Source organism: Pleurodeles waltl, chromosome 4_1, assembly GCF_031143425.1.
Source record: "Pleurodeles waltl isolate 20211129_DDA chromosome 4_1, aPleWal1.hap1.20221129, whole genome shotgun sequence".
NCBI lineage: Eukaryota > Metazoa > Chordata > Amphibia > Caudata > Salamandridae > Pleurodeles > Pleurodeles waltl.
In genome coordinates, this window is record NC_090442.1 from 177223498 (window position 1) to 177511855 (window position 288358).

Genomic DNA, 288358 nt, shown 5'->3' on the forward strand with positions numbered 1-288358 from the left:
TGCAATGTTCAGCTCCCTGAGTTGATCTCCGGTGTTGTGGGTCCTCATTTTGCAGTGTTAAGAGGACCACCGTGTTCAGACATCTTCAACCCGTGTTCAAGGACTTCTGCTGATGCTATCTTCTTGTATGTGCGCTCTCTATGTTGCTGATTGCCTCCTCTGCCTCCTCATCCAAGTGTCAACATCCTGGTGCTTCCTGGGCCCAGCCAGCACTCTTTTTCTCTAACTGCAACTCTTGCAGCTAGCAAGGCTTGTTTGTGGTATTTTGCCAAGGAAACAACTTTGCATGCTCCTGCACACCGTGGGACATCTTCTGCACAAACGAGACATTCCTAGCGCCTTTTGTTGTTGCAGAATCTTCAGCTTCTTCAATCCGGAGGCAGCCATTTTGCCCCTTTATCTGGGGTTTAGTGAGCTCCTGCTTCCCCCCGGACAGTTTCGCGACTCTTGCCGTCCCCTTCCTTTGCAGGTCCTCGGGTCCAGGAATCCGTCTTCAGTGCTTTGCAGTCTGTTGTGGTTTTTGCAAAATCCCTTATCACGACTTTGTGTGTTTCTTGTAAAATAGTAGTACTTTACTCCTTCTTTCCAGGGTCTTGGGGTGGGGTATCTTGGATACCCTTAGTGTTTTCTTACACTTCCAGCCACCCTCTACACACTACATTAGCCTAGGGGTCCATTCGTGGTTTGCATTCCACTTTCTTAGTATATGGTTTGTGTTTTCCCTTGGCCTATTGCATCCTATTGTATTCTACAGTGTTTGTACTACTTTTCTGACTGTTTTACTTACCTGATTTGGTGTGTGTGTTTATTTTGTGTATTTTACTTACCTCCTAAGGGAGTATTGTCAATGTTAGAAATGGGGTCTCTAGTTGGCAGTCGGTTTGCACCCTGTCCAAGTAGGGACTCTCACTCTAGTCAGGATAAGGGAGATACCCGCTCAGATAACCCCTGCTCACCCCCTTGGTAGCCTGGCACGAGCAGTCAGGCTTATCTCAGAAGCAATGTGTAAAGCATTTGCGCATAACACACAGTAGTAAGTGAAAACACTACAAAAGGACACCACACCAGTTTTAGAAAAATAGCCAATATTTATCTATATAAAACAAGACCAAATACGATACAAATCCAACATACAGTAAGAAAAATATGAATTCAGCAAGATTTACTCAAAACTACAGTTCCTCAAAGTCGATAGCTCCACCTGGGGCTATCATGGCGTCGTGAACAACAAAACCAAAAGTTCAGGCTGGCCTCAGCGTCGCGGGCCAGCTGCGGTGTTGGGAAGACCCGCAAACAGTACCTTGGATTCGTAGGGCGTTGTGATCCTCGCGGTGAGCTCCGGAGAGCGGCGTTGCTGCCGTCGGTGCAGGAGTCGTCGGGCCCTTGAAGTCACGCACCTCGGGGATCGAACTCCTGGCTGATGAAATCAGGTGCGCTTGCGGGGATGGCGTCGGGGCTGCGCTTTGAAGCGGGGTAGTGCAATGTGCGGTGTCCACAGGTCACGGTGCAGGCAGCGTCATCGTCGTTGAGGAAGCGCTGTCATCGGTAGGCCCAAGCAAGCGGTGCGGGACGGGACGGTGCTTCGTGACCCTCACGAACGGTGTCCACAGGCCACGGTGCAGGCAAGGACGCCTGGTGACGACACTGGAGCCGATGGTGCTGGCGTCAGTGGACCAGGGCTCCAGCGCAGGACGAGACGGTGCTTCGTGCTCCTCACGAGCGGTGTCCACAGGCCACGGTGCAGGCAGCAGCGCCGGTGTTAGCAGGAGCGACGTCGTTGGGGATGCCCAGGCTGCGGTGTGAGCAGGTGGCGGCAGAGTGCGGGGCCCACAGGTCGCGGTACGAGCAGCGGCTTGGTGAAGATATCTGATGACAGCGTCGGTGAGAACAGGGTCGCGGTGCGAAGCGGGGCAAAGTGTGGGGTCGGCAGGTCATGGTGCAGGTCAGCGGCATCGTTGGCGGCGTCGCAGTGGTTTCTCCTCTTGAACAACACAAAACGCACAGTTCCCAGTGCTGCAGGTCGAGGAAGCTGAAGTCTTTGGTGTCCCTGAGACTTTCAACACGAGGCAAGCTCTACGCCAAGCCCTTGGAGAATTTTCTCAAGCAGGACACACAGCAAAGTTCATCCTTTGCACTCTTTTCAGGCAGAAGCAGGAACTGCAGGCAAGTCCAGCAAAGCAACACAGCAAAGGGACATTGCTCCTCCTTCAGCTCTTCAGCTCTTCTCCTTGGGCAGAGGTTCCTCTTGATTCCCAAAAGATTCTAAAAGTTTTGGGTTTTGGGTCTTCTTCTTATACCCAGTTCTGCTTTGAAGTTGGCAAACTTCAAAGCAAAGTCTCAAGTGTTTGCAAGATCCTTCCTTGTCCGGGTCAGGCCCCAGACAATCACCAGGGGGTCGGAGACGGCATTGTGTGAGGGCAGGCACTCCTCCCGTCCCCTCTAGCACAGATGGCTAATCAAGATATGCAGGCTACACCCCAGCCCCCTTTGTGTCACTGTCTAGAGGAGAGGTGTGAACAGCCCAACTGTCAAACTGACCCAGACAGGGAATCCACAAACAGGCAGAGTCACAGAATGGATTAGGCAAGAAAATGCCTATTTTCTAAAAGTGGCATTTTAGATTTACAATCTAAAAACCAACTTCACTAAAAGGTGTATTTTTAAATTGTGAGCTCAGAGACCCTAAACTCCACATTTTTATCTGCTCTCAAAGAGAATCTGCGCTTTAAGGATATTTAAAGGCAGCCCCCATGTTAACCTATGAGAGAGATAGGCCTTGCACAGTGAAAACCGAGTTTGGCAGTATTTCACTGTTAGGACATATAAAACACACTAGTATATGCCCTACCTTAAACATACACTGCACCCTGCCCATAGGGCTACCTAGGGCTTAACTTAGGGGTGCCTTACATGTAGTAAAAGGGATGGTTGAGGCCTGGCATGTGGGTACACTTGCCAAGTCGAACTGGCAGTTTAAAACTGCACACACAGACACTGCAATGGCAGGTCTGAGTCATGTTTACATCGCTACTAATGTGGGTGGCACAACCAGTGCTGTAGGCCCACTAGTCGCATTTGATTTACAGACCCTGGGCACCTCTTGTGCACTTTACTAGCAAATCAAATATGCCAATCATAGATAAACCAATCAACAGTACAATATCTATATGGAGCACTTGCACTTTAGCACTGATTAGCAGTGGTAAAGTGCACAAAGACAAAAAATAGCAAAAACAGACCTAACAAAAATCACAGGAAGAAGGCAACAAGTTTAGGGATAACCCTGCAAAAAGGGCCATTTCCAACAGTCACTAAAATAAAGTACCTTTATTTTTAGTAACTCTGAGTATTGTCTTTCTTATGATATAGTACCTATATGATATCAGTGGTATAGTAGGAGCTTTGCATGTCTTCTAGTTCAGCCTAAGCTGCTCTGCTATAGCTACCTCTATCAGCCTAAGCTGTTCGGACACTACTACTCTACTAAGGGATAACTGGACCTGGCACAAGGTGTAAGTACCACAAGGTACCCACTATAAGCCAGGCCAGCCTCCTCCAGACAGCAGCCCTGCTCCAACTCAAGAGAAACAACAACCATGTTCTCTCTTACAGCCATAAGGACAAACATTTTGCCCATCTATGGCTTTATTGAGACAGCATCCCTGTCTAGCATTTACTGCATTTGACATAGGCCAAGTGGACCAATCCCACTGTCCAACATTAAAACATACTAATAGGAACTCTGAGAATCTACACTCACAGTGTTGGTTAGGAAACAATCTCCATACAAGGTGGTTTACATCCCCACAGGGAAGTAACCTTATAGTGGATGATAAAGAGAGTAACCACTCTATTGCAGATCTACTTTCCACTTATCACCACTTAAACAATAAAGTCTCAACTGGCCAAGGTTAGCCTTATTGTCCTTCGTTTGGGGATGAGGGAGTTGTGTAGGAAACTAGCCTCTTTCTAGCAAGGTTACCCCCACCTTTGGCCTGTTTGTGAGTGTGTGTCAGTGTGTTTTTACTGTGTCACTGGGATCCTGCTAGCCAGGACCCAGTGCTCATAGATAAAAACCTGTATGTCAATGTGTTTTGCCTGTCTCACTGGGATCCTGCTAGCCAGGACCCCAGTGCTCATAGTTTGTGGCCTAATGTGTATGCCTGTGTAGTGCCTAACTGTGTCACTGAGGCTCTGCTAATCAGAACCTCAGTGCTTATGCTCTCTCTGATTTTAAATTTGTCACTGTAGGCCAGTGACTTCATTTACCAATTTCAATTGGCATACTGGACCCCCCTTATAAGTCCCTAGTGTATGGTACCTAGGTACCCAGGGCATTGGGGTTCCAGGATATCCATATGGGCTGCAGCATTTCTTTTGCCACCCATAGGGAGCTCAGACAAACCCTTGCCCAGGTCTGCCATTGCAGCCTGCATGAAATAACACACACGTTATTTCACAGCCATTATCACTTCACTTAAGTAACTTATAAGTCACCTATATGTCTAACCTTCACATGCTGCAGTTACTAGCAAAGGTGTCCCCACATAGTTCAGGGCCATTTCCCTGGACTTTGTGAGTGCGGGGATGCCATTACACGCGTGCACTACATATAGGTCAATACCTATATGTAGATTCACAGTGGTAACTCCAAATATGGCCATGTAATATGTCTAAGATCATGGAATTGTCCCCCCATTCCAAATATGGTATTGGGGAGCCAGGTTCATGCATCCTGGAGGCTCCACCATGGATCCCCAGTACTGCCAAACCAGCTCTCTGAGGCTTGCACTGCAGCTACAGCTGCTGCCACCTCACAGGCAGGGTTCTGCCCTCCTGGGGTCTCGGCAGCCCAGTCCCAGGAAGGCAGAACAAAGCATTTCCTCTGAGAGCAGGGTGTTACACCCTCTCCCTTTGGAAATAAGTGTTACAGGCTGGGGAGGGGTAGCCTCCCCCAGCTTCAGGAAATGCTTTGAAGGGCACAGACAGTGCCCTCCTTGTATAAACCAGTCTACACTGGTTCAGGGACTCCTTCTCCCCTGCTCTGGTGGGAAACTGGACAAAGGAAAAGGAAGTGACCACTCCCCTGTCCATCACCACCCCAGGGGTGGTGCCCAGATCTCCTCCAGTGTGTCCCTGACTTCAGCCATCTTGCTTTGCAAGGTGTGGGGGCACTCTGGAGAGCTCTGAGTGGCCAGTGCCAGCAGATGACGTCAGAGACCCCTCCGGATAGGTCCTTACCTAATAAGGTAGCCAATCCCCCCTCTCAGGGCTATTTAGGGTCTCTGGTGTGGGTTCTCTTCAGATTCTGCTTGCAAGTTTCCTTCAGGAATCCTCTGCAACAACTTCAGACTCTTCTGACCTCGGATCAACCGCAGCCTGCTCCAAGAAATGCTGTAACTGCAACAAAGTGTCTACAAGGGATACTTTTCTTCAGCAACCTCAGCTCCAAGTCAGCAACTGCAACAATTTCCACAGTGTGCATGCTCTGGAGACTCCCTGTCTTCATTCTGCACCAGAAGGACCGAAGATATGTCCTGTGGAGTGACAGAGTCACTCCCCTGCTCCAAGCAGGCACCTTCCAAGGCAATGACTGGTACCCTGGGACTCCTCTCAGGGCGAGGAGCATGCTCCTAAGGACACAGAGGGTGAACATCATCAACACAGACTGTCCTGAGGTCCTGCCAACGCAATTTGGAGGAGGTAAGACCTTGCCTTCCCCAAGAACGGCAGTACCCCTGGGTATTGTGTCTTCTTCACCTCCTGAGGCCTCTGTACACTCTTTGCAAAATTCCTTCATGCACAGCCTGGCCCAGGTCCCTAGCACTCCACCCTGTGACGCTCAACTTGCTGAGTTGTTCTCCGGCAGCGTGGAACCTTCTTTTGTTGTGCTGCATCAACCGTTTTTGCACCTCCTTTGAACCCAGATCCTGTGGCTTCTAGGGGTGCTGGTTGGCATCCTGAGGGCTCTCTAGAGTGCTGAGAGCCCCCTCTTCCTCCTCACACAGTCTTGAGGACCCCAGATCCCTCCTGGGTCCATCCAGCACCATTTTGATGAAAAATGCACTTTTGTCGTGGCCAAGGCTTGTTGGAACCTTCCAACACAAAATCTCATCTGCAACAATCTTCACACCATGGGACATCTTTTTCATCATGCAGGAAACCACTGGCATCTTCCTAGGGTGCATTTCTGTAGTCTTCTACTAATGAGGGACTCTTCTTTTGCACCCTCTTCTGGGTTGGCGGGGGCTCCTGTTCTTCCTGGAACTTCTTTCCACCTCTGGACTTTGTCCCCTTCCTTTGTTGGTTTTCAGGTTCAATAATCCAGCAGTTGTTCTTTACAGACTTGGTTAGCTGCTGCAAAATCCCCAAAACAAGGTGTAGTGTGTCCTAATACTAGTACTTTACTCCTGCTTCTCTGGGCTCTGGGTTGGGGTACTTCACTTACCTTTACTGTATTCTTACTCTCCCAGTGATTCTGCACAGACTACAATTGTCTAGGGGGAAATTTGTGATTCACATTCCACTTTTTTTGGTATATGGTTTGTGTTGCCCCTAGACCTATTTTCTCCCATTGCACTCTATAGGATTTCCTATTGTTTACATTGTAGTGTGGGTATTTTTACGTATATTTTGCGCATTAGCTTCAGGCTTTAGGCTTTTGTGCACTTTGCCCTGAATGTATTTTATTAATTTGCTGACAGCTTAGAGCCTCTGTGCACTTTGCTCTAAATGCTTTTTATTAGGCTTCGTACTGTTATTTTTCAAATAGCCAGTTCTAAGGTGATGTTTTTTTGTTCATATCACACTGTTTTGCCTACTTCAGCACTGGAGCTCTTCATAACATATTCACTCTGTGCTTCAGTCAAGGATACAGTCTGGTACATTGCCGATAGACGTGGTAGGAGTTTAGATTTGGCATTCCTGCGTAGGGACATTTTGTGATCACAATGACATGTTAGTTATAAAATCACTTCCTTGTCCCAATACATGCAAGAGGGAGATTCCGACCAGAGACCCACAACTAGACGCTGACTGCCTCGTTGCAGATGCTGAACCAGATCACAGGCCTTTGCTCAGGTATGAGGGCTTATGTCTCCCCGGTGATTCAGAAAGGCAAGCTAGAAGCTTAACATGCTGTGCTCTAAATAGAACAAGCAGAGGGAGAATAGAAACTGTTAGGCAATATGATAGCTTTGTTCTTATGTTTTACTCTCCTGGTGACTATTTCAATCCTACTATGTTGTATTGTTCTGGTTATTGCGGCTCATGCCTTATTATCTAAAATACAGTCGTTTTATTAAAAATTATATAAAACTTATACTGTCTTCGTCATTTGTATATGAGACCATATTGTAAATGAGAGAGTTGGTTTGGATCTGAGTGACCACGACTTCCCTGAGAAGTTCCAAAGATGTCATGCGCTCGGCTGCCTAATCATTTCTTCCCCCTGGGAGAAATGAGGCACTGCTAGTTAGCCGGAGCAAAAACCGGATTTAGGGTGACAGAGTTCTTTACAAGTGGGTCAGACTCAGTCCCCCACACTGTTATCGATCCTGCTACCTAGAAATCCAGTAGTCTCATTTAGGATAATGAGAGCCCACGCGACAACATTGTTCAATGACTATTTACTTGTCTAATTTTGGTGTCTAGTGTATATGTTGTGTATAATACTTACCTCCAGAAGGAGTATTGTCTCTAAGATATTTTGGTACTGTGCCACCCAAATAAATACCTTTATTTTTGGTAACACTGAGTATTGTCTTTACTTGTGCATAAGTAATGTGTAACTATAAGTGGTATTGCATGAGCTTTGCATGTCTCCTAGTTCAGCCTAGACTGCTCTGCTATAGCTACCTCTAACAGACTAAGCTGCTAGAACACTTCTATTTCACTAATAAGGGATAACTAGACCTGGTATAAGGTGGAAGTACCCAAGGTACCCACCACAAACCGGGCCAGCCTCCTAGAGGCACCACATTTAAATCTGAAAGAACCACCCTTTTCCAAGTGGTCCTGGTACCTGCTCCAAGAGACTTTCCAGTGCTGCTCCTGCCGGAACCGGAAGACGCCTGAGCCTCTCCAGCTGGCACAGCATGCCCACCGACCGCCTCAACCAACCGGTGAAAGCGGAACCTGGTAATTTAAGTGTACGATTTTATATGCATTTTTAAAAGTGACTCCTATGATGTGTAATTACGCACATAAAGACTGCATTATTTTGGTAACACTGAATATTGTCTGCATTTATTACAACTTTAAAAATTCATAACTTCAAAAGTACTTAACCAATCTTAATGATCTTGGTCTTAAAAATGATATAAAAATCTGCAGTATTTTTATAAATTGATCTCGAGTTATTCCATTGAGTGTATGTGGTGCATAATTGATACTGTGAGTACAACAAATGCATTGCGGTTTTCCAAGATTAGCCTAACTGCTTGACCAAGCTACCTAAAAAATTAAAGTATTTGGTGATCTAGTTTTTGACTCTGGAATCCCACGTGTGTTTGCCTGGACCTCATCCACAGCGTGCCTAGTTTTTACACTACATAGAGGGTCAGCCTCTTACACCTGGACTCTCTGCTGAGACTCCTACCATGCCAAGTGGTGTCCTATCAAAGTCCCTGAAGGGTGAAGCTGGTGGGAGCAAGGTGGAAACCCACGCACAGGAGCCGCGCGGGAAATATTTCAACACATCTTGTGCAACGCAGGTGTAAAAACGATGCACCACCCACATCGCTGCTGAAGTAGATGCACTACCTGCATTGGGGCTGGGAAATCGACGCATCATCTGCACTGCACTGGAGAAATGACGCAACACCCACTTGCGGCTACTGAAATTGACGGAAACCCCACGCAGCATGGATTCTTAGCTTTGTGCAACTGGATTTCGCATGCATCGTCACCGAGCGTAAAAATCGAAGTGAACCTCCCAATGTCCGAGGTGCCCATCTGGAAATTGATGCATCATTCTTTTACAGGAGAGAAAAACAATGCATCACCTACCTGACCGGAAAAGAAACAGCGCACGGCCTCACTTGCGAATAAGGAACAACATATCTCTGACTTTCTGACGCATGCTTGACCATGTGGCTTTTTTTTATTTTTGACGCAAACCAGGTACTTTGTGTTACAACATTTTCATTGTTTTCTATGGAGTAAGATTCTATTATTTCAAAAATTAATATCTTGACTTGGTTATGTTGGATTTTTGTCGTTTTGGTCTTGTTTGATTTAGATAAATATTGTATATTTTTCTAAACTGGTGTGTAGTCTAGTGCTGAATTTGTGTAATTACTGCAGTCTTGTGTTTAACAGAAGGGCTTTGAGCACTGGCACCTCTTTATTTACAAATTAAGCACTGGTGGTGTCCATTTTGTAGTGTTTTTGCTGTATTACTGTGTGTTGGTACAAATACTTTACACATTGCCTTTGCGATGAGCCTGATTGCTTATGCCAAGCTACCAAGGGGGTGAGCAGGGGTTATCTTAAGTGTGTATCTCCATTGCCCTGACCAGAGTAAGGGTCCCTGCTTGGACGAAGTGCAAACTGACTGCCAACCAGAGACCCCATTTCTAACAACTACCTTCTGAAAATCAATCCCTAAAAGCGGTACTTGCCAATTTGGTGAGTTGCTGCTAGTTCCGGTGTTTGGGAGGACCACGATCCAGTGGTTTCCTAAGTACCCTGGGGTCACACAGGCTCATAGTGGAAGTAGCTGCCTGATACAAGTTTGTTCCCCACACGAGCACACACAGGATGTCAGCACAACTTGTCTTGGATCGCAGGATGTGAGTACAGTCATAGGCAAGGCATGGTTGTTTATTGATTTGCTAGTTTAGCTGATGGCATCAATACTCATCTTCAGTTTTGCTGGGTGCTTAGCTTCAACTGGCTTGGAGAGGCTTCTTGTTTGTACGCAGGGCCTGTGTGGTTCATCGAGCCTTTGAACACTCCTGCCCCCTTGCAGTGCCTTCTCCTAATTTTCCTTTGGCCCTCAAACCCTGTGCAGCTCACCTGACTGGTGAACTGGAAGATGCAGCAAAGTATTGAGAGTGGAAATGGCCATCACCACAGTGTTTTTTGGACTGTGCTAGAGTCCCAATATACTTCTAACAAGCAGTATTAGGTCTGTGAAAATGCTGTTTTGACTGTTACTTGATGTGATCATTATTACACCCACTACAGAGAGTCTTATTGAGAGGTGCCGTATCTTTCCCCACTTTTCTTTGGTACACTGGTAGCCGGAGATAGCGACCAAAGTGACAAAGCCATAAAAGTCAATCTTTTTTTTCATTATTCTCCAATAGAAAAATAGGGAAGTTGAATTATGAGAATTGTGAGCACTGGGGTAACCAGTAGGAGAGCCATCCATGATGTGGAGGGCTGTGTGCCTGAAACAAAGAAAGACAAAGTTGGAGTTAAGCGTGTGTCTGAACTTCAAACCATACAGCAATACAGCAAGATGTTCCATCAAAGTCCTCTGTTAAGAGATCTCACTTTGTTTTTAGAGGGGTTTCGCTCACAATTGGATCCCAAATCACACCGTTGTTAAAGATGCTACAGCAAGTTGCTTGGTCAAAGCTCCTGAATGTTAACCCAGAGAGTTGAGATATTCAATTATGGAGGTAAGTCCCAGGGATATTCTTGAGGTTTCAACCAGAGCTGCCTGGGAAAGAGGCCACTACAAGCAAAAGTCTGGTTCATAACTCTATGAAACCTTCCCAGCATCTAAGGTTACATAGTACTCAGTTGACGAGTCCTTCAGACCCATTAGACGTAAAATCAACCACTCAAGTAGAGATTGCTGCTCCGATGAGTGAAGAAAGAAAGGGTGAAGTAGAAAGTGTTAGAATGGGAGAAATAGTCCCAAAATCAAATTTATATATATATATATATATATATATATATATATATATATATATATAAGCAAGTACCATTGCTCTACCCTGAAATTCAAAATCTCTTGATAAACGCAGCATCCCTGATTTCTGTCCCTTAATCATGAATAGTGACTACTCAGAGTTTAGCCTAAGCAGGGCAACTTGTCCTCCACAGGTAAACAGAGATTGTTAGGATGGAACCCACTCCTTAAGCTCCAAAGAAAGAGAAGTGGGAGGAGAGAATCAAGAAAGTGTAGGCTTTGGTACTGGGTCCACAAAAGAGCAAACAAGCACAATACTGGAAAAACCCCAAACACTGACAATCACAAAAGTAGAAAAGGAACTAAGAACATGGTGTAAAAACAAAGTTGACACCGTTTTTTCACTAAAAGGTTTGGGCTACTTGCAGTGCAGTTATTTGGGGTCACTTTAGGTCAACAGCCAGTCAGGGGGATCAGCCAGGTCCTCATAAACAATTACCTCAGCAGATGACGCAGACTACATTCAGTTCCAGGCACTTTTATCCTTTTTCTTTACCGGGCTTTCCTACGGAAGTGGTCCTGATGCAAGGGATGACAATGCTGAAGGTGATCAAAGGATGATGTTGATACGATGCGGTCCACGGGGAATTGCTACAACTACCTCTCTGTCCGCGAAGTTGGTGAAGTGATCCAGGTCAAAGGGTTGATGTTGCTCAATGATCTCTTGGTGCTGGCAGAAGTCCAGTTGCCACTGGACTACTAGTTGCCCAGCATCGCATTCACTGCCCAATCCTTCCTGGACCAAAAACTTGTCCTCTGGAGGTCCTAGCTACACTCTGACAACACTCCCAGGTACAGTGAAAGTGGGTGCTACTTAATTTGTGTGTCAGGTCCTGGAACCTGGTGGTTCGCAACAGGTAGAAGACTTTGGGCTACCAACTTGCCCCAGCTGGCTTTGTTAGGTATTTTGTTCCTGGGCTGTGAACAGGAAGTCAGTCATCTGGCCCTTGAAGTCTCTTGGTTTTGGCCGGTCTCTGGAGATGACTTCTCCTTGAACAGGACATGGCAGACACAGTTCTTTTCCTTTTCTAGCCACCAGGTGCAGCAGGTGCAGTCCGCAATGGCGCAGTCTCTCTTTGTCTGGTTCTTCATGCAGCATGGCAGTCCTTCTTTGGGCCTTCTTCCAGTCCAGTTGAGATATGATTTTGGGGGACCAGGGGTGCCCTACCTATGCTCAGAAAATGCCCACAGAGCAGGATGTGGCTAGTAGCCAATGTGCTACCAAGATCCCTCCCACCTGATGAGCACTTCCTGCAAAGTGTGGAACCCGGGCATCCCACAATGCACCATTCTGCCCACTTCCAATAGTACAGGAACCCTGTGTGGAACTCCTTAGCCTAACCCAGAGGTGTGGCTATCAAGGGGGCTACACAGGCTTTGAAAACCAGTTTGGGAATTGGTTTTCTGTCTCCTGTCCATAGTGCCAGCCTGTCTGCCTAAACAATGGAGCAGCCCCTCTCCCAGGTGTTACCCATTTGCCCATCAAAGGCAGTTTCTCCTATCAAGCTTTCCTTTTGGGACAACCCCCATATGGCTTCTTGCAGGAAGGAGGTGATACTTCCTTCTGGGATATGCCCTCATTGCATCGGTTCCTGGCAGTCGTTAGCATGTCTCCTTAGGAGGGCAGAAAGCTGTCTCGGTGACAGGGTGCAACTGGTAAGGTCACAGGGGCTGAAGGCAGCAAAATGGCAACTTTGCTAAAGTTGCACACTGCAACTTGTTACATTAGCTTCAATCTGGAAATCAGGTTGGGCTTCCTGTGATAAGGTGTTTGATATCTTGAATGACCCACTTTAGTCACACCGGTCCAGAGTTAGCACAGTTGAGGGGTCAGAGTGTGGAAAGTATAAACAACAGTTTCACATTTTTACTATTAAAACATGTAAAATACATGTCCTGCCTGTGAGATATGCTGCACCCTGCCTTAGGACCTGAGAGCCCTGCCAGTGGAGTGATGCACATATATATCAGAGGGAAGTCTTTAAATGGCAAAGTCAGGCTAGCAGTGTAAACTACTCTTCCAGCCTGCAAGTAGCATGTTGGGAGTCTCGTTTTACTTGTATCACACCCAGAGTGGCACAACTAGCGTTGCAGGCCCTGAGGTGACCCTCCAACTTGCATGCCACGGACACCACTTACTAGGTACTTACAAGCAAGTTAGTTCAGCAAATTGGGCATGAGCCAATTCGACATACTAATTAAAGGGTAAGGGCACAGGTACTGAGGACTGGTTAGCAGGCCTCACTGCATACTCAGAGTAGAAAAATCAGCAGCATCAGTCTGAAAACTTCGGTGTGACCATTCTAAAAGAGGTATTTTCTTACAGTCTATAGAAGGCTGGCCCTCTATGTAGTGTACAAAATCGAGTACACAATGCCGAGGGTTCACAAGGGGATGGGGACCCAGTGCACACAGCAGATCCCGTGATGCAATGCCCAGGGTGGCTAGGTGCAGGGCGAGCTGGCGATCCAGGAGCTGTGCTCAACCGAGTTGTTTGGAGCTTAAGGTGAGGCACTTTGAGGGCTGCTTACAGGACAGCGGGGGCACTCTGGTTGAAAGTCTGGGGTATTCCTGAAGTCTCTAGACTGGGGCTTTCTCCTGATCCTTTTACAGCTCTGGGGGAGCTGGTTTTCTGTTTGCCTGACATCAGCTGACCAGCACCCAGAGTATTGGTGTAACTCAGCCACTAGAGGGTGCAGTGCCACCAAACTTGGCTCAGTTGTGAGTTACGTCCAGGCATTAGTGTGTGATCAGATCTGCGTGTGACTTCCGGTTCCGGAGGTATCGGCCGGTCAGTGAAGTGACCCTCATTGGTTTGCTGGCCCTTTGCAGGTTTCTTGAGCTTCTTGAGTGGTGTCTCCACTCATGAGGGAGATTTAGGCTAGTTGCGAAGCCTGGAGGTCCTCTGGGGATTTTGAGGCTGTCCCAGGGGTCAGCTCCTCTGCAGTAACGATTGTTGGGACTCAGGTGCAGCAAGCAGGAGTCTTGGAGCCTCTTCTGTACAGCAGGTCCTCTGATCTCGTCCTGTTGGGTTCTTTGGTGCTGTCTTCTTTTCTTCCTGTTCAATCTAAATTCTTGGTCTAGGGGAGCCCACTAAATACTGAATTTAGTGGGCGTTTTAGGGCTAACCTGGTAGTGTCCAATGGGGCACTTACCCTTGTGTGGCTACACCCACTACAGAGACCACTTCCTGTGGAAAGAGTCACTTCCCTAAACCTAACTGGTTATTTTTCTGCCATCCAATACGGAGGAAAATGAAATGAAGCGTCCACTTCACCTGCCAGCCTCTAAGGGCTCATGCAATTATGCCCTTACATATTGTATAATGCACCCTGCCTTAGGGTTGTAAGGCCTACCAGAGGGGTGATTTACCCATATTATATGCAGTGTAGGGTGGACAGAGCACACAGGAAGCGTGCCATGTTGAGTTTGCCTTTTTAGGTTTGCAACAGGGCCCTCAGCTTGCTATGCCAGTGCTGGGTGCATCTAGGTGCAGGTGCCCTTGAGGGTGGCATAATCAGTGCTGCTGCCTTCAGGGGTCTACTCTTAATTTCTCATGACCTGGGTACTGAGGTGCCCATTTATTAGGGACTAATAGTAATATTCAAGAGTGTATCCAACTGTGCCAAGCAACACAACAGATTTAGAGAAACAGCTCTGGCCCAGGGAAATGAAATGAAGGGTCCACTTCACCTGCCAGCCCCTAAGGGATGTGCATGCTCAGTGAGACCCCTCCTCCTACCCTATGTGTGGTTTCCCGCCTTTGCTCCCTCCAAAGTGGAGGTTGGCAAAGGAGGAAGCCCTCTACTGCCAGCAGCAGGCCTGGGGCTCGGGTTTCAGGGGCAGTAGCCCTTTGGGACTCACTGCCAGGGTGTTACACATTCCTGAGGGAGGGGGTGTTAGCTCCTCCATCCAGGAAGGGCATTGTCTTACAAACCAGAGAGCCATGGCTCTCCCCCAGGTTTGTATATTGGCCGTCTGGAGTGGCAGGCTGGATGGAATCAGTCAGCAACTATGCCAGTTAGGGTTAGCTTTTGCAGGGGGCAGCTCTAAGGTGACCCCTGGGGACATTTAGGGTTAGATCCAACACTGGTACCAGTTTGGATTTAATATTCTGAGTTGTTCGATACCAAAAAACCTAGGGTACAGAGTGGAAATGATGTAGTTGGGTAACCCGTGTTTGACCAGTGCCCAGTACATGTACTTAAAATGGCTGCTCTGTTCACTCACCATGTCCTGGGTTTAGCAAGGACACAGTGGGGGCATATTGCTCATGCAATTATGCCCTTACATATTGTATAATGCACCCTGCCTTAGGGCTGTAAGGCCTACCAGAGGGGTGATTTACCCATATTATATGCAGTGTAGGGTGGACAGAGCACACAGGAAGCGTGCCATGTTGAGTTTGCCTTTTTAGGTTTGCAACAGGGCCCTCAGCCTGCTATGCCAGTGCTGGGTGCATCTAGGTGCAGGTGTCCTTGAGGGTGGCATAATCAGTGCTGCTGCCTTCAGGGGTCTACTCTTAATTTCTCATGACCTGGGTACTGAGGTGCCCATTTATTAGGGACTAATAGTAATATTCAAGAGTGTATCCAACTGTGCCAAGCATCACAACAGATTTAGAGAAACAGCTCTGGCCCAGGGAACCTGGCTAGCAGGGGCCATGGGCACTACCAACTTCTAGAACACATCAACAAAAAGTGGGGGCTAACCATGCAAAAAGAGGCTTCCTCTCACACAGTGACCCACTACGATTCAGAATTTTGTGAACTGACCTTTTAGTGAATAAAGCTATTCGCAAACTTCTATTCCAAACAGTTGGTGCGCAGTTTGCAACCATATTTTATGAACCACAAATGTGTGCAACAGGGCTTAAAGAAATTAAAGGAGACAGCCAGGATGGCAAATAGATTAATACCATGCTCCTGAAGCTACCTTCAAAAACACACACATCCCAGACAACACTAACTCAGTCGACCTCTCAAGAAAAAACAAAATGCAGTTGCCCTTTTATTAGCCAGAAATGTCAAAAGAGACTAATCCTTCCTTGCCCAGATCACCACTGGCACCACAGTTACCCTTTGGCTTGCATCTTTTGATGGGGTTATGCAAACAGATGTGCTAGTTTCAGCTAAGCAGCCTATCACATAATTGAGTGTTCCTCATCATATTAATTAACGTTAGACACCAGAGACTACACCCCTATTTTCAAGGTTGCACCTGCGTCTGCTGGACACAGGAGAGTTGTCAGAGTGCAGCTTGGTTGCCCAGAAGACAAGATATTGCCCAAGAAAGGATTTGGCTGTAACTGTGTTACAGTCGACCGGTAGCCCAGTAGCAGCTCTGCTTCTACCAGTACTAAAAGGACTTTGAGGGAGGTTGAACCCTGGAGTCAGGACCACCTCACCAAGTTTGTGGACTGAAGAGTAGCTTCAGAAAGGCTGTCATTGACCGCATCACATCAACAGCATCCTTAAGCATCTTCAGCATTCTGTATCCCCTGGATCAGGAGCACTTCCAAAGTTATACAGTTTTTGAAATATTGGCAATAATCCGATTTAAAAATGGACAGACTGCAATTTTCAAAAACAGTTCCTGGGGGGACGACAAATGTTAGTTTGATTTACAGGTAATTACTTGACTTACAGTTCCAGTCTCCAGGGTTAGGAAGGCCACTGCTGGGGATTCAAGTCAACCTCAAACACCCAACGGACCGGCCGGGTGCAGAGATCAAAAGTGAAGCAAATTTAACGTGGGCTCCCATGGAGACAGGGGGCACTGGGAATCAGTACCTGCATCTTTGGAGGGCGGACCTGGGGGGTTTAGAGGAGCATGGGGGGCACACGTAGGCACCAAACATACACCCTCAGAAGCACTGGGACGGTTCTGTGCAGGGTGCAAACAAGGTGTCAAGTTTCCAATGGTTCTCTATGAGGGGACACCAGAGGTCACTCAGAAGCTGGAGGTGAGGTCCAGGAGGTAGTCTCCGACAAAACACAGGCTGGGCAGGGAGGAGGGCCGCCTGCTGAACGTTGCTACACCAGAGGTTGGGGATTCCACGGCCTGGGTGCTGCGGGTGCAGTGGTCCTTTAGGCGATGGTTATCTTCGTCCAGAGCTTTTGCGGTCAGGGGATCCTCGGGACTCTGCAGGCATCGTCGTTGAGGGGTGGAGAGGTCAACCCAGGGTGGGCCCTTGCTCACAATTTCCTGGGGATCCTCTCTAGCTGGTTGGGCCACCTGGACCTAGGCCTTGGGCGTCACGTGCAGAGTGGTCAGGAGTCACGCATTCGGAGTGGTGCTGGAGTCCTTGGTTGTTGTTTTTCTTGGACAGGGTCGCTGTCCACTGGAGTTAGTGGTCCTTTTGAGTGTGGGGCAGTCCTCTGGAGCTTGGCAGAGGCTGCTGGTCCCGCTGGATGCGTCGCTGTTCTTTTGCAGGTTCTTTGAAGCAGGAGACAGGCTGGAAGGGCTCGGGCCGAGTCAGTTGTCGTCTTCCTTCTTCTCTACTGGTGGTTCAGCTTAGCAGTCCTTCTTCCTTCTTGTCAGGTTGCCAGGAATCTGGTGACCTTGGTTCAGGGAAGCCTTAAATACTAGATTTAGGGGTGTTTTAGGGGTCAGAGGGCAGTAGCCAATGGCTACTGTCCATGAGAGAGGCTCACCGCCAGGTGTTACAGTTCCTGCTGGGGGAGCGGAAGCACCTCCAACCAGGACAGGCTTTGTTTCTGGCCACCGAGAGCACAAAGGCTCTCACCCCATGTGGCCAGAAACTCGTCTCTTAATGGCAGACTGGCACCGACCAGTCAGTCCTGCACTAAAGGGTTGGGTAAAATACAGGGGGCATCTCTAAGATGCCCTCTGGGTGCATTGCTCTATAAATCTAACACTGGCATCAGTGTGGGTTTATTATGCTGGGACGTTTGATACCAAACTTCCCAGTATTCAGTGAAGCCATTATGGTGTTGTGGAGTTCGTCATGACAAACTCCCAGACCATATGCTCAATGGACTCACTGCACTTACAATATCTAAGAATGGACTTAGACAATTTAGGGGCATATTGCTCATGCAGCTATGTCTTACCTGTGGTATAGCGCACCCTGCCTTAGGGCTGTAAGGCCTGCTAGAGGGGTGACCTACCTATGCCACAGGCAGTGGTTTGTTGGCATGTCGACTTTGCCTTTTTTCCCCACCAGCACACATAAGCTGCAAGGGCAGTGTACATGTGCTTGGTGAGGGGTCCCCCAGGGTGGCAGAACAAATGCTGCAGCCCTTGGGGACCTTCCCTGGACGAAGGACCCTTGTAACCATGGGTACCCTTTACAGGGGACTTAACGGTGTGCCATGGGTATGCCAATTGCAGAAACAAAGGTACAGGTTTTGGGAAAGAACACTGGTGCTGGGACCTGGTGAGCAGGATCCCAGCACACTTTCAATCAAAGTTGGCATCAACATCAGGCAAAAAGTGGGGGAGTAACCATGCCAACAGAGGCACTTTCCTACATGCCGAAAACCTAGTGAAGACTGCTTCTTCTTCATCTGAGGTAACTGTTTCTGAGGACCTTGCTGGTCCCCCTGACTGGCTCCCTGCAGGAGTTGGTTGCCTAGAGTAACAACATTGATACTTACCTCAGTTAAAAATGTTTCTAAGTGTCACATTTGTTGAATTTGCCAATGCTTGTTTGTGATTAAATGAACATTTGCATATTTTCTGTACCTTGTAATTTGTGTTTCTCTTTAGCCCTCAAGTGGCCTATTGTGTTGTGGTGTCTAAAAAACACATAAAAATGCAGTCAATTTTTTTTATAAATCAGAATCAGATTTATTGAGTGTCTTGTGTATTTCTTCTTCAATCGTTTTGGTGCTGTTTAAATGCTTAACTCTTGTTCCTTTGTGCATACCTGATTGCTCAGAGCCACAACTGCCCAGGGTTGAGCTCTAGATTTAACAATTGAAACCTGCTAGTTCTGAAGGGGAGGGTAAGTGTAATTCATGGTGAGGTTGCACAGCCACATCATATAACACACCCCATTACATTACAAAAACTATTTTAGGAACTGAGGTCAATAGACATTTTCTGAAAAATCAGAAATCTTCCACGTTCCTTAATGGAACTCTTTCAAGGCTAAAGTCATCCATGCCACCAATCAATAAAAAAGAGGACGATTGAGCAAAAGGGGGCCCTTAGAAATAAATGTTTGGTCTGGCTAAATGATAAATTTGACAAACACCTGGGTCTTAAAGAAAGCAATGAAAGATAGCCTAACTGAAAAAGCATATTGCTTTCAAAGAACGAATACCTTCATCGACCAAAAGTGGCGTGCACATGCTTCATCATAGGGAATCTCCTCACACTGTGACAGCTGATCAAGGTGCGGGCTACAACTCCTTCAGCAAGAAGGAGGAGCACTGCAGATGTTTTCAGAGCTAAGGTAGGCACCCTATGGTAAGCTCAGGTAAGATGAGGGGTGCACAGCATGCAGAAACTGAATGTGAAGTGAAGGTTAAAAGTGACTACTGATGCGCAAATAACTTGCACACGCCGGTCAGGATTAAAAACAAGGGACGATTCAGGTGTTAATTAATCCTTCCTATGTGTGTCAAAGAAACAAGGGGCAACATGTTTTTGCAATTTCACCATCAAAAGAGGCATATTAGCATTTGTCAGACCCAATAAAGATTTACTCAAAATGTACTCATGAGAAAAAATGTGAAACAAAAAGTGGTCCAAAAGTGGTCCACTGTCAAAGGTGAGAGCAGGAAATGGCAGAAACATGTTGACCCCTTGTTTCTCTGAGGAAGGGTACCAGTTGTGTATGAGTCAGTACATGTATGTGTGTGTGTGTGATGTGATTGGCTGGTTGATGTGGAGGGAGACGGAGTGAGTACTGTGGTTGTGTTTGTACGTGTGCCACTTGCATGTAGGTTCATTGTTGTTGTGTTGCTGTGTGTAACATTCAGGTGAGTGTTGTCATGATGTGTGTAGCTGGGCTTGTGTGTGAGTGTGTTTGTGTAGATGAATGTGTAGTTGTATTGACTGTTGTGGATGTGTCATGTGTAGTTGCAGTGTCAACGATGTGTGTGTGTTTTGTCAAGGATGTATGGCAATGTGTGTTTCCTGCATATTCATGTTGTGCTGTGGTCGAATGGCAATGGATATATGTGTATGTGGTGTGTTGTGTAGTGTGTAGTGCAGCAGGATACATATTGGCTAAGGTACATTGTGTGTGTGACTTACTTCTATGCCATGCCCAGTGCCATTGTCTCACATCCAGTGGGTCCAGCTATGGTCTCCCTCCGTCAGCAATCGCACACTGCCTGCAGGAGTGTAACATCTTAATAGAGTTAGTTGGAACGCGCCAGCCTCACGACTAGGAAGAGCACTCCGTCATGGTGGTCTTTGGCTCAGCTGCAGTAGACCTAAACATGATGGGCGGAACGACGTCAACTTGACGGTCTTGACGTCTATTCGAGACTGCCACCGCAAGATCTAAATCAGGCCCAAAGTGAGCCATGGTTATGTTTGGTTTCACAACTTGAGGTTTGCAAGCAGGATGCCTTTCACGATTTGGAATTATGCAATTGGCTGCATCACTCAGTGTGTGGGGGCAATAATTAACCACGTTTCCTGAAAAGAAGCCCGAGGTTAACTAAATGTTTTTCCAGTGTGAAGTTATTGTGATTTCTGCACCGACCCGACCTCAAGCTTATAAACGACGCATATCCCATGCATTCTTAGCACATTCCTTTATTATCTCAGTCACGGGGAGGCTTTCTCCTTCCTCTGATTCTTGATTCGAACCGCGCTGATGCGATCAATTCTGAACATTATGTGAAGAGTTGCAGTCTTATTTGATTTTGACCACTGTCCGGTGATTCAACTGCTGTGCACACTTTAAATTCTTTCCCCTCTACTGTTATTCTTTCACAGTTAACATTTGGTTTCATTGATGATTTCAATCTGTTTGGTATATATTTCCTATGTATGCCTTTTTTTGTGCATTAAGCCATACTAAGAAAACGAATGAGTCACGCAGGCCATGGTGACAAGCAATGTGTTCTAAGTTGTATGCATTTGTAACCACGTCATTTTTTCTTTGTACTTATTTTCACAGAGTTGTCAGAGGTGCTTTGGAGTATGGTGTTGCATGCTTCCTTTAAAAGCAAGAGCTGGACAGGATTTATTGGAGTCTTCTTCATATTTGCCGTGTTTGCTGCATTGACACTGTGCATCCTGTTGATCATGGAGGGTATTTCTGCCTTCCTACATACACTGCGTCTGCACTGGTATGTATAGTTTCCAAAGCCTCTCCCTTCAGGAATCTTCTAGACTATTTAAAATGTACTGTGCGATCTCACAGGGTGGTGTATATATTCTGCTTTTTATTAATTCAATGAAATATATATTCTGCTTTTTATTAATTCAATGAAATCTCATAATGAAGAATTAGTATTACAAGTGACTTTTGCTTCTTCTCGATGCATACACGAATGTGGTACTGCTATGGTGTGAACTGAGTACGATACAGGGTCAAATGCAAGCATTCAGTCAAGGAGTGATCAAGGGCGTTGCTTGGACAGTAAGATTGGGGGGGTGAGGTTCGGATTTCTCAACAATCACACTGACATATAATGTTAAAATCCATTATAGGACGAGCAGGAGAGGGGCTTAAGGGGCAGAGGAAAAGGAGAGGAATGTGGAATGGTAGGGGAACTAAATGAGAGAAATCGCATTACGTTTTGAAATAATCAACGTTTTCGAAGTCTTTCCATACAGAGAGAGAGCGAGTGTGTGCGTTTTTTTCTGTGTGTGAAAATTCCTGGCGAAATGAAATCCGACAGGCACCTCAGGGTACCCGACTGAAGCCACATGTACTCAACTATTTATCACCAAATACAATTAATTGGGGGGTGTAGCACCCCAAACATCCCCGCAAAGCCACCCCTCCCCTCCCAAGCTACGTCCCTGGAAGTGACAGAGTTGAATGGGTTTTGGGAATAGAAGTGTTAGTGCACTGTCATGTAGCATTTATAAAAGAGGTACATTTCAGCACTACAAAATTACATCAGCGTTGTGGCAGTTCTGATGGAAATTGGGATTTTGTTCCAGCTCCTGGGAGCGTAAATGGAAAAGGCGTGTGGCCCTGTTTTTTTCATATTTATGCTCCTTGATCTTCAGTGTGATTTCGTCTTGGCAGTTGTGCCAAGAGCCACTAGAGATGGTGAGCTTGTCCGCAGGGGTGCTGCTCGTGATGGCTTTGTACATGATCCACCAGGTTTTGAAGATGATGAGGGGTATTTCATTTGGAGGGGTATGAGAAAGTAGCCTCTTTCTAGCATGGTTACCCCCATTTTTGGCCTGCTTGTCAGTGTGTTTGTCTGTGTCACTGGGATCCTGCTAGCCAGGACCCCAGTGCTTAAAGTTTATGGCCTACTTATCAGTATGTTTCACTGTTTTGTCAGTATGCTCGACTGTGTCACTGGGATCCTGTTAATAAGGACCCCAGGGCTTATGCTCTCTCTGTTCCTAAATTTGTCACTACAAACGGGTAACCCAGTATTTCATCCCAAATTGTCATACTAGCGCCCCCTTATAAGTCCCTAGTATATGGTACCTAGGTACCCAGGCATTGGGATTCTAGGGGATCCCTATGGGTTGGAGCATTTCTTTTGCCACCCATAGGGAGGCCATGCAAAGGCTTCTACAGTACTGCCATTGCAGCCCATGTGAAATGGTGAATTTCACTGCCATTTACACTGCACCAGGTGACTTATAAGTCACCTATATGTCAGCCCTTCCAACCCTGAAGGCTGGGTGCAAAGTACCTGTGTGTGAGGACACCCCTTCACTAGCAGAGGTGCCCCACATCGTCTAGGACCATTTACCCTGACTTCATGAGTGCGGGGACGCCATTTTACATGTGCACTGGACATAGGTCAATACCTATGTCAAGCTTCACAATGGAAACTCCAAATATGGCCATGTAAGGTATCTAACAACTGGAAATTGTACCCCAATACTAATTCTAGTAGTGGTTGTGCAATCCCATGCACTCTGGGGGCTCCAAGATGGACACCCAGTTTTGCCATACCAGCCTTCTGAGGTTTTCCAGGCAGCTCCAGCTGCTGCCACCTCACAGACAGGTTTCTGTCCTTCTGTTGCTCGAGCAACTCAAGTCCAGGAAGGCAGAACAAAGGATTTCCTTTGGGAGAGTGGGTAACACACTCTCCCTTTGGAAATAGGTGTTACAGGCATGGGAGCATCTGAGTGGCCAGTGCCAGCAGGTGACATCAGAGCCCTCCCCTGATAGGTGCTTACCTGGTTAGGTTACTGTAGGAGGCTGGCCTGGCTTGTAGTGGGTACCAGAGGTACTTACACCTTGGGCCAGGTCCAGTTATCCCTTATTAGTGTGGATGAGGTGTTTCTAGCAGCTTAGGCTGATAGAAGGTAGCTATGGCAAAGCAGCTTAGGCTGAACTGGGAGACATGTAAAGCTCCTGCTATACCACTGGTGTCATATGCACAATATCATAAGAAAACATAATACACAGATATACTAAAAATAAAGATACTTTATTTTAATGACAATATGCCAAAAGTATCTCAGTGAGTACCCTCAGTATGAGGATGAGAAATATACACAAGATATATGTACACAAACCAAAATTATGCAAGTAATAGCAAAAGGAAGTAATGCAAGCAATGTAAAGTTACAGTAGATTGCAATAGGAGCACATAGGTATAGGGGCAACACAAACCATATACTCCAAAAGTGGAATGCGAACCACGAATGGACCCCAAACCTATGTGAGCTTGTAGAGGGTCGCTGGGACTGTAAGGAAACAGTGAGGGTTAGAAAAATAGCCCACCCCAAGACCCTGAAAGGTAGGTGTAAAGTGCACCTACAACCCCCAGAGAGCACAGAAGTCGTGATAGGGGGATTCTGCAAGGAGAACAAACACCAGCAATGCAACAACAGTGGATTTCTGGACCTGAGTACCAGTAAGACAAGGGGACCAAGTCCAAGATTCGCGACAGTGTCGAGAGTGGGCAGGACCCCAAGAAATGACAGCTGAGGGTGCAAGGAAGCTGCCACCTGTTGGAAGAAGCTTGGTGTTCTGCAAGAATGAAGAGGACTAGGAACTTTCCCTTTGGAGGATGGATGTCCCACATCGTGAAGAAGCTTGCAGAGGTATTCCCATGCAGAAAGACCGCAAACAAGCCTTGCTAGCTTCAAGGGTCGCGGTTAGGGTTTTTGGATGCTGCTATGGCCCAGGAGGGACCAGGATGTCGCCACTTGGAGAAGAAGACAGAGGGGGTGCCCAGCAAGTCAGGGAGCTCTCACAGAAGCAGGCAGCACCCGCAGAAGTACCTGAACAGGCACTTAGAAGAAAAGTGAACCGGAGTCCACCTGAAGTCACAAAAGGGAGTCCCACGACGCCGGAGGTCAACTCAGAAGGTTGTGCACTACAGGTTAGAGTGTCGGGGACCCAGGCTTAGCTGTGCACGAAGGAAATCCTGGAAGGGTGCACAGGAGCCGGAGCAGCTGCAAATAACGCAGTACCCAGCAATGCAGTCTAGCGTGGGGAGGCAAGGACTTACCTCCACCAAACTTGGACTGAAGAGTTACTGGACTGTGGGAGTCACTTGGACAGAGTTGCTGAGTTCCAGGGACCATGCTCATCGTGCTGAGAGGGGACCCAGAGGACCGGTGATGCAGTCTTTTGTTGCCTGCAGTTGCAGGGGGAAGATTCCGTCGACCCACAGGAGATTTCTTCAGAGCTCCTGGTGCAGAAAGGAGGCAGGCTACCCCCAGAGCATGCACCACCTGGAAACAGTTGAGAAAGCCATCAGGATGAAGCGATACAAGGTTGCTAGTAGTCATCTTGCTACTTTGTTGCGGTTTTACAGGCATCCTGAGCAGTCAGCGATCAATCCTTTGGCAGAAGGTGAAGAGGGAGATGCAGAGGAACTCTGGTGAGCTCTTGCATTCGTTATCTGAAGAATTCCCCAAAGCAGAGACCCTAAATAGCCAGAAAAGGAGGTTTGGCTACCTAGGAAGGAGGATTGGCTACTAAGAGAGGTAAGAGCCTATCAGAAGGATTCTCTGACGTCACCTGCTGGCACTGGCCACTCAGAGCAGTCTAGTGTGCCAGCAACACCTTTTTTTCCAAGATGGCAGAGGTCTGGGGCACACTGGAGGAGCTCTGGGCACCTCCCCTGGGAGGTGCAGGTCAGGGGAGTGGTCACTCCCCTTTCATTTGTCCAGTTTTGCGCCAGAGCAGGGCTGGGGGATCCCTGAACTGGTGTAGACTGGCTTATGCAGAGATGGGCAGCATCTGTGCCCATCAAAGCATTTCCAGAGGCTGGGGGAGGCTACTCCTACCCAGCCATCACACCTATTTCCAAAGGGAGAGGGTGTTACACCCTCTCTCAGAGGAAATCCTTTGTTCTGACTTCCTGGGCCAGGGCTGCCTGGACCCCAGGGGGCAGAAACCTGAGGGGTTGGCAGCAGCAGCAGCTGCAGTGGAGACCCCGGAAAGGCAGTTTGTCAATATCCGGGTTCTGTGCTAGAGACTCGGGGGATCATGGAATTGTCTCCCCAATGCCAGAATGGCATTGGGGTGTCAATTCCATGATCTTAGACATGTTACATGGCCATGTTCGGAGTTACCATTGTGACGCTATACATAGGTAGTGACCTATATGTAGTGCACGTGTGTAATGGTGTCCCCGCACTCCCAAAGTCCGGGGAATTTGCCCTGAACAATGTGGGGGCACCTTGGCTAGTGCCAGGGTGCCTACACACTAAGGCGCTCTTTACACTGAGCTACATCGCTCTCTGGTGGTGCAATCTATATATATGCTTATCTTTTTTTAAAGCACATCTTTCCTTTAAGATTTTGGCCATTATGCTCTCGTTTTATGAAAGACTTTGGGCCCTCTGTACACGTGGCAATGGCCTGCTCACAGGGGCAAACATACAACCATTCAGCTATCTCACTCAGTGGTGGCCCAATGTAAATGCATTTTTATCTTTTTATAAAGTGCAGCTTTCCTTCAAGAACGTGGGTGTTAAAAATATATATATATTAATTGCAAATCCAGTCCAAGGCCTTTGGAGCGCTACATACTGTTAATAGTTACAAACCTCTTAAATAATATTTACAATTACAGTAGAACATTTACAGTGAGCCTTAGTATTGCTCTTGAGCAATTTCTTTCATTCACGGCCCCCTATATCACTCAGTGGTGGTGCAATGTAGATCGGTGGGTTCAATTTAAAAAGGGTGAATTTCATTGTTGTTTGGGGGTAACTTTGCACCCAACCTTCACCAGGTGAAGGTTAGACATATAGGTGACTTATAAGTTACTGAAGTGCAGTGGTAAATGGCTGTGAAATAACGTGGACGTTATTTCACTCAGGCTGCACTGGCAGGCCTGTGTAAGAATTGTCAGATTTCCCTATGGGTGGCAAAAGAAATGCTGCAGCCCATAGGGATCTCCTAGAACCCCAATACCCTGGGTACCTCAGTACCATATACTAGGGAATTACATGGGTGTACCAGTATGCCAATGCAAATTGGTGAAATTGGTCACTAGCCTGTTAGGGACAATTTGGAAAGCAGAGAGAGCATAACCACTGAGGCTCTGGTTAGCAGAGCCTCAGTGAGACAGTTAGGCATCACACAGGGAACACATACATATAGGCCACAAACGTATGAGCACTGGGGTCCTGGCTAGCAGGGTCCCAGTGACACATAACAAACATACTGACAACATAGGGCTTTCACTATGAGCACTGGGCCCTGGCTAGCAGGATCCCAGTGAGAGAGTGAAAACACCCTGACATATACTTACAAACAGGCCAAAAGTGGGGGTAACAAGGCTAGAAAGAGGCTACTTTCTCACAGTTACCAATCCCTATTTCAGGGCTGTTTAGGGTCTCTATCCTGGGTGTTTCCTCAGATTTGGATTGCAAGACTCCAGCAGGAATCCTCTGCATCCTTTACTTCATCTTCTACTGACGGAACTGCAGCTGAACCCTCCAGGACCTCTCCAAACTGCAACAAAGAAGCAAAGATGACTTCTGCAACATTGTATCTCCAGCTCCTGCCAGCAACTGCAACTGTTTCCAGGTTGTGCATCCTCCAAGGACTGCCTGTCTTCAGCCTGCACTAGAAGAACTGAAGGAATCTCCTGTGGAGTGACGGAGTCACTTCCCTCCTTCAGCAGGCAACTCTCTGCAGCAACGACTGGTGGCGGGGGTACCCTCCCCGATGACGAGTGTGGATCCAGCAACATGGGTGGTAGACTAAAGTGACCGAGTGCCATGCCCACAACTCACTGCCTGTGACATAGGTAAGTCACCCCACTAGCAGGCCTTACAGCTCTAAGGCAGGGCACACTATACCACAGGTGAGGGCATAGTTGCATGAGCAATATGCCCCTACAGTTTTTAAGTCCATTCTTAGACATTGTAAGTACAGTGTGGCCATAATAAGAATGTGTTGTCTGGGAGTTTGTCAAAACGAACCCCACAGTTCCATAATGGCTACACTGAATACTGGGAAGTTTGGAATCAAACTTCTCAGAATAATAAACCCACACTTATGCCAGTGCTGGATTTATTACAAAATGAACACAGAGGGCATCTTCGAAGATGCCCCCTGTATTTTACCCAACTCTTCAGTGCAGGACTGAGTGGTCTATGCCAGCATGCCACTGAGAGACAAGTTTCTGACCCCTTGGGGTGAGAGCCTTTAATACCTCCCCCCTGCAGGAACTGTAACACCTAGCGGTGGGCCTCAAAGGCTCAGACCTGGTGTTACAATGCCCCCAGGGCACTCCAGCCAGTGGAGATGCCCCCCCACTGGATGAGCCCCCACTTTTGGCAGCAAGTCCAGAGGGATGATGAGAAAAACAAGGAGGAGTCAACCCCTCAGCCAGGACCACCGCTAAGGTGTCCAGAGCTGAAGTGACCCTCTCCTTGAGAAATCTTCCATCTTGCTTTAGAGGATTAGGACCAATAGGGTTAGGGATATGTCCCCCTTTCCAGAGGGAGTGGGTACAAGGAGGGTATAGCCACCCTCACTGACAGAAGCCATTGGCTACTGCCCCCTGACCCTAAGACACCTCTAAATTTAGTATTTAGTGGCGACCCTGAACCCAGATCATCAGATTCCTGATGACATCACAAGAAGAAGAAGGACTGCTGAGCTGAAAACCCAGCAGAGAAGAGAAGGAAACAACTGACTTGGCACCAGCCCTACCGGCCTGTCTCCAGCTTCAAGTAACTGAAAGTATACTGAGTATATGGTCTGGGAGTTTGTCAAAAACAAACTCCACAGTTCCATAATGGCTCCACTGAATACTGAGAAGTTTGGTATCAAACTCCTCAGCACAAGAAACCCACACTGATGCCAGTGTGGGATTTATTGAGAAATGCAAACAGAGGGCATCTTAGAGATGCCCCCTGTATGCCAGCTCTGCTGTTAGTGTGTGACTGACTGGTCTTTGCCAGCCTGTCACTTCCAGACGAGTTTCTGATCACATATGGTGAGTGCCTTTGTGCACTCTGTGGCCAGAGACACACTCTGTCCTTTGTGGAGGTGCATCAAACTGTAACACCTGACGGTGAGCCTCTCTCATGGACAGTAGCCATTGATTCTTAATAAACCTTGTATGATACCCAGTGAGATCTAGAAAGGCTCTGACATGGGTCTGTGTGGTAGGGGGAGTCCAATCTAAAATAGTCTGGATCTTCTTCTGTAGCGGTTGAATCTGTTCCCCACCTACTAAGTGTCCCAGATAAACCACATTCCACTGACATATATGGCACTTTGAAACCTTGATAGTAAGGCCTGCTTTCTGCAGAGCTTCCAAAACATTCCATAGGTGGACCAGGTGGTCATCACAGGTGGAGCTAAAGAAAGCTATATCATCTAGATATGCTGCACTAAAGACTTCTAGACCTTGGAGGACTGTATTCACTAACCTCTAAAAAGTGACAGGTGCATTCCTCAAACCAAAGGGCATAACAGTGAATTGAGTATGCCCTCCAATAATTTGAGAATGCAGTTTTTGGTTTTGCATCCTGTGATATTTTGATCTGCCATTACCCTGCAGTCAAGTCAAAGGTGCTTAGATACTTGGCAGATGCCAGTGTATCTATTAGCTCATCTGCCCTGGGTATAGGGTGAGCATCAGTCTTAGTGACTGTGTTGGGCCTTCTGTAATCTACACAGAAATTCATCTCTGTCTTCCCATTTTGTGAGTGAGGTTTTGGTACTGTAGGAAAATGCCACTGTTGGCATGGTCACCCCTAACTTTTTCCCTAGTGTTGATGCCTACTTTGATTGGAAGTGTGTTGGGAACCTGCTAACCAGGCCCCAGCACCAGTGTTCTTTCCCTAAAACTGTACCTTTGTTTCTAAATTGGCACAGCCCTGGCACACAGTTAAGTCCCTTGTAAAAGGTACCCCTGGTACCAAGGGCCCTGTGGCAAGGGAAGGTCCCTAAGGGCTGCAGCATGTATTATGCCACCCTCAGGGACCCCTCACTCAGTACATGCACACAGCCTTACAGCTTGTGTCTGCCAGTGGGGAGAAAAGACAAAGTCGACATGGCACTCCCGTCACAGTGCCATGCCCACAAACCACTGCCTGTGGCATAGGTCAGTCACCCTTCTAGTAGGCCTTACAACCCTAAGACAGGGTGAACTATACCACAGGTGAGGGCATAGCTGCATGAGCACTATGCCCGTACAATGTCTAAGTCAATTCTTAGACATTGTAAGTGCAGAGTAGCCATACTGTGTATGTCGTCTGGGAGTTTGTCAAAACGAACTCCATAGTACCATAATGGCTACACTGAATACTGGGAAGTTTGGTATCAAACTTCTCAGCACAATAAACACACACTGATGCCAGTGTGAGATTTATTGAGAAATGCACACAGAGGGCATCTTTGAGATGCCCCCTGTATGTTAGCCCAACTGCTAGTGTGTGACTGACCGGTCTGTGCCAGCCTGCCTCTTTCAGACAAGTTTCTGACCACATGGGGTGAGTGCCTTTGTGCACTCTGTGGTCCGACACGAAGCCTGTCCTGGGTGGGGGTGCTCCACACATCCCGCTGCAGGAACTGTAACACCTGGCGGTGAGCCTCAAAGGCTCAAGTCTGGTGTTACAACGCCCCAGGGCACTCCAGCTAATGGAGATGCCCCCCCTGACGTACACAGCCCCCACGTTTGGTGGCAAGTCCAGGGAGATAATGAGAAAAACAAGGAGGAGTCACCCCCTCAGCCAGGTCCCCCCCTAAAGTGACCAGAGCTGATGTGACTCCCTCTTTGGAAAATCCTCCATATTGTTTTAGAGGATTTAGCCCAGTAGGGATAGGGATGTGCTCCCCTCCCCAAAGGGAGGGAGCACAAGGAGGGTATAGCCACCCTCAAGGACAGTAGCCAATGGCTACTGCCCTGTGACCCTAACCCACCCCTAAAGTTAGTATTTAGGGGCAACTCTGAACCCAGGATTTCAGATTCCTGACGACCTACAAAGAAGAAGGGCTGCCTAGCTAAAAAGCCCCACAAAGAAGAAGGAAGATGACAAATGCTTTAGCCCCAGCCCTACCGGCCTGTCTCCAACTTTAGAGAACCTGCACCAGCGACGCATCCTGCTGGCCCGCAACCTCTGCGGACTCAGAGGTCATCACTGCACCTAAGAAGGATCAAGAACTCCTGTGGACAGCGGACCTGTACAACCAAGAAAGAAGAAACCATCTTCAAAGGGACTTCAACCTCACTCGAGTAGCTTGAGATCCCCCTACTCTGCACCCAACACCACCGGCCCGTGTCCAGAGAAACCAACGACCCAGAGAGGATCCTCAGGTGACTCTGACGACATGTCCACCCTGGGCTGACCTCTCTGCACCCCCACGATGAGGCCTGCAGAGGGAATCCTGAGGACCCCCCTGACAGCGACTGCCCGGAATGAAGATATCCGATGCCTGGAGAAGCACTGCACCCGCAGCCCCCAGGCCCATGAGAAACTGACAACCGGTGCAGGAGTGACCAGCAGGCGGACCTTACCCTTGCCAAGTTGGTGGCTGGCCCAAGAAGCCCCCTATGTGTCCTGCCTGCAGCGCCTAGGTGACCCCCAGGTCCCTCCATAGAATTCTATTGAGAACCCAAAGCCCTGTTGGCACACTGCACCCGGGCACCCCGTGCCGCTGAGAGTGCGGTTTTTATGCCTACTTGGGGCCCCACCAGTACTCCTTCAAACCCCCCTGGTCTTCCCTCCGACAACGCGGATACTTACCTGCAAGCAGACCGGAACAGGAGTACCCCTGTCTCCTTAGGCATCCACATTATTTTGCCTCCTGTTTGACCTCTGCACCTGACCGGCCCTGTGTTGCTGGTGGTGGGTTCTTGGGCTTGCCCTGAACCCCCAACAGTAGGCTACCTATGCCCCGGAGACTGAATCCATAAGTGTGGTACTTACCTCAGAAACTATACTGTACTTACCTACCCCAGGAACTGTTGAAAATTGCACTGTGTCCTCTTTTAATATAGTTTGCCATTTTGATGAAAACTGTGTACAATATTGATTTGATTCAAAGTCCTAACTATTACTATGCAAAGTATCTTTCATTTAATGTTCTTACCTGCTAAATAAATCCTGTAGTTCTAAAAAATAAATGAACAAAAGAATATTTTTCTATATAAAAACCTATTGGCCTGGAGTTGTCATTGAGTGTGTGGTTTCACTTATTGCTTGTGTGTGTACAACAAATGCTTAACACTACCCTCAGATAAGCCTAACTGCTCGACCACACTACCACAAATAGCACATTAGTATTATCTATTATTACCTCTGTCGAGCCTCTTGGGAAACCCCTGGACTCTGTGCATACTATGGCCCTCATTATGAACACGGCAGGAAAGACCGCTCCGCCGGCGATGGCGGTAACTACTGCCAACAGTCAGGCGGGCTGGGCCGCCAAATTATGAACCACCTGAAAAACAGGCAGCCTAAAAACCACTCACTGCCAGCGGAGGAATGCCAACAACGATGGCAGAGGCCACCCATAGGCCGACAGAAAGGCCCTACCTGCCCATCAAATAATGAAGCACTAGACCGCCGTCAGTTCCGGGGCGGGAACCACCGCCACACAAAGCCAGGCGGAAACAAACCAAATATAAGGAAACACTCACCGGAGGCTCACGTAACACACCGATGCAGACATGGATCGAGAATTGCAAATCATGCCCGTTCTGCTTCTTTGCCTTATACCTCCATGACCGAGACCGTGGACGAAGATGACGACGGTAAGTTCCGCAACCTACTAAACAAGGGAAGAAAGGGCACAGTTACGTACCCACTCCACCCACCCCGCAAAGCACCCACAACCCCTCACAACAGCACAAGCCATACACCCCAGACCAAGAGGTACTTACCCAACACAAGGCCAAGACAACCTGCTCAAACTACACACATGTGCACAACATCCCCCCCACAAAGAAACAATGAACCACGGATCCAGAGTGTGCCAAACCCAACAAAGTCCACACAAACTTTTTATTAAGCTCCAGGAGCAACAGAAGTCCAACAGAAGGGCAATGGCCAGTCCGTAGTTCAAAGTCCGATGGGCCCAAATAGCCCCAACTTGACTCCCACAAGTGCTAATGGTACTCCCCCTCAAAGGGGCGACAATGGGGCATCCAGGCACTTCAGGGAACAGGGGGTGGTGGGGGTGGGGACTTCCGACTCGGAGGGAGGGGGCTTGGCTTTACATTTAGAAGGTTGAGTGGGCTCGGGCTGGTCTTTGGAGCTGGTGGTGTGGCCTTGGACTGGGGTGTGGCAGATGTTCTTGGGTCTGCAAGGGGTCTCTTGCTCACAGGGGAGGTAGCACAGGAATGGGAAGGGCGGACTAGGGCGGGCTGTGACGTGGGAGGAGTGGACAGGGCAAGGAGGTGGGCATGTTTCGGGATGAGACGGGGTGGGCCAGTGGGTTCAAATAGGTCACCACAGGATAGGAAAAGTTTTTTAGGTGCAATCGGGGTGGACCTGAAGGAAGGCGTGGGAGTGGAGGTAGAGGGAGTGATCGTGACAGGTGGAGGTGTGCGTGATGTGGGTGCAGGTGACTGTACAGTATGCTGAGGTGTGGTGGATATGTGTTGGGTAGGTGTTCTGGAACGTTTGAGTGTTTTGGGAGGAGGGGGGTGGACACAGTGGGAGAAGACAGGCTGCCAGTGTAAATGTGTGTTGTCTGTGTGCCTGCAAGTTTGGTGAGTTTGCTGCATGTGACAACCAAAGTCATTGTGGTGAGTGCAGGTGTGGTGTATCAGGTGCATGAATGGATGTTTGATGTTGTAGTGACTGCCAGACTGGGGTCAGCAACAGTGAATGAGAGTGCAGTGCCTGAAAGTGTGCATGTAAAGGTGACAGACATGGAAGTGGAAGAGGTGGACACACTGGGGGAAGTGGATATTGGTGTGTGTGCCTTTGTATGTTGGTTGTGTGTATGCCTGTGGTGGGAAGCGTGGTGGTTGTGTTTTTCAGTGTACTTCTTGTGTGTTGAGGTGTGTGCATGGCTGTCAGAATATGTGCTTGGCACGGGTGAGGAGAGTAGGGTGCTGGAAGGGGTAGAGGTGGTTGGAGGGGGGATGGAATGACCAGGGACACTGGCTGCCATCAAAGAGGAGGCCAGAGCCTGAAAAGATATCTGTAGGCCAGACACGGCACTGTGAATGCCTTCCAGGTAGGCACTGGTCTGCTGCACCTCTGATGCTAGCCCCTGGATAGCATTGATGATGATTGTCTGCCCTACAGCGATGGTCCTCAGGAGGTCAATAGCCTCCTCCGTGAGGGCAGCAGGGCTGACTGGGGAAGGAGATGAGGTGCCTGGGGCGAAGGAGACACCCACCCTTCTGGGTGAGCAGGCACCGGCAACTCGGTGGGGAGCAAATGGGAGGGCAGTGATGGTATGGGGGGTGGCGGAAGATAACACAGAATGGGTGGGCGCACTAGGGTCCGCCACCGCCAGGTAGCTCCCATCGGAGGACGTATCAGAGTCACTTCCTCCAGTGGTAGTTGCCTCCCCTGTGGTACTCCCCTCGCTCTCAAACCCGCTGGTCCCTTTGGCGTTGCCCGACTCTGCCTCTGTGGAACCGTGGACCGCTGCATCCCCACTCACCGGTGCCAAAGCTCCCTCGCCAGATGATGCTGATGTACACAGACAACACAAGAGAACAGGGATGGGGAGACAAGACAGGAGAGACTTGTAAATAGCTGAATGGAGGTATGTAACTGGTTCACACAAACACCCACCGTACAAATATTCCACCATGCAGCACCTACCACTATACACATTGCTATGCCCCTGACTATTGGCCACAAACCTACTCTACAGCCATTTCCTACAGCACACAGGGACCTGAAGTACTGCAGACCTGTCCGTTATACCCTTACTTCCCATGGGGGCCAATATTGCAAATGACATCATTCAGAGACCTTGCCAATAGACAGCATACATACTACAGCACACTCACACATCCATCAAGGAGGCATACAATGGTTTCTGTACTCACCCCCTTGTGTCTGCTGTGCAGCCTTCAAGCACCCATCCAGGTCCGGATACACCACTGCCAGAATGCTTGGTGGGAGGACTTCCCCAGCAGGGCCTTGCAGGCCATCCTCGCCCAGTGCCGGGAGTCCTCCCAACGCTTCCTGCAGTGGGTGCTCCACTGGTTGTAGACCCCCAGGGTCCGCACCTCCATGGCAATGGCATGCCTGCTTCAAGGAACCCGACGCCTCTTCTGATGGGTGCTGACCTATATGGGACACACAGAAAAAGTAACACAGAGGTCAGACAATGCCCATTAGACAGCTGGCTATACGTAAGGAAATGCCTCCTTGGCATGGTTACCACCTGACTTTTTGCCTTTGCTGATGCCAAGTTATGATTTGAAAGTGTGCTGAGGCCTGCTAACCAGGCCCCAGCGCCAGTGTTCTTCCCCTAAACTGTACCTTTGTCTCCACAATTGCCACTCCCTAGCACCCAGGTAAGTCCCTTGTAACTGGTACCCCTGGTACCAAGGGCCCTGATGCCAGGGAAGATCTCTAAGGGCTGTAGCATGTCTTATGCCACTCTGGGGACCCCTCACTGCTTGCCAGCTTGTGTGTGCTGGTGGGGAGAAAATGACTAAGTCGACATAGCACTCCCCTCAGAGTGCCATGCCAACCTCCCACTGCCTTTGGTATAGATAAGTCACCCCTCTAGCAGGCCTTACAGTCCTAACGCAGGGTGCACTATACCACAGGTGAGGGCATAGGTGCATGAGCACTATGCCCCTACAGTGTCTAAGCAAAACCTTAGACTTTGTAAGTGAAGGGTAGCCATAAGAGTATATGGTCTGGGAGTCTGTCATACTCAAACTCCACATCACCATAATGTCTACACTGAAAACTGGGAAGTTTGGTATCAAACTTCTCAGCACAATAAATGCTCACTGATGCCAGTGTACATTTTATTGTGAAATACCCCCAGAGGGCATCTTTGAGATGCCCCCTGAAAACATACCCGACTTCCAGTGTGGGCGGACTAGTTTTTGCCAGCCTGCCACAAACCAGACATGTTGCTGGCCACATGGGGAGAGTGCCTTTGTCACTCTGTGGCCAGGAACTAAGCCTGTACTGGGTGGAGGTGCTTTTCACCTCCCCCTGCAGGAACTGTAACACCTGGCGGTGAGCCTCGAAGGCTCACTCCCTTTGTTACAGCGCCACAGGACATCCCAGCTAGTGGAGATGCCCGCCCCACTGGCCACTGCCCCCACCTTTGGCGGCAAGGCTGGAGGAGATAATGAGAAAAACAAGGAGGAGTCACTGGCCAGTCAGGACAACCCCAAAGGTGTCATGAGCTGAGATGACTCTGACTTTTAGAAATCCGATTCCCCCAATAGTATTAGGGATGTGACCCCCTCCCCACCGGGAGGAGGCACAAAGAGGGTGTAGCCACCCTCAGGGCTAGTAGCCAATAGCTACTATCCTCCCAGATCTAAACACACCCCTAAATTGAGTATTTAGGGACACCCAGAACCAAGGAAGATAGATTCCTGCAATCTGAAGATGAAGGACTGCTGACCTGAAGCTCTGCAGAGAAGACGGAGACACCAACTGCTTTGGCCCCAGCCCTACCAGCCTGTCTCCCCACAGGGTCCAGCGACCTCTGAAGCCTCAGAGGACTACCCTGCATCTAAAAGGACCAAGAAATTCCTGAGGACAGCGGCCCTGTTCAACAAACCTGCAACTTTTCAACAAAGAAGCAACTTTTAAAGACCACACGTTTCCCGCTGGAAGCGTGAGACTTTCCACTCAGCACCCGAAGCCCCTGGCTTGACCTGCGGAAAACTAATTTACAGGGAGGACTCCCCAGCGACTGCGAGCCCGTGAGTAGCTAGAGTTGACCCCCCCTGAACCTCCACAGCGACACCTGCAGAGGGAATCTAGAGGCTCACCCTGACCGCAACTGCCTGCTTCAAGGAACCCGACGCCTGGAAACCGCACCCGCAGCTCCCAGGACCTGAAGGAACGGAACTCCAGTGCAGGAGCGACCCACAGGCAGCCCTCTTCCTAGCCTAGGTGGTGGCTACCCCGAAGAGCCCCCCCTTTGCCTGCCTGCATCGTTGAAGAGACCCCTGGGTCTCCCCATTGAATCCTATTGCAAACCCGACGCCTGTTTGCACTCTGCACCCGGCCGCCCCTATGCCGCTGAGGGTGTACTTTCTGTGCCTGCTTGTGTCCCCCCAGGTGCTGTAGGAGGCTGGCCTGGCTTGTAGTGGGTACCAGAGGTACTTACACCTTGTGCCAGGTCCAGTTATCCCTTATTAGTGTAGAAGAGGTGTTTCTAGCAGCTTAGGCTGATAGAAGGTAGGTATAGCAGAGCAGCTTAGGCTGAACTAGGAGACATGCAAAGCTCCTACTATACCACTGGTGTCATAAGCACAATATCATAAGAAAACACAATACACAGATATACTAAAAATAAAGGTGCTTTATTTTTATGACAATATGCCAAAAGTATCTCAGTGAGTACCCTCAGTATGAGGATGCCAAATATACACAAGATATTTGTACACAATACCAAAAATATGCAGTAATAGCAAAAGGAAGTAATGCAAGCAGTGTAAAGTTACAATAGATTGCAATAGGAGCACATAGGTATAGGGGCAACGAAAACCATATACTCCAAAAGTGGAATGCGAACCACGAATGGACCCCAAACCTATGTGAGCTTGTAGAGGGTCGCTGGGACTGTAAGAAAACAGTGAAGGTTAGAAAAATAGCCCACCCCAAGACCCTGTAGGGTAGGTGTAAAGTGCACCTACAACCCCCAGAGAGCACAGAAGTCGTGATAGGGGGATTCTGCAGGGAAAACCAACACCAGCAATGCAACAACTGTGGATTTCCAGACCTGAGTACCTGTAAGACAAGGGGACCAAGTCCAAGAGTCGTGACAGTGTCGAGAGTGGGAAGGAGCCCAGGAAATGCCAGCTGAGGGTGCAAGGAAGCTGCCACTGGATGGAAGAAGCTTGGTATTTTGCAAGAACAAAGAGGACTAGGAACTTCACCTTTGGAGGATGGATGTCCCACGTCGTGAAGAAGCTTGCAGAGGTGTTCCCATGCAGAAAGACTGCAAACAAGCCTTGCTAGCTGCAAGAGTCGCGGTTAGGGTTTTTGGATGCTGCTGTGGCCCAGGAGGGACCAGGATGTCGCCACTTGGATGAGGAGACAGAGGGGGCGCCCAGCACATCAAGAAGCCCTCACAGAAGCAGGCAGCACCCGCAAAAGTACCGGATCAGGCACTTAGAAGAGGAGTGAACCGGAGTCCACCCGAAGTCAGAAAAGGGAGTCCCACAACGCCGTAGGACAACTCAGAAGGTTGTGCACTGCAGGTGAGAGTGTCGGGGACCCAGGCTTGGCTGTGCACGAAAAAAATCCTGGAAGAGTGCACAAAAGTCGTAGCAGCTGCAAATTACGCGGTACCCAGCAATGCAGTCTAGCGTGGGGAGGCAAGGACTTACCTCCACCAAACTTGGACTGAAGAGTCACTAGACTGTGGTAGTCACTTGGACAGAGTTGCTCAGTTCCAGGGAGCACGCTCGTCGTGCTGAGAGGGGACCCAGAGGACCAGTGATGCAGTCTTTTGTTGCCTGCGGTTGCAGGGGGAAGATTCCGTCGACCCACAGGAGATTTCTTCAGAGCTCCTGGTGCAGAAAGGAGGCAGGCTACCCCCAGAGCATGCACCACCAGGAAACAGTCGAGAAAGCCGGCAGGATGAAGCGATACAAGGTTGCAGTAGTCATCTTTGCTACTTTGCTGCGGTTTTGCAGGTGTCCTGAGCAGTCAGCGGTCGATCCTTTGGCAGAAGGTGAAGAGGGAGATGCAGAGGAACTCTGGTGAGCTCTTGCATTCGGTATCTGAAGAATTCCCCAAAGCAGAGACCCTAAATAGCCAGAAAGGGAGGTTTGGCTACCTAGGAAGGAGGATTGGCTACTAAGAGAGGTAAAAGCCTATCAGGAGGAGTCTCTGACGTCACCTGATGGCACTGGCCACTCAGAGCAGTCCAGTGTGACAGCAACACCTCTGTTTCCAAGATGGCAGAGGTCTGGGGCACACTGGAGGAGCTCTGGGCACCTCCCCTAGGAGGTGCAGGTCAGGGGAGTGGTCACTCCCCTTTCCTTTGTCCAGTTTCTCGCCAGAGCATGGCTGGGGGATCCCTAAAGTGGTGTAGACTGGCTTATGCAGAGATGGGCAGCATCTGTGCCCATCAAAGCATTTCCAGAGGCTGGGGGAGGTTACTCCTCCCCAGTCTTCACACCTATTTCCAAAGGGAGAGGGTGTCACACCCTCTCTCAGAGGAAATCCTTTGTTCTGCCTTCCTGGGCCAGGGCTGCCTAGACCCCAGGAGGGCAGAAACCTGTCTGAGGGGTTGGCAGCAGCTGCATTGGAGACCCCGGAAAGGCAGTTTGGCAGTACCCGGGTTCTGTGTTAGAGACCCGGGGGGTCATTGAATTGTCTCCCCAATGCCAGAATGGCATTGGGGTGACAATTCCATGTTCTTAGACATGTTACATGGCCATGTTCGGAGTTACCATTGTGACGCTATACATAGGTAGTGACCTATAGGCATATAGGTGACTTATAAGTTACTTAAGTGCAGTGGTAAATGGCTGTGAAATAACGTGGACGTTATTTCACTCAGGCTGCAGTGGCAGGCCTGTGTAAGATTTGTCAGATCTCCCTATGGGTGGCAAAAGAAATGCTGCAGCCCATAGGGATCTCCTGGAACCCCAATACCCTGGGTACCTCAGTACCATATACTAGGGAATTATAAGGGTGTTCCAGTATGCCAATGTGAATTGGTGAAATTGGTCACTAGCCTGTTAGTGACAATTTGGAAAGCAGAGAGAGCATAACCACTGAGGTTCTGGTTAGCAGAGCCTCAGTGAGACAGTTAGTCATCACACAGGGAACGCATACAGAGCACACTTATGAGCACTGGGGCCCTGGCTGGCAGGGTCCCAGTGACACATACAACTAAAACAACATATATACAGTGAAATATGGGGGTAACATGCCAGGCAAGATGGTACTTTCCTACACCGGGGTCTATGCTGGGGCCCCGGGGATGCATGGGATTGGCACCCCAATACCAGTTTTGGCATGGGGGGACAATTCCATGATCTTAGACATGTTACATGGCCATATTCGAAGTTACCTTAGTGAAGCTACATATAGGTATTGACCTATATGTAGTGCATGCGTGTAATGGTGTCCCCACACTCACAAAGTTCAGGGACATTGCCCTGAACTATGTGGGGGGCACATTGGATAGTGCCAGGGTGCCCTCACGCTTATTAATTTTGCACCTAACCTCCACGGAGTGAGGGTTAGACATATAGGTGACTTATAAGTTACTTAAGTGCAGTGTAAAATGGCTGTGAAATAACGTGGACGTTATTTCACTCAGGCTGCAGTGGCAGTCCTGTGTGAGATTTGTCTGAGCTCCCTATGGGTGACAAAAGAAATGCTGCAGCCCATAGGGATCTCCTGGAACTCCAATACCCTTGGTACCTATGTACCATATACTAGGGAATTATAAGGGTGTTCCAGTGTGCCAATCAGAATTGGTAAAAATGGTCACTAGCCTGCAGTGACAATTTTAAAGGCAGAGAGAGCATAACCACTGAGGTTCTGATTAGCAGAGCCTCAGTGATACAGTTAGGCACCACACAGGGAACACATTCAGGCCACAAACTGTGAGCACTGGGGTCCTGACTTGCAGGGTCCCAGTGAGACATATAAAACACCCTGACATATACTCACAAATAGGCCAAAAGTGGGGGTAAAAATGCTAGAAAGCGGCTACCTTCCTACACATCTATGGCACCTATCACATCAGGAATGGTGGCAAAGGCATAGAAGTCTGACTTGATGGCAGGGAGGTCAGCACTTTGGGGAAACCTCACATAGGACTGCAAGTGCCGTACAAATGCATTAAGGAATCTGGACAGTATAATGCTAAACATTGGCTGTGAAAAACCTGCACCCATGCCCACTGTCCCTTTAAATGAGCCTGTAGCCAGGAAATGGAGTGCAGAGAGCACTTGCACTTCAGTAGGGATGGCATGCTGATTCCAATTTGCCGGGCTCAGAGCTGGATCCAGTAATTCACAAAGTTTATAAATAGTAGCATGGTTGAGTCTGTAATTGATAATGATGTAACGCTCCACTGTGGTCCCCAAATCAACACCGATGAGGCCCTCTCTCGCCATATGGGTCTGTACCTAGGAGGAGTTGAGAACACATGTGAGGAACACACATACATCTGCCCAACATGTTAACTATTCAGATGGCATACAAGTTTATGACACATATGCATGGTAGGATGTTAAACTGGAGTGACATGTCCTCAGTGATACATCAGAACTGTTGTGGTGAGTAAAAGTATATTTGTTCATGCCTATAGGGGTTGGGGGCAATAGGGCCTGCATGGGGCAAATGAGAAATTAATAACTGCGTAGTAATGGCCAAAATGTCTGCCGCCTGTAATCCAGAAATGTTGTAGTGGAAGTGACCTCATACCACTAGCAGTTGGCGAAATAGTGTAAGGCCATGTTCACCGCTGTGCGACCATTCATTGGTTCACATGGTTGTCAATGGGGAATATTAGGTCTTACTCTTGATCTGGCCAGCACAGCTTATGACCACTTTAACTGGAAAGGTGTAAGGAGTCTCTGCATTGATAGAGGTTTAGGGGTAGGGAAGAATCCCTCTAAAGAATTGTTAGTTAACATGCTGTAGGAGGCTGGACTGGCTTGTAGTGAGTACCAAGGGGTACTTGCACCTTGCACCAGGCCCAGTTATCCCTTATTAGTGTATAGGGTGTCTAGCAGCTTAGGCTGATAGATAATGGTAGCTTAGCAGAGCAGCTTAGGCTGAACTAGGAGACGTGTGAAGCTACTACAGTACCACTTAGTGTCATATGCACAATATCATAAGAAAACACAATACACAGTTATACTAAAAATAAAGGTACTTTATTTTTATGACAATATGCCAAAGTATCTTAGAGTGTACCCTCAGTGAGAGGATAGGAAATATACACAAGATATATATACACAATAGCAAAAATATGCAGTATAGTCTTAGAAAACAGTGCAAACAATGTATAGTTACAATAGGATGCAATGGGGAAACATAGGGATAGGGGCAACACAAACCATATACTCCAAAAGTGGAATGCGAACCACGAATGGACCCCAAACCTATGTGACCTTGTAGAGGGTCGCTGGGACTATTAGAAAATAGTGAGAGTTAGAAAAATAACCCTCCCCAAGACCTTGAAAAGTGAGTGCAAAGTGCACTAAAGTTCCCCTAAGGACAAAATAGTCGTGTTAGAGGAATAATGCAGGAAAGACACAAACCAGCAATGCAACAACTGTGGATTTCCAATCTAGGGTACCTGTGGAACAAGGGGACCAAGTCCAAAAGTCACAAGCAAGTCGGAGATGGGCAGATGCCCAGGAAATGCCAGCTGCGGGTGCAAAGAAGCTTCGACTGGACAGAAGAAGCTGAGGTTTCTGCAGGAACGAAAAGGGCTAGAGACTTCCCCTTTGGTGGACGGATCCCTCTCGCCTTGGAGAGTCGTGCAGAAGTGTTTTCCCGCTGGAAGGACGCCAACAAGCCTTGCTACATGCAAATCGTGCGTTGGGCGTTTTTGGACGCTGCTGGGGCCCAGGAGGGACCAGGAGGTCGCAAATTGGACCTGAAGAGAGAGGGGACGTCGAGCAAGACAATGAGCCCTCACTGAAGCAGGTAGCACCCGGAGAAGTGCCAGAAACAGGCACTACAAGGATGCGTGAAACGGTGCTCGCCGAAGTTGCACAAAGGAGTCCCACGTCGCCGGAGACCAACTTAGAAAGTCGTGCAATGCAGGTTAGAGTGCCGTGGACCCAGGCTTGGCTGTGCACAAAGGATTTCCGCCGGAAGTGCACAGGGGCCGGAGTAGCTGCAAAGGCGCGGCTCCCAGCAATGCAGCCCAGCGAGGTGAGGCAAGGACTTACCTCCACCAAACTTGGGCTGAAGAGTCACTGGACTGTGGGGGTCACTTGGACAGTGTCGCTGGATTCGAGGGACCTCGCTCGTCGTGCTGAGAGGAGACCCAAGGGACCGGTAATGCAGCTTTTTGGTGCCTGCGGTTGCAGGGGGAAGATTCCGTCGACCCACGGGAGATTTCTTCTGAGCTTCTGGTGCAGAGAGGAGGCAGACTACCCCCACAGCATGCACAAGCAGGAAAACAGTCGAGAAGGCGGCAGGATCAGCGTTACAGAGTTGCAGTAGTCGTCTTTGCTACTATGTTGCAGGTTTGCAGGCTTCCAGTGCGGTCAGCGGTCGATTCCTTATCAGAAGGTGAAGAGGGAGATGCAGAGGAACTCGGCTGAGCTCATGCATTCGTTATCTAAAGTTTCCCCAGAGACAGAGACCCTAAATAGCCAGAAAAGAGGGTTTGGCTACTTAGGAGAGAGGATAGGCTACTAACACCTGAAGGAGCCTATCAGCAGGAGTCTCTGACGTCACCTGGTGGCACTGGCCACTCAGAGCAGTCCAGTGTGCCAGCAGCACCTCTGTTTCCAAGATGGCAGAGGTCTGGAGCACACTGGAGGAGCTCTGGACACCTCCCAGGGGAGGTGCAGGTCAGGGGAGTGGTCACTCCCCTTTCCTTTGTCCAGTTTCGCGCCAGAGCAGGGGCTAAGGGGTCCCTGAACCGGTGTAGACTGGCTTATGCAGAATTGGGCACCTCTGTGCCCAACAAAGCATTTCCAGAGGCTGGGGGAGGCTACTCCTCCCCTGCCTTCACACCATTTTCCAAAGGGAGAGGGTGTCACACCCTCTCTCAGAGGAAGTTCTTTGTTCTGCCATCCTGGGCCAGGCCTGGCTGGACCCCAGGAGGGCAGATGCCTGTCTGAGGGGTTGGCAGCAGCAGCAGCTGCAGAGAAACCCCAGGAAGGGCAGTCTGGCAGTACCAGGGTCTGTGCTACAGACCACTGGGATCATGGAATTGTACCAACAATGCCAGGATGGCATAGAGGGGGCAATTCCATGATCATAGACATGTTACATGGCCATATTCGGAGTTACCATGGTGAAGCTACATATAGGTAGTGACCTATATGTAGTGCACGCGTGTAATGGTGTCCCCGCACTCACAAAGTTCAGGGAATTGGCTCTGAACAATGTGGGGGCACCTTGGCTAGTGCCAGGGTGCCCTCACACTAAGTAACTTTGCACCCAACCTTTACCAGGTAAAGGTTTAGACATATAGGTGACTTATAAGTTACTTAAGTGCAGTGTAAAATGGCTGTGAAATAACGTGGACGTTATTTCACTCAGGCTGCAGTGGCAGGCCTGTGTAAGAATTGTCAGAGCTCCCTATGGGTGGCAAAAGAAATGCTGCAGCCCATAGGGATCTCCTGGAACCCCAATACCCTGGGTACCTCAGTACCATATAATAGGGAATTATAAGGGTGTTCCAGTAAGCCAATGTGAATTGGTAAAATTGGTCACTAGCCTGTTAGTGACAATTTAAAAGTAATGAGAGAGCATAACCACTGAGGTTCTGGTTAGCAGAGCCTCAGTGAGACAGTTAGGCACCACACAGGGAACATACACATGCACATCTATGAGCACTGGGGCCCTGTGTGACAGGGTCCCAGTGACACATACATATAGGCCACAAACCTATGAGCACTGGGGTCCTGACCAGCAGGATCCCAGTGACACATAACAACCATACTGAAAACATGGTGTTTTCACTATGAGCACTGAGGCCTGGCTATCAGGATCCCAGTGAGACAGTGAAAACAGTGACAAACACCCTGACATACACTCACAAACAGGCCAAAAGTGGGGGTAACAAGGCTAGAAAGAGGCTACCTTCTCACACATGCTCATTAAAAATGATAAGGCCTTAGCTGGCACATCTGTTGAGAAGTTAGCAGATGGTTCATATTCTGACTCTGGGGCAGCCCAGCAAGAATGTTAGATGGTATTCTTTACAACCTGCCCCTTAGCAGGCCACCTAGCATGGCTAATACTAATGTGAGCTCTCATCACAGTAGGGATGCCATTCCTTTAGGCCAGGTTGTTAGGGTGCCTACTGTTAGGAACAGGTCTCCCTCTGTTCATTCACACCATTCTTCTGTGTCTAGGCATGCCCAACCCACCCAGCCAGATGACAGAATGTTAGAAAGGGAACTCAATAGATTGAGAGTGGAAGAGTCCAGGCTGAAGCTTAAACTGCAACAGCTGGCTCTAGACAGGGAAACTTTAGACTTAGAAAAAGAAAGACAGAGGTTGGGGTTAGGACCCCATGGTGGCAGCAGCAGTATTACAGATAGTAATCCTGTGAAAGAGCATGATTCTAGGAATCTGCATAAGATAGTTCCCCCTTACAAGGAGGGGGATGACATTAACAAGTGGTTTGCTGCACGTGAGAGGGCCTGTGTTGTACAGGTGGTCCCTCAAAGGCAGTGGGCTGCTATCCTATGGCTATCTTTCAGTGGAAAGGGTAGGGATAGGCTCCTTACTGTGAAGGAAAGGGATGCCAATAATTTTACAGTTTTAAAGAATGCACTCCTAGATGGTTATGGCTTAACCACTGAACAGTACAGGATCAAGCTCAGAGAAACCAAAAAGGAGTCTTCACAAGACTGGGTAGACTTTGTTGACCATTCAGTGAAGGCCTTGGAGGGGTGGTTACATGGCAGTAAAGTTTCTGACTATGAAAGCCTGTATAACTTAATCCTGAGAGAGCATATTCTTAATAACTGTGTGTCTGATTTGTTACACCAATATCTAGTGGACTCAGATCTGACCTCTCCCCAAGAATTGGGAAAGAAGGCAGACAAATGGGTCAGAACAAGAGTGAACAGAAAAGTTTATACAGGGGGTGACAAGGATGGCAAGAAGAAGGATGGTAAGTCTTCAGACAAGGGTGGGGACAAATCTAAAAATGAGTCTTCATCAGGCCCACAAAAACACTCTGGTGGGGGTGGTGGGTCCAAATCTTCTTCTAATCAAGTAAAGAAACCATGGTGCTATTTATTTAAAGTAAAAGGCCATTGGAGAACTGATGCCAGTTGTCCAAAGAAAAGCACCAAGCCTCCCACTACCACATCCCCTACTGCTACACCTAATGCCCCTAGTAATAGCAGTGGTGGTGGGAGCAAACCTACTAATAGCCAATCCAAGGGAGTAGCTGGGCTGACTTTTGGTAATTTAGTGGGGGTTGGTCTTGTTAGGGAGACCACAGAGGCTGTGTTAGTCTCTGAAGGTGCCATTGATTTGGCCACCTTGGTTGCCTGTCCCCTTAATATGGATAAGTACAAGCAACTTCCCCTAATAAATGGTGTTGAGGTTCAGGCCTACAGGGACACAGGTGCCAGTGTTACCATGGTAATAGAGAAACTGGTCCACCCTGAACAACACCTACTTGGTCACCAATACCAAGTGACTGATGCTCATAACAACACTCTTAGCCACCCCATGGCTGGTGTGAATCTCAACTGGAGGAGGGGGGGGGTTACTGGTCCAAAGAAAGTTGTGGTTGCCTCAGATTTACCTGTAGACTGTCTACTAGGGAACGATTTAGAGACATCAGCTTGGGCAGAAGTGGAGTTGGAGGCTCATGCAGCAATGCTGGGCATTCCTGGGCATATTTTTGCTTTGACCAGGGCTCAGGCCAAAAAGCAAAAAGGAAAGGGTGACTTGGATCCTGGAACAATGGACCAAGTGCTCCCTAAAGCTAGGGTTAGTAAAGGTAAATCACTACCTACTATCCCTCCCTCTACAGTGGATTCAACTTCCGAGGAAGAAGAATTTCCCCCCTGTGCAGAACCTTCATCAGAGGAGCTAGAAGCAGACACTGCTGAGCTTTTGGGTAAAGGGGGGCCTGCCAGGGAGGAGCTGAGTGTGGCACAGCAGACCTGTCCCACACTAGAGGGTCTAAGACAGCAAGCTGTCAAACAGCAAAATGGGGATGTCAGTGACTCTCACAGAGTTTACTGGGAGGACAACGTCTTATATACAGAGGCAAGGGACCCAAAACCTGGAGCTGCCAGGAGATTGGTTATTACCCTGCAATACAGAGAGTTCCTCCTAACTCTAGCCCACGACATTCCCTTGGCTGGACATTTAGGGCAGATGAAAACATGGGATAGGTTGTCCCCCTGTTTCATTGGCCTAGAATGTCAGAGGACACAAAGGAATTTTGTAAGTCCTGTGTCACCTGTCAAGCCAGTGGCAAAACAGGTGGCACCCCAAAGGCACCCCTTATTCCACTGCCTGTGGTTGGGGTTCCCTTTGAAAGGGTAGGGGTTGACATAGTTGGCCCCCTTGCCCCTCCTACTGCTTCAGGCAATAGGTTTATTTTGGTGGTAGTGGACCATGCCACCAGATATCCTGAAGCAATTCCTCTAAGGACCACTACAGCCCCTGCAGTGGCAAAGGCCCTCCTAGGAATCTTTTACAGGGTGGGTTTCCCAAAAGAGGTGGTATCAGACAGAGGTAGCAACTTTATGTCTGCTTACTTAAAGGCCATGTGGAAGGAATGTGGTGTAACATACAAATTCACCACACCTTATCATCCACAAACAAATGGACTGGTTGAGAGGTTTAACAAAACTCTCAAAGTAATGATAATGGGACTCCCTGAAAAACTCAGGAGGAGATGGGATGTCCTGTTACCTTGCCTCCTTTTTGCTTACAGGGAGGTACCCCAGAAAGGAGTGGGCTTCAGCCCCTTTGAACTCCTATTTGGGCACCCTGTAAGAGGTCCTCTAACACTTGTAAAGGAGGGTTGGGAACAACCTTTAAAAGCTGCTAAGCAAGACATAGTGGACTATGTACTTGGCCTAAGATCCATAATGGCTGAGTATATGAAAAAGGCCAGTAAAAACCTTCAGGCCAGCCAAGAGCTCCAAAAGCAATGGCATGACCAGAAGGCTGTTCTGATTCAGTACCAACCAGGGCAGAAAGTGTGGGTCTTGGAGCCTGTGGCCCCAAGAGCACTCCAAGACAAATGGAGTGGACCCCACATTATTGTTGAAAAGAAGGGAGAAGTCACCTACTTGGTTGACTTAGGCACTGCCAGGAGTCCCCTTAGGGTGCTTCATGTCAATCGCCTGAAACCCTACTATGACAGGGCTGATCTCACCCTGCTCATGGCAACAGATGAAGGACAGGAAGAAGAGAGTGACCCTCTCCCTGATCTCTTCTCTTCCACAGAACAAGATGCTCTAGTGGAAGGTGTAGTTTTAGAAGATTGTCTTACTGCTGAGCAGAAAGACCACTGCACAAATCTCCTGGGTCAGTTTTCTGAACTCTTTTCTACTGTGCCAGGCACCACTTCCTGGTGTGAGCACACTATAGATACTGGAGACAGCCTGCCTGTCAAACGTAAGATCTATAGGCAGCCTGACCATGTCAGAGACTGCATAAAACAAGAGGTTCAGAAAATGCTTGAACTGGGAGTGGTTGAGCACTCTGAAAGTCCATGGGCCTCTCCTGTGGTACTTGTACCAAAGCTTCACTCTAAAGATGGGAAAAAGGAAATGAGGTTTTGTGTAGATTACAGAGGTCTCAACCAGGTAACTAAAACTGATGCTCACCCTATACCCAGGGCAGATGAGCTAATAGATACACTGGCATCTGCCAAGTATCTAAGCACCTTTGATTTGACTGCATGGTATTGGCAGATCAAGTTATCAGAGGATGCTAAAGCAAAAACTGCATTTTCAACTATTGGAGGGTAGTACCAATTCACAGTAATGCCCTTTGGTTTGAAAAATGCACCTGCCACTTTTCAGAGGTTGGTGAATACAGTCCTGCAAGGGTTGGAGGCTTTTAGTGTAGCATATCTAGATGATATAGCTGTCTTTAGCTCCACCTGGGATGATCACCTGGTCCACCTATGGAAAGTTTTGGAGGCCCTGCAAAAGGCAGGCCTCACTATCAAGGCTTCAAAGTGCCAGATAGGGCAGGGGAAAGTGGTTTATCTGGGACACCTTGTAGGTGGGGAACAGATTGCACCACTTCAGGGGACAATCCAGACTATCATAGATTGGGTTCCCCCTACAACTCAAACCCAGGTGAGAGCCTTCTTAGTCCTCACTGGGTATTACAGGAGGTTCATAAAGAACTATGTCTCCATAGCAGCCCCTCTTAATGACCTCACATCTAAGAAAATACCTAAAAAGGAATTATGGACAGCTAGCTGTCAGAAAGCTTTTGAGGAGCTGAAACAGGCCATGTGCAATGCACCTGTCCTAAAAAGCCCATGTTACTCCAAGAAATTCATTGTTCAAACTGATGCATCTGAATTAGGGGTAGGGGCAGTCTTATCACAACTCAATTCTGAGGGCCAGGATCAACCTGTTGCTTTTATCAGCAGGAGGTTGACCCCTAGAGAAAAGCGTTGGTCTGCCATAGAGAAGGAGGCCTTTGCTGTGGTCTGGGCACTGAAGAAGTTGAGGCCATACCTGTTTGGCACTCACTTCATTGTTCAGACAGACCACAAACCTCTACTTTGGCTAAAACAAATGAAAGGTGAAAACCCTAAATTATTGAGGTGGTCCGTATCTCTACAGGGAATGGACTATACAGTGGAACATAGACCTGGGAGTACCCACTCCAAAGCAGATGGACTCTCCAGATATTTCCACTTAGACAATGAAGACTCATCAGGTCATGGCTAGTCTTATTGTCCTTCGTTTGGGGGGGGGGGGGTTGTGTAGGAAAGTACCATCTTGCCTGGCATGTTACTCCCATATTTCACTGTATATATGTTGTTTTAGTTGTATGTGTCACTGGGACCCTGCCAGCCAGGGCCCCAGTGCTCATAAGTGTGCCCTGTATGTGTTCCCTGTGTGATGACTAACTGTCTCACTGAGGCTCTGCTAACCAGAACCTCAGTGGTTATGCTCTCTCTTTGCTTTCCAAATTGTCACTAACAGGCTAGTGACCAATTTCACCAATTCACATTGGCATACTGGAACACCCTTATAATTCCCTAGTACATGGTACTGAGGTACCCAGGGTATTGGGGTTCCAGGAGATCCCTATGGGCTGCAGCATTTCTTTTGCCACCCATAGGGAGCTCTGACAATTCTTACACAGGCCTGCAGTTTGAGTGAAATAACGTCCACGTTATTTCACAGCCGTTTTCCACTGCACTTATAAGTCACCTATATGTCTAACCTTTACCTGGTAAAGGTTGGGTGCTAAGTTACTTAGTGTGTGGGCACCCTGGCACTAGCCAACATGCCCCCACATTGTTCAGGGCAAATTCCCCCGACTTTGTGAGTGCGGTGACACCATTACACGCGTGCACTATACATAGGTCACTACCTATGTATAGCGTCACAATGGAACATGGCCATGTAACATGTCTAAGATCATGGAATTGTCACCCCAATGCCATTATGGCATTGGGGAGGCAATTCCATGATCCCCTGGGTCTCTAGCACAGAACCCGGGTACTGCCAAACTGCCTTTCCTGGGGTTTCACTGCAGCTGCTGCTGCTACCAACCCCTCAGACAGGTTTCTGCCCTCCTGGGGTCCAGCCAGGCTTGGCCCAAGAAGGCAGAACAAAGGACTTCCTCAGAGAGATGGTGTTACACCCTCTCCCTTTGGAAAAAGGTGTCAGGGCTGGGGAGGAATAGCCTCCCCAGCCTCTGGAAATGCTTTGATGGGCACAGATGGTGCCCATCTCTGCATAAGCCAGTCTACACCGGTTCAGGGATCCCCCAGCCCTGCTCTGGCGCGAAACTGGACAAAGGAAAGGGGAGTGACCACTCCCCTGACCTGCACCTCCCATGGGAGGTGCCCAGAGCTCCTCCAGTGTGCTCCAGACCTCTGCCATCTTGGAAACAGAGGTGCTGCTGGCACACTGGACTGCTCTGAGTGGCCAGTGCCAGCAGGTGACGTCAGTGACTCCTTCTGATAGGCTCTTACCTCTGTTGCTAGCCTATCCTATCTCCTAAGTAGCCAAACCTCCTTTTCTGGCTATTTAGCGTCTCTGCTTTGGGCAATTCTTTAGATAATGAATGCAAGAGCTCATCAGAGTTCCTCTGCATCTCTCTCTTCACCTTCTGCCAAGGAATCGACCGCTGACTGCTCTGGACGCCTGCAAAACTGCAACAAAGTAGCAAAGATGACTACTGCAACCTTGTATCGCTGATCCTGCTGCCTTCTCAACTGTTTTCCTGGTGGTGCATGCTGTGGGGGTAGTCTGCCTCCTATCTGCACTAGAAGCTCCGAAGAAATCTCCTGTGGGTCGACGGAATCTTCCCCCTGCAACCGCAGGCACCAAAAGACTGTATCACTGGTCCTCTGGGTCCCCTCTCAGCACGACGAGCGTGGTCTCTGGAACTCAGCAACTCTGTCCAAGTGACTCCCACATTCCAGTGACTCTTCAGTCCAAGTTTGGTGGAGGTAAGTCCTTGCCTCCCCATGCTAGACTGCATTGCTGGGTACTGTGTGATTTGCAGCTGCTCCGGCTCCTGTGCACTCTTCCAGGATTTCCTTTGTGCACAGCCAAGCCTGGGTCCCCGACACTCTAACTTGCAGTGCACGACCTCCTGAGTTGTCCTCCGGCGTCGTGGGACTTTCTTTTGTGACTTCTGGTGAGCCCTGGTTCACTCTTCTTCGTAGTGCCTGTTGTGGCACTTCTGCGGGCGCTGCTTGCTTCTGAGTGGGCTCCTTGTCTTGCTGAGTGCCCCCTCTGTCACCTCACGCATTTGGCGACATCCTGGTCCCTCCAGGGCCACAGCAGCATCCAAAAACCCTAACCGCGACCCTTGCAGCTAGCAAGGCTTGTTTGCGGTCTTTCTGCTTGGGAACACCTCTGCAAGCTTCTTCACGACGTGGGACATCCATCCTCCAAAGGGGAAGTTCCTAGTCCTCTTCGTTCTTGCAGAATCTACAGCTTCTACCATCCGGTGGCAGCTCCTTTGCACCCACAGCTGGCATTTCCTGGGCATCTGCCCACTCCCGACTTGAGTGTGACTCTTGGACTTGGTCCCCTTGTTCCACAGGTACTCTCGTCTGGAAATCCATTGTTGTTGCATTGCTGGTGTTGGTCTTCCTTGCAGAATTCCCCTATCACAACTTCTGTGCTCTCTGAGGAACTTAGGTGCACTTTACACCTACATTTCAGGGTCTTGGGGTGGGCTATTTTTCTAACCCTCACTGTTTTCTTACAGTCCCAGCGACCCTCTACAGGCTCACATAGGTTTGGGGTCCATTTGTGGTTCGCATTCCACTTTTGGAATATATGGTTTGTGTTGCCCCTATACCTATGTGCTCTCATTGCAATCTATTGTGACTGTACATTGCTTGCATTGCTTTCTATTGCTATTACTGCATAATTTTGGTATTGTGTACATATATCTTGTGTATATTTGGCATCCTCATACTGAGGGTACTCACTGAGATACTTTTGGCATATTGTCATAAAAATAAAGTACCTTTATTTTTAGTATATCTGTGTATTGTGTTTTCTTATGATATTGTGCATATGACACCAGTGGTATAGTGGGAGCTTTATACGTCTCCTGGTTCAGCCTAAGCTGCTCTGCTAAGCTACCCTTTTCTATCAGCCTAAGCTGCTAGACACCTCTTCTACACTAATAAGGAATAACTGGACCTGGTGCAGAGTGTAAGTACCCCTTGGTACCACTACAAACCAGGCCAGCCTCCTACACCCGGGTACTGCCAAACAAGCTCTCTGGGGTTTTCACTGCAGCTACCGCTGCTGCCAATGCACAGACAGGTTTCTGCCCTCCTGGGGTCTGGGCAGCCCAGTCCCAGGAAGGCAGAACAAAGGATTTCCTCTGAGAGAGGGTGTTACACCCTCTCCCTTTGGAAATAGGTGTTAATGGTTGGGAGGAGTAGCCTCCCCCAGCCTCTGGAAATGCTTTGGAGGGCACAGTGGTGCCCTCCTTGCATAAGCCAGTCTACACCGGTTCAGGGATCTCCCAGCCCCTGCTCTGGCGCAAAACTTGACAAAGGAAAGGGGAGTGACCACTCCCCTATCCATCACCACCCCAGCGCTGGTGCCCAGAGCTCCTCCAGTGTGTCCCAGACCTCTGCCATCTTGAATGCAGAGGTGTGAGGGCACAATGGAGGCCTATGAGTAGCCAGTGCCAGCAGGTGATGTGAGAGACCCCTGCTAACAGGTGCTTACCTGGATTAGGTGGCAAATCCTCCTCTGAGGGCTACTTAGGATCTCTCCTGTGGGATTCTTGTAGGAAAGTACCATCTTGCCTGGCATGTTACCCCCATTTTTCACTGTATATATGTTGTTTTAGTTGTATGTGTCACTGGGACCCTGGTAACCCAGGGCCCCAGTGCTCATAAGTGTGCCTGAATGTGTTACCTGTGTAGTGACTAACTGTCTCACTGAGTGTAGGAAAGTACCATCTTGCCTGGCATGTTACCCCCATTTTTCACTGTATATATGTTGTTTTAGTTGTATGTGTCACTGGGACCCTGGTAACCCAGGGCCCCAGTGCTCATAAGTGTGCCTGAATGTGTTACCTGTGTAGTGACTAACTGTCTCACTGAGGCTCTGCTAATCAGAACCTCAGTGGTTATGCTCTCTCATTTCTTTCTAAATTGTCACTAACAGGCTAGTGACCAATTTTACCAATTTACATTGGCTTACTGGAACACCCTTATAATTCCCTAGTATATGGTACTGAGGTACCCAGGGTATTGGGGTTCCAGGAGATCCCTATGGGCTGCAGCATTTCTTTTGCCACCCATAGGGAGCTCTGACAATTCTTACACAGGCCTGCCACTGCAGCCTGAGTGAAATAACGTCCACGTTATTTCACAGCCATTTTACACTGCACTTAAGTAACTTATAAGTCACCTATATGTCTAACCTTTACCTGGTAAAGGTTAGGTGCAAAGTTACTTAGTGTGAGGGCACCCTGGCACTAGCCAAGGTGCCCCCACATTGTTCAGAGCCAATTCACTGAACTTTGTGAGTGCGGGGACACCATTACACGCGTGCACTACATATAGGTCACTACCTATATGTAGCTTCACCATGGTAACTCCGAATATGGCCATGTAACATGTCTATGATCATGGAATTGCCCCCTCTATGCCATCCTGGCATTGTTGGTACAATTCCATGATCCCAGTGGTCTGTAGCACAGACCCTGGTACTGCCAGACTGCCCTTCCTGGGGTTTCTCTGCAGCTGCTGCTGCTGCCAACCCCTCAGACAGGCATCTGCCCTCCTGGGGTCCAGCCAGGCCTGGCCCAGGATGGCAGAACAAAGAACTTCCTCTGAGAGAGGGTGTGACACCCTCTCCCTTTGGAAAATGGTGTGAAGGCAGGGGAGGAGTAGCCTCCCCCAGCCTCTGGAAATGCTTTGTTGGGCACAGAGGTGCCCAATTCTGCATAAGCCAGTCTACACCGGTTCAGGGACCCCTTAGCCCCTGCTCTGGCGCGAAACTGGACAAAGGAAAGGGGAGTGACCACTCCCCTGACCTGCACCTCCCCTGGGAGGTGTCCAGAGCTCCTCCAGTGTGCTCCAGACCTCTGCCATCTTGGAAACAGAGGTGCTGCTGGCACACTGGACTGCTCTGAGTGGCCAGTGCCACCAGGTGACGTCAGAGACTCCTGCTGATAGGCTCCTTCAGGTGTTAGTAGCCTTTCCTCTCTCCTAGGTAGCCAAACCCTCTTTTCTGGCTATTTAGGGTCTCTGTCTCTGGGGAAACTTTAGATAACGAATGCATGAGCTCAGCCGAGTTCCTCTGCATCTCCCTCTTCACCTTCTGATAAGGAATCGACCGCTGACCGCGCTGGAAGCCTGCAAACCTGCAACATAGTAGCAAAGACGACTACTGCAACTCTGTAACGCTGATCCTGCCGCCTTCTCGACTGTTCTCCTGCTTGTGCATGCTGTGGGGGTAGTCTGCCTCCTCTCTGCACCAGAAGCTCCGAAGAAATCTCCTGTGGGTCGACGGAATCTTCCCCCTGCAACCGCAGGCACCAAAAAGCTGCATTACCGGTCCCTTGGGTCTCCTCTCAGCACGACGAGCGAGGTCCGTCGAATCCAGCGACACCGTCCAAGTGACCCCCACAGTCCAGTGACTCTTCAGCCCAAGTTTGGTGGAGGTAAGTCCTTGCCTCACCTCGCTGGGCTGCATTGCTGGGAACCGCGACTTTGCAAGCTACTCCGGCCCCTGTGCACTTCTGGCGGAAATCCTTCGTGCACAGCCAAGCCTGGGTCCACGGCACTCTAACCTGCATTGCACGACTTTCTAAGTTGGTCTCCGGCGACGTGGGACTCCTTTGTGCAACTTCGGCGAGCACCGTTTCACGCATCCTCGTAGTGCCTGTTTCTGGCACTTCTCCGGGTGCTACCTGCTTCTGTGAGGGCTCTTTGTCTTGCTCGACGTCCCCTCTCTCTGCAGGTCCAATTTGCGACCTCCTGGTCCCTCCTGGGCCCCAGCAGCGTCCAAAAACGCCAAACGCACGATTTGCGTGTAGCAAGGCTTGTTGGCGTCCATCCGGCGGGAAAACACTTCTGCACGACTCTCCAAGGTGTGGGGGATCCATCCTCCAAAGGGGATGTCTCTAGCCCTTGTCGTTCCTGCAGTATTCACACTTCTTCAGCCTAGTAAGAGCTTCTTTGCACCAACCGCTGGCATTTCTTGGGCATCTGCCACTCTCCGAGTTGCTTGTGACTTTTGGACTTGGTCCCCTTGTTCCACAGGTACCCTCAGTCAGGAATCCATCGTTGTTGCATTGCTGATTTGTGTTTTCCTTGCATTTTCCCTCTAACACGACTATTTTGTCCTTAGGGGAACTTTAGTGCACTTTGCACTCACTTTTCAGGGTCTTGGGGAGGGTTATTTTGCTAACTCTCACTATTTTCAAATAGTCCCAGCGACCCTCTACAAGGTCACATAGGTTTGGGGTCCATTCGTGGTTCGCATTCCACTTCTGGAGTATATGGTTTGTGTTGCCCCTATCCCTATGTTTCCCCATTGCATCCTATTGTAACTATACATTGTTTGCACTGTTTTCTAAGACTATACTGCATATTTTTGCTATTGTGTATATATATCTTGTGTATATTTCCTATCCTCTCACTGAGGGTACACTCTAAGATACTTTGGCATATTGTCATAAAAATAAAGTACCTTTATTTTTAGTATAACTGTGTATTGTGTTTTCTTATGATATTGTGCATATGACACTAAGTGGTACTGTAGTAGCTTCACACGTCTCCTAGTTCAGCCTAAGCTGCTCTGCTAAGCTACCATTATCTATCAGCCTAAGCTGCTAGACACCCTATACACTAATAAGGGATAACTGGGCCTGGTGCAAGGTGCAAGTACCCCTTGGTACTCACTACAAGCCAGTCCAGCCTCCTACATTGGTTGTGCAGTGGTGGGATAAGTGCTTGAGACTACTTACCACTCTTGTCATTGTACTTTTCATAAGAGAAAAATATACAAAACAAGGTCAGTGTATATACACATAGCCAAAAAGTTTTGCATTTCCTCTTTTCACTCTTTTCTAAGTGCTGAAAAGTACTTCTAAACTTTCAAAAAGTTCTTAAAAGTTTAAAAAGTTTTTTCTGTCTTTCCAAAAAGTTCTGAAAACTTTTTGTCTTTTTCTATCACTTTAACTCTCTCTAAAAAATGTCTGGCACAGGAAAAAATGTTGAACTGTCCAAACTTGCATATGATCACCTTAGCTGGAAAGGAGCAAGGAGTCTCTGCATAGAGAGAGGTTTGAGTGTAGGGAAGAATCCTTCCTTAGAACTGTTAATTAATATGCTTAGAGTACAGGATAAGGCCATAAGTGCCCAATCTGTAGAAAAAGTAGCTAATGGTTCTCAATCTGATCCAGGGACTCCCCCAGGAAAAGGTTCAGGAAAGAAACTTCTCAGCCTGCCCATTACTAGACAGTCTAGCATAGTTGGTACAGAGGTTGAATCACACCATACTGATGATGTGATCTCACATTATGCTGGTAGCCACGCTGTTAGGGTGCCCTCTGTAAGGGACAGGTCTCCTTCTGTTCATTCCCATCATACCTCTGTATCTAGAAATGTCCCTCCCACCCACCCTGATGACAGATTGTTAGAAAGGGAGCTCAATAGATTGAGAGTGGAAGAAACCAGACTGAAGCTCAAGAAGCAACAGCTGGATTTGGATAGACAGTCTTTAGAAATAGAGAGGGAAAGACAGAAGTTGGGTTTAGATACCCATGGTGGCAGCAGCAGTATTCCCCATAGTAATCCTGCAAAAGAGCATGATTCCAGGAATCTGCACAAGATAGTTCCCCCTTATAAGGAGGGGGATGACATTAACAAGTGGTTTGCTGCACTTGAGAGGGCCTGTGCTGTACAGGATGTCCCTCAAAAGCAGTGGGCTGCTATCCTATGGCTATCATTTAGTGGAAAAGGTAGGGATAGGCTCCTTACAGTGAAAGAAAATGATGCCAATAATTTCCAAGTTCTTAAGAATGCACTCCTGGATGGTTATGGCTTAACCACTGAACAGTACAGGATAAAGTTCAGAGATACCAAAAAGGAGTCTTCACAAGACTGGGTTGATTTCATTGACCAGGCAGTGAAGGCCTTGGAGGGGTGGTTACATGGCAGTAAAGTTACTGATTATGACAGCCTGTATAACTTGATCCTGAGAGAGCATATTCTTAATAATTGTGTGTCTGATTTGTTGCACCAGTACTTGGTGGACTCTGATCTGACCTCTCCCCAAGAATTGGGAAAGAAGGCAGACAAATGGGTCAGAACAAGAGTGAACAGAAAAGTTCATACAGGGGGTGACAAAGATGGCAACAAAAAGAAGGATGGTAAGTCTTCAGACAAGGGTGGGGACAAATCTAAAAATGAGTCTTCATCAGGCCCACAAAAACACTCTGGTGGGGGTGGTGGGCCCAAATCCTCCTTTAATCAGAACAAGGAAAAGAAACCATGGTGCTATTTATGTAAAATAAAAGGCCATTGGACAACAGATCCCAGTTGTCCAAAGAAAGGCACCACAGCTCCTACCACTACAACCCCTACTGCTACACCTAGTGTCCCTACTAATAGCAGTGGTGGTGGGAGCAAACCTACTAATAGCCAATCCAAGGGAGTAGCTGGGCTCACTTTTGGTAATTTAGTTGGGGTTGGTCTGATTAGGGAGACCACAGAGGCTACTTTAGTCTCTGAAGGGGCTATTGATTTAGCCACTTTGGTTGCTTGCCCCCATAACTTGGAGAAGTACAAGCAACTAACCCTAATAAATGGTGTTGAGGTCCAGGCCTACAGGGACACAGGTGCCAGTGTCACAATGGTGATTGAGAAACTGGTGCACCCTGAACAACACATACTTGGACACCAGTACCAAGTAACCGATGCTCACAACATAACACAAAGCCACCCCATGGCTGTTGTAAATCTCAACTGGGGGGGGGTAACTGGTCCAAAGAAAGTTGTGGTAGCTTCAGATTTACCTGTAGACTGTCTATTAGGGAATGATTTGGAGACATCAGCTTGGTCAGATGTGGAGTTGGAGGCCCATGCAGCAATGCTGGGCATCCCAGGGCATATTTTTGCTTTGACAAGGGCTCAGGCCAAAAAGCAAAAAGGACAGGGAAGCGTGGATCCTGGAACAATGGACCAAGTGCTCCCTAAAGCTAGGGCTAGTAGAAGCAAACCACTTCCTACTATCCCTCCCTCTACAGTGGATTCTACTTCTGAGGAAGAAGAATTCCCTCCCTGTGCAGAACCTACACCAGAGGAGCTGGAAGCAGACACTGCTGAGCTTTTGGGTGAAGGGGGGCCTGCCAGAGAGGAGCTGAGTGTGGCACAGCAAACCTGTCCCACATTAGAGGGTCTCAGACAGCAAGCTGTCAAACAGGCTAATGGGGATGTCAGTGACTCTCACAGAGTTTACTGGGAGGACAACCTCTTGTACACTGAGCATAGGGATCCTAAACCTGGAGCTGCCAGGAGATTAGTGATTCCTCAGGAGTACAGAAAGTTCCTCCTAACACTGGCACATGACATTCCCTTAGCTGGGCACCTGGGTCAAATGAAAACTTGGGACAGATTGGTACCATTGTTTCATTGGCCTAGGATGTCTGAGGACACAAAGGAATTTTGTAAGTCCTGTGAAACCTGTCAAGCCAGTGGCAAGACAGGTGGCACTCCAAAGGCACCCCTTATCCCACTGCCTGTGGTTGGGGTTCCCTTTGAAAGGGTAGGGGTTGACATAGTTGGCCCCCTTGACCCTCCTACTGCTTCAGGCAATAGGTTTATCTTGGTGGTAGTGGACCATGCCACAAGATATCCTGAAGCTATTCCTTTAAGGACCACTACAGCTCCTGCAGTGGCAAAGGCCCTCCTGGGAATATTTTCCAGAGTGGGCTTCCCAAAGGAAGTGGTATCAGACAGGGGAAGCAATTTCATGTCTGCATACTTAAAGGCCATGTGGAAGGAGTGTGGTGTAACATACAAGTTCACAACACCCTATCATCCACAAACAAATGGACTGGTGGAGAGATTTATTAAAACTCTCAAAGGCATGATTATGGGTCTCCCTGAAAAACTCCGCAGGAGATGGGATATCCTTCTACCATGCCTCCTTTTTGCCTACAGGGAGGTACCCCAGAAAGGAGTGGGCTTCAGCCCCTTTGAACTTCTTTTTGGACACCCTGTTAGGGGTCCACTCACACTTGTAAAGGAGGGTTGGGAACAACCTTTAAAAGCTCCTAAGCAGGATATTGTGGACTATGTACTTGGCCTCAGATCAAGGATGGCTGAGTCCATGAAAAAGGCCAGTAAAAACCTTCAGGCCAGCCAAGAGCTCCAGAAGCAATGGCATGATCAGAAGGCTGTTTTGGTTCAGTACCAACCAGGGCAGAAAGTGTGGGTCTTGGAGCCTGTGGCCCCAAGAGCACTCCAAGATAAATGGAGTGGACCCCACACAATTGTTGAAAAGAAGGGTGAAGTCACCTACTTGGTTGACTTAGGCACTGCAAGGAGTCCCCTTAGGGTGCTCCATGTCAACCGCCTGAAACCCTACTATGACAGGGCTGATCTCACCCTGCTCATGGCAACAGATGAGGGACAGGAAGAAGACAGTGATCCTCTACCTGATCTCTTCTCTTCCACAGAACAAGATGCTCTTGTGGAAGGTGTAGTTTTGGCTGATTGTCTTACTGCTGAGCAGAAAGATAATTGCATAAATCTCCTAGGACAATTTTCAGAACTCTTCTCCATTGTGCCAGGCACCACTTCTTGGTGTGAGCACACTATAGATACTGGAGACAGTTTACCTGTCAAAAGTAAGATCTATAGGCAGCCTGACCATGTCAGGGACTGCATAAAGCAAGAAGTTCAGAAAATGTTGGAACTAGGAGTGGTTGAGCACTTTGACAGTCCATGGGCTTCTCCTGTGGTACTGGTACCAAAACCCAATTCTAAAGATGGAAAGAAAGAAATGCGGTTTTGTGTAGACTATAGAGGTCTCAACTTGGTAACCAAAACTGATGCTCACCCTATACCCAGGGCAGATGAGCTCATAGATACACTGGCATCTGCCAAGTATCTAAGCACTTTTGATTTGACTGCAGGGTATTGGCAGATCAAATTGTCAGAAGATGCTAAACCTAAGACTGCATTTTCTACCATTGGAGGACATTACCAGTTTACTGTAATGCCTTTTGGTTTGAAAAATGCACCTGCCACTTTTCAGAGGTTGGTGAACACAGTCCTGCAAGGGCTGGAAGCTTTCAGTGCAGCATATTTGGACGATATAGCTGTCTTTAGCTCCAGCTGGGATGATCACCTGGTCCACCTATGGAAAGTTTTGGAGGCCCTGCAAAAGGCAGGCCTCACTATCAAGGCTTCAAAGTGCCAGATAGGGCAGGGTAAGGTGGTTTATCTGGGACACCTTGTTGGTGGGGAACAGATTGCACCACTTCTGGGGAAAATCCAAACTATTATTGATTGGGTTCCCCCTACCACACAGACTCAGGTGAGAGCCTTCCTAGGCCTCACTGGGTATTACAGGAGGTTCATTAAGAACTATGGCTCCATTGCAGCCCCTCTTAATGACCTCACTTCCAAGAAAATGCCTAAAAAGGTATTGTGGACAGCAAGCTGTCAGAAAGCTTTTGAGGAGCTGAAGCAGGCCATGTGCTCTGCACCTGTCCTGAAAAGCCCTTGTTACTCTAAAAAATTCTATGTCCAAACTGATGCATCTGAATTAGGAGTAGGGGCAGTCCTATCACAACTTAATTCTGAGGGCCAGGATCAACCTGTTGCTTTTATTAGTAGAAGGTTGACCCCTAGAGAAAAGCGTTGGTCTGCCATTGAGAGGGAGGCCTTTGCTGTGGTCTGGGCTCTGAAGAAGTTGAGGCCATACCTGTTTGGCACTCACTTCATTGTTCAGACAGACCACAAACCTCTACTTTGGCTAAAACAAATGAAAGGTGAAAATCCTAAATTGTTGAGGTGGTCCATATCCCTACAGGGAATGGACTATACAGTGGAACATAGACCTGGGAGTAGCCACTCCAATGCAGATGGACTCTCCAGATATTTCCACTTAGACAATGAAGACTCATCAGGTAATGGCTAGTCTTATTGTCCTTCGTTTGGGGGGGGGGGTTGTGTAGGAAAGTACCATCTTGCCTGGCATGTTACCCCCATTTTTCACTGTATATATGTTGTTTTAGTTGTATGTGTCACTGGGACCCTGGTAACCCAGGGCCCCAGTGCTCATAAGTGTGCCTGAATGTGTTACCTGTGTAGTGACTAACTGTCTCACTGAGGCTCTGCTAATCAGAACCTCAGTGGTTATGCTCTCTCATTTCTTTCTAAATTGTCACTAACAGGCTAGTGACCAATTTTACCAATTTACATTGGCTTACTGGAACACCCTTATAATTCCCTAGTATATGGTACTGAGGTACCCAGGGTATTGGGGTTCCAGGAGATCCCTATGGGCTGCAGCATTTCTTTTGCCACCCATAGGGAGCTCTGACAATTCTTACACAGGCCTGCCACTGCAGCCTGAGTGAAATAACGTCCACGTTATTTCACAGCCATTTTACACTGCACTTAAGTAACTTATAAGTCACCTATATGTCTAACCTTTACCTAGTAAAGGTTAGGTGCAAAGTTACTTAGTGTGAGGGCACCCTGGCACTAGCCAAGGTGCCCCCACATTGTTCAGAGCCAATTCACTGAACTTTGTGAGTGCGGGGACACCATTACACGCATGCACTACATATAGGTCACTACCTATATGTAGCTTCACCATGGTAACTCCGAATATGGCCATGTAACATGTCTATGATCATGGAATTGCCCCCTCTATGCCATCCTGGCATTGTTGGTACAATTCCATGATCCCAGTGGTCTGTAGCACAGACCCTGGTACTGCCAGACTGCCCTTCCTGGGGTTTCTCTGCAGCTGCTGCTGCTGCCAACCCCTCAGACAGGCATCTGCCCTCCTGGGGTCCAGCCAGGCCTGGCCCAGGATGGCAGAACAAAGAACTTCCTCTGAGAGAGGGTGTGACACCCTCTCCCTTTGGAAAATGGTGTGAAGGCAGGGGAGGAGTAGCCTCCCCCAGCCTCTGGAAATGCTTTGTTGGGCACAGAGGTGCCCAATTCTGCATAAGCCAGTCTACACCGGTTCAGGGACCCCTTAGCCCCTGCTCTGGCGCGAAACTGGACAAAGGAAAGGGGAGTGACCACTCCCCTGACCTGCACCTCCCCTGGGAGGTGTCCAGAGCTCCTCCAGTGTGCTCCAGACCTCTGCCATCTTGGAAACAGAGGTGCTGCTGGCACACTGGACTGCTCTGAGTGGCCAGTGCCACCAGGTGACGTCAGAGACTCCTGCTGATAGGCTCCTTCAGGTGTTAGTAGCCTTTCCTCTCTCCTAGGTAGCCAAACCCTCTTTTCTGGCTATTTAGGGTCTCTGTCTCTGGGGAAACTTTAGATAACGAATGCATGAGCTCAGCCGAGTTCCTCTGCATCTCCCTCTTCACCTTCTGATAAGGAATCGACCGCTGACCGCGCTGGAAGCCTGCAAACCTGCAACATAGTAGCAAAGACGACTACTGCAACTCTGTAACGCTGATCCTGCCGCCTTCTCGACTGTTCTCCTGCTTGTGCATGCTGTGGGGGTAGTCTGCCTCCTCTCTGCACCAGAAGCTCCGAAGAAATCTCCCGTGGGTCGACGGAATCTTCCCCCTGCAACCGCAGGCACCAAAAAGCTGCATTACCGGTCCCTTGGGTCTCCTCTCAGCACGACGAGCGAGGTCCCTCGAATCCAGCGACACCGTCCAAGTGACTTCCACAGTCCAGTGACTCTTCAGCCCAAGTTTGGTGGAGGTAAGTCCTTGCCTCACCTCGCTGGGCTGCATTGCTGGGAACCGCGACTTTGCAAGCTACTCCGGCCCCTGTGCACTTCCGGCGGAAATCCTTCGTGCACAGCCAAGCCTGGGTCCACGGCAATCTAACCTGCATTGCACGACTTTCTAAGTTGGTCTCCGGCGACGTGGGACTCCTTTGTGCAACTTCGGCGAGCACCGTTTCACGCATCCTCGTAGTGCCTGTTTCTGGCACTTCTCCGGGTGCTACCTGCTTCAGTGAGGGCTCTTTGTCTTGCTCGACGTCCCCTCTCTCTGCAGGTCCAATTTGCGACCTCCTGGTCCCTCCTGGGCCCCAGCAGCGTCCAAAAACGCCAAACGCACGATTTGCGTGTAGCAAGGCTTGTTGGCGTCCATCCGGCGGGAAAATACTTCTGCACGACTCTCCAAGGCGTGGGGGATCCATCCTCCAAAGGGGAAGTCTCTAGCCCTTGTCGTTCCTGCAGTATTCACAGTTCTTCAGCCTAGTAAGAGCTTCTTTGCACCAACCGCTGGCATTTCTTGGGCATCTGCCCATCTCCGAGTTGCTTGTGACTTTTGGACTTGGTCCCCTTGTTCCACAGGTACCCTCAGTCAGGAATCCATCGTTGTTGCATTGCTGATTTGTGTTTTCCTTGCATTTTCCCTCTAACACGACTATTTTGTCCTTAGGGGAACTTTAGTGCACTTTGAACTCACTTTTCAGGGTCTTGGGGAGGGTTATTTTGCTAACTCTCACTATTTTCTAATAGTCCCAGCGACCCTCTACAAGCTCACATAGGTTTGGGGTCCATTCGTGGTTCGCATTCCACTTCTGGAGTATATGGTTTGTGTTGCCCCTATCCCTATGTTTCCACATTGCATCCTATTGTAACTATACATTGTTTGCACTGTTTTCTAAGACTATACTGCATATTTTTGCTATTGTGTATATATATCTTGTGTATATTTCCTATCCTCTCACTGAGGGTACACTCTAAGATACTTTGGCATATTGTCATAAAAATAAAGTACCTTTATTTTTAGTATAACTGTGTATTGTGTTTTCTTATGATATTGTGCATATGACACTAAGTGGTACTGTAGTAGCTTCACACGTCTCCTAGTTCAGCCTAAGCTGCTCTGCTAAGCTACCATTATCTATCAGCCTAAGCTGCTAGACACCCTATACACTAATACGGGATAACTGGGCCTGGTGCAAGGTGCAAGTACCCCTTGGTACTCACTACAAGCCAGTCCAGCCTCCTACACTGAGGCTCTGCTAATCAGAACCTCAGTGGTTATGCTCTCTCATTTCTTTCCAAATTGTCACTAACAGGCTAGTGACCATTTTACCAATTTACATTGGCTTACTGGAACACCCTTATAATTCCCTAGTATATGGTACTGAGGTACCCAGGGTATTGGGCTTCCAGGAGATCCCTATGGGCTGCAGCATTTCTTTTGCCACCCATAGGGAGCTCTGACAATTCTTACACAGGCCTGCCACTGCAGCCTGAGTGAAATAACGTCCACGTTATTTCACAGCCATTTTTACACTGCACTTAAGTAACTTATAAGTCACCTATATGTCTAACCGTTACCTGGTAAAGGTTAGGTGCAAAGTTACTTAGTGTGAGGGCACCCTGGCACTAGCCAAGGTGCCCCCACATTGTTCAGAGCCAATTCCCTGAACTTTGTGAGTGCGGGGACACCATTACACGCGTGCACTACATATAGGTCACTACCTATATGTAGCTTCACAATGGTAACTCCGAATATGGCCATGTAACATGTCTATGATCATGGAATTGCCCCCTCTAAGCCATCCTGGCATAGTTGGCACAATCCCATGATCCCAGTGGTCTGTAGCACAGACCCTGGTACTGCCAAACTGCCCTTCCTGGGGTTTCACTGCAGCTGCTGCTGCTGCCAACCCCTCAGACAGGCATCTGCCCTCCTGGGGTCCAGCCAGGCCTGGCCCAGGATGGCAGAACAAAGGACTTCCTCTGAGAGAGGGTGTTACACCCTCTCCCTTTGGAAAATGGTGTGAAGGCAGGGGAGGAGTAGCCTCCCCCAGCCTCTGGAAATGCTTTGTTGGGCACAGATGTGCCCAATTCTGCATAAGCCAGTCTACACCGGTTCAGGGACCCCTTAGCCCTGCTCTGGCGCGAAACTGGACAAAGGAAAGGGGAGTGACCACTCCCCTGACCTGCACCTCCCCTGGGAGGTGTCCAGAGCTCCTCCAGTGTGCTCCAGACCTGTGCCATCTTGGAAACAGAGGTGCTGCTGGCACACTGGACTGCTATGAGTGGCCAGTGCCACCAGGTGACGTCAGAGACTCCTTCTGATAGGCTCCTTCAGGTGTTAGTAGCCTATCCTCTCTCCTAGGTAGCCAAACCCTCTTTTCTGGCTATTTACGGTCTCTGTCTCTGGGGAAACTTTGGATAACGAATGCAAGAGCTCATCCGAGTTCCTCTGCATCTCTCTCTTCACCTTCTGCCAAGGAATCGACTGCTGACCGCGCTGGAAGCCTGCAAACCTGCAACATAGTAGCAAAGACGACTACTGCAACTCTGTAACGCTGATCCTGACGCCTTCTCGACTGTTTTCCTGCTTGTGCATGCTGTGGGGGTAGCCTGCCTCCTCCATGCACCAGAAGCTCCGAAGAAATCTCCCGTGGGTCGACGGAATCTTCCCCCTGCAACCGCAGGCACCAAAAAGCTGCATTACCGGTCCCTTGGGTCTCCTCTCAGCACGACGAGCGAGGTCCCTCGAATCCAGCGACTCTGTCCAAGTGACCCCCACAGACCAGTGACTCTTCAGCCCAAGTTTGGTGGAGGTAAGTCCTTGCCTCACCTCGCTGGGCTGCATTGCTGGGAACCGCGACTTTGCAGCTACTCCGGCCCCTGTGCACTTGCGGCGGAAATCCTTTTTGCACAGCCAAGCCTGGGTCCACGGCACTCTAACCTGCATTGCACGACTTTCTAAGTTGGTCTCCGGCGACGTGGGACTCCTTTGTGCAACTTCGGCGAGCACCGTTTCACGCATCCTCGTAGTGCCTGTTTCTGGCACTTCTCCGGGTGCTACCTGCTTCAGTGAGGGCTCTTTGTCTTGCTCGACGTCCCCTCTCTCCTCAGGTCCAATTTGCGACCTCCTGGTCCCTCCTGGGCCCCAGCAGCGTCCAAAAACGCCAAACGCACGATTTGCAGCTAGCAAGGCTTGTTGGCGTTGTTTTGGCAGGAAAACACTTCTGCACGACTCTCCAAGGCGAGTGGGATCAGTCCACCAAAGGGGAAGTCTCTAGCCCTTTTCGTTCCTGCAGAAACCTCAGCTTCTTCTGTCCAGTCGAAGCTTCTTTGCACCCGCAGCTGGCATTTCCTGGGCATCTGCCCATCTCCGACTTGCTTGTGACTTTTGGACTTGGTCCCCTTGTTCCACAGGTACCCTAGATTGGAAATCCACAGTTGTTGCATTGCTGGTTTGTGTCTTTCCTGCATTATTCCTCTAACACGACTCTTTTGTCCTTAGGGAAACTTTAGTGCACTTTGCACTCACTTTTCAGGGTCTTGGGGAGGGTTATTTTTCTAACTCTCACTATTTTCTAATAGTCCCAGCGACCCTCTACAAGGTCACATAGGTTTGGGGTCCATTCGTGGTTCGCATTCCACTTTTGGAGTATATGGTTTGTGTTGCCCCTATCCCTATGTTTCCCCATTGCATCCTATTGTAACTATACATTGTTTGCACTGTTTTCTAAGACTATACTGCATATTTTTGCTATTGTGTATATATATCTTGTGTATATTTCCTATCCTCTCACTGAGGGTACACTCTAAGATACTTTGGCATATTGTCATAAAAATAAAGTACCTTTATTTTTAGTATAACTGTGTATTGTGTTTTCTTATGATATTGTGCATATGACACTAAGTGGTACTGTAGTAGCTTCACACGTCTCCTAGTTCAGCCTAAGCTGCTCTGCTAAGCTACCATTATCTATCAGCCTAAGCTGCTAGACACCCTATACACTAATAAGGGATAACTGGGCCTGGTGCAAGGTGCAAGTACCCCTTGGTACTCACTACAAGCCAGTCCAGCCTCCTACAATGTCCCTCCCACCCACCCTGATGACAGATTGTTAGAAAGGGAGCTCAATAGATTGAGAGTGGAACAAACCAGACTGAAGCTCAAGAAGCAACAGCTGGATTTGGATAGACAGACTTTAGAAGTAGAGAAGGAGAGACAGAAACTGGGTTTCGAAACCCATGGTGGCAGCAGCAGTATTCCCCATAGTCATCCTGCAAAAGAGCATGATTCCAGGAATCTGCACAAGATAGTTCCCCCTTATAAGGAGGGGGATGACATTAACAAGTGGTTTGCTGCACTTGAGAGTGCCTGTGTTGTACAGGATGTACCTCAAAGGCAGTGGGCTGCTATCCTACAGTATGGCTATCATTTAGTGGAAAAGGTAGGGATAGGCTCCTTACTGTGAAAGAAAATGATGCTAATAATTTCCAAGTTCTTAAGAATGCACTCCTGGATGGTTATGGCTTAACCACTGAACAATACAGGATAAAGTTCAGAAAGACCAAAAAGGAGTCTTCACAAGACTGGGTTGATTTCATTGACCATTCAGTGAAGGCCTTGGAGGGGTGGTTACATGGCAGTAAAGTTACTGATTATGACAGCCTGTATAACTTGATCCTGAGAGAGCATATTCTTAATAATTGTGTGTCTGATTCGTTGCACCAGTACTTGGTGGACTCTGATCTGACCTCTCCCCAAGAATTGGGAAAGAAGGCAGACAAATGGGTCAGAACAAGGGTGAACAGAAAAGTTCATACAGGGGGTGACAAAGATGGCAACAAAAAGAAGGATGGTAAGTCTTCTGACAAGGGTGGGGACAAATCTAAAAATGAGTCTTCATCAGGCCCACAAAAACACTCTGGTGGGGGTGGTGGGCCCAAATCCTCTTTTAATCAGAACAAGGAAAAGAAACCATGGTGCTATGTATGTAAAATAAAAGGCCATTGGACAACAGATCCCAGTTGTCCAAAGAAAGGCACCAAGCCTCCTACCACCACAACCCCTACTGCTACACCTAGTGTCCCTACTAATAGCAGTGGTGGTGGGAGCAAACCTACTAATAGCCAATCCAAGGGAGTAGCTGGGCTCACTATTGGTAACTTAGTTGGGGTTGGCCTTGTTAGGGAGGCCACAGAGGCTGTGTTAGTCTCTGAGGGGGCTATTGATTTAGCCACCTTAGTTGCTTGTCCCCTTAATATGGATAAGTACAAGCAGCTACCCCTAATAAATGGTGTTGAGGTTCAGGCCTACAGGGACACTGGTGCCAGTGTGACTATGGTCATAGAGAAAATGGTCCACCCTGAACAACACCTACTTGGTCACCAGTACCAAGTAACCGATGCTCACAACAACACACTTAGCCACCCCATGGCTGTTGTAAATCTCAACTGGGGGGGGGGGTACTGGTCCAAAGAAAGTTGTGGTAGCTTCAGATTTACCTGTAGACTGTCTATTAGGGAATGATTTGGAGACATCAGCTTGGTCAGATGTGGAGTTGGAGGCCCATGCAGCAATGCTGGGCATCCCAGGGCATATTTTTGCTTTGACAAGGGCTCAGGCCAAAAAGCAAAAAGGACAGGGAAGCTTGGATCCTGGAACAATGGACCAAGTGCTCCCTAAAGCTAGGGCTAGTAGAAGCAAACCACTTCCTACTATCCCTCCCTCTACAGTGGATTCTACTTCTGAGGAAGAAGAATTCCCTCCCTGTGCAGAACCTACACCAGAGGAGCTGGAAGCAGACACTGCTGAGCTTTTGGGTGAAGGGGGGCCTGCCAGAGAGGAGCTGAGTGTGGCACAGCAAACCTGTCCCACATTAGAGGGTCTCAGACAGCAAGCTGTCAAACAGGCTAATGGGGATGTCAGTGACTCTCACAGAGTTTACTGGGAGGACAACCTCTTGTACACTGAGCATAGGGATCCTAAACCTGGAGCTGCCAGGAGATTAGTGATTCCTCAGGAGTACAGAAAGTTCCTCCTAACCCTGGCACATGACATTCCCCTAGCTGGGCATCTAGGACAAATGAAAACTTGGGACAGGCTTGTTCCCCTGTTTCGTTGGCCTAGGATGTCTGAGGACACAAAGGAATTTTGTAAGTCCTGTGAAACCTGTCAAGCCAGTGGCAAAACAGGTGGCACCCCAAAGGCACCCCTTATTCCACTGCCTGTGGTTGGGGTCCCCTTTGAAAGGGTAGGGGTTGACATAGTTGGCCCCCTTGACCCTCCTACTGCTTCAGGCAATAGATTTATCTTGGTGGTAGTGGACCATGCCACAAGATATCCTGAAGCTATTCCTTTAAGGACCACTACAGCACCTGCAGTGGCAAAGGCCCTCCTGGGAATATTTTCCAGGGTGGGCTTCCCAAAGGAAGTAGTATCAGACAGGGGAAGCAATTTCATGTCTGCATACTTAAAGGCCATGTGGAAGGAGTGTGGTGTAACATACAAGTTCACAACACCCTATCATCCACAAACAAATGGACTGGTGGAGAGATTTAATAAAACTCTCAAAGGCATGATTATGGGTCTCCCTGAAAAACTCCGCAGGAGATGGGATATCCTTCTACCATGCCTCCTTTTTGCCTACAGGGAGGTACCCCAGAAAGGAGTGGGCTTCAGCCCCTTTGAACTTCTTTTTGGACACCCTGTTAGGGGTCCACTCACACTTGTAAAGGAGGGTTGGGAACAACCTTTAAAAGCTCCTAAGCAGGATATTGTGGATTATGTACTTGGCCTCAGATCAAGGATGGCTGAGTACATGAAAAAGGCCAGTAAAAACCTTCAGGCCAGCCAAGAGCTCCAGAAGCAATGGCATGATCAGAAGGCTGTTTTGGTTCAGTACCAACCAGGGCAGAAAGTGTGGGTCTTGGAGCCTGTGGCCCCAAGAGCACTCCAAGATAAATGGAGTGGTCCCCACACAATTGTTGAAAAGAAGGGAGAAGTCACCTATTTAGTTGACTTAGGCACTGCCAGGAGTCCCCTTAGGGTGCTCCATGTCAACCGCCTGAAACCCTACTATGACAGGGCTGATCTCACCCTGCTCATGGCAACTGATGAGGGACAGGAAGAAGACAGTGATCCTCTACCTGATCTCTTCTCTTCCACAGAACAAGATGCTCTAGTGGAAGGTGTAGTTTTGGCTGATTGTCTTACTGCTGAGCAGAAAGACAATTGCATAAACCTCCTAGATCAATTCTCTGAACTCTTCTCTACTGTGCCAGGTACCACTTCTTGGTGTGAGCACACTATAGATACTGGAGACAGTTTACCTGTCAAAAGTAAGATCTATAGGCAGCCTGACCATGTCAGGGACTGCATAAAGCAAGAGGTTCAGAAAATGTTAGAACTTGGAGTAGTTGAGCACTCTGACAGTCCATGGGCTTCTCCTGTGGTACTGGTACCAAAACCCCATTCCAAAGATGGAAAGAAGGAAATGCGGTTTTGTGTAGACTATAGAGGTCTCAACTTGGTAACCAAAACTGATGCTCACCCTATACCCAGTGCAGATGAGCTCATAGATACACTGGCATCTGCCAAGTATCTAAGCACTTTTGACTTGACTGCAGGGTATTGGCAGATCAAATTGTCAGAAGATGCTAAACCTAAGACTGCATTTTCAACCATTGGAGGACATTACCAGTTTACTGTAATGCCTTTTGGTTTGAAAAATGCACCTGCCACTTTTCAGAGGTTGGTGAACACAGTCCTGCAAGGGCTGGAAGCTTTCAGTGCAGCATACAGTATTTGGACGATATAGCTGTCTTTAGCTCCAGCTGGGATGATCACCTGGTCCACCTATGGAAAGTTTTGGAGGCCCTGCAAAAGGCAGGCCTCACTATCAAGGCTTCAAAGTGCCAGATAGGGCAGGGTAAGGTGGTTTATCTGGGACACCTTGTTGGTGGGGAACAGATTGCACCACTTCAGGGGAAAATCCAAACAATTATTGATTGGGTTCCCCCTACCACTCAGACTCAGGTGAGAGCCTTCCTAGGCCTCACTGGGTATTACAGGAGGTTCATTAAGAACTATGGCTCCATAGCAGCCCCTCTTAATGACCTCACATCCAAGAAAATGCCTAAAAAGGTATTATGGACAGCAAACTGTCAGAAAGCTTTTGAGGAGCTGAAGCAGGCCATGTGCTCTGCACCTGTCCTGAAAAGCCCTTGTTACTCTAAAAAATTCTATGTCCAAACTGATGCATCTGAATTAGGAGTAGGGGCAGTCCTATCACAACTTAATTCTGAGGGCCAGGATCAACCTGTTGCTTTTATTAGTAGGAGGTTGACCCCTAGAGAAAAGCGTTGGTCTGCCATTGAGAGGGAGGCCTTTGCTGTGGTCTGGGCTCTGAAGAAGTTGAGGCCATAGCTGTTTGGCACTCACTTCATTGTTCAGACAGACCACAAACCTCTACTTTGGCTAAAACAAATGAAAGGTGAAAATCCTAAATTGTTGAGGTGGTCCATATCCCTACAGGGAATGGACTATACAGTGGAACATAGACCTGGGAGTAGCCACTCCAATGCAGATGGACTCTCCAGATATTTCCACCTAGACAATGAAGACTCATCAGGTCATGGCTAGTCTTATTGTCCTTCGTTTGGGGGGGGGTTGTGTAGGAAAGTACCATCTTGCTTGGCATGTTACCCCCATTTTTCACTGTATATATGTTGTTTTAGTTGTATGTGTCACTGGGACCCTGGTAACCCAGGGCCCCAGTGCTCATAAGTGTGCCTGAATGTGTTACCTGTGTAGTGACTAACTGTCTCACTGAGGCTCTGCTAATCAGAACCTCAGTGGTTATGCTCTCTCATTTCTTTCCAAATTGTCACTAACAGGCTAGTGACCATTTTACCAATTTACATTGGCTTACTGGAACACCCTTGTAATTCCCTAGTATATGGTACTGAGGTACCCAGGGTATTGGGCTTCCAGGAGATCCCTATGGGCTGCAGCATTTATTTTGCCACCCATAGGGAGCTCTGACAATTCTTACACAGGCCTGCCACTGCAGCCTGAGTGAAATAACGTCCACGTTATTTCACAGCCATTTTTACACTGCACTTAAGTAACTTATAAGTCACCTATATGTCTAACCTTTACCTGGTAAAGGTTAGGTGCAAAGTTACTTAGTGTGAGGGCACCCTGGCACTAGCCAAGGTGCCCCCACATTGTTCAGAGCCAATTCCCTGAACTTTGTGAGTGCGGGGACACCATTACACGCGTGCACTACATATAGGTCACTACCTATATGTAGCTTCACAATGGTAACTCCGAATATGGCCATGTAACATGTCTATGATCATGGAATTGCCCCCTCTATGCCATCCTGGCATAGTTGGCACAATCCCATGATCCCAGTGGTCTGTAGCACAGACCCTGGTACTGCCAAACTGCCCTTCCTGGGGTTTCACTGCAGCTGCTGCTGCTGCCAACCCCTCAGACAGGCATCTGCCCTCCTGGGGTCCAGCCAGGCCTGGCCCAGGATGGCAGAACAAAGGACTTCCTCTGAGAGAGGGTGTTACACCCTCTCCCTTTGGAAAATGGTGTGAAGGCAGGGGAGGAGTAGCCTCCCCCAGCCTCTGGAAATGCTTTGTTGGGCACAGATGTGCCCAATTCTGCATAAGCCAGTCTACACCGGTTCAGGGGACCCCTTAGCCCTGCTCTGGCGCGAAACTGGACAAAGGAAAGGGGAGTGACCACTCCCCTGACCTGCACCTCCCCTGGGAGGTGTCCAGAGCTCCTCCAGTGTGCTCCAGACCTGTGCCATCTTGGAAACAGAGGTGCTGCTGGCACACTGGACTGCTATGAGTGGCCAGTGCCACCAGGTGACGTCAGAGACTCCTTCTGATAGGCTCCTTCAGGTGTTAGTAGCCTATCCTCTCTCCTAGGTAGCCAAACCCTCTTTTCTGGCTATTTACGGTCTCTGTCTCTGGGGAAACTTTGGATAACGAATGCAAGAGCTCATCCGAGTTCCTCTGCATCTCTCTCTTCACCTTCTGCCAAGGAATCGACTGCTGACCGCGCTGGAAGCCTGCAAACCTGCAACATAGTAGCAAAGACGACTACTGCAACTCTGTAACGCTGATCCTGCCGCCTTCTCGACTGTTTTCCTGCTTGTGCATGCTGTGGGGGTAGTCTGCCTCCTCTCTGCACCAGAAGCTCCGAAGAAATCTCCCGTGGGTCGATGGAATCTTCCCCCTGCAACCGCAGGCACCAAAAAGCTGCATTACCTGTCCCTTGGGTCTCCTCTCAGCACGACGAGCGAGGTCCCTCGAATCCAGCGACTCTGTCCAAGTGACCCCCACAGTCCAGTGACTCTTCAGTCCAAGTTTGGTGGAGGTAAGTCCTTGCCTCACCTCGCTGGGCTGCATTGCTGGGAACCGTGACTTTTGCAGTTACTCCGGCCCCTGTGCACTTCCGGCGGAAATCCTTTGTGCACAGCCAAGCCTGGGTCCACGGCACTCTAACCTGCATTGCACGACGTTCTAAGTTGGTCTCCGGCGACGTGGGACTCCTTTGTGCGACTTCGGGTGAGCACCGTTTCACGCATCCTCGTAGTGCCTGTTTCTGGCACTTCTCCGGGTGCTACCTGCTGCTAAGGGTCTTGGGGAGGGTTATTTTTCTAACTCTCACTATTTTCTAATAGTCCCAGCGACCCTCTACGAGGTCACATAGGTTTGGGGTCCATTCGTGGTTCGCATTCCACTTTTGGAGTATATGGTTTGTGTTGCCCCTATCCCTATGTGTCCCCATTGTATCCTATTGTAACTATACATTGTTTGCACTGTTTTCTAAGACTATACTGCATATTTCTGGTATTGTGTATATATATCTTGTGTATATTTGCTATCCTCTCACTGAGGGTACACTCTAAGATACTTTGGCATATTGTCATAAAAATAAAGTACCTTTATTTTTAGTATAACTGTGTATTGTGTTTTCTTATGATATTGTGCATATGACACTAGGTGGTACTGTAGTAGCTTCACACGTCTCCTAGTTCAGCCTAAGCTGCTCTGCTAAGCTACCATTATCTATCAGCCTAAGCTGCTAGACACCCTATACACTAATAAGGGATAACTGGGCCTGGTGCAAGGTGCAAGTACCCCTTGGTACTCACTACAAGCCAGTCCAGCCTCCTACAATTCTCTTCAGATAACGAATGCACACCAGACAGTAATCCTGTGTACTGCGTGATCTGATGCTGCTAGGGCTTCTATGCACTTTTGCAAGGAATCCTTTGTGCACAGCACAGCCCATGTCCCCAGCACTCCGTCCTGCATTGCCCAACTCGCTGATTTGACCACCGGCTTTGTGGGACCCTCTATTGTTGTGTTGAGACAACCACCATGCTCAGATTTCTTGAATGCCTGTTAAAGTGCTTCTGCAGGTGCTGCCTGCTTCTGTGTGGGCTCTCTGCATTGCTGAGCACGCCCTCTGTCGCTTCCTCCAAGGGGCGACCTCCTGGTCCTTCCTGAGCCAAGGCAGCACCCATTTTATTTAACCAAGACTCTTGCAGCTAGCAAGGCTTGTTTGTGGTCTTTCTGCATGGAAACAACTCTGCATCCCCCAGCATGCCGTGGCACATCTTCTGTGCAAAGGAGAAGTTCCTGGCATCTTCCGATGTTGCAGAATCTTCAGCTTCTTCCACCCGGAGGCAGCCCTTTTGCACCTTCATCCGGGGTTTAGTGGACTCCTGCTCCCCCTGAACACTTCCGTGACTCCTGGACTTAGTCCCCTTCCTTTACAGGTCCTCAGGTCCAGGAAAAGTAGGAAAAGTAGGAGTAAAGTTATCCTACTTCCCCAGAAATACACTAGAGTCGTGATAGGTGATTCTGAAAAGGCAACAACTGACTGCAAAGCACTGAAGATGGATTCCTGGACCTGAGGACCTGTAAAGGAAGGGGACGAAGTCCAAGAGTCACGCAAGTGTCCAGGGGGGCAGGAGCCCACTAAACCCCGGATGAAGGTACAAAAGGGCTGCCCCGGGGTAGAAGAAGCTGAAGATTCTGCCACAACGGAAGATACCAGGAACATTTCCTTGACACAGAAGATGTCCCATGACGTGCTGGAGGATGCAGAGTTATTTCCATGCAGAAAGACAGCAAACAAGCCTTGCTAGCTAAAAGAGTAGCGGTTGAAGAAAATGGGGGCAGCCTGGGCCCAGGAAGGACCAGGAGGTCTGGCGTGTGGAGGCAAGGAAGTCGAAAGAAGTTCCAGGAAGGACAGGAGCCCCTGCCAACCCAGAAGAGGTTGCAAAAGAAGAGTCCTTCTGTTAGTCGAAGACTGCAGAGGTGCACCCTAGGAAGTTGGCCAGTGGGTTTCTGCATGATGCAAAAGATGTCCCACCGTGTGACGATTGTTACAGATGAGATTTCGTGTTGGAAGGCGCCAACAAGCCTTAGCTATTGTTAGAAATGGGGCTTCTTGTTGGCTAGGGTATGCACCTCAGCCAGGCAGAACTTCCCAACTCTAGTCAGGGCAAGGGAGTTACACGTCCAACATAACCCCTGCTCACCCCCTTGGTAGCTTGGCACGAGCAGTCAGGCCTATCCCAGAGGCAAAGTGTAAAGCGTTTGCACAACACACACAACACACGTGACGCAATATCCCCACCACAAAGGAAACACAACACCAGATTATATGAAAATATACTGAATTGTACACAACGCAATTATCAGATCAAACATCACATATCAGTACTATCCTGCTACCTTAGCAGTTGTCAGAACATTACACATTAGTTACTCTGCAAACCAGCATTAGTCACACATAACACACAGGTTACTCAGTATTCTGCAACATAAGCAGTAGTCAGGAAAAAATGTTATTACACCAAAGCACTTGTCATAAGAATATCATAAAATGCACATAGTAGGAACATTAGAAAATATATGGCAAGTTAGAAAAACATATTAGCAAGCATGCCCATGAAAGGAACATTTGCAGACATGTATAAAAACATCATAAAACAGGTAGGCAACATATAATGCATCAAAGTCTCTAATAACAACTTTTGGTATATATATTGTCACTTAGGAATACCTGGTTGATGATAAAGGCACCTCCAGTGCCCAACAAAGGAGAAGGGGAAAAATGGGCCCCCCGGAGCTCCTCTGTGCAAAACGGGGGCCTCCCTTATCTTTTAGACCCGAGGAGGGCTGCACGCACCTCCTCTCTTTTGTGCGCGGGCCCCTCTGGGGACCCGTGATTACTAGGGGCCCCCTCCCGGGCCTCAACCGGCCCTCACAAGGGGGGCCAACGTCCTTGTCAAAATGGGGGAGGATGGGGGTGTCACGCACCCCCTCCGACTTTGTAACAGGCCCCTCCAGGGGCCCGTGATCTTTGAGGGTCTCCCCTGGGCCTGTCTTGGCCCTCCGCTGTAGGGGGGAGACCTCTACTGTGAAGGCTGGCCCTCGCAGGGGCCCTAAAGGATCTGGGGTGCGGGCGAGCCTCCGATGAGGCTGCTGCCCGCCCACAGTACAACCGAGACCTTCCGAGGCTTCAATAGGTGATGGAGAGGCCTCCTCCTCTCCTCTCGTCTTGCTGATGACACCCAAGGCAGGGCCTTCCGGTGCCCTTGGAGAGCTCTAAAGAGCACACTTGCTCCGCGATCATAAAAGTGGATTTTCTTCGTGCCCCGAGGGCACTAGTAAGCGCGTTCCCTCACGTTTCGTGCACACAGCTTCCCCGGCTTGTGGCGGTGATCTCGGGTACCAGGACACACTCTGTCAAGAGCGCTGGCACCAAAAGGGAAACCTTGGTCGCAGCAGTGATCTTCGTCGGCAAAGCGCTTTCAAATGCAAAAACAGATGCAAGATGAAGCGCTCCTCTTGTGCACAGCACTATTTTAGCAAAGCACCCTAGAGGCGCTATAAAGTAAAAGAAGGAGCACTCATCGCACTGTAGATGGATGCAGGGGTCAGGGGCCACACCACCCTGCCCCTGGGGAGTAAAGTTCAAGGAAAAGGCCCATAGGTGAAGGGGCCCAGCAACAGGCCAGCACAAAAGAGAATGCAGCAAGTGGCAAGTGCTTTACAGTGACCAAGCAGGTCACAGGTCAGCACAGCAGCAGCAGTCCATGGCGGTCCATGGTGAGTCCTTTCAGCATTTCTGTGCCCAGTTCCAAGGTGTTTCAAGAGTCTCCAAATTGTGGGGAAAATTCCCCTGTACTTATACTCAGTCCTTACAATGTTTTGCCATGGTAGGGAGAGGAGGTTCCAGCCAGTTACGGCTGGTTCTGGGAGTGCCCCCTCTCTCCTCTCAGCACAAGCTCCAAACATCAGTGGGGGGTTAACAACCCTATTGTGTGAGGCCAGGGCACAGCCTTTACAAATGTAGGTGTGCCCGCCTCTTCCTTCTCTCAGCCCAGGAAGACTATTCAGTATGCAGATGCACCTCTGTGACACCTCCACCCTCCCTGTGTACAGGCTGTCTGAAAAGTATGCACAAAGCCCCAAATGTCACTCTGCACAGACGTGGATTGGAGTCAAGCTGCAAAACCCCAGATACATAAGCACAGATCAACGTGCACTTTCTAGAAGTGGCATTTCTGTGATAGTAATAAAAAATACACCCACACCAGGAAGCAACATTTATTATCGCCATCACAACCATACCAAACACGCCTATGCTACCTCTCATAAATCAGACAATACCCCTTACACATAATGCAGGGCATTTCTAATGCAATCCTATGAAAAGGCAGCACTCACAGCAGTGAGACACCAAGTTAGGCTGTTTGTCACTACCAGGACAGGCCACGCAATCTGGCACATGTCCTGCCTCCTACATACATGGCACCCTGCCCTTAGGGCTAGCTAGGGCGTACCTTAGGGGTGACTTATATGTAGTAAAAGGGGAGTTGTGGGCCTGGCAAGTAAATTTAGATGCCAGGTCCCTGTGGTAGAAAACTGGGCACACAGGCCCTGCGCTAGCAGGCCTGAGACAAGTTTGAAAGTCTACTTCAGTGGGTGGCGCAAGCAGCGCTGCAGGCCCACTAGTAGCATTTAATATACAGGCCCTGGGTATAGAGATACCAATGTACAAGGGACTTATAGGTAAATTAAATATGCCAATTAGGTCTAAGCCAGTCATACCAACTTTAGATGGGAGAGCCCCTGCACTTTAGCACTGGACAGCTGTGATAAAGTGCTCAGAGTCCTAAAGCCAACCCCGAGAGGTCAGAAAAACCAGGAGGAAGGAGGCAAAAAGACTGGGGATGACCCTGCGGAAGGAAAAAAATCCAACAGCTACGACAAAAGGGCATTATTCATCAAAATGGTGCTGGATGGACCCAGAATGAATCTGGAGGCCTCAACTCTGTGTGAGGAGGAAGAAGGGGCTCTCAGCACTTTAGAGAGTCCTCAGGATACCAGCCAGCACCCCCAGAAGCCGCACGATCTGGGTTCAAATGAGGTACAAAATACAGTTGATGGATCACAACAAAAGAAGGTCCCACGCTGCCGGAGAACAAGTCAGCAAGTTGAGCATCACAGGGTGGAGTGCTGGGGACCTGGGCCAGGCTATGCATGAAGGAATTTTGCAAAGAGTGCACCGAGGCCTCAGGAGGTGAAGAAGACACAGTACACAGGGGTACCATCGTTCTCGGGGAAGGCAAGGTCTTACCTCCTCCAAATTGCATCAGCAGGACCTCAGGACAGTATTAGTCAATGATGTCCACCCTCTGTGTCCTTAGGAGCACGCTCGTTGTGAGAGGAGTTCCAGGGTACTGGTTGTCGTCTTGGAAGGTGCCTGCGTGGAGCAGGGGAGTGACTTTGTCACTCCACTGGAGATTTCTTCGGTCCTTCTGGTGCAGGATGAAGACAGGGAGTACCCAGAGTGTACACACCATGGAAACTGTTGTAGTTGCTGACTTGGAGCTGAAGTTACTGAAGAAAAGTATCTCTTGTAGATACGTTGTTGGAGTTACAGCATTTATTGGAGCAGGCTTCACATTCCACTTTCTTAGTATATGGTTTGTGTTGCCCCTAGACCTATTTTCTCCCTTTGAATTCTATAGCATTTCCTATTGTTTGCATTGTTCTATGGCTATTTAATTGTCTAATTTTGGTGTCTAGCATATATATTGTGTATAATACTTACCTCCAGAAGGAATATTGTCTCTAAGATATTTTTGGTACTGTGTCACCCAAATAAATACCTTTAATTTTGGTAACACTGAATATTGGCCCTCATTCTGACCTTGGCGGTCGGCGGAGAGGCGGCGGTCGGACCGCGAACAGACCGGCGGTATTAAAAATGGCATTCTGACCGCGGCGGTCACCGCCGCGACCGACCGCCACTTCCCCACTCCGACAGCCACGGCGGTCATGACCGACGGGCTGGAGTCTGCGCACTCCGGTCCGGCGGTCGACCCAAGACCGCCAACGGTATCATGACCCTGCTTACCGCCGCGGTTTCTGGCGTTCGGGAACCGCCATGCGAACCATGGCGGTAGGCACTATCGGGGCCAGGGAATTCCTTCCCTGGCACTGATAGGGGTCTCCTCCACCCCCCACTGCCCCCCCCGAGTCCTCCCCCCACACCCTCCACCCCCCTGCCACCCCCCAGAGGTGGTACGAACCCCCTCCCCACCCCCACCCCGACATGCACATACACGCACCCCGACATGCACACACCCCCAACATGCACATATACACACCCCCTACACACACACATACACAACGGGGACACATACCCTCACACATACATGCCGACATGCGCACCCGCCGAACTACACACATTGCCCATAGGCACAGCAGCACTCCCCGCCCGCATGCACGCACTCACACACCCCCTCTACACACTCACACGCACACCCCCATGCACGCACACATCACACAACACCCCCCCACCCCCTCCCCTCACGGACGATCAACTTACCTTGTGCGTTGGTCCTCCGGGAGGTGACAGGAGCCATGGGGAGGTGACCGCCAACAGAAGACCGCCAACAGAAGACCGCCACACAGAAATGTGGGTCGTAATTCTGTGGGCGGTGTTCTGCTGGCGTGGCGGTGGAGGTTGACCAGTCTCCACTTTCCCGCCGACCGCCAGTGTGGCTGCTGGCGGTTTTCCGGCGGAACGCCCCCAGCGGTCAGAATGCGCACAGCGGCATACCGCCGCGGTCGGCGGTCTTCACCGCGGCGGTAACTCGGCGGTCTTGCGAAAAGACCGCCAAGGTCAGAATGACCCCCATTGTCTTTACTTGTTCATAAGTACTGTTTAACTATAAGTGGTATTGCATGAGCTTTGATTGTCTCCTAGTTCAGCCTCAGCTGCTCTGCTATAGCTACCTCGATCAGCCCAAGCTGCTAGAACAGTACTACTTCACTAAGAAGGGATAACTGGACCTGGTATAAGGTGTAAGTACCCAAGGTACCCACTACAAAACAGGCCAGTCTCCTACAGATGTGTAGAATAGTGGTGACCTGTTGCATGCTGCACAGCGTGTCTGTGAGGAAAACTATCCACCTACTGGAGGAGGAGGGTGCTGTAGATCCAGACCAGCTTCCTCAGAGAGGGGATCAAAGTGATGGTGATGATGAGGAGGGGGAATATGTACACTCCAGGAACCAACTGATCCAACTGTACTTCCAGTAACTAAGTGGTACTATTTGATGCTGTTGCTGTCTGTGCAGCATACTGTAGGTATGCCTTATCCTCAATGGGGGTGTTGGGTCTATAGACATTGTCACTGTGACCAGGTTTGCATGGGACATGTGACATTATGGAAAACTTGTTTGACTTTTCTGTTGGCACAACCCCATGTTATGCGTGCGGTGCGAATCCTGCAATTAAGAAATTAATAAATGATTTCAATGACAATTGCATGTACACTTCCATTTGATTCAACATAATGACAGGGGACATTTACATTGGTGAACAGGTGTTTTATTTGGCGTCAGGGATGCCATTGTGCTCTTTACAGTGATCGGAGTGGGCTACTGGTAAATGTCCATATTGGCTACATGGTCTCAGCGATTGTTGGCAGTGGTAATATGTCCATCTGTTGTTTACAGTTTTTGGGGTTGTTATTGCACGGTGTGGACGGTGGTTCAGTGGCACACTTGGAGGACAGTTATTGTCAGAGTCACTTCTTAGAGGGGGGCTTGGTCTTGGCAGGTGTTCCAGTGCCATATCTGGGCCTGAGGGACCGTTTGGGTGCCTGGTGTTGGCCTGTACGGGTTGAGGTGCAGGTCTCCTGTGTGTCCTCAGATGGTGGCACAAGTCCAGTTGCTGCTGCTGCTGTTGTTGGCTGGGCTGTATTTTGGCCTGTAGTAGGGGTTTCCTGGTCTGTGGGGGTCTCAGGATAGGTTGGGACAAGGTGCAGCAGTACACCTGCTATGGTGGCCATGGTGGTATTGTGCAGTTTCCACTGCTCCATGGTCTCTTGGTGTTGGGCTCTCTGCAGCCTTTGGCTCTGCTCCAGGGTGGCCACAATCTGGGCCAATCTGTCCTGGGTATGGTGGAATGCTCCCAGGATTTCAGAGATCACGTCCTGGGCTGCAGATTCCATCCTGTGGCCTCCCCTCTGGGCCACTGATGCCCTCCCACTGGGCCTAGCCCCCAGTGCCTGTGTCCCCTGCACATGTCTGGCGGTACCACTTGAACAGGGGCCATCATCTTCCTGCCTGTTTCTAGGTGGTGACTGTGGCCTCTGTCCTTGTGTTACACCAGTCTGTGGCCTGGATACACAGGTGTGGGTCCGGTTGCCCTGGGCTGATGTTAGTGGGTGTGTGGTAGGGGTGTCAGTGGTGTCCTGGGTGGGGCTGCTGGATGGTGACAGTCCAGGACTGTGTGAGGGGCCAGGGTATTCCTCACTTTCTAGGGTTCCCTCTCCAGTGTCCAGGGTGGTGCCTCTGTCTCCATGTGGGGCACTGACACTCCTTGTCCTGTCCGTCAGGGTGGCATAGGTGGTGGTGCCTGTTGGGGGAAATGGACATGTCTGTTACAATTGCATAATCGGATGGGGTGCACAGGGTTGGGCTGTTTTGTGCAGGTTTTCCACTATTGGGCCATGCAGGGTGCCTTTGTGAGGTTGTCATTGCTTTTTGCTTAGGATGTGGAGGTGCATTGTGGGTGGTGTAGTGCCTTTGTGATTACTTGCAGGGGTAGGTGGCTGTGCACAGGGGGAGGTATGTGGGCCTGTTGGTAGAATTGTGGGCATGCAGGGTGGCTGGATGTTGTGAATGTGGCCTGGGTGGGGTAGTGGTCCTGGTTGATGTTGGAGGGGTGGGTGGTGCATGCATTACAGGTGTGATGGATATGGGGTAATTGTAGATGACTTACCCGAGTCCATTCCTCCAGTGAGTCCAGTGAGGCCCTCAGGGTGCAGGATGGCCAGTACCTTTTCCTCCCAGTCAGTGTAGTCGGGTGGTGTTGGTGGAGGTCCTCCCCCAGTCTTCTGGACTGCAATGTTGAGCCGGGATGCCATGGACCTCACCTTCCCGCGCAGGTTGTTCCATCTCTTGCGGATGTCGTCTGTCGTGAGTGAATTGTGTCCCACTGCATTGACTTTGTTGACAATGGTCTGCCATAACTCCATCTTCCTGACGATGGGTGTGTGCTGGACCTGTGCCCTGAATAATTGTGTCTCGACCTTCAGTATCTCGTCCACCAGGGTCCTTAGCTCCCTTTCTGTGAAGCGTGGGTGCTTGGGGGGGTGCCATGGTGTGTGTTGTGAGTGGTGTGTTGTGTGGATCTAGGTGAAGGTGCTGTTGTGTGGTTGGGTGGGTGACTAGTGTGTTGTGGCGTTCAGTGTCTGCTTGTAGAGTTCTCAATCTCAGTTGTCCTATTAGCCATGCAAAGGATAGTGGGGTGTGTCTGTGAGTGTTTTATAGTGTTATGGATGTGTGTCAGGTGTGTGGGTTTCAAACTTGACAGTGTGTGCAATTCTTACTGTTGGGTTCTATTGCTGGCCGTGGCAGTCTGTGTTGCCAATGGTCGTTCGACTTCCATTGACCGCCGTGGTGGTCATTTGTGCATCATTATTTGGAGGGGTGGGAGTTTGTGTGCTCGGCGGTGGCGGTGTGGGATGTCCTGCATTTTCGCCGACAAGGTCCTGGCAGTGACTGGTGGCTGGGAAATTTTTTATGGAATCAGATTTTTGCATCTTTATATGGCGGGTTTCTGTTCACTGCCGATGGCAGGTTTCTGTTCATCGTCTCTACGGCCGGGAATGGTGTTTACCGCCATGTTCATAATGACCCCCAATATCTCATTTTGATATAGTATATACAGAGCCAGCTTCCTACAAAGTGTAAGTATCTTTGGTACCCATTATAAACCAGGCCAGCCTCCTACAAGGGGAGATAATATAAGGTCTGTTGGAAGGGTGAGGAAAGTATACAGATGGTCCTTACTGATAGGCAAATGTCACACACACTAATATGCAATGCATAGACACAACGACAACACTTATGTCAATAATGCCACCAGTATGGGAGCTCCACAGAGGTACCAGCGGTCAGAGATTGGGAACATGAAATGGATATTTGTTATGTACATGACAAGGTGAGCTATAAGAGGCTGCCCCAAAAATGTGATAAAATATGAAAGGGATGGGTGGTAGAGGATTAGGGCAGGTCGGCAAAACTCAGGAGACTTGGTGCAGTAGAGGGGTCAGGCACATGGCCATTCTCGGATAGTACTTGGCGCACACTGACCACGGCCAAATACGGGGTGTTTGTGGTGCCCACCTCTGCCTTTAGAGGATTAGGGGAGCAGGTAAAAGGATGGAGACCTCAGTGGGTGGGGAGGGACACTGTTTACTATTGTAAAAGATTGTCATGCTTTTTTTGAAAAACAATAAAATACATTAAACAAAAAAATTTAACAAAAATAAAGCCACTAGTATGCAAAAGTAGATCACCTTTTAGGTCCGAACTACTATCATATCGCAGACAGTCACATGTGCCCACAATATTATGACATGGATAGCCAAAATGGTGTCATAATAATGTCCACATTATATCAGGGTTGTCCCATTATTATACAAGGGATAGCCAAACAGGTACACTACTTTGAAGAATGCCGACGTTTGTGAAGGATGGACCACTGTTATTTTAGGGAAAGCCAAAATGTTGTCAAGAAAACCCCAGTACCTCAAGGACTGTACACTCTTATGCCTTTGACAGCCAAACGGCCACAATATCCGGGCACAACATGCTAGGTTAAGCATTTAGTCATCAGCCCTCCACCAGTCTCTCTTCCCCCAAAATAACAGAAATGCAGCCATACACTCACTAAACATGCTCAACCATGCGCACTTACATTTCCCCACACCTTTTGAGCCCTGAGGAGTCATATACATCCACATCCAAGCTGTAGGCAGGTCTAGGGATGCAGAAGAGAGGCCATGAGCTTACGGGAGAGGCCAGGAGCTTCAGTTGACAGGCTGGGGCTACAGGGGAAAGGAGAATCAGCTCGCTGCCTGATCCCCTGAAAGCTCTGTTAACGAGGAAGAGGAGGAGAGGACTTAAGGGCTGGCTCTGTTGCTCTAGACTAGATCGTCTCTCACCAAGAGCCTGGAAAACGTTTGTTTGCCATGGACACTATCTCACGGGGAGACTGAAGTCCTGCAAGATAAATTTTTTTTGTGTTAACACTGCTCTGCTGCACTTGTACTGCCGGTCTTGGCAGTGGAAGAGCAGCGACCAGCCTGCCAGTATCCACCTCCCTCCTATCGGCACTGTTGGGCCTTTCATCCTTGTATCGTGCGGATGCGCCGCCCCTCTTTATTTCCTTTAAGAGTTACCAAGAACCAATCGGTTCTGCAGACAGTGAAAAAATGGTGCAATCTACTTTTAGAGAGGTTTCTATGAACATACCTTTTTTACTAACTGCCAGAGGGACAGCCAGAAAAACGTTTGAAACAGGTTATAACAGCAACTAGCAAGAAAAGAAAGATATACTGAGTTTTACTCCATTCTGTTTGTTGTCCAAAGAGAATGTTTAGAAATTTGAAGCACATGCTATATCTTTCCTGGTGCTCATACTAGACAATTGAATGGTATCTCTGATGATGTAGGACGAGTATTTCAATATTCCTCTTCTTCCGTCGCACAGTAAATATCTGTATTTGTTTATGGAAGACAAGCTCTACTAATTGAACCTTATGTCATTTGACGTCGCATTAGTATCTGTGTATGCGTTCGTGTTGTTGGCTGCTAATTCAGGTGTCCCTTCACGTAGGTGACTGCAAATTATAGCTTTATCATATAACTTGGATTATTCTCTGAATTTTATTAAGTCAAATATGGTCATTTGTTTTAACACATTTTTTTTATTATTTTGAATAAACAACAATAATAATGTGTCACTGTTGCATAGTTGCAGAAGTCGGACATAAGATGCTTATACCTAGTACATCCAGTAGAGCCCAGACCTTCGGCATACAACATCAAGACAGTCAATAAAGCTGAGATTAAATTGTCTACTGTATTGTTCAGCTCCCTTTACGGTTACAACTCTAGATCAGCCTTGATATTCCACAGACATCGGGACCAAACTTTAGCATGTTTCTGTGGGCATCCTCAAGCCCTATATACCGAGTGCTCTATTTGGTCGCACCAGTCCACCCCTCGTCTCTACCTCAAGAGTAGGGGCGGACCGCTCGCCTTCCATTGCGCTGCAGTATCCCTGTTTGTCAACAGTAGGGCTGTGCCCAATAAAGTTCTCTCTGCCCGCGACCTCCCAACTCTCTCAATGATCTCCAAGATAACCACTAAGGTAGAAGGTTATATTGTGTGGCCCAGCACTGTGGAGAGCTCATTCAACACCTGCCTCCAGTATCGTGCTATTACTGGGCAGCTACAAACCACATGGAAAAAATCAGCAGGAGAGTATGTACAGCAGTTACATTGAGGGGATGACCGAAGTCCACCACCGTATAGTCTTTCAGGTGTGAGGTAAGCACAATGTAAGCAGTATAGTTGCACTAGTCACAATCTGGAGGAGATGGTAATCTCACAATGCGCCATAAGGGCGTCCCTCCAGTCCACATCTTCTAATGATCCCAGCCATGCCTCCCAACCGGATCTCAGGAATTGGAGGAGGCCAGCGGAATTCAGTATTAAGGACTTCTATATCTGGGAAACTCCTCCACGCCCCAGCTTTCCCTTAACCACTTTTGCTTCCATTGGGCTCAACTCATGTACCAAGGTGTGTCCTGGGGTACGTGCCTCCCCAGTGCATCTTAATTGTAGAAGTTTATAAAATTGTGTATTCTTAGGTCATTGGTTTGTTGCAATGTCTGGAAGGACATCATATGAGACCCCGGCCAGATATGTCCAACCAGTGTTATACCAATGGCATCCCATTATGAAAAGCCTTTCAGGCTTGCAACCTCGCGCAACCACTTCCCCTGCCATAGAGGGGTGTGCAGTGTCATTTTCCCCACCATCCCAGGCAGTGCTGTGCTGCGCGCCACCCCACAAACACCTTCCTGGTGATTTCTGGAATATTGTTGGAGATAAGGAAGCCATAGAGTAGGTCCAATACACGGGAAACCCCATCAATGTTAATTCTAAGCGATAGGTCACATCATCCCAAACCCCCCATAAACCATTCATTGATTATCAGAATTTGAGACAACAAGTCATATAAATAGAGGTTGGACATACTTAGGCCTCCTTAATAGGGACAGTGTTGGCACGTATCCCAATGAAGGTGCCATCTTTTGCACTGTCATAGGAATGTGTTAGCCACCGCATCCATTTCCCTGAACCACTGACTTGGTATGTTGATGGAAAGATTTTGGAACCGATATCAAAATTTAGGCTGCACCAGCATTTTGTGTAGTGGGATTCGTCCCATAACATTCAGCGGAAGGGAGTGCCACTTCTTGAGATCTGCCTCCACACTGCGGACAATCGGGGGAATATTGAAGGCCCAGGTCAAAGATTGCCACTCTAACAGAACAGCCACTCTAATGCCTAAAATTGTGAAGATAAGGCATTGGATGGGAATGGTCAACTGTCAATCAATGACGTCCCAAGACCTCAACAGAAATACGAGAAGAGATTATTTTGCATTCACTTTGAGGCCCGAAGCTTCAGCAAACAAACCTAGGTGGTGGAGACAACGGAGACTGCTTTCAGCCGGGTTTGACGTATGTGATAATACGCTGTCGGTATAAAGGGTAATGCGGTCTTCATTATCCGTAGGCCTTCTCCAGCCGATATATAGCGCATAGCTACGCAGCAGCCGCGCAAGGGGCTCTATGGCCAAGGCAAAGAGGAGTGGAGACCGGGGGAAGCCCTGTCTCATTCCTTTACAGATTTTAAAGGCCACCAACAGCATCCCAGTAACAAGGACACAGGCAGTTGCTCACTCATAGAGTAGTTGGACCATGCACCAAAATTTGCCACCTAAGCCAGCCATACTGAGTACATAGCCCAGTAATCCCACTCCACAGTTTTGAAGGCCTTTTCAAAGTCTACCAGGAGTGAGGCCAACGATTTGCAGTGTCCATGGCGATGATCCAATGCAACATGCAAACACCATGGACTGTGCCTGGTGCTCCGAGTTGGCATAAAACCACACTGGTCTGAACGAATCATGGAGCCTAAAATTGGACAGAGCTGGTTTGCCAGGACAGTGGCATAAATGTTTTTTCCCCATTGAGTAGAAAAATCGAGTGATAGTCCACGCAGGAGGTCAAAGGGGGCTGTGTTTTTGGCAGAACCACTTTTGTGGCTTGATTGAGATTATGAGAGAAGGCGCCCAGTGAAAGTGCGTCTTCATATAAGGCATGCAGATGGGCAGCCAGGACATCTTTAAATTTCGAGTACAACTAGGCAGGGTAGCCGCCCAGACCAGGCGTCTTCTCAGTCTTGAAGGACGTGATGGCGCCACCAATCTCCTCCACAGAGATGGGTTGTTGTAATGTTAAACACTGGATGAGGCAGGGCATGGTGATACGTGTGAGAAGTGGTGTTTCCAATTCCAAAAAAGATTTTGATGCTTCTTTAAACAAAGTGGCATAATAGTGCACAAATGTAGCCGGATGAACTCTGGGAGATCCTGTAGAGTAGTTGACTTCAGGTATGATTCAGTTCACCCAGAACCTATTGGCGAGCCAATTGAGTAGTTTACTATTTTTATCTCTCCATCCATATATCCGCACCTAGGAGGCACTCCAGATCTGTCTCGCCACCTCCAACAAGTGGATGTGAATTTCCTCCCTGACCAGTGTAAGCGAGCAATCAATATCTGTACTCTCCTCGCTCACAAGAAGGGTATCCAGCTGCAATGCACGGACCTCCAAGTGGTTATATGCACTTGCTTGTCCTTCTCCTGAAATTGAAAAAGGGCTTTAGCATGGCCGTGGATCGTGTCCTTCCATGTGGCCCACAGTGTTGCGGCCGGTTGGACCCTGCCGTCATTAACCACAAAGTAAAAATTGAGTTCCGTACAAATCTTATGAACAAAGTGGTTGTCTTGTAACAGCCATGCATTTTAGTGCCAAATGGGACATCGGGCTGAGTCCGCCGCGTCAATACCGAGGAGGAGCGAGGCATGATCAGATATGCCAGGAGCCAACATAAGGACCAGGGATACCAACGATAGGTCCATGGCCGGCATAAAGACCATTTCAATAAGTGCATGGTATGGTGAGCAGCAGATGTATGTGTATATTGTCCGGTTTTAGGATGCCAGGTGTGCCATACATCGCAGAGACCAAGATCCGCTAGCCATAGAGACGTGGAGCGACGTAGTCACACTTTGAATGAGGGCATGTAGCATCCAGGGCAGGGTCCAGAACTGCGTTCATATTGCCGCCTATGAGAGTGAGGCCAGGTGGCATTTGGGCCACTATACCTGTAAGTGTGCCTCAGAACGGTTCAAGCTCCATGGGTAGGGCACAGGCATATACCAAGTTGAGTAGATGACCATCTGACATCCCCGCCAGAGCAACGTATCAGTCCTCGGGATCCAGCCTCGAACGCAGCACTACAATTGAGAAGCCACAGCACAGAAGTATCGCCACTCCCCGGAATCCAAACGCAAAGCCTGCGTGATACACATGGTCAATCCCATATCATGCGAGGATCAGCCCGGCAACCCCCTTCAAGTGTGATTCCTGCAAGAAATGGATGTAAGCACGGAGCTGTAGTGCGGAGCACATCACTGTCGCTCTTTTGATTTGGTCTAGGAGCCCGTTCACATTCCATGAAAGTACCATATATGAGGCCATGAAATAGACATCACAAAAACAGTTGGCAGGATCAGAGTGTGAATTGGTAATAAGAGGAAGCCAGCTCCCCCAGCAAGGCACAAAGGAACTGGTCCAGAGGGACTCTTCCGGTAGCTTTATAAGGACTATGCTATGTGACAACCTGGAACAAAAAATGGAAAAATGCAACTCAACCCCCCCCAACTCCATCCCCACCTCATACTCCCTCTCAACTGAAGATGCACCTGTCGCCCCACCCAATCCCAGTGTAAGTGAGACTGAAAACATTCAATACGCAGTGGAGTAAAGGACCACTCCAAGTTGTAGGATAAACATAGTGACCTGCCTACCATTTCACACTGAACACCCATCACCCTACTCCCCTAGGGTGGTAGTAGGTCATAGCATAAGTGTTTGAATTAACCAGTCCCCAGTTTGTGCCGAGTTTTGGCCCCTCGCCACCGCATTCGGGGAGAGGTCCTTGTGAAGGGGATGGCGACGGTGATGGCCCCAAGTTCAATGACCACAAGACCCACCTGTTTCTTTCAAGACATCTATGGGAGCCAGGTCAGGAGCACCTGTATCATCCAGGTATCTTCCTGTTCAGTTGGGTGGGACCTGCCTGGGCCGGGCGTGAGGAGGAGAGCAATCCAGCATTGCCCAGGAGACACCGCTCCTCAGTTAGCCATTCCCACTCTGCTTCGGTTGTCTCAAAGAAATGGGTTTTTTCGTCATTGATCACTTTAAGGTGAGCGGGGAACATGTATGTTATTTGCATTGATCCTAATTTCTGCTTCACGTGCTCATAAGAACAGCAACATGTTTGGACTTCTCGTGAGTAGTCTGGAAACATTAGGATTTTGTAGATCTGAAATCAGAGGTACCTCCTGTACGCATACTTCTTTCAAGATCGAATTTTGGTCTTGAAAAAAAAAAAAAAAGGGCGATCATTGCCCGATGCCAGGCCCCGGGGGGGAAGCTTAGCTGTGAGATCTCTGTGAGCAAACCATGGGGTGAGCATGCTTGACGGCATCAATTATTTCAACCATGTCTCAAGAAATTCAGCTTTACGAGATCCCTCTGCTCCCTCTGGAAAGCTCATGAACCGTCAGTTGTTTCACCTCGATTGATTCTCTGCTTCTTCTGCTCTTTAGTAGAGCTCATGAGTGCGTGTTCACCTTAGTTTTAAGATCACCTACCTCGTCCTCCACTGAGGAAATGTGTGTATCTGCCTCCAAAGTCATGTTCGTGGTATTCTTTAAATTAGGTCTGAGCAGGGCCATATCCACCCTCACCTCCCTGATTTTATTCTCCACTGCTGCGTGAGAGATCAGGATCGCCTGGAGAATTTTGTTTGTGTCGCATCCTGCCGTGGCAGGATCAGGCATACTGTCTCCTCCTAGGTTTGAAGTCGGAGTCGTAAATTTGTCTATACTTGCTTCAGAGGATGGATCTCTCTGCTGTTTGTCTTTACCCATCGTAGGTTATCTGTAGGGTGTGATTAGAGTATTGCAAGGTTCAGCTTCCAGTGATGATTAGATTACCAAGGGGCACCAGGTACAAGTGCACACGGCTACGAGGCCAAACGCGCCACTAAGGTCGCCCACCTCCCTTCCTCCCACCAGGGCTCCGGCTCTCCTCTCAATAGCGGTCACCCCCAAGGCTTTTGGACAGGGTGTCAAGTCAAATTTGCCAGCTTGCAGGGCTGCCCACTAGGGTCAGTTGTTGCTGGGTGCGGGGAAGCCAACAAACTAGATTATGTGCTCTAAGGGCAAAGTACTGTAGATACGAGGCACATAGATCTGCATGAACCCTCCACCAAGCACCTTTGGCTAGCAGAAAGCCATTTGTGGCCGTTCTGCCGAGAAAGCCTGGATGCAGCAGCTTTCAGTTTGCCCCGACAAGGGGTGGGCCTCCTCAAGGTAGCAGCATAAGCTGAAGGGTCCGTTTTCCTAACCCCCTCATTGTGGAGTACTCCAACCGGGTCACCCGCTTCTCTACACAGCGACCGCTGACCCCTCATCCCCAGGAACCCCAGCTGGGAATTGTCCTCCTCCTTCAGCGCCACCTGCCTGGCAGCCAAGTCGCTCTGGCAGCCCTGCCCGGGGCAACACACATCAGGGTGCTCACCTCCAGTTCCAAAAGTTCAGGACAGTTGGCCCCAGGGGTCCGGGACCCCTCGGATGGGACCCCGGGCACCGCCACCCTTCCAGACCGTGGAGAACACCTCACCCCAGCCAGGTAGTCCAGTGACACAGGGGCGCACAGCACTGTAGCTCAGGGCCCCGATCAGGGAGCAGTCAGTTGTGCAGGCTGTCGCTCTGGGCACCTAGGGTAGCCAACAGGTCCCCTTCACAGTTTTAGTCTGGGTGCCTCAGCACTTCTCACTGCTGATCAGGCAGGGGAGGCGGGCAGCAGAAGCCATCCCAGGGGCTGCAGAGGTACATCACAGCCAACCCCGCCAAATCCAGGCCAGAACACACAGAGCACCACTGTGCAGGACGCCCAGGGCTCCGGCGGCAGCAGCTGACCGCAGCCACCATTTTCTCTAGGTGCTGTGTCACCACGGGCTACAACCCGTCAATCCCACCTCACCGACTTGTCGTGGAGGGTTAATCACCCTGGGGGCAGAGGCAGCCACAGTCATCAAGCCGGCACAGATGGCCCCCCTGCAGCATCACGTCCCCTCTCACGGTCAGCACTCAGCTACTCACTACTGCCATTTTGTCAAGGCACTACAGATTCTGTATTCGCTTGGCTCCTTCCACACCAAAAGCCGCTTTGGGGGTTCGACCAGCAGGATTTTATTTTATCAGAGAAAATATGGTGCAAAAGTGGTATCCTGCATGGCTAGGCCTTGGCTAGGCATTGGCTAGGTTGGAGGCGGATGACGGAGGGGTCAAGAGCACTCTTAGAGTGTGACTGCCATCTTGACGCTCCAAACCATACCCCCAAATGTGGTCAAATTTTGTATGCACAATAAGAGTTCACTTCATTTGATCAATGTAACATATTTCTTCCTCCAGAGAGCTTTCATCATGTTTAACAGATAGTTCTGTTGATGACACCTTGAGGAAAAAATCAAGAAGTACAGATTCTAAAACAATCAACATCATGGAACCTTGTATAGTGCTGGTACCTCAAATGAGGTTCAGGATGAGAATCTCCCAGAGAGACAAAAGGATGGATAGTGTAGTTGATGTTATGACAAATGTATTGTAGGAAGAGGATTTGGTTCTCATGCCTTGTCAAGTTCTGATGGTGACTGATGCTTCTTAGAAAGGCTGAGGCACAACAAAAGAATTTGGATGTGAGTGTTCTTTAGCCACAGCCTCAAAGGTATCTCATCATCAGTTTGTGAAATGGAAATCAGGACAGTCAGGACGGTATTAGCAGTCTTTTTCCCTGTGTGCAAAGACATTAGTATTTATGCCAGACAAAACTACTGTAGCACCTTATTTCAACAAATGTGAGGGAGTTGTTTCTCTGAAGTAGGGCAGAGATTCTGCAGTGCTTCAGCACTGGGCTTTATCTTAAGTTAACATGGTTCAGTGTCTTCGTTTGGTAGGGGACTGTAGTGGGAAATGAGAAATGTGGTCTTCTCCACCACTGGCTTTTAATATATTCATGTGCTTGAATCATTCCACATCATCAGGATGGGAGCCTCCAGAAACTTTAAATAGCAGTATTCAAGGGATTGTTTAGTAGCACACCCAACCCATTTGAAAAACCCAAACTTCCGCTACTGACGAGGAAGAAGCAACTACTTCTAGTCCCCCTGAGGGCTATAATTGCTCAGATTTCTAGTGTTTGTTGTGTATAATGGAGTCTCCAGAAAGATACTACTGTGTAACTTTATCCTGGTTACATCCTAATATTTCTCACATCTTCTCTTGACTTCAACCTGCCCTAACTTCAGCTGACAGTGTACTGTAAGTTGTTTTTAGGGATAATTTATAGAGCAGCCCCACTTTATTGATCCAGCGCAAAAGACATCCCGCTGTGATATTTGTAAAACTGTTACTTTCAAAACATTGAAGCAGAGGGCATAGAAGTTGGTACTTAATCTGCTGGAGAAAAAGGCAATTCCCCTTCCAATGGGGATGCCCTCTCCCGGGGGGATGATTAAGTACAAAGTGCCTGTAATTGGCTGGCCTGGCTTGTAGTGGGTACCAGAGGTACTTACACCTTGTGCCAGGTCCAGTTACCCCTAATTAGTGTAGAAGAGGTGTTTCTAGCAGCTTAGGCTGATAGAAGGTAGCTATGGCAAAGCAGCTTAGGCTGAACTAGGAGACATGTAAAGCTCCTACTATACCACTGGTGTCATATGCACAATATCATAAGAAAACACAATACACAGATATACTAAAAAAAAAGGTACTTTATTTTTATGACAACATGCCAAAAGTATCTCAGTGAGTACCCTCAGCATGAGAATAAGTTACATATACACAAGATATATGTACACAAACCAAAATTATGCAGATAATAGCAAAAGGAAGTAATGCAAGCAATGCAAAGTTACAGTAGATTGCAATAGGAGCACATAGGTATAGGGGCAACGCAAACCATATACTCCAAAAGTGGAATGTGAACCACGAATGGACCCCAAAATTATGTGAGCTTGTAGAGGGTCGCTGGGATTGTAAGAAAACAGTGAGGGTTGGAATAATAGCCCACCCCAAGACCCTGAAAGGTAGGTGTAAAGTGCACCTACTACCCCCAGAGAGCACAGATAGGGGGATTCTGCAGGAAGAACAAACACCAGCAATGCAACAACAGTGGATTTCTGGACCTGAGTACTTGTAAGACAAGGGGACCAAGTCCAAGAGTCGCGACAGTGTCGAGAGTGGGCAGGAGCCCGAGAAATGCCAGCTGAGGGTGTAAGGAAGCTGCCACCTGCTGGAAGAAGCTTGGTGTTCTGCAAGAACAAAGAGGACTAGGAACTTCCCCTTTTGAGGATGGATGTCACAGGTTGTGAAGAAGCTTGCAGAGGTGTTCCCACACAGAAAGACCACAAACAAGCCTTGCTAGCTGCAAGGGTCGCGGTTACGTTTTTTGGATGCTGCTGTGGCCCAGGAGGGACCAGGATGTCGCCACTCGGATGAGGAGACAGAGGGAGTGTCCAGCAAGTTAGGGAACCCTCAAAGAAGCAGGCAGCACCCGCAGAAGTACCTGAACAGGCACTTAGAAGAAAAGTGAACCGGAGTCCACCCGAAGTCACAAAAGGGAGTCCCACGACGCCGGAGGACAACTCAGAAGGTTCTGCACTGCACGTTTGAATGTCAGGGACCCAGGCTTGGCTGTGCACGAAGGAAATCCTGGAAGAGTGCACAGGAGCCGGAGCAGCTGCAAATCATGCAGTGCCCAGCAATGCAGTCTAGCGTGGGGAGGCATGGACTTACCTCCACCAAACTTGGACTGAAGAGTCACTAGACTGTGGGAGTCACTTGGACAGAGTTGCTGAGTTCCAGGGACCATGCTCATCATGCTGAGAGGGGACCCAGAGGACCGGTGATGCAGGCTTTTGTTGCCTGCAGTTGCAGGGGGAAGATTTAGTTGACCCACTGGAGATTTCTTCAGAGCTCCTGGTGCAGAGAGGAGGCAGGCTACCCCAAGAGCATGCACCACCTGGAAACAGTCGAGAAAGCCGGCAAGATGAAGCAATACAAGGTTGCTAGTAGTCGTCTTGCTACTTTGTTGCGGTTTTGCAGGTGTCCTGAGCAGTCAGCTGTCGATCCTTTGGCAGAAGGTGAAGAGGGAGATGCAGAGGAACTGTGGTGAGCTCTTGCATTCGTTATCTGGTGAGATCCCCAAAGCAGAGACCCTAAATAGCCAGAAAAGGAGGTTTGGCTACCTAGGAAGGAGGATTGGCTACCAAGAGAGGTAAGAGCCTATCAGAAGGAGCCTCTGACTTCACCTGCTGGCACTGGCCACTCAGAGCAGTCCAGTGTGCCACACACACCTCTGTTTCCAAGATGGCAGAGGTCTGGGACACACTGGAGGAGCTCTGGGCACCTCCCCTGGGAGGTGCATATCAGGGGAGTGGTCACTTCCCTTTCCTTTGTCCAGTTTCGCGCCAGAGCAGGGCTGGGGGATCCCTGAACCGGTGTAGACTGGCTTATTCAGAGATGGGCACCATCTGTGCCCATCAAAGCATTTCCAGAGGCTGGTGGAGGCTACTCCTCCCCAGCCCATCACACCTATTTCCAAAGGGAGAGGGTGTAACACCCTCTCTCAGAAGAAATCCTTTGTTCTGCCTTCCTGGGCCAGGGGTGCCTGGACCCCAGGGGGGCAGAAACCTGTCTGAGGGGTTGGCAGCAGCTGCAGTGCAAACCCTGAAAAGGCAGTTTGGCAGTACCCGGGTTCTGTGCTAGAGACCCGGGGAATCATGGAATTGTCCCCCAGTGCCAGAATGGCATTGGGGTGACAATTCCATGATCTTAGACATGTTACATGGCCATGTTCGGAGTTACCATTGTGATGCTGTACATAGGTAGTGACCTATGTACAGTGCACACATGTAATGGTGTCCCCGCACTCACAAAGTCCGGGGAATTTGCCCTGAACGATGTGGGGGCACCTTGGCTAGTGCCAGGGTGCCCACACACTAAGTAACTTTGCACCCAACCTTCACCAGGTGAAGGTTAGACATATAGGTGACTTATAAGTTACTTAAGTGCAGTGGTAAATGGCTGTGAAATAACGTGGGCGTTATATCACTCAGGCTGCACTGGCAGGCCTGTGTAAGAATTGTCAGAGCTTCCTATGGGTGGCAAAAGAAATGCTGCAGCCCATATGGATCTCCTGAGACCCCAATACCCTGGGTACCTCAGTACCATATACTAGGGAATTATATGGGTGTACCAGTATGCCAATGTGAATTGGTAAATTTACTCACTAGCCTGTTAGTGACAAAGTTGGAAAGCAGAGAGAGCATAACCACTGAGGTTCTGGTTAGCAGAGCCTCAGTGAGACAGTTAGGCATCACACAGGGAACACATACATATAGGCCACAACTTATAAGCACTGGGGTCCTGGCTAGCAGGGTCCCAGTGACACATAACAAACATACTGACAACATAGGGTTTTCACTATGAGCACTCTGCCCTGGCTAGCAGGATCCCAGTGAGACAGTGAAAACACCCTGACATATACTCGCAAACAGGCCAAAAGTGGGGTTAACAAGGCTAGAAAGAGGCTACTTTCTCACACAACCCCCCCCCCAAATGAAGGACAATAAGGTTAACCTTGGCCAGTTGAGTCTTTATTGCCTAAGTGGTGATAAATGGAGAGTAGCTCTGCAATAGACTGGTTCCTCCCTTTATCATCCACTATATGGTTACTTCCCTGTGGGGATGTAAACCACCTTGTTTGAAGTTTATTAGCTAACCAACAATGTGAAGATATATTTTCAGAGTTCCTATCAGTAAGTTTTAGTTTAGAACAGTGGTAATTGTCCACTGGACCTATTTCTAGTGATGAGAATGCCAGGCAGGGATGCTGTCTCAGTAAAGCCATAGCTGGGCAAAAACGTTGTCCAGATGGCTGGAAGAGAGAACAGGGATGCTGTTTCTCTTTAGTTGGAGCAGGGCAGGGATGCTGTCCTCTGAGCTCCACACTAGGGCAGGGCTGCTGTCCTAAGTATTGTGAGGCAGTGCATGGTTTCTGCACTAAAGTTTCTCTGGGAGGGTTGGAGGGATGCTCCATGTTAACTAAAATGGTGCCCTTTTTCTCACCAATATTAGTTATTTCACCTCAGGGAGTACAGCGGTGCCAGCTGATGATTCCCTTGGTACAGGTGCCACCCACCCAAGGAGAGGTTTCTCCCACCACAGGAATGGTATCCTGAATGGCAGGGTGGTTAGGGGATACTGTGACACCCTTTTTACCTGTTGTTGGAGAAGGATCCTGAGTTTTCAGGCCTTTTTCTCTCCTTTGCTTTTTCATTTCAGCTGAAATGAGAGGAAGCAATTCCTCAGGGATACCCAGCATGGCTGCATGGGTATAAAACTCTACCTCAGCCCAACCTGAGGTCTTTAGGTCATTACCTAAGAGACAGTCTATAGGTAAGCTAGGTGACACTACCACCTGCTTAGGGCCAGTAACTCCACCCCAACTAAGCTGAACTATAGCTAAGGGAAGAAACTTAGTGGAGTTATGGACATCAATAATCTTGTACTGTTGTCCAATGATGTGTTGTTCAGGAGGAACTAGGTTTTCACTCACCAAAGTGATACTGGCACCTGTGTCCCTGTAGGCCTGGGCCTCAACACCATTTATTGAAACTGTCTGCCTGTAGTTATCCATTGTAAGGGGACAAGCAGCCAGTGTGGCAAGGCCAATGCCACTAGGTGTGACAGAAACTGTCTTGGGACTGACTACCCCAGTTTCTATGATGGATCCTTAAGTGAACCCAACTACACCCTTACAATGACTGTTGCCAGCAGTCTCCCCACTATTACCACTACTGCTAGGGGCACTAGAGTTTGATGTATTAGTGGTGGCTGGCTCAGGGGGTTTACCTGGACAGGACTTATCCCCTTGCCAATGGCCTTTATTTTTACACACATAGCACCAAGGCTTTTTAATGTGTGTATGTTGTGAAGAAGAGGAAGAATTTTATTTATCCCCACCCCCTGAAGAGTGTTTAGGATGTGAAGAGGGATCTTTGATTTTACCCTTCTCCCCATGCTTATCCTGAGATTTCTCACCATCTTTCTTCTTGCCATCCTTGTCACCCCCTGTGTGAACTTTTCTGTTCACTCTTGTTCTGACCCATTTGTCTGCCTTCTTTCCCAATTCTTAGGGAGAGGTGAGATCTGAGTCCACTAGATATTGGTGTAACAAGTCAGACACACAGTGTAGGAAAGTACCATCTTGCCTGGCATGTTACCCCCATTTTTCACTGTATATATGTTGTTTTAGTTGTATGTGTCACTGGGACCCTGTTCACCAGGGCCCCAGTGCTCATAAGTGTGCCTGAATGTGTTACCTGTGTAGTGACTAACTGTCTCACTGAGGCTCTGCTAATCAGAACCTCAGTGGTTATGCTCTCTCATTTCTTTCTAAATTGTCACTAACAGGCTAGTGACCAATTTTACCAATTCACATTGGCTTACTGGAACACCCTTATAATTTCCTAGTATATGGTACTGAGGTACCCAGGGTATTGGGGTTCCAGGAGATCCCTATGGGCTGCAGCATTTCTTTTGCCACCCATAGGGAGCTCTGACAATTCTTACACAGGCCTGCCACTGCAGCCTGAGTGAAACAACGTCCACGTTATTTCACAGACATTTTACACTGCACTTAAGTAACTTATAAGTCACCTATATGTCTAACCTTTACCTGGTAAAGGTTAGGTGCAAAGTTACTTAGTGTGAGGGCACCCTGCAACTAGCCAAGGTGCCCCCACATTGTTCAGAGCCAATTCCCTGAACTTTGTGAGTGCGGGGACACCATTACACGCGTGCACTACATATAGGTCAATACCTATATGTAGCTTCACAATGGTAACTCCGAATATGGCCATGTAACATGTCTAAGATCATGGAATTGCCCCCTCTATGCCATCCTGGCATTGTTGGCACAATTCGATGATCCCAGTGGTCTGTAGCACAGACCCTGGTACTGCCAGACTGCCTTTCCTGGGGTTTCACTGCAGCTGCTGCTGCTGCCAACCCCTCAGACAGGCTTCTGCCCCCCTGGGGTCAAGCCAGGCTTGTCCCAGGATGGCAGAACAAAGGACTTCCTCTGAGAGAGGGTGTGACACCCTCTCCCTTTGGAAAATGGTGTGAAGGCAGGGGAGGAGTAGCCTCCCCCAGCCTCTGGAAATGCTTTCTTGGGCACAGATGTGCCCAATTCTGCATAAGCCAGTCTACACCGGTTCAGGGACCCCTTAGCCCCTGCTCTGGCGCGAAACCCGACAAAGGAAAGGGGAGTGACCACTCCCCTGACCTGCACCTCCCCTGGGAGGTGTCCAGAGCTCCTCCAGTGTGCTCCAGACCTCTGCCATCTTGGAAACAGAGGTGCTGCTGGCACACTGGACTGCTCTGACTGGCCAGTGCCACCAGTTGACGTCAGAGACTCCTTCTGATAGGCTCCTTCAGGTGTTAGTAGCCTATCCTCTCTCCTAAGTAGCCAAACCCTCTTTTCTGGCTATTTAGGGTCTCTGTCTCTGGGGAAACTTTAGATAACGAATGCAAGAGCTCATCCGAGTTCCTCTGCAACTCTCTCTTCACCTTCTGATAAGGAATCGACTGCTGACCGCGCTGGAAGCCTGCAAAATTGCAACAAATTAGCTAAGACGACTATTGCAACTCTGTAACGCTGATCCTGCCGCCTTCTCGACTGTTTTCCTGTTTGTGCATGCTGTGGGGGTAGTCTGCCTCCTCTCTGCACCAGAAGCTCCGAAGAAATCTCCTGTGGGTCGACGGAATCTTCCCCCTGCAACCGCAGGCACCAAAAAGCTGCATTACCGGTCCCTTGGGTCTCCTCTCAGCATGACGAGCGAGGTCCCTCGAATCCAGCAACTCTGTCCAAGTGACCCCCACAGTCCAGTGACTCTTCAGTCCAAGTTTGGTGGAGGTAAGTCCTTGCCTCACCTCGCTGGGCTGCATTGCTGGGAACCGCGACTTTTGCAGCTACTCCGGCCTCTGTGCACTTCCGGCGGAAATCCTTTGTGCACAGCCAAGCCTGGGTCCACGGCACTCCAACCTGCATTGCACGACTTTCTAAGTTGGTCTCCGGCGACGTGGGACTCCTTTGTGTAACTTCGGGTGAGCACTGTTTCACGCATCCTTGTAGTGCCTGTTTCTGGCACTTCTCTGGGAGCTACCTGCTTCTGAGAGGGCTCCTTGTCTTGCTCGACGTTCCCTCTACCTCCTGGTCCAATTTGCGACCTCCTGGTCCCTCCTGGGCCACAGCAGCATCCAAAAACACTAACCGCACAATTTGCAGCTAGCAAGGCTTGTTGGCGTTCTTTTGGCGGGAAAACACTTCTGCACGACTCTCCACGGCGAGTGGGATGCCTCCACCAAAGGGGAAGTCTCTAGCCCTTTTCGTTCCTGCAGAAACTTCAGCTTCTTCTGTCCAGTAGAAGCTTCTTTGCACCCACAGCTGGCATTTCCTGGGCATATGCCCATCCCCGACTTGCTTGTGACTTTTGGACTTGGTCCCCTTGTTCCACAGGTACCCTAGATTGGAAATCCACAGTTGTTGCATTGTTGGTTTGTGTCTTTCCTGCATTATTCCTCTATCACGACTTCTTTGTCTTTGGGGGAACTTCAGTGCACTTTGCACTCACTTTTCAGGGTCTTGGGGAGGGCTAATTTTCTAACCCTCACTATTTTCTAATAGTCCCAGCGACCCTCTACAAGGTCACATAGGTTTGGGGTCCATTCGTGGTTCGCATTCCACTTTTGGAGTATATGGTTTGTGTTGCCCCTATCCCTATGTGTCCCCATTGCATCCTATTGTAACTATACATTGTTTGCACTGTTTTCTAAGACTATACTGCATATTTTTAGTACTGTGTACATATATCTTGTGTATATTTCCTATCCTCTCACTGAGGGTACACTCTAAGATACTTTGGCATATTGTCATAAAAATAAAGTACCTTTATTTTTTGTATAACTGTGTATTGTGTTTTCTTATGATATTGTGCAAGTGACACTTGTGGTACTGTAGTAGCTTCACACGTCTCCTAGTTCAGCCTAAGCTGCTCTGCTAAGCTACCATTATCTATCAGCCTAAGCTGCTAGACACCCTATACACTAATAAGGGATAACTGGGCCTGGTGCAAGGTGCAAGTACCCCTTGGTACTCACTACAAGCCAGTCCAGCCTCCTACACACAGTTATTCAGAATATGCTCTCTCAGAATAAGATTATACAGGCTTTCATAGTCAGAAACTTTGCTGCCATGTAACCACCCTTCCAAGGCCTTTACTGAACAGTCAACAAAGTCTATCCAGTCTTGTGAGGACTGTTTTCTGGTGTCTCTGAACGTAATCCTGTATTGTTCAGTGGTTAAGCCAAATCCATCCAAGAGTGCATTCTTCAAAACTGCAAAATTGTTAGCATCACTTTCTCTAACACTAAGGAGCCTATCCCTACCCTTTCCATTGAAAGATAGCCACAATGCCACAATATAGCAGCCCACTGCCTTTGAGGGTCCCGCTGTACCATACAGGCCCTCTCAAGTGAAGCAAACCACTTGTTGATGTCATCCCCCTCCTTGTAAGGGGGAACTATCTTGTGAAGATTCCTGGAATCATGCTCTCTAACAGGATTACTATCAGGAATACTGCTGTTGCTGCCACCATGGGGTCCTAACCCCAATCTCTTTCTCTCTTTCTCCAGTTCTAGGGATTCCCTGTCTAGAGCCAGCTTTTGCTGTTTAATCTTCAGTCTGGTCTCTTCCACTCTCAACTTTTTGAGTTCCCTTTCTAACATTTTGTCTGCAGGGTGGGTGGGTTGTGAATGCTTGGACACAGAAGATAAATTGGAAACAACAGAGGGAGATCTGTCCCTAACTGACTGGACTCTAACAACCTGGCCTCCAGGAATAAAAACACCCCTACTATGATGGGAGCTTCTATTACTACCAGCATTGCTAGGTGGTCTGCTAAGGGGCAGATTTGGAACAGAACCCTCCCCACCTCCCTCAAGGTTATCCCCTGAGTCAGAATGGAAGCCATCTATTAACTTCCCATTTGAAGTGCCTGCTTGGGACTCATCATTCACAATAAGCATGTTATATAGAAATTCTTTTGTGGGGTTCTTTCCTATCACTAAACCCCTATCTAAGCAGAGACTCCTTAGGCTCTTGTAATTTAAATTGTCATAGACAGTATTGACCATTTTAAGAGCAGACTCTACATCAAACATGATAAGAGAAGGTTTAGAGACAGTGAGAAGAGAGAAAAATTTCAGGACTTTTTAAAGAACAGAGAAAAAAACTTTTTCAAACTTTTTGGAAACTTTTAGAAGTTTTAGAGTACTTTTCAGCACTTAGTAGAAAGTGTAAGAGGAGAAAAGCAAAACTTTTTGGTTAGGTGTACATACACTGAACTTGTTTTGTATATTATTCTCTTATGAAAAGTACACAATGACAAAGTGGTAAGTAGTTACAAGTACTTATCCCACCGCTGCACAACCAATGTAGGAGGCTGGCCTGGCTTGTAGTGGGCACCAGAGGTACTTACACCTTGTGCCATGTCCAGTTATCCCTTATTAGTGTAGAAGAGGTGTTTCTAGCAGCTTAGGCTGATAGAAGGTAGCTATGGCAAAGCAGCTTAGGCTGAACTAGGAGACATGTAAAGCTCCTACTATACCACTGGTGTCATATGCACAATATCATAAGAAAACACAATACACAGACGTACTAAAATTAAAGGAACTTTATTTTTATGACAATGGGGGTCATTACAACCCTGGCGGGCGGTGTTAAAGCTGCGGTAATACCGCAAACAGGCCGGCGGACCAAAAAAGGGAATTATGACCGTGGCGGAAACCGCCAAGATAGACAGCCACTTTAACTCTCCGACCACCACGGCGGTACAGACAAGCAGCGCGGCGGTCACCGCCAACAGACAGGTGGAAGACAATGTACCGCCCACATTATTACAACCCGCCAATCCGCTACCTTTTCCGGGGCGGATTCACCATGGATAAAAACACGGCGGAAACAGCTATTGCAATGGGAAAACGCTCACCTTAACACACGGCACGTGGAAGGAGGCCACCATGGAGCCCGAACTACGAATACTCCCTGTGCTTGTCTACCTGCTCTTCTACGCACATCAGCAACGTAGGCGCCGAAGACAACGGTGAGTACTGCACCTACGACATAGGGGAGTGGGGAGGCAAAAGTCAGGGGGACACACACGCAACACCCCCACACCCAACCCGACCCTCACCCACTACAACACACACACCAATGCATTTCCGAACAGCACAGTAATAACCCACAACACCCCCCCCCGAAAAGAATGCAAAGACAAAAGGAAATCAGTCCAAACATTGGAATGTATTAAAATAGAGTAACCAAATATATACAGATACATATAAATCATACATCACTAGTAGTACTGCAGGTATGCACATATCAATGTCCGTGGACCACTGGGCCCAAAATGCATGGGCGAGGCCCACACTAGATACCTGTCCACAAACGGAGAGAACACTGCAGGGGCATCAGATAGAAATACAACAGGCACCTCAGGGGGAAAGGGAAGGGGGGGCACCTCAGCCGGATGACAGCACCACGCCAGATCCACGATGGGGCTCTATGCCCATTGATGTATCCTGGGGAGTGCAAAGCCACAGTCTCTCAAGTCTCCACAGTGGGTGGTTTGCCCACTGTACCATCCTGGGGAATGCAAAGCCACAGTCTCTCAAGTCTCTCCAGTGGGTGGTTTGCCCACAGCTTTATCCTGGGGAGTGCAAAGCCACAGTCTCTCAAGTCTCTCCAGTGGGTGGGTTGCCCACTGTACCATCCTGGGGAGTGCAAAGCCACAGTCTCTCAAGTCTCTACAGTGGGTGGGTTGCCCACTGTACCATCCTGGGGAGTGCAAAGCCACAGTCTCTCAAGTCTCTACAGTGGGTGGTTTGCCCACTGTACCATCCTGGGGAGTGCAAAGCCACAGTCTCACAAGTGTATGCAGGTCACCACTGGTTCTGGAGTCCCAGCTGCACATGGGCTAACGATACTTGATTTGGTGGCCTTTGCCCTGTTCAGTGGTCTTCACCATGGCGGTGCTTTGCCCTGTTCAGCGGTCTTCACCATGGCGGTGCTTTGCCCTGTTCAGCGGTGCTTGCCTTTGCGGTCTCTGTCCTGTTCAGCGGTGCTTTGCCCTGTTCAGCGGTCTTCACCATGGCGGTCTTTGCCCTGTTCAGCGGTCTTCACCATGGCGGTGCTTTGCCCTGTTCAGCGGTGCTTGCCTTTGCTGTCTCTGGCCTGTTCAGCGGTGCTTTGCCCTGTTCAGCGGTCTTCACCATGGCGGTCTTTGCCCTGTTCAGCGGTCTTCACCATGGCGGTGCTTTGCCCTGTTCAGCGGTCTTCACCATGGCGGTGCTTTGCCCTGTTCAGCGGTGCTTGCCTTTGCTGTCTCTGGCCGGTTCAGCGGTGCTTTGCCCTGTTCAGCGGTCTTCACCATGGCGGTCTTTTCCCTGTTCAGCGGTCTTCACCATGGCGGTGCTTTGCCCTGTTCAGCGGTCTTCACCATGGCGGTCTTTGCCCTGTTCAGCGGTGCTTGCCTTTGCTGTCTCTGACCTGTTCAGCGGTGTGTGGCATTACGTTCCCTCAGTGCCCAGCGGGGCTATGGCTGCCTGGGCCCTCCAGGTCACTGATGCTGGCGGTGGTCTCCGGACCAGTGACGATACTGCTGCCCTCCAGGGCACTGACTCTGGCGGTGGTCTCCGGACCTGTGATGATACTGCTGCCCTACAGGGCACTGACTCTGGCTTTGGTCTCCCGACTAGTGACGATACTGCTGCCCTCCAGGGCACTGACTCTGGCGGTGGTCTCCGGACCAGTGACGACAGTGCTGGCGGTGGTGTCCCGGCCGGCGGAGAGGAAGGCGGCCTTCTCCGCCGTGCTGCTCTTACCAGACTTTGGAGACTTCTTCTGCCCCTTCACCACCTTGGTAGGCGTCACAGCTGACTCAGCACTCCCCCTGGGACCCTTGTGAGCTGTTTTGGTGGCAGGAGTCGTCACCCTCTCCCGTCGGCCACTTTCCAACTTAAGGTGCTTTACAGGGGGTGGACTGACAGTGCTTTGGCTCCGTGTCACACTGGCTGCCCTGGTGGCCGGTGAACTCCACACACCTTTGACACGCACCACTGGTACCGGACTTTTTTTGGCTGAGGTGCTACTACGGGACCTATGAATTGGAGAGGTGGGGGTGGTGGGAAAGAGTTCAACGTTGCTGAGGAAGTGTTTCTGATGAACACTGGGATGGGTAGCTGGAGGGGTTCTGGGAGTGGAGGAAGAGGAGGTGGTTGTAGGAGGTGTAATTTTAGGTGATTTGGGTGCAGGTGCAGGTACTGGAGGCTGTCGTGAGGTGGATGGATGTTGGGTGTGTGGGTGCCCGCTTTTGTGTACTTTGGGAGGGGCGTCACAGACACACTGGGAGTGGACACAGGGGACGTGTAAATGGTAGTGGGGGTGGTGAGTGCAGGTGAGCGGGGTGTGGTGCTGGGTGTTCTGGTACGAGTCCTAGTGCCTATAGATGTAGTCCATGCAGGTGAGAGTGTAGACGAGACTGGGAGGGAAGAGGGGGACACAGTGGAGGCAGTGGATGTTGCTGTGTCTGTATGTGGGTGATGCTTGTGTGAGTGCCTGTGGGATGTGTGGTGCTTATGTTTGCTTGAGCTACTTTTGGGTGTTGAGGTGTGTGCATGCTTGTTTGATGGTGTGCTTGGGATAGGCTGGGGTACAGGGGATTGGGTCTGGGTGGAGGAAGTTGGAGGGGGGAGGTTAGAGACAGGGACAATGGCTGCCATCAGTGCTGAGGCCAGAGATTGCAGGGTTCGATGAAGGGCAGCCTGACCAGAATGAATGCCCTCCAGGAATGCATTACCGTGTTGCAACTCCCTTTCTACACCACGGATGGCATTCACAATGGTAGACTGCCCAACAGTGAGTGACCTGAAGAGGTCAATGGCCTCCTCACTGAGGGCAGCAGGGGTGACAGGGGCTGAGGTGCCTGGGGCGAAGGTGATGCCCACCCTCCTGGGTGAGCGGGCACGGAGCGAAGGCTGAGGGGCTACTGGGAGGGTGGTGCTGGTAGGGGGGGTGGCGGCTGTACCTGTAGAAGTGGGGGGCACAGATGTTGCCGCCACCACATGGGAGCTCCCATCGGCGGACGAGTCCGTGTCGCTGTCTGCTGATCCGGTGACCGAAGTGAAGCTCCCCTCGCCCTCCGTCCCACTGGTGTATTCAGAGTCTGTGGTGTGGCCCTCCATGGCCATGTGGGATGCAGCTCCCTCGTGCTCCGGTGCCACTGTACCCCCGCCTGATGATGCTGATGCACAAAAGAACAGGGAGAGCACAAAAAGGGGGGGGGGGGACGACAGAAGAAAGACAGGTTGAGTGCATGGCTTACTGCTACCGTTGGCGGACAATACAGACACAGCAGCCCCCTGCACTACGCCGTGCTCTTGGCCTCTACAGATGCAATTCCTGGGATCTGGCCTGCATGTCTATGGTGGACATCTGCACACATAGATGACACAGGGGCATTAATACCTGTACCTGGCACTCTACAGAGGTGGGGTGCCACATGGCCTTCTTTACGGAGGGACCTAGCCTACGTAACTGACCCTGGCCTAGGGAAACCCATGGCCCTCCTCCCCTACCCAGACCCCTCCACTGTGCGCAAAGTCCGCTGAATGATGTTGTACTCACCCCCTTGTGTCTGCTGTGATGCCCTCAAGCGCCCATCCAACTCAGGGTAGGCCACCGCCAGGATCCGGAACATCAGGGGGGTCATGGTGCGACAGGCACCCCTCCCACGTTGTGAGGCCATCCCCAGCTGAGCCTCCGCCGTCTTCTTGCTCCAGTGGCGAATGTCCTCCCATCTTTTACGGCCGTGGGTGCCCCGTCTCTGGTGGACCCCCAGGGTCCGGACGTCCTTGGCGATGGCACGCCAAATATCCTTCTTCTGGTGGGCGCTGACCTACATGACATGTACAGGGGAAGAAGAGAAATCATTACCAACTGCACCGTCGAAGTGAGTGGCCTCCATCCCTACCCTTGCCATGTGGCACATGCATTCACAGTCCTTCATGGTCGCTGAACTCTGCCCCCTTCCTACTGACATCCAGCCCTCTCCACCCAGCATAGCCCATACAACGTGCTCCCTGTGTACTTACTTGTTGGTCTGGAGGACCGTAGAGTAGCGTGTACTGGGGGAGGACCCCGTCCACGAGCTTCTCCAACTCCTGAGCAGTGAAGGCAGGGGCCCTTTCCCCAGACGCAGCAGCCATTGTCTCTTCCAGACCGAGGTCACAGCAGCACTTGCAGTGTAGGTCCTCTCCTGTCGAAGATCAGGTATCGAGTGATTGAACAGATAGAAAATGGCGGTCACGTCCGCGGCGGTGACGTCCGCGGCGGTGCGTATCATCACCGCCGGCGCACTTCATAATTGGCTCCTGGGACCCATAGGGTCCAATGTTAACCAATGCTGCATTGTGCCGCGGTCTACGACCGTCTACCGCGATGGTGTACAACGCCAGCGCAGTTACCTCACATCCCATTGTTCCCGTTTAGAGGTCAAGCAGCCGCCATTTCAGGGGCCCACATAGCTTCATTTACTATTGCGTCACACATACTTAGGCCTACACTCCACACACATACATGAAGAGTTATGTTTTTGGTGTCGTGTTCTGTATAGCTGTGGGTACATACCTGGGAATTTGTTGACTCTGTGATCGCTGTTGTCCTTCTTAGGCACCGTCAGCTGGGACATTTGAGGAGATGGCGGAATCTTCCGGTGTACCGACCGCTGGTGGACCTGTTAACAATGGAGGAGCGACATTTAATCATCACCTACAGGTTTGACCGTGCCACAATCCAGGAACTGTGTACCCAGTTGGAGCCAGACCTGATCTCACCAATCCGCCATCCCACAGGAATCCCCCCTCAAGTGCAGGTGCTGTCAGTGCTCCATTTCCTAGCAAGTTGGTCATTTCAAACAACAGTGGCCATGGCATTAGGGATGTCCCAACCTATGTTTTCAAACGTGTTGTCCAGAGTGTTGTCTGCCCTGCTGAAACACGTGAGGAGCTACATCGTTTTCCCTCAGGTGGAGGATTTGGCTACTGTTAAAGGTGACTTCTATGCCCTGGGACATATCCCCAACATCATAGGTGCAATTGATGGCACCCATGTAGCTCTGGCCCCCCCCACAGGAGTGAACAGGTGTACAGGAACTGGAAGAGTTATCATTCCATGAATGTAAAGATGGTATGTTTGGCAGACCAGTACATCTCGTAGGTAAATGCTATGTTCCCTGGCTCAGTGCATGACTCCTACATCCTGCGGAATAGCAGCATCCCGTATGTGATGGGTCAACTCCAGAGGCACCGTGTGTGGCTATTAGGTGACCCCTGTGAGGAATCCCAGGACCAGGGCAAAGGAACGCTACAATGAGGCCCATGGGCGGACTAGGAGGGTGATCGAACGCACCTTCGGCCTCCTTAAGGCCAGGTTCAGGTGCCTCCATATGACAGGTGGTTCCCTATTCTACTCACCAAGGAAGGTGTGCCAGATCATCATCGCCTGCTCGATGCTTCACAATCTTGCTTTGCGACGCCAGGTGCCTTTTCTGCAGGAGGATGGTCCAGATGACGGTGTTGTGGCTGCTGTGGAGCCTGTGGAGCCTGTGGACAGTGATGAGGAGGAAGCTGAGGAAGAAGACATAGACAACAGGGAGTCAGTCATACAGCAATATTTCCAGTGACACACAGGTGAGAACAATGTTTTTACTATTACATTCACTTTCACACTTCTACCTCTATCCTTTCTGTCAATTAGTAGCAGTATTTGTTAACTGAGTTGCACATTTCCATTACGGTTTCACAGGTGTGGTTACCAACGTGTGTCATCTGCTTGCATCCTTCATGGACATGTGATGTGTGACATAAGTATGTTGGCATTACATTAGAAAACGCATTTTGTCACTGTCATTGCTAATACACATTTTCAAAATCACAGACTGACTCCAGATTCTTTTGTGGTTCAAGGGTGTTTATTGAAGTGGTAATTATTGGAGGGGTTGGCAAAATGGTGATGGGTGATGGTGGAGGAATGTCCATGGCAGAGTCCAGTCCATTAGTCTCACAGGTGCACTGCCCATATGGGCATGGGAATTGGAGCTGGGGCAGTTCCAATGTGGACATGGTAACAAAGTGGGACAGTGGGAGGACAATCAGGGTGGTCACATTTCCTGGCGGGGGTCTTGCCATCTTGCTCTGTCCTGTTCCTGGATCTCAGGGACCGCTTGCGGGGTGGTTCTCCGTCTGCAGGGGGTGGGGAGCTGGTGAGGTGGTCCTGTGGCAGGGCATTCTGTCCACTAGCGCCAGCGGAGGTGGTGGGCAGTTCATCGTCCATGCTAGTGTCAGGGGCCCCTTGGAGTGCCACGGTGTCCCTCATGGTCTTTTGTATGTCCTTCAGTGTAGGAGGCTGGACTGGCTTGTTGTGAGTACCAAGGGGTACTTACACCTTGCACCAGGCCCAGGTATCCCTTATTAGTGTATAGGGGTGTCTAGCAGCTTAGGCTGATAGATAATGGTAGCTTAGCAGAGCAGCTTAGGCTGAACTAGGAGACGAGTGAAGCTCCTACAGTACCACTAGTGTCACTTGCACAATATCATAAGAAAACACAATACACAGATATACTAAAAATAAAGGTACTTTATTTTTATGACAATATGCCAATGTCTCTCAGTGAGTACCCGCAGTCTGAGGATAGCAAATATACACAAGATATATGTACACAACACCAAAAATATGCAGTATAGCAATTGAAAACAGTGCAAACAATGTATAGTTACAATAGGATGCAATGGGAGCACATAGGGATAGGGGCAACACAAACCATATGCTCCAAAAGTGGAATGTGAACCACGAATGGACCCCAAACCTATGTGACCTTGTAGAGGGTCGCTGGCACTGTAAGAAAACAGTGAGGGTTAGAAAAATAGCCCACCCCAAGACCCTGAAAAGTGAGTGCAAAGTGCACTAAAGTTCCCCAAAGGACATAGAAGGATTTCCAGACTAGGGTACCTGTGGAACAAAGGGTCCAAGTCCAAAAGTCACGATCAAGTCGAGAGTGGGCAGATGCCCAGGAAATGCCAGCTGTGGGTGCAAAGAAGCTGCTACAAGGAGGTAGAATCTGAGGATTCTGCAGGAATGACAAGGGCTAGAAACTTTCCCTTTGGAGGATGGATGTCCCACGTTGTGAAGAGTCGTGCAGAAGTGTTTTCCCGCCAAAAGACTGCAAACAAGCCTTGCTAGCTGCAAACTCGCAGTTTAGGGTTTTTGGATGCTGCTGTGGCCCAGGAGGGACCAGGATGTCGCCAATTGCGTGAGGGGACAGAGGGGGCATCCAGCAAGACAAGGAGCCCTCTCAGAAGCAGGCAGCACCCACAGAAGTGCCACAATAGGCACTACAAAGTGGAGTGAAATGGAGCTCACCCAAAGTTGCACAAGAGAGTCCCACGCCGCCGGAGGACAACTCAGGAGGTCGTGAGATGCAGGTTAGAGTGCCGTGGACCTAGGCTTGGCTGTGCACAAAGGAAATCCTGGAAAAGTGCACAGGAGCCGGAGTAGCTGCAAAAGACGCGGTTCCCAGCAATGCAGTCTGGCGTGGGGAGGCAAGGACTTACCTCCACCAAACTTGGACTGAAGAGTCACTGGACTGTGGGAGTCACTTGGACAGAGTTGCTGAGTTCAAGGGACCTCGCTCGTCGTGCTGAGAGGAGACCCAGAGGACCGGTAATGCAGTTCTTTGGTGCCTGCGATTGCAGGGGGAAGATTCCGTCGACCCACGGGAGATTTCTTCGGAGCTTCTAGTGCAGAGAGGAGGCAGACTACCCCCACAGCATGCACCACCAGGAAAACAGTCGAGAAGGCAGCTCGATCAGCGTTACAGTGTCGCAGTAGTCGTCTTGCTACTTTGTTGCAGTTTTGCAGGCTTCCAGCGCGGTCAGCAGTTGGTTCCTTGGCAGAAGGTGAAGAGAGAGATGCAGAGGAACTCTGATGAGCTCTTGCATTCGTTATCTAAGGAATTCCCCAAAGCAGAGACCCTAAATAGCCAGAAAAGAGGGTTTGGCTACTTAGGAGAGAGGATAGGCTAGCAACACCTGAAGGAGCCTATCAGAAGGAGTCTCTGACGTCACCTGCTGGCCCTGGCCACTCAGAGCAGTCCAGTGTGCCAGCAGCACCTCTGTTTCCAAGATGGCAGAGGTCTGGAGCACACTGGAGGAGCTCTGGGCACCTCCCAGGGGAGGTGCAGGTCAGGGGAGTGGTACTCCCCTTCCCTTTGTCCAGTTTCACGCCAGTGCAGGGCTGAGGGGTCCCTGAACCGGTGTAGACTGGCTTATGCAGAAATGGGCACCATCTGTGCCCATAAAAGCATTTACAGAGGCTGGGGGAGGCTACTCCTCCCCTGCCTTAACACCTTTTTCCACAGGGAGAGGGTGTAACACCCTCTCTCTGAGGAAGTCCTTTGTTCTGCCTTCCTGGGCCAAGCCTGGCTGGACCCCAGGAGGGCAGAAACCTGTCTGAGGGGTTGGCAGCAGCAGCAGCTGCAGTGAAACCCCTGACAAGGCAGTTTGGCAGTACCCGGGTCTGTGCTAGAGACCCGTGGGATCATGGGATTGTGCCAACAATGCCAGGATGGCATAGAGGGGGCAATTCCATGATCTTGGACATGTTACATGGCCATATTCGGAGTTACCATTGTGAAGCTACACATAGGTAGTGACCTATGTGTAGTGCACTCGTGTAATGGTGGCCCCGCACTCACAAAGTCCGGGGAATTTGCCCTGAACAATGTGGGGGCACCTTGGCTAGTGCCAGGGTGCCCACAAACTAAGTAACTTTGCACCTAACCTTTACCAGGTAAAGGTTAGACATATAGGTGACTTATAAGTTACTTAAGTGCAGTGGTAAATGGCTGTGAAATAACGTGGACGTTATTTCACTCAGGCTGCAGTGGCAGGCCTGTGTAAGAATTGTCAGAGCTCCCTATGGGTGGCAAAAGAAATGCTGCAGCCCATAGGGATCTCCTGGAACCCCAATACCCAGGGTACCTCAGTACCATATACTAGGGAATTATAAGGGTGTTCCAGTATGCCAATGTGAATTGGTGAAATTGGTCACTAGCCTGTTAGTGACAATTTGGAAAGAAATGAGAGAGCATAACCACTGAGGTTCTGGATAGCAGAGCCTCAGTGAGACAGTTAGTCATAACACAGGTAACACATTCAGGGCAACCTTATGAGCACTGGGGCCCTGGCTTGCAGGGTCCCAGTGATACATACAACTAAAACATATATACAGTGAAAAATGGGGGTAACATGCCAGGCATGATGGTACTTTCCTACATTCAGCACCCCTACGATGGTGCCCAGGGCGGAGCTGATGGGTCTGAGCTCCTCCCTGAACCCCAGATACTATTCGTCCTGCAGGCGCTGGGTCTCCTGAAACTTGGCCAGGACCATAGCCATCGTCTCCTGGGAGTGGTGGTAGGCTCCCATGATGGAGGAGAGGGCCTCGTGGAGAGTGGGTTCCCTTGGACTGTCCGCCCCCTGTCGCACAGCTGCCCTCCCAGTTCCCCTGTGTTCCTGTGCCTCCGTCCTCTGGACCGTGTGCCCACTACCACTGCCCCCAGGTCCCTGTTGTTGTTGGGGTTGTGGGTTACCCTGGGTTCCCTGTAGTGGCGGACACTCCGCTGATTGACGTGTCCTGGGAACGGAGGTATTGGCCCGCTGGGTGGGTGCTGTGCTGGTGTTACCAGAGGGTGGAAGGTCAGTGTTGGGCTGTGCCTGTGCAAGGGGAACCGACTGTCCCGAGGCCCACGATGGTCCGGGCTGGTCATCTTGATCCAGTTGGCCAGAGCTGCTGTCGTCACTGTGGGCCTCCTCTGTGGGTGGAGTGGAGATGTCTGGACCCTCCTGTGTGGTGACGTTACGTAGTGGTCCTGCAGGGGTATAAGCGCATAATTATTGCATCTGTGTGTGTCATGGTGTGCAATAGGTGGGTGTGCGTGTACCCCAGTGCAAGCATTCCTGTGTGGGGGCTTGTATGATGATGGTTGGGGGGATGTTATGGGTATGTGCAGTGAGCATGCTTTAGTGCTGGGTGTCCATGCTCAGTTGTGTCATGCAGGGCTTGGTGTTGGGATGTGTGGTTTGTGTTATTAGTACATTAGTGAGGAGTTGTAGTGATAGGGGAGGGGGTGAGGGTGGGGGTGTGTGATAGCATGCAGGTAGGGTGGGTGATATGATAGTTAAGATTTGACTTACCAGTGTCCATTCCTCCACCGACTCCTCCGAGGCCCTCTGGATGCATGATGGTCAAGACGTGCTTCTCCCATGTTGTTAGTTGTGGGGGAGAAGGTGGGGGTCCGCCGCCAGTCCGCTGAATCGCGATGTTGTGCCTGGAGACCACTGAACGCACCTTCCCCCGTAGGTCGTTCCACCTCTTCCGGATGTCCTCCCGATTTCTTGGATGCTGTCCCACAGCGTTGACCCTGTCGACGATTCGCCGCCATAGCTCCATCTTCCTGGCTATGGAGGTGTGCTGCACCTGTGCTCCAAATAGCTGTGGCTCTACCCGTAGGATTTCCTTCACCGTGACCCTGAGCTCCTCCTCGGAAAACCTGGGGTGTCTTTGGCGTGACATGGGGTGGTGTAGGTGATGTATGGGGTGGTGTATGTGTTGATGAGTGTGGTGATGTGTGGTGGTGTGAGGTGTTTTGAAAGTGGATGTTGTATGGGTGATGGTGTTGTGTGCCTCTGTGTGGTGGGGTTGTCTATTGCTGTAGTGTCTCTCTGGCCTTCATCAAAAAATTTTGTTGTAGGGGTTTGTGGGTGATGTGGGTGTGTGTTTTATATAGCAATGATTGTGTGGGAGTGGTGTTTGTATGTGTATCAGGTGTGTGTATTTTGAATTGTCCAATGTGGTGGTGTTTTGGAGATGTGTGTGTATTTTGAGCGCAGCGGTGTGTACCGCCTATGGAATACCGCAGTTGAAAGACCGCCGCGTGGATCCGTGGGTCGTAATAGCATGGGCGTGTTTCTGTTGGCGTGACGGTGGAAGTTTTGTTTTCGCCAGTTTATCACTGACCTTTGGTGTGGCGGACTTGTGTGGGTGTCTGAATTTCAGCGGATTCCGAGATGTGGGTCATAATAGCTGTGGCAGAAATGGCGGTCTTCTGCACGGCGGTAAGCGGCTTTTACCGCCAATGTTGTAATGACCCCCAATATACCAAAAGTATCTCAGTGAGTACCCTCAGTATGAGGGTAAGTTATATCTACACAAGATATATGTACACAAACCAAAATTATGCAGATAATAGCAAAAGGAAGTAATGCAAGCAATGTAAAGTTACAGTAGATTGCAATAGGAGCACATAGGTATAGGGGCAACACAAACCAATTACTCCAAAAGTGGAATGCGAACCACGAATGGAACCCAAACCTATGTGAGCTTGTAGAGGGTCGCTGGGACTGTAAGAAAACAGTGAGGGTTAGAAAAATAGCCCACCCCAAGACCCTGAAAGGTAGGTGTAAAGTGCACCTACTACCCCCAGAGAGCACAGAAGTCGTGATAGGGGGATTCTGCAGGAAGAACAAACACCAGCAATGCAACAACAGTGGATTTCCGGACCTGAGTACCTGTAAGACAAGGGGACCAAGTCCAAGAGTCGCGACAGTGTCGAGAGTGGGCAGGAGCCCAAGAAATGCCAGCTGAGGGTGCAAGGAAGCTGCTACCTGTTAGAAGAAGCTTGGTGTTCTGCAAGAACGAAGGGGACTAGGAACTTCCTCTTTGGAGGATGGATGTCCCACGTCATGAAGAAGCTTTCAGAGGTGTTCCCATGCAGAAAGATCGCAAACAAGTCTTGCTAGTTGCAAGGGTTGCGGTTAGGGTTTTTGGATGCTTCTGTGGCCCAGGAGAGACCAGGATATCGCCACTTGGATGAGGAGACAGAGGGGGCGCCCAGCAAGTCAGGGAGCCCTCACAGAAGCAGGCAGCACCCGCAGAAGTACCTGAACAGGCACTTAGAAGAAAAGTGAACCGGAGTCCACCCGAAGTCACAAAAGGGAGTGCCACGACTCCGGAGGACAACTCAGAAGGTTGTGCACTGCAGGTTAGAGTGTCGGGGACCCAGGCTTGGCTGTGCACGAAGGAAATCCTGGAAGAGTGCACAGGAGCCGGAGCAGCTGCAAATCACGGGGTACCCAGCAATGCAGTCTAGCGTGGGGAGGCAAGGACTTACCTCCACCAAACTTGGACTGAAGAGTCACTGGACTGTTGGAGTCACTTGGACAGAGTTGCTGAGTTCCAGGGACCTCGCTCGTCGTGCTGAGAGGAGACCCAGAGGACCGGTGATGCAGTCTTTTGTTGCCTGCGGTTGCAGGGGGAAGATTCCGTCGACCCACGGGAGATTTCTTCAGAGCTACTGCTGCAGAGAGGAGGCAGGCTACCCCCAGAGCATGCACCACCTGGAAACAGTCGAGAAAGCCGGCAGGATGAAGCAAGGTTGCTAGTAGTCATCTTGCTACTTACTTTGTTGCGGTTTTCAGGTGTCCTGAGCAGTCAGCGGTCGATCCTTTGGCAGAAGGTGAAGAGGGAGATGCAGAGGAACTCTGGTGAGCTCTTGCATTCATTATCTGGTGAGAGCCCCAAAGCAGAGACCCAAAATAGGCAGAAAAGGAGGTTTGGCTACCTAGGAAGGAGGATTGGCTACCAAGATAGGTAAGAGCCTATCAGAAGGAGCCTCTGATGTCACCTGCTGGCACTGGCCACACAGAGCAGTCCAGTGTGCCACAAACTCCTCTGTTTCCAAGATAGCAGAGGTCCGGGACACACTGGAGGAGCTCTGGGCACCTCCCCTGGGAGGTGCAGGTCAGGGGAGTGGTCACTCCCTTTTACTTTGTTCAGTTTTATACCAGTGCAAGGCTGGGGGATCCCTGAACCGGTGTAGACTGGCTTATGCAGAGATGGGCACCATCTGTGCCCATCAAAGCATTTCCAGAGGCTGGGGGAGGCTACTCCTCCCTAGCCCATCACACCTATTTCCAAAGGGAGAGGGTGTAACACCCTCTCTCAGAGGAAATCCTTTGTTCTGCCTTCCTGGGCCAAGCCTGGCTGGACCCCAGGAGGGCAGAAACCTGTCTGAGGGGTTGGCAGCAGCAGCAGCTGCAGTGAAACTCCTGAAAAGGCAGTTTGGCAGTACCCGGGTCTGTGCTAGAGACCCGTGGGATCATGGGATTGTGCCAACAATGCCAGGATGGCATAGAGGGGGCAATTCCATGATCATAGACATGTTACATGGCCATGTTCGGAGTTACCATTGTGACGCTGTACATAGGTAGTGACTTATGTACAGTGCACCCGTGTAATGGTGTCCCCGCACTCACAAAGTCCGGGGAATTTGCCCTGAACGATGTGGGGGCACCTTGGCTAGTGCCAGGGTGCCCACACACTAAGTAACTTTGCACCCAACCTTCACCAGGTGAAGGTTAGACATATAGGTGACTTATAAGTTACTTAAGTGCAGTGGTAAATGGCTGTGAAATAATGTGGACGTTATTTCACTCAGGCTGCACTGGCAGGCCTGTGTAAGAATTGTCAGAGCTCCCTATGGGTGGCAAAAGAAATGCTGCAGCCCATAGGGATCTCCTGGGACCCCAATACCCTGGGTACCTCAGTAACATATACTAGGTAATTATATGGGTGTACCAATATGCCAATGTGAATTGGTAAATTTAGTCACTAGCCTGTTAGTGACAAATTTGGAAAGCAGAGAGAGCCTAACCACTGAGGTTCTGGTTAGCAGAGCCTCAGTGAGACAGTTAGGCATCACACAGGGAACTCATACATATAGGCCACAACCTTATGAGCTCTGGGGTCCTGGCTAGCAGGGTCGCATTGACACATAACAAACATACTGACAACATAGGGTTTTCACTATGAGCACTGGGCCATGGCTAGCAGGATCCCAGTGAGACAGTGAAAACACCCTGACACATACTCACAAACAGGCCAAAAGTGGGGGTAACAAGGCTAGAAAGAGGCTACTTTCTCACAGTGCCTTGCCAAACTCTTCCACAAAGGCACCTCAGAACCGGAAACACAGCTACATTTCCTCAGCTGGACTTTTCATCTGAAGCACCTACTCTAGAAAACACTCCAAAAAGGGCAAAGAGCAACCTTCTAAAATATGTTTGCAAAAATCCGGTTGGGTGAAAGCCCTATCAGAATCCCTGTCAGACTTGCCACCCACAATGAGAAAACCGTCATTGTTGTTAATAAAGATTTAATCTTTGTTGACCATCTTGTCACAGAAGTCCATTGCACCTGCTTCATCAGGAGCAGCAAAGAAAAACCATGTTGAACAACTTTGATGAAGACATGGTCAACAATCAAACCCTCAATGGCAGCAGCACCATTACCCTTGAGACTGTCATATGTGACTGTAGGAAATTCTCCTCTTTCTGGTATGGTTACCCCCATTTTTTACCTGGTGTCAGTGTGATTAGACTGTTTTACTGGGATCCTGCTAACCAGGACCCAAGTGATTGTGCTGTCTCCTCTAAATTTAGTTGCTTTGGCACTTCTTACACCACACAATTGGCATACCGGTGTACCCCTATAAGTCCCTAGTATATGGTACTTAGGTATCAAGGCCATTGGTACACCAGGGAACTCCAAAGGCTGTAACATGTATTATGCCACCCATTAGAACCCATACAAACTGTGTCTGCAGGCCTGCCATTGCAGTCTGGATGAAAAAGTGCAGGCACCCTTTCACTGCTGGTCACTGCACCAGGTCACTGTAAATTGACCCTTCGATAGACCCTTTTAGCCCAAAATGGCAGGGTGCACATCCCTGTTTGTATGGGCACCCCTGCATGAGTAATGGTGCCCCAAAGAACTTCAGGTCCAATTCCCTGGACTTCATATGTGCGGGGAAGCCTTTTTTCTATGTATTGGTGACTGGTCACTACCCGGTGCCCGGCTGCATAATGGTAACTCCAAACCTGGGCATATTTGATATCAAACATGTTGGAATCAGAACCCAATATTGATTCCTGTATAGGTGGTATGATTCCATGCACTCTGGAGGTTCCTTAGAAGATCCCTCAGTTCAGTTTCAGCCAGTCTTCCCGTGTCTGTGGGCAGTCTGCTCTGCTGTAGCGCCTCAGACACGATTCTGCCCTCCTGGTGCTCGACCAGCTCAAGCAGGGGACAGCAAAACAAATGATTTCCTATAGGAGAGGGGTAAAACCTCCTCTCCCTTCAGAAATAGGTTTTACAGGGCTTGGTAGGGGTAGCCTCGCCCGCCACCAGTCCACTGGTTTGCTTTGAACAGCTGCTCCTTGCATAATCCGGTTTGCACCAGCATCACTGGTCCCTGCTCTGGCTTGAAACATACAAAGGAAAGGGGGGTGTTCACTCCCTGGTCCAGCACCACCCCGGGGGTGGTGCCTAGAGCTCCTCCAGGTAGCTACTTGGTTCTGCTATCTTGAAAACAAAATGTGCAGAGGTCTTAGGGAGCATCTGACTGGGTAGGCTAGGTACCTGATATCAAAGACCCCTCCTGATAGGTTGTCACTCCAGAGACGAAACCCCCTTTTTGGGTATTTAGGGACTCCCTTGATGCTGGGTCCTTAGATTCATCATGCAAGATTCAGTCAGGACTCCTCTGCGAAGACCTTTTCTGCTCCTGACCTCCAGAACCGCTGGTGGGCAACACAGGAACTGAACAAGACTGCAATGCCTGTGAAGACTTCTCCCTGCAACATTGTTTCATTAGACCCACAAAACTCTTCTGTGGTGGGACTAAATCCTCTTCTTCCTTATCCCGGCATAAGAAACATTGCTGCATCTGTGGACAAAAAGGCCGTAGGACAGGTGACAGCACCTGTCCTAAAAAGAGCACCAAGCCTGCTACTACCACTGCCACTTCTTGCCCTAGTGCCCCTAGCAATAGCACTGGTAGTAGTAGTCAGTAGCTGAGTTCACCTTCGGAAATGTAGTGGTCTCTGAGTTAGTCAAGGAAACCACTGAGGCTCCCTGTCAACAAGAGAATCACCTTCAAACTTCTCACCCAGGCTCACAAAGCACTGCACAACACCGGACCAGAATACCTCAACAGGCGGCTCTCCTTCTACACCCGACCCGGAATCTCCGCTCCGCTGACCTCGCTCTTGCAACCGTCCCACGCATCTGCAGAACTACAACCGGCGGCAGATCATTCTCGCACCTCGCCACCAAGACGTGGAACACTCTTCCCACCCACCTGCATCGGACCAAAGACCTCCTTACCTTCAGGAGACTTCCCAAGACCTGGCTGCTCGAGCAGTAGCAGCATCTTCCCCCTTCCTCTTCCCCCCATCACCGTGAGACCCTCACGGGTGAGTAGTGCACTTTACAAATTCCTTGATTGATTGAGGCAGTTTTCGTTTATGAGGGTGGCATTGCCCTTGTCACCCTAGTTGCACATCCCCTTAATGTGGGTATATGCAGACAATGGTGTTGAGGCTGAGATATTCAGGGTCACAGGTGCCACTGTCACAATGGTGACTGAAAAAGTGGTGTCCCCTGAACACGTACCATGTCATTGACACTCACAGTAACAATAAGTGCCACCCCATGGCTGTTGTTGATTTTAGCTGGGGGTGGTCTCTGGCCCTAATAAAGTATCCTTTGACCTAGGTGTCGAGTGTTTACTGGGCAATGATTTGGAGACTTCAGCCTGGGCTGAAGTGGAGTTGGAAGCCCATGCAGCAATGCTGGGCATCTCTGGGCACATCTTTTCACTGACAAGAGCACAGGCCAAGAAACAGGGAGAACAAGGGACCCTGGAGCCTGGAACAATGGCACAGGAGATTAAAAAGAGAGGCAGGTGGAGTAAGAAATTGCCCCCGTCCAGACTTCAGCTGAGGATCCACTCCTCAGGGAGAGGAATCTGCCCCCTGTGTGGAACCTACACCAGAGGAGCTGTAAGTTGATACAGCTGAGCTCTTAGGTGCAGGAGGACCCACCAGGGAGGAACTTAGCCTAAAACTGAAGTCCTGTCCTTCTCTTGAGAGCCTGAGACAGCTAACCACTGCTCAGAAGGCAGGGGATATTAGTGGGACCCAAAAGATCTAGTGGGACAATGGCCTCCTTCACTCTGAGGCCAGGGATCCCAAGCCAGGTGCCACCAAGAGGTTGGTCATCCCTCAAACATTTAGGGAGCTCCTATTGACCCTGGCACATGATATTCCCCTTGCAGGGCACTTGGGGCACAGAAAAACCTGGGACATACTTGTCCCACACTTTTACTGGCCTCATATGTCTGAGAATGCAAAGTTTTGTCACTCCTGTGTCACCTGTCAGGACAGTGGTAAGGCCAGTGGCTCCCCAACAAACCCCTAATTACACTCCCAGTGGTTGGGGCACCCTTTAAGAGGGTGGGGATAGACATTGTTGCCCCTTTAGACCCTCCAACTGCATCTGGGAACAGATTTATATTGGGGGGAGTGGACCATGCCACCAGGTACTTGGAAGCAATTCACTTTAGGACTACTACAGCCCCTGCAGTGGCCAAGGCCCTCCTGGGAATCTTCTACAGGGTGGGTTTTCCTAAGGAGGTGGTGTCAGACAGAGATGCAAACTTTATGTCTGCATACCTGAAAGCAATGTGGAAGGAGTGTGGTGTAACATATAAATTCACCACCCCTTACCATCCACAAAGGAATGATTTTGTTGAAAGATTCAACAAAACCTTAAAAGGCAAGATCATAGGACTGTCTGAAAAACTCATGGGCAGATGGGATGTTCTATTGCTGTAGGAGGCTGGCCTGGCTTGCAGTGGGTACCAATGGTACTTACACCTTATGCCAGGTCCAGTTATCCCTTACTAGTAGAGTGTAGTAGTGTTCTAGCAGCTTAGGCTGATAGAGGTAGCTATAGCAGAGCAGCCAAGGCTGAACTAGGAGACATGCAAAGCTCATGTAATACCACTTACATCATATAGGTACTATATCATAAGAAAGACAATACTCATAGTTACTAAAAATAAAGGTACTTTATTTTAGTGACAATGTGCCAAAAATATCCCAGAGGATATACTCCCCTAGGAGGTAAGTAACATACAGAAAATATACACAACTAACCAAATCAGGTAAGTAAAACAGTCAGATAATAGTGCAAACACTATAGAATACAATAGGATGCAATAGGCCTAAGAGCAACACAAACCATATTCTAACAAAGTTGAATGCGAACCACAAATGGATCCCTAGGCTAGTGTAGTGTGTAGAGGGTCACTGGCAGTGTAAGAAAACACTAAGGATGTAAAGGAGACCCCACCCCAAGACCATGGAAAGTAGGAGTAAAGTACTACTATGTGCCGAGAAACACACTAAAGTCGGGATAAAGGATTTTGCAAGGACCACAGCAGACTGCAAAGCACTGAAGATGGATTCCTGGACCTGAAGACCAAGAGTCGCTAAAGTGTCCACAGGGGGCAGGAGCCCACTAAACCCCGGATGAAGGTGCAAAATGGTTGCCTCAGGCTGGAAGAAGCTGCAGGTTTTGCAACAACAAAAGAAGGTAGGAAGTTCTTCTTCATGCAGAAGATGTCCCATGACGTGCTGGAGGACGCAGAGTTGTTTCCTTGGCAAAATGCCACAAATAAGCCTTGCTAGCTGCAAGAGTCGTGGTTGGACAAAAAGGGTGCTGCCCGGGCCCAGGAAGGACCAGAATGTCACCACTTGGGAGAGGGGGCCCTCAGCAATGTAAAAAAGCCCAAACACAGGAAGGAAGCACCGGCAAAAGTCCTTGAACACGGGTTCAAGAAGTCTGAACATGGTGGTCATCTCAACACTTTTTAGACAGGTGACCCTGTGAGTCCTTGTTCTCACAGAGGTGTCCCATTCTACGCTTTTAACCACACCAAACAGAACCTACTATTAAATTGTAACTTTACACATGTATCTGTTTATGTGTTTTTATTCCCTAGATTAGCTGGATCCCGACTTTCCAGACCTAGAATTCATTTACATACTCCCCCCTGTTCTTATAACAGGGAGGTTGAGTCCGCCCAAGGGGTATTGTCCTACCTGGGTGGGGCTAGGTGGTCAAATGATGAAGCACGACACTATATAGTGTGTGAGATCACCTAGTCCGTAAAGGAAATCCCCCTCTTTCACTGCTCACCATCCTCATACTAACTTAGGGCCAGATGTAGCAAACAAAAAATGTGCGACTCGCATTTTGTGAGTTGATGCGACTCGCAAAATGAGAGTCGCAAATTGGAATGCAGGCAAAAAAAACGTGCCGAAATAGCGACTAGCACCCGGACTCGCAACGCAGTGTGCAAGTCCGCCGATTGCGAGGTCGCTTTTTGCGAGTGTGCAAAAAACGAACTCGCAATTAGTGAGTAGATGTCGCAAATTGCGATTATCTTGTAAATTGATTACAGGTGCAGCAGAACACTCCAGAAACCACTCCAGAACACTCTGGAAACACTTCCTGGCACATGATGATGACATCACAGCCAGGAAGTTTACTAATACACCTGGGAGGAGGGCGGACCACACCCTTTTATAACTGCCGAACTACACACAGGACAAACAGCAGCTGCCATGGAGGGAACACCAAGGAAGAGGAAGCTGAAATTCTCTGAGAGGGAGCTGGAGGTGCTGACAGACGAATGCTGTCAGCACTATGATGACTTGTTTGGTAAATCAGCCCTCAATGTTCCTGAAGCCACCAAGAAACAGATGTGGCAGGACATACAGGACAAGATAAATTCCCTGGGGGTGAGCCATAGGACCATAGACGACATAAAGAAAAGGTGGTATGACCTCCGCTCCCGGACCAAGGAGAGGGTGGCTGAAAGGCTCCGGGAGATGAGAGGCACAGGAGGGTGACCATCGTCTGTGCCACCACCCACACCCCTGGAAGAAAGGGTGGGGGAAACCTTGGAGCAGGAGTCAGTGTCTGGATTTGGGGACCTGGACACCTCAGAGCCCACCACATCAACCGGTGAGTACCATGTGATATGCCTGTACCCCTATCAATGCCATACCCCCACCCACCATGTACACAGGGGCATGCACAACCAAGATAGCTCCATTTAGGGTAGCAAATGCCAGAATGATGCATTATGGGAAATGTAGTCAAGTAGGCAGTTCATAGGCAAATGTTTATTATGAAGTGTGCAATAGATAGTAGACACTGACAGTCTGTTCCCCATGTCCCACAGGTCTCCAACAAGACACCACTACTCCAAGCAGCCAGCCCCATGAGTACACCTCAGGACCCGCCAGCACCCCCACCTGCACGGTCAACAGCATCCCTGCAGTAGCCACACCTGCTGCAACAATATCACAAGAGGCTGCCCCAGCAACAGGCAGGGATGAGACAGGTGAAAGCACAGGGCAGCCACCGCTGCGCAGGCGTCGCAGGTCCATTACATCAGGGCTGCAGTCTGCATCCGGGCTACTTCCTCCCAGCACCAGTGAGGCACATCTGCTGCATGGTCAGCGCCTACAAAATAGAATTTTAGGGAGGATTAGTGGTGTGCTGCACCGCTTAGTGCGCAATAACCATGCCAGCATGCAGCACCTGAACTCAAGGATGGACATGATCTGCAATAACACTGGGGACCTTGCCCTTGCCATGAGGGAACTGGCAGGAGGACTACTGGCCCAGGCCGAGGGTGGGCGGCGCAGGGACCGTCAGCTCCTGCACAGACTGGACAGGATGGCTACATCCATCGGCAGGCTCGCCATGAACACCACAGGCCTGTCGAGGAGGACAGTTGGGTTGCAGGTGGAAATGGGCCATTTTGCTGGGGATGTGGCTAGGGGCCTGGGACGTCTGACCCACATCATAGACATGATGGAGACACGGAATATGTCGAGGAGCACAGGGGAAACACCCCAGGACAGTGAGGAGGGCTCGACAGTGAGCAGTGTCTCTGTCACTGACAGCAGGGTGCTCAGGAGTAGCAGGCAGAGCACCACGGAAGCACCAGGGAGCAGCCAGGCTGGCAGGAGGGGCAGAAGGTCTTAGAGCCCACCCTGGACCATAAGAAGTGGCATATGACGTCAATGAGCCACATGCCTGGTTTGCATTTTCATGCCCATGGACATTCAGTACTTGTAAATAGTTTCATTAATGCACTAATAAAACAGTTATTTTTGTTCCACTTAACAAACTGAGTTTTTGGTCAATAGGTGAGTATGGTTGGAGTTGACACGTACCTTCCAAAATATTGTGTTGCGATGTGTTCCCGTCTCAGTCTGCCTTGATTAGCTATATTCGTATCCCCATGATGGCGATGTGGTTGTTCTTGCTCTTCATCATCAGTATCTGGGTCTGCAGGGGTGAGAGGTAGCCCACGTCCGGTGGCTATGTTGTGGAGGATGGTGCATGCGACCACAATTTTGAATGCGGTAATGGGGGTATATTGGAGGGCACCTCCACTGCGGTGGAGGCATCTGAATCTTGCTTTCAGGAGTCCAAAGGTGCGCTCGATGAGGTTCCTGGTCCTCTTATGTGCATTGTTGTATTGCCTCTCTGAATCATTGCTGGGTGTTAAAAACGGAGTCATGATCCAAGGCCTAAGAGCATATGCACTGTCACCTGTTGGGCACAAAAAGTACACTGTTAGGAAGTCCTGATTGTCGTGCACAGTGACCTGTGTGTATGTCTGCAAGTGTCTGCAGCTCTACCTAGGAGGTAACCGTCTCCGAATTCCCCACGTTCCAGGCGTTGATGTATCCCACTATGCCTAAACATGTATGAGTCATGGGTACTGCCTGGAAACTTAGCTACAATGTCCGTGATGACATAATGGGCGTCACAAACAACCTGAATATTGAGTGAGTGGGTACACTTTCTGTTGCGGAAAATGTGTTCCAGATTTGCAGGGGGGCATATTTGAATGTGTGTCCCATCTACACACCCTATGACATGGAGAAAGTGGGCAATGCGGTAAAAGTCCAGCTTGGTGCTGTTCATTTCTGCCTCATTCCTTGGTAGGTATATGAAGTGAGACATGTGTGTGACTAAGGCATCTAGGAAGGCCCTGAGGAACCTTGACACTGCACTTTGGGATACCTCACCTGCCACAGCAATGACCCCCTGATAGCTCCCTGAGGCCAAGAGGTGCAGTGAGCATAGCACTTGCACATGCGTAGGGATGGCGCAGCCACGCAGGGTCTGGTGTTCTAGCTGTGGTTTGAGTAAATCTATTAATTCTAGGATGGCTGTGCTGCTAAGGCGGTATTTATCGTATATCTCATCCTCAGTTTGCTGAAAAAGAGTCTGCCTTGTTCTATATATCTTCTCCTGTCTGTGGCCCCTCCTCCTCCTCTGCTGGGCTGCGTGGACTCTCCTTCTCACTGCTATCAGGTATATCTCCGCCATCTTGGTGAACCCAGATGCCTTCTGGGTCTCCTTTTATACTTTGGTAATGGTTACCACCTGTTCTGAGTTAGTGGTAAATGGGACGTGCAAAATGGGCTTTTTGCGACTAGTCGCAATTTGCGAGTTGCAATTGCATAAGGTTTGCGACTCGCAAATTGCGACTTGCTATTTGCGGGTCGCAAAATGGGGTCACAACTGATGCTACTCGCAAACGGGTCCCATCGCTTTTTGCAAGTCGGAAATGGGCTTTTTGCGTCCCATTTCCGATTTTGCACTGTCGCAAATAGCAAATCGGCCCATTTGCGACTCACAAAACTTTGCTACATCTGGCCCTTATTTCCTCTAATAGAGGACCACGAGGAACCAAGGGCACAACTGGTACCCTTGGTGCCTATCCCTCAATGTATAAGAGAACCTCGTACTCTCTAGTGTGTTTTTAGGTCATCTCAACACTGCAAAGAGAGGACCCATGAGAGGTCATCTCAGGGAGCTGAGCATTGCACGGCAGAGTGCTGGGGAACTAGGCTCAGCTGTGCATGCAGGATTTCTTGGAAATGTGCCCAGAAGCCCTTGTAGCTGCAGATCATGTGGTGAACAGGATTACTGTCTGGGGAGGGGAGGCAAGGACTTACCTCCTCCAAATTCGGACAGTTAGACCACTGGATAGTCTGGGTCACTTAGGTCCACCACCTTTGTTCCAGGGGCCATGCTCGTCAGAATGAGAGGGGACCCAGAGTACCAGTGAAGCTGAAGTTTGATGCCTGCGGCAGCAGGGGGAAGATTCCGTCGACCCACAGGAGATTTCTTTGTGGCTTCCAGTTCAGGGAGAAGGCAGGCAGTCCTCAGAGCATGCACCACCAGGAAACAGTCGAGAAAGCCATCAGGATTAGGCGCCACAATGTCGCTGGTGGACTTCTGGCTACTTTTTTGCAGTTTTGCAGGCGTCCTGGAGCAGTCAGCGGTCGGTCCTTGGCAGAAGTCGAAGAGAGAGGTGCAGAGGAACCCTGATGAATTCTTGTAAGTCGTAATCTGAGGAAAAGCCCACTGGAGAGAGTTTAAATAGCCCTCAGAGGAGTATTGGCTACCTAGTCAGGTATGCACCTATCAGGAGGGGTCACTGATGTCACCTGCTGACACTGGCCACTCAGAGGCCTCCAGAGTGCCCTCACACCTCTGGACACAAGATGGCAAAGGTCTGGAACACACTGGAGGATCTATGGGCACCACCCCTGGGGTGGTGATGGACAGGGGAATGGTCACTCCCCTTTCCTTTGTCCAGTTTCACACCAGAGCAGGGACTGGGGGTTCCCTAAACTGGTGTAGACTTGCTTATGCAAGGAGGGCACCATCTGTCTCCTTCAAAACATTTCCAGAGGCTGGAAGAGGCTACCCCTCCCCAGCCTTTAATGCATATTTCCAAAGAGAGAGGGTGTAACACCCTGCTCTCAGAGGAAATGCTTGGTTCTGCCTGCCTGGGACTGGCCTGCCCAGGCCCCAGGAGGACAGAATCTCGTCTGTGGGTTAGCAGCAGCTGTAGCTGCAGTGAAAACCCCAGAGAGCTGGTTGGCAGTATTGGGGGTCAATACTGGAGCCCCCAGGATGCATGGAATTGGCTCCCCAATACCATATTTGGAATGGGGGAACAATTCCATGATTTCAGACATGTTACATGGCGATATTCAGAGTTACCATTGTGAAGCTACATATAGGTATTGACCTCTATGTAGTGCGCGCGTGTAATGGTGTACCCGCACTCACAAAGTCCAGGGAAATGGCCCTGAACTATGTGGGGTACCTTTGCTAGTGCAAGGGTGCCCTCACACTTAGTAACTTTGCATCTAACCTTCAGCAAGTGAAGGGTAGACATATAGGTGGCTTATAAGTTACTTAAGTGCAGTGAAAATGGCTGTGAAATAACGTGTGCGTTATTTCACTGAGGCTGCTATGGCACTCCTGTGTAAAGGTTTGTCTGAGCTCCCTATGGGTGGCAAAAGAATTGCTGCAACCCATAGGGATCTCCTGGAACCCCAATACCCTTGATACCTAGGTACCATATACTAGGGAATTATAAGTGTGTTCCAGTATGCCAAACAAATTTAAAGGCAATGAGAGCATAAGCACTGAGGTTCTGATTAGCAGATCCTCAGTGACACAGTTAGTCCCTACACAGGTATACACATTCAGGCCACAAACTATGAGCACTGGGGTCCTGGCTAGCAGGATCCAAGTGAGACAGGCAAAAACAAACTGACATACATGTAAACTTGGGGGTCACATGCCAAGAAAGGTGGTACTTTTTCTACAGTGTGGGGGGAGGGTATCTCCACTGTCTGGAGTGCCCTGGGGCACTGTAACACCAGGCTTGAGCCTTTGAGGCTCACCGCCAGGTGTTACAGTTCCTGCAGGGGGATGTGTGAAGCACCCCCATGCAGGACAGGCTTTGTTTCTGACCACAGAGTGCACAAAGGCACTTACCCCATGTGGCCAGAAACTTGTCTGAAAGATGCAGGCTGGCACAGACCGGTCAGTCACACACTAGCAGATCTCACACTGACATCAGTGTGTGTTTATTGTGCTGAGAAGTTTGATACCAAACTTCCCAGTATTCAGTGTAGCCATTATGATACTGTGGAGTTCGCTTTGACAAACTCCCAGATCACATACTCAGTATGGCTACCCTACACTTACAATGTCTAAGAATTGACTTAGACATTGTACGGGCATAGTGCTCAAGCAGCTATGCCCTCACCTGTGGTAGAGTTCACCCTGCCTTAGGGCTGTAAGGCCTACTAGAAGGGTGACTTACCTATGCCGCAGGTAGTGGTTTGTGGGCATGGCACTCTGGCGGGAGTGCCATGTTGACTTTGTCTTTTCTCCCCACTAGCACACACAAGCTGTAAGGCAGTGTGCATGTACTGATTGAGGGGTCCCTGAGGGTGGCATAATACATGCTGCAGCCCTGAGGACCCTTCCCTGGCCACAGGGCCCTTGATACCAGGGGTACCTTTTACAAGGCATTTAACTGTGTGCCAGGGCTGTGCCAATTTGGAAACAAAGGTACAGTTTTAGGGAAAGAACACTGGTGCTGGGGCCTGGTTAGCAGGGTCCCGGCACACTTCCAACAAAGCTACCATCAACACTAGGGAAAATGTGGGGGGTGACCATGCCAACAGTGGCATTTTCCTACAGTACCAAAACCTCACTCACAAAATGGGAAGACAGAGATGACATCCTGTGTAGATTACAGAAGGCCCAACACAGTCACTAAGACTGATGCTCACCCTATACCCAGGGCAGATGAGCTAATAGATACACTGGCATCTGCCAAGTATCTAAGCACCTCTGACTTGACTGCAGGGTAATGGCAGATCAAATTCTCACAGGATGCAAAACCAAAAACTATTCTCAACTATTGGAAGGCATAATCAATTCACTGTTATGCCCTTCAGTTTGATGAATGCACCTGCCACTTTTCAGAGGTTAGTGAATACAGTCCTCCAAGGCCTGGAAGCCTTTAGAACACCATATCTAGATAATATAGCTTTCTTTACTTCCACCTGGGATGACCACCTGGTCCACCTATGGAAAGTTTTGGAAGCTCTGCAGAAAGCAGGCCTTACTATCAAGACTTCAAAGTGTCATAGATGGCACGGGAAAGTGGTCTATCTGGGACACTTAGTAGGAGGGTGTAGGAAAGTACCATCTTGCCTGGCATGTTACTCCCATATTTTCACTGTACATATGTTGTTTTAGTGTATGTGTCACTGGGACCCTACCAGCCAGGGCCCCAGTGCTCATAAGTGTGCCCTGTATGTGTTGCCTGTGTGATGACTAACTGTCTCACTGAGGCTCTGCTAACCAGAACCTCAGTGGTTATGCTCTCTCTGATTTCTAAATTGTCAATAACAGGCTAGTGACCAATTTCACCAATTCACATTGGCATCCTGGAACACCGTTATAATTCCCTAGTATATGGTACTGAGGTACCCATGGTATTGGGGTTCCAGGAGATCCCTATGGGCTGCAGCATTTCTTTTTCCACCCATAGGGAGCTCTGACAATTCTTACACAGGCCTGCCACTGCAGCCTGAGTGAAATAACGTCCATGTTATTTCACAGCCATTTACCACTGCACTTAAGTAACTTATAAGTCACCTATATGTCTAACCTTCACCTGGTAACGGTTGGGTGCTAAGTTACTTAGTGTGTGGGCACCCTGGAACTAGCCAAGGTGCCTTCACATAGTTCAGGGCAAACTCCCTGGACTTTGTGAGTGCGGGGACACCATTTCACGCGTGCACTATACATAGGTCACTACCTATGTATAGCGTCACAATGGTAACTCCGAACATGGCCATGTAACATGTCTAAGATCATGGAATTGTCGGGGAGACAAATTCCATGATCCCCCGAGTCTCTAGCACAGACCCGGGTACTGCCAAACTGCCTTTCCTGGTGTTTCACTGCAGCTGCTGCTGCCAACCCCTCAGACAGGTTTCTGCCCTCCTGGGGTCCAGCCAGGCTTGGCCCAGGAAGGCAGAACAAAGGACTTCCTCAGAGAGAGGGTGTTACACCCTCTCCCTTTGGAAAAAGGTGTCAGGGCAGGGGAGGAGTAGCCTCCCCCAGCCTCTGGAACTGCTTTGATGGGCACAGATGGTGCCCATCTCTGCATAAGCCAGTCTACACCGGTTCAGGGATCCCCCAGCCCTGCTCTGGCGCGAAGCTGGACAAAGGAAAGGAGAGTGACGACTCCCCTGACCTGCACCTCCCCTGGGAGGTGCCCAGAGCTCCTCCAGTGTGCTCCAGACCTCTGCCATCTTGGAAACAGAGGTGTTACTGGCACACTGGACTGCCCTGAGAGGTCAGTGCCATCAGGTGACGTCAGAGACTCCTTCTGATAGGCTCTTACCTGTGTTGCTAGCCTATCCTCCTTCCTAGGAAGCCAAACCTCCTTTTCTGGCTATTTAGGGTCTCTGCTTTGGGGAATTCTTTAGATAACGAATGCAAGTGCTCATCCGAGTTCCTCTGCATCTCTCTCTTCACCTTCTGCCAAAGGATCGACCACTGACTGCTCAGGACGCCTGCAAAACCGCAACAAAGTAGCAAAGACAACTACTGCAACCTTGTATTGCTGATCCTGCCGCTTTCTCGCCTGTTTCCTGGTGGTGCATGCTCTGGGGGTAGCCTGCCTCTTCTCTGCACCAGGAGCTCCTAAGAAATCTCCCGTGGGACGATGGAATCCTCCCCCTGCAACCGCAGGCACCAAAAGACTGCATCACCGGTCCTCTGGGTCCCCTCTCAGCATGACGAGCTTGGTCCCTGGAACTCAGCATCTCTGTCCAAGTGACTCCCACAGTCCAGTGACTCTTCAGTCCAAGTTTGGTGGAGGTAAGTCCTTGCCTCCCCACTCTAGACTGCATTGCTGGGAACCGCCTGATTTGCAGCTGCTCCGGCTCCTGTGCACTCTTCCAGGATTTCCTTCATGCACAGCCAAGCCTGGGTTCCCGACACTCTAACCTGCAGTGCACAACCTTCTAAGTTGTCCTCCGGCATCGTGGGACTCCCTTTTGTGACTTCGGGTGAGCTACGGTTCACTCCTCTTCCAAGTGCCTGTTCCGGTACTTCTGCGGGTGCTGCCTGCTTCTGTGAGGGCTCACTGACTTGCTGGGTGCCCCCTCTGTCTCCTCATCCAAGTGGCAACATCCTGGTCCCTCCTGGGCCACAGCAGCACCCAAAAACCCTAATCGCAACCCTTGTAGCTAGCAAGGCTTGGTTGCGGTCTTTCTGCGTGGGAACACGTCTGCAAGCTTCTACAGGATGTGGGACATCCATCCTCCAAAGGGGAAGTCTCTAGCCATCTTCGTTCTTGCAGAATCCACAGCTTCTACCATACGGTGGCAGCTTCCTTGCACCCTCAGCTGGCATTTCCTGGGCATTTGCCCTCTCTCAACTTTGTCGCAACTCTTGGACTTGGTCCCCTTGTTCCAGAGGTACTCTCGTCCGGAAATCCACTTTGGTTGCTTTGCTGGTGTTGGTCTTCCTTGCAGAATTCCCCTATCACGACTTCTGTGCTCTCTGGGAAATATAGGTGCACTTTACACCTACTTTTCAGCATCTTGGGGTGGGCTATTTTTCGAGCCCTCGCTGTTTTCTTACAGTCCCAGCGACCCTCTACAAGCTCACATAGGTTTGGGGTCCATTCGTGGTTCGCATTCCACTTTTGTAGTATATGGTTTGTGTTGCCCCTATACCTATGTGCTCCTTTTGCAATCTACTGTAACTTTACATTGCTTGCATTATTTCCTTTTGCTATTACTGCATATTTTTGGTATTGTGTACTTATATCTTGTGTATATTTGACATCCTCATACTGAGGGTAGGGTACTCACTGAGATACTTTTGGCATATTGTCATAAAAATAAAATACCTTTATTTTTAGTATATCTGTGTATTGTGTTTTCTTATGATATTGTGCATATGACACCAGTGGTATAGTAGGAGCTTTGCATGTCTCCTAGTTCAGCCTAAGCTGCTCTGCTATAGCTACCTTCTATCAGCCTAAGCTGCTAGAAACACCTCTTCTACACTAATAAGGGATAACCGGACGTGGTACAGAGTGTAAGTACCCCTTGGTACCCACTACAAGCCAGGCCAGCCTCCTACATTGGTTGGGCAGCTGTGGGATAAGTACTTGCAACTAGTTACCACTTTGTCATTTTGTACTTTTCATAAGAGAATAATATACAAAACAAGTTCAGTGTATGTACACCTAACCAAAAAAATAGCTTTTCTTCTCTTACACTATCTGCTAAGTGCTGAAAAGTACTCCTAAACTTTCTAAAAGTTCTAAAAAGTTGAAAAAGTTTTTTTTCTGTTTTCTTAAAAAGTCCTGAAACTTTTTCTCTCTTTTATCTGTCCCTAAACCTTTTTCTATCATGTCTGATGTAGGAACTTCTCTTAATCTGGTCAGCTCAGCTTATGACCACCTTAACTGGAAGGGTTTGAGGAGTCTCTGCATTGATAGAGGTTTAGTGGTGGGAAAGAACCCCTCTAGAGAATTATAGTCTAACATGCTTATTGAAAATGATAAGGCATTAGCTGGCACTTCAATTGAGAAGTTAGGAGATAGCTCAAACTCTGACTCAGGGGAGCCCCCAGGAAGAGTGTTAGAGGGTGCCCTTCCTAACCTGCCCCTTAGCAGACCACCTAGCATAGCTGGTAGTAATGTAAGCTCACATCACAGTAGGGATGATTTTATTCCTGCAGGCCAGGTTGCTAGAGTGCCAACTGTTAGGGGCAGGTCTCCCTCTGTTCATTCACATCATTCTTCTGTGTCAAAGCATTCCTAACCCACCCACCCTGATGACAGACTGTTAGAAAGGGAACTCAATAGATTGAGAGTGGAAGAGTCCAGACTGAAGCTGGCTCTAGACAGGGAATCTCTAGACTTAGAAAAAGAGGGACAGAGGTTGGGGTTTGGACCCGATGGTGGCAGGAGCAGGGGAAGGGGAAGTCTCTAGCCCTCTTCATTCTTGCAGAATCCACAGCTTCTACCATCCAGTGGCAGCTTCCTTGCACCCTCAGCTGGCATTTCCTGGGCATTTGCCCACTCTCGACTTTGTCGCGACTCTTGGACTTGGTCCCCTTGTTCCACAGGTACTCTCGTCCGGAAATCCACTTTGGTTGCTTTGCTGGTGTTGGTCTTCCTTGCAGAATTCCTCTATCACGACTTCTGTGCTCTCTGGGAAATATAGGTGCACTTTACACCTACTTTTCAGGGTCTTGCGATGGGCTATTCTTCGAACCCTCACTGTTTTCTTACAGTCCCAGCAACCCTCTACAAGCTCACATAGGTTTGGGGTCCATTCGTGGTTCGCATTCCACTTTTGGAGTATATGGTTTGTGTTGCCCCTATACCTATGTGCTCCTATTGCAATCTACTGTAACTTTACATTGCTTCCATTACTTCCTTTTGCTATTACTGCATATTTTTGGTATTGTGTACATATATCTTGTTTATATTTGGCATCCTCATACTGAGGGTACTCACTGAGATACTTTTGGCATATTGTCATAAAAATAAAGTACCTTTATTTTTAGTATATCTGTGTATTGTGTTTTCTTATGATATTGTGCATATGACACCAGTGGTATAGTAGGAGCTTTGCATGTCTCCTAGTTCAGCCTAAGCTGCTCTGCTATAGCTACCTTCTATCAGCCTAAGCTGCTAGAAACACCTCTTCTACACTAATAAGGGATAACTGGACCTGGTACAGAGTGTAAGTACCCCTTGGTACTCACTACAAGCCAGGCCAGCCTCCTACATTGGTTGGGCAGCTGTGGGATAAGTACTTGCAACTAGTTACCACTTTGTCATTTTGTACTTTTCATAAGAGAATAATATACAAAACAAGTTCAGTGTATGTACACCTAACCAAAAAATAGCTTTTCTTCTCTTACACTATCTGCTAAGTGCTGAAAGTACTCCTAAACTTTCTAAAAGTTCTAAAAAGTTGAAAAAGTTTTTTTTCTGTTTTCTTAAAAAGTCATGAAACTTTTTCTCTCTTTTATCTGTCCCTAAACCTTTTTCTATCATGTCTGATGTAGGAACTTCTCTTAATCTGGTCAGCTCAGCTTATGACCACCTTAACTGGAAGGGTTTGAGGAGACTCTGCATTGATAAAGGTTTAGTGGGGGGAAAGAACCCCTCTAGAGAATTATAGTCTAACATGCTTATTGAAAATGATAAGGCATTAGCTGGCACTTCAATTGAGAAGTTAGGAGATAGCTCACACTCTGACTCAGGGGAGCCCCCAGTAAGAGTGTTAGAGGGTGCTCTTCCTAACCTGCCCCTTAGCAGACCACCTAGCATAGCTGGTAGTAATGTAAGCTCACATCACAGTAGGGATGATTTTATTCCTGCAGGCCAGGTTGCTAGAGTGCCAACTGTCAGGGACAGGTCTCCCTCTGTTCATTCACATCATTCTTCTGTGTCAAAGCATTCCCAACCCACCCACCCTGATGACAGACTGTTAGAAAGGGAACTCAATAGATTGAGAGTGGAAGAGTCCAGGTTGAAGCTGGCTCTAGACAGGGAATCTCTAGACTTAGAAAAAGAGAGACAGAGGTTGGGGTTTGGACCCCATGGTGGCAGCAGCAGTATTCCTGATAGTAATCCTGTGAAAGAGCATGATTCTAGGAATCTGCATAAGATAGTTCCCCCTTACAAGGAGGGGGATGACATTAACAAGTGGTTTACTGCACTTGAGAGGGCCTGTAAGGTACAGGGGTCCCTCAAAAGCAGTGGGCTGCTATTCTATGGCTATCTTTCAGTGGAAAGGGTAGGGATAGGCTCCTTACTGTGAAGGAAAGTGATGCCAATAATTTTACAGTTTTGAAGAATGCACTCTTGGATGGATTTGGCTTAACCACTGAACAATACAGGATTAAGTTCAGAGAAACCAGAAAAGAGTCCTCACAAGACTGGGTAGACTTTGTTGACTATTCAGTGAAGGCCTTGGAGGGGTGGTTACATGGCAGTAAAGTTTCTGACTATGAAAGCCTGTACAATCTAATCTAGAGAGAGCATATTCTGAATAACTGTGTGTCTGATTTGTTACACCAATATCTAGTGGACTCAGATCTGACCTCTCCCCAAGAATTGGGATAGAAGGCAGACAAATGGGTCAGAACAAGATTGAACAGAAAAGTTCATACAGGGGGTGACAAGGATGGCAAGAAGAAGGATGGTAAGTCTTCAGACAAGGGTGGGGACAAATCTAAAAATGAGTCTTCATCAGGCCCACAAAAATCATCTGGTGGGGGTGGTGGGTCCAAATCCTCTTCTAATCAAGTAAAGAAACCATGGTGCTATTTATGTAAAGTAAAAGGCCATTGGACAACTGATGCCAGTTGTCCAAAGAAAAGCACCAAGCCTCCCACTACCACAACCCCTACTGCAACCTCTAGTGCCCCTAGTAATAGCAGTGGTGGTGGGAGCAAACCTACTAATAGCCAATCCAAGGGAGTAGCTGGGCTCACTTTTGGTAATTTAGTTGGGGTTGGTCTTGTTAGGGAGACCACAGAGGCTGTGCTAGTCTCTGAAGGTGCCATTGATTTGGCCACCTTGGTTGCTTGTCCCCCTAATATGGATAAGTACAAGCAACTTCCCCCAATAAATGGTGTTGAGGTTCAGGCCTACAGGGACACAGGTGCCAGTGTTACCTTGGTAATAGAGAAACTGGTACACACTGAACAACACCTACTTGGTCACCAGTACCAACTGACAGACGCTCATAACAACACTCCTAGCCACCCCATGGCTGTTGTGAATCTCAACTGGGGGGGGGGGTTACTGGTCCAAGAAATATGTGGTTGCCTCAGATTTACCTGTAGACTGTCTACTAGGGAACGATTTAGAGACATCAGCTTGGGCAGAAGTGGAGTTGGAGGCTCATGCAGCAATGCTGGGCATTCCTGGGCATATTTTTGCTTTGACCAGGGCTCAGGCCAAAAAGCAAAAAGGACAGGGTGACTTGGATCCTGGAACAATGGACCAAGTGCTCCCTAAAGCTAGGGTTAGTAAGGGTAAATCCCTACCCACTATCCCTCCCTCTACAGATGATTCTACTTCTGAGGAAGAAGAATTTCCCCCTTGTGCAGAACCTTCACCAGAGGAGCTGGAAGCAGACACTGCTGAGCTTTTGGGTGGATGGGGGCCTGTAGGAGGCTGGACTGGCTTGTAGTGAGTACCAAGGGGTACTTGCACCTTGCACCAGGCCCAGTTATCCCTTATTAGTGTATAGGGTGTCTAGCAGCTTAGGCTGATAGATAATGGTAGCTTAGCAGAGCAGCTTAGGCTGAACTAGGAGACGTGTGAAGCTACTACAGTACCACTTAGTGTCATATGCACAATATCATAAGAAAACACAATACACAGTTATACTAAAAATAAAGGTACTTTATTTTTATGACAATATGCCAAAGTATCTTAGAGTGTACCCTCAGTGAGAGGATAGGAAATATACACAAGATATATATACACAATAGCAAAAATGTGCAGTATAGTCTTAGAAAACAGTGCAAACAATGTATAGTTACAATAGGATGCAATGGGGAAACATAGGGATAGGGGCAACACAAACCATATACTCCAGAAGTGGAATGCGAACCACGAATGGACCCCAAACCTATGTGACCTTGTAGAGGGTCGCTGGGACTATTAGAAAATAGTGAGAGTTAGCAAAATAACCCTCCCCAAGACCCTGAAAAGTGAGTGCAAAGTGCACCAAAGTTCCCCTAAGGACAAAATAGTCGTGTTAGAGGGAAAATGCAAGGAAAACACAAATCAGCAATGCAACAACGATGGATTCCTGACTGAGGGTACCTGTGGAACAAGGGGACCAAGTCCAAAAGTCACAAGCAACTCGGAGATGGGCAGATGCCCAAGAAATGCCAGCGGTTGGTGCAAAGAAGCTCTTACTAGGCTGAAGAACTGTGAATACTGCAAGAACGACAAGGGCTAGAGACTTCCCCTTTGGAGGATGGATCCCCCACGCCTTGGAGAGTCGTGCAGAAGTGTTTTCCCGCCGGATGGACACCAACAAGCCTTGCTACACGCAAATCGTGCGTTTGGCGTTTTTGGACGCTGCTGGGGCCCAGGAGGGACCAGGAGGTCGCAAATTGGACCTGCAGAGAGAGGGGACGTCGAGCAAGACAAAGAGCCCTCACTGAAGCAGGTAGCACCCGGAGAAGTGCCAGAAACAGGCACTACGAGGATGCGTGAAACGGTGCTCACCGAAGTTGCACAAAGGAGTCCCACGTCGCCGGAGACCAACTTAGAAAGTCGTGCAATGCAGGTTAGAGTGCCGTGGACCCCGGCTTGGCTGTGCACGAAGGATTTCCGCCGGAAGTGCACAGGGGCCGGAGTAGCTTGCAAAGTCGCGGTTCCCAGCAATGCAGCTCAGCGAGGTGAGGCAAGGACTTACCTCCACCAAACTTGGGCTGAAGAGTCACTGGACTGTGGGGGTCACTTGGACGGTGTCGCTGGATTCGAGGGACCTCACTCGTCGTGCTGAGAGGAGACCCAAGGGACCGGTAATGCAGCTTTTTGGTGCCTGCGGTTGCAGGGGGAAGATTCCGTCGACCCACGGGAGATTTCTTCGGAGCTTCTGGTGCAGAGAGGAGGCAGACTACCCCCACAGCATGCACAAGCAGGAAAACAGTCGAGAAGGCGGCAGGATCAGCGTTACAGAGTTGCAGTAGTCGTCTTTGCTACTATGTTGCAGGTTTGCAGGCTTCCAGCGCGGTCAGCGGTCGATTCCTTATCAGAAGGTGAAGAGGGAGATGCAGAGGAACTCGGCTGAGCTCATGCATTCGTTATCTAAAGTTTCCCCAGAGACAGAGACCCTAAATAGCCAGAAAAGAGGGTTTGGCTACCTAGGAGAGAGGAAAGGCTACTAACACCTGAAGGAGCCTATCAGCAGGAGTCTCTGACGTCACCTGGTGGCACTGGCCACTCAGAGCAGTCCAGTGTGCCAGCAGCACCTCTGTTTCCAAGATGGCAGAGGTCTGGAGCACACTGGAGGAGCTCTGGACACCTCCCAGGGGAGGTGCAGGTCAGGGGAGTGGTCACTCCCCTTTCCTTTGTCCAGTTTCGCGCCAGAGCAGGGGCTAAGGGGTCCCTGAACCGGTGTAGACTGGCTTATGCAGAATTGGGCACATCTGTGCCCAACAAAGCATTTCCAGAGGCTGGGGGAGGCTGCTCCTCCCCTGCCTTCACACCATTTTCCAAAGGGAGAGGGTGTCACACCCTCTCTCAGAGGAAGTTCTTTGTTCTGCCATCCTGGGCCAGGCCTGGCTGGACCCCAGGAGGGCAGCTGCCTGTCTGAGGGGGTGGCAGCAGCAGCAGCTGCAGAGAAACCCCAGGAAGGGCAGTCTGGCAGTACCAGGGTCTGTGCTACAGACCACTGGGATCATGGAATTGTACCAACAATGCCAGGATGGCATAGAGGGGGCAATTCCATGATCATAGACATGTTACATGGCCATATTCGGAGTTACCATGGTGAAGCTACATATAGGTAGTGACCTATATGTAGTGCACGCGTGTAATGGTGTCCCCGCACTCACAAAGTTCAGTGAATTGGCTCTGAACAATGTGGGGGCACCTTGGCTAGTGCCAGGGTGCCCTCACACTAAGTAACTTTGCACCTAACCTTTACCAGGTAAAGGTTAGACATATAGGTGACTTATAAGTTACTTAAGTGCAGTGTAAAAATGGCTGTGAAATAACGTGGACGTTATTTCACTCAGGCTGCAGTGGCAGGTATGTGTAAGAATTGTCAGAGCTCCCTATGGGTGGCAAAAGAAATGCTGCAGCCCATAGGGATCTCCTGGAACCCCAATACCCTGGGTACCTCAGTACCATATACTAGGGAATTATAAGGGTGTTCCAGTAAGCCAATGTAAATTGGTAAAATTGGTCACTAGCCTGTTAGTGACAATTTAGAAAGAAATGAGAGAGCATAACCACTGAGGTTCTGATTAGCAGAGCCTCAGTGAGACAGTTAGTCACTACACAGGTAACACATTCAGGCACACTTATGAGCACTGGGGCCCTGGGTTACCAGGGTCCCAGTGACACATACAACTAAAACAACATATATACAGTGAAAAATGGGGGTAACATGCCAGGCAAGATGGTACTTTCCTACAGGGCCTGCCAGGGAGGAGCTGAGTGTGGCACAGCAAACCTGTCCCACATTAGAGGGTCTAAGACAGCAAGCTGTCAAACAGCAAAATGGGGATGTCAGTGACTCACATAGAGTTTACTGGGAGGACAACCTCTTGTATACAGAGGCAAGGGACCCAAAACCTGGAGCAGCCAGGAGATTGGTCATTCCCCTGCAATACAGAGAGTTCCTCCTAACTCTGGCACACGACATTCCCTTGACTGAGCATTTAGGTCAGATTAAAACATGGGAAAGGCTTGTCTCCCTGTGTCACTGGCCTAGGATGTCAGAGGACACAAAGGATTTTTGTAAGTACTGCGTGACCTGCCAAGCCAGTGACAAGACAGGTGACACCCCAAAGGCTCCCCTTATTCCACTGCCTGTGGTAGGGGTTGACATAGTTGCCCCCCTTGACCCTCCTACTGCTTCAGGCAATAGGTTTATCTTAGTGGTAGTGGACCATGCCACGCGATATCCTGAAGCAATTCCTCTAAGGACCACTACATCTCCTGCAGTGGCAAAAGCCCTCCTGGGAATCTTTTCCAGGGTGGGTTTCCCAAAAGAGGTGGTATCAGATAGGGGTAGCAACTTTATGTCTGCATACTTGAAGGCCATGTGGAAGGAATGTGGTGTAACATACAAATTCACCACTCATTATCATCCACAAACAAATGGACTGGTAGAGAGGTTTAATAAAACTCTCAAAGGCATGATAATGGGACTCCCTGAAAAACTCAGGAGGAGATGGGATGTCCTGTTACCTTGCCTCCTTTTTGCTTACAGGGAGGTACCCCAGAAAGGAGTGGCCTTTAGCCCCTTTGAACTCCTATTTGGACACCCTGTAAGAGGTCCCCTAACACTTGTGAAGGAGGGTTGGGAACAACCTTTAAAAGCTCCTAAGCAGGACATAGTAGACTATGTACTCGGCCTAAGATCCAGAATGGCTGAGTACACGAAAAAGGCCAGTAAAAACCTTCAGGCCAGCCAAGAGCTCCAAAAGCAATGGCATGACCAGAAGGCTGTTCTGATTCGGTACCAACCAGGACAGAAGGTGTGGGTCTTGGAGCCTGTGGCCCCAAGAGCACTCCAAGACAAATGGAGTGGACCCCACATCATTGTTGAAAAGAAGGGAGAAGTCACCTACTTGGTTGACTTGGGCACTGTAGGAGTCCCCTTAGGGTGCTCCATGTCAATCACCTAAAACCCTACTATGAAAGAGCTGATCTCACACCGCTCATGGCAACAGATGAAGGACAGGAAGAAGAGAGTGACCCTCTCCCTGATCTCTTCTCTTCCACAGAACAAGATGCTCTAGTGGAAGGTGTAGTTTTGGCAGACTGTCTTACTGCTGAGCAGAAAGACCACTGCATAAATATCCTGGGTCAGTTTTCTGAACTCTTTTCTACTGTACCAGGCACCACTTCTTGGTGTGAGCACTCTATAGATACTGGAGACAGCATGCCTGTCAAAAGTAAGATCTATAGGCAGCCTGACCATGTCAGGGACTGCATAAAACAAGAGGTTCAGAAAATGCTTGAACTGGGAGTTGTTGAACATTCTGAAAGCCATAGCCCATGGGCCTCTCCTGTGGTGCTTGTACCAAAACCTCACTCAAAAGATGGGAAAAAAGAAATGAGGTTTTGTGTAGATTACAGAGATCTCAACCAGGTAACTAAAACTGATGCTCACCTTATACCCAGGGCAGATGAGCTCATAGATACACTGGCATCTGCCAAGTCTCTAAGCACCTTTGATTTGACTCCAGGGTATTGGCAGATCAAGTTATCAGAGGATGCTTAAGCAAAAACTGCATTTTCAACCATTGGAGGGCACTACCAATTCACAGTAATGCCCTTTGGTTTGAAAAATGCATTTGCCACTTTTCAGCGGTTGGTGAATACAGTCCTGCAAGGGTTGGAGGCTTTTAGTGCAGCATATCTAGATGATATAGCTGTCTTTAGCTCCACCTGGTATGATCACCTGGTCCACCTGTTGAAAGTTTTGGAGGCCCTGCAAAAGGCAGGCCTCACTATCAAGGCTTCTAAGTGCCAGATAGGGCAGGGGAAAGTGGTTTATTTGGGACACCTGGTAGGTGGAGAACAGATTGCACCACTTCAGGGGAAAATCCAAACTATCATAGATTGGGTTCCCCCTACAACTCAGACCCAGGTGAGAGCCTTCTTAGGCCTCACTGGGTATTACAGGAGGTTCATTAAGAACTATGGCTCCATTGCAGCCCCACTTAATGACCTCACCTCCAAGAAAATGCCTAAAAAGGTATTGTGGACAGCTAGCTGTCAGAAAGCTTTTGAGGAGCTGAAACAGGCCATGTGCACTGCACCTGTCCTAAAAAGCCCATGTTACTCCAAGAAATTCATTGTTCAAACTAATGCATCTGAATTAGGGGTAGGGGCAGTCTTATCTCAACTCAATTCTGAGGGCCAGGATCAACCAGTTGCTTTTATCAGCAGGAGGTTGACCCCTAGAGAAAAGCGTTGGTCTGCCATAGAGAGGGAGGCCTTTGCTGTGGTCTGGGCACTGAATAAGTTGAGGCCATACCTGTTTGGCACTCACTTCATTGTTCAGACAGACCACAAACCTCTACTTTGGCTAAAACAAATGAAAGGTGAAAACCCTAAATTGTTGAGGTGGTCCATATCTCTACAGGGAATGGACTATACAGTGGAACATAGACCTGGGAGTACCCACTCCAATGCAGATGGACTCTCCAGATATTTCCACTTAGACAATGAAGACTCATCAGGTCATGGCTAGTCTTATTGTCCTTCGTTTGGGGGGGGGGTTGTGTAGGAAAGTACCATCTTGCCTGGCATGTTACCCCCATATTTTCACTGTATATATGTTGTTTTAGTGTATGTGTCACTGGGACCCTGCCAGCCAGGGCCCCAGTGCTCATAAGTGTGCCCTGTATGTGTTCCCTGTGTGATGACTAACTGTCTCACTGAGGCTCTGCTAACCAGAACCTCAGTGGTTATGCTCTCTCTGCTTTCTAAATTGTCACTAACAGGCTAGTGACCAATTTTACCAATTCACATTGGCATACTGGAACACCCTTATAATTTCCTAGTATATGGTACTGAGGTACCCAGGGTATTGGGGTTCCAGGAGATCCCTATGGGCTGCAGCATTTCTTTTGCCACCCATAGGGAGCTCTGACAATTCGTACACAGACCTGCCACTGCAGCCTGAGTGAATTAACGTCCACGTTATTTCACAGCCATTTACCACTGCACTTAAGTAACTTATAAGTCACCTATGTGTCTAACCTTCACCTGGTGAAGGTTGGGTGCTAAGTTACTTAGTGTGTGGGCACCCTTGCACTAGCCAAGGTGCCCCCACATCGTTCAGGACAAATTCCCTGGACTTTGTGAGTGCGGGGACACCATTTCACATGTGCACTATACATAGGTCACTACCTATGTATAGCGTCACAATGGTAACTCCGAACGTGGCCATGTAACATGTCTAAGATCATGGAATTGTCACCCCAATGCCATTCTGGCATTGGGGAGACAAATTCCATGATCCCCCGAGTCTCTAGCACAGACCCGGGTACTGCCAAATTGCCTTTCCTGGGGTTTCACTGCAGATGCCGCTGCTGCCAACCCCTCAGACAGGTTTCTGCCCTCCTGGGGTCCAGCCAGGCCTGGCCCAGGAAGGCAGAAGAAAGGACTTCCTCAGAGAGAGTGTGTTACACCCTCTCCCTTTCGAAAAAGGTGTCAGGGTAGGGGAGGAGTAGCCTCCCCCAGCCTCTGGAAATGCTTTGATGGGCACAGATGCTGCCCATCTCTGCATAAGCCAGTCTACACCGGTTCTGGGATCCCCCAGCCCTGCTCTGGCGTGAAACTGGACAAAAGAAAGGGGAGTGACCACTCCCCTGACCTGCACCTCCCAGGGGAGGTGCCCAGAGCTCCTCCAGTGTGCTCCAGACCTCTGCCATCTTGGAAACAGAGGTGTTACTGGTACACTGGACTGCCCTGAGTGGCCAGTGCCATCAGGTGACGTCAGAGACTCCTTCTGATAGGCTCTTACCTGTGTTGATAGCCTATCCTTCTTCCTAGGTAGCCAAACCTCCTTTTCTGGCTATTTAGGATCTCTGCTTTGGGGAATTCTTTAGATAACGAATGCAAGTGCTCATCCGAGTTCCTCTGCATCTCTCTCTTCACCTTCTGCCAAAGGATCGACCGCTGACTGCTCAGGACGCCTGCAAAACCGCAACAAAGTAGCAAAGACGAGTACTGCAACCTTGTATCGCTGATCCTGCCGCTTTCTCACCTGTTTCCTGGTGGTGCATGCTCTGGGGGTAGCCTGCCTCCTCTCTGCACCAGGAGCTCTGAAGAAATCTCCCATGGGATGACGGAATCCTCCCCCTGCAACCGCAGGCAACAAAAGACTGCATCACCGGTCCTCTGGGTCCCCTCTCAGCACGACGAGCGTGATTCCTGGAACTCAGCAACTCTGTCCAAGTGACTCCCACAGTCCAGTGACTCTTCAGTCCAAGTTTGGTGGAGGTAAGTCCTTGCCTCCGTACGCTAGACTGCATTGCTGGGTTCCGCGTGATTTGCAGCTGCTCCAGCTCCTGTGCACTCTTCCAGGATTTCCTTCGTGCACAGCCAAGCCTGGGTCCCCAACACTCTAACCTGCAGTGCACAACCTTCTGAGTTGCCTTCCGGCATCGCGGGACTCCCTTTTGTGTCTTCGGGTGAGCTACGGTTCACTCCTCTTCCAAGTGCCTGTTCCTGTACTTCTGCGGGTGCTGCCTGCTTCTGTGAGGGCTCACTGACTTGCTGGGCGCCCCCTCTGTCTCCTCATCCAAGTGGCAACATCCTGGTCCCTCCTGGGCCACAGCAGCACCCAAAAACCCTAAAGCGACCCTTGCAGCTAGCAAGGCTTGGTTGCGGTCTTTCTGCATGCGAACACCTCTGCAAGCTTCTTCACAACATGGGACATCCATCCTCCAAAGGGGAAGTCGCTAGCCCTCTTCGTTCTTGCAGAATCCACAGCTTCTACCATCCGGTGGCAGCTTCTTTGCACCCTCAGCTGGCATTTCCTGGGCATCTGCCCATTCTCGACTTTTTCGCGACTCTTGGACTTGGTCCCCTTGTTCCAGAGGTACTCTTGTCCAGAAATCCACTTTGGTTGCTTTGCTGGTGTTGGTCTTCCTTGCAGAATTTCCCTATCACGACTTCTGTGCTCTCTGGGGAATATAGGTGCACTTTACACCTACTTTTCAGGGTCTTGGGGTTGGCTATTTTTCTAACCCTCACTGTTTTCTTACAGTCCCAGCGACCCTCAACAAGCTCACATAGGTTTGGAGTCCATTTGTGGTTCGCATTCCACTTTTGGAGTATATGGTTTGTGTTCCCCCTATACCTATGTGCTCCTATTGCAATCTACTGTAACTTTACATTGCTTGCATTACTTCCTTTTGCTATTACTGCATATTTTTGGTATTGTGTACATATATCTTATGTATATTTGGCATCCTCATACTGAGGGTACTCACTGAGATACTTTTGGCATATTGTCAGAAAAATAAAGTACCTTTATTTTTAGTATATCTGTGTATTGTGTTTTCTTATGATATTGTGTATATGACACCAGTGGTATAGTAGGAGCTTTGCATGTGTCCTAGTTCAGCCTAAGCTGCTCTGCTATAGCTACCTTCTATCAGCCTAAGCTGCTAGAAACACCTCTTCTACACTAATAAGGGATAACTGGACCTGGTACAGATTGTAAGTACCCCTTGGTACCCACTACAAGCCAGGCCAGCCTCCTACAGTGGGGAACAGATTCAACCACTACAGAGGAAGATCCAGACTATTTTAGATTGGACTCCCCCTACAACACAGACCCATGTCAGAGCCTTTCTAGATCTCACTGGGTATTAAAGGAGGTTCATTAAGAATCATGGCTCCATTGTTGCCCCTCTTAATGACCTCACCTCTAAGAAAATGCCTAAGAAGGTATCATGGACAGGCAGCTGTCAAAAGCTTTCGAGGAACTTAAGCAGGCAATGTGCTCTGCACCTGTTCTAAAAAGCCCAAACTGCTCCAAGAAGTTCATTGTTCAGACTGATGCTTCGGAGTTAGGCGTGGGGGCAGTTATTTCACAGCTTAATACAGAAGGCCAGGATCAACCAGTAGCTTTTATCAGCAGAAGGTTGACCCCCAGAGAAAAGCATTGGTCAGCTATAGTGGGAGGTCTTTGGTGTTCTCTGGGCCTTGAAGAAGTTGAGACCATACCTCTTTGGTGCTCACTTCATTGTTCAGAAAGACCACAAACCTCTCTTATGGCTTAAGCAAATGAAAGGAGAAAACCCCAAATTGTTGAGGTGGTCCGTTTCCATAGAGGGTATGGACTTTACATTGAACATAGACCTGGGAGTAACCACTCCAATGAAGATGGACTCTCCAGATATTTTCACTTAGACAATGAAGACTCATCTGGACAGGGTTAGCCTTATTGACCCTCATTTGGGGGGAAGGGTTGTAGGAAAGTACTCTTTCTTGGCATGGTTACCCCCATTTTCTGCCTGATGTCAGTGTACCTGAATGTGTTCACTAGTATCCTGCCAAACAGGAACCCAGTGATTATGCTCCATCTCCTCTAAATTTGGTTGTTACTTATTGTTAACACAGTATTTCACCCACAATTGGCATACTGGTGCCCCCTTATAAGTCCCTAGTATATGGTACCTAGGTACCCAGGGCATTGGGGTTCCAGGGGATCCTTATGGGGTGCAACATATATTTTGGCACCCATAGGGAGCCCATGGAAAGACTTCTGCAGGATTTCCATTGCAGCCTGCATGAAAAGGTGCAAGCACCCTTTCACTGCCTCTTACACTATACCAGGTCACTTATAAGTCACCCCTATAGCAGGCCCTCCATCCCTGAAGCTTGCAGCTCCAGCCCCCAGCACTCATGCGAAAACAGTTTAGAACATGAATTTGGAAAAACATCTAGCTAAGAGAAAAACTATAAACAGCGCGGTTGGGATGTAGAAAGAAAAGGCACAAAAGTCAATCAGTCACATTGTCAAAGCTACTTATCCACGGAATGGATCAGCAACAAAGTCAGTCTTCGTCCTCAGGTCATCAATCGATCAGCAACGTATCAGGCTCTCAAGAGTATGAGCCCAATGACAAAGTCTCAAATTGCATCTTCTGACATCTGCATCTGCGTCAGTTTTCCCCGCACATCTGAAGTTTTTCCCCTTTATCATGACATTATATTAAAGTTGCACAGTCCATCCCCTAATTCTTAATTGGTCAATTAGTCTCCATATGTGACATTAGCCAATGACTTTTATTTTACAAATCTATGAATTCTAATATTTTGCCGCTCTCAGGGTGTTGATTGGTTCACAGGGTATGATGTCCTCATCATCCGGCTCATCAGGTATCAAAAATGTTTCATCTTCTTCTCCAGTCAGTGTCTCTATTGTTCGAGTCCTGGAAAAGTATACTTTGTCTGCTTTACACCGGGTTTGATACAAATTTGATTCTCTCATCTTCTGTCCGTCGGTTCATTGCAGAAAATTCTAGGCTAAGTAGATTTTATTAATGCTAGTGGTTCAGTTCAATAAATCAGCCTTTCTACATTGCATGATTATTCAGCTTCTTCATGAGGCCTGGTAAAACTAGGCCACAACTTCAGCTTAGTTAGCGCTACAATATAATACAAAACATACGTTATACACTTCAATATGACATATTACTACATTACTATTACGCATTTTCATCCTTTTCACATATTTTTAATCATTTTAGTATAATTCGTGAACTGTGCTGGGTATGGGCACATTTTCAAACTTGCACATTATTTTGCTACCTTGACTTTTTCTATTATTTTCTTGTTAATCAAAACGCATAAACATTCATTAATAATTTCTAATTAACATATGTGCTTCATCAGTCCCTCCTCTGATGACTCACTATGTCATCACATTGCCTTTACCATCATTTCACAATTCGGTTTCTTCAGTATTTTGTCTCCTCCTCAAATCTTCCCTATAAATTCTTTCCCTGTTTTGTTTTTCCCTCCTCTGATTTTTTTAGACCTTTTCAATTTAATCTTTTGACACAATTTACATAAACCCCATAATCCTAATATGCAAGAAATCACAATTAACATTCCCTGTATGATTTTTAATAATACCCCATTCCAAATGATACTAAGCCAATTTCCCACTGAAGCAAATCCTTTCCCAACCTTTTCCCAAACACCTGGTTCCTTCAATTCTTTCAAATCCTTACTTGAGTTCGTCAGGTTAGTGAGTAAGTCTCTTATCTCCTTACTATTGTTAGGAATGTTTGAGCAGCAATGCCTAGAGTTTATCATTTCCTTCGCTAAAGGGATGTCTAAAGCAAGGCGATTCTGAAGTGTCACAGCTCTATCCGCAGCTAATTCTGTATCTATCAGGAGTATTGCCCCTATAAAATTTGTCAGCATGTTATCCACAATAGTAGACAACTTTCGTATCTTGATCAAATTCAGGATGACTCCCAATGAAGGAATCACCACACCAAATATATCTCCCACAACTGCAGAAGAGGTTTCCCTCCTCTGTCGCTTATGATGTAATTCAGTCAATTTCGGGAACTTCTTTAAGTCATCTATCTGATAAATCTTTGGGAAAACTATCCCCAAATAACATGTCCAATACCATCCTCTTGGAAAACGGTAATAAGCATTAAGTCCACAAATGTAATAGATCCCAGGAATCCCAGGGTCCTGACCATTCAACATAAAAGCCCACTTACTCTAAAACAGAAACACGTGCCTACATTCACTCGTTCCCACAAATAAAGTACCAGTGTGTGACTTTGGCCTATATAAACAAAGCTTCCCTACATGTAATGCATCTAAAGCTTATTTCCCTTCCGTCTTAATTGCAGTGTAAGCATAATCATTCTTGTAAGTCCTTTTCTCTAATCCTCTTTCTAATTTTTCTTTTAATGCCTTTCTCCTATCATCAGTATGCTCTATGAAGTTTTTTTCAAATGTAGTAAGCAAGCATGTAAGGTTATTCTTATGCGCATATGCAGTTCCAAATGTTAGTGTAGGCTCAAAGAATCCTCTAACTAATACTATATCATGATCCTTAGCTACTCTACTCAAATATCTAATAATAGGAACAAACGAAAACACTAAGGCCCTCATTACAACCCTGGCGGTCGGTGTTAAAGCGGCGGTAATACTGCCAACAGGCCGGCAGTAAAAAAAAAATGGGATCACGACCACAGCGGAAACCGCCAACACAGACAGCCACTTTAACACTCAGACCGCCAGGGCGGTAGCAACAAACACCACGGTGGTCACCGCCAACAGACAGGCGGAAGACAATGTACCGCCCACCCTATCACAACCCACCAATCTGCCAGCTTTTTCGGGGCAGTATCAACGCCATCAAAAGCACGGCAGAAACGGTACACAGAAGGGGATCCATTCACCTTTCGACACTCAACGAAGAACCAGGACACCATGGAGCCCGAACTACAGGTCCTCCGATGCTGGTGTTTATGCTAATACACCAGGAATATCAAAGAAGGCGGCGGCAATGACCACAGTGAGTCTTGCACCTAGCACACAGGAGAGGGGGGGAGGAAAAGGAGAGTGACACACACACGCAACAGGCAACATCCCCACCCCCACCCTCACCCACAACACCATGCACACAAAAACATGCAGCAAAATTACATTTACACCCTGTAACCCCATGGAAGAACGCAAGGACAAAAGGAATTGAGTGCAAATAGTGATATTTAGAAATATGCAGATAAAGTTAACCATTGTAAACAACAGTATATACAAATATTTACAATATGTATAGAAGGTCGTACACTGTCCTTTGCAAATGTCCGTGGCCCAGTGGGCAAACAAACATGGGCAAAGCCCACACTTGACTCCTGCCTCAAAACGGAGAGAACACTGCAGGGGCATCAGGTCGAAAACATACATACACCTCAGGGGGAAGGGGAGGGGGGCAACATGCCCACTGCTTGGTCCTGGGGAGTGCAAAGCCACAGTCTCTCAAGTGGGTGGTTTACCCACTGATTGGTCCTGGGGAGTGCAAAGCCACAGTCTCTCAAGTGGGTTGCTCCTCCCACTGCTTGGTCCTGGGGAGTGCAAAGCCACAGTCTCCCAAGTCTCTCAAGTGGGTGGTTTACTCATTGCTTGGTTCTGGGGAGTGCAAAGCCACAGTCTCTCAAGTGGGTGCTCCGACCACTAGCTTGTTCCTGGGTAACGCAAAGCCACAGTCTCTCAAGTGGGTGCTCTGCCCACTGCTTGGGCCTGGGGAGTGCAAAGCCACAGTCTCTCAAGTCTCTCAAGTGGGTGGTTTGCCCACTGCTTGTCCTGGGGAATGCAAAGCCACAGTCTCTCAAGTGGGTGCTCTGCCCACTGCTTGGTCCTGGGGAGTGCAAAGCCAGTCTCTCAAGTCTCTCAAGTGGGTGGTTTGCCCACTGCTTGGTCCTGGGGAGTGCAAAGCCACTGTCTCTCAAGTGGGTGCTCTGTCCACTGCTTGGTGCTGTGGAGTGCAAAGCCACCGTCTCTCAAGTGGGTGACATGTTCCACTGGTTCTGGAGGGGGCTTAGTGCCCAGTGTGCCTCATCCTGCCAAGGAAAGTGATAGTGGATGCATATCTCCACTGGTTCTGGAGGGGGCCTTGTGCCCAGTCTGCTCCATCCTGCCAAGGAAAGTGATAGTAGATGCATATCTTTACCGGTTCTGGTGGGGGCCTTGTGCCCAGTCTGCTTCATCCTACCAAGGAAAATGATAGTGGATGCATATCTCCACGGGTTCTGGAGGGGGCCTTGTGCCCAGTCTGCTTCATCATGCCAAGGAAAGGGATAGTGGATGCATATCTCCACTGGTTCTGGAGGGGGCCTTGTGCCCAGTGATGCTGCACCTGGGGTGTGGCAGTTCCCATTCCCTCACCTGGGTGTCTGAGGCATGAGATGTGCAGGGAACAGGTAGCATGATACTCCATGGAGGCAAAGCCAGACTCCATCCTGCGGCCACTTAGGCTGCAAACTGCTGGTAGTGCCGGTGCTGGTGGTGGTGCTTCAAGTGGTGGGTCGAGGGTCCAGGCTGCCTCCTGCATCCCCGGACAGCTGCCCACTGGGGATGCTGCTGATGACAGATGTAGTAGCACCGGCTAGGCATGTGGCGGTGCATATGGTGGCCCAGGTGGCGGTGCTTGCGGCAGTGTCCGTGGCGGAGATGCTGCCGGTGCTGGCCATGGTGCAGGTGCTGGTAGTAGTGGAAGGAGACACCAGGCCGTCTCCTGCAGCCTCGGACAGCTGCCCACTATGGATGATGCTGCTGATTGTAGTTGTGGCAGCGGCGGTGCATGTGGCGGTGCAGGGGGCGGTGCAGGTGGCAGGCAGATGGCGGTGCAGGTGGCAGTGCCTGCGGCGGTGCCTTCCGTGGGGCACCAGTCCCTCACCTGGAGGCTCCAAGGCCTGAAGTGCCTTGCATTGGCTTCTCTTGCCCTTCCCCACCTTGGCAGACGCTGCTTGGACCTTGGCACTGGCAGATGCAGTTCTGGAGGAGGCCTTGATGGGTGGGTCGTGCTTTTTGATTGTGCTGCATGCTGGCACCCTCTTCATCTTGGCAGGTGGCAGAATGGGTTGGTCCTTTGCAGGGGTCGCTGGCACACTGGCAGCCCTGACGGGTGCCCCCTTTGATCCCCTGGGACTTGCAGGTATCACAGCGGACGCAGACTTGGTGGCTGAGGTGCTGGCCTGGGATCTTGACACCCTGGCCCGAGGGGAAGCACGGAGGGGGGAGGCGTAGGGAAGAGGTCAAAATTTGCAAGTAAAAGTTTTTTAGCCACACTGGGACAGGAAGATGGAGAGGGCTTGGGAGTGGAGGAAGTGGGAGTGGTTGTAGTAGGTGTCTTTCTGCTGAGTTTGGGTGAAGGTGCATGGGCTGGATGCTGTTGTGAGGTGAGTGACTGTTGGGTGGGTGCTAGCGTTTGTGCACTTTGGGAGGAGGGGTCACAGACACACTGGGAGAGGACACAGGGGATGTGTGCATGGTCATGGGGGTGATGACTGCTCGTGAGGGGTGTGTTGTGATAGGCATGCTGGTGATGGACGTAGTAGATGAGGATGTAGTGCATGCAGGTGTGAGTGGAGATGATACTGGGAGGGGGGTGGACGAGGAGGAGGAGGGGGTGGGGGACACAGTGGAAGCAGTGGATGTTAGTGTGTCTGCATGGGGATGGTGCTTGAGTGAGTGCCTGTGGGATGAAGTGTGGTGCTTGTGTTTGCCTGAGCCACTTCTGTGTGTTGATTTGGGTGATTGTTGGTCTGAAGGTGTGCTTGGGATAGGCTGTGGTTGAGGGGATTGGAACTGGGTAGAGGAAGTTGGGGGGGGGGGGCTAGACACAGGGACAATGGCTGCCATCAGTGCTGAGGCCAGAGCCTGAAATGCTCTCTGTTGGGCCGCCACGCCAGAATGAATGCCTTCCAGGTATGAATTTGTTTGTTGCAAATGCCTCTCAGCACCCTGGATGGCATTCAGAATGGTTGACTGCCCAACAGTGAGGGATCTCGGAAGGTCAATAGCCTCCTCACTGAGGGCAGCAGGGCTGACTGGGCAGGGCCTGAGGTGCATGGGGCGAAGGAGATGCCTACCCTCCTGGGTGAGCAGGCATGGGAAACACGCTGAGGGGCTGCTGGGAGGGCGGTGCTGCTAGGAGAGGTGCCGGCTGTACCTGTTGTTGAGGTGGGCACAAAGGTGTCCACCACCACCAGGGAGCTTCCATCGAAGGAGGAGTCGCTGTCACTGGTCTCCCCTCCTGTCCTCGTCGTGGTGATCCCCTCGCCCTCCGTCCCACTGGTGCCTTCACCCTCAGTGGATTCGCCATCATGGGCCATGTGGGATGCAGCTCCCTCCGTCGCCGGTGCCTCTGCTCCTCCGCCAGATGATGCTAATGCACACAAGGACAGGGTGACAAAATAAAAAGGGGGGGGGAGACAGAGGATACACTTGGTCAATATCAGCAACAACACTACCATTGGCATACCCAACACACAGGGAGCTGCTGTATGCACTAGGCCATGCCCAACCAGACATTAAGGTAGTCACAAGCCCATGGGGTACACCTGACACCCACAGGACCCTGCCCAGTATGCCCACTTACACCATTGGCTTCAGAGCCTGCACACAAGGGACCTACCCTGCCATGATTGCCCAGACCTAGGGGCACACAAAGCCCACATACCCCACCCAGCTGGCTCCTAAAGTGTGCAAATTAAGGATTCAGAATCTGTACTCACACTCTTGTGGCTGCTGTGATGCCCTCAAGCACCCATCCAACTCTGGATAGGCCACCGCCAGGATGCAGAACATCATGGGGGTCATGGTGTGACGGGCACCCCTTCCACATTTGGAGGCCAGCCCCAGCTGGGTTTCTGCCGTTTTCTTGGTCCAGCGCCGCAGGTCTTCCCATCTCTTGCAGCAGTTGGTGCTCTGCCTGTGATAGACCCCCAGGGTCTGCACCTCCTTGGCGATGGCATGCCAAATACACTTTTTCTGGTGGGCGCTGACCTAGAGGGAAAAGACAGGAGGAAAGGAAATTACTCACCCATCCGGACCGGAATACCCAATTCCCCCAGTTCCCACCCATGCCCTGACGCACGTACACTGACCACCTTTCATGCAGCACTCAGGCCAGGATGCCTCAGCACCCCCAACATGTGGCTTACATCCACACCACTCCAAACATGCAATGCCCACACATCATGCTCTCAGTGTACTCACCTGTTTGTCTGGAGAACCTTAGAGTAACGTGTACTGGGGTAGGACCCCCATCCACCAGTTTCCCCAACTCCTCTGCAGTAAAGGCAGGGGCCCTTTCCCAAGACACTGTACCCATCGTCACTTAAAGACTCAGTTCACAGCAGAACTTGCAGTGTAGGTCCTCTCCTGTTGACAGTCAGGTAGCTAGTGAGTGAATAGTTAGAAAATGGCGGTGACGTCCGCGTCAGTGAGTACTGTGACCACCGGCATACATTGCTATTGGCTCCTGGAACCAATAGGGCCCAATGATAACCAATGCGAAGTTGTGTGGCGGTCATTGACCACCTACCACGACGGCGCACAATACGCAGTGCACCAGTAAGTGCACTTACCTCATTTCCACTTGTCTCTCCTCACAGGTCAGGCAGCCACCATTTCAGGGGGGCACATGGCATGGCACCTAACTGCGTCACAGCAGACATTGGCCCATCAACTGACTGTTGACTTCACATACTGCTTGTGTGACCTAAATTTAGCAACAGTTGTGCATTCTATGTGGAAACATGACCTTCTGCCCACCGTTCTCCTCCATAGGCTTCAACCGCTGAGGCAGATGATGAGATGGCAGCATCCTCCGGTGTACAGACCCCTGGTGGACCTGTCGACAATGGAGGACAGACACATTATCATCACATACAGACTTGATCGTGCCACAATTCAAGAGCTGTGTGCCCAATTGGAGCCAGACCTTATGTCAGTTATCCGCCAGCCCACAGGAATACCCCCTCTAGTGCAGGTTCAGTCAGTGGTTCCTTTCAGACTACAGTGGCCATGACATCAGGAATGTCTCAGCCAATGTTCTCCAACGTGTTGTCCAGAGTGGTGTCTGCCCTGCTGAAACACATGCGCAGCTACATCGTGTTCCACCAGGTCGATGATTTAGCCACAGTGAAAACTGACTTCTATGCCCTGGGACATATCCCCAACATCATTGGTGCCATTGATGGTACACATGTGGCATTTGTTCCCCCCCAGAGAAATGAACAGGTTTACAGGAAAAGGAAAAGCTATCACTCGATGAATGTGCAGATGGTGTGTTTGGCGGACCAGTACATCTCCCATGTGAATGCCAAATATCCTGGCTCTGTGCATGATGCCTATATCTTGAGGAAAATGGCATCCCTTACGTGATGGGCCAACTCCAGAGGCACTGGGTGTGGCTAATAGGTGAGTCCAAGGTCCCCCCCCACTATAAGTAGGTGTCTGGGTATGGGGTTGTCCCTAAGGGTTAGTGTGTGTCCAACAGTTGTCCCTCGATATTTTCAGGTGACTTTGGTTACCCCAACCTCTCATGGCTACTGACCCCAGTAAGGAATCCCAGGACAAGGGCAGAGGAACGTTACAATGAGGCACATGGGCGTACAAAGAGGATTATTGAGATAACATCCAGCCTCCTGAAGGCCAGGTTCCGGTGCCTCCATCTGACAGGTGGATCCCTGTACTACTCACCAAAGAAGGTGTGCCAGATCATCGTGGCATGCTGTATGTTGCACAACCTGGCCTTGAGAAGTTAGGTGCCTATTCTGCAGGAGGATGAGCCTGGAGATGGTCTTGTGGCAGCGGTGGAGCCTGTGGACAGTGAGGAAGAGGAGACAGATGAAGAAGATGTGGACAACAGAACAAACATTATACAGCAGTACTTCCAGTGACACAGGTATGAGACTGTAACTCAACTTTACTTTTCAGTAATCTTTTGGACATTGTACATGGCAGCCTCTTACCCTCTGTCTATGGACATTGACTGTACCCTTTGGATTCTCTATTCTCAGATCTGTGTGCCCCATTCTGGCTCCTGCTAAATGTACTGCTGCCTACTCACTGTACATATACATTGCAACGCTTTGATGATGTTGTACTAATACATTTTTCGATTCATGACACTGACTCCAATATGGTATTTGTTTCAAGGGTGGTTTTTTGTGTGCCAATAAGTATGGGGGTATGCGCAAGGGGCTAGGGTGATGGTGGAGGAATGTCCACTTAGAGCCAGTCTATTGGTATCACAGCTGCATTGTCCAAGGGGACATAGGAAGTGGAGCAATGTCAGTTCAAGGTGGACAGGGTGACATAGTGGGACAGAAGGGTGGCAATCTTCTCTGTCTTCGGCCTGGATCGCAGGGACCATTTGTGGGGTGGTTCTCCTTCTGCAGGGGGTGGGGTGCTGGTGGCCTGTTGGTCCTGTGGTGGGACCTCCTTTCCACTAGCGCCGGCGGAGGTGGAAGGCTGTTCCTCGGTTTGGCTAGTGCCAGGCGCCCGTTGTTGTGCTACTGCCTCCCGCATGGTCTTGCCCATGTCAGCCAGCACCCCTGCAATGGTGACCAGGATGGTGTATATTTTTGTTAAATCCTCCCTGATCCCCAGGTACTGTCCCTCCTGCAGCCTCTGGGTCTCCTATAATTTGGCCAGTACCTGGCCCATGGTCTCCTGGGAATGGTGGTATGCTCCCATGATGTTTGAGAGTGCCTTGTGGAGGGTCGGTTCCCTAGGCCTGTCCTCCCCCTGTCGCACACCAGTCCTCCCTGCTTCCCTGTAGTACTGTGTCTCTGTCCCCTGAACCGTGTGCCCTCTGCCACTGACCCCAGGTCCTTGATCGTCCTGGGTTTTGTGGGGTTGCCTGGGGTCCCTGTAGTGGTGGACACACTGCTGATTGACGTGTCCTGGGGACAAAGGGATGGGCCCGCTGGGTGGATGCTGTGCTGGTGTTTCCTGAGGGGGAGGCTCAGTGGTGGTTTGGGACTATGGCAGGGTAACTGACTGTCGGAGGTCCCAGATGGGCCAGGTTGGTCATCGTGATCCAGGCGTGCAGAGCTGCTGTCATCACTGTGGGCCTCTTCTGGGGGGGGCTGGATGTGGCTGGCACCTCCTCTCCGGTTACGTTGGGTAGGGGTCCTGTTGGCAGGAAAATGCATTGTTAATGTATCTGCGTGTGCCATCTTGTGCATTGCTGTGTTTCCCTCTATGAATGTGATTTCCCTGTCATCTTGGACTTGTGTGAGTGGTGATTTTGTGGGCTGGGTGAGTCTCTCTATTGGGCATGCTGGGGTGATGGGTGTCCATGCAGGGCTGTGATGGGTGTCCATGCATTGCGGGTGCATACAGTTCTTGGTATTGGGATGGGTGGGTTGTGTTAGTGGGGTATATGTGAGTTGGTTGAGTGATGGAGCTGGAGGTAGGAGTTTGTGATGGCATGCAGGTAGGGGGTGATAGTAGTAAAGCTTTGTGTCCAGTCCTCCTGCTACTCCTGCGAGGCCCTCGGGGTGCGTGATCGCCAAGACTTGCTCCTCTCATGTTTTTAGTTGTGGGGGAGGAGGTGGGGGTCCACCGCCAGTCCTCTGTACAGCAATCTGGTTTCTTGAGACCACGGAATGCACCTCCCCCCGTAGGTTGGTTCACCTCTTCCTGATGTCATCCCTTGTTCTTAAATGCTGTCCTACGTCATTGACCCTGTCCATGATTCTCCACCATAGCTCCATCTTCCTTGCAATGGAATTCTGCTGCACCTGTGATCCAAATAGCTGTGGCTCTACCAGGATGATTTCCTCCACTATGACCCTTAGCTCCTCCTCAGAAAACCCGGGGTGTCTTTGGGGTGCCATGGATGTGGTGTGAGTGATATGTGTGAGGATGTGTGGGATGAGATGTGGAGTGCTGTGTTGTGGTGTGTGCTGTGAGTTGCGTGGATGGTGTGTGGGTGATGGTGTTCTGTGGCTCAGTTTGAGTAGGTGCTCCTGGCTTGTGTCTCTCTCTGATCGCAATTTTGTATTTAGCCGTAAGGGGTTGTGGGTAACGTGGATGTGTGTTTTATAGTGGTGTGAGAGTGTGGGTGTGGTGTGTGTATGTGTGTCAGGTGTGTGTAGTTTGAATTGTCCAATGTGGTGTAGTTTTGTAAGTGTGTGTGTATTTTGAGCGGCTGAAAGCTCGCCACGTTAATTCGTGGGTCGTGATACTGTGGGAGTATTCCTGTTGGCGTAACGGTGTGGGTTTTGCTATCGCTAGTTTGACACTGACCTTTGGTCTGGCGGACTTGTGTGGGTGTCTGTTGTGAGAAAGTAGCCTCTTTCTAGCCTTGTTACCCCCACTTTTGGCCTGTTTGTGAGTGTATGTCAGGGTGTTTTCACTGTCTCACTGGGATCCTGCTAGCCAGGGCCCAGTGCTCATAGTGAAAACCCTATGTTTTCAGTATGTTTGTTATGTGTCACTGGGACCCTGCTAGTCAGGACCCCAGTGCTCATAAGTTTGTGGCCTATAGGTATGTGTTCCCTGTGTGGTGCCTAACTGTCTCACTGAGGCTCTGCTAACCAGAACCTCAGTGGTTATGCTCTCTCATTTCTTTCAAATTGTCACTAACAGGCTAGTGACCAATGTTACCAATTTACATTGGCTTACTGGAACACCCTTATAATTCCCTAGTATATGGTACTGAGGTACCCAGGGTATTGGGGTTCCAGGAGATCCCTATGGGCTGCAGCATTTCTTTTGCCACCCATAGGGAGCTCTGACAATTCTTACACAGGCCTGCCACTGCAGCCTGAGTGAAATAACGTCCACGTTATTTCACAGCCATTTTACACTGCACTTAAGTAACTTATAAGTCACCTATATGTCTAACCTTTACCTGGTAAAGGTTAGGTGCAAAGTTACTTAGTGTGAGGGCACCCTGGCACTAGCCAAGGTGCCCCCACATTGTTCAGGGCCAATTCCCTGAACTTTGTGACTGCGGGGACACCATTACACGCGTGCACTACATATAGGTCAATACCTATATGTAGCTTCACAATGGTAACTCCGAATATGGCCATGTAACATGTCTAAGATCATGGAATTGCCCCCTCTATGCCATCCTGGCATTGTTGGCACAATTCGATGATCCCAGTGGTCTGTAGCACAGACCCTGGTACTGCCAAACTGCCTTTCCTGGGGTTTCACTGCAGCTGCTGCTGCTGCCAACCCCTCAGACAGGTTTCTGCCCCCCTGGGGTCAAGCCAGGCTTGTCCCAGGATGGCAGAACAAAGGACTTCCTCTGAGAGAGGGTGTTACACCCTCTCCCTTTGGAAAATGGTGTGAAGGCAGGGGAGGAGTAGCCTCCCCCAGCCTCTGGAAATGCTTTCTTGGGCACAGATGTGCCCAATTCTGCATAAGCCAGTCTACACCGGTTCAGGGACCCCTTAGCCCCTGCTCTGGCGCGAAACTGGACAAAGGAAAGGGGAGTGACCACTCCCCTGACCTGCACCTCCCCTGGGAGGTGTCCAGAGCTCCTCCAGTGTGCTCCAGACCTCTGCCATCTTGGAAACAGAGGTGCTGCTGGCACACTGGACTGCTCTGAGTGGCCAGGGCCACCAGGTGACGTCAGAGACTCCTTCTGATAGGCTCCTTCAGGTGTTAGTAGCCTATCCTCTCTCCTAGGTAGCCAAACCCTCTTTTCTGGCTATTTAGGGTCTCTGTCTCTGGGGAAACTTTAGATAATGAATGCAAGAGCTCATCCGAGTTCCTCTGCATCTCTCTCTTCACCTTCTGCCAAGGAATCGACTGCTGACCGCGCTGGAAGCCTGCAACACTGCAACAAAGTAGCAAAGACGACTACTGCAACTCTGTAACGCTGATCCTGCCGCCTTCTCGACTGGTGGTGCATGCTGTGGGGGTAGTCTGCCTCCTCTCTGCACTAGAAGCTCCGAAGAAATCTCCTGTGGGTCGACGGAATCTTCCCCCTGCAACCGCAGGCACCAAAAAGCTGCATTACCGGTCCCTTGGGTCTCCTCTCAGCACGACGAGCGAGGTCCCTCGAATCCAGCAACTCTGTCCAAGTGGCCCCCACAGTCCAGTGACTCTTCAGTCCAAGTTTGGTGGAGGTAAGTCCTTGCCTCACCTCGCTAGACTGCATTGCTGGGAACCGCGACTTTTGCAGCTACTCCGGCCTCCGTGCACTTCCGGCGGAAATCCTTTGTGCACAGTCCAGCCTGGGTCCACGGCACTCTAACCTGCATTGCACGACTTTCTAAGTTGGTCTCCGGCGACGTGGGACTCCTTTGTGTAACTTCGGGTGAGCACCGTTTCACGCATCCTTGTAGTGCCTGTTTCTGGCACTTCTCCGGTTGCTACCTGCTCCTGAGAGGGCTCCTTGTCTTGCTCGACGTCCCCTCTCTCTCCTGGTCCAATTTGCGACCTCCTGGTCAATCCTGGGCCACAGCAGCGTCCAAAAACGCTAACCACACGATTTGCAGCTAGCAAGGCTTGTTGGCGTTCTTTCGGCAGGAAAACACTTCTGCACGACTCTGCACGGCAAGAGGGATCCGTCCACCAAAGGGGAAGTCTCTAGCCCTTTTCGTTCCTGCAGAAACCTCAGCTTTTTCTGTCCAGTAGAAGCTTCTTTGCATCCCAGCTGGCATTTCCTGGGCATATGCCCATCTCCGACTTGCTTGTGACTTTTGGACTTGGTCCCCTTGTTCCACAGGTACCCTAGATTGGAAATCCACAGTTGTTGCATTGTTGGTTTGTGTCTTTCCTGCATTATTCCTCTATCACGACTTCTTTGTCCTTAGGGGAACTTTAGTGCACTTTGCACTCACTTTTCAGGGTCTTGGGGAGGGTTATTTTTCTAACTCTCACTATTTTTTAATAGTCCCAGCGACCCTCTACAAGGTCACATAGGTTTGGGGTCCATTCGTGGTTCGCATTCCACTTTTGGAGTATATGGTTTGTGTTGCCCCTATCCCTATGTTTCCCCATTGCATCCTATTGTAACTATACATTGTTTGCACTGTTTTCTAAGACTATACTGCATATTTTTGCTATTGTGTATATATATCTTGTGTATATTTCCTATCCTCTCACTGAGGGTACACTCTAAGATACTTTGGCATATTGTCATAAAAATAAAGTACCTTTATTTTTAGTATAACTGTGTATTGTGTTTTCTTATGATATTGTGCATATGACACTAAGTGGTACTGTAGTAGCTTCACCCGTCTCCTAGTTCAGCCTAAGCTGCTCTGCTAAGCTACCATTATCTATCAGCCTAAGCTGCTAGACACCCTATACACTAATAAGGGATAACTGGGCCTGGTGCAAGGTGCAAGTACCCCTTGGTACTCACTACAAGCCAGTCCAGCCTCCTACATTGGTTGTGCAGCGGTGGGATAAGTGCTTTGAGACTACTTACCACTCTTGTCATTGTACTTTTCATAAGAGAAAAATATACAAAACAAGGTCAGTGTATATACACATAGCCAAAAAGTTTTGCATTTCCTCTTTTCACTCTTTTCTAAGTGCTGAAAAGTACTTCTAAACTTTCAAAAAGTTCTTAAAAGTTTAAAAAGTTTTTTTCTGTCTTTCCAAAAAGTTCTGAAAACTTTTTTCTCTGTTTCTATCACTTTTAACTCTCTCTAAAAATGTCTGGCACAGGCCAAAATGTTGATCTGTCCAAACTTGCATATGATCACCTTAGCTGGAAAGGAGCAAGGAGTCTCTGCATAGAGAGAGGTTTGAGTGTAGGGAAGAATCCTTCCTTAGAACTGTTACTTAACATGCTTAGAGAACAAGATAAGGCTAAAAGTGCCCCATATGTTGAAAAAGTAGCTAATGGTTCTCAATCTGATCCAGGGACTCCCCCAGGAAAAGGTTCAGGAAAGAAACTTCTTAGCCTTCCCATTACAAGACAGTCTAGCATAGTTGGTACTGAGGTGGAGTCACATCATACAGATGATGTGCTCTCACATTACACTGTCAGCCAAGCTGTTAGGGTGCCCTCTGTAAGGGACAGGTCTCCTTCTGTTCATTCCCATCATACCTCTGTATCTAGAAATGTCCCTCCCACCAACCCTGATGACAGATTGTTAGAAAGGGAACTCAACAAGTTGAGGGTGGAACAAACCAGACTGAAGCTTAAAAAGCAACAGCTGGATTTGGATAGACAATCTTTAGAAACAGAGAGGGAAAGACAGAAGTTGGGTGTAGAAACCCATGGTGGCAGCAGCAGTATTCCCCATAGTCATCCTGTAAAAGAGCATGATTCCAGGAATCTGCACAAGATAGTTCCCCCTTATAAGGAGGGGGATGACATTAACAAGTGGTTTGCTGCACTTGAGAGGGCCTGTGTTGTACAGGATGTCCCTCAAAGGCAGTGGGCTGCTATCCTATGTCTATCATTTAGTGGAAAAGGTAGGGATAGGCTCCTTACTGTGAAAGAAAGTGATGCCAATAATTTTACAGTTCTTAAGAATGCACTCCTGGATGGTTATGGCTTAACCACTGAACAATACAGGATAAAGTTCAGAGAAACCAAAAAGGAGTCTTCACAAGACTGGGTTGATTTCATTGACCATTCAGTGAAGGCCTTGGAGGGGTGGTTACATGGCAGTAAAGTTACTGATTATGACAGCCTGTATCACTTGATCCTGAGAGAGCATATTCTTAATAATTGTGTGTCTGATTTGTTGCACCAGTACTTAGTGGACTCTGATCTGACCTCTCCCCAAGAATTGGGAAAGAAGGCAGACAAATGGGTCAGAACAAGGGTGAACAGAAAAGTTCATACAGGGGGTGACAAAGAGAACAATAAGAAGAAAGATGGTGAAAAATCTCAAGATAAGCATGGGGATAAGGGTAAAACCAAAGATCCCACTTCAAATCTTAAACACTCTTCAGGGGGTGGGGATAAAACAAATTCTTCCTCTTCTTCTCAACCTACACAATTAAAAAAGCCTTGGTGCTTTGTGTGTAAGAATAGAGGCCATAGGCCAGGGGATAAGTCCTGTCCAGGTAAACCCCCTGAGCCTACCACCACTAATACATCAAGCTCTAGTGCCCCTAGCAGTAGTGGTACTAGTGGTGGGACTGCTGGCAACAGTCAAGTTAAGGGTGTAGTTGGGTTCACTTATGGGTCCATAGTAGAAACTGGGGTAGTCAGTCCCAAGACAGTTTCTGTCACACCTAGTGGCATTGGCCTTGCCACACTGGCTGCTTGTCCCCTTACAATGGATAAGTACAGGCAGACAGTTTCAATAAATGGTGTTGAGGCCTTGGCCTACAGGGACACAGGTGCCAGTATCACTTTGGTGACTGAAAACCTAGTGCACCCTGATCAACACATCATTGGACAACAGTATAAGATTATTGATGTCCATAACTCCACTAAGTTTCTTCCCTTAGCTATAATTCAGTTTAGTTGGGGTGGAGTTACTGGCCCTAAGCAGGTGGTGGTATCACCTAGCTTACCTGTAGACTGTCTCTTAGGTAATGACCTAGAGGCCTCAGGTTGGGCTGATGTAGGGTTTTATGCCCATGCAGCCATGCTGGGCATCCCAGAGGAATTGTTCCCTCTCATTTCCACTGAAATGAAAAAGCAAAGGAGAGAAGGCCTGAAAACTCAGGATCCCTCTCTAACAACAGGTAAAAAGGGTATCACAGTATCCCCTAACCACCCTACCATTCAGGATACCATTCCTGTGGTGGGAGAAACCTCTCCTGGGGTGGCACCTGTTCCAAGGGAATCATCAGTTGGCAAAACTGTACTCCCTGAGGTAGAAGTACCTCTCTGTGGGATAACTAACATTGGTGAGAAAAAGAGCACCATTTTAGTTAACATGGAGCATACCTCCAACCCTCCCAGAGAACCTTTAGTGCAGAAACTCTGCACTGCCTCACAACACTTAGGACAGCATCCCTGCCCTAGTGTGGAGCTCATAGGACAGCATCCCTGCCCTGCTCCAACTCAAGAGAAACAGCATCCCTGTTCTCTCTTCCAGCCATATGGACAAAATTTTTGCCCAGCTATGGCTTTTCTGAGACAGCATCCCTGTCTGGCATTTCCATCACTACAAATAGGTTCAGTGGACAATTCCCACTGCTCTAAACTAAAACTTACTGATAGAAACTCTGAAAATACATCTTCACATTGTTGCTTAGCTAAAAAACTTCAAACAGGGTGGTTTACATCCCCACAGGGAAGTAACCACATAGTGGATGATAAAGGGAGTAACCAGTCTATTGCAGAGCTACTCTCTACTTATCACCACTTAGACAATAAAGTCTCAACTGGCCAAGGTTAGCCTTATTGTCCTTCGTTTGGGGGGAGGGGGGCTGTGTGAGAAAGTAGCCTCTTTCTAGCCTTGTTACCCCCACTTTTGGCCTGTTTGTGAGTGTATGTCAGGGTGTTTTCACTGTCTCACTGGGATCCTGCTAGCCAGGGCCCAGTGCTCATAGTGAAAACCCTATGTTTTCAGTATGTTTGTTATGTGTCACTGGGACCCTGCTAGTCAGGACCCCAGTGCTCATAAGTTTGTGGCCTATACTGTAGGTATGTGTTCCCTGTGTGGTGCCTAACTGTCTCACTGAGGCTCTGCTAACCAGAACCTCAGTGGTTATGCTCTCTCATTTCTTTCAAATTGTCACTAACAGGCTAGTGACCAATTTTACCAATTTACATTGGCTTACTGGAACACCCTTATAATTCCCTAGTATATGGTACTGAGGTACCCAGGGTATTGGGGTTCCAGGAGATCCCTATGGGCTGCAGCATTTCTTTTGCCACCCAAAGGGAGCTCTGACAATTCTTACACAGGCCTGCCACTGCAGCCTGAGTGAAATAACGTCCACGTTATTTCACTGCCATTTTACACTGCACTTAAGTAACTTATAAGTCACCTATATGTCTAACCTTTACCTGGTAAAGGTTAGGTGCAAAGATACTTAGTGTGAGGGCACCCTGGCACTAGCCAAGGTGGTGCCCCCACATTGTTCAGGGCCAATTCCCTGAACTTTGTGAGTGCGGGGACACCATTACACGCGTGCACTACATATAGGTCAATACCTATATGTAGCTTCACAATGGTAACTCCGAATATGACCATGTAACATGTCTAAGATCATGGAATTGCCCCCTCTATGCCATCCTGGCATTGTTGGCACAATTCGATGATCCCAGTGGTCTGTAGCACAGACCCTGGTACTGCCAAACTGCCTTTCCTGGGGTTTCACTGCAGCTGCTGCTGCTGCCAACCCCTCAGACAGGTTTCTGCCCCCCTGGGGTCAAGCCAGGCTTGTCCCAGGATGGCATAACAAAGGACTTCCTCTGAGAGAGGGTGTTACACCCTCTCCCTTTGGAAAATGGTGTGAAGGCAGGGGAGGGGTAGCCTCCCCCAGCCTCTGGAAATGCTTTCTTGGGCACAGATGTGCCCAATTCTGCATAAGCCAGTCTACACCGGTTCAGGGACCCCTTAGCCCCTGCTCTGGCACGAAACTGGACAAAGGAAAGGGGAGTGACCACTCCCCTGACCTGCACCTCCCCTGGGAGGTGTCCAGAGCTCCTCCAGTGTGCTCCAGACCTCTGCCATCTTGGAAACAGAGGTGCTGCTGGCACACTGGACTGCTCTGAGTGGCCAGTGCCACCAGGTGACGTCAGAGACTCCTTCTGATAGGCTCCTTCAGGTGTTAGTAGCCTATCCTCTCTCCTAGGTAGCCAAACCCTCTTTTCTGGCTATTTAGGGTCTCTGTCTCTGGGGAAACTTTAGATAACGAATGCAAGAGCTCATCCGAGTTCCTCTGCATCTCTCTCTTCACCTTCTGCCAAGGAATCGACTGCTGACCGCGCTGGAAGCCTGCAACACTGCAACAAAGTAGCAAAGACGACTACTGCAACTCTGTAACGCTGATCCTGCCGCCTTCTTGACTGTTTTCCTGGTGGTGCATGCTGTGGGGGTAGTCTGCCTCCTCTCTGCACTAGAAGCTCCGAAGAAATCTCCCGTGGGTCGACGGAATCTTCCCCCTGCAACCGCAGGCACCAAAAAGCTGCATTACCGGTCCCTTGGGTCTCCTCTCAGCACAACGAGCGAGGTCCCTCGAATCCAGCAACTCTGTCCAAGTGGCCCCCACAGTCCAGTGACTCTTCAGTCCAAGTTTGGTGGAGGTAAGTCCTTGCCTCACCTCGCTAGACTGCATTGCTGGGAACCGCGACTTTTGCAGCTACTCCGGCCTCCGTGCACTTCCGGCGGAAATCCTTTGTGCACAGTCCAGCCTGGGTCCACGACACTCTAACCTGCATTGCACGACTTTCTAAGTTGGTCTCCGGCGACGTGGGACTCCTTTGTGTAACTTCGGGTGAGCACCGTTTCACGCATCCTCGTAGTGCCTGTTTCTGGCACTTCTCCGGGTGCTACCTGCTCCTGAGAGGGCTCCTTGTCTTGCTCGACGTCCCCTCTCTCTCCTGGTCCAATTTGCGACCTCCTGGTCCCTCCTGGGCCACAGCAGCGTCCAAAAACGCTAACCGCACGATTTGCAGCTAGCAAGGCTTGTTGGCGTTCTTTCGGCGGGAAAACACTTCTGCACGACTCTCCACGGCAAGAGGGATCCGTCCACCAAAGGGGAAGTCTCTAGCCCTTTTTGTTCCTGCAGAAACCTCAGCTTCTTCTGTCCAGTAGAAGCTTCTTTGCATCCACAGCTGGCATTTCCTGGGCATATGCCCATCTCCGACTTGCTTGTGACTTTTGGACTTGGTCCCCTTGTTCCACAGGTACCCTAGATTGGAAATCCACAGTTGTTGCATTGTTGGTTTGTGTCTTTCCTGCATTATTCCTCTATCACGACTTCTTTGTCCTTAGGGGAACTTTAGTGCACTTTGCACTCACTTTTCAGGGTCTTGGGGAGGGTTATTTTTCTAACTCTCACTATTTTCTAATAGTCCCAGCGACCCTCTACAAGGTCACATAGGTTTGGGGTCCATTCGTGGTTCGCATTCCACTTTTGGAGTATATGGTTTGTGTTGCCCCTATCCCTATGTTTCCCCATTGCATCCTATTGTAACTATACATTGTTTGCACTGTTTTCTAAGACTATACTGCATATTTTTGCTATTGTGTATATATATCTTGTGTATATTTCCTATCCTCTCACTGAGGGTACACTCTAAGATACTTTGGCATATTGTCATAAAAATAAAGTACCTTTATTTTTAGTATAACTGTGTATTGTGTTTTCTTATGATATTGTGCATATGACACTAAGTGGTACTGTAGTAGCTTCACCCGTCTCCTAGTTCAGCCTAAGCTGCTCTGCTAAGCTACCATTATCTATCAGCCTAAGCTGCTAGACACCCTATACACTAATAAGGGATAACTGGGTCTGGTGCAAGGTGCAAGTACCCCTTGGTACTCACTACAAGCCAGTCCAGCCTCCTACATCTGTACAGTGGCATATTTCTATGTGTGGGTCATAATATCCGAGGAGGATTACCGCCGCAGTCACGGTATGTTGGCGGCCATCAGCACGGCGGTAAGCGGCTTTTAACACCAGAGTTGTAATGAGGACCTAAATCATAATTGGAGTAAAAATACTGTAAATACTCTTGATTATAGAATCTTGTTAGTAGCAAACTACAGCTTATTCCGTAAGTTAAAGGTAAGCTGTGGTACTTAACTCCTTCCTCTACTGATGAAGGAATTTGCATACACACAAGACAATCCCTTGCATCATACTCACTCAACAAGCGTTAGTAAACATTAGAAGAAAGCTCTCCTTGGGCATTAGTATAATCATGCAAATACTTCTCATCAAATTTAAACATCTCTAAAGCTGTTAGTGTAGTAGTTTCAGGAGCAGAAATATGAGTGGCCCCTTTCACATCAAGAACAGACATTCCTACAATCACCACTATAAACAAAATCCCACACATGATCGCCAATCAAAACACTCATATATTTACAGGGCCTAGCATTCCTAACTTAATTATTTAACTCTTGATTATTTAACTAAAGAATCAGAAAGCAGAATTAACTCTTATATAAAGTGCAGTGTAAATCAGAAAGAAAATTCTTCTCTCACTGTTTAGTCTTGCACTCTTTTCCTTGTCAAAATCGATTAGCAGCTTTTCACATCTGTTTTTTTAATGTCAAATCAGGTTATCGACGTCTCTTCTGGTTTTTATTTTTAATGGTCTCTTTAAGGTTTCTCCAGATTAGTTCAGCCTCCTGATCACTTTCATGTTACATCAAAGTACTGACTCAGAACTTCTCTATCGAAACAAAAGGACATAACTCGTGTTGCCATTCATTTGTAGTTGCATACGCCCATTCAGAACCTGTGTAACGCTGACTGCTATTCTCTTTCTTTTCAACTTTCAATCACCACTTAGTTCTCCTTCACTCAATTCTTCTTTTCTCGTGGTATCAACTTCTTCCTCTATTGTTTCATTCATGACCAACTCCTTTCTTTTCCCTACTTGAGTCTCAGGCCAATTATCTCCTTTTCTCCTTTTCTCGATCCTTCTGTCAATATTCTTCTCAGGATTGGACTCTTCTCTTTCTCTTTCTCTATGGTGTTTTCTCTTGATGGACCTGCAACGGGGTCAGGAGGAGTCGGATCACTTTGACTTTGATCCGTCTCAACTCTTTCCCCCTCTTGATCTGGCACTTGCCCTGTTCGTGTCTCAGCACTGTCTGCTTCTGGGAGAACCTCTTCTGAGCTAGGCTCTTCTGTTGTATCCGTTGGGATTGATTCTTCTGCACCTTCCTGTAATTCGCCATCTTCGTCTCTTACAGGGGTGATTGAACCATCTTCCACAAGCTCTTGTTCGATTTCATTCTCTCTTGGTTCTCTTTCTGGCTCAGGTGCAACAACCTGTTTCACTGTTGTTGGTGCTCTCAACAACACTTCTTCATGATCCTGTGGACATGCCACCTTCTTCGTGTGACTCGCGTGTATCCAGTTCGGGAGTCCTGCACACTTCACAGTTGTCGTAGTTGTCAAAACCACCTGGTAAGGACCTCTCCAGCGTGGCTCTAGACACGTCTTGCAAACATGTTTTCAGACAACAACCCAGTCACCGGCTCTCAGATTGTGCCCTGGATCGGGAAGGGTGGGAGGGTAGTGGCCTACACCTGCTGAGAGAAAGAACGAACCACATCAGTCAGACCCTTGCAGTACTCCAACACCATATCATCTGTAATATTTACAAGTGCATTGGCTGGAATTGCTGGTAATCTCATTGCTCTGCCCATGAGAAACTCATGAGGTGACAGCCCTGTCCCACCCACAAGAACCGTCCTGCCTGAAGGAGTTAAGTTTGGAAATTCTGCACTTCTGCACTTCTTACTGTAGATCGCGTAGCTCCTGTGTCCAGTAGGAATAAAACTCTATGACCATCACCTTCCCTTTCACAAAAGGTCCTCTCTGGTCTACCTCTAGGGACTCTGCAAGCATACATGGCTCCTCATCCGAACTCTCACACAACCATTCATCATTTATTTAATTCTCACTATGTAATGGGAATTGGTGCACTGTGTCACTACTTCTGTCTGACCCGTGACCTGCGGAGTAAGCATCATCTGTTGCTGTTCCATCTGGGCTTGAGGTATCTGCATTTGCTGTCTGGGTACCATAGGAACCTACAGCTGCATTGGTTGCATCTGTGCATGTGCCAATTGCATCTGCTGCATGAGTTGAAAATTCTGCACTTGATTTATGTTATTCTGAAAATTCGGATTAAGTCCTCTCATTCTAGGGACTTTTACAGTTTGAAATGTATTGACATCACCGCTTTGCTGAACAACACCATCCTGCACCATCAACAGACACTCCTGTTTCCAGTGTCCCATGTTTCCACAAAGATGACACAATAACATATTTTCATCCCTTGCACATCATTCTGAACCACTGCTGTATTCAAATCCGGTCCACAATTCATATTAGCTCTGCGACCTCTGCCTCTTACCTGAGGTTGGAGCATAACAGTTCCCTGCTGCTGCGGTATCTGCTGCACTAAAGCTCCTTGCAATCCTTTCTGATCTGCCTTGATTTGAATCACCATCGCCTTCTCCTTCAACTTTTTCTGCTTCAGCTCAATCTCATCACTACAGTATTTTGCATACTGTAACACCTCGTTGATCAGTTTTGCTTGCCAACACATCAAATGACTCTTAATTATCTGGCCTATTTCAGGTCTTAATCCTTCTACGAACCTGAACACAAAGTGCAACATGTCTTTCAGCTCAATCGCTTCCTTGCCACTATACTCTTTGAACGCCTTCAACAATCTCTCATAATAGGTATTTATTGACTCCTTTACTTCCTGCACTGTCCTGTCAATTCTCTGCCAATCGATATTGTTATACGAGATTCTTGTCTTCAGGAACTCAATCACCTTATAATAATGTTTCATTACTACAGGTGATGGTGCACCTGTAACTCTGTCTCTTTCTGGTTCACTCGTCAGCCTATCCACTGCCCTCTTGCACTCAACCCACAAATCACCTGGCACAACTATCTCCAATATGGTATTCAAGTTTTCCCTCAGGCATTTCGAAAGCTTCACAAATCTATCTGTTTGCTGGTACCACTCAACCGGTTTCTTTCTCAACTTTGGATAATCATTTATGAATGACAGAATATTGCTCCTATGCCAGGGAACATGAACAAACTGCCCTCCTGGAGTTTCCCTCATTGGTAGAATTTTTACTGGATCCTTTTCTTTCTGAACACCTTCAGACCTTTCCTGAGAATCTCATTTCCGTTTATCCTTCTTTTTTGCCCATCTGCCTTCCCATTTCTCTAATGCTCCCCAAATCTGAGCACTCTGCAACAACTCCTTGAGATGCGCTTTCATCCCTGCTGACCTCATGTGCTCAAAATCCTTTGCCTCAAAGTCTAAGCTGTAACTTCATTTCAGATGCTTTGTTTTCTCGTTTCTATGTCATGTTTATCTGCCAGATCTGCCAATTTCTTATGTATCTTGCCCACTCCTCTTGTGATTCTCGGACACAAGTATCTCAGCTCCTCTTCAGTATAGGTGTAGGAGGCTGGACTGGCTTGTAGTGAGTACCAAGGGGTACTTGCACCTTGCACCAGGCCCAGTTATCCCTTATTAGTGTATAGGGTGTCTAGCAGCTTAGGCTGATAGATAATGGTAGCTTAGCAGAGCAGCTTAGGCTGAACTAGGAGACGTGTGAAGCTACTACAGTACCACTTAGTGTCATATGCACAATATCATAAGAAAACACAATACACAGTTATACTAAAAATAATGGTACTTTATTTTTATGACAATATGCCAAAGTATCTTAGAGTGTACCCTCAGTGAGAGGATAGGAAATATACACAAGATATATATACACAATAGCAAAAATATGCAGTATAGTCTTAGAAAACAGTGCAAACAATGTATAGTTACAATAGGATGCAATGGGGAAACATAGGGATAGGGGCAACACAAACCATATACTCCAGAAGTGGAATGCGAACCACGAATGGACCCCAAACCTATGTGACCTTGTAGAGGGTCGCTGGGACTATTAGAAAATAGTGAGAGTTAGCAAAATAACCCTCCCCAAGACCCTGAAAAGTGAGTGCAAAGTGCACCAAAGTTCCCCTAAGGACAAAATAGTCGTGTTAGAGGGAGAATGCAAGGAAAACACAAATCAGCAATGCAACAACGATGGATTCCTGTCTGAGGGTACCTGTGGAACAAGGGGACCAAGTCCAAAAGTCACAAGCAGCTCGGAGATGGGCAGATGCCCAAGAAATGCCAGCGGTTGGTGCAAAGAAGCTCTTACTAGGCTGAAGAACTGTGAATACTGCAGGAACGACAAGGGCTAGAGACTTCCCCTTTGGAGGATTGATCTCCCACGCCTTGGAGAGTCGTGCAGAAGTGTTTTCCCGCCGGATGGACGCCAACAAGCCTTGCTACACGCAAATCGTGCGTTTGGCGTTTTTGGACGCTGCTGGGGCCCAGGAGAGACCAGGAGGTCGCAAATTGGACCTGCAGAGAGAGGGGACGTCGAGCAAGACAAAGAGCCCTCACTGAAGCAGGTAGCACCCGGAGAAGTGCCAGAAACAGGCACTACGAGGATGCGTGAAACGGTGCTCGCCGAAGTTGCACAAAGGAGTCCCACGTCGCCGGAGACCAACTTAGAAAGTCGTGCAATGCAGGTTAGAGTGCCGTGGACCCAGGCTTGGCTGTGCACGAAGGATTTCCGCCGGAAGTGCACAGGGGCCGGAGAAGCTTGCAAAGTCGCGGTTCCCAGCAATGCAGCCCAGCGAGGTGAGGCAAGGACTTACCTCCACCAAACTTGGGCTGAAGAGTCACTGGACTGTGGGGGTCACTTGGACGGTGTCGCTGAATTCGAGGGACCTCGCTCGTCGTGCTGAGAGGAGACCCAAGGGACCGGTAATGCAGCTTTTTGGTGCCTGCGGTTGCAGGGGGAAGATTCCGTCGACCCACGGGAGATTTCTTCGGAGCTTCTGGTGCAGAGAGGAGGCAGACTACCCCCACAGCATGCACAAGCAGGAAAACAGTCGAGAAGGCGGCAGGATCAGCGTTACAGAGTTGCAGTAGTCGTCTTTGCTACTATGTTGCAGGTTTGCAGGCTTCCAGCGCGGTCAGCGGTCGATTCCTTATCAGAAGGTGAAGAGGGAGATGCAGAGGAACTCGGCTGAGCTCATGCATTCGTTATCTGAAGTTTCCCCAGAGACAGAGACCCTAAATAGCCAGAAAAGAGGGTTTGGCTACCTAGGAGAGAGGAAAGGCTACTAACACCTGAAGGAGCCTATCAGCAGGAGTCTCTGACGTCACCTGGTGGCACTGGCCACTCAGAGCAGTCCAGTGTGCCAGCAGCACCTCTGTTTCCAAGATGGCAGAGGTCTGGAGCACACTGGAGGAGCTCTGGACACCTCCCAGGGGAGGTGCAGGTCAGGGGAGTGGTCACTCCCCTTTCCTTTGTCCAGTTTCGCGCCAGAGCAGGGGCTAAGGGGTCCCTGAACCGGTGTAGACTGGCTTATGCAGAATTGGGCACATCTGTGCCCAACAAAGCATTTCCAGAGGCTGGGGGAGGCTACTCCTCCCCTGCCTTCACACCATTTTCCAAAGGGAGAGGGTGTCACACCCTCTCTCAGAGGAAGTTCTTTGTTCTGCCATCCTGGGCCAGGCCTGGCTGGACCCCAGGAGGGCAGCTGCCTGTCTGAGGGGTTGGCAGCAGCAGCAGCTGCAGTGAAACCCCAGGAAGGGCAGTCTGGCAGTACCAGGGTCTGTGCTACAGACCACTGGGATCATGGAATTGTACCAACAATGCCAGGATGGCATAGAGGGGGCAATTCCATGATCATAGACATGTTACATGGCCATATTCGGAGTTACCATGGTGAAGCTACATATAGGTAGTGACCTATATGTAGTGCACGCGTGTAATGGTGTCCCCGCACTCACAAAGTTCAGGGAATTGGCTCTGAACAATGTGGGGGCACCTTGGCTAGTGCCAGGGTGCCCTCACACTAAGTAACTGTGCACCTAACCTTTACCAGGTAAAGGTTAGACATATAGGTGACTTATAAGTTACTTAAGTGCAGTGTAAAATGGCTGTGAAATAACGTGGACGTTATTTCACTCAGGCTGCAGTGGCAGGCCTGTGTAAGAATTGTCAGAGCTCCCTATGGGTGGCAAAAGAAATGCTGCAGCCCATAGGGATCTCCTGGAACCCCAATACCCTGGGTACCTTAGTGCCATATACTAGGGAATTATAAGGGTGTTCCAGTAAGCCAATGTAAATTGGTAAAAATGGTCACTGGCCTGTTAGTGACAATTTGAAAGTAATGAGAGAGCATAACCACTGAGGTTCTGGTTAGCAGAGCCTCAGTGAGACAGTTAGGCACCACACAGGGAACATATACATGCACACCTATGAGCACTGGGGCCCTGTGTGACAGGGTCCCAGTGACACATACATATAGGCCACAAACCTATGAGCACTGGGGTCCTGACTAGCAGGATCCCAGTGACACATAACAACCATACTGAAAACATGGTGTTTTCACTATGAGCACTGAGGCCTGGCTATCAGGATCCCAGTGAGACAGTGAAAACAGTGACAAACACCCTGACATACACTCACAAACAGGCCAAAAGTGGGGGTAACAAGGCTAGAAAGAGGCTACCTTCTCACACAACCCCCCCCCAAACGAAGGACAATAAGGCTAACCTTGGCCAGTTGAGACTTTATTGTCTAAGTGGTGATAAGTAGAGAGTAGCTCTGCAATAGACTGGTTACTCCCTTTATCATCCACTATATGGTTACTTCCCTGTGGGGATGTAAACCACCCTGTTTGAAGTTTTTTAGCTAAGCAACAATGTGAAGATGTATTTTCAGAGTTTCTATCAGTAAGTTTTAGTTTAGAGCAGTGGGAATTGTCCACTGAACCTATTTGTAGTGATGGAAATGCCAGACAGGGATGCTGTCTCAGAAAAGCCATAGCTGGGCAAAAACTTTGTCCATTTGGCTGGAAGAGAGAACAGGGATGCTGTTTCTCTTGAGTTGGAGCAGGGCAGGGATGCTGTCCTATGAGCTCCACACTAGGGCAGGGATGCTGTCCTAAGTGTTGTGAGGCAGTACAGGGTTTCTGCACTAAAGTTTCTCTGGGAGGGTTGGAGGGATGCTCCATGTTAACTAAAATGGTGCTCTTTTTGTCACCAATGTTAGTTATCCCACAGAGAGGTACTTCTACCTCAGGGAGTCCAGCTATGCCAGCTGATGATTCCCTTGGAACAGGTGCCACCCCAGGAGAGGTTTCTCCCACCACAGGAATGGTATCCTGAATGGTAGAGTGGTTAGGGGATACTGTGATACCCTTTTTACCTGTTGATGGAGAGGGATCCTGAGTTTTCAGGCCTTCTCTCCTTTGCTTTTTCATTTCAGTAGAAATGAGAGGGAACAATTCCTCAGGGATGCCCAGCATGGCTGCATGGGCATAAAACTCTACATCAGCCCAACCTGAGGCCTCTAGGTCATTACCTAAGAGACAGTCTACAGGTAAGCTAGGTGATACCACCACCTGCTTAGGGCCCGTAACTCCACCCCAACTAAACTGAATTATAGCTAAGGGAAGAAACTTAGTGGAGTTATGGACATCAATAATCTTATACTGTTGTCCAATGATGTGTTGTTCAGGAGGAACTAGGTTTTCAGTCACCAAAGTGAAACTGGCACCTGTGTCCCTGTAGGCCAAGGCCTCAACACCATTTATTGAAACTGTCTGCCTGTACTTATCCATTGTAAGGGGACAAGCAGCCAGTGTGGCAAGGCCAATGCCACTAGGTGTGACAGAAACTGTCTTGGGACTGATTACATCAGTTTCCACTATGGACCCATAAGTGAACCCAACTACACCCTTTGCTTGACTGTTGCCAGCAGTCCCACCACTAGTACCACTACTGCTAGGGGCACTAGAGCTTGATGTATTAGTGGTGGTAGGCTCACGGGGTTTACCTGGACAGGACTTATCCCCTGGCCTATGGCCTCTATTTTTACACACAAAGCACCAAGGCTTTTTAATGTGTGCAGGTTGGGAAGAAGAGGAAGAATTAGTTTTATCCCCACCCTCTGAAGAGTGTTTAAGATTTGAAGTGGGATCTTTGGTTTTACCCTTATCCCCATGCTTATCTTGAGATTTTTCACCATCTTTCTTCTTATTGCCATCTTTGTCACCCCCTGTATGAACTTTTCTGTTCACCCTTGTTCTGACCCATTTGTCTGCCTTCTTTCCCAATTCTTGGGGAGAGGTCAGATCAGAGTCTACCAGGTACTGGTGCAACAAATCAGACACACAATTATTAAGTATATGCTCTCTCAGGATTGTGTTATACAGGCTTTCATAATCAGTAACTTTACTGCCATGTAACCACCCCTCCAAGGCCTTCACTGAATGGTCAATGAAATCAACCCAGTCTTGTGAAGACTCCTTTTTGGTCTCTCTGAACTTTATCCTGTACTGTTCAGTGGTTAAGCCATAACCATCCAGGAGTGCATTCTTAAGAACTGTAAAATTATTGGCATCACTTTCTTTCACAGTAAGGAGTCTATCCCTACCCTTTCCACTAAATGATAGCCATAGGATAGCAGCCCACTGCCTTTGAGGGACATCCTGTACAACACAGGCCCTCTCAAGTGCAGCAAACCACTTGTTAATGTCATCCCCCTCCTTATAAGGGGGAACTATCTTGTGCAGATTCCTGGAATCATGCTCTTTTGCAGGATGACTATGGGGAATACTGCTGCTGCCACCATGGGTATCTAAACCCAACTTCTGTCTTTCCCTCTCTATTTCTAAAGACTGTCTATCCAAATCCAGCTGTTGCTTCTTGAGCTTCAGTCTGGTTTGTTCCAATCTCAATCTATTGAGCTCCCTTTCTAACAATCTGTCATCAGGGTGGGTGGGAGGGACATTTCTAGATACAGAGGTATGATGGGAATGAACAGAAGGAGACCTGTCCCTTACAAAGGGCACCCTAACAGCTTGGCTACCAGCATAATGTGAGAGCACATCATCAGTATGATGTGATTCAACCTCTGTACCAACTATGCTAGACTGTCTAGTAATGGGCAGGCTGAGAAGTTTCTTTCCTGAACCTTTTCCTGGGGGAGTCCCTGGATCAGATTGAGAACCATTAGCTACTTTTTCTACAGATTGGGCACTTATGGCCTTATCCTGTACTCTAAGCATATTAATTAACAGTTCTAAGGAAGGATTCTTCCCTACACTCAAACCTCTCTCTATGCAGAGACTCCTTGCTCCTTTCCAGCTAAGGTGATCATATGCAAGTTTGGACAGTTCAACTTTTTGGCCTGTGCCAGACATTTTTTAGAGAGAGTTAAAGTGATAGACAAAGAGAAAAAAGTTTTTAGAACTTTTTGGAAAGACAGAAAAAAACTTTTTAAACTTTTAAGAACTTTTTGAAAGTTTAGAAGTACTTTTCAGCACTTAGAAAAGAGTGAAAGGAGGAAATGCAAAACTTTTTGGCTATGTGTATATACACTGACCTTGTTTTGTATATTTTTCTCTCATGAAAAGTACAATGACAAGAGTGGTAAGTAGTCTCAAAGCACTTATCCCACCGCTGCACAACCAATGTAGGAGGCTGGACTGGCTTGTAGTGAGTACCAAGGGGTACTTGCACCTTGCACCAGGCCCAGTTATCCCTTATTAGTGTATAGGGTGTCTAGCAGCTTAGGCTGATAGATAATGGTAGCTTAGCAGAGCAGCTTAGGCTGAACTAGGAGACGTGTGAAGCTACTACAGTACCACTTAGTGTCATATGCACAATATCATAAGAAAACACAATACACAGTTATACTAAAAATAATGGTACTTTATTTTTATGACAATATGCCAAAGTATCTTAGAGTGTACCCTCAGTGAGAGGATAGGAAATATACACAAGATATATATACACAATAGCAAAAATATGCAGTATAGTCTTAGAAAACAGTGCAAACAATGTATAGTTACAATAGGATGCAATGGGGAAACATAGGGATAGGGGCAACACAAACCATATACTCCAGAAGTGGAATGCGAACCACGAATGGACCCCAAACCTATGTGACCTTGTAGAGGGTCGCTGGGACTATTAGAAAATAGTGAGAGTTAGCAAAATAACCCTCCCCAAGACCCTGAAAAGTGAGTGCAAAGTGCACCAAAGTTCCCCTAAGGACAAAATAGTCGTGTTAGAGGGAGAATGCAAGGAAAACACAAATCAGCAATGCAACAACGATGGATTCCTGTCTGAGGGTACCTGTGGAACAAGGGGACCAAGTCCAAAAGTCACAAGCAGCTCGGAGATGGGCAGATGCCCAAGAAATGCCAGCGGTTGGTGCAAAGAAGCTCTTACTAGGCTGAAGAACTGTGAATACTGCAGGAACGACAAGGGCTAGAGACTTCCCCTTTGGAGGATGGATCCCCCACGCCTTGGAAAGTCGTGCAGATGTGTTTTCCCGCCGGATGGACGCCAACAAGCCTTGCTACACGCAAATCGTGCGTTTGGTGTTTTTGGACGCTGCTGGGGCCCAGGAGGGACCAGGAGGTCGCAAATTGGACCTGCTGAGAGAGGGGACGTCGAGCAAGACAAAGAGCCCTCACTGAAGCAGGTAGCTCCCGGAGAAGTGCCAGAAACAGGCACTACGAGGATGCGTGAAACGGTGCTCGCCGAAGTTGCAGAAAGGAGTCCCACGTCGCCGGAGACCAACTTAGAAAGTCGTGCAATGCAGGTTAGAGTGCCGTGGACCCAGGCTTGGCTGTGCACGAAGGATTTCCGCCGGAAGTGCACAGGGGCCGGAGTAGCTTGCAAAGTCGCGGTTCCCAGCAATGCAGCCCAGCGAGGTGAGGCAAGGACTTACCTCCACCAAACTTGGGCTGAAGAGTCACTGGACTGTGGGGGTCACTTGGACGGTGTCGCTGAATACGAGGGACCTCGCTCGTCGTGCTGAGAGGAGACCCAAGGTACCGGTAATGCAGCTTTTTGGTGCCTGCGGTTGCAGGGGGAAGATTCCGTCGACCCACGGGAGATTTCTTCGGAGCTTCTGGTGCAGAGAGGAGGCAGACTACCCCCACAGCATGCACAAGCAGGAAAACAGTCGAGAAGGCGGCAGGATCAGCGTTACAGAGTTGCAGTAGTCGTCTTTGCTACTATGTTGCAGGTTTGCAGGCTTCCAGTGCGGTCAGCGGTCGATTCCTTATCAGAAGGTGAAGAGGGAGATGCAGAGGAACTCGGCTGAGCTCATGCATTCGTTATCTGACGTTTCCCCAGAGACAGAGACCCTAAATAGCCAGAAAAGAGGGTTTGGCTACCTAGGAGAGAGGAAAGGCTACTAACACCTGAAGGAGCCTATCAGCAGGAGTCTCTGACGTCACCTGGTGGCACTGGCCACTCAGAGCAGTCCAGTGTGCCAGCAGCACCTCTGTTTCCAAGATGGCAGAGGTCTGGAGCACACTGGAGGAGCTCTGGACACCTCCCAGGGGAGGTGCAGGTCAGGGGAGTGGTCACTCCCCTTTCCTTTGTCCAGTTTCGCGCCAGAGCAGGGGCTAAGGGGTCCCTGAACCGGTGTAGACTGGCTTATGCAGAATTGGGCACATCTGTGCCCAACAAAGCATTTCCAGAGGCTGGGGGAGGCTACTCCTCCCCTGCCTTCACACCATTTTCCAAAGGGAGAGGGTGTCACACCCTCTCTCAGAGGAAGTTCTTTGTTCTGCCATCCTGGGCCAGGCCTGGCTGGACCCCAGGAGGGCAGCTGCCTGTCTGAGGGGTTGGCAGCAGCAGCAGCTGCAGTGAAACCCCAGGAAGGGCAGTCTGGCAGTACCAGGGTCTGTGCTACAGACCACTGGGATCATGGAATTGTACCAACAATGCCAGGATGGCATAGAGGGGGCAATTCCATGATCATAGACATGTTACATGGCCATATTCGGAGTTACCATGGTGAAGCTACATATAGGTAGTGACCTATATGTAGTGCACGCGTGTAATGGTGTCCCCGCACTCACAAAGTTCAGGGAATTGGCTCTGAACAATGTGGGGGCACCTTGGCTAGTGCCAGGGTGCCCTCACACTAAGTAACTGTGCACCTAACCTTTACCAGGTAAAGGTTAGACATATAGGTGACTTATAAGTTACTTAAGTGCAGTATAAAATGGCTGTGAAATAACGTGGACGTTATTTCACTCAGGCTGCAGTGGCAGGCCTGTGTAAGAATTGTCAGAGCTCCCTATGGGTGGCAAAAGAAATGCTGCAGCCCATAGGGATCTCCTGGAACCCCAATACCCTGGGTACCTTAGTACCATATACTAGGGAATTATAAGGGTGTTCCAGTAAGCCAATGTAAATTGGTAAAAATGGTCACTGGCCTGTTAGTGACAATTTGAAAGTAATGAGAGAGCATAACCACTGAGGTTCTGGTTAGCAGAGCCTCAGTGAGACAGTTAGGCACCACACAGGGAACATATACATGCACACCTATGAGCACTGGGGCCCTGTGTGACAGGGTCCCAGTGACACATACATATAGGCCACAAACCTATGAGCACTGGGGTCCTGACTAGCAGGATCCCAGTGACACATAACAACCATACTGAAAACATGGTGTTTTCACTATGAGCACTGAGGCCTGGCTATCAGGATCCCAGTGAGACAGTGAAAACAGTGACAAACACCCTGACATACACTCACAAACAGGCCAAAAGTGGGGGTAACAAGGCTAGAAAGAGGCTACCTTCTCACAATAGGATTCTAACCTATTCACTCCTGTCGACCCTTCAACTAGTTAGGTTATTTCGGTAGCCAGCCTTACACGATCAATCTGCTCTTTACCCTTAGGTGTATTTTGAGGGGAGTTCAGACTGTCTAACCACTCATTTAACTGCTGTGCTGTTAATCCCTATAATGAAATGTTACTTGCATTCAGCAATGGCACCTGTTGTACCCCTGCACCTGGAGTTTGCGGTGTCAAAAGCTTCAAGCTCTGACTTGCACATGGGCTATTTATCGCATCTGGAAGCGCAACAAGTGGACTAAGGTCCATTAATGGCCTAGATCCATCAAAGGTCTGACCCATAGATGAAACCACTTGCACATGCTCTCTCACCCCTCTCCTCACAAGGCTCTGTGACATCTCACCCTGTTCTCCTGCAATCAGATGATTTTGCGCAAATAATGATACCGCTTGACCAACAGTAATCGGCAGCGATATCACATCTGTTGCCACTCTGACACCTGCATTTTGTGGAAGGACTACTCCCATACTCTGGTTCATCACTGGTGTCACATCTGATGGTGCTCCTGTCATTGGTGTGAACTTCGGCAAACCCTGTGGCTGTGCCTGAGGTAACAACATTAGAGTCTGCTCAGTCTGAACTAGTATTGGCCGCGGAACCACTTGCTCTGTAGGGACCACTAAGTTCGAGGTTGTCTCAAGAATTGGTGCCTCTGGGTAAATTCTCTGTACTGGTGGCGGGTGCAACTGCACTTGGACCACTGAAGTAGTTACTGCATTCGGAGTACTCTGCACTACCCCTTGTACCTGCCCGTTATCTATGTGAACTGGTCCCACTGTCCCCGACACTTGAGCTGGGGCAGTTGGAGCAGAACTAGTACTTGGACACCCTTCATGTGTCGCATATGGTTGGGGTCGGTCCGTCATTACCTGAGTAACAAGATCCTCAACATCTGAATCTTCTTCTATGTAAGTCTTTTTCTTCTTCTTACCCCCTGACGAACTCTTATCACTCTTGCTGGTATTCTCTTTCTCTTCTGATTCATGTTCCTCTGTGATAGGAAAAAACTTAACACCCTGCAATGTCTCCATTCTCCACTTCTTCTGTTCCCAATCCCATATTGGCTCTGCTAATCATTTCTCTACCTTCCTTATACTCCTCTAGAATTTTATTTCTTGCTGCTGTCTCGATATGAGCTCCTAAACCGCTAATGCCTCAAACTGTGCTGGTCTCGGAAGTGGCTTCGTCTCATATAATGTCATTCGCAACTGATCCAAAATTCTCAAATTAAATGTTCCATGCCCTAAAAACGCTAAAGCTCCTTGTTTCTCTGTCAATTTGTACCACTGCTTTAACCAAAGACATGGCGTGACACCTCGCTCCTCCATCATAATAAATGCCGGAGAATTTTCCGGTGGGGTAGGCTCCCCCACTGTCACCTTAATGTAACTATCGTCCTTCATGGCACTGCTAAACGCCTTGATAAAATTCATCTTCTCTTTTGAATTTATTCGATTCAATAAGGAAATTACTTTTACTCCCAAGATTCCCTTAACCGGCTTTCTCAACCAATTGCCTCTTACGGATGGCTGCCAACCCACTAGTGACTCTTCTCACTAACCAACCTAGCCTAGTAATTCTAGTGGCTCAATCAGTTCGAGCCAATTTTGCCTGGTGGATGATGCCCTCATCCTTGGGTCAAGGGATGATGTTCATTAATTTTGACCCTGCCAAGGGGGAGAGAAACCATCTAATTCCACCTTAGGGAGATGTATTATATTTGTAATCTCTTTGGCTCATAAGGATGGTGGTGACAAGCTCCCAGGCACCATTAAAGCTCACCCACCAGGAGAATGTCGGCCTCATGGCAGAATGGGCAGGGGTTTTCATATTGGACATCTGCAGAGCTGAAACTTGGGCTTCTCATTCTACTTTTATCTGACATCATTATTGCAAGTAGCTTAGTGTTCTGAGTTAGATTTTGGGTCAGAACTCATCAAGAAGTTGATGACAGTTTAAAAAGTCATGGATTCCTTTTGTGCTATTTAGCTGAATTTTTTCCTTGACTGACTTTTACACTTGTTGGTAGAAAAATAGAGAATTCACCATTTTTTTCTACATTAGATGTGTGAGAGTTTCCTTGGCTATTTTTTCTACTACCTGATGAAGGCTTAGCACGCTTTGGCAATCCTCAGGGCTAAAGGTATGGAACAAGGAAGAAGAAGAGGAGATAATACCTGTCTTACTTACCAGTAACTTTCATTAGCCTGATTCTTCCTTACTTGTACCAGTAGTTAAGACTTGTCCTCCCCACCTTACTTCCTTTGTCAGCCTTTTGTATAGAACGGCTGGGTAATAACAGGAAGGGAGTCCGGTGGGATGTGGTTTGTACCAGCAACTTACCAGGATCATTAGTAGAAATGAAAGGCAGCTTGTTAAGGGGGTGAATAATGATGCAGATAGGCACATTTACTCATAGAGTAAGTATTGGTGTGAGAATCAGAGTAATGAAGATTATCAGGAAGTAATCCAGGCATTTCACATTGGATAGTATTAACTGCTGCTTTCTAAAATAGCTCTGCAGGAGATTTGCTGGATGTCTACTTAAGCTTGTCTACTTATATTGGTCATATATGTTTGCTTTGATTCAGATACCAAGGCTGAAGCCTTGCTTGGAAGAACAAGGTACAAGCACGTTTACTTGTTTATGCAAGGCTGCCAATAAAATGTGTTCGGAAATGCTGGCTAAGCATGACCTTTTAAATTTTAAGTAGAGGAAATGGTATACATTAGAACAGAAAATGATGCTCCTTTTGTAGTGTTGGTTGTGATGGATACTTTGCTTCTTCCTCAGATTATTTTTTGTCCACCATCTCCTCTACTAGTTTTAATATTTTCTCACACCTACATGGGTGGAAATTTTCCGGTGTCTTTAATGCGGCCAAACTCTGTGCAATGCCATTTCAATACCCATTGAAATGAGCAGCGCCACCCAATGCCGCAGCATTATGCAAAAGGTTTTTGGGGTCCTACGGCTGGGAGTAAGGACATAGTAGTCATCAAATGTCCTCAACATTAGATAGCCTTTTCTTCTAGACCTGTTGGAACATAGCAATTCACTTTTATGTATTCTTGCCATTCTTGATTGTGTATGCATTGTTAATACACCAATGTATATGCATGATTATCACCTGTTTTATTCTGATTTTTTTTTACAGGGTGGAGTTTCAGAACAAGTTCTATTCTGGGACTGGTTATTTGTTTACTCCTTTTTCCTTCAAACAAATTATTCAGGAACGTTGAGCGCCATCAACTAATGTCATCATCATGGAGTATACTGCAAATGTTTGTTCCATGGTGGATAAATTAAATTGTTTAATTTTAATGTCTCTGAAATGGATGGACAGTGTTTTTCAGTTTTTTTCCGCAAGCAGTGCTGCATTGACACATGTATTGGAGAACTGCAATATGTGCAAATATTTTGTTGGAGACAATATCTGTAACAAGGGCAACCCAATAAGCCCAATATTACCAAGGATATGGGTAAATATATACATCAATTTAAGAAAAAAAGTCACAGGGGACTCATTCAGGTTTTGAGGACTCATCCAAAGGTATGAGGGCTCTCTAATACACTTAATCACATTCAATACAAACTTAATTATATAGCAACATTTATTTAGACAATAATATATAATTAACAATAATGTGCTGGACATAGTGAGAATTTCTGTCGTACAAGTATTATATTCATACCTCTACAAACATGGTGTGCAAATGTGAGTAAGAAGTGCAGATGATGCAGTGCTCACCACATGGTGATTAAATAAACAACATTCAAACCACAAGAACCTGTACAATCCCAATGGGTGTGTAGTCTTCCACGTTCAAGAAAATCTAGAGAAGCTTCCATAAAATTAGGAAGAACTTTTCACTTTGGCCAACACATTAGTCAATATTTAATAGTGTCTAAAGTAATGTTCCCATAGAATTAAGTTTGTATTGAATGTGATTAAGTGTATTACAGAGCCCTCATACATTTGCATAAGTCCTCTGGATCTGGATGAGTCACGCATTACTTTCTGTACAAATTTATATATATGTTGTTGGAGACACCATGCCCTATCTGGTCCTAAACAGACGGGTAGATAGCTTACTCTGCTTACTGTCAAATGGAAAATAGACAGCCAATACAATATCTACCTACACCGTTTCACTAACTCTATGACCTCTCAATCTTAGTCATCCAGTTGCACACCCGACAGTGTTCAAGCGGTAGTGTGTTCCTCCATTATATAGTAGTTTATAAGCTGAAGTGGGTTAAAATGTATTTTTAGGGAATAATTTATTTTGGCTTTTCCGGCATGTGCTATTAGGTCAGATTGGAGAACTACATGACCAGTGCCATAGTTTGTTACAAGTATACCAAGATACTGTATCTGTTATATAAGGGGATTTCTTATGAATTAAACAGTTTTATTCAAGAAGGTTTTTGGCTTATGTGGTTTATTCCAATATTCCCAAATAATTTATGACCTACTATGTTCCAGATGTGCTGTGGTAATATCTTGGGGAAACATATAGATTTCCAGTGGCATATCGTTGACCTCGCATACACTCATGAAGTTGCTCATACACAAGTTTTACCAATGTCTCAAACAGCTTTTAGCCTTTGCACATGTTGCTAAAAACGTTTATTGTATTTCTACAAACAGCATTCTGGTAAACTGTGTGCAACTGCAAAAATAACAGACAGATGTCAAGAATGACACAGCAGATAAACTTTTTGTTGCCCTCTGTACATTGTCCCAACAGTCAGGAATTTTTATTATTTATTTATTTAAAGATTTATATAGTGCACTGTAACCTATTCTGATACTCTGGTGCTAATAGGGGACCCAGAGCAACAACAGGAGGAAAGCGAAGAACAAAAGTGGGAAAAAGAGGCTGCATCCAATAGGAATCATCAAAACCCGCAGCACTATTGAGATATCATTACCATGGAAACAACCAGGTTTTCAATGCTCTCCTAAACTGCATGGGTTCTGCCAGGGACCTGATGGAGCCGGGTAGCTGATCCCCCAATTGAGCAACTACGGCAGAGAAAGCCCTGCCACCATATCTAGATTTCCTCACTTTTGGAATACAGACAAAATTAGCAGAAGCCGAACACAGGCACCTCCGGGAGAGTATCTTTTCAATTTGTTTTGCAATGGCACAGGGCCACCACCCTGGAGAGCTTTGAACACAATACAGAGGGATTTGAAGATAATGCTCTGTTGCACCGGCAGCCAATGGAGGTCTTTCAGTGCCAGCAAAGCAGATGATCTCTTAGATCTATTAGGAGCTGGCTTAGCAGCCACAATCTGAACTACGTGCAATCTATTTAGAAGATAGTCAGATGTGCCCAATAACAAGGCATTACAATAATCCAACCGACTCATAATAACACTACAAATCATTTATGACTTTACAGCAGAGGGCATCAAAGGCAGGATCTCCCGGAGATTGCATAGTGCAGCAAAACAAGTGGCTGTGAGTCTAATTCACGTGAGTTTGCATTGACAGCTTGTTGTCAAACGCAACCCCAAGGTTGAGGACAGCATCTGAGGGTATTAGCATTGTATCACCAGACGATAGACTAAGCTGGGAAGGATTCAATTCTTTGCTGGCAGAGCAAGAAAGAAGCTCAATTTTTCCCCCTTTGAAAAGAGTATTGCAATTAAGCGAGCAAGCAATATCATTCATACAGTTGTGTAAATCCTGAGACAAAACACTCTGGTCCTTCTCAAAAGATAGAATAAACTGGGTGTCATCAGCATAATTCACCACATTGTCTCTATTAGACTCAATAAGGGACACTAAAGGTCTAAGATAGATGTTAAAAAGGACTGGACTGAAAGCAGAGCCTTGGGGCACTCCGTGCTTCATGTTCTTAAAAACTGAGCTATATGGAGGAAGAGCCTCTGCCTGGGTACATTTGGACAGATAGGATTCAAACCTATGCAGCTTGAATGCACCTCTTCTGCACTGGATTGTTCATGTCTGATTTGATCACTATAAGGGCTATACACAGGGCTGTAGTGTAGCCATTTTTAATGTAGCTTCCTGCGCGTTTGCTTAAAGTATTAGGCCTCTGTGCACTTTGCCCTAGATGCATTTTATTTAGGCTTGCACTGTTATTTTACAATAACCAGTTTCACGGTCTTGTTTTATTTTCTTCTATCACACTGTTTAGCTTACTTCAGCACTGAAGTTCTCAAACAATACATTCTTGCTCGCTCTGTGCTTCAGTCAAGGATACAGTCTGGTACATTGCCGATAGACGTGGTAGAAGTTTAGTCTTTAGGGTTCGTAGAAAGTACACATTCTTACGTAGGGACGTTTCTTAGAACACCGGCGTGTTAGTTATAAAAACACTTCCCAGTCCCGGTACACTTAAGAGGGAGATTCCGACCAGGAACCCACAACTAGATGCTGACTGCCCTGTTGCAGATGCTGGTCCAGATCACAGGCCTTTGCTCAGGTATGAGGGTCGATGTCCTCCCGGGGGAACCTGAAAGGCATGCTTAGAGCTTCACATGCTGTGCTCAAAATATAACTTAGAGAGAAACCGTAATCTGTTTGCACTATGATAGCATTATTCTTATGTTTCACTCTCCTCGTTACTATTTCAATCCTACTGTGTTGTATGGTTCTGGTTATTACGGCTCACGCCTTGTTAACTAAAATGCAGTTGTTTTATTAAACCAATCTTTAAAACTCAAACTGCCTTTGTCATTTATATATGAGACCACTGGTTGTATGAGAGAACTGGTTGTGACCTGAGTGATTACGACTTCCCTGAGAAGCACTAAGATGTCATGCGCTCGGCTGCCCAATTGTCTCTTCCTTTTGGGAGAGATAAGGCACTGCTAATTAGCCGGAGCTCAACCCAGATTTGGGGTGACAAGGGTCCTTCGCCGTGGGTCAGACGCAGTCCCCCACTAATTACAGCAGATGGTTGAACCTTAAAAGGAAAGACCCCGTCTTGGTGTGCCTTCCATGAACTCTCACTGTTTTTCTAATGGCGAATCCCCAGGTAATACAAATAGCTCGTAATATGAGACAACTGCTCACAGCACATTTGCTTGCACATGGTCTTACGATCCAGGGTGGTCCAGTCACTTCTGTGGTGGCCGCCCACGCAGCCTATAGAACTGAACTTTTTTACTCCTGGGTCACATTTCCAGCAGTTGATGGGAATACAAATCCATTTCACACATATACGGTTGCGAAAGCGCCTGGCCAGTACAGGGCGTACGCATACCTAGAGATACCTCTATCTTATCAGGAACATAATAATTGGCTTGATGGCGCCCTACCCCATACAATATTACCAGTAAGGTTAGGTCTACTGAGTAATGATGGTCCGACCTGGCCTTTATTGGCCACATATACACCACATCCTGCGGTTGCAAATATGCCGGTGGCTGAAGTTCGTCATTTATATACAGACTTAACGGCTACATACAGACGCTTAGTACAATTTGTGATGCAGACACTAAATACAAACCCACCGCGTGCTGCTCCAGCACAACCACATGCAGTAACACCAGGTATAAACCCGGTGACTGTACACTCTATTATGGGTAAAGTTCCCGCAAAACGGGAGGAGACTCCATTTTGGCTGGCACAGAAAATCAATACGCTGGAGGCGGTGTTTCCCCATACGGGACCCCAGGACAAACATAGAATATTAACTATGTGTTTACCATTTGGCATGGTTCCCATAGTGGAACATTGTAATACACGGGGCACGGTGTTTGCCGCGCTCTATACAACGGCACACGGTACACTGACATTGGCCAATCTACCAGAAGTGCTTAAACTAATTCAGGATTAATACGGGGCTGCCCCGGCCTTAGATTTAGGAATGCAACTGATGGGGAACTTTGCCATGGTTTCTTCAATAATCCTAAGTAATCTTAAAGGGGAAGCAGTTGCACTTGCAGTGCGTATGCGTCTTCGTGACGTCCCGCAACTAGATCAGGAGCGGGAACTGCCAAAAATAATAGCGGACACATATTCCAGTATCGGTCGAGATAGCCTAGGGGCTAGACCGCAAAAACCTCAGTTTCAGGTAAAAGTTAGTAAAGAAAATGCTAAACAGCAACTTGAGGGTAATAAGAAGCGCTGGGAGAAAAAACAACAGACACCTAAAAAAGAAAGGGGAGAATCTCCACGTACGGAGACCCCGCAATATAGGTATAATCTCAGAAATAGGGCTAATCTAAAAACGCCTGATAGATATCAATATACTGATACACGCCAATCTCGTTCCTTTCAGGACTCATCGGAAAAGAGAAACGAGAGAGGTGGGGGGTCAGAGTGGAGAACAGAGTACGTGAAACCGAGACAGGAATCACAACGCTCTTCGGAGGTTTCTGTCAAGAAGGAAGAGAAATCGATACAACAAAAACAACAGTTTAAAAAGAAAAAGGTGGTGGCAGTCTCAGTTAGACATGCCACTCAGGAAGAGAGTTATCTTGAAGAACAAGACATGGACTCTAGCACTGCGAGACAGCGCGGCAGAGGTCACAATAGTTCGCTGGAATCTTCTAGAGCATCTGGAGGTGAAAGCAACTGATGACTTCATACAAGTTGAAACAACAGATATGCGTGTCTCTGAACCCGATAGGGTGTATACAGTGACTTTACAATTGGAAGGAGACATTGAACGCACTATACACGCAATCTTTTGGGATCGTGTAGTCAAGATATATGACAGTTTGCTGGCTGAACAAGATTGGCCGCCTGATTTTGTCCGCACCTGCCCAGTTGGGGAGGTTATTAAACCTTCGTTCTTGCCCCTTGTTCCAGGGGAACTCGCAGCATCCTATTGCATCAAATGGGCTCTAGTACAAGCACCTGCCTTATATAGAAATCACGTAGGGTGGGATAGGGATTCTCCATATCATGTAATTCCGATTAAAGGTGAACCTCAGCCACAACTGCAATATCCCATAAAACATGAAGCAAGGGCACCGGAAATACTTACACAACTGGAATACCATGGGGTAATTGAACCCTGTGTCTCACCGATGAATAATCCCTTATTCCCTGTAGCTAAACCGGACCATTCATATAGAATAGTCTTAGACTAAAGACATTTGAACGGACATACACGTACATACGCTATACAAAATTCACATAGCGCCGCACTCATGAACAACATTGTGCGGAAAAAATACAAAACGACTTTGGACATCTCAAATGGATTCTTCTGCCAGAGTATAGCATCCGAAAGCAGGGATTTGACAAGCTTTAGCGTGTTAGGCTCCCAGAAAAAATTCTGCCGTTTGCCTCAGGGGTATAAGAACAGCCCAGGACTGTTTGCGGCTCGTGTGACTGCAATTTTACACGAGTTAGACCCTAAAGCATTGTCTAATGTAGATGAGATATATCTCATGGATGACGAGTTGCTACAATATTTAAGATGAGTAGCACGCATTGTTGTAGGGTTTGCCGACATTGGCTACAAATTTAACTTAAAAAAATCTAAAATTGCCTTCCTCAGCGTCATATTCCTGGGATACGAGCTGTCGAATGAAGGTAAGAGCCTGGCGCCTCAATTCCTAGAAAAGTGTGCACAATTGCAACCACCTAATACGATTAAGAAACTCCAGTCATTATTGGGCTTTCTAAATTTTGGCAGAACGTACATTCCTGAGTATGCTACACGCATTAAACCTTTATATGAATTAATCCATCCTGATTTCTCAAGCAAATTCGGGACAATTGAACATACACATACTCTTCGGGAGTTACAAGCAGATCTACTAGCCGCAAAACATTTACATACACGGACAATAAGACGCATTTGGCCATCAGGGTGATAGCTGGGGCCATTGGGTTTAGGTACGTCACATTTAATGAAGATGAGACAGTCCCAATTGGATACAAGTCTCATTTGTATTCGGCTGCTGAACAACGATTTGCACCCACAGAGAAAATTCTCAATGCTGTACAGATGGCTGTTATTAAAGAACAACCTCTTTCCCAGGGTAAACGCATTATTGTCGTTTCCCCTATTCCGGCCCTAGAGGCTGTTACAAAAGCTAGCTTTCCCAACGCAAAAGCACTACTCCCGCGATGGATACAATGGGCTACGTCTTTAACAGCCACTGATGTAGATTACATTTTTGACCCAAAATTACAAACTCAAGAACTTCTGCAATATGAAGTTGAATATCCAGTTCCCTCTGATACGTTGCCTATTGATCAATATCAAGTAGTCATGTACACCGATGACTCTGCGCAACCAGCGGTTGGAACAAAACACCAATATTCGGCTGCATGTGCGGTAGTGAGCAGCCATATGGAGGGGGAGAAATTCTGTCCCCAACATACTTATACACAGACCTTAGGGGATTGTACGGCACAATTGGCTGAGCTAAAAGCTCTACTTATGGCACTAGAACATACGGATCTGACACAGTTTACACTGATTGTTTGTGATTCGTATTATTGCGTCCAGTCTTTAAATGAATACCTACATTACTGGCGCTTGAATGGATTCAGAGATTCAAAAGGCAACACCATAAAACAAAGACTGCTGTGGGGGAAGGTAGCAGACCTGAAGGAGACGCTAACCAAAGTCCATGTTGTACATACACTTGGACACCAGCGCGTTGGAATACACGTTGCTGGGAATACTTTGGATGATGAAGCCGCAAAGTCGGCATTGGCGGTAGCCACTGTGGCTGCAGTGACTCGTTCGAGTTCCAAACCAGACACAGAGATTCTGGCTGCCATAAAAGCTACGGTTGATGGCACGCCTTGTCCTAAAGGTTTTCCTAATAAATACCAATACTTCATGGGAAGTATGCTCAATGCTGAGGTTAAAATACCTAGCGTAGGCGTACGCGACATCCCCAATAAAGTTGTAAGACCACAATTGATTAAAGTAGCGCATGAGGGCGTGGCATCTGCACATGCTGGCGTGACCGCCACAATTTCGTTATTACAGGCCCGTTACTGGTGGCCTGGTCTCTACAAAGAGACTAAGCAGTATGTCCTTTGTTGTGACATCTGTCAACAAATTAAACTTTCAACAGCTGGGCACCCGCCGCAGACACTCCTCTTAATATCTAACAGACCATTACAATGTGTGTACTTGGATCATTGCGGTCCACTAACACCGGATAGTGCATACAAATATATACTAGTCGCTGTTGATTCTTGCTCCAGATTTGTGTGGGTATGGCCACAGCGCTCAGCTGACGCTCTAACTGTTATTAAATATTTGCGTGTCTTTGTCGGTACATATGCAGTTGAGGCATTCCATTCGGACCAGGGCCCTGCTTTTGCCTCAAGGGCATTCAGGGACACCATGGCTTCGTTGGGGGTCCAGCTCCAGTACTCGTCTCCATTTCATCCCGAGGGAAATTATGTTGTGGAGCGATTAAACCGTCATTTAAAGCAATCCTTAACAGCCAGAGTCATAGGTACGGGTCGTAGTTGGCTAACCCACCTATATGGAGTTCAGAGAGCACTAAATAACCTTCCTAGAAGGTCCCTGGGGACACTTCATATGAGTGCCTGTTCGGAACACGAATGTTTGTTCCAGATCTTGATGGTCCTGGTGTCGGAAACGCCTTTTGACATAAATGATTGTGTCACTGTTTTGCAGGAATTACAACAGTTCCGTGAATATAACTATTCTAAGAGTGCTGCCTCCATGGGAATTAAGGATGTGCCAGTAACACCTACTGTCTGGATTCCCAGAGTTGGGGTTCTTGTGCGTGAAACGTCACAGTAAAAAAAGAATTTGGCCCTTCTTATCGAGCACCAGTCCCTGTGTTGGGGATACATGGAACGAGAACTGTTATTTTACCCCCGTTGCCAGGTGGCAAAGAAAATAGCTTTGTTTCTATTGACAATGTCAAGTTACAACATGTGGCCGATTCTGCACAGCAGACTGTAGGAGGCTGGACTGGCTTGTAGTGAGTACCAAGGGGTACTTGCACCTTGCACCAGGCCCAGTTATCCCTTATTAGTGTATAGGGTGTCTAGCAGCTTAGGCTGATAGATAATGGTAGCTTAGCAGAGCAGCTTAGGCTGAACTAGGAGACGTGTGAAGCTACTACAGTACCACTTAGTGTCATATGCACAATATCATAAGAAAACACAATACACAGTTATACTAAAAATAAAGGTACTTTATTTTTATGACAATATGCCAAAGTATCTTAGAGTGTACCCTCAGTGAGAGGATAGGAAATATACACAAGATATATATACACAATAGCAAAAATATGCAGTATAGTCTTAGAAAACAGTGCAAACAATGTATAGTTACCATAGGATGCAATGGGGAAACATAGGGATAGGGGCAACACAAACCATATACTCCAGAAGTGGAATGCGAACCACGAATGGACCCCAAACCTATGTGACCTTGTAGAGGGTCGCTGGGACTATTAGAAAATAGTGAGAGTTAGCAAAATAACCCTCCCCAAGACCCTGAAAAGTGAGTGCAAAGTGCACCAAAGTTCCCCTAAGGACAAAATAGTCGTGTTAGAGGGAAAATGCAAGGAAAACACAAATCAGCAATGCAACAACGATGGATTCCTGACTGAGGGTACCTGTGGACCAAGGGGACCAAGTCCAAAAGTCACAAGCAGCTCGGAGATGGGCAGATGCCCAAGAAATGCCAGCGGTTGGTGCAAAGAAGCTCTTACTAGGCTGAAGAACTGTGAATACTGCAGGAACGACAAGGGCTAGAGACTTCCCCTTTGGAGGATGGATCCCTCACGCCATGGAGAGTCGTGCAAAAGTGTTTTCCCGCCGGATGGACGCCAACAAGCCTTGCTACAAGCAAATCGTGTGTTTGGCGTTTTTGGACGCTGTTGGGGCCCAGGAGGGACCAGGAGGTCGCAAATTGGACCTGCAGAGAGAGGGGACGTCGAGCAAGACAAAGAGCCCTCACTGAAGCAGGTAGCACCCGGAGAAGTGCCAGAAACAGGCACTACGAGGATGCGTGAAACGGTGCTCGCCGAAGTTGCACAAAGGAGTCGCCGGAGACCAACTTAGAAAGTCGTGCAATGCAGGTTAGAGTGCCGTGGACCCAGGCTTGGCTGTGCACGAAGGATTTCCGCCGGAAGTGCACAGGGGCCGGAGAAGCTTGCAAAGTCGCGGTTCCCAGCAATGCAGCCCAGCGAGGTGAGGCAAGGACTTACCTCCACCAAACTTGGGCTGAAGAGTCACTGGACTGTGGGGGTCACTTGGACGGTGTCGCTGGATTCGAGGGACCTCGCTCGTCGTGCTGAGAGGAGACCCAAGGGACCGGTAATGCAGCTTTTTGGTGCCTGCGGTTGCAGGGGGACGATTCCGTCGACCCACGGGAGATTTCTTCGGAGCTTCTGGTGCAGAGAGGAGGCGGACTACCCCCACAGCATGCACAAGCAGGAAAACAGTCGAGAAGGCGGCAGGATCAGCGTTACAGAGTTGCAGTAGTCGTCTTTGCTACTATGTTGCAGGTTTGCAGGCTTCCAGCGCGGTCAGCGGTCGATTCCTTATCAGAAGGTGAAGAGGGAGATGCAGAGGAACTGGGCTGAGCTCATGCATTCGTTATCTAAAGTTTCCCCAGAGACAGAGACCCTAAATAGCCAGAAAAGAGGGTTTGGCTACTTAGGAGAGAGGAAAGGCTACTAACACCTGAAGGAGCCTATCAGCAGGAGTCTCTGACGTCACCTGGTGGCACTGGCCACTCAGAGCAGTCCAGTGTGCCAGCAGCACCTCTGTTTCCAAGATGGCAGAGGTCTGGAGCACACTGGAGGAGCTCTGGACACCTCCCAGGGGAGGTGCAGGTCAGGGGAGTGGTCACTCCCCTTTCCTTTGTCCAGTTTCGCGCCAGAGCAGGGGCTAAGGGGTCCCTGAACCGGTGTAGACTGGCTTATGCAGAATTGGGCACATCTGTGCCCAACAAAGCATTTCCAGAGGCTGGGGGAGGCTACTCCTCCCCTGCCTTCACACCATTTTCCAAAGGGAGAGGGTGTCACACCCTCTCTCAGAGGAAGTTCTTTGTTCTGCCATCCTGGGCCAGGCCTGGCTGGACCCCAGGAGGGCAGCTGCCTGTCTGAGGGGTTGGCAGCAGCAGCAGCTGCAGTGAAACCCCAGGAAGGGCAGTTTGGCAGTACCAGGGTCTGTGCTACAGACCACTGGGATCATGGAATTGTACCAACAATGCCAGGATGGCATAGAGGGGGCAATTCCATGATCATAGACATGTTACATGGCCATATTCGGAGTTACCATGGTGAAGCTACATATAGGTAGTGACCTATATGTAGTGCACGCGTGTATGTAATGGTGTCCCCGCACTCACAAAGTTCAGGGAATTGGCTCTGAACAATGTGGGGGCACCTTGGCTAGTGCCAGGGTGCCCTCACACTAAGTAACTTTGCACCTAACCTTTACCAGGTAAAGGTTAGACATATAGGTGACTTATAAGTTACTTAAGTGCAGTGTAAAATGGCTGTGAAATAACGTGGACGTTATTTCACTCAGGCTGCAGTGGCAGGCCTGTGTAAGAATTGTCAGAGCTCCCTATGGGTGGCAAAAGAAATGCTGCAGCCCATAGGGATCTCCTGGAACCCCAATACCCTGGGTACCTCAGTACCATATACTAGGGAATTATAAGGGTGTTCCAGTAAGCCAATGTAAATTGGTAAAATTGGTCACTAGCCTGTTAGTGACAATTTGAAAGTAATGAGAGAGCATAACCACTGAGGTTCTGGTTAGCAGAGCCTCAGTGAGACAGTTAGGCACCACACAGGGAACATATACATGCACACCTATGAGCACTGGGGCCCTGTGTGACAGGGTCCCAGTGACACATACATATAGGCCACAAACCTATGAGCACTGGGGTCCTGACCAGCAGGATCCCAGTGACACATAACAACCATACTGAAAACGTGGTGTTTTCACTATGAGCACTGAGGCCTGGCTATCAGGATCCCAGTGAGACAGTGAAAACAGTGACAAACACCCTGACATACACTCACAAACAGGCCAAAAGTGGGGGTAACAAGGCTAGAAAGAGGCTACCTTCTCACACAACCCCCCCCCCAAACAAAGGACAATAAGGCTAACCTTGGCCAGTTGAGACTTTATTGTCTAAGTGGTGATAAGTAGAGAGTAGCTCTGCAATAGACTGGTTACTCCCTTTATCATCCACTATATGGTTACTTCCCTGTGGGGATGTAAACCACCCTGTTTGAAGTTTTTTAGCTAAGCAACAATGTGAAGATGTATTTTCAGAGTTTCTATCAGTAAGTTTTAGTTTAGAGCAGTGGGAATTGTCCACTGAACCTATTTGTAGTGATGGAAATGCCAGACAGGGATGCTGTCTCAGAAAAGCCATAGCTGGGCAAAAACTTTGTCCATCTGGCTGGAAGAGAGAACAGGGATGCTGTTTCTCTTGAGTAGGAGCAGGGCAGGGATGCTGTCCTATGAGCTCCACACTAGGGCAGGGATGCTGTCCTAAGTGTTGTGAGGTAGTGCAGGGTTTCTGCACTAAAGTTTCTCTGGGAGGGTTGGAGGGATGCTCCATGTTAACTAAAATGGTGCTGTTTTTCTCACCAATGTTAGTTATCCCACAGAGAGGTACTTCCACCTCAGGGAGTCCAGCTTTGCCAGCTGATGATTCCCTTGGAACAGGTGCCACCCCAGGAGAGGTTTCTCCCACCACAGGAATAGTATCCTGAATGGTAGGGTGGTTAGGGGATACTGTGATACCCTTTTTACCTGTTGATGGAGAGGGATCCTGAGTTTTCAGGCCTTCTCTCCTTTGCTTTTTCATTTCACTTGAAATGAGAGGGAACAATTCCTCAGGGATGCCCAGCATGGCTGCATGGGCATAAAACTCTACATCAGCCCAACCTGAGGCCTCTAGGTCATTACCTAAGAGACAGTCTACAGGTAAGCTAGGTGATACCACCACCTGCTTAGGGCCAGTAACTCCACCCCAACTAAACTGAATTATAGCTAAGGGAAGAAACTTAGTGGAGTTATGGACATCAATAATCTTATACTGTTGTCCAATGATGTGTTGTTCAGGAGGCACTAGGTTTTCAGTCACCAAAGTGAAACTGGCACCTGTGTCCCTGTAGGCCAAGGCCTCAACACCATTTATTGAAACTGTCTGCCTGTACTTATCCATTGTAAGGGGACAAGCAGCCAGTGTGGCAAGGCCAATGCCACTAGGTGTGACAGAAACTGTCTTGGGACTGATTACATCAGTTTCCACTATGGACCCAAAAGTGAACCCAACTACACCCTTTGCTTGACTGTTGCCAGCAGTCCCACCACTAGTACCACTACTGCTAGGGGCACTAGAGCTTGATGTATTAGTGGTGGTAGGCTCAGGGGGTTTACCTGGACAGGACTTATCCCCTGGCCTATGGCCTCTATTTTTACACACAAAGCACCAAGGCTTTTTAATGTGTGCAGGTTGGGAAGAAGAGGAAGAATTTGTTTTATCCCCACCCTCTGAAGAGTGTTTAAGATTTGAAGTGGGATCTTTGGTTTTACCCTTATCCCCATGCTTATCTTGAGATTTTTCACCATCTTTCTTCTTATTGCCATCTTTGTCACCCCCTGTATGAACTTTTCTGTTCACCCTTGTTCTGACCCATTTGTCTGCCTTCTTTCCCAATTCTTGGGGAGAGGTCAGATCAGAGTCTACCAGGTACTGGTGCAACAAATCAGACACACAATTATTAAGTATATGCTCTCTCAGGATTGTGTTATACAGGCTTTCATAATCAGTAACTTTACTGCCATGTAACCACCCCTCCAAGGCCTTCACTGAATGGTCAATGAAATCAACCCAGTCTTGTGAAGACTCCTTTTTGGTCTCTCTGAACTTTATCCTGTACTGTTCAGTGGTTAAGCCATAACCATCCAGGAGTGCATTCTTAAGAACTTGGAAATTATTGGCATCATTTTCTTTCACTGTAAGGAGCCTATCCCTACCTTTTCCACTAAATGATAGCCATAGGATAGCAGCCCACTGCTTTTGAGGGACATCCTGTACAGCACAGGCCCTCTCAAGTGCAGCAAACCACTTGTTAATGTCATCCCCCTCCTTATAAGGGGGAACTATCTTGTGCAGATTCCTGGAATCATGCTCTTTTGCAGGATGACTATGGGGAATACTGCTGCTGCCACCATGGGTATCTAAACCCAACTTCTGTCTTTCCTTCTCTAATTCTAAAGACTGTCTATCCAAATCCAGCTGTTGCTTCTTGAGCTTCAGTCTGGTTTGTTCCACTCTCAATCTATTGAGCTCCCTTTCTAACAATCTGTCATCAGGGTGGGTGGGAGGGACATTTCTAGATACAGAGGTATGATGGGAATGAACAGAAGGAGACCTGTCCCTTACAGAGGGCACCCTAACAGCTTGGCTAACAGTATAATGTGAGAGCACACCATCAGTATGGTGTGATTCAACCTCTGTACCAACTATGCTAGACTGTCTAGTAATGGGCAGGCTGAGAAGTTTCTTTCCTGAATCTTTTCCTGGGGGAGTCCCTGGATCAGATTGAGAACCATTAGCTACTTTTTCACCAGATTGGGCACTTATGGCCTTATCCTGTACTCTAAGCATGTTAATTAACAGTTCTAAGGAAGGATTCTTCCCTACACTCAAACCTCTCTCTATGCAGAGACTCCTTGCTCCTTTCCAGCTAAGGTGATCATATGCAAGTTTGGACAGTTCAACATTTTGGCCTGTGCCAGACATTTTTTTAGAGAGAGTTAAAGTTATAGAAAAAGAGAAAAAAAGTTTTCAGAACTTTTTGGAAAGACAGAAAAAAAACTTTTTAAACTTTTAAGAACTTTTTGAAAGTTTAGAAGTACTTTTCAGCACTTAGAAAAGAGTGAAAAGAGGAATTGCAAAACTTTTTGGCTATGTGTATATACACTGACCTTGTTTTGTATATTTTTCTCTTATGAAAAGTACAATGACAAGAGTGGTAAGTAGTCTCAAGCACTTATCCCACCACTGCACAACCAATGTAGGAGGCTGGACTGGCTTGTAGTGAGTACCAAGGGGTACTTGCACCTTGCACCAGGCCCAGTTATCCCTTATTAGTGTATAGGGTGTCTAGCAGCTTAGGCTGATAGATAATGGTAGCTTAGCAGAGCAGCTTAGGCTGAACTAGGAGACGTGTGAAGCTACTACAGTACCACTTAGTGTCATATGCACAATATCATAAGAAAACACAATACACAGTTATACTAAAAATAAAGGTACTTTATTTTTATGACAATATGCCAAAGTATCTTAGAGTGTACCCTCAGTGAGAGGATAGGAAATATACACAAGATATATATACACAATAGCAAAAATATGCAGTATAGTCTTAGAAAACAGTGCAAACAATGTATAGTTACCATAGGATGCAATGGGGAAACATAGGGATAGGGGCAACACAAACCATATACTCCAGAAGTGGAATGCGAACCACGAATGGACCCCAAACCTATGTGACCTTGTAGAGGGTCGCTGGGACTATTAGAAAATAGTGAGAGTTAGCAAAATAACCCTCCCCAAGACCCTGAAAAGTGAGTGCAAAGTGCACCAAAGTTCCCCTAAGGACAAAATAGTCGTGTTAGAGGGAAAATGCAAGGAAAACACAAATCAGCAATGCAACAACGATGGATTCCTGACTGAGGGTACCTGTGGAACAAGGGGACCAAGTCCAAAAGTCACAAGCAGCTCGGAGATGGGCAGATGCCCAAGGAATGCCAGCGGTTGGTGCAAAGAAGCTCTTACTAGGCTGAAGAACTGTGAATACTGCAGGAACGACAAGGGCTAGAGACTTCCCCTTTGGAGGATGGATCCGCCACGCCTTGGAGAGTCGTGCAGAAGTGTTTTCTTCGCCGGATGGACGCCAACAAGCCTTGCTACACGCAAATCGTGCATTTGGCGTTTTTGGACGCTGCTGGGGCCCAGGAGGGACCAGGAGGTCGCAAATTGGACCTGCAGAGAGAGGGGACGTCGAGCAAGACAAAGAGCCCTCACTGAAGCAGGTAGCACCCGGAGAAGTGCCAGAAACAGGCACTACGAGGATGCGTGAAACGGTGCTCGCCGAAGTTGCACAAAGGAGTCCCACGTCGCCGGAGACCAACTTAGAAAGTCGTGCAATGCAGGTTAGAGTGCCGTGGACCCAGGCTTGGCTGTGCATGAAGGATTTCCGCCGGAAGTGCACAGGGGCCGGAGAAGCTTGCAAAGTCGCGGTTCCCAGCAATGCAGCCCAGCGAGGTGAGGCAAGGACTTACCTCCACCAAACTTGGGCTGAAGAGTCACTGGACTGTGGGGGTCACTTGGACGGTGTCGATGGATTCGAGGGACCTCGCTCGTCGTGCTGAGAGGAGACCCAAGGGACCGGTAATGCAGCTTTTTGGTGCCTGCGGTTGCAGGGGGACGATTCCGTCGACCCACGGGAGATTTCTTCGGAGCTTCTGGTGCAGAGAGGAGGCGGACTACCCCCACAGCATGCACAAGCAGGAAAACAGTCGAGAAGGCGGCAGGATCAGCGTTACAGAGTTGCAGTAGTCGTCTTTGCTACTATGTTGTAGGTTTGCAGGCTTCCAGCGCGGTCAGCGGTCGATTCCTTATCAGAAGGTGAAGAGGGAGATGCAGAGGAACTCGGCTGAGCTCATGCATTTGTTATCTAAAGTTTCCCCAGAGACAGAGACCCTAAATAGCCAGAAAAGAGGGTTTGGCTACCTAGGAGAGAGGAAAGGCTACTAACACCTGAAGGAGCCTATCAGCAGGAGTCTCTGACGTCACCTGGTGGCACTGGCCACTCAGAGCAGTCCAGTGTGCCAGCAGCACCTCTGTTTCCAAGATGGCAGAGGTCTGGAGCACACTGGAGGAGCTCTGGACACCTCCCAGGGGAGGTGCAGGTCAGGGGAGTGGTCACTCCCCTTTCCTTTGTCCAGTTTCGCGCCAGAGCAGGGGCTAAGGGGTCCCTGAACCGGTGTAGACTGGCTTATGCAGAATTGGGCACATCTGTGCCCAACAAAGCATTTCCAGAGGCTGGGGGAGGCTACTCCTCCCCTGCCTTCACACCATTTTCCAAAGGGAGAGGGTGTCACACCCTCTCTCAGAGGAAGTTCTTTGTTCTGCCATCCTGGGCCAGGCCTGGCTGGACCCCAGGAGGGCAGCTGCCTGTCTGAGGGGTTGGCAGCAGCAGCAGCTGCAGTGAAACCCCAGGAAGGGCAGTTTGGCAGTACCAGGGTCTGTGCTACAGACCACTGGGATCATGGAATTGTACCAACAATGCCAGGATGGCATAGAGGGGGCAATTCCATGATCATAGACATGTTACATGGCCATATTCGGAGTTACCATGGTGAAGCTACATATAGGTAGTGACCTATATGTAGTGCACGCGTGTATGTAATGGTGTCCCCGCACTCACAAAGTTCAGGGAATTGGCTCTGAACAATGTGGGGGCACCTTGGCTAGTGCCAGGGTGCCCTCACACTAAGTAACTTTGCACCTAACCTTTACCAGGTAAAGGTTAGACATATAGGTGACTTATAAGTTACTTAAGTGCAGTGTAAAATGGCTGTGAAATAACGTGGACGTTATTTCACTCAGGCTGCAGTGGCAGGCCTGTGTAAGAATTGTCAGAGCTCCCTATGGGTGGCAAAAGAAATGCTGCAGCCCATAGGGATCTCCTGGAACCCCAATACCCTGGGTACCTCAGTACCATATACTAGGGAATTATAAGGGTGTTCCAGTAAGCCAATGTAAATTGGTAAAATTGGTCACTAGCCTGTTAGTGACAATTTGAAAGTAATGAGAGAGCATAACCACTGAGGTTCTGGTTAGCAGAGCCTCAGTGAGACAGTTAGGCACCACACAGGGAACATATACATGCACACCTATGAGCACTGGGGCCCTGTGTGACAAGGTCCCAGTGACACATACATATAGGCCACAAACCTATGAGCACTGGGGTCCTGACCAGCAGGATCCCAGTGACACATAACAACCATACTGAAAACGTGGTGTTTTCACTATGAGCACTGAGGCCTGGCTATCAGGATCCCAGTGAGACAGTGAAAACAGTGACAAACACCCTGACATACACTCACAAACAGGCCAAAAGTGGGGGTAACAAGGCTAGAAAGAGGCTACCTTCTCACACAACCCCCCCCCCAAACGAAGGACAATAAGGCTAACCTTGGCCAGTTGAGACTTTATTGTCTAAGTGGTGATAAGTAGAGAGTAGCTCTGCAATAGACTGGTTACTCCCTTTATCATCCACTATATGGTTACTTCCCTGTGGGGATGTAAACCACCCTGTTTGAAGTTTTTTAGCTAAGCAACAATGTGAAGATGTATTTTCAGAGTTTCTATCAGTAAGTTTTAGTTTAGAGCAGTGGGAATTGTCCACTGAACCTATTTGTAGTGATGGAAATGCCAGACAGGGATGCTGTCTCAGAAAAGCCATAGCTGGGTAAAAACTTTGTCCATCTGGCTGGAAGAGAGAACAGGGATGCTGTTTCTCTTGAGTAGGAGCAGGGCAGGGATGCTGTCCTATGAGCTCCACACTAGGGCAGGGATGCTGTCCTAAGTGTTGTGAGGTAGTGCAGGGTTTCTGCACTAAAGTTTCTCTGGGAGGGTTGGAGGGATGCTCCATGTTAACTAAAATGGTGCTGTTTTTCTCACCAATGTTAGTTATCCCACAGAGAGGTACTTCCACCTCAGGGAGTCCAGCTTTGCCAGCTGATGATTCCCTTGGAACAGGTGCCACCCCAGGAGAGGTTTCTCCCACCACAGGAATAGTATCCTGAATGGTAGGGTGGTTAGGGGATACTGTGATACCCTTTTTACCTGTTGATGGAGAGGGATCCTGAGTTTTCAGGCCTTCTCTCCTTTGCTTTTTCATTTCACTTGAAATGAGAGGGAACAATTCCTCAGGGATGCCCAGCATGGCTGCATGGGCATAAAACTCTACATCAGCCCAACCTGAGGCCTCTAGGTCATTACCTAAGAGACAGTCTACAGGTAAGCTAGGTGATACCACCACCTGCTTAGGGCCAGTAACTCCACCCCAACTAAACTGAATTATAGCTAAGGGAAGAAACTTAGTGGAGTTATGGACATCAATAATCTTATACTGTTGTCCAATGATGTGTTGTTCAGGAGGCACTAGGTTTTCAGTCACCAAAGTGAAACTGGCACCTGTGTCCCTGTAGGCCAAGGCCTCAACACCATTTATTGAAACTGTCTGCCTGTACTTATCCATTGTAAGGGGACAAGCAGCCAGTGTGGCAAGGCCAATGCCACTAGGTGTGACAGAAACTGTCTTGGGACTGATTACATCAGTTTCCACTATGGACCCAAAAGTGAACCCAACTACACCCTTTGCTTGACTGTTGCCAGCAGTCCCACCACTAGTACCACTACTGCTAGGGGCACTAGAGCTTGATGTATTAGTGGTGGTAGGCTCAGGGGGTTTACCTGGACAGGACTTATCCCCTGGCCTATGGCCTCTATTTTTACACACAAAGCACCAAGGCTTTTTAATGTGTGCAGGTTGGGAAGAAGAGGAAGAATTTGTTTTATCCCCACCCTCTGAAGAGTGTTTAAGATTTGAAGTGGGATCTTTGGTTTTACCCTTATCCCCATGCTTATCTTGAGATTTTTCACCATCTTTCTTCTTATTGCCATCTTTGTCACCCCCTGTATGAACTTTTCTGTTCACCCTTGTTCTGACCCATTTGTCTGCCTTCTTTCCCAATTCTTGGGGAGAGGTCAGATCAGAGTCTACCAGGTACTGGTGCAACAAATCAGACACACAATTATTAAGTATATGCTCTCTCAGGATTGTGTTATACAGGCTTTCATAATCAGTAACTTTACTGCCATGTAACCACCCCTCCAAGGCCTTCACTGAATGGTCAATGAAATCAACCCAGTCTTGTGAAGACTCCTTTTTGGTCTCTCTGAACTTTATCCTGTACTGTTCAGTGGTTAAGCCATAACCATCCAGGAGTGCATTCTTAAGAACTTGGAAATTATTGGCATCATTTTCTTTCACTGTAAGGAGCCTATCCCTACCTTTTCCACTAAATGATAGCCATAGGATAGCAGCCCACTGCTTTTGAGGGACATCCTGTACAGCACAGGCCCTCTCAAGTGCAGCAAACCACTTGTTAATGTCATCCCCCTCCTTATAAGGGGGAACTATCTTGTGCAGATTCCTGGAATCATGCTCTTTTGCAGGATGACTATGGGGAATACTGCTGCTGCCACCATGGGTATCTAAACCCAACTTCTGTCTTTCCTTCTCTAATTCTAAAGACTGTCTATCCAAATCAGCTGTTGCTTCTTGAGCTTCAGTCTGGTTTGTTCCACTCTCAATCTATTGAGCTCCCTTTCTAACAATCTGTCATCAGGGTGGGTGGGAGGGACATTTCTAGATACAGAGGTATGATGGGAATGAACAGAAGGAGACCTGTCCCTTACAGAGGGCACCCTAACAGCTTGGCTAACAGTATAATGTGAGAGCACACCATCAGTATGGTGTGATTCAACCTCTGTACCAACTATGCTAGACTGTCTAGTAATGGGCAGGCTGAGAAGTTTCTTTCCTGAATCTTTTCCTGGGGGAGTCCCTGGATCAGATTGAGAACCATTAGCTACTTTTTCACCAGATTGGGCACTTATGGCCTTATCCTGTACTCTAAGCATGTTAATTAACAGTTCTAAGGAAGGATTCTTCCCTACACTCAAACCTCTCTCTATGCAGAGACTCCTTGCTCCTTTCCAGCTAAGGTGATCATATGCAAGTTTGGACAGTTCAACATTTTGGCCTGTGCCAGACATTTTTTTAGAGAGAGTTAAAGTTATAGAAAAAGAGAAAAAAAGTTTTCAGAACTTTTTGGAAAGACAGAAAAAAAACTTTTTAAACTTTTAAGAACTTTTTGAAAGTTTAGAAGTACTTTTCAGCACTTAGAAAAGAGTGAAAAGAGGAATTGCAAAACTTTTTGGCTATGTGTATATACACTGACCTTGTTTTGTATATTTTTCTCTTATGAAAAGTACAATGACAAGAGTGGTAAGTAGTCTCAAGCACTTATCCCACCACTGCACAACCAATGTAGGAGGCTGGACTGGCTTGTAGTGAGTACCAAGGGGTACTTGCACCTTGCACCAGGCCCAGTTATCCCTTATTAGTGTATAGGGTGTCTAGCAGCTTAGGCTGATAGATAATGGTAGCTTAGCAGAGCAGCTTAGGCTGAACTAGGAGACGTGTGAAGCTACTACAGTACCACTTAGTGTCATATGCACAATATCATAAGAAAACACAATACACAGTTATACTAAAAATAAAGGTACTTTATTTTTATGACAATATGCCAAAGTATCTTAGAGTGTACCCTCAGTGAGAGGATAGGAAATATACACAAGATATATATACACAATAGCAAAAATATGCAGTATAGTCTTAGAAAACAGTGCAAACAATGTATAGTTACCATAGGATGCAATGGGGAAACATAGGGATAGGGGCAACACAAACCATATACTCCAGAAGTGGAATGCGAACCACGAATGGACCCCAAACCTATGTGACCTTGTAGAGGGTCGCTGGGACTATTAGAAAATAGTGAGAGTTAGCAAAATAACCCTCCCCAAGACCCTGAAAAGTGAGTGCAAAGTGCACCAAAGTTCCCCTAAGGACAAAATAGTCGTGTTAGAGGGAAAATGCAAGGAAAACACAAATCAGCAATGCAACAACGATGGATTCCTGACTGAGGGTACCTGTGGACCAAGGGGACCAAGTCCAAAAGTCACAAGCAGCTCGGAGATGGGCAGATGCCCAAGAAATGCCAGCGGTTGGTGCAAAGAAGCTCTTACTAGGCTGAAGAACTGTGAATACTGCAGGAACGACAAGGGCTAGAGACTTCCCCTTTGGAGGATGGATCCGCCACGCCTTGGAGAGTCGTGCAGAAGTGTTTTCTTTGCCGGATGGACGCCAACAAGCCTTGCTACACGCAAATCGTGCATTTGGCGTTTTTGGACGCTGCTGGGGCCCAGGAGGGACCAGGAGGTCGCAAATTGGACCTGCAGAGAGAGGGGACGTCGAGCAAGACAAAGAGCCCTCACTAAAGCAGGTAGCACCCGGAGAAGTGCCAGAAACAGGCACTACGAGGATGCGTGAAACGGTGCTCGCCGAAGTTGCACAAAGGAGTCCCACGTCGCCGGAGACCAACTTAGAAAGTCGTGCAATGCAGGTTAGAGTGCAGTGGACCCAGGCTTGGTTGTGCATGAAGGATTTCCGCCGGAAGTGCACAGGGGCCGGAGAAGCTTGCAAAGTCGCGGTTCCCAGCAATGCAGCCCAGCGAGGTGAGGCAAGGACTTACCTCCACCAAACTTGGGCTGAAGAGTCACTGGACTGTGGGGGTCACTTGGACGGTGTCGCTGGATTCGAGGGACCTCGCTCGTCGTGCTGAGAGGAGACCCAAGGGACCGGTAATGCAGCTTTTTGGTGCCTGCGGTTGCAGGGGGACGATTCCGTCGACCCACGGGAGATTTCTTCGGAGCTTCTGGTGCAGAGAGGAGGCGGACTACCCCCACAGCATGCACAAGCAGGAAAACAGTCGAGAAGGCGGCAGGATCAGCGTTACAGAGTTGCAGTAGTCGTCTTTGCTACTATGTTGTAGGTTTGCAGGCTTCCAGCGCGGTCAGCGGTCGATTCCTTATCAGAAGGTGAAGAGGGAGATGCAGAGGAACTCGGCTGAGCTCATGCATTTGTTATCTAAAGTTTCCCCAGAGACAGAGACCCTAAATAGCCAGAAAAGAGGGTTTGGCTACCTAGGAGAGAGGAAAGGCTACTAACACCTGAAGGAGCCTATCAGCAGGAGTCTCTGACGTCACCTGGTGGCACTGGCCACTCAGAGCAGTCCAGTGTGCCAGCAGCACCTCTGTTTCCAAGATGGCAGAGGTCTGGAGCACACTGGAGGAGCTCTGGACACCTCCCAGGGGAGGTGCAGGTCAGGGGAGTGGTCACTCCCCTTTCCTTTGTCCAGTTTCGCGCCAGAGCAGGGGCTAAGGGGTCCCTGAACCGGTGTAGACTGGCTTATGCAGAATTGGGCACATCTGTGCCCAACAAAGCATTTCCAGAGGCTGGGGGAGGCTACTCCTCCCCTGCCTTCACACCATTTTCCAAAGGGAGAGGGTGTCACACCCTCTCTCAGAGGAAGTTCTTTGTTCTGCCATCCTGGGCCAGGCCTGGCTGGACCCCAGGAGGGCAGCTGCCTGTCTGAGGGGTTGGCAGCAGCAGCAGCTGCAGTGAAACCCCAGGAAGGGCAGTTTGGCAGTACCAGGGTCTGTGCTACAGACCACTGGGATCATGGAATTGTACCAACAATGCCAGGATGGCATAGAGGGGGCAATTCCATGATCATAGACATGTTACATGGCCATATTCGGAGTTACCATGGTGAAGCTACATATAGGTAGTGACCTATATGTAGTGCACGTGTGTAATGGTGTCCCCGCACTCACAAAGTTCAGGGAATTGGCTCTGAACAATGTGGGGGCACCTTGGCTAGTGCCAGGGTGCCCTCACACTAAGTAACTTTGCACCTAACCTTTACCAGGTAAAGGTTAGACATATAGGTGACTTATAAGTTACTTAAGTGCAGTGTAAAATGGCTGTGAAATAACGTGGACGTTATTTCACTCAGGCTGCAGTGGCAGGCCTGTGTAAGAATTGTCAGAGCTCCCTATGGGTGGCAAAAGAAATGCTGCAGCCCATAGGGATCTCCTGGAACCCCAATACCCTGGGTACCTCAGTACCATATACTAGGGAATTATAAGGGTGTTCCAGTAAGCCAATGTAAATTGGTAAAATTGGTCACTAGCCTGTTAGTGACAATTTGAAAGTAATGAGAGAGCATAACCACTGAGGTTCTGGTTAGCAGAGCCTCAGTGAGACAGTTAGGCACCACACAGGGAACATATACATGCACACCTATGAGCACTGGGGCCCTGTGTGACAAGGTCCCAGTGACACATACATATAGGCCACAAACCTATGAGCACTGGGGTCCTGACCAGCAGGATCCCAGTGACACATAACAACCATACTGAAAACGTGGTGTTTTCACTATGAGCACTGAGGCCTGGCTATCAGGATCCCAGTGAGACAGTGAAAACAGTGACAAACACCCTGACATACACTCACAAACAGGCCAAAAGTGGGGGTAACAAGGCTAGAAAGAGGCTACCTTCTCACACAACCCCCCCCCCAAACAAAGGACAATAAGGCTAACCTTGGCCAGTTGAGACTTTATTGTCTAAGTGGTGATAAGTAGAGAGTAGCTCTGCAATAGACTGGTTACTCCCTTTATCATCCACTATATGGTTACTTCCCTGTGGGGATGTAAACCACCCTGTTTGAAGTTTTTTAGCTAAGCAACAATGTGAAGATGTATTTTCAGAGTTTCTATCAGTAAGTTTTAGTTTAGAGCAGTGGGAATTGTCCACTGAACCTATTTGTAGTGATGGAAATGCCAGACAGGGATGCTGTCTCAGAAAAGCCATAGCTGGGCAAAAACTTTGTCCATCTGGCTGGAAGAGAGAACAGGGATGCTGTTTCTCTTGAGTAGGAGCAGGGCAGGGATGCTGTCCTATGAGCTCCACACTAGGGCAGGGATGCTGTCCTAAGTGTTGTGAGGTAGTGCAGGGTTTCTGCACTAAAGTTTCTCTGGGAGGGTTGGAGGGATGCTCCATGTTAACTAAAATGGTGCTGTTTTTCTCACCAATGTTAGTTATCCCACAGAGAGGTACTTCCACCTCAGGGAGTCCAGCTTTGCCAGCTGATGATTCCCTTGGAACAGGTGCCACCCCAGGAGAGGTTTCTCCCACCACAGGAATAGTATCCTGAATGGTAGGGTGGTTAGGGGATACTGTGATACCCTTTTTACCTGTTGATGGAGAGGGATCCTGAGTTTTCAGGCCTTCTCTCCTTTGCTTTTTCATTTCACTTGAAATGAGAGGGAACAATTCCTCAGGGATGCCCAGCATGGCTGCATGGGCATAAAACTCTACATCAGCCCAACCTGAGGCCTCTAGGTCATTACCTAAGAGACAGTCTACAGGTAAGCTAGGTGATACCACCACCTGCTTAGGGCCAGTAACTCCACCCCAACTAAACTGAATTATAGCTAAGGGAAGAAACTTAGTGGAGTTATGGACATCAATAATCTTATACTGTTGTCCAATGATGTGTTGTTCAGGAGGCACTAGGTTTTCAGTCACCAAAGTGAAACTGGCACCTGTGTCCCTGTAGGCCAAGGCCTCAACACCATTTATTGAAACTGTCTGCCTGTACTTATCCATTGTAAGGGGACAAGCAGCCAGTGTGGCAAGGCCAATGCCACTAGGTGTGACAGAAACTGTCTTGGGACTGATTACATCAGTTTCCACTATGGACCCAAAAGTGAACCCAACTACACCCTTTGCTTGACTGTTGCCAGCAGTCCCACCACTAGTACCACTACTGCTAGGGGCACTAGAGCTTGATGTATTAGTGGTGGTAGGCTCAGGGGGTTTACCTGGACAGGACTTATCCCCTGGCCTATGGCCTCTATTTTTACACACAAAGCACCAAGGCTTTTTAATGTGTGCAGGTTGGGAAGAAGAGGAAGAATTTGTTTTATCCCCACCCTCTGAAGAGTGTTTAAGATTTGAAGTGGGATCTTTGGTTTTACCCTTATCCCCATGCTTATCTTGAGATTTTTCACCATCTTTCTTCTTATTGCCATCTTTGTCACCCCCTGTATGAACTTTTCTGTTCACCCTTGTTCTGACCCATTTGTCTGCCTTCTTTCCCAATTCTTGGGGAGAGGTCAGATCAGAGTCTACCAGGTACTGGTGCAACAAATCAGACACACAATTATTAAGTATATGCTCTCTCAGGATTGTGTTATACAGGCTTTCATAATCAGTAACTTTACTGCCATGTAACCACCCCTCCAAGGCCTTCACTGAATGGTCAATGAAATCAACCCAGTCTTGTGAAGACTCCTTTTTGGTCTCTCTGAACTTTATCCTGTACTGTTCAGTGGTTAAGCCATAACCATCCAGGAGTGCATTCTTAAGAACTTGGAAATTATTGGCATCATTTTCTTTCACTGTAAGGAGCCTATCCCTACCTTTTCCACTAAATGATAGCCATAGGATAGCAGCCCACTGCTTTTGAGGGACATCCTGTACAGCACAGGCCCTCTCAAGTGCAGCAAACCACTTGTTAATGTCATCCCCCTCCTTATAAGGGGGAACTATCTTGTGCAGATTCCTGGAATCATGCTCTTTTGCAGGATGACTATGGGGAATACTGCTGCTGCCACCATGGGTATCTAAACCCAACTTCTGTCTTTCCTTCTCTAATTCTAAAGACTGTCTATCCAAATCCAGCTGTTGCTTCTTGAGCTTCAGTCTGGTTTGTTCCACTCTCAATCTATTGAGCTCCCTTTCTAACAATCTGTCATCAGGGTGGGTGGGAGGGACATTTCTAGATACAGAGGTATGATGGGAATGAACAGAAGGAGACCTGTCCCTTACAGAGGGCACCCTAACAGCTTGGCTAACAGTATAATGTGAGAGCACACCATCAGTATGGTGTGATTCAACCTCTGTACCAACTATGCTAGACTGTCTAGTAATGGGCAGGCTGAGAAGTTTCTTTCCTGAATCTTTTCCTGGGGGAGTCCCTGGATCAGATTGAGAACCATTAGCTACTTTTTCACCAGATTGGGCACTTATGGCCTTATCCTGTACTCTAAGCATGTTAATTAACAGTTCTAAGGAAGGATTCTTCCCTACACTCAAACCTCTCTCTATGCAGAGACTCCTTGCTCCTTTCCAGCTAAGGTGATCATATGCAAGTTTGGACAGTTCAACATTTTGGCCTGTGCCAGACATTTTTTTAGAGAGAGTTAAAGTTATAGAAAAAGAGAAAAAAAGTTTTCAGAACTTTTTGGAAAGACAGAAAAAAAACTTTTTAAACTTTTAAGAACTTTTTGAAAGTTTAGAAGTACTTTTCAGCACTTAGAAAAGAGTGAAAAGAGGAATTGCAAAACTTTTTGGCTATGTGTATATACACTGACCTTGTTTTGTATATTTTTCTCTTATGAAAAGTACAATGACAAGAGTGGTAAGTAGTCTCAAGCACTTATCCCACCACTGCACAACCAATGTAGGAGGCTGGACTGGCTTGTAGTGAGTACCAAGGGGTACTTGCACCTTGCACCAGGCCCAGTTATCCCTTATTAGTGTATAGGGTGTCTAGCAGCTTAGGCTGATAGATAATGGTAGCTTAGCAGAGCAGCTTAGGCTGAACTAGGAGACGTGTGAAGCTACTACAGTACCACTTAGTGTCATATGCACAATATCATAAGAAAACACAATACACAGTTATACTAAAAATAAAGGTACTTTATTTTTATGACAATATGCCAAAGTATCTTAGAGTGTACCCTCAGTGAGAGGATAGGAAATATACACAAGATATATATACACAATAGCAAAAATATGCAGTATAGTCTTAGAAAACAGTGCAAACAATGTATAGTTACCATAGGATGCAATGGGGAAACATAGGGATAGGGGCAACACAAACCATATACTCCAGAAGTGGAATGCGAACCACGAATGGACCCCAAACCTATGTGACCTTGTAGAGGGTCGCTGGGACTATTAGAAAATAGTGAGAGTTAGCAAAATAACCCTCCCCAAGACCCTGAAAAGTGAGTGCAAAGTGCACCAAAGTTCCCCTAAGGACAAAATAGTCGTGTTAGAGGGAAAATGCAAGGAAAACACAAATCAGCAATGCAACAACGATGGATTCCTGACTGAGGGTACCTGTGGAACAAGGGGACCAAGTCCAAAAGTCACAAGCAGCTCGGAGATGGGCAGATGCCCAAGAAATGCCAGCGGTTGGTGCAAAGAAGCTCTTACTAGGCTGAAGAACTGTGAATACTGCAGGAACGACAAGGGCTAGAGACTTCCCCTTTGGAGGATGGATCCGCCACGCCTTGGAGAGTCGTGCAGAAGTGTTTTCTTCGCCGGATGGACGCCAACAAGCCTTGCTACACGCAAATCGTGCATTTGGCGTTTTTGGACGCTGCTGGGGCCCAGGAGGGACCAGGAGGTCGCAAATTGGACCTGCAGAGAGAGGGGACGTCGAGCAAGACAAAGAGCCCTCACTGAAGCAGGTAGCACCCGGAGAAGTGCCAGAAACAGGCACTACGAGGATGCGTGAAACGGTGCTTGCCGAAGTTGCACAAAGGAGTCCCACGTCGCCGGAGACCAACTTAGAAAGTCGTGCAATGCAGGTTAGAGTGCCGTGGACCCAGGCTTGGCTGTGCACGAAGGATTTCCGCCGGAAGTGCACATGGGCCGGAGAAGCTTGCAAAGTCGCGGTTCCCAGCAATGCAGCCCAGCGAGGTGAGGCAAGGACTTACCTCCACCAAACTTGGGCTGAAGAGTCACTGGACTGTGGGGGTCACTTGGACGGTGTCGCTGGATTCGAGGGACCTCGCTCGTCGTGCTGAGAGGAGACCCAAGGGACCGGTAATGCAGCTTTTTGGTGCCTGCGGTTGCAGGGGGACGATTCCGTCGACCCACGGGAGATTTCTTCGGAGCTTCTGGTGCAGAGAGGAGGCGGACTACCCCCGCAGCATGCACAAGCAGGAAAACAGTCGAGAAGGCGGCAGGATCAGCGTTACAGAGTTGCAGTAGTCGTCTTTGCTACTATGTTGCAGGTTTGCAGGCTTCCAGCGCGGTCAGCGGTCGATTCCTTATCAGAAGGTGAAGAGGGAGATGCAGAGGAACTCGGCTGAGCTCATGCATTCGTTATCTAAAGTTTCCCCAGAGACAGAGACCCTAAATAGCCAGAAAAGAGGGTTTGGCTACCTAGGAGAGAGGAAAGGCTACTAACACCTGAAGGAGCCTATCAGCAGGAGTCTCTGACGTCACCTGGTGGCACTGGCCACTCAGAGCAGTCCAGTGTGCCAGCAGCACCTCTGTTTCCAAGATGGCAGAGGTCTGGAGCACACTGGAGGAGCTCTGGACCCCTCCCAGGGGAGGTGCAGGTCAGGGGAGTGGTCACTCCCCTTTCCTTTGTCCAGTTTCGCGCCAGAGCAGGGGCTAAGGGGTCCCTGAACCGGTGTAGACTGGCTTATGCAGAATTGGGCACATCTGTGCCCAACAAAGCATTTCCAGAGGCTGGGGGAGGCTACTCCTCCCCTGCCTTCACACCATTTTCCAAAGGGAGAGGGTGTCACACCCTCTCTCAGAGGAAGTTCTTTGTTCTGCCATCCTGGGCCAGGCCTGGCTGGACCCCAGGAGGGCAGCTGCCTGTCTGAGGGGTTGGCAGCAGCAGCAGCTGCAGTGAAACCCCAGGAAGGGCAGTTTGGCAGTACCAGGGTCTGTGCTACAGACCACTGGGATCATGGAATTGTACCAACAATGCCAGGATGGCATAGAGGGGGCAATTCCATGATCATAGACATGTTACATGGCCATATTCGGAGTTACCATGGTGAAGCTACATATAGGTAGTGACCTATATGTAGTGCACGCGTGTAATGGTGTCCCCGCACTCACAAAGTTCAGGGAATTGGCTCTGAACAATGTGGGGGCACCTTGGCTATTGCCAGGGTGCCCTCACACTAAGTAACTTTGCACCTAACCTTTACCAGGTAAAGGTTAGACATATAGGTGACTTATAAGTTACTTAAGTGCAGTGTAAAATGGCTGTGAAATAACGTGGACGTTATTTCACTCAGGCTGCAGTGGCAGGCCTGTGTAAGAATTGTCAGAGCTCCCTATGGGTGGCAAAAGAAATGCTGCAGCCCATAGGGATCTCCTGGAACCCCAATACCCTGGGTACCTCAGTACCATATACTAGGGAATTATAAGGGTGTTCCAGTAAGCCAATGTAAATTGGTAAAATTGGTCACTAGCCTGTTAGTGACAATTTGAAAGTAATGAGAGAGCATAACCACTGAGGTTCTGGTTAGCAGAGCCTCAGTGAGACAGTTAGGCACCACACAGGGAACATATACATGCACACCTATGAGCACTGGGGCCCTGTGTGACAGGGTCCCAGTGACACATACATATAGGCCACAAACCTATGAGCACTGGGGTCCTGACCAGCAGGATCCCAGTGACACATAACAACCATACTGAAAACGTGGTGTTTTCACTATGAGCACTGAGGCCTGGCTATCAGGATCCCAGTGAGACAGTGAAAACAGTGACAAACACCCTGACATACACTCACAAACAGGCCAAAAGTGGGGGTAACAAGGCTAGAAAGAGGCTACCTTCTCACACAGACCAAGAGGAACGTCCAGTAGTACCCGAATCCCTCTCACTGCTGAAGAAGATGTTCCGCTTGAAGTTATCTATACCAACACTGTTGCCTCTCCGAGCTTGGGGAGGGTGGATGATGATCTCGCATTAGTTCCACTGACAACAAATAACTTAAAAACATTTGATTGTGTCACCATGACTACTGACATGATGGATGGTGCTATCTACAGTCTACCACCGCGAGAAACACCAACTCCTCCATTGAATACGGCGACACCTTTTGCACGAACTGCCTCTGGGTACTTTGCCAACAACAACGATGGTCTATCGGACTCGTTTGCCTCTTCGACTACTGACCTGTCAGGTCCACGTAAGCTGATGTATTGGCTTAAAGATACGTATTTTGTTTTTCCATGCAATTATCTGTGGCTCTTATTGACTATGCTAGCATTTTTTCTTTGGATTTGGTTTGTGATTACCTTTTTCCTGCTCATACATGTCATTTTCTTCCTGAGCGATCAGCGGTTGAACAGGTGGAGGAGGTGTTGAAGCTACATTTTTCATTACATAGGGTTCGAAGAGACTTGTCCTTTGTGAACATTTCTGCAGTGCCAATTCCGGATGGGACTGTGTGAGATAAGGTACTGTTTGATATATACGGTCCGACTGAGATAATTCAAATACCGTATGTCCTAAAGTTATCTATGAATGATATAGTATTACCAGGCATTGTATCTAATGATTGGGATGTGATGACAGTTGATTCCATGATGACTGAATTACAATATTATACTGTCTATGAAAATGAAGATGTTTATCAATTTAAAGACAATTATGGTGACATGTTTTGCTACAATTATTATGGGCACCATTTTATACACAAAGCAAGTAGTCCAAAAACGATATTTGACTATGCGCAATGGGAACATTGCCCGACTCCCCCACAGGGGAGTTCCAAAACTTATTCTGACAAATTTACGTATTTTTCTGGGCATCATCAAATGAATGCTAAGTCATATTATTTTAAGTTAACTCAGTCTAAAGATAATCAAATGTTGTTGACTAATACGAAATTCATATACTCAGATTCTTTTGTTCCCCGACTGTCGATTGAAGGTTATGAATATTGGCCAAATAATGTTGATTTGAAAAGTGTTTGGGGAACAAAACATTGGCAAACAAAGGGTAGAGAAACATTGTTTAGAGCATGTCTCATTCCTGTCCAAATGTTTTTTTTAAATGAAATAGTACAACAGACTAGCTGTTTGGGCTTAGCAACAATTAAAGAATTGAACATGTCTAGTATACCTGTCCCTGCAAAAATTAATAACTGGCAGAAATACATAAATGCCACTTTTAGTGAGCTCACAGACTGGGTCCAGAATGGTACATTCTGATGGATACAACTACCTGTGGATTCCTCACCTTATGAATTCGTCCCTTGCGCCAGCATCCGACGGAAAGTCTTCTTCCTAGCTGTCCACGTCGACGTCTTAATGGCACGGCTCCACGTGACTCCGTCTGACGTCAACGTGCCAATAAGAGGTCCTCGTCGGCGTACTGACGTCAGTTTTCCTTTTTTCCGTGCCTTCGACGCCAACGGTTTTTCTTCCTGGCTCGTTGTTAACAGTAGCGCTTTTTGGTGGTTACAATGTCACCTCCAAAAAAGTTCGGTTTCAAGCTGTGTAGAGAATGCGGGGGTCAGATGTCAGTGACCGACCCCCATTCGGATTGTATTTGGTGCCTTAATTCAGAGCATGATGTGGAAGGATGCTCTTCGTGCCAGAGTATGAATCCAAAAGCTCTGAAAGAGCGTGAGGCGAAGCTTTTCCTAGCAAAAGTGGAGAAGAAGGGCCATAAAAAGGATTCCTCCCATGCTTCACATAAGAGGCATAAGAAGCGGCATCATCATGACTCTCGGTGCCGTCATGACTCTCAGCGCCGGTCGGAGCGGAGCCGATCAAGGTCAAGGTCTCGGTCTTCTCGACGCCAGAAGACATGGGAGATGAGCCCTACTGTGACGCCTCAGCCCAGGAGTCCGGAGTTGTCGCCGGCGCCATCTGTCGTTGAGGTTGTTCATCGTAGCCCTCAATTTTCACCGGTGTCGAGGGAGCCTGATGTACAGCAGACCTCTGCTCAACAATACCCGGCTTTCCCGGCTCCAGGGACGGATCCGGCTGCATTTTTTAATGCAATGTATGCCATGTTTCAATCCAGGACCCCTGCTGGTGCACCAGTGGGTCCCACGGGGCCATTGACGTTTGATTTGGGCTCTCAGACGCCGTGCAAGGCGGCTCCATTCATGCCCTTTTGCCCTACGGAGACTGTCGTTTTGGCGCCGAGGGCATCCCCTAGCGGAACGTCACCTCTTGTGACAGTGGATCCTCCATCACGTCAGCCGACTCCATCACCGCGCCATCGACCTCGATGATGTCTCCTTCCAGACCGGCTCCATCACCTTCCTGCCAACCGAATCCGCAAAGGTCTTCGTTGGACTCCGTGTCGGCACCGGTACCGGTGCCGGGTGAGACTAGGAGTCATCCATCTCTTCCTGAGCCTTTTCGAGGGTCTAAGTCGTCGGCGTCGATGGACTCTTTATCGACGCTGGCCCCAGTGACACATCTTTGATCTCATAGGAAGGCATTAAGACTTTTGGAGGAGGAGGAATATAGACAGCTGGAGGAAGGAGAGATTGAGCCTTCGGATGAGTTCCAGGGTCTAGCCAGTGCAAGTGGTCTTGATACTTCCCCGGAGTGGGACATTGCGTCTCCGAGGGAGTTTACAGAAGAGGCCGCTTCCTTCCATACAGTGGTGAGGAAGGCAGAAGAGTTCCTGAACTTGCCTTTGTCTGTGGCGGAGGTGAAAACTAACCTGCTCACAGAGGTACTGCATCTCTCTTCGTCCAGTGCTGATCCTTTGCTGCCTTTCAATGAGGCTTTAACTGAGCCTATATTGGACTTATGGAAGAAGCCAGTAACAATTCCTGCAGTGAGCAGGGCAGTGGCAAGGAGACATAGGGGCGCACCAGGAGATCCGTTTTTTCTATAACGACATCCAACTCGGGAAAGCTTAGTAGTCCAGGCATCATGTTCCGCGAAGTCTGCTCCTGGAACATTCCCTGAAGTCCCAACTGATAGGGAGTCCAAGAGGATGGAGCAGTCTTCGAAGAAGATCTTTTCATCATGCAGTATGGTGCTTAAGGCTACTAATTCTACCTGTGTGCTGGGCAGATACGTCCATGCCTGTAGGAAAGTACTATCTTGCCTGGCATGTTACCCCCATATTTCACTGTATATATGTTGTTTTAGTGTATGTGTCACTGGGACCCTGCCAGCCTGGGCCCCAGTGCTCATAAGTGTGCCCTGTATGTGTTCCCTGTGTGATGACTAACTGTCTCACTAAGGCTCTGCTAACCAGAACCTCAGTGGTTATGCTCTCTCTGCTTTCCAAATTGTCATTAACAGGCTAGTGACCAATTTCACCAATTCACATTGGCATACTGGAACACCCTTATAATTCCCTAGTATATGGTACTGAGGTACCCAGGGTATTGGGGTTCCAGGAGATCCCTATGGGCTGCAGCATTTCTTTTGCCACCCATGGGGAGCTCTGACAATTCTTACACAGGCCTGCCACTGCAGCCTGAGTGAAATAACGTCCACGTTATTTCACAGCCATTTACCACTGCACTTAAGTAACTTATAAGTCACCTATATGTCTAACCTTCACCTGGTGAAGGTTGGGTGCTAAGTTACTTAGTGTTTGGGCACCCTGGCACTAGCCAAGGTGCCCCCACATTGATCAGGGCGAATTCCCCGGACTTTGTGAGTGCGGGAACACCATTTCACGCGTGCACTATACATAGGTCACTACCTATGTATAGCGTCACAATGGTCACTCCGAACATGGCCATGTAACATGTCTAAGATCATGGAATTGTCACCCCAATGTCATTCTGGTATTGGGGAGACAATTCCATGATCCCCCGAGTCTCTAGCACAGACCCGAGTACAGCCAAACTGCCTTTCCCGGGGTTTCACTGCAGCTCCTGCTGCTGCCAACCCCTCAGACAGGTTTCTGCCCTCCTGGGGTCCAGCCAGGCCTGGCCCAGGAAGGCAGAACAAAGGACTTCCTCTGAGAGAGGGTGTTACACCCTCTCCCTTTGGAAAAAGTTGTCAGGGCTGGAGAGGAGTAGCCTCCCCCAGCCTCTGGAAATGCTTTGATGGGCACGGATGGTGCCCATCTCTGCATAAGCCAGTCTACACCGGTTCAGGGATCCCCCAGCCCTGCTCTGGCGTGAAATTGGACAAAGGAAAGGGGAGTGACCACTCCCCTGACCTGCACCTCCCAGGGGAGGTGCCCAGAGCTCCTCCAGTGTGCTCCAGACCTCTGCCATCTTGGAAACAGAGGTGTTGCTGGCAAACTGGACTGCTCTGAGTGGCCAGTGCCATCAGGTGACGTCAGAGACTCCTTCTGATAGGCTCTTACCTGTGTTACTAGCCTATCCTCCTTCCTAGGTAGCCAAACCTCCTTTTCTGGCTATTTAGGGTCTCTGCTTTGGGGAATTCTTCAGATAACGAATGCAAGTGCTCATCCGAGTTCCTCTGCATCTCTCTCTTCACCTTCTGCCAAAGGATCGACCGCTGACTGCTCAGGACACCTGCAAAACCGCAACAAAGTAGCAAAGACGACTACTGCAACCTTGTATCGCTTCTCCTGCTGCCTTCTCGACTGTTTTTCCGGATGGTGCATGCTCTGGGGGTAGCCTGCCTCCTTCTTCCACCAGGAGCTCTGAAGAAATCTCCAGTGGGACGACGGAATCTTCCCCCTGCAACCGCAGGCAACAAAAGACTGCATCACCAGTCCTCTGGGTCCCCTCTCAGCACGACGAGCGTGGTCCCTGGAACTCAGCAACTCTGTCCAAGTGACTCCCACAGTCCAGTGACTCTTCAGTCCAAGTTTGGTGGAGGTAAGTCCTTGCCTCCCCATGCTAGACTGCATTGTTGGGTACCGCGTGATTTGCAGCTGCTCCGGCTCCTGTGCACTCTTCCAGGATTTCCTTTGTGCACAGCCAAGCCTGGGTACCCGAAACTGTAACCTGCAGTGCACAACCTTCTGAGTTGTCCTCTGGCGTCGTGGGACTCCCTTTTGTGTCTTCGGGTGGACTCCAGTTCACTCCTCTTCCAAGTGCCTGTTCCGGTACTTCTGCGGGTGATGCCTGCTTCTGTTAGGGCTCCCTTACTTGCTGGGCGCCCCCTCTGTCTCTTCATCCATGTGGCGACATCGTTGTCCCTCCTGGGCCACAGCAGCATCCAAAAACCCTAACCGCGACCCTTGCAGCTAGCAAGGCTTGTTTGCAGTATTTCTGCGTGGAAACACCTCTGCAAGCTTCTTCACGGCGTGGGACATCCATCCTCCAAAAGGGAAGTTCTCTTTGTTCTTGCAGAATCCACAGCTTCTACCATCTGGTGGCAGCTTCTTTGCACCCTCAGCTGGCATTTCCTGGGCATTTGCCCACTCTTGACATTGTCGTGACTCTTGGACTTGGTCCCCTTGTTCCACAGGTACTCAGGTCCGGAAATCCACTTTGGTTGCTTTGCTGGTGTTGGTCTTCCTTGCAGAAAGCCCCTATCACGACTTCTGTGCTCTCTGGGGGTAGTAGGTGCACTTTACACCTACCTTTCAGTGTCTTGGGTGGGCTATTTTTCTAACCCTCACTGTTTTCTTACAGTCCCAGCGACCCTCTACAAGCTCACATAGGTTTGGGGTCCATTCGTGGTTCGCATTCTACTTTTGGAGTATATGGTTTGTGTTGCCCCTATACCTATGTGCTCCTATTGCAATCTACTGTAACTCTACATTGCTTGCATTACTTTTCTTGCTATTACCTGCATAATTTTGGTTGGTGTACATATATCTTGTGTATATATCTTATCCTCATACTGAGGTTACTCACTGAGATACTTGTGGCATAATGTCAAAAAAATAAAGTACCTTTATTTTTAGTACTTCTGTGTATTGTGTATTCTTATGATATTGTGTATATGACACCAGTGGTATAGTAGGAGCTTTACATGTCTCCTAGTTCAACCTAAGCTGCTTTGCCATAGCTACCTTCTATCAGCCTAAGCTGCTAGAAACACCTCTTCTACACTAATAAGGGATAACTGGACCTGGCACAAGGTGTAAGTACCTCTGGTACCCACTAAAAGCCAGGCCAGCCTCCTACATTGGTTGTGCAGTGGTGGGATAAGTACTTGTAACTACTTACCACTTTGTCATTGTGTACTTTTCATACCAAATAATATACAAAACAGTTCAGTGTATGTACACCTAACCAAAAAGTTTTGCTTTTCTCCTCTGAAACTTTTTACTAAGTTCTGAAAAGTATTCTAAAACTTCTAAAAGTTTCTAAAAAGTTAGAATTTTTTTTTTCTCTGTTCTTTAAAAAGTTCTGAAACTTTTTCTTCCTTCTCACTGTCTCTAAACCTTTTGCTATCATGTCTGTGGTAGACTCTACTCTTAAAATGGTCAATAATACTTATGACAATTTAAATTACAAGAGCCTAAGGAGTCTCTGCTTAGATAAAGGTTTAGTGATAGGAAAGAACCCTACAAAAGAGTTTCTATATAACATGCTTATTGTGAATGATGAGTCCCTAGGAGGCACTTCAAATAAGAGGTTAATAGAAGGTTCCCATTCTGACTCAGGGGATCTCCTTGAGGGGGGTGGGGAGGGTTCTGGTCCAGATCTGCCCCCTAGCAGGACACCTACTAATGTTGGTAGTAATAGAGGTTCCCATCATAGTAGGGGAGTCTTTATTCCTGGAGGCCAAGTTATTAGGGTTCAGTCAGTTAGGGACAGATCTCCCTCTGTTGTTTCCAATTTATCTTCTGCGTCCAAGCATTACCAACCCACCCACCCTGAAGACAACATGTTTGAAAGGGAACTCAAAAAGTTGAGGGTTGAAGAGACCAGACTGAAGCTTAAACAGCAACATCTGGCCTTAGATAGGGAATCCCTAGACCTGGAGAAGGAGAGACAGAGATTGGGGTTTGGACCCCATGGGGGCAGCAGCAGTATTCCAGATAGTAATCCTGTTAGAGAGCATGATTCCAGGAATCTGCACAAGATAGTCCCCCCTTACAAGGAGGGGGGTAACATCAACAAGTGGTTTGCTGCACTTGAGAGGGCCTGTATGGTACAGGGGATCCCTCAAAGGCACTGGGCTGCTATATTGTGGCTATCTTTCAATGGAAAGGGTAGGGATAGGCTCCTTACTGTTAGAGAAAGTGATGCCAACAATTTTGCAGTTTTGAAGGATGCACTCTTGGATGGATTTGGCTTAACTACTGAACAATACAGGATTAAGTTCAGAGACACCAGAAAAGAGTCCTCACAAGACTGTATAGACTTTGTTGACTGTTCAGTGAAGGCCAAGGAGGGGTGGTTACATGGCAGTAAAGTTTCTGACTATGAAAGCCTGTATAATCTTATTTAGAGAGAGTATATTCTGAATAACGGTGTGTCTGACTTGTTATACCAATATCTAGTGGACCGAGACCTGACCTCTCCCCAAGAATTGGGAAAGAAGGCAGACAAATGGGTCAGAACAAGAGTGAACAGAAAAGTTCATACAGGGGGTGACAAGGATGGCAAGAAGAAAGATGGTGAGAAATCTCAGGATAAGCATGGGGATAAGGGTAAAACCAAAGATCCTTCTTCAAATCCTAAACACTCTTCAGGGGTTGGAGATAAATCAAAGTCTTCCTCTTCTTCACAACATACACACATTAAAAAGCCTTGGTGCTATGTGTGTAAAAATAAAGGCCATTGGCAAGGGGATAAGTCCTGTCCAGGTAAACCCACTGAGCCAACCATCACTAATACACCAAACTCTAGTGCCCCTAGCAGTAGTGGTAATAGTGGTTGGGACTGCTGGCAACAGTCAAAGTAAGGGTGTAGTTGGGTTCAGTTATGGGTCCATCATAGAAACTGGGGTAGTCAGTCCCAAGACAGTTTCTGTCACACCTAGTGGCATTGGTCTTGCCACACTGGCTGCTTGTCCCCTTACAATGGATAAGTACGGGCAGACAGTTTCAATAAATGGTGTTGAGGCCCAGGTCACCAGTATCACTTTGGTGACTGAAAACCTAGTGCCTCCTAAACAACACATCACTGGACAACAATACAAGATTATTGATGTCCATAACTCCACTAAGTTTCTTCCCTTAGCAATAGTTCAGCTTAGTTGGGGTGGGGTTACTGGCCCTAAGCAGGTGGTGGTGTCACCTAGCTTACCTGTAGACTGTCTCTTAGGTAATGACCTAGAGACCTCAGGTTGGGCTGACGTAGAGTTTTATACCCATGCAGCCATGCTGGGTATCCCTGAGGAATTGTTTCCTCTCATTTCTACTGAAATGAAAAAGCAAAGGAGAGAAAAAGGCCTGAAAACTCAGGATCCTTCTCCAACAACAGGTAAAAAGGGTATCACAGTATCCCCTAACCACCCTGCCATTCAGGATACCATTCCTGTGGTGGGAGAAACCTCTCCTGGGGTGGCACCTGTACCAAAGGAATCATCAGCTGGCACAGCTGTACTCCCTGAGGTGAAATTACCTCTCTGTGGGAAAACTAATATTGGTGAGAAAAAGGGCACCATTTTAGATAACATGGAGCATCCCTCCAACCGTCCCAGAGAAACTTTAGTGCAGAAACCCTGCACTGCCTCACAACACTTTGGACAGCAGCCCTGCCCTAGGGTGGAGCTCATAGGACAGCATCCCTGCCCTGCTCCAACTAAAGAGAAACAGCGACCTTTGAACCTGTCACCAGGCAGGTTGCTCCCCCCATCTGCCACGCAGCCCCCTGTGGGTTGAACCTCCGTTGCCGCTTTTGCCGCCTGACTACTCGCTCCCTTTTTTATTCTGTACCCCTGCGCTTGGCTTCTGTGCCACTTTGTTTTTTCATTCTGTGCCCCTGTGTTTTGCTTCTGTACCCCTGTGCTCTGTTGTCCCTCTCCCGCCGTCTTTTCCCACCATTTTTTCCCTGGGTTTTCCCCGGGTTTTTCCCTCGCCGCTGAGCCCCTGCTGCCCCACCCCCTTCACTCCCATTGGCCACCCCACTCCCACCTCCCAGCTGCTCCTCCCTCCCTCTGCCCTCATATGGAGGCCGCAAAGCGGTGGCAGAGAGCAACCTGTGGTTGAACCTCCGTTGCCGCTTTTGCCGCCTGACTACTCGCTCTCTTTTTTATTCTGTACCCCTGCGCTTGGCTTCTGTGCCACTTTGTTTTTTCATTCTGTGCCCCTGTGTTTTGCTTCTGTACCCCTGTGCTCTGTTGTTCCTCTCCGGCCGTCTTTTCCCGCCGTTTTTTCCCTGGGTTTTTCCCTCGCCGCTGAGCCCCTGCTGCCCCGCCCCCTTCACTCCCATTGGCTGCCCCGCTCCCACCTCCCAGCTGCTCCTCCCTCCCTCTGCCCTCATATGAAGGCCGCGAAGCGGTGGTAGAGAGTGACCTTTGACCCTGTCACCAGGCAGGTCGCTCCTCCCATCTGCCATGCAGCCCCCTGTGGGTTGAACCTCCGTTGCCGCTTTGCCGCCTGACTACTCGCTCCCTTTTTTATTCTGTACCCCTGCGCTTGGCTTCTGTGCCACTTTGTTTTTTAATCCTGTGCCCCTGTGTTTTGCTTTCTGTACCCCTGTGCTCTGTTGTCCCTCTCCCGCCGTCTTTTCCCGCCGTTTTTTCCCCGGGTTTTCCCCAGGTTTTTCCCTCGCCGCTGAGCGCCTGCTGCCCCGCCCCCTTCACTCCCATTGGCCGCCCCGCTCCCACCTCCCAGCTGCTCCTCCCTCCCTTGGCTCCACGACCGAACACCAGACGACCACACAGCCATCAAGAGCGCCACCCGCAGACACCACCAACTCATCAGGACCGCCAAGAAGACCGCCTTCAAGGACCGCCTAGACAACAACGCACACAACACCAAAGAGCTCTTCAGCATCGTGAAAGAACTCTCCAACCCCAGCTCCAACACCAACAACAGCCCGCCATCTCAAGACCTGTGCGACTCCCTGGCCACCTTCTTCCACCGCAAGATCACCGACATCCACGACAGCTTCAACTCCGACCCCCCGCACCCACCACTGAGTCCACCATCCCTGCGACTACCATTCGCACCAGTCGTCTGACGTCTGGTCCAGCGTCAGCGACGAAGACACCATCAAAACCATGAACTCCATCCACTCCGGATCCCCACCGGACCCCTGCCCTCACCACGTCTTCAACAAAGCCAGCGCAACCATCGCGCCCCACCTCCGGAAAACAATCAACTGTTCCTTCGAGACAGCAACCTTCCCAGAAAGCTGGAGGCACGCCGAGATCAACGCCCTTCTGAAGAAGCCCAAGGCGGACCCCAAGGACCTCAAGAACTTCCGGCCCATCTCCCTGCTCCCTTTCCCGGCAAAAGTGACCGAGAAGATTGTCAACAAACAGCTGACCCGCTACCTCGAAGTTAACAACATCCTGGACCCTTCCCAATCCGGTTTTCGCAGTAACCACAGCACCGAGACCGCCCTCATGCCGCCACTGATGACATCCGGACCCTGATGGACAAAGGAGAAACAGCCGCCCTCATCCTCCTGGACCTATCAGCAGCCTTTGACACGGTCTGCCACTGCACCCTATCAGCACGCCTCCATGACGCCGGTATCCAAGAGAAGGCCCTGGCCTGGACCACATCCTTCCTCTCCGGCAGAACCCAGAGCGACCGCCTCCCACCCATCCGCTCCAAAACCACAGAGATTATCTGCGGCGTCCCACAGGGATCCTCCCTCAGCCCGACACTGTTCAATATCTACATGGCCCCCCTCGCCCACGTTGCACGACAACACAACCTCAACATCATCTCCTACGCCGACGACACCCAGCTGATCATATCTCTCACCGAAGATCCCCACACCGCCAAAGCTAACCTCCACCGAGGAAAGAAGGCCGTAGATGACTGGATGAAGGACAGCAGGCTGAAGCTGAACTCAGACAAGATGGAGGTCCTCATTCTCGGACCAACCCCATCAGCCTGGGACGACTCTAGGTGGCCCACATCACTAGCAACCCGGGGGTCATCCTCGACTCCACTCTCTCCATGACCAGACAAGTCAACGCCGTCTCCGCGTCCTGCTTCAACACCCTCCGTATGCTCCTCAGGATCTTTAAATGGATCCCCCTCGACACGAGAAAAACCCTTACCCAGGCCCTCATCACCAACAGACTTGACCACGGGAACACCCTCTACTCAGGAACTACAAACAAGCTCCTGAGACGACTCCAACACATCCAGAACACCTTGGCCCGACTCATTCTCGATGTCCCCCGCCGCAGCCACATCACACTCCACCTGAGAGGCCTGCACTGGCTCCCCGTCAACAAAAGGATCACCTTCAAGCTCCTGATCCACACACACAAAGCACTACACAACACCGGACCCACCTACCTCAACAACCGACTCAGCTTCCACACCCCCACCCGAAGCCTCCGCTCAGCCAACCTCGCCCTCGCCACAGTCCCCCTCATCCAAAAAACCACCACCGGCGGCAGATCCTTCTCCTACCTCGCCGCCAAGACCTGGAACACTCTCCCCACCATCCTATGACAGACCCAGGTCCTGCTGGCCTTCAGAAGACTCCTCAAGACCTGGCTCTTCGACCAGTAGCACCCCACCCCCCCCCAGCGCCTTCAGACCCTCGCGGGTATGTAGCGTGCTTTACAAATGCAGTGATTGATTGATTGAGCATCCCTGTTCTCTCTTACTGCCATATGGAGAAAGTTTTTGCCCAGCTATGGCTTTACAGAGACAGCATCCCTGTCTGGCATTCTCATCACTAGAAATAGGTCCAGTAAACAATTCCCACTAAAACTTACTGATAGGAACTCTGAAAATATATCCTGTTGGTTAGCTAAAAAACTTCAAACAGGGTGGTTTACATCCCCACAGGGAAGTAACCATATAGTAGCTGATCAAGGGAGTAACCAGTCTATTTCAGAGCTACTCTCCACTGATCACCTGAGGTACTGGGTTTTTCAGAACCGGTACTGATCCGGTAACCCAGCGGTGCCAGGGTACACCCAAAGACCTCGGGTACTTTCCTGATTCAGACTACAGAAACTCAGAGTCTTCTAGGTGAAGTCAAAGATCGAATTTATTGGCTGCAACCAAGTAACAAGCGTCCTAGAAGTACAACAGCACGGTTTGTATGTTCTCAGGAGACTGTGTGTCAATGCAAAATCAGGTTTCCTTATATACAGTTTTTTAAGCTTCAGGCAAACATTCTTGACATTTTGGTTGGTCATTCACTTGTCTTCACTACAAAGGAAAAAACAGTGACATGATGAAACCTCATATTTCATGTCATCCAACCCATAATAAATTACCCGCCAAGGCCTAGTATTTCACATCAGATAAGTGTGGACCCCCAATAAAAACGGGCACCTCCCCCTCGTAAAGTAAGAAGAAGAAAAGAGCAGGTGCAAGTGTGAGCGATAATAAGGGTTTTATGGCATGGTGTGCCTTGATGCTATCTGATTCGGCCACTGGGAGAGGGACTGACCAAACAGGTTTGGCCTGAGGCAATGGTTCCAGCTTGCCCAGGTCAGAGAAAAGTCAATCAAGGTGTACGTGTCCTTGGAATCAAATCCGACTGTATTATAAGCCTATGTGAGGGCAACTTTTAAAATGGCTGCCGTGTATAAAATGGGAGCCACGAGTGCAGGACGAAAATGGCGATTTCGAGGTGAAAACGCTGCTGGAATTGGGCGAAAATGCTCATGCTTAGTGTACTAGTCATTATCGGTCTTTTGATACTAAAATCGTACTGCTGTGGCAAAGTAAACTACATGGGTCCAGAATTTTTAGAACCACAAACCCTCCTTTTGCCCTTACATAGGCAATATACCTATCCTCATGCTAATCTGAGTCCAGGTCTATGTTTCTAAAGTCGTTGAGATGTTGCTGTAACATCATCCTAGTATTTAGCTCGTCTCTTGGTGCAGGTTTCCTTATGCATGATGTAACACAGAAACCACATATCGCAGGAGCACACTGCACGCATAGACAGAACAGGAAAAGAATGGCCAAGATCATCCCAATGACCATCAGAATCTTCCATCCCCATGCTGATATCAGTTCCCAGAACCATCCCATTAATGACCAATCTCCTTTATCTAAATGAATAGATTCGGAAATTCTATGCAATTTGGAAATGGCCTGGTATACTGTTGGAGCGTTATCTGGGACAAAAACACAGCAACTCGACTGGATCAATGTGCATACTCCACCCCGGTCTGCAAGTATGACATCTGTTCTGAAGGGTCATAAGACGATCCGACTGGAGCTCAGCAGTCAAGTTACCAAGGGCACCAGCGGTTTCAGCCACGGTGGATTCAACCACTCTTATCGATTGCCTTATACTCCTGCTGTTACTTATTTGTCCCCAGAACGGCAGAAAACCCTTTACAAATTCTTGTCCTGCAGTGTCTTCTTCACTGAAGACGCCTCTAACTATCCTTGTCTTGTGGTAATCTGCCGCTGCTGTGTAGGTAGGGGGCAACAGGAATGAAACGAAGCATGTGCCCGAAAAGTCAGGGGGCAACCATGTAAAGGCTCTATCATGGCAGATGAAATAGGTACCCTTAGCTGCCAAGAGCGGAGGGGAGGTCTGAGATGCGAAGACATATGTCTCAGTGCAGACGCTTTCCCCTAGCTGAGCTCTGGGATTCTTGCCAGTACCTTGCAGACACAGGTGACCCTGATGGGGTACAACCCAAATCAGGGAAGATATCTTAGCTTGCTGTTTCCCATTCATTGTGGCTTCATATCCGGTCATGTTCCATCCTATATATGCAATTGTCTCATCTCTGGGGATAGTCTCGTAGAGGATATTGTCCTTCATCATGTCTATGATACCTTTAACTAAAGCATTTTTCTTAGGGTTGTCTTCCGCAAAATGTAGGGGGTAGTGTGCATAGATGAATATCGTTCTGAATGCCCACACGGAACCATTGTGGCTGAAAGGCAGGATCAGATAAGGGATACCTTTATCTGCTGTGTGAGGTATAAGGCCACACACCCAACAGTTAGTTGTATTTATCACTAGCTGGTGTTGGTGCAAAAGCTGGATGAAGGAGTTATTAATGAACTCTAGTCTCCTAGCAGATTCATGTTTAGGGAGGAGTTGAAAAGAATGTGGGGAAACAGTGGAAGGAGGAGGTGCAGACGAGGTAGTGGGTGCCAATATCACATTAAAACAGAATAAAATATATCCTATAAAAAACATAAGTATACTAAATAATATAAAAATGCACAGCAGCAAAAACCGTTTCCTGGTTATCGTTTCACATATTCTCTTCTTGAAACTCAGTCTTTCAACATGTTCTCCATTTTGGAAAGATTCCATCCTCTAACCGTTGCCGCTCGTGGCGGTTGGTTTACTTCACTTAGGAATGTTCTGAATGTTCCAGGCCGCCCTAGAACAAACCAGACCTGTAGACCTTGTGTCCACAGGCTACCCCCCTAAGTCTTTTCAGCCACGATCCTACAGCCGACCCCGGATGGAGGTTCAAAAAATACAAAAAGCAAAAAGTCATTCAAAAATAATTTTCCATATTGGAGAACTTTGCTAAAGAGAAGAAAAGTAAACTATTTTATTTGTCCTTTATTCTTGGTCGTAGATTATAACGGTTAGTCCCAGGTATCGTGTGGTCCTGAAAAAGGAGTTCAGGTTCTGTAGCGTCTAATCGAACTGACGGTGATACTGCTGATTGTAAAATGTCATCACTTTCTTTCTCAGTGAGTGTTCCTTTTATTCGTGCATCGCTGAAAGGCAGAAAACGTGGCACGGTTTCAGTCTCTGAGTGGGCGACACCTTCCTGAACCCACCGGTCATATGGCAGAGGTAGGGGTACCCTTTTGCAATGGGTCCCATGGATCCAGTGTTTCTTCCCTTCTACTCGAACAGCTGATCTTGTGGAGAGAAGAACGAGGTGCGGTCCGGTCCACCTGGGCTGCTCGTTTTTGGTTCGCTGAAAGTTCTTTATTAAAACCCAGGATCCAGGCTCAATGGGATGACCTGGAGATTCAGAGACCGGAGGCAGGGTGTCGTGGACCTGTTGATGTAAGACACGCAATTTAGCTGTCAATTCATACAGATAGTCAAGCAAGACAGGATGCTCTATCTCGCTGAACTTCTTGGGCCTAGGCACTCCCCATATATTGGCCGGGCGGCCAAAGATTATTTCATAAGGGCTAAGTTTCACTCGTGAATGCACAGTCATTCTGGTTGATAGGAGTGCTAAGGGTAGAGCGTCAGGCCATTTGAGACCAGAGCTCGCTTGTATCTTGGCCAATTTTAGCTTTAGAGTGCCGTTATAGCACTCCACTAATCCAGCTGATTGGGGGTGATTTGTAGCATGAAACTTTTGGTTTATGCCTAGCCCTTCGCATACTTTCTTCATCACTTGACCGACAAATTCACTTCCATTGTCACTCCAGATCCTTCTCGGCATTCCGAATCTAGGGAAGAACTCTTTCACAAGGGCTTTGGCTGTGGATAGCGCAGTATTGTCTTTTAGGGGATAGGCTTCCACCCATCTTGAAAAGGCACAAACAACAACGAGTACGTATTTTAAGTTGTTGCACCTCTCCATGTGGATGAAATCTAGCTGCAAAACCTCAAACGGATACGTAGGAGGTGCAAAATGACCAGCTGGAGTTGGGGTTCCTCTACCAGGGTTGTGTTTCAGGCATACCATGCAATTTCTAACCACATTTTCTGCGCACTTGGGAATTCCTGCATTTTGCCATACTGGGGCCAACAACTTACAAATCCCTTTCACACTGATGTGAGCCATTCCATGAGCCATTGTAACTACTGCAAGCACATACGCATCGGGTAGCAACCATCTCTGATGTTCTGACAACTCGACCCAACAACCATTCACATCCAATTTACCCGTACTTTCTCTCCACACACTCAATTCTCTCTCTGTGGCTTCAGCTTGAATCGATTTCACGCTTTCTATCGTGTCTTCACACATTCCAACATCACCAATCCATCTTGCAGGGCCCGCGACATACATTCGGCTCATCACATTCCTTGCCGTTTCTTTTGCGACCTCGTCAGCAAATGCATTCCCACGACCAACATCATCAGTCACCTTTTTATGTGCGCTACACTTCACAATCGCAACTTGCAACAGTAAAGTAAGTGAATCAAGAAGCTCGTTTACCAACTGACCATGCTGTATTTTAGTTCCATGCGAGGTCAGGAACCCACGTTCCTTCCACAAACGCCCAAAACTATGGGCCACACCAAACGCATATTGGCTATCGGTATAGATAGTCACTTTCATTCCTTTTGATACTGTACATGCTCTTGTTAGGGCTATTAACTCAGCTGCTTGGGCTGAATTATGTGGGATACGTGCAGCTTCAACAATCGTACCCAAAGTTGTCACAGCATACGCCGCAGTCGTGTCACCATTCGGGAGCTTAAAGCATGAACCATCCACCCACAAAGTACCATCACTCTTTGCAATGGGAGTGTCCAGAAGGTCTATTCTCCCTTTCGTTTCTTCTTCTGTTCTATGGAGACAATCATGTTGTTCAGAAGTATCTAACTCCGTCACAATTGGCAATAACGTAGCTGGGTTAAGTGTAGTGCATCTTTTTATATGTACATGGCTTGCTAACAATGTCAACTCGTAACCTGACAATCGAGCACTAGTTAAATGCTGTGTCTTGGTTCTGTTTAACAACGTGTCCACTGCATGTGGAACCATTACGATTAATGTGTTATTCATCACTAAACCAGCAGACTGTCGGATAGAAACAGCAGCTGCCGCTGCCGCTCTTAAGCAGCTCGGTAGTGGCTTAGCTACTGGGTCTAAGGTTGAAGAGAAATAGGCGCATGGACACTCCCTGTCTCCAAACTGTTGTGTCAAAACTGCTAACGCACAACCTTCTTTCTCATGGACATACAATGTAAAAGGCTTGCTGTAGTTGGGGGTACCCAACACAGGAGCTGAACATAATGCATCACGTAATTCGACAAAACTTTTCTGACAATCTTCAGACCATGGGACGGGATTTGGTATATCTTTACAAGTTAATGCCACCAAGGGTTTGGCTATTAACGAAAAATTAGGTATCCATTGTCTGCAATATGATGTAATACCCAAGAAAGCACGCACTTCTCTTTGTGTTTTTGGCACACTTATTGCTGCAACAGCCCTGATTCTCTCTGGGGTCAGTTGCCTTCCCTCCTTCGAAAAGAGATGACCTAAATAGGTCACTTCTTTTTGACAATACTGTAACTTTGAAAGGGACACTTTGTGGTGTAAATCAGACAAATGACGCAATAATGACAATGTTGCTTCTTTGCAGATCTCCTTAGTATCTGCGGCAACTAGCAAATCATCTACATATTGAATGAGAGTGGCGCCATCAGGTAACATAAGAGTGTCAAGTTGTGCTTTCAAAGCCTGACTATAGATAGATGGACTTTCACAATAGCCTTGAGGAGCTCTCTTAAATCTGAAGCTTCGTCCTCCCAAATTGAAGCCAAAAATGTCCCTGCTCTCTTCTGCAATAGGGATGCTGAAGAAAGCATTTTTCAGGTCTATTACTGAGAACCAAGTGGCTGAAGCTGGAATCATTGTCAACAATGCAGTGATATCGGGGACGACTGGAAACTGTGGCACAACTATTTTGTTCACCTCTCTAAGATCAATTACAAACCTATAAACAGGTGGCTGAGTAGGGTCAGTATGCTTCAAGACAGGCAAAACAGGACTATTGCAAACGTTGCCTCTTGTCTCCTCAATTACATCCTTCTCAATCACATCACGAATAATTGCCAACAACGCTTTTTCCCCTTCACTAGAGATCTTGTATTGGGGGATTCGTGGCATTTTAACATTGGCTTTTAATGTTATCACATATGGCTGAATTTCCAAAAGACCTACATCATTAGGTCCAGTAGCCCAAAGAGTATTAGGAAGAGACGAAAATTCTGGTGGAAATCTGTCCTTTGACAAATACATTGGTGAAACCACTTTCTTACCCAATGTGAGTTGCACTCCAGAAGGAGAGCAATACAATGTTGCATACAATCTCTTTAACAAATCTAATCCTAACAAGTTCTCGCCACAACCTGTCGTCAAAATAAGGGGTGTTTCAAATTTACAAGGTCCAACAGAAAGAGATATAGGGTTAGAAATCGGATTTCTAACTGGGGCGCCGGAAAACCCTACTGATACATTTGTTTCGCCAGACAAAGGTGCGCCAGGGAGTTTTGAGTGCATAATAGAACTCTTGGTAGCACCAGTATCCAACAGAAAAGGTTCTGACACACCTGATGCAATCACCTTAACATAAGGCCCACTCTGATCTACTGGAACTGAAACAACTCCCTCTCTTTGTCTATGGCTGTCCTAGCAATCACTACTGTCCAAATGCTCATCCTCTGTATAGTAATCATCAGTATAGTACTGAGTCGTCCTACCAGATGCATTAACCTGTTGATCAAATCTGTTCATTGAGTTTTGAGGGAGGAATGGGCGCGCGCTCTGGGGAACATATCCACGTCCTCTTCCTCTAGGTGCTTGTGGAACACCTCGACCTCTTAAACCAGAAGTACCATTTGCGCGCTGTAGCAAAGCAGGGCAACTATACTTGAAATGACCCTCTTCCTTGCAATATGAACACTGATTGGGACCTACTGGGATACGTGGTTGAGCATACTCGGTAATTTGCGAGTTTCTCTGAAACGGTTGGGGCTGATAGTTATTCTGATAATTGTTCTGTGCACCACTATTCTGACCACCACGTGGCGGGTACGCTTGTTGTAACAGAACCTTCGTTTTCAATTCTTTTGTTTTCTTCTCTACTGTAGGAAAGTACCATCTTGCCTGGCATGTTACCCCCATTTTTCACTGTATATATGTTGTTTTAGTTGTATGTGTCACTGGGACCCTGGTAACCCAGGGCCCCAGTGCTCATAAGTGTGCCTGTATGTGTTACCTGTGTAGTGACTAACTGTCTCACTGAGGCTCTGCTAATCAGAACCTCAGTGGTTATGCTCTCTCATTTCTTTCCAAATTGTCACTGACAGGCTAGTGACCATTTTTTACCAATTTACATTGGCTTACTGGAACACCCTTATAATCCCCTAGTATATGGTACTGAGGTACCCAGGGTATTGGGGTTCCAGGAGATCCCTATGGGCTGCAGCATTTCTTTTGCCACCCATAGGGAGCTCTGACAATTCTTACACAGGCCTGCCACTGCAGCCTGAGTGAAATAACGTCCACGTTATTTCACAGCCATTTTACACTGCACTTAAGTAACTTATAAGTCACCTATATGTCTAACCTTTACCTGGTAAAGGTTAGGTGCAAAGTTACTTAGTGTGAGGGCACCCTGGCACTAGCCAAGGTGCCCCCACATTGTTCAGAGCCAATTCACTGAACTTTGTGAGTGCGGGGACACCATTACACGCGTGCACTACATATAGGTCACTACCTATATGTAGCTTCACCATGGTAACTCCGAATATGGCCATGTAACATGTCTATGATCATGGAATTGCCCCCTCTATGCCATCCTGGCATTGTTGGTACAATTCCATGATCCCAGTGGTCTGTAGCACAGACCCTGGTACTGCCAGACTGCCCTTCCTGGGGTTTCTCTGCAGCTGCTGCTGCTGCCAACCCCTCAGACAGGCATCTGCCCTCCTGGGGTCCAGCCAGGCCTGGCCCAGGATGGCAGAACAAAGAACTTCCTCTGAGAGAGGGTGTGACACCCTCTCCCTTTGGAAAATGGTGTGAAGGCAGGGGAGGAGTAGCCTCCCCCAGCCTCTGGAAATGCTTTGTTGGGCACAGAGGTGCCCAATTCTGCATAGGCCAGTCTACACCGGTTCAGGGGACCCCTTAGCCCTGTCTGGCGCGAAACTGGACAAAGGAAAGGGGAGTGACCACTCCCCTGACCTGCACCTCCCCTGGGAGGTGTCCAGAGCTCCTCCAGTGTGCTCCAGACCTCTGCCATCTTGGAAACAGAGGTGCTGCTGGCACACTGGACTGCTCTGAGTGGCCAGTGCCACCAGGTGACGTCAGAGACTCCTTGTGATAGGCTCCTTCAGGTGTTAGTAGCCTTTCCTCTCTCCTAGGTAGCCAAACCCTCTTTTCTGGCTATTTAGGGTCTCTGTCTCTGGGGAAACGTCAGATAACGAATGCATGAGCTCAGCCGAGTTCCTCTGCATCTCCCTCTTCACCTTCTGATAAGGAATCGACTGCTGACCGCGCTGGAAGCCTGCAAACCTGCAACATAGTAGCAAAGACGACTACTGCAACTCTGTAACGCTGATCCTGCCGCCTTCTCGACTGTTTTCCTGCTTGTGCATGCTGTGGGGGTAGTCTGCCTCCTCTCTGCACCAGAAGCTCCGAAGAAATCTCCCGTGGGTCGACGGAATCTTCCCCCTGCAACCGCAGGCACCAAAAAGCTGCATTACCCGTCCCTTGGGTCTCCTCTCAGCACGACGAGCGAGGTCCCTCGAATCCAGCGACACCGTCCAAGTGACCCCCACAGTCCAGTGACTCTTCAGCCCGAGTTTGGTGGAGGTAAGTCCTTGCCTCACCTCGCTGGGCTGCATTGCTGGGAACCGCGACTTTGCAAGCTTCTCCGGCCCCTGTGCACTTCCGGCGGAAATCCTGTGTGCACAGCCAAGCCTGGGTCCACGGCACTCTAACCTGCATTGCACGACTTTCTAAGTTGGTCTCCGGCGACGTGGGACTCCTTTGTGCAACTTCGGCGAGCACCGTTTCACGCATCCTTGTAGTGCCTGTTTCTGGCACTTCTCCGGGTGCTACCTGCTTCAGTGAGGGCTCTTTGTCTTGCTCGACGTCCCCTCTCTCTGCAGGTCCAATTTGTGACCTCCTGGTCCCTCCTGGGCCCCAGTAGCGTCCAAAAACGCCAAACGCACGATTTGCGTGTAGCAAGGCTTGTTGGCGTCCATCCGGCGGGAAAACACTTCTGCACGACTCTCCAAGGCGTGGGGGATCTATCCTCCAAAGGGGAAGTCTCTAGCCCTTGTCGTTCCTGCAGTATTCACAGTTCTTCAGCCTAGTAAGAGCTTCTTTGCACCAACCGCTGGCATTTCTTGGGCATCTGCCCATCTCCGAGCTGCTTGTGACTTTTGGACTTGGTCCCCTTGTTCCACAGGTACCTTCAGACAGGAATCCATCGTTGTTGCATTGCTGATTTGTGTTTTCCTTGCATTCTCCCTCTAACACGACTATTTTGTCCTTAGGGGAACTTTGGTGCACTTTGCACTCACTTTTCAGGGTCTTGGGGAGGGTTATTTTTCTAACTCTCACTATTTTCTAATAGTCCCAGCGACCCTCTACAAGGTCACATAGGTTTGGGGTCCATTCGTGGTTCGCATTCCACTTTTGGAGTATATGGTTTGTGTTGCCCCTATCCCTATGTTTCCCCATTGCATCCTATTGTAACTATACATTGTTTGCACTGTTTTCTAAGACTATACTGCATATTTTTGCTATTGTGTATATATATCTTGTGTATATTTCCTATCCTCTCACTGAGGGTACACTCTAAGATACTTTGGCATATTGTCATAAAAATAAAGTACCTTTATTTTTAGTATAACTGTGTATTGTGTTTTCTTATGATATTGTGCATATGACACTAAGTGGTACTGTAGTAGCTTCACACGTCTCCTAGTTCAGCCTGAGCTGCTTTGCTAAGCTACCATTATCTATCAGCCTAAGCTGCTAGACACCCTATACACTAATAAGGGATAACTGGGCCTGGTGCAAGGTGCAAGTACCCCTTGGTACTCACTACAAGCCAGTCCAGCCTCCTACATTGGTTGTGCAGTGGTGGGATAAGTGCTTTGAGACTACTTACCACTCTTGTCATTGTACTTTTCATAAGAGAAAAATATACAAAACAAGGTCAGTGTATATACACATAGCCAAAAAGTTTTGCATTTCCTCTTTTCACTCTTTTCTAAGTGCTGAAAAGTACTTCTAAACTTTCAAAAAGTTCTTAAAAGTTTAAAAAGTTTTTTTTCTGTCTTTCCAAAAAGTTCTGAAAACTTTTTTCTCTTTGTCTATCACTTTAACTCTCTCTAAAAATGTCTGGCACAGGCCAAAAAGTTGAACTGTCCAAACTTGCATATGATCACCTTAGCTGGAAAGGAGCAAGGAGTCTCTGCATAGAGAGAGGTTTGAGTGTAGGGAAGAATCCTTCCTTAGAACTGTTAATTAATATGCTTAGAGTACAGGATAAGGCCATAAGTGCCCAATCTGTGGAAAAAGTAGCTAATGGTTCTCAATCTGATCCAGGGACTCCCCCAGGAAAAGGTTCAGGAAAGAAACTTCTCAGCCTGCCCATTACTAGACAGTCTAGCATAGTTGGTACAGAGGTTGAATCACATCATACTGATGATGTGCTCTCACATTATACTGGTAGCCAAGCTGTTAGGGTGCCCTCTGTAAGGGACAGGTCTCCTTCTGTTCATTCCCATCATACCTCTGTATCTAGAAATGTCCCTCCCACCCACCCTGATGACAGATTGTTAGAAAGGGAGATCAATAGATTGAGAGTGGAGCAAACCAGACTGAAGCTCAAGAAGCAACAGCTGGATTTGGATAGACAGTCTTTAGAAATAGAGAGGGAAAGACAGAAGATGGGTTTAGATACCCATGGTGGCAGCAGCAGTATTCCCCATAGTCATCCTGCAAAAGAGCATGATTCCAGGAATCTGCATAAGATAGTTCCCCCTTACAAGGAGGGGGATGACATTAACAAGTGGTTTGCTGCACTTGAGAGGGCCTGTGTTGTACAGGATGTCCCTCAAAAGCAGTGGGCTGCTATCCTATGGCTATCATTTACTGGAAAAGGTAGGGATAGGCTCCTTACTGTAAAAGAAAATGATGCTAACAATTTCCAAGTTCTTAAGAATGCACTCCTGGATGGTTATGGCTTAACCACTGAACAGTACAGGATAAAGTTCAGAGATACCAAAAAGGAGTCTTCACAAGACTGGGTTGATTTCATTGACCAGGCAGTGAAGGCCTTGGAGGGGTGGTTACATGGCAGTAAAGTTACTGATTATGACAGCCTGTATAACTTGATCCTGAGAGAGCATATTCTTAATAATTGTGTGTCTGATTTGTTGCACCAGTACTTGGTGGACTCTGATCTGACCTCTCCCCAAGAATTGGGAAAGAAGGCAGACAAATGGGTCAGAACAAGAGTGAACAGAAAAGTTCATACAGGGGGTGACAAAGATGGCAACAAAAAGAAGGATGGTAAGTCTTCTGACAAGGGTGGGGACAAATCTAAAAATGAGTCTTCATCAGGCCCACAAAAACACTCTGGTGGGGGTGGTGGGCCCAAATCCTCCTTTAATCAAAACAAGGAAAAGAAACCATGGTGCTATTTATGTAAAATAAAAGGCCATTGGACAACAGATCCCAGTTGTCCAAAGAAAGGCACCACAGCTCCTACCACTACAACCCCTACTGGTACACCTAGTGTCCCTACTAATAGCAGTGGTGGTGGGAGCAAACCTACTAATAGCCAATCCAAGGGAGTAGCTGGGCTCACTTTTGGTAATTTAGTTGGGGTTGGTCTAATTAGGGAGACCACAGAGGCTACTTTAGTCTCTGAAGGGGCTATTGACTTAGCCACTTTGGTTGCTTGCCCCCATAACTTGGAGAAGTACAAGCAACTAACCCTAATAAATGGTGTTGAGGTCCAGGCCTACAGGGACACAAGTGCCAGTGTCACAATGGTGATTGAGAAACTGGTGCACCCTGAACAACACATACTTGGACACCAGTACCAAGTAACCGATGCTCACAACATAACACAAAGCCACCCCATGGCTGTTGTAAATCTCAACTGGGGGGGGGTATCTGGTCCAAAGAAAGTTGTGGTAGCTTCAGATTTACCTGTAGACTGTTTATTAGGGAACAATTTGGAGACATCAGCTTGGTCAGATGTGGAGTTGGAGGCCCATGCAGCAATGCTGGGCATCCCAGGGCATATTTTTGCTTTGACAAGGGCTCAGGCCAAAAAGCAAAAAGGACAGGGAAGCTTGGATCCTGGAACAATGGACCAAGTGCTCCCTAAAGCTAGGGCTAGTAGAAGCAAACCACTTCCTACTATCCCTCCCTCTACAGTGGATTCTACTTCTGAGGAAGAAGAATTCCCTCCCTGTGCAGAACCTACACCAGAGGAGCTGGAAGCAGACACTGCTGAGCTTTTGGGTGAAGGGGGGCCTGCCAGAGAGGAGCTGAGTGTGGCACAGCAAACCTGTCCCACATTAGAGGGTCTCAGACAGCAAGCTGTCAAACAGGCTAATGGGGATGTCAGTGACTCACACAGAGTTTACTGGGAGGACAACCTCTTGTACACTGAGCATAGGGATCCTAAACCTGGAGCTGCCAGGAGATTAGTGATTCCTCAGGAGTACAGAAAGTTCCTCCTAACACTGGCACATGACATTCCCTTAGCTGGGCACCTGGGTCAAATGAAAACTTGGGACAGATTGGTACCATTGTTTCATTGGCCTAGGATGTCTGAGGACACAAAAGAATTTTGTAAGTCCTGTGAAACCTGTCAAGCCAGTGGCAAGACAGGTGGCACTCCAAAGGCACCCCTTATCCCACTGCCTGTGGTTGGGGTTCCCTTTGAAAGGGTAGGGGTTGACATAGTTGGCCCCCTTGACCCTCCTACTGCTTCAGGCAATAGGTTTATCTTAGTGGTAGTGGACCATGCCACAAGATATCCTGAAGCTATTCCTTTAAGGACCACTACAGCTCCTGCAGTGGCAAAGGCCCTCCTGGGAATATTTTCCAGGGTGGGCTTCCCAAAGGAAGTAGTATCAGACAGGGGAAGCAATTTCATGTCTGCATACTTAAAGGCCATGTGGAAGGAGTGTGGTGTAACTTACAAGTTCACAACACCCTATCATCCACAAACAAATGGACTGGTGGAGAGATTTAATAAAACTCTCAAAGGCATGATTATGGGACTCCCTGAAAAACTCCGCAGGAGATGGGATATCCTTCTACCATGCCTCCTTTTTGCCTACAGGGAGGTACCCCAGAAAGGAGTGGGCTTCAGCCCCTTTGAACTTCTTTTTGGACACCCTGTTAGGGGTCCACTCACACTTGTAAAGGAGGGTTGGGAACAACCTTTAAAAGCTCCTAAGCAGGATATTGTGGATTATGTACTTGGCCTCAGATCAAGGATGGCTGAGTACATGAAAAAGGCCAGTAAAAACCTTCAGGCCAGCCAAGAGCTCCAGAAGCAATGGCATGATCAGAAGGCTGTTTTGGTTCAGTACCAACCAGGGCAGAAAGTGTGGGTCTTGGAGCCTGTGGCCCCAAGAGCACTCCAAGATAAATGGAGTGGACCCCACACAATTGTTGAAAAGAAGGGTGAAGTCACCTACTTGGTTGACTTAGGCACTGCCAGGAGTCCCCTTAGGGTGCTCCATGTCAACCGCCTGAAACCCTACTATGACAGGGCTGATCTCACTCTGCTCATGGCAACAGATGAGGGACAGGAAGAAGACAGTGATCCTCTACCTGATCTCTTCTCTTCCACAGAGCAAGATGCTCTTGTGGAAGGTGTAGTTTTGGCTGATTGTCTTACTGCTGAGCAGAAAGATAATTGCATAAATCTCCTAGGACAATTTTCAGAACTCTTCTCCATTGTGCCAGGCACCACTTCTTGGTGTGAGCACACTATAGATACTGGAGACAGTTTACCTGTCAAAAGTAAGATCTATAGGCAGCCTGACCATGTCAGGGACTGCATAAAGCAAGAAGTTCAGAAAATGTTAGAACTAGGAGTGGTTGAGCACTCTGACAGTCCATGGGCTTCTCCTGTGGTACTGGTACCAAAACCCAATTCTAAAGATGGAAAGAAAGAAATGCGGTTTTGTGTAGACTATAGAGGTCTCAACTTGGTAACCAAAACTGATGCTCACCCTATACCCAGGGCAGATGAGCTCATAGATACACTGGCATCTGCCAAGTATCTAAGCACTTTTGATTTGACTGCAGGGTATTGGCAGATCAAAATGTCAGAAGATGCTAAACCTAAGACTGCATTTTCTACCATTGGAGGACATTACCAGTTTACTGTAATGCCTTTTGGTTTGAAAAATGCACCTGCCACTTTTCAGAGGTTGGTGAACACAGTCCTGCAAGGGCTGGAGGCTTTCAGTGCAGCATATTTGGATGATATAGCTGTCTTTAGCTCCAGCTGGGATGATCACCTGGTCCACCTTTGGAAAGTTTTAGAGGCCCTGCAAAAGGCAGGCCTCACTATCAAGGCTTCAAAGTGCCAGATAGGGCAGGGTAAGGTGGTTTATCTGGGACACCTTGTTGGTGGGGAACAGATTGCACCACTTCAGGGGAAAATCCAAACTATTATTGATTGGATTCCCCCTACCACTCAGACTCAGGTGAGAGCCTTCCTAGGCCTCACTGGGTATTACAGGAGGTTCATTAAGAACTATGGCTCCATTGCAGCCCCTCTTAATGACCTCACATCCAAGAAAATGCCTAAAAAGGTATTATGGACAGCAAACTGTCAGAAAGCTTTTGAGGAGCTGAAGCAGGCCATGTGCTCTGCACCTGTCCTGAAAAGCCCTTGTTACTCTAAAAAATTCTATGTCCAAACTGATGCATCTGAATTAGGAGTAGGGGCAGTCCTATCACAACTTAATTCTGAGGGCCAGGATCAACCTGTTGCTTTTATTAGTAGAAGGTTGACCCCTAGAGAAAAGCGTTGGTCTGCCATTGAGAGGGAGGCCTTTGCTGTGGTCTGGGCTCTGAAGAAGTTGAGGCCATACCTGTTTGGCACTCACTTCATTGTTCAGACAGACCACAAACCTCTACTTTGGCTAAAACAAATGAAAGGTGAAAATCCTAAATTGTTGAGGTGGTCCATATCCCTACAGGGAATGGACTATACAGTGGAACATAGACCTGGGAGTAGCCACTCCAATGCAGATGGACTCTCCAGATATTTCCACTTAGACAATGAAGACTCATCAGGTAATGGCTAGTCTTATTGTCCTTCGTTTGGGGGGGGGTTGTGTAGGAAAGTACCATCTTGCCTGGCATGTTACCCCCATTTTTCACTGTATATATGTTGTTTTAGTTGTATGTGTCACTGGGACCCTGGTAACCCAGGGCCCCAGTGCTCATAAGTGTGCCTGTATGTGTTACCTGTGTAGTGACTAACTGTCTCACTGAGGCTCTGCTAATCAGAACCTCAGTGGTTATGCTCTCTCATTTCTTTCCAAATTGTCACTGACAGGCTAGTGACCATTTTTTACCAATTTACATTGGCTTACTGGAACACCCTTATAATCCCCTAGTATATGGTACTGAGGTACCCAGGGTATTGGGGTTCCAGGAGATCCCTATGGGCTGCAGCATTTCTTTTGCCACCCATAGGGAGCTCTGACAATTCTTACACAGGCCTGCCACTGCAGCCTGAGTGAAATAACGTCCACGTTATTTCACAGCCATTTTACACTGCACTTAAGTAACTTATAAGTCACCTATATGTCTAACCTTTACCTGGTAAAGGTTAGGTGCAAAGTTACTTAGTGTGAGGGCACCCTGGCACTAGCCAAGGTGCCCCCACATTGTTCAGAGCCAATTCACTGAACTTTGTGAGTGCGGGGACACCATTACACGCGTGCACTACATATAGGTCACTACCTATATGTAGCTTCACCATGGTCACTCCGAATATGGCCATGTAACATGTCTATGATCATGGAATTGCCCCCTCTATGCCATCCTGGCATTGTTGGTACAATTCCATGATCCCAGTGGTCTGTAGCACAGACCCTGGTACTGCCAGACTGCCCTTCCTGGGGTTTCTCTGCAGCTGCTGCTGCTGCCAACCCCTCAGACAGGCATCTGCCCTCCTGGGGTCCAGCCAGGCCTGGCCCAGGATGGCAGAACAAAGAACTTCCTCTGAGAGAGGGTGTGACACCCTCTCCCTTTGGAAAATGGTGTGAAGGCAGGGGAGGAGTAGCCTCCCCCAGCCTCTGGAAATGCTTTGTTGGGCACAGATGTGCCCAATTCTGCATAAACCAGTCTACACCGGTTCAGGGACCCCTTAGCCCCTGCTCTGGCGCGAAACTGGACAAAGGAAAGGGGAGTGACCACTCCCCTGACCTGCACCTCCCCTGGGAGGTGTCCAGAGCTCCTCCAGTGTGCTCCAGACCTCTGCCATCTTGGAAACAGAGGTGCTGCTGGCACACTGGACTGCTCTGAGTGGCCAGTGCCACCAGGTGACGTCAGAGACTCCTTGTGATAGGCTCCTTCAGGTGTTAGTAGCCTTTCCTCTCTCCTAGGTAGCCAAACCCTCTTTTCTGGCTATTTAGGGTCTCTGTCTCTGGGGAAACGTCAGATAACGAATGCATGAGCTCAGCCGAGTTCCTCTGCATCTCCCTCTTCACCTTCTGATAAGGAATCGACTGCTGACCGCGCTGGAAGCCTGCAAACCTGCAACATAGTAGCAAAGACGACTACTGCAACTCTGTAACGCTGATCCTGCCGCCTTCTCGACTGTTTTCCTGCTTGTGCATGCTGTGGGGGTAGTCTGCCTCCTCTCTGCACCAGAAGCTCCGAAGAAATCTCCCGTGGGTCGACGGAATCTTCCCCCTGCAACCGCAGGCACCAAAAAGCTGCATTACCCGTCCCTTGGGTCTCCTCTCAGCACGACGAGCGAGGTCCCTCGAATCCAGCGACACCGTCCAAGTGACCCCCACAGTCCAGTGACTCTTCAGCCCGAGTTTGGTGGAGGTAAGTCCTTGCCTCACCTCGCTGGGCTGCATTGCTGGGAACCGCGACTTTGCAAGCTTCTCCGGCCCCTGTGCACTTCCGGCGGAAATCCTGTGTGCACAGCCAAGCCTGGGTCCACGGCACTCTAACCTGCATTGCACGACTTTCTAAGTTGGTCTCCGGCGACGTGGGACTCCTTTGTGCAACTTCGGCGAGCACCGTTTCACGCATCCTTGTAGTGCCTGTTTCTGGCACTTCTCCGGGTGCTACCTGCTTCAGTGAGGGCTCTTTGTCTTGCTCGACGTCCCCTCTCTCTGCAGGTCCAATTTGTGACCTCCTGGTCCCTCCTGGGCCCCAGTAGCGTCCAAAAACGCCAAACGCACGATTTGCGTGTAGCAAGGCTTGTTGGCGTCCATCCGGCGGGAAAACACTTCTGCACGACTCTCCAAGGCGTGGGGGATCTATCCTCCAAAGGGGAAGTCTCTAGCCCTTGTCGTTCCTGCAGTATTCACAGTTCTTCAGCCTAGTAAGAGCTTCTTTGCACCAACCGCTGGCATTTCTTGGGCATCTGCCCATCTCCGAGCTGCTTGTGACTTTTGGACTTGGTCCCCTTGTTCCACAGGTACCTTCAGACAGGAATCCATCGTTGTTGCATTGCTGATTTGTGTTTTCCTTGCATTCTCCCTCTAACACGACTATTTTGTCCTTAGGGGAACTTTGGTGCACTTTGCACTCACTTTTCAGGGTCTTGGGGAGGGTTATTTTTCTAACTCTCACTATTTTCTAATAGTCCCAGCGACCCTCTACAAGGTCACATAGGTTTGGGGTCCATTCGTGGTTCGCATTCCACTTTTGGAGTATATGGTTTGTGTTGCCCCTATCCCTATGTTTCCCCATTGCATCCTATTGTAACTATACATTGTTTGCACTGTTTTCTAAGACTATACTGCATATTTTTGCTATTGTGTATATATATCTTGTGTATATTTCCTATCCTCTCACTGAGGGTACACTCTAAGATACTTTGGCATATTGTCATAAAAATAAAGTACCTTTATTTTTAGTATAACTGTGTATTGTGTTTTCTTATGATATTGTGCATATGACACTAAGTGGTACTGTAGTAGCTTCACACGTCTCCTAGTTCAGCCTGAGCTGCTTTGCTAAGCTACCATTATCTATCAGCCTAAGCTGCTAGACACCCTATACACTAATAAGGGATAACTGGGCCTGGTGCAAGGTGCAAGTACCCCTTGGTACTCACTACAAGCCAGTCCAGCCTCCTACATCTACTCTATCTCTCTCATCTTTATCTCTATTTTCGTAGTACTGTGCAGTAGCCAATATCTGTGCTGAAGAGGAAACTGCCCAAGAACTTTCTGAGTCTTTTAACTTTTTACACAACTCAGGAAGCAGATTATGCACAAATTTATCGACGAACAAACGTTGACCACCTTCCGTGCTCATATCTTGACCACTGTGGTCCACAAACGTTTCTTCAAACCTGGTGAAGAAATCTGATACCGTTTCTTCTTTCTTTTGCTTACATGCAGACAATTTATCCCAGTTTACACGCATCGCAGGCATTATAGTTTTCATGTAATCAATAATCCTACCAGGAAGCTCTGTCACTAAAGGCTCAGGTTTAGCACCACCAATTTGTCGGGCATCTGCAGCAGCAATATTAGCCCATGTGTCACCTAACTCTTGAGCATGGTCTGTATGGCGAATCTTTCCCCATAAAGGCTGTGGAACAACATTCCCAAACAACATGTCTATGTCAGCTAAATTCATAATGCAAGACCCCGCAGTCTGTGCCAATTCCTTGTAATACCCTGTAGGATTCTTACGGGGATCAGGCAATGTCTGCTTAAGGGCTAAAACTTCAGCTCGCTTCCATGGAACGTGTACCCATACACGCTGGAAATGAGGCAGGACAGGTGGATTAGCATTTGGGTCCCCTTCCCTCTACTGTGGGGGAACTTCTCTCAAGGGGTACTGTTTCCCTTTCTTTTTAGCAGAAGAATCATATTTAAATAATAACCTGGAAACACCTTCAGTCCTAAATGACAATAACATCGCAACTGCTTTCTCGACATCTGAACCCACAATCAAACCTGTCGAAAAATCAAACCGTACACGACACAACTTAGGCGGATTGGGCTCCAAACCATTTTCCTCTAAATCCTCAGAAAGAAAAGTACACATTTTCTCAAAAACGTATCTCTGTTTCGGTTCTTCCCACTGATGGAAGACATCCATAACAGACTCTAGTTCATATCTCGCTGGTTCAGTAACCCATTTATGCGCCAAATAATTCAGTGTCTCTTTCTCCATACCATCAGGCAATTGGCTACGCAATTGCTTACGCTCTGAAACTGGGGTCGTAGCTAATGACCCAAAGAGAGGGGATAAAAGACTAGTCACAGTGTTTGTCATTCTCTGACGGATAGAGGGAGAGGTTGACAAATGAACAGGAGGAAAAACAGAATGAGACAAGGCAGAGACAGAAGCAGTATCAGAAACAATACCAGGAGCGATAGTCGCTATAGTAGTCAAAGTTGTAGGAAGTAAAGGCAGAGCAGATGTCAAAGCCGGTGGCCCTTGAGAAGACTGCACCGGAGAAATAGGAACCAACTGAGGAATAGCTGGTGGGTGCTGGGGAGGAGCAGGAGGCAATGCAACCACCGCTTGTTCAACTAGAGGTTGCGGAGGTGCCGTTGCATTCTGCGCATAGGGTGGTGGCGAACTTAGCAAATGCGACATTAGGGGATCTTTTTCAGAGTCTTTTGCTGCATCTTGCTGAAGAGGCGGCAAAACTGGATAGCATTTATCTATTGTCATTTTATGTCGCCTATGCAACTGCTCATTCAACTGTTCTACCTCGTTATCTTTAAACTGTATAGCAGCTTGCATAATCGAAATACCTTTTTCTCTCTTATTTTTCTTAGCTAATTTAATTTCCTTTTGCTTGGCTTCCTTACGCCATAAGCGGAAAGAATCAAACATTGCCGGCCGGGCTTTCTTCTTAAAAAGTCTAACTTCGAGGTTATCTAAGATTTCTGTGTCAAAGCTACCATTTTGGGGCCATTTTAAAACACCATCTTTTCTGGTGTAACGGATCCATACTTCATTATATGTGATGGGGCCTACTCCGTGCTTCACATATAGTTCATAAGTTGGAGTTCCAATCGGAGGAACCGGACATGAGTCCTCCAACCGGGAGTCCCTTTTACAACCAAGACAAAACAAATTTCCAAGTCTGCTAAGACCAGGCATCCTCGCTCACTAGTCTAGCTTCAAACTTCAAAGGATTATCGTTTACGATAGTCTCGTGAATACACGAGTCCTTCGGCTTTGGTACTTGCAAGTTCCAAATCAAAGTGATCCCAAAGGGATACCAAACCAAATGTCCAACTAAGGACCAAACCAAGTGTCCAACTAAGGACTGGGAGACGCTCCACTTATACTTAACTGAAAATATCGATGACGTCACCAGAAGACTCGTCTTATCGTTTCGCTCTACCAAACATCAAGGGTCCAAATCAGGGTGATAGCCAGGGCAGCAGTCCTTCGTAGCCGTCGGGAAGCGGGGAACCTCGCAGCAAAGACTTTCGGACCACGTCGACATGCAGGGGTCGATGAAGTGGCGGCCTTCCTCCAGAATTTTCACACGAAGCTCCCCAAGGACCTCAGGCTTGGACCGGTACCGCTGGTATCGCCCCACGTTGGGTGCCAACTGAGGTACTGGGTTTTTCAGAACCGGTACTGATCCGGTAACCCAGCGGTGCCAGGGTACACCCAAAGACCTCGGGTACTTTCCTGATTCAGACTACAGAAACTCAGAGTCTTCTAGGTGAAGTCAAAGATCGAATTTATTGGCTGCAACCAAGTAACAAGCGTCCTAGAAGTACAACAGCACGGTTTGTATGTTCTCACAAGACTGTGGGGGTCATTCTGACCCTGACGGGCGGCGGAGGCCGCCCGCCAGAGTTCCCCCCTCCGAAATACCGCTCCGCGGTCGAAAGACCGCGGAGGGTATTCTAAGTTTTTCCCTGGGCTGGCGGGCGGTCGCCAAAAGACCGCCCGCCAGCCCAGGGAAAAACTCCCTTCCCACGAGGATGCCGGCTCGTAATCGAGCCGGCGGAGTGGGAAGGTGCGACGGGTGCTGTTGCACCCGTCGCGTATTTCACTGTCTGCCAAGCAGACAGTGAAATACTCGTAGGGGCCCTCTTACGGGGGCCCCTGCAGTGCCCATGCCAGTGGCATGGGCACTGCAGGGGCCCCCAGGGGCCCCGCGACCCCCCCTACCGCCATCCGGTTCCCGGCGGGCGGACCGCCGGGAACTGGATGGCGGTAGGGGGGGTCGGAATCCCCTCGGCGGCGCAGCTAGCTGCGCCGCCTTGGAGGATTCAAAAGGGCGGCGGTACACTGGCGGGAGACCGCCAGTGTTGCCGGTCTGACCGCGGCTTTACCGCCGCGGTCAGAATGCCCTGCGGGGCACCGCCGGCCTGTCGGCGGTGCTCCCGCCGACCCTGGCCCCGGCGGTCTAAGACCGCCGGGGTCAGAATGACCCCCTGTGTGTCAATGCAAAATCAGGTTTCCTTATATACAGTTTTTTAAGCTTCAGGCAAACATTCTTGACATTTTGGTTGGTCATTCACATGTCTTCACTACAAAGGAAAAAACAGTGACATGATGAAACCTCATATTTCATGTCATCCAACCCATAATAAATTACCCGCCAAGGCCTAGTATTTCACATCAGATAAGTGTGGACCCCCAATAAAAACGGGCACCTCCCCCTCGTAAAGTAAGAAGAAGAAAAGAGCAGGTGCAAGTGTGAGCAAGATTAGGCAGGGTGTGTGAGCGATAATAAGGGTTTTATGGCATGGTGTGCCTTGATGCTATCTGATTCGGCCACTGGGAGAGGGACTGACCAAACAGGTTTGGCCTGAGGCAATGGTTCCAGCTTGCCCAGGTCAGAGAAAAGTCAATCAAGGTGTACGTGTCTTTGGAATCAAATCCGACTGTATTATAAGCCTATGTGAGGGCAACTTTTAAAATGGCTGCCGTGTATAAAATGGGAGCCACGAGTGCAGGACGAAAATGGCGATTTCGAGGTGAAAACGCTGCTGGAATTGGGCGAAAATGCTCATGCTTAGTGTACTAGTCATTATCGGTCTTTTGATACTAAAATCGTAGTGCTGTGGCAAAGTAAACTACATGGGTCCAGAATTTTTAGAACCACACACCACTTAGACAATAAAGACTCAACTGGCCAAGGTTAGCCTTATTGTCCTTTGTTTGGGGGGGGGGTTGTGTGAGAAAGTAGCCTCTTTCTAGCCTTGTTACCCCCACTTTTGGCCTGTTTGTGAGTATATGTCAGGGTGTTTTCGCTGTCTCACTGGGATCCTGCTAGCCAAGGCCCAGTGCTCATAGTGAAAACCGTATGTTGTCAGTATGTTTGTTATGTGTCACTGGGACCCTGCTAGCCAGGACCCCAGTGCTCATAAGTTTGTGGTCTATATGTATGTGTTCCCTGTGTGGTGCCTAACTGTCTCACTGAGGCTCTGCTAACCAGAACCTCAGTGGTTATGCTCTCTCTGCTTTCCAAATTTGTCACTAACAGGATAGTGACTAAATTTACTGTAGGAAGTTGGCTCTGTATGTACTATTTTAAAGTAAGAAATAGCATGCACAGAGTCCAAGGGTTCCCCTTGGAGGTAAGATAGTGGCAAAAAGAGATAATTCTAATGCTCAATTTTGTGGTAGTGTGGTCGAGCAGTAGGCTTATCAGAGGGTAGTGTTAAGCATTTGTTGTACACACACAGGCAATAAATGAGGAACACACACTCAAAGACAATTCCAGGCCAATAGGTTTTTATATAGAAAAATATATTTTCTTAGTTTATTTTAAGAACCACAGGTTCAAGATTTACAAACAATACTTTAAATGAAAGGTATTTCACTTGGTAACTTTAGGAACTTTGAATTAGCAAAATAGCATATACAGTTTTCACACAAATGGCAATAAGGTATTTTAAAACTGGACACATTGCAAAATTCAACAGTTCCTGGGGTAGGTAAGTGTTTCTTAGTTTTGCAGGTAAGTAAACCACCTACAGGGTTCAAAGTTGGGTCTAAGGTAGCCCACCGTTGGGGGTTCAGGGCAACTCCAAAGTTACCACACCAGCAGCTCAGGGCGGGTCAGGTGCAGAGGTCAAAGTGGTGCCCAAAACACATAGGCTTCAATGGAGAAGGGGGTGCCCCAGTTCCAGTCTACCAGCAGGTAAGTACCCGCGTCTTCGGAGGGCAGACCAGGGGGGTTTTGTAGGGCACCAGGGGTGGGACAAAAGTCAGCACAAAAAGTACACCCTCAGCGGCACGGGGGCGGCCGGGTGCAGAGTGCAAACAGGCGTCGGGTTTGCAATGTAGTTCAATGGGAGACCAAGGGGTCTCTTCAGCGAAGCAGGCAGGCAAGAGGGGGGCTCCTCGGGGTAGCCACCACCTGGGCAAGGGAGAGGGCCACCTGGGGGTCGCTCCTGCACTGGAGGTCGGATCCTTCAGGTCCTGGGGGCTGCGGGTGCAGTGTCCTTACCAGGCGTCGGGTTCTTAGAAGCAGGCAGTCGCCGTCAGGGGGTGCCTCTAGATTCCCTCTGCAGGCGTTGCTGTGGGGGCTCAGGGGGAGTCAACTCTTGCTACTCACGGGCTCGCAGTCATCGGGGAGTCCTCCCTGTAGTGTTGGTTCTCCACAAGTCGAGCCGTGGGCGTCGGGTGCAGAGTGCAAAGTCTCACGCTTCCGGCAGGAAATGTGTGTTCTTTAAAAGTTGCTTCTTTGTTGCAAAGATGTTTCTTCTTTGAAGCAGAGCCGCTGTCCTCAGGAGTTTTTGGTCCTTTTAGATGCAGGGTAGTCCTCTGAGGCTTCAGAGGTCGCTGAACCCTGTGGAACGCGTCACTGTTGTAGATTTTCCGGAAGTGGGGAGACAGGCCGGTAGAATTGGGGCCAAAGCAGTTGGTGTCTCAGTCATCTCTGCAGGGCTTTCAGGTCAGCAGTCCTTCTTCGTCTTAGGTTGCAGGAATCTATTTTCCTAGGTTCTGGGAGTCCAGTGACTCTTCAGACCAAGTTTGGTGGAGGTAAGTCCTTGCCTCCCTACGCTAGATTGCATTGCATCCTAAATCGAGTATTTAGGGGTGTGTTTAGGTCTGGGGGGTTAGTAGCCAATGGCTACTAGCCCTGAGGGTGGCTACACCCTCTTTGTGCCTCCTCCCTGAGGGGAGGGGGGCACATCCCTAATCTTATTGGGGGAATCCTCAATCTGCAAGATGGAGGATTTCTAAAAGTCAGAGTTACTTCAGCTCAAGACACCTTAGGGGCTAACCTGACCGGCCCATGACTCCTCCTTGTTTTTCTGATTATCTCCTCCGGCCTTGCCACCAAAAGTGGGGCCGTGGCCGGAGGGGGCGGGCAACTCCACTAGCTGGAGTGCCCTGGGGTGCTGTAACAAAGGGGGTGAGCCTTTGAGACTCACCGCCAGGTGTTACAGTTCCTGCAGGGGGAGGTGAGAAGCACCTCCACCCAGTACAGGCTTTCTTACTAGCCACAGAGTGACAAATGCACTCTCCCCATGTGGCCAGCAACATGTCTGGTGTGTGGCAGGCTGTTAAAACTAGTCAGCCCACACTGGAAGTCGGGTATGGTTTCAGGGGGCATCTCTAAGATGCCCTCTGGGGTGTATTTCACAATAAAATGTACACTGGCATCAGTGTGCATTTATTGTGCTGAGAAGTTTGATACCAAACTTCACAGTTTTCAGTGTAGCCATTATGGTGCTGTGGAGTTCGTGTATGACAGATTCCCAGACCATATACGCTTATGGCTACCCTGCACTTACAATGTCTAAGGTTTTGCTTAGACACTGTAGGGGCATAGTGCTCATGCACCTATGCCCTCACCTATGGTATACTGCACCCTGCCTTAGGGCTGTAAGGCCTGCTAGAGGGGTGACTTATCTATGCCATGGGCAGTGTGAGGTTGGCATGGCACCCTGAGGGGAGTGCCATGCCGACTTAGTCATTTTCTACCCACCAGCACACACAAGCTGGCAAGCACTGTGTCTGTGCTGAGTGAGGGGTCCCCTGGGTGGCATAAGATATGATGCAGCCCTTAGAGACCTTACCTGGCATCAGGGCCCTTGGTACCAGGGGTACCAGTTACAAGGGACTTACCTGGATGCCAGAGTGTGCCAAATGTGGAAACAAAGGTACAGGTTAGGGAAAGAACACTGGTGCTGCGGCCTGGTTAGCAGGCCTCAGCACACTTTCAAATCATAACTTGGCATCAGCAAAGGCAAAAAGTCAGGGGGTAACCATGCCAAGGAGGCATTTCCTTACATTTACCAATTCACATTGGCATACTGGTACACCCATATAATTCCCTAGTATATGGTACTGAGGTACCTAGGGTATTGGGGTTCCAGGAGATCCCTATGGGCTGCAGCATTTCTTTTGCCACCCATAGGGAGCTCCGACAATTCTTACACAGGCCTGCCAGTGCAGCCTCGTTATTTCACAGCCATTTACCAATGCACTTAAGTAACTTATAAGTCACCTATATGTCTAACCTTTACCTGGTAAAGGTTGAGTGCTAAGTTACTTAGTGTGTGGGCACCCTGGCACTAGCCAAGGTGCCCCCACATTGTTCAGGGCAAATTCCCCGGACTTTGTGAGTGCGGGGACACCATTACACGCGTGCACTATACATATGTCACTACCTATGTATAGCGTCACAATGGTAACTCCGAACATGGCCATGTAACATGTCTAAGATCATGGAATTGTCACCCCAATGCCATTCTGGCATTGGGGAGACAATTCCATGATCCCCCGGGTATCTAGCACAGAACCCGGGTACTGCCAAACTGCCTTTCATGGGGTTTCACTGCAGCTGCTGCTGCTGCCAACCCCTCAGACAGGTTTCTGCCCTCCTGGGGTCCAGCGAGTCTTGGCCCAGGAAGGCAGAACAAAGGACTTCCTCAGAGAGAGGGTGTTACACCCTCTCCCTTTGGAAAAAGGTGTCAGGGCTGGGGAGTAGTAGCCTCCCCCAGCCTCTGGAAATGCTTTGATGGGCACATATGGTGCCCATCTCTGCATAAGCCAGTCTACACCGGTTCAGGGATCCCCCAGCCCTGCTCTGGCGCGAAACTGGACAAAGGAAAGGGGAGTGACCACTCCCCTGATCTGCACCTCCCCTGGGAGGTGCCCAGAGCTCCTCCAGTGTGCTCCAGACCTCTGCCATCTTGGAAACAGAGTTGCTGCTGGCACACTGGACTGCTCTGAGTGGCCAGGGCCAGCAGGTGACATCAGAGACTCCTTCTGATAGGCTCTTACCTGTGTTGCTAGCCTATCCTCCTTCCTAAGTAGCCAAACCTCCTTTTCTGGCTATTTAGGGTCTCTGCTTTGGGGAATTCTTTAGATAACGAATGCAAGACCTCATCAGAGTTACTCTACATCTCTCTCTTCACCTTCTGCCAAGGAATCGACCGCTGACTGCTCTGGACGCCTGCAAAACCGCAACAAAGTAGCAAAGACCACTACTGCAACATTGTATCGCTGATCCTGTCACCTTCTCGACTGTTTTCCTGGTGGTGCATGCTGTGGGGGTAGCCTGCCTCCTCTCTGCACTAGAAGCTCCGAAGAAATCTCCCGTGGGTCGACGGAATCTTCCCCCTGCAACCACAGGCAACAAAAGACTGCATCACCGGTCCTCTGGGTCCCCTCTCAGCATGACGAGCTTGGTCCCTGGAACTCAGCAACTCTGTCCAAGTGACTCCCACCGTCCAGTGACTCTTCAGTCCAAGTTTGGTGGAGGTAAGTCCTTGCCTCCCCACGCTAGACTGCATTGCTGGGTACCACGTGATTTGCAGCTGCTCCGGCTCCTGTGCACTCTTCCAGGATTTCCTTTGTGTACAGCCAAGCCTGCGTCCCCGACACTCTAACCTGCAGTGCACGACCTCCTGAGTTGTCCTCCGGCATTGAGGGACCTTCTTTTGTGACTTTGGGTGAGCTCCGGTTCACTCTTCTTTGTAGTGCATGTTCCGGCACTTCTGCGGGTGCTGCTTGCTTCTGAGTGGGCTCTTTGTCTTGCTGGATGCCCCCTCTGTCTCCTCACGCAATTGGCGACATCCTGGTCCCTCCTGGGCCACAGCAGCATCCAAAAACCCTAACCGCGACCCTTGCAGCTAGCAAGGCTTGTTTGCGGTCTTTCTGCATGGAAACACCTCTGCAAGCTTTTTCACGACGTGGGACATCCATCCTCCTAAGGGGAAGTTCCTAGTCCTCTTCGTTCTAGCAGAATCCACAGCTTCTACCATCCTGTGGCAGCTTCTTTGCAACCTCAGCTGGCATTTCCTGGGCATCTGCCCATTCCCGACTTGAGTGTGACTCTTGGACTTGGTCCCCTTGTTCCACAGGTATGCTCGTCTGGAAATCCATCGTTGTTGCATTGCTGGTGTTGGTCTTCCTTGCAGAATTCCCCTATCATGACTTCTGTGCTCTATGGGGAACTTAGGTGCACTTTGCACCCACTTTTCAGGGTCTTGGTGTGGGCTATTTTTCTAACCCTCACTGTTTTCTTACAGTCCCAGAGAGCCTCTACAAGCTCACATAGGTTTGGGGTCCATTCGTGGTTCGCATTCCACTTCTAGAGTATATGGTTTGTGTTGCCCCTATACCTATGTGCTCTCATTGCAATCTATTGTGACTGTACATTGCTTGCATTGCTTTCTATTGCTATTACTGCATAATTTTGGTATTGTGTACATATATCTTGTGTATATTTGCTATCCTCATACTGAGGGTACTCATTGAGATACTTTTGGCATATTGTCATAAAAATAAAGTACCTTTATTTTTAGTATATCTGTGTATTGTGTTTTCTTATGATATTGTGCATATGTCACCAGTGGTATAGTAGGAGCTTTACACGTCTCCTAGTTCAGCCTAAGCTGCTCTGCTAAGCTACCCTTTTCTATCAGCCTAAGCTGCTAGACACCTCTTCTACACTAATAAGGTATACCTGGACCTGGTGCAGAGTGTAAGTACCCCTTGGTACTCACTACAAACCAGGCCAGCCTCCTAAATTGGTTGTGCTGCAGTGGGATAAGTACTTGCAACTACTTACCACTTTGTCATTTTGTACTTTTCATAAGAGAAAAATATACAAAACAAGTTCAGTGTATGTACACCTAACCAAAAAGATTTGCTTTTCTTCTCTTACTCTTTTGCTAAGTGCTGAAAAGTACCTCTAAAACATTCCAAAAAGTTTCTTAAAAGTTGAAAAAGGTTTTTTTTTTTCTGTTCCTTAAAAAGTTCTAAAAGTTTTTCTTTCTTTTTCAGTTTCTTAAACCTTTTCCTATCATGTCTGGTACAGGTCAAACTCTGGATCTGGCCAGCACAGCTTATGACCACCTTAACTGGAAAGGTGTAAGGAGTCTCTGCATTAATAGAGGTTTAGGGGTAGGGAAGAATCCCTCTAGAGAATTGTTGGTTAATATGCTCATTGAACATGATAAGGCCATAGGTGGCACATCAGGTGACAGATTAGCTGATGGTTCACACTCTGATTCTGGGGTAGCCCCAGCAAAATTGTTAGATGGGAACCTTCCCAACCTGCCCCTTAGCAGGCCACCTAGAAGGGCTGGTACTGATGTGAGTTCTCATCACAGTAGGGAGATTACTCCTTTAGGACAGGTTGTTAGAGTGACATCTGTTAGGGACAGGTCTCCCTCTGTCCATTCACACCATTCTTCTGTGTCTAAGCATGCCCAACCCACCCACCCTGATGACAGAGTGTTAGAAAGGGAACTCAATAGATTGAGAGTGGAAGAGTCCAGGCTGAAGCTGAAAAAGCAACAGCTGGATCTAGACAGGGAAGCATTTGACTTAGAAAAAGAAAGGCAGAGGTTGGGGTTTGGACCCCATGGTGGCAGCAGCAGTATTACAGATAGTAATCCTGTAAAAGAGCATGATTCTAGGAATCTGCACAAGATAGTTCCCCCTTATAAGGAGGGGGATGATATTAACAAGTGGTTTGCTGCACTTGAGAAGGCCTGTGTTGTACAGGGGGTCCCTCAAGGGCAGTGGGCTGCTATCCTATGGCTATCTTTCAGTGGAAAGGGTAGGGATAGGCTCCTTACGGTGAAGGAAAGTGATGCCAATAATTTTACAGTTCTTAAGAATGCACTCCTAGATGGTTATGGCTTAACCACTGAACAGTACAGGATCAAGTTCAGAGAAACCAAAAAGGAGTCTTCACAAGACTGGGTAGCCTTTGTTGACCATTCAGTGAAGGCCTTGGAGGGGTGGTTACATGGCAATAAAGTTTCTGACTATGAAAGCCTGCATAACTTAGTCCTGAGAGAGCATATTCTTAATAATTGTGTGTCTGATTTGTTGCACCAGTATCTAGTGGACTCAGATCTGACCTCTCCCCAAGAATTGGGAAAGAAGGCAGACAAATGGGTCAGAACAAGAGTGAACAGACAAGTTCATACAGGGGGTGACAAGGATGGCAAGAAGAAGGATGGTAAGTCTTCAGACAAGGGTGGGGGCAAATCTAAAAATGAGTCTTCATCAGGCCCACAAAAACACTCTGGTGGGGGTGGTGGGCCCAAATCCTCTTCTAATCAAGTAAAGAAACCATGGTGCTATTTATGTAAAGTAAAAGGCCATTGGACAACTGACCCCAGTTGTCCAAAGAAAAGCACCAAGCCTCCCACTACCACAACCCCTACTGCTACCCCTAGTGCCCGTAGTAATAGCACTGGTGGTGGGAGCAAACCTACTAATAGCCAATCCAAGGGAGTAGCTGGGCTCACTTTTGGTAATTTAGTTGGGGTTGGTCTTGTTAGGGAGACCACAGAGGCTGTGTTAGTCTCTGAAGGTGCCATTGATTTGGCCACCTTGGTTGCTTGTCCCCTTAATATGGATAAGTACAAGCAACTTCCCCTAATAAATGGTGTTGAGGTTCAGGCCTACAGGGACACAGGTGCCAGTGTTACCATGGTAATAGAGAAACTGGTCCACCCTGAACAACACCTACTTGGTCACCAATACCAAGTGACTGATGCTCATAACAACACTCTTAGCCACCCCATGGCTGTTGTGAATCTCAACTGGGGGGGGGGGGGGGTTACTGGTCCAAAGAAAGTTGTGGTTGCCTCAGATTTACCTGTAGACCGTCTACTAGAGAACGATTTAGAAACATCAGGTTGGGCAGAAGTGGAGCTGGAGGCTCATGCAGCAATGCTGGGCATTCCTGGGCATATTTTTGCTTTGACAAGGGCTCAGGCCAAAAATCAAAAAGGACAGGGTGACTTGGATCCTGGAACAATGGACCAAGTGCTCCCTAAAGCTAGGGTTAGTAAATGTAAAACACTACCTACTATCCCTCCCTCTACAGTGAATTCAACTTCTGAGGAAGAAGAATTTCCACCCTGTCCAGAACCTTCAGCAGAGGAGCTGGAAGCAGACATTGCGGAGCTTTTGGGTGGAGGGGGGCCTGCCAGGGAGGAGCTGAGTGTGGCACAGCAGACCTGTCCCACACTAGAGGGTCTAAGACAGCAAGCTGTCAAACAGCAAAATGGGGATGTCAGTGACTCTCACAGAGTTTACTGGGAGGACAACCTCTTGTATACAGAGGCAAGGGACCCAAAACCTGGAGCTGCCAGGAGATTGGTTATTCCCTTGCAATACAGAGAGTTCCTCCTAACTCTAGCCCACGACATTCCCTTGGCTGGACATTTGGGACAAATGAAAACTTGGGACAGACTTGTTCCCTTGTTTCATTGGCCTAGAATGTCAGAGGACACAAAGGAATTTTGTAAGTCCTGTGTCACCTGTCAAGCCAGTGGCAAAACAGGTGGCACCCCAAAGAATCCCCTTATTCCACTGCCTGTGGTTGGGGTTCCCTTTGAAAGGGTAGGGGTTGACATAGTTGGCCTCCTTGACCCTCCTACTGCTTCAGGCAATAGGTTTATCTTGGTGGTAGTGGACCATGCCACCAGATATCCTGAAGCAATTCCTCTAAGGACCACTACAGCTCCTGCAGTGGCAAAGGCCCTCCTGGGAATATTTTCCAGGGTGGGCTTCCCAAAAGAGGTGGTATCAGACTGGGGTAGCAACTTTATGTCTGCTTACTTAAAGGCCATGTGGAAGGAATGTGGTGTGACATACAAGTTCACCACACCCTATCATCCACAAACAAATGGACTGGTTGAGAGGTTTAATAAAACTCTCAAAGGAATGATAATGGGACTCCCTGAAAAACTCAGGAGGATATGGGATGTCCTGTTACCTTGCCTCCTTTTTGCTTACAGGGAGGTACCGCAAAAAGGAGTGGGATTCAGCCCCTTTGAACTCCTATTTGTACACCCTGTAAGAGGTCCTCTAACACTTGTAAAGAAGGGTTGGGAACAACCTCTAAAAGCTCCTAAGCGAGACATAGTGGACTATGTACTTGGCCTAAGATCCAGAATGGCTGAGTATATGAAAAAGGCCAGTAAAAACCTTCAGGCCAGCCAAGAGCTCCAAAAGCAATGGCATGACCAGAAGGCTGTTCTGATTCAGAACCAACCAGGGCAGAAAGTGTGGGTCTTGGAGCCTGTGGCCCCAAGAGCACTCCAAGACAAATGGAGTGGTCCCCACATTATTGTTGAGAAAAAGGGAGAAGTCACCTACTTAGTTGACTTAGGCACTGCCAGGAGTCCCCTTAGGGTGCTCCATGTCAATCGCCTGAAACCCTACTATGACAGGGCTGATCTCACCCTGCTCATGGCAACAGATGAAGGACAGGAAGAAGAGAGTGACCCTCTCACTGATCTCTTCTCTTCCACAGAACAAGATGCTCTAGTGGAAGGTGTAGTTTTGGCAGATTGCCTTACTGCTGAGCAGAAAGACCACTGCATCAATCTCCTGGGTCAGTTTTCTGAACTCTTTTCTACTGTGCCAGGCACCACTTCTTGGTGTGATCACACTATAGATACTGGAGACAGCTTGCCTGTCAAAAGTAAGATCTATAGGCAGCCTGACCATGTCAGGGACCGCATAAAATAAGAAGTTCAGAAAATGCTTGAACTGGGAGTGGTTGAGCACTCTGAAAGTCCATGGGCCTCTCCTGTAGTACTTGTACCAAAGCCTCATTCCAAAGATGGGAAAAGTGAAATTAGATTTTGTGTAGACTGCAGAGGTCTCAACCAGGTAACTAAAACTGATGCTCACCCTATACCCAGGGCAGATGAGCTCATAGATACACTGGCATCTGCCAAGTATCTAAGCACCTTTGATTTGACTGCAGGGTATTGGCAGATCAAGTTATCAGATGATGCAAAAGCAAAAACTGCATTTTCAACCATTGGAGGGCACTACCAATTCCCAGTAATGCCTTTTGGGTTGAAAAATGCACCTGCCACTTTTCAAAGGTTGGTGAATACAGTCCTGCAAGGGCTGGAGGCATTTAGTGCAGCATATCTGGATGATATAGCTGTCTTTAGATCCAGCTGGGATGATCACCTGGTCCACCTATGGAAAGTTTTGGAGGCCCTGCAAAAGGCAGGCCTCACTATCAAGGCTTCAAAGTGCCAGATAGGGCAGGGGAAAGTGGTTTATCTGGGACACCTGGTAGGTGGAGAACAGATTGCACCACTTCAAGGGAAAATCCAAACTATCATAGATTGGGTTCCCCCTACAACTCAGACTCAAGTGAGAGCCTTCTTAGGCCTCACTGGGTACTACAGGAGGTTCATTAAGAACTATGGCTCCATAGCAGCCCCTCTTAATGACCTCACTTCAAAGAAAATGCCTAAAAAGGTATTGTGGACAGCTAACTGTCAGAAAGCTTTTGAGGAGCTGAAGCAGGCCATGTGCTCTGCACCTGTCCTGAAAAGCCCCTGTTACTCCAAACAAATTCATTGTCCAAACTGATGCATCTGAATTAGGGGTAGGGGCAGTCTTATCACAACTTAATTCTGATGGCCAGGATCAACCTGTTGCTTTTATCAGCAGGAGGTTGACCCCTAGAGAAAAGCGTTGGTCTGCCATAGAGAGGGAGTCCTTTGCTGTGGTCTTGGCACTGAAGAAGTTGAGGCCATACCTATTTGGCACTCACTTCATTGTTCAGACAGACCACAAACCTCTACTTTGGCTAAAACAAATGAAAGGTGAAAACCCCTTAATTGTTGAGGTGGTCCATATCTCTACAGGGAATGGACTATACAGTGGAACATGGACCTGGGAGTACCCACTCCAATGCAGATGGACTCTCCAGATATTTCCACTTAGACAATGAAGACTCATCAGGTCACGCCTAGTCTTATTGTCCTTCGTTTGGAGGGGGGTTGTGTAGGAAAGTACCACCTTGCCTGGCATGTTACCCCCATATTTCACTGTATATATGTTGTTTTAGTTGTATGTGTCACTGGGACCCTGCCAGCCAGGGCCCCAGTGCTCATAAGTGTGCCCTGTATGTGTTACATGTGTGATGACTAACTGTCTCACTGAGGCTCTGCTAACCAGAACCTCAGTGGTTATGCTCTCTCATTACTTTCCAAACTCTTACTAACAGGCTAGTGACCAATTTCACCAATTTACAATGGCATACTGGAACACCCTTATAATTCCCTAGTCTATGGTACTGAGGTACACAGGGTATTTGGGGTTCCAGGAGATCCCTATGGGCTCCAGCATTTCTTTTGCCACCCATAGCGAGCTCTGAAAATTCTTACACAGGCCTGCCATTGAAGCCTGAATGAAATAACGTCCACGTTATTTCACAGCCATTTACCAATGCACTTAAGTAACTTATAAGTCACCTATATGTCTAACCTTTACCTGGTAAAGGTTGAGTGCTAAGTTACTTAGTGTGTGGGCACCCTGGCACTAGCCAAGGTGCCCCCACATTCTTCAGGGCAAATTCCCCGGACTTTGTGAGTGCGGGGTCACCATTACACGCGTGCACTATACATATGTCACTACCTATGTATAGCGTCACAATGGTAACTCCGAACATGGCCATGTTATATGAAATAAGATCATGGAATTGTCACCCCAATGCCATTCTGGCATTGGGGAGACAATTCCATGATCCCCCGGGTATCTAGCACAGAACCCGGGTACTGCCAAACTGCCTTTCCTGGGGTTTCACTGCAGCTGCTGCTGCTGCCAACCCCTCAGATAGGTTTCTGCCCTCCTGGGGTCCAGCCAGGCTTGGCCCAGGAAGGCAGAACAAAGGACTTCCTCAGAGAGAGGGTGTTACACCCTCTCCCTTTGGAAAAAGGTGTCAGGGCTGGGGAGGAGTAGCCTCCCCCAGCCTCTGGAAATGCTTTGATGGGCACATATGGTGCCCATCTCTGCATAAGCCAGTCTACACCGGTTCAGGGATCCCCCAGCCCTGCTCTGGCGCGAAACTGGACAAAGGAAAGGGGAGTGACCACTCCCCTGACCTGCACCTCCCCTGGGAGGTGCCCAGAGCTCCTCCAGTGTGCTCCAGACCTCTGCCATCTTGGAAACAGAGGTGCTGCTGGCACACTGGGCTGCTCTGAGTGGCCAGGGTCAGCAGGTGACGTCAGAGACTCCTTCTGATAGGCTCTTACCTGTGTTTCTAGCCTATCATCCTTCCTAAGTAGCCAAACCTCCTTTTCTGGCTATTTAGGGTCTCTGCTTTGGGGAATTCTTTAGATAACGAATGCAAGAGCTCATCAGAGTTCCTCTGCATCTCTCTCTTCACCTTCTGCCAAGGAATCGACCGCTGACTGCTCTGGACGCCTGCAAGACCGCAACAAAGTAGCAAAGACGACTACTGCAACCTTGTATCGCTGATCCTGCTGCCTTCTCGACTGTTTTCCTGGTGGTGCATGCTGTGGGGGTAGCCTGCCTCCTCTCTGCACTAGAAGCTCTGAAGAAATCTCCCGTGGGTCAACGGCATCTTCCCCCTGCAACCGCAGGCAACAAAAGACTGCATCACCGGTCCTCTGGGTCCCCTCTCAGCATGACGAGCTTGGTCCCTGGAACTCAGCAACTCTGTCCAAGTGACTCCCACAGTCCAGTGACTCTTCAGTCCAAGTTTGGTGGAGGTAAGTCCTTGGCTCCCCACGCTAGACTGCATTGCTGGGTACCGCGTGATTTGCAGCTGCTCCGGCTCCTGTGCACTCTTCCAGGATTTCCTTTGTGCACAGCCAAGCCTAGTTCCCCGACACTCTAACCTGCAGTGCACGACCTCCTGAGTTGTCCTCTTGCGTTGTGGGACCTTCTTTTGTGACTTCGGGTGAGCTCCGGTTCACTCTTCTTTGTAGTGCCTGTTCCGGCACTTCTGTGGGTGCTGCTTGCTTCTGAGTGGGCTCTTTGTCTTGCTGGACGCCCCCTCTGTCTCCTCACACAATTGGCGACATCCTGGTCCCTCCTGGGCCACAGAAGCATCAAAAAACCCTAACCACAACCCTTGCAGATAGCAAGGCTTGTTTGCGGTCTTTCTGCACGGAAACACCTCTGCAAGCTTCTTCACAACGTGGGACATCCATCCTCCAAAGGGGAAGTTCTTAGTCTTCTTCGTTCTTGCAGAATCCACAGCTTCTACCATCCGGTGGCAGCTTCTTTGCAACCTCAGCTGGCATTTCCTGGGCATCTGCCCACTCCCGACTTGAGTGTGACTCTTGGACTTGGTCCCCTTGTTCCACAGGTACTCTCATCTGGAAATCCCTCGTTGTTGCATTGCTGGTGTTGGTCTTCCTTGCAGAATTCCCCTATCACGACTTCTGTGCTCTCTGGGGAACTTAGGTGCACTTTGCACCCACTTTTCAGGGTCTTGGGGTGGGCTATTTTTCTAACCCTTACTGTTTTCTTACAGTCCCAGAGAGCCTCTACAAGCTCACATAGGTTTGGGGTCAATTCGTGGTTCGCATTCCACTTCTAGAGTATATGGTTTGTGTTGCCCCTATACCTATGTGCTCTCATTGCAATCTATTGTGACTGTACATTGCTTGCATTGCTCTCTATTGCTATTACTGCATAATTTTGGTATTGTGTACATATATCTTGTGTATATTTGCTATCCTCATACTGAGGGTACTCACTGAGATACTTTTGGCATATTGTCATAAAAATAAAGTACCTTTATTTTTAGTATATCTGTGTATTGTGTTTTCTTATGATATTGTGCATATGACACCAGTGGTATAGTAGGAGCTTTACACGTCTCCTAGTTCAGCCTAAGCTGCTCTGCTAAGCTACCCTTTTCTGTCAGCCTAAGCTGCTAGACACCTCTTCTACACTAATAAGGGATACCTGGACCTGGTGCAGAGTGTAAGTACCCCTTGATACTCACTACAAACCAGGCCAGCCTCCTACACAGGTTCCACCCCAGGAGAGGTCTCTCCCACCACATGAATGGTATCCTTAAGGGCAGGGTGGGTAGGGGATACTTTGATGCCCCTTTTCCCTGTTGTTGGAGAAGGATCCTGAGATTGCAGGCCTTTTTCTCTCCTTTGCTTTTTCATTTCATGTGAAATGAGAGGAAGCAATTCCTCAGGGATACCCAGCATGGCTGCATGGGTATTAAACTGTACTTCAGCCCATCCTGAGGTCTCTAGGTCATTACCTAAGAGAACGTCTACAGGTAAGCTAGGTGATACTACCACCTGCTTAGGGCCAGTAACTCTACCCCAACTAAACTGAATTATAGCTAAGGGGAGGAACTGAGTAGAGTTATGGGCATCAATAATCTTGTACCGTTCTCCAATGATGTGTTGTGCAGGAGACACTATGTTTTCAGTCACCAAAGTGATACTGGCACCTGTGTCCCTGTAGGCTTGACCCTCAACACCATTTATTGAAACTGTCTGCCTGTACTTATCCATTGTTAGGGGACAAGCAGCCAGTGTGGCAAGGCCAATGCCACTAGGTGTGACAAAAACTGTCTTGGGACTGACTACCCCAGTTTTTATGATGGACCCAAAAGTGAACCCAACTACACCCTTATTTTGACTGTTGCCAGCAGTCCCACCACTATTATCACTACTGCTAGGGGCACTAGAGTTTGATGTATTAGTGATGGTAGGCTCAGAGGGTTTGCCTGCACAGGACTTGTCCCATGGCCTATGGCCTTTATATTTACACACATAGCACAAAGGCTTTTTAGTGTGTGTGGGTTGTGAAGAAAAGGAAGAAGATGATTTATCCCCACCCCCTGAAGAGTGTTTAGGATTTGAAGAAGGATCTTTAGTTTTACCTTTATCCCCATGCTTATCCTGAGGTTTCTCACCATCTTTCTTCTTGCCGTCCTTCTCACCCCCTGTATAAGCTTTTCTGCTCATTCTTGTTCTGACCCATTTGTCTGCCTTCTTTCCCAATTCTTGGGGAGAGGTCAGATCTGAGTCTACCAAGTACTGGTGCAACAAATCAGACACATACTTATTCAAAATATGCTCTCTCAGAATTAGATTATACAGGCTTTTCATAGTCAGTCACCTTACTGCCAAGTAACCAACCCTTCAAGGCCTTCACTGAACAGTCTACAAAGTCGGTCCAGTCTTGAGAGGACTCTTTTCTGGTATCTCTGAACTTTATCCTGTATTGTTCAGTGGTTAAGCCAAATCCATCTAAGAGTGCATCCTTCAAAACTTTGTAATTATTAGCATCACTTTCTCTGACCGTAAGAAGCCTATCCCTACCCTTACCAGTGAAAGATAGCCACAAGATAGCAGCCCACTGCCTTTGAGGGACCAGCTGTACTATACAAGCCCTTTCAAGTGCAACAAACCACTTATTAATGTCATCCCCCTCCTTCTAAGGAGGGGCTATCTAATACAGTTTTCTGGAATCTTGTTCTCTTACAGGATTGCTATCAAAAACATTGCTGTTGCCACCATGGGGAACTAACCCCAACCTCTGTCTTTCCCTCGCTACATCCAGAGATTCCATGTCTAAGGCCAGCTGCTGCCGTCTTAGCTTCAGCCTAGCCTCTTCAAACCTCAGCTTTCTGAGTTCCCTCTCCAGGGTCTTATCCTTAGGATGGGAAGCTTGGGAATTGTGAGACACAGAGGAAATGTGGGAATTGGCAGAGTGTGACCTTTCCCTAATTGGCTGGACTCTAGTAACCTGGCCTTTAGGAGTGAAAGGTGCCCTACTAGTGTATGACCCACTACCAGGGTCACTAGATGGCCTGTTCGCTGGCAGGTCTTTGGAAGAACCCTCCCCAGGATCCTCAGGGGACACCTCTGAGTCTGGCTGGGTACCCACCTCCTCTACCTCCTAATCCTGGGATGGGCCAGACTGGTTCTGGTCACTTTCTAGGAGAAGGCTAAGGAGAAGATCTTTTGTTGGATTCTTACCAATACTTAAACCTCTTTCATTGAAGAGACCCCTCAAACATTTAAGGTTTAAACTACCATAGGTTACCTGGACAACTGTGGGAATAGGTTCTACTGCTGACATGATTGTTAGAAAGGGTTTAGGATAGAGAGAAAAAAGTTTAGAAACTTTTAGTGAAAAGATACATTTTTTAAAAAACTTATCAAAACTTTTCTAAAACTTTTTAGAAAGTTTAAAGAAAGAAAATTAAACTGTTTGGGTTAACTTTGTGAATTCTGAAGTATTTGGTATATGTTATGAAAAGCACCAATGACAAAGTGGTAAAGCAGTTGTAGGAGGCTGGCCTGGCTTGTAGTGGGTACAAAGGGGTACTTACACTCTATACCAGGTCCAGTTATCCCTTATTAGTGTACAAGAGGTGTTTCTAGCAGCTTAGGCTGATAGAAGGTAGCTATAGCAGAGCAGCTTAGGCTGAATTAGGAGACATGCAAAGCTGCTACTATACCACTGGTGTCATATGCACAATATCACAAGAAAACACAATACACAGATATACTAAAAATAAAGGTACTTTATTTTTATGACAATATGCCAAAAGTATCTCAGTGAGTACCCTCAGTATGAGGATGTCAAATATACACAATATATATGTACACAATACCAAAAATATGGAGTAATAGCAAAAGGAAGTAATGCAAGCAGTGAACAGTTACAATAGATTGCAATAGGAGCACATAGGTATAGGGGCAACACAAACCATATACTCCAAAAGTGGAATGCGAACCACGAATGGACCCCCAACCTATGTGAGCTTGTAGAGGGTCGCTGTGGCTGTAAGAAAACAGTGAGGGTTAGAAAAATAGCCCACCCCAAGACCCTGAAAGGTAGGTGTAAAGTGCACCTACAACCCCCAGAGAGCACAGAAGTCGTGATAGGGGGGTTCTGCAAGGAAGACCAACACCAGAAAAGCAACAACAGTGGATTTCCGGACCTGAGTACCTGTGAAACAAGGGGACCAAGTCCAAGAGTCGCGACAGTGTCGAGAGTGGGCAGATGCCCAGGAAATGCCAGCTGAGGGTGCAAGGAAGCTGCAGCTGGATGGAAGAAGCTTTGTGTTCTGCAAGAACGAAGAGGACTAGGAACTTCCCCTTTGGAGGATGGATGTCCCACGTCATGAAGAAGCTTGCAGAGGTGTTCCCATGCAGAAAGACTGCAAACAAGCCTTGCTAGCTGCAAGGGTCGCAGTTAGGGTTATTGGATGCTGCTGTGGCCCAGGAGGGACCAGGAGGTCGCCACTTGGATGAGGAGACTGAGGGGGCGCCCAGCAAGTCAGGGAGCCCTCACAGAAGGAGGCAGCACCCGCAGAAGTACCGAAACAGGCACTTGGAAGAGGAGTGAACCGGAGTCCACCCGAAGTCACAAAAGAGAGTCCCACGACGCCAGAGGACAACTCAGAAGGTTGTGCACTGCAGGTTAGAGTGTCAGGGACCCAGGCTTGGCTGTGCACAAAGGAAATCCTGGAAGACTTCACAGGAGCTGGAGCAGCTGCAAATCACACGGTACCCAGCAATGCAGTCTAGCGTGGGGAGGCAAGGACTTACTTACACCAAACATGGACTGAAGAGTCACTGGACTGTGGGAGTCACTTGGACAGAGTTGCTGAGTTCCAGGGACCACGCCCGTCATGCTGAGAGGTGACCCAGAGGACCAGTGATGCAGTCTTTTGTTGCCTGTGGTGCAGGGGGAAGATTCCGTCGACCCACGGGAGATTTCTTCAGAGCTCCTGGTGCAAGAAGGAGGCAGGCTACCCCCAGAGCATGCACCACCAGGAAACAGGCGAGAAAGCCGGCAAGATGAAGTGATACAAGGTTGCTGTAGTCGTCTTTGCTACTTTGTTGCGGTTTTGCAGGCGTCCTGAGCAGTCAGCGGTCGATCCTTTGGCAGAAGGTGAAGAGGGAGATGCAGAGGAACTCTGATGAGCTCTTGCATTCGGTATCCGAAGAATTCCCCAAAGCAGAGACCCTAAATAGCCAGAAAAAGAGGTTTGGCTACCTAGGAAGGAGGATAGGCTAGTAAGAAAGGTAAGAGCCTATCAGAAGGAGTCTCTGACGTCACCTGCTAGCACTGGCCACTCAGAGCAGTCCAGTGTGGCAGCAACACCTCTTTTTCCAAGATGGCAGCAGTCTGGGGCACACTGGAAGAGCTCTGGGCACCTCCCCTGGGAGGTCCAGGTCTGGGGAGTGGTCACTCCCCTTTCCTTCGTCCAGTTTCGCGCCAGAGCAGGGCTGGGGGATCACTGAACTGGTGTGGACTGGCTTATGCAGAGATGGGCAGCATCTGTGCCCTTCAAAGCATTTCCAGAGGCTGGGGGAGGCTACTCCCCCCAGCCCTTAACACCTATTTCCAAAGGGAGAGGGTGTAACACCCTCTCTCAGAGGAAATCCTTTGTTCTGCCTTCCTGGGACTGGGCTGCCCAGACCCGAGGAGGGCAGAAGCCTGTCTGTGGGATGGCAGCAGCGGTAGCTGCAGTGAAAACCCCAGAAAGCTAGTTTGGCAGTACCCGGGGTCCATGCTGGAGCCATGGGGATGCATGGAATTGGCACCCCAATACCATATTTGGCATGGGGGGACAATTCCATGATCTTAGACATGTTACATGACCATATTCAGAGTTACTATTGTGAAGCTACATAGAGGTATTGACCTATATGTAGTGCACGCATGTAATGGTGTGCCCGCACTCACAAAGTCTGGGGAATTTGCCCTGAACAATGTGGGGGCACTTGGCTAGTGCCAGGGTGCCCACACACTAAGTAACTTTGCACGTAACCTTCACCAAGTGAGGGTTAGACATATAGGTGACTTATAAGTTACTTAAGTGCAGTGTAAAAAGGCTGTGAAATAGCGTGGACGTTTTTTCACTCAGGCTGCAGTGGCAGTCCTGTGTAAGAATTGCCTGAGCTCCTTATGGGTGGCAAAAGAAATTCTGCAGCCCATAGGGATCCCCTGGAACCCCAATACCCTGGGTACCCAGGTAAAATATACAAGGGAATTATAAGGGTGTTCCAGTGTGCCAATGAGAATTGGTAAAATTAGTCACTAGCCTGCAGTGACAATTTTAAAGGCAGAGAGAGCATAAACACTGAGGTTCTGGTTAGCAGAGCCTCAGTGATACAGTTAGGCACCACACAGGGAACACAAATAGGCTACAAACTATGAGCACTGGTGTCCTGGCTAGCAGGATCCCAGTGACACATATCAAACATACTGACAAATAGTGTTTCCAATATGAGCACTGGGGCCCTGGCTAGCAGGATCCCAGTGAGACAGTAAAAACACCCTGACATATACTCACAAACAGGCCAAACGTGGGGGTAGCAAGGCTAGAAAGAGGCTACCTTCCTACATTATGGACCTGTGGAGTATGTTTTGACAAACTCCCAGACCAAACACTTAATATGGCCACACTGTACTTACAATGCCTAAGAATAGACTTAGACACTGTAGGGGCATATTGCTCATGCAGCTATGTCCTCACATGTGGAATAGTGCACCCTGCCTTAGAGCTTTAAGGCCTGCTAGAGGGGTGACTTACCTATGCCACAGGCAGTGTTTTCTGGGAATGGCACCCTGAGGGGAATGCCATGTCAACTTTGCATTTTCTCCCCACAACACACACAATCTCCAATGGCAGTGTGCATGTGTTAGGTGTGGGGTCCCTTAGGGTGGCACAACACATGCTGCAGCCCTTAGGGACCTCCTCTGGTCACAGGGCCTTGGTACCACTGGTACCTTTTACAAGGGACATTTCTGTATGCCACAGGTGTGCCAATTGTGGAAAAAATGGTACATTTTAAGGGAAAGAAGACTGGTGCTAGGTCCTGGTTAGCAGGATCCCAGCACACTCTCAGTCAAGCTAGCATCAATATCAGGTAAAAAGTGTGTGGGGTGGGGGGTAACTGCAACAAGGACAATTTTCCTACAGAAGCCCCCCAGCCCACAGGCCAGGAGACTCAGCCAAACTGGGATAGTCTTCCTAGTCTGTCAGGTGAGGAAGAGTAGGAAAACAGGTTGTTTGTTGCAGTGCCTACTCTGCCTCACATCTCCAGTCTAGGTATTTCCCTCAGGGGGATGAATCTACCTCAACAGTGATAGGACCCATTCTAAATTTCTTCTTGTCTGTGCTTTTTTGTGTCTTCATCCATTCTTTTTATTTTGGGGTTAGAGGTATCCACCTCTACTAATCTTATCTCAGTCAGGGTCACCCCTAGCTTAACCAAAGAGGTTACCCACAGCAAGAGTAACCCTACCATGACCAACAGGATCAGGGGGCCTATCTTGCTATTTGGCATGGGGTCAGACCACATGCCAAGTACAGTGCAGCCATAAAGGCTAACACCCAGCAGAGGCTACTGACAGATGTCATTGCCCAGAACCACACCTTCAGCTCTTCACCAACAAGGGAAGGGGCTATGCTACAGGCTTCTTTGGGTTCAGGGTGCCTGTCTGCTGTGATAGAGTGGGAGGTTGCTACTTCTTGTAGTAAACACCCTCCTTCCACTCCTTCTTCTGTAAGCTAAGGAGCCACCAACGTATGCTTAACAGTTGCCTGACTAGTCAGGACGTCTTGTGGGTCAGGTTGGACTTTACGAGTGCCACTTTTGGAGTTCTCCCCTACTGGAGCAGAATCTCCTGGGCTTGCTGGAACCTTGGCTAAAGGTTGCCCACCTTTCCTGCACTGTTTTATCTTTTATCTCCTATGGGGCCTACCTTTAGACACTGCAAGGGCAGCACCTCAAGAATCCCTGAGAGAGGGCTGGTACTCGACCAGTTCTTTTTTTGGGCTCTGACTAACCTCTGGGTAGTCAATTCCAAGGAGACAATCAAGGGGGAGGTCTGCACTGACTACCATCATTCTCCAGCTAAAAATTCCACCCACTTCTAGGGGCACTACAGCTTGTCTAGGCTAACCCTTACTCTGGCAGTCACACCTGGGATGTACTAGTTTGTGAGCACCAGCCTGTCATGCACAATAGTGTGACTAGCACAAGTGTCTCTGAGGGCAGTGGCTGGGATTCCATTCACCAGTAGGTGGTGGAAGTGTCTACTTCCCTCTGGAATCTCCAACTCACCCATTGGGCCCACTTTCTAGGTGAAGGCTATGATGACCTCCTTATCTGAGGAGTCATCCCCAATGGCTACACTGGCCACCCCTGGGTTTTGGCTAGGGGGTTTGTTTTTGGGACAAGAAGTGTCCTTGGTGTGGTACCCTATCTGTCTACAGTTGTGTCACCATGCCTTAGTGGCATCCCAGTTCTTACCCTGTTAACCACTTTTGTTTTGGGATGTGTCTTGGGGCCCACATGCCTGGACAGGTTTTTGGGGGCCTACAGAGGACTCTTTTTCGATTGTTCTAGGAGTATCAACCACTTTCACCTGGGGAGACTTTGCAACCCCTTTCTTTTGGTCACCCCAATGGAAGTCTTGGTTACCCTAGTCTTAACCCAGCGGTCTGCCTTCTTTCCCACTTCTTGGGGAGAAATTGGACCTAGGTCTACCAGATAGTGATGCAACTTTTCATTGGAGCAGTTACTCAAAATGTGTTCTTTCACAAACAAATCATTAAGCCCATCATAGTCATGCACTTTATTTCCGGTTACCCAACCCTCCAGTGTTTTCACAGAGTTGCCTACAAAATCAACCCAGAACTGGTTTGAGGATTTGTGAGCCCTTCTTAACCTAATTCTATACTCCTCAGTGGTGAATCCAAAGCCCTCATTCAGGGTAGCCTTCACGAGGACATAGGGTTCAGCATCTGCACCAGTGAGTGAGAGGAGCCTATACCTACACTTACCAGTAAACAGTTCCCACAGGATAGCTCCCCAATGAGACTTTTTTAATCTTCTGCTTCCACAAGCCCTTTCGAAGGCTGTGAACCACTTGGTGATTTCATCACCATCCTTATATTTGGGGACAATCCCTTTGGTGATTTTAGGGATGTCAGAATACTCTCTGCCTCTAGTTCTTATGTTGCTTCCACCATTAATGGGTGCTAAACCCACTTCTGTTCTATACCTTTCTGTAGCCAGGAGCTGTTTCTCCAAAGCTTATCTTTTGGCCATCCTTGCTAAAAGGATGTCCTCTTCATTGAGGCTGCCCTCAATGTTCTAATAGGAGCTGGACTCCCCTGTGAGAGATCCAGATCCTGTGATTACTATCTTTTGATACAGGGATCTGGGAACCCTGATCTCCCTAGTTAGGTTAGGAGGGCAGAGTTCATCCTCCTGATCCCTAATCTCTTCCCCATCTGAGGGGAGGTCTTCCCCCTCAGCAGGGTGGTCCCTAGTGCAATATGCCAAGAGCTCCTGGAGATTGACCTTGGTAGGGTTGGAACCTGTTTGGATTTTCTTGAGGCTACAGAGATTCCTTAGCTCTCTCATCCTAAGATGGAGGTAAGTGGTCATGTTGAGTTCCATCACCATGTCCTCTGAGCTACTAATTTTGTTTCTAAAGTTGGGGATTACTTTTAGGAACTAAAACTATTTCTAGTTGCTAATCCCTAACTTACAATGGCTTTGAAATCTAAAACAAAGAAATGCTAAGGTGACATATCAAGGCCCTAGCAGGACTTTTAAAAATTTAGAAAAAAATAGTCAAATTTAAAAATCAGTTTTCTAAAGGCAATTTTGGAATTTAGTCATGTGATCAGGTATTGGCTGAGTAGTCCAGCAAATACAAAATCGTATATCCCACCGCTGATCCACCAATGTAGGAAGCTGTCTCTGTATATACTATGTCAAAATTAGATATAATGTGCACAGAGTCCAGGGTTTCCCCAAGAGGCTTGACAGAGGCAATAATAGATAATGTTAATGCTCTATTTGTCGTAGTGTGGTCGAGCAGTTAGGCTTATCAGATGTTAGTGTTAAGCATTTGTTGTACACACACGAGCAATAGAAGAAACACACACTCAATGACAACTCCAGACCAAAAGGATTTTATATAGAAAAATATATTTTTGCTAGTTTATTACTAGGACCACAAGATTCAGTTCAGAAACAAATACTGTTCCAAGTAAGTACTTAGCATAGACATCAATGTAAGTTTTTTTCACTTTAGTCAAGTAAACAGTTTTGAAGAAAACAGAGAATATCTATTTTAAAAGTAGACACAGTGCATTTTCTGAACAGTTCCTCAAGGAAGAAAATAAAGTACAGTTTTTGAGGTAAGTACACGACTTACAGGTCAGTCTCCAGTTAACCCGAACACCTACTACCAGCAACATGGGGCCAGTCAGGAGCAGAGGTCAAAGAGGAGCCAAATTTAACGTGGGCTCCTATGGAGGCAGGGGATACTGGGAATTCGGTCTACCAGCAGGTAAGTACCCCTGGCTCAGAGGGCAGACCATGGGGAATTAGAAGAGCACTACAGGGGCCACAAGTAAGCACCAAAGAAGCACCCTCAGCAGCACAGGGGCGGTCGGGTGCAGGGTGCAAACAGGACATCGGGCTCCCAATGCTGGTCTATGAGTGGACACAGTGGTCACTCAGTGGCTGTAGGCGAGGTCCAGGGGGGTGTCTCAGGCACACCACCGGTCAGACAGGGAAGAGGGCCGCCTGTTGATCATTGCTGCATTGGGAGTCAGTTTCTCCAAGGCCTGGGGGGCTGCTAATGCAGTGGGTCCTTTGGCATTGGATATCTTTGCCTGGGGTTTTCACGGTCATGGGGGTCCCCAGGATTTCCTCTGCAGGCGTCGTGGTGCAGGGGTGGAGGGGTCAACCCAGGGTGAGCACTTGCTCGGAACCACCTGGGGACCCTCTCTGGCTGGGTAGACCACCTGGACATGGGCCGTGGGCGTTGGGTGCGGAGTGGTAAGGACTCGCTTCTGGAGAGAGGTGGGAGTCCTTCAGAAGAGGTTTCTTCTTCTGTTCTTCTTTGGACAGGGCCACTGTCCATGGAAGTTCTTGATCCTCTATGCTGCAGGCAGTCCTCTGGAGGTTTTTCAGAGGTCGATGGACCTGTAGGATGAGTCGCTTTTCTTCTGCAGGTTCTTTGAACCAGGAGACAGGCCGGTAAGGCTGGGGCCATGTCAGTTGTTGTCTCCTTTCCTTTTCTGTTGGGGTTTCCGCTAAGCAGTCCCTCTTCTTCTTGTGAGGTTGTCATAAATCTGACTCCGCCTATCGCCACGACGCCCAATGTCAGCGGAATTACCTCACTTCCACTTGTCTCTCCATACAGAACAAGCGATCGCTATTTCAGAGGGGTGGGGAACAGGCCTATCGACAATTACTGCGTCACAGGTTAAATAGGCACATACTTTGACATTTACACTGTCCCAGTACATAAGTGCACCATGTGGACTGATGTTGTGGTTTAGTTGTTCAAATTGTGACAGCCTACTCACTCTTGTGTCTCTTAGATACCTACCGCTGCAGATGAATAGGAGGTGGAGACAAACCCCCGTGTACAGACCCCTGGTGGACTTAGCTACACTGGAGGACAGGCACATTATCCTCAGCTATAGACTGGACAGGGTCATAATCACAGAGCTGTGTGCCCAGTTGGAGCCTGACATGATATCTGTTATCCGTCATCTGACTGGGATCCCCCCTCTTGTGCAAGTGCAAGTGCTATCAGTGCTCCATTTCCTGGTGACAGGTTCTTTCCAAGTGACAGTGGGTTTGACAGCAGGAATGTCACAGCCAATGTTCTCAATCGTGCTTGCAAGAGTCTTGTCTGCCCTGGCAAAACACATGTGCAGCTACATAGCTTTCCCCCAGGTGGATGATTTGGCCACTGTGAAGGCCGGATTCTATGCAATGGGACATAGCCCCAATAATATTGGTGCAGCTGATGGGGCACATATTGCATTTGTCCCCCTGCCAGAATGAACAGGTGTACAGGAATCATAAGAGTTTCCACTCCATGAATGTGCAGATGGTGTGCCTGGCCAACAAGTATATCTCCCATGTCAATTCTAAGTATCCTGGGTTGGTGCATGATGCCTTTGTCCTGAGGAATAGCAGCATCCCAAATGTGAAGGCCCAACTACAGAGGCACAGGGTGAGGCCACCCAATGTATGTTAGTGTATGCCTCTGGTGTTAACCTCATGGGATAGTGTGTGGCTAAATGCTGTCCCTCAATACCTGCAGGTGACTCTGGTTACACAAACCTATTGTAGCTGCTGACCCCTGTGAGGAATGCCAGGGCAAGGGCTAAAGAACTTTATAATGAGGCACATGGGCGAACCAGAAGGATCATCGAGAGAACCTTCGGCCTCCTGAAGGCAAGGTTCAGGTGCCTCCATCTGACAGGTGGATCCCTGTGCTACTCACCCGAGAAGGTCTGCCAGATGGTCGTGGCATGCTGCATGTTGCACAAGCTGGCCCTCAGACGCCATGTACCTTTTCTGCAGGAGGAGGAGACTGGAGATGTCCTTGTAGCTGCAGTAGACCCTAATGACAGAGAGGATGAAGAGGCTGAAGATGAGGATGAGGACAACAGAACCACAGTTATCTGTCAGTACTTCCAATGACACACAGGTGAATCAGTGCAACTTCACATTTCAATGACTATTGGTGTATTCTGCGTGGATATGGCATGATGGCATTACCCACTTTTTAACTCTATTTACTGTCACCTATGGATTATAACTTTATAATTGTATTTTAACTACAGCCAGCTACAGGTCATTATTTCTATGCTCTCAAGTATTTCAGTTGTGTTCAAGGGTGTTTATTGTAGTGCTAAGAAATTGAGGGGAAAGTACTATGGAATGGGGTGATGATCAAGGAAAATCCAGTGTATTGTTCCAGTCTGTTTGTAGCACAGGTGCAGTGTCCAAGTGACCATAGGAAGTGGAGCAAAGGCAGTTCAAGGTGGACAAGGTAACAGTGTGGGACACAAGGGGGACAATCAGGAGAGACTCATTTCCTGGTGGTTGTCTTGGCAATCGTCTTTGGCTTCTGTCTGGGTTGCAGGGAACATTTGCGGGTGGTTCACCTTCTACAGGGAGGGGATGCTGGTGGCCTGTGGATTCTGTGGCGGGGCCTCCTGGCCACTCGTGGGAGTGGACTTGTAGGGCTATTCAGTTGACTGGCTAGTGGTACAGGCCCGCTGATGTGCTGTTGCCTCCCTCATGATGTTGGCCATATCTGCCAGCACCCCTGCTATGGAGAGCAGGGTGGTGTTGATGGTCTGCAAATTCTCCCTGATCCCCTGATACTGTCCCTCCTGCAGGCACCTGTTCTCCTGAACGTTGTCAAGGATCTGGCCCATCGTGTCCCGGGAATGTTGGTAGGCTCCCAGGATCTCGGAGAGTGCCTCCTTGAGAGTCAGTTCTCTGGTCCTGTCCTCCTCCGGGCACAACAGTCCTCCCAGTGTCCCTGTTGTCCTGTGCCCCTGTCACCTGAACGGTGTGCCCACTGCCACTGACCCCAGGTCCCTGATTGTCTTGGGGGCGAGGTGTGGCCTAGGGTCCCTGTACAGGTGAGCACACTGCTGACTGACATGTCCTGGGTACAGAGGTGTGGGTACTCTGGGTGGGTGCTGTGGTGTTGGATCTGATAAGGGAGGCTCTGTAGTGGACTGTGATTGTGCTTGGGTGACCGGCTGTCCAGTGGTCCCTGATGGGCCAGGTAGGTCCTCCAGATCCTGAAGTCCGGAGTTACTGTCATCACTGGGGGCACCTTCTGTTGGGGGACTGGATAGTCGTGGCACCTCCTCTCCACAGACATTGGCTGGGGTACCTGTGGGGATGTAAGTGATGTATTATGCTTCATGTGTTTGACATATTGTACATTCCTGGCTTCCCCTCTATCGTTGGTGTTGCCCTGCCACCTTTTGCTTGTATATGGTGATGTATTGTGGGAATGTTAGTTTCCCTATGCTGTGCATGCTTTAGTGATGGGTGTCCATGCAGGGCTAGGAGGGGTGTCCAAGCATTGGGATAGCATGCAGGGCTTGGCAATGGGGTTAGTCATATGTGTAGGTGCAGTGCGTGGGATGTAGTGGAGTGATGGGAATGAGGATGGGGGTGTGATGGCATGCAGGTATGGGGTGATAATCGTTAAATGTTGACTCACCAGTGTCCATTCCTACGGCTACTCCAGCAAGTCCCTCAGGATGCAGTATTGCCAGTACTCACTCCTCCCAGCCAGGCAGAAGACAATGTAACACCCACACTATTACGACAGGCCTATCCGCCACCTTTTCCAGGGCCGTACCAACGACATCAAAAGCACAGCGGAAACAGAACACAGAAGTCAAAGGACTCTCCTGTGGAGACTCAGGGAACAACCACGATGCCATGGAGTCGGAACTGCACATATTTCCGATGCTCGTATACCTTTTCCTGCATTATGAACATCAATGCCGGAGAAGAAAACCATGGTGAGTACTGCCGCCTAGCACACAAGAGAGGGGCAGGAAAAAGAGAGTGACACACACACAAAACACGCAACACCCCCACCCCAACCCCAACACCATACACACAACCTGATGCACAAACATTACATATCCACCCGTACCCCTCAGTAATAATGTAAGGACAACATGATTGAAAGAAAGTGAGTGTAATATGATAAAATAACATGAATAAGTGTATCAAAAAACAAATGTATATACATATTTACAAATGTAGGGACACTGCCCAGTCCTCAATCTCCGTGGGCCACAGTGCCACAACACATAGGCCAAGGCCCCACCTCACTCCAGCAAAAACGCGGATAGAACACTGCAGGGTGCATCAGGTCGAAAATACACAGGCACCTCAGGGGGACGGGGAATGGGGGCACCTCAGCCGGAAGATGGTACAACACCACTGGACCTGGAGGGGGCAACATGCCCTGTGTGCTGTCCTGGGGAGTGCAAGGCCACAGTCTCTCAAGTGAGTGGTTTGCCCACTGCTTGGTCCTGGGGCGGGCAAGGCCACAGTCTCTCTAGTGGGTGGTTTGCCCACCGCTTGGCCCTGGGGAGTGCAAGGCCACAGTCTCTCTAGTGGGTGGTTTGAGTGCAAGGCCACAGTCTCTCTAGTGGGTGGTTTGGCCACTGCTTGGTCCTGGGGAGTGCAAGGCCACAGTCTCTCCAGTGGGTCACTTCTCCACTGGTTCTGGAGGGGGCCTTGTGCCCAGTGTGCTTCATCCTGGGAGGGATGGGGTGATTGGATGGCTTCTTCCACTGGTTCTGGAGGGGACCTTGTACCCAGTGTGCTTCATCCTGTGAATGATGGGGGTGAGTGGATGGTATCTCCACTGGTTCTGGAGGGGGCCTTGTGCCCAGTGTGCCTCATCCTGTGAATGATGGGGTGAGTGGATGGCATCTCCACTGGTTCTGGAGGGGGCCTTGTGCCCAGTGTGCTTCATCCTGGGAAGGATGGGGTGAGTGGATGACTTCTTGCACTGGTTCTGGAGGGGGCCTTGTGCCCAGTGTGCTTCATCCTGGGAAGGATTGGGTGAGTGTATTGCTTCTTCCACTAGTCTGGAGGGGGCATTTTGCCCTGTGATGCAGATCTTGGAGAGTACAAGGTCACAGTCTCTCACCTGGGTGTCAGACCCACAGGATTTGCAGGTGCCAGGACGCACAACAGCCCATGGAGGCAGGACTACACACTGTCCGCCGGCGGTGATGGCTGCACAGTGGTGGTAGTGGCGGTGCTGGTGTCGGTGCTGGCAGTGGTAGGGGGAGGCTCCAGCCCATCCCCTGCAGCCTCGGACGGCTGCCCACTGGGGCTGCTGCTGCTGGCAGTGGTGCTGGTGGCGGTGCTGGGGTGAAGAGAGGAGGCTCCAGCCCTTCCCCTGTGGGCTCGGATGGCTGCCCACTGGGGCTGCTGCTGCTGGCAGTGGTGCTGGTGGTGGTGGCGGTGGGGAGAGGCTCCAGCCCATCCCCTGCAGCCTTGAACGGCTGCCCACTGGGGCTGCTGCTGCTGGCGGTGCTGACACTGGTGGGGGAGGCTCCAGCCCTTCCCCTGCAGCCTCGGACGGCTGCCCACTGGCACTGCTGCTACTTGAAGTGGTGCTGGTGGCGGTGATGGTTTTGGTGCTGGTGGCAGTGGTGGGGGGAGGCTCCAGCCCTTCCCCTGCAGCCTCGGATGGCTGAACCACCATGGTTGGTGGTGGGGCTCCGAATGAGTCCCACCACCTAGCCCCTTGCCCTTCCTGCCTGCAGCCAGGGATTGCCCCTTGCCCTTCCCTCCTTCAGCTGGTGGTGCCTCCTTGCCCTTCCTTGATGCACCTGGTGCAGGCCCCCTGGCAATGTTGCTGCCTGGTGCCCAGGATCCTCTCCCACCTGCAGTAGCAATTGACACTACTGTGGCAGTGGACCACCCTGGCCTGATGAGAAGGATGGGGGGTGGTAGGGAAGAGGTCAAGAGTGGAGAGGAAAAGCTTCTTAGGGACATTGGGGCTGGAAGAGGGTGAAGGTTTGGGAGTGGAGGAAGAGGAAGTGGTTGTAGGAGATGTCTGTCTGCTGTGTTTGGGTGCATGGGCTGGATGCTGTTGTGAGCTGGATGGCTGTTGGGTGTCTGAGTGCTTGCGTTTGTGTACTTTGGGAAGAGGGGACACAGGGGACAGGGGACAGGTGATGTGTGCATGGATGTGGGGGTGGTGACTGCCAGGTAGGGTTGTGTAGCGATAGGCATGATGGTAGTAGTGGATGAGAATGTAGTGCATGCAGGTGTGAGTGTAGACGCTACTGGGAGGGAGGTGGACGACAAGGAGGAGGAGGACACAGTTTAGGCAGTGGATGTTGGTATGTCTGCATCTGGATGGTGTTTGTGTGAGTGCCTGTGGGATGATGTGTGGTGCTTTCGTTTGTCTAACTCACTCCTGTGTGTTGTCCTGGGTGCGTGCTGGTCTGCCTGTGTGCTTAGGATAGGTTGGGGTTGAGGGGAATGGGATTGGGCAGAGGAAGTTGGCGGGGGGAGGCTAGAAAGAGGGACAATGGCTTCCATCAGGGAGGAGGACAGAGCTTGGATTTATCTCTGTTGAGCGCCATGCCAGAGTGAATGCCCTCTAGGAATGCATTTGTATGTTGCAAATGGGCTGCCAGCCCCTGGATGGCATTCACAATGGTTGACTACTGTAGGAAGGTAGCCTCTTTCTAGCCTTTTTACCCCCACTTTTGGCCTGTTTGTGAGTATATGTCAGGGTGTTTTAACTGTCTCACTGGGATCCTGCTAGCCAGGGCCCAGTGCTCATAGTGAAAACCCTATGTTGTCAGTATGTTTGATATGTGTCACTGGGATCCTGCTAGCCAGGATCCCAGTGCTCATAGTATGTGGCCAGTATGTGTTCCCTGTGTGGTGCCTAACTGTATCACTGAGGCTCTGCTAACCAGAACCTCAGTGTTTATGCTCTCTCTGCTTTCTAAATTTGTCACTGCAGGCTAGTGACTAAATTTACCAATTCTCATTGGCACACTGGTACACCCATATAATCCCCTTCTATATGGTACTTAGGTGCCCAGGGTATTGGGGTACCAGGAGATCCCTTTGGGCTGCAGCATTTCTTTTGCCACCCATAGGGAGCTCCGACAATTCTTACACAAGACAGCCACTGCAGCCTTAGTGAAATAACGTCCACGTTATTTCACAGCCATTTTACGCTGCACTTAAGTAACTTATAAGTCACCTATATGTCTAACCCTCACTTGGTGAAGGTTGAGTGCCAACTTACTTAGGGGGTCATTCTGACCCCGGCGGGCGGTGGGAGCCGCCCGCCTGGAGGGAACCGCCGAATGACCGCACCGCGGTCAAAAGACCGCGGCGGCCATTCTGGCTTTCCCGCTGGGCCGGCGGGCGACTGCCAGAAGGTCGCCCGCCGGCCCAGCGGGAAACCCCCTTCAACAATGAAGCCGGCTCCAAATGGAGCCGGCGGAGTTGTAGGGGTGCGACGGGTGCAGTGGCACCCGTCGCGATTTTCAGTGTCTGCAAAGCAGACACTGAAAATCTTTATGGGGCCCTGTTAGGGGGCCCCTGCCCTGCCCATGCCAGTGGCATGGACAGTGCAGGGGCCCCCAGGGGCCCCACGACAACCGTTCCCGCCATCCTGTTCCTGGCGGTAAATACCGCCAGGAACAGGATGGCGGGAAGGGGGTCGGAATCCCCATGGCGGCGCTGCAAGCAGTGTCGGAATGACCCCCTTAGTGTGTGGGCACCCTGGCACTAGCCAAGGTGCCCCCACATCGTTCAGGGCAAATTCCCCGAACTTTGTGTGTGCGTGGGACACCATTAAACGCGTGCACTATATATAGGTCACTACCTATATATAACATCACAATGGTAACTCCGAACATGGCCATGTAACATGTCTAAGATCATGGAATTGTCACCCCAATACCATTCTGGTATTGGGGGGACAATTCCACGATCCCCTGGGTCTCTAGCACAGAACCAGGGTACTGCCAAACTGCCTTTCCGGGGTTTCCACTGCAGCTGCTGCCAACCCCTCAGACAGTGTTATGCCCTCCTGGGGTCTGGGCAGCCCCAGCCCAGGAAGGCAGAAAAAAGGATTTCCTCTGAGAGAGTGTGTAACACCCTCTCTCTTTGGAAATAGGTGTGAAGGGCTGGGGAGGAGTAGCCTCCCCCAGCCTCTGGAAATGATTTGATGGGCACAGATGGTGCCCGTCTCTGCATAAGCCAGTCAACACCGGTTCATGGATCCCCCAGCCCTGCTCTGGCACGAAACTGGAAAAAGGAAAGGGGAGTGGCCACTCCCCTGACCAGTACCTCCCAGGGGAGGTGCCCAGAGCTCCTCCAGTGTGTCCTAGACCTCTGCCATCTTGGATTCAGAGGTGTTGGGGGCACACTGGACTGCTCTGAGTGGCCAGTGCCAGCAGGTGACGTCAGAGACCCCCTCTGATATGCTCTTACCTCTCTTGGTAGCCAATCCTCCTTTCTTGATAGCCAAACCTCCTTTTCTGGCTATTTAGGGTCTCTCCTCTGGGGTATTCTTCAGATAACTAATGCAGGAGCTCTCCAGAGTTCCTCTGCACTTCCCTCTTCAACTTCTGCCAAGGATCGACTGCTCACTGCTCTAGGACGCCTGCAAAACCGCAACAAAGTAGCAAGACGACTACCAGCAACATTGTAGCGCCTCATCCTGCAGGCTTTCTCGACTGTTTACTGGTGGTGCATGCTCTGAGTGCTGTCTGCCTTCACACTGCACTGGAAGCCAAGAAGAAATCTCCCGTGGGTCGACGGAATCTTCCCCCTGCTAACGCAGGCACCAAAAGACTTCATCACCAGACCTCTGGGTCCCCTCTCATCCTGATGAGCGTGGTCCCTGGAACACAGGAGCTAGATCCAAGTGACCCCCACAGTCCAGTGATCCTTCAGTCCAAGTTTGGTGGAGGTAAGTCCTTGCCTCCCCACGCTAGACTGCAAACCTGTGCACTGCATGATTTGCAGTTGCTCCGGCTTCGTTGCACTTCTCCAAGGATTCCTTTGTGCACAGCCTAGCCTGGGTCCCCAGCACTCCGTCCTGCAGTGCTCAACCCTCTGAGTTGGACTCCAATGTCGTGGGACCCTCCTTTTGTGACTCCGGTTTCACAAATCTTCTAAGTGCCTGCTCCGGTACTTCTGCGGGTGCTGCCTGCTTCTGCAGGGGCTCTCTGAGTTGCTGAGCACCCCCTCTGTCTCCTCCTCCAAGGGGCAAAATCCTGGTCTTTCCTGGTCCCCAGCAGCACCCAAAAACCTCTACCGCTACCCTTGCAGCTAGCAAGGCTTGTTTGAGGTATTTCTCCGTGGTAACACTTCTGCAACATCCAGCATTCAGTGGGACATCTTCCATCCAAAGGAGAAGTTCCTAGCCTTTTTCATTGTTGCAGAATCTTCTGCTTCTTCCACCCAGAGGCAGCCCTCTTGCACCTTCATCCGGGGTTTCCTGGGCTCCTGCCCCCCCCCGGACACTATCGCGACTCTTGGACTTGGTCCCCTTGCCTTGCAGGTCCTCACGTCCAGGAATCTGTCTTCAGTGTTTTGCTGGTGCTTGTGGTTCTTGCAGAATCCCCACATCACAACTATTGTGTCCGTTTGGGGTAGTAGGGTAACTTTACACCTAATTTTCAGGGTCTTGGGGCTGGGTATTTTGGACACCGTGACTGTTTTCTTACAGTCCCAGCAACCCTCTACAAGCTCCCATAGGTTTGGGGACCATTCGTGATTCGCATTCCACTTTTGGAGTATATGATTTGTGTTGCCCATAGACCTATGTTCACCTATTGCATCCTATTGTGATTCTACATTGTTTGCATTACTTTTCCTACTGTTACTTACCTGTTTTGGGTTTGTGTACGTATAACTTGTGTATATTACTTACCTTCTAACTGAGGGTACTCACTGAGATACTGTTGGCATATTGTCATAAAATAAAGTGCCTTTATTTTTAGTAACTCTGAGTATTGTGTTTTCCTATGATATTGTGCTATATTATATAAGTGGTATAGTAGGAGCTTTGCATGTCTCCTAGTTCAGCCTAAGCTGCTTTGTCATAGGTACCTTCTATCAGCCTAAGCTGCTAGAAACACCTCTATTCTACTAATAAGGGATAACTGGACCTGGCACAGGGTGTAAGCACCACAAGGTACCCACTATAAGCCAGGCCAGGCTCCTACAGGTGTCTTGGACACCCTTAATGTTTTCTTACACTCCCAGCGACCCTCTACACACTACACTAGGCCTGGGGTCCCTAAGTGGTTAGCATTCCACTTTCTTAGTATATGGTTTGTGTTGGTCCTGGGCCTATTGCATCCTATTGTATTTTACAGTGTTTGCACTACTTTTCTAACTGTTTACTTACCTGATTTTGGTTTGTATGTATATTTTGTGTATTTTACTTACCTCCTAAGAGACTGTATCGTCTGAGATATTTTTGGCACATTGTCACTAAAATAAAGTACCTTTATTTTTAGTAACTCTGAGTATTGTTATTCTTATACGATAGTGCTATATGATATAAGTGGTATAGTAGGAGCTTTGCATGTCTCCTAGTTCTGCCTAAGCTGCTAGAACACTACTAATCTACTAATAAGGGATAACTGGACCTGGCACAAGGTGTAAGTACCATCAGGTACCCACTATAAGCCAGGCCAGCCACCTACAATTACAAAGTGGTTCATAGCCTTTGAGAGGGCCTGTGGAACCAGAAGGTTAAAACGTCTCATTGGGGAGTTTTCCTATTTGATCTGTTTACTAGTAAGTGTAGGGATAGGCTCCTCATACTCACTGCTACAGAAGCTGAATCCTATGACCACATGAAGGATACCCTGATTGGGGGCTTTGGATTCACCACTGAGGAGGATAGAAGAAACCTCATTTGAAGAACTCCCACCTCACTCCAGAAGCGTGAGTCCTAACCACTCTGCACCTGACGCCCACGGCCTGAGTCCAAGTGGCCCACCCGACCAGAGAGGACCCCCTGGCAATGAAGAGCCAGTGCTCACCCTCGGTTGACCTCTCCACCACTTCACGACGACGCATGCAGAGGGATTCCCGAGGACCCCCCTGACTGCGACTGCCATGTACGAAGATAACCGACACCAAAGGACCCACTGCACCCACAGTCCCCAGGCCTTGGATAAATCGTCACTCGGTGCAGCAATGATCAACAGGCAGCCCTCTTCCCTGTCTGACCGGCGGTGTGACCGAAACCACCCCTCCCGGACCTCGCCTGCAGCGCCTGAGTGACCCTGGCGTCACCTCATAGAGTTTCATTGGAAACCCGATGCCCTGTTTGCACCCGGCTGCCCCTGTGCCGCTGAGGGTGTGGGATTGGTGCCTACTTGGGGCCCCTCCAGTGCTCCTCTAGTCCCCCCTGGTCTGCCCTCCAAGCCGCGGGTACTTACCTGCTGGCAGACCGAATTCCAAGCACCCCCGTCTCCATTGGAGCCCAGGTTAAAATTGCTCAACTTTGACCTCTGCACCCGGCCCGCCCCATGTTGCTGGTGGTGGGTGTTTGGGGTTGACTTGAACCCCCAATGGTGGACTACCTATAACCCGGAGACTGGAACTGTAAGTTGTGTACTTACCTCTAAAACTGTACTTTATTCTCTTCCCCCAGAAACTGTTCTGAAAATGCAGTGTCCACTTTTAAAATAGATATTCACTGTTTTCTTAAAAACTGTTTACTTGATTAAAGTGAAACAAAGTTACATTGATGTCTATGCTAAGTACTTACCTGCAACAGTATTTAGTTCTGAACTGAGTCTTGTGGTTCTAGTAATAAAGTAACAAAGAGATATTTTTCTATATAAAAACCTATTGGTCTGGAGTTAAGTCATTGAGTGTGTGTTTCTTTTATTGTTTGAATGTGTGCACAACAAATGCTTACCACTACCCTCTGAGAAGGATAACTGCTCGACCACACTACCACAAATAGAGCATTAGTATTATTGTAGGAAGGTAGCCTCATTCTAGCATTGTTATCCCCACTTGTGGCCTGTTTGTGAGTATGTGTCAGTGTGTTTTTACTGTCTCACTGGGATCCTGCTAGCCAGGACTCCAGTGCTTATAGTGAAAATCCTATTTGTCAGTGTGTTCTATATGTCTCACTGCGATCCAGCTATCCAGGGCCCCAGTGCTCATAGTTTGTGGCCTGAATGTGTTCTCTGTGTGGTGCCTAACTGTAGGAGACTGGCCTGGCTTAGAGTGGGTACCTGATGGTACTTACACCTTGTGTCAGGTCCAGTTATCCCTTATTAGTAGATTAGCAGTGTTCTAGCAGCTTAGGCTGATAGAGGTAGCTATAGCAGAGCAGCTTAGGCTGAAATAGGAGACATGCAAAGCTCCTACTATACCACTTATATCATATAGCACTATATCATAAGAAACACAATACTCAGAGTTCCTAAAAATATAGGTACTTTATTTTGGTGACAATATGCCAAAAATATCTCAGAGGATATACTCCCTTATGAGGTAAGTAAAATGCACGAAATGTACACACAAACCAAAATCAGGTAAGTAAACAGTTAGAAAAGTAGTGCAAGCACTGTAGAACACAACAGAATGCAATAGGAGACAATAGGCCTAGGGGCAACACAAACCATATACTCTATAAGTGGAATGCGAACCACGAATGGACTCCAGGCCTAGTGTAGTGTGTAGAGGGTCGCTGGGAGTGTAAGAAAACACTAAGGGTGTCCAAGATACCCTTCCCTAAGACCCCGAAAAGTAGGAGTAAAGTTGCCCTACTACCTCGGAAAGACAGTAAAGTCGAGATAGGGGATTCTGCAAAGGCAACAACTGACTGCAAAGCACTGAAGATGGATTCCTGGACCTGAGGACCTGAAAAGGAAGGGGACCAAGTCCAAGAGTCACGCAAGTGTCCATGGGGGGCAGGAGCAAACTAAACCCCCGATCAAGGTGCAAAAGGGCTGCCTCTGGGTGGAAGAAGCCAAAGATTCTGCAACAACGAAAGGTGCCAGGAACTTCTCCTTTGGTCAGAAGATGTCCTACGGTGTGTTGGAGGATGCAGGCTTGTTTCCACACAGAAAGACCGCAAACAAGCCTTGCTAGCTGCAAGAGTCATGGTTGAAGATAATGGGTGTTGCCTGGGCCCAGGAAGGACCAGGAGCTTGCCCCTTGGAGAAGATAGAGGGTGTGCTCAGCAATAGAGAGAGCCCATGCAGAAGCAGGCAGCACCCGCAGAAGCACTTGAACAGGTATTATATATTATATTATATGAGCACAGTGGTCATCTCAACACAACACAAGAGGGTCCCACGAAGCTGGTGGTCAACTCAGCGAGTTGAGCAATGCAGGACGGAGTGCTGGGGACCTGGGCTGTGCTGTGCACGAAGGAATCCTTGCAAAACTGCACAGAAGTCCTAGCAGCTGCAGATCACGCAGTACACAGGATTACTGTCTGGTGTGGGAAGGCAAGGACTTACCTCCACTAAATTTGGACAGAAGGACCACTGGACTGTCGGGGTCACTTGGATCCAGCTCCTGTGTTCCAGGGACCATGCTCGTCAAGATCAGAGAGGCCCCAAAGGACCAGTGATGCAGAAGTTTGGTGCCTGCGTTGGCAGGGTGAAGATTCCGTCGACCCACAGGAGATTTCTTCTTGGCTTCCAGTGCAGGGTGAAGGCAGACAGCCCTCAGAGCATGCACCACCAGGAAACAGTCGAGAAAGCCGGCAGGATTAGGCGCTACAATGTTGCTAGTGGTTTCTTGCTGCTTTGTTGCAGTTTTGCAGGCGTCCTAGAGCAGTCAGCAGTCGATCCTTGGCAGAAGTCGAAGAGAGAGATGCAGAGGAACTCTGGTGAGCTCTTGCATTCATTATCTGAAGAAGAACCCACAGGAGAGACCCTAAATAGCCCTCAAAGGAGGATTGGCTACCTAACCAAGTAAGAGCCTATCAGGAGGGGTCTCTGATGTCACCTGCTGGCACTGGCCACTCAGAGGTCTCCATTGTGCCCTCACACCTCTGCATTCAAGATGGCAGGGGTCTGGGACACACTGGAGGAGCTCTGGGCACCACCCCTGGGGTGGTGATGGACAGGGGAGTGGTCACTCTCCTTTCCTTTGTCCAGTTTCGTGCCAGAGCAGGGGTTGGGGTCTCCCTGAACCAGTTTAGACTAGCTTATGCAAGGAGGGCACCATCTGTGCCCTTCAAAGCATTTCCAGAGGATGGGGGAGGTTACTCCTCCCCAGCCAATAACACCTATTTCTAAAGGGAGAGGGTGTAACACCCTCTCTCAGATGAAATCCTTTTTTCTGCCTTCCTGGGACTGGGCTGCCCAGACCCCAGGAGGGCAGAAACCTGTCTGAGGGTTGGCAGCAGCAGTAGCTGCAGAGAAAACCCCAGAGAGCTAGTTTGGCAGTACCCGGAGTCCATGCTGGAGCCCCGGGGATGCATGGGATTGGCACCCCAATTCCAGATTTGGCTTGGGGGACAATTCCATGATCTTAGACATGTTACATGGCCATGTTCGGAGTTACCATTGTGAAGCTACACATAGGTATTGACCTATATGTAGTTCACACGTGTAATGGTGTCCCCGCACTCACAAAGTCCGGGGAAATTGCCCTGAACAATGTGAGAGCACCTTGGCTAGTGCCAGGGTGCCCTCACACTTAGTAACTTTGCACCTAACCTTCACTAAGTGAGGGTTAGACATATAGGTGAATTATAAGCTACTTAAGTGCAGTGTAAAATGGCTGTGAAATAACGTGGACGTTATTTCACTCAGGCTGCAGTGGCAGTCCTGTGTAAGAATTGTCTGAACTCCCTATGGGTGACAAAAGAAATGCTGCAGCCCATAGGGATCTCCTGGAACCCCAATACCCTGGGTACCTAGGTACCATATACTAGGGAATTATGAGTGTTCCTGTGTGCCAATCAGAATTGGTGAAAATAGTCACTTGCCTGCAGTGACAATTTTAAAAGCAGAGAGAGCATAAACACTGAGGTTCTGGTTAGCAGAGCCTCAGTGATACAGTTAGGCACCACACAGGGAACACATATTGGCCACGAACTATGAGCACTGGGGTCCTGGCTAGCAGGATCCCTGTGACACAGGCCAAAAACAAACTGAAAGACAAGTAAAAATGGGGGTAACATGCCAGGCAAGATGGTACTTTCCTACACAACCCCCCCCCCCAAACGAGGAACAATAAGGCTAACCTTGCCCAGATGAGTCTTCATTGTCTAAGTGGAAATATCTGGAGAGTCCATCTGCATTGGAGTGGCTACTCCCAGGTCTATGTTCCAATGTATAGTCCAGTCCCTGTAGGGATATGGACCACCTCAACAATTTAGGATTTTCACCTTTCATTTGTTTTAGCCAAAGTAGAGGTTTGTGGCCTGTCTGAACAATATAGTGAGTACCAAATAGGTATGGTCTCAACTTTTTCAGTGCCCAGACCACAGCAAAGGCCTCCCTCTCTATTACAGACCAACGCTTTTCTCTAGGGGTAAACCTCCTACTAATAAAAGCAACAGGTTGATCCTGGCCCTCAGAATTAAGTTGTGATAGGACTGCCCCTACTCCTAATTCAGATGCATCAGTTTGGACATAGAATTTTTTAGAGTAACAAGGGCTTTTCAGGACAGGTGCAGAGCACATGGCCTGCTTCAGCTCCTCAAAAGCTTTCTGACAGTTTGCTGTCCATAATACCTTTTTAGGCATTTTCTTGGATGTGAGGTCATTAAGAGGGTCTGCAATGGAGCCATAGATTTTAATGAACCTCCTGTAATACCCAGTGAGGCCTAGGAAGGCTCTCACCTGAGTCTGAGTAGTAGGGGGAAGCCAATCTATAATAGTTTGGATTTTCCCCTGAAGTGGTGCAATCTGTTCTCCACCAACAAGGTGTCCCAGATAAACCACCTTTCCCTGCCCTATCTGGCACTTTGAAGCCTTGATAGTGAGGCCTACCTTTTGCAGGGCCTCTAAAACTTTCCATAGGTGGACCAGGTGATCATCCCAGCTGGAGCTAAAGACAGCTATATCGTCCAAATATGCTGCACTGAAAGCTTCCATCCCTTGCAGGACTGTGTTCACCAACCTCTGAAAAGTGGCAGGTGCATTTTTCAATCCAAAAGGCATTACTGTGAATTGGTAATGGCCTCCAAAGGTTGAAAATGCAGTTTTAGGTTTAGCATCTTCTGATAATTTGATCTGCCAATACCCTGCAGTCAAATCAAACGTGCTTAGATACTTGGCAGATGCCAGTGTATCTATTAGGTCATCTGCCCTGGGTATAGGGTCAGCATCAGTTTTGGTTACCTGGTTGAGACCTCTGTAGTCTACACAAAACCGCATTTCCTTCTTTCCATCCTTGGAATGAGGTTTTGGTACAAGTACCACAGGAGAAGCCCATGGACTTTCAGAGTGCTCAACCACTCCCAGTTCTAACATTTTCTGCACCTCTTGCTTTATGCAGTCTCTGACATGGTCAGGCTGCCTATAGATCTTACTTTTGACAGGCAAGCTGTCTCCAGTATCTATAGTGTGCTCACACCAAGAAGTGGTACCTGGCACAGTAGAGAAGAGTTCAGAAAACTGATCCAGGAGATTTATGCAATGGTCTTTCTGCTCAGCAGTAAGACAATCAGCCAAAACGACCCCTTCCACCAGAGCATCTTGTTCTGTGGAAGAGAAGAGATCAGGAAGAGGATCACTGTCTTCTTCTTGTCCCACATCAGTTGCCATGAGCAGGGTGAGATCAGCCCTGTCATAGTAGGGTTTCAGGCAGTTGACATGGAGCACCCTAAGGGGACTCCTGGCAGTGCCTAAGTCAACTAAGTAGGTGACTTCACCCTTTTTCTCAACAATTGTGTGGGGTCCACTCCATTTATCTTGGAGTGCTCTTGGGGCCAACAGGCTCCAAGACCCACATTTTCTGCCCTGGTTGGTACTGAACCAAAACAGCCTTCTGGTCATGCCATTGCTTTTGGAGCTCTTGGCTGGCCTGAAGGTTTTTACTGGCCTTTTTCATGTACTCAGCCATTCTTGATCTTAGGCCAAGTACATAATCCACTATATCTTGCTTTGGAGCTTTTAAAGGTTGTTCCCAACACTCCTTGACAAGTGTTAGTGGGCACCTCACAGGGTGTCCAAATAGGAGTTCAAAGGGGTTGAAGCCCACTCCTTTCTGGGGTACCTCCCTGTAGGCAAAAAGGAGGCATGGTAAAAGGATATCCCATCTCCTGCGGAGTTTTTCAGGGAGTCCCATAATCATGCCTTTGAGAGTTTTGTTAAATCTCTCTACCAGTCCATTTGTTTGTGGATTATAGGGTGTAGTGAACTTGTAAGTCACACCACACTCCTTCCACATGGCCTTTAAGTAAGCAGACATGAAATTGCTTCCCCTGTCTGATACCACCTCTTTTTGGAAGCCCACTCTGGAAAAGATTCCCAGGAGGGCCTTTGCCCCTGCAGGAGCTGTAGTGGTCCTTAGAGGAATTGCTTCAGGATATCTAGTGGCATGGTCCACTACCACCAAGATAAACCTATTGCCTGAAGCAGTAGGAGGGTCAAGGGGGCCAACTATGTCAACCCCTACCCTTTCAAAGGGAACCCCAACCACAGGCAGTGGAATAAGGGGTGCCTTTGGAGTGCCACCTGTCTTGCCACTGGCTTGACAGGTTTCACAGGACTTACAAAACTCTTTTGTGTCCTCAGACATTCTAGGCCAATGAAACAAGGGAACAAGTCTGTCCCAAGTTTTCATTTGCCCTAAATGTCCAGCAACGGGAATGTCGTGAGCAAGAGTTAGGAGGAACTTTCTGTACTCCTGAGGAATCACCAATCTCCTGGCAGCTCCAGGTTTTGGATCCCTTGCTTCAGTGTACAAGAGGTTGTCCTCCCAGTAAACTCTGTGAGAGTCACTGACATCCCCATTTGCTTGTTTTACAGCTTGCTGTCTTAGACCCTCTAGTGTGGGACAGGTCTGCTGTGCGACACTCAGCTCCTCCCTGGCAGGCCCCCCTTCACCCAAAAGCTCAGCAGTGTCTGCTTCCAGCTCCTCTGGTGTAGGTTCTGCACAGGGTGGAAATTCTTCTTCCTCAGAACAAGAATCCACTGTAGAGGGAGGGATAGTAGGTAGTGCCTTACTTCTACTAGCCCTAGCTTTAGGGAGCACTTGGTCCATTGTTCCAGGATCCAAGTTTCCCTGTCCTTTTTGCTTTTTGGCCTGAGCCCTAGTTAAAGCAAATATATGCCCTGGGATGCCCAGCATTGCTGCATGGGCCTCCAACTCCACATCTGACCAAGCTGATGTTTCCAAATCAT

General features: G+C 48.7%; 1 long non-coding RNA gene across 1 annotated transcript; it reads left to right on the forward strand.

The window, feature by feature from the left end:
- The first annotated feature begins 21045 nt into the window (after positions 1-21045).
- On the forward strand, positions 21046-183440 carry LOC138288493 (uncharacterized). Its single transcript, XR_011202415.1, has 2 exons — positions 21046-21207; positions 182172-183440. It is a non-coding gene; the product is annotated as an uncharacterized lncRNA (long non-coding RNA).
- Positions 183441-288358: the final 104918 nt, after the last annotated feature.